This window comes from Aedes aegypti, chromosome 1 (genome assembly GCF_002204515.2).
Source record: "Aedes aegypti strain LVP_AGWG chromosome 1, AaegL5.0 Primary Assembly, whole genome shotgun sequence".
Classification (NCBI taxonomy): domain Eukaryota; kingdom Metazoa; phylum Arthropoda; class Insecta; order Diptera; family Culicidae; genus Aedes; species Aedes aegypti.
Window position 1 is genome coordinate 43,368,278 of NC_035107.1, and position 261,583 is coordinate 43,629,860.

At 37.9% G+C, this 261,583-nt stretch overlaps 2 protein-coding genes and 2 long non-coding RNA genes across 4 annotated transcripts; 2 read left to right on the forward strand and 2 right to left on the reverse strand.

The window, feature by feature from the left end:
* Positions 1 to 10,770: 10,770 nt before the first annotated feature.
* LOC5573038 (dihydropyrimidine dehydrogenase [NADP(+)]) lies at positions 10,771 to 34,986 on the reverse strand. The gene is made up of 6 exons (XM_021838346.1): positions 34,868 to 34,986; positions 33,516 to 33,715; positions 12,867 to 14,166; positions 11,286 to 12,808; positions 11,066 to 11,223; positions 10,771 to 10,996 (listed from the first exon to the last, which is right to left on the reverse strand). The coding sequence occupies exons 2-6, from the start codon at positions 33,561 to 33,563 to the stop codon at positions 10,912 to 10,914; spliced, it is 3,114 nt and encodes a 1,037-aa protein (XP_021694038.1). The 5' UTR covers positions 33,564 to 33,715; positions 34,868 to 34,986; the 3' UTR covers positions 10,771 to 10,911.
* An 8,959-nt stretch (positions 34,987 to 43,945) lies between these two features.
* On the forward strand, positions 43,946 to 44,412 carry LOC110674408. The gene is made up of 2 exons (XR_002498835.1): positions 43,946 to 44,134; positions 44,201 to 44,412. It is a non-coding gene; the product is annotated as an uncharacterized LOC110674408 (long non-coding RNA).
* Positions 44,413 to 54,141: 9,729 nt separating this feature from the next.
* LOC5573036 lies at positions 54,142 to 222,084 on the reverse strand. Its single transcript, XM_021838420.1, has 11 exons — positions 221,596 to 222,084; positions 167,250 to 167,936; positions 128,286 to 128,400; positions 127,567 to 128,061; positions 110,922 to 111,280; positions 95,847 to 96,281; positions 86,657 to 86,728; positions 56,590 to 56,759; positions 54,679 to 54,869; positions 54,469 to 54,585; positions 54,142 to 54,400 (listed from the first exon to the last, which is right to left on the reverse strand). Exons 2-10 carry the CDS (start codon positions 167,781 to 167,783, stop codon positions 54,551 to 54,553), a joined length of 2,406 nt encoding a protein of 801 aa, XP_021694112.1. The 5' UTR covers positions 167,784 to 167,936; positions 221,596 to 222,084; the 3' UTR covers positions 54,142 to 54,400; positions 54,469 to 54,550.
* On the forward strand, positions 77,663 to 82,849 carry LOC110674243. The gene is made up of 2 exons (XR_002498769.1): positions 77,663 to 77,713; positions 82,480 to 82,849. It is a non-coding gene; the product is annotated as an uncharacterized LOC110674243 (long non-coding RNA).
* Positions 222,085 to 261,583: the final 39,499 nt, after the last annotated feature.

The following is a 261,583-nucleotide window of genomic DNA, read 5'->3' on the forward strand; positions in this document are numbered from 1 at the left end:
CTGTCACAATGTTAAATCCCATATACAGTGACGCCTTTGTTTTGATGCGGTGAGCTCTGACAAAAACTACCTTCAATGATCCATTGCAACATAATATCGACGGCATGTATACGAATCGCAAAATGTTCCGATTTCAACAATTATTTTTAGTGAGATTTAAGAGTATAGCAACGCACACAAAAATTGCTTTTGTTATTATCACAGACAAACAGACGTAACACTTAGAACAAATCTCGATCCAAATCATAGTCACAAGGACATGTACGCCCAATGCTAAAATTAGTGTATTTGGCCGACGGGCCAACAGATGGCGGTAGTGTGTAAACGTCAAACGCGAACAAAAACGATGCGAGCGCTGCGGGTGGCGGATTGGCCACCTACCATATTTTTGAATCGACCGTTTAAAAGGTGGTCGATGGACAATGATGAGAGTGTGACGTCTGTTTGTCTGTGTTATTATGTTGTTGAATTAAATTTAATTTACCTAAATGTTGTTAAAAAACATGAGAAGCCCGGCAGATTACAGGTTTTCTACCATTTAATTAAACTACAGTAGGTACATGCAAATAAATTTACTTTTCCAGATTAATAAATCAATCAATAACCCGCATAACAATCCCGTCATCCATGGCGCACTTGCGTCTTGCGAGCTCGCATGAAGATGGTTGAAGTGAATATTTCCTGCTCTTCGCGAAGAGCATGCAGCGTGGATCGTACCGCTCACATTACCAAGCGATGGAAAATCACCCGATGATAGCGTCGAGAGAAACAGCGATCCGAAAATTAAACGCGAATGAATGAAGCACCCGATCGGTTGTTCGGGTTCATTCGCAGATTCTGTTTTGATGGCTATAGGAAAATTCATTGTGCTTGGGTTTATTCACAAATTCCATAACGCCAAAAATGGCCATTTTTGATACCCACCCACCCCCTCGTAACGCATTTTGTATGAACATTTTCCAAATTTTGTATGAGCTGTAACATCTTCAAGACACCAACCCACCCCCTTCAGCGTTATGACATTTGTGAATGGGCCCCTTCGTGTTTCCAATCGCTGTTCAGCAACATTGCTACCATGAACTAATTTAAGATTCATAATGCCGATAATGGCCATTTTTGACACCCAACTGTATGAATTTTCTACAAATTTTGTATTATCCGTAACATCACAAGGACACCTACCCACCTGTTTCAGCGTAATGCAATTTGTCGATGAGCCCTAACACTGCAACTATCCATCGCAAGACATTCACCCTGGCGCGCAACACTGGTTGACAGACACAGAAAAGGGGTCAAAAAGTTGAAATTTAGCGTGACATAATTTGTGTACCGTCCCTAAGTGAGAAACTAATGTATTTTGTTTCTGGGAACTGGGTCGGAGATCAACACATAAAAAACAAACAACAATCAAGTTATAGTTCGGTCGAACCTGAATCGAATTGGGGTCATGCACAAATTACGTCACGCTCCGAGGGGGGGAGGGGGTCAAGCCAAGCGTGACAAGTCTTACAAAAATTTCGGAGGACTCATACAAAAAACGTGACAAACGGGGGGGGGGGGGTCAAAAAAGTTGAAATTTAGCGTGACATAATTTGTGTACCATCCCATTGAGTTTGAAACTTTCATTCAAAACGGTTGTCGCCAGTTCAAACCTCCCGGTCAACCAGTCAGTGATTTTTGTTGGCGATCGTCATCGCTGGACAAAGATCTATAACGAAATTGTAACACTGGTTGATCGGGCTAGGTTCAAATTTAGACATAAAAATATATATATATCTAAATATTATATGTCTCTGCCACGGAAGAGTCGATTATATAGAATGAAAAGAAGTCACATTTGGGTGGATTTGTGGCGCCGTGTAGGGAAGTAACTCACACACTGTAAACTCGGCATTACCCTTTAAAGAGCAAAAATCATCCATTTTTTTCTGATATATGTAACTGTCAAAATGATGGGTACTTTATTTTTTTCCAAACAGGGTACTTTTTGCTCTTTTTGACGTTCCAGTCATTTACCCATTAAAGGGTGAAAAACGTCCGGAGTTTTCGTTGAATCGAGTTCAAGAGATCGTGATCGGTAGTGCGCTGGATTTGCTCCGTAAACATAAAAATATTAAAAAGTTAAAAAAAAAAGTATGGAGGCGTTGAAAAGCAAGTTAGACAACGACAGCTATCAAAAACTCAATGGTAAGTGAAAACATTATATTTCATTATATTTTTTAAATATTAAAAAAATCAAGTATATATATTTTTGCAGAACACTGAGGCATCATTACAGCAGCAATTGATGAAGTATGTAGCTACCAATGTTCATACAGACAAAGAGGTAGCACCTCATTTGATTTTCAACGGTAATATGTACCAGATCCAAGTCATCATCTGCGGCACAGATTCCATCAACGCTCTGGACACTTTGTTTAAGTCTTATACGGTCTTCAGACAGCCGCCACCTGCTACGCTGCATTCATTATTGATTTCATTGAAATTATAATAATTGTTCCATACCACGGTCGCGGTATAAGCTCAAAGTTATGTAAAGCGTGTGTATGAAAAAATGATTAAGGTTATGTAAAACTTATGTATGAGAAATTATATCAAATAAAACCATTATTAAAATAAGCTGTTATCTGATTAATTATTTATTACAAATATTTATAGAAAATTATAACTAAATTCATTTTCATTCTCGCCAGAAAAGAGCACAAAAAGGGTATTTTTCACCCATTTGACAAAATTATGCAATCTGGAAAAAGAGTAAAATATACCCGTTGATTTGACGTACAAGCCGTTTACTCTTTAAAGAGTAAAGGCCCTTTACTCTTTAAAGAGTAAAGGCCCTTTACTCTTTTTATGAGTTAAACTAGTTTCTCTCAAAGAGGGTACTTTTTTACCCTTTAAAGGGTACTTTGGTCTTACAGTGCACACTGGACGTGAGTTACCTTTTTAGTACGTTTAGTACAATCCTCTATCCAGTGTGCCCAGTTTAAATGACAGGACCAGAGTGGATTTAAATAAGGAAACACTGAAATGAATTTTATTGTAGAAACTACTGAATCCATGGTAAAATTAAGAACTGCACCAACAATTTTCAACCGACTACATTAATCTGTTAACTCTACCAAACCATAGTCAACATCACTACACAAGAAAATTTCTTCTGTTGATCTAACCAGAGTTGTAGTATTTTTGACTAGAAACATTCTTGATTTGAGAAGTTTAGCATCATACTTTTGACCACACTGTGTTGTATAGTGGATGTCACGGGTTGAAACACAATGCTTTGTAGTGGATGCTACTATGGACATAGTCATATTTACTGCACTGTTCAGTGATTTTCACCAGATTATAGTAAACTTAACAGATTTTTGTAGTCGGTTGAAAATCGTTGGTGCAGTTCTTTTTTTTTTTTTTTTAAATTCTTTATTAGTATCATTCCAAACATTACATTCATTTCTTATATCTAGGTGTTCTGTGTTATTTGACAACACTATCATCCTAATTTGGTAAAACAAATCAAAGATTTAATTAACATTTTGTTAACAACATATTACATTTCATTTGCCGTAGCAGTTCAGTTTTTTTACAGGTGAGTTGATTTCACCTGCTTATAAGAGAAAAAAAAAAACGTTTTTAATGTACTTAACCTAACTTAACCTAAACATATAACGCATTAATCGTGGCAATAGAAGATTGTAACGATTTTTGCCTGAAATTATTAATGATTGTATTTGACATTTGTTCCAATGTTTCAACATTGGATATTCTATGTAACTCATTGGTACTATACCAGGGAGGAAGCCTCAGAATCATTTTCAAAATTTTATTTTGAATTCTCTGCAGAGCTTTCTTCCTGGTATTACAACAGCTAGTCCATATTGGTACAGCATACAACATGGCTGGCCTGAAAATTTGTTTGAATATCAACAGCTTGTTCTTAAGACAAAGTTTTGATTTTCTATTAATAAGGGGATAGAGACATTTTACATATTTATTACATTTGGCTTGAATGCCCTCAATGTGATTTTTGAAAGTTAAATTCTTATCTAGCATGAGCCCTAGATACTTAACTTCATCTGACCAATTTATTGGAACCCCTCTCATCGTGACAACATGTCTACTTGAAGGTTTCAAATAAAGAGCTTTTGGTTTATGTGGGAATATTATTAGTTGAGTTTTGGAAGCATTAGGAGAAATCTTCCATTTTTGCAAGTATGAAGAAAAAATATCCAAACTTTTTTGCAATCGACTACAGATAACACGCAGGCTTCGTCCTTTGGCGGAGAGGCCTGTGTCATCCGCAAACAAAGATTTTTGACATCCCTGAGGTAGCTCAGGTAAGTCAGATGTGAAAATATTGTATAATATTGGTCCCAAAATGCTGCCTTGAGGAACACCAGCTCTTACAGGAAGTCTTTCAGATCTGGAGTTCTGATAATTTACCTGAAGTGTACGATTTGACAGATAACTTTGAATTATTCTAACAATTTATGTTGGAAAATTAAAGTTTTTTAATTTTACAATCAAACCTTCATGCCAAACACTGTCGAATGATTTTTCTATGTCTAGAAGAGCAAGACCAGTAGAATAGCCTTCAGATTTGTTGGAACGGATCAAATTTGTTACACGTAAAAGTTGATGAGTGGTCGAATGTCCATGGCGGAATCCGAACTGTTCATTGGCAAAAATTGAATTTTCGTTGATGTGGGCCATCATTCTGTTCAAAATAACCTTTTCAAAAAGTTTACTGATGGAGGAAAGCAAACTGATTGGACGATAGCTAGAAGCTTCTGCAGGATTTTTGTCTGGTTTTAAAATTGGAACAACCTTAGCATTTTTCCATTTGTCAGGAAAATATGCTAATTGAAAACATTTGTTAAATATATCAACTAAAAATGATAAGCTACTTTCTGGAAGTTTCTTGATGAGGATGTAGAAAATTCCATCATCGCCAGGAGCTTTCATGTTTTTGGATTTTTTAATAATAGTTCTCACTTCTTCCAAATCAGTCTCCCAAGCATTTTCGAAAACGTTCTCTTGATTGAGAATATTTTCGAACTCCTGAGTAACTTCATTTTCAATTGGACTAGTAAGTCCTAAATTAAAATTGTGCGCACTTTCAAACTGCATAGCAAGTTTTTGAGCTTTTTCACAATTAGTTAGTAATAATTTGTTTTCCTCTTTCAATGCCGGTATTGGCTTCTGAGGTTTTTTCAAGATTTTCGATAATTTCCAAAAGGGCTTAGAGCCAGGGTCCAATTCAGAAATTTTATTTTCAAAATTTTTGTTTCTTAATTGAGCAAAACGCTTTTTGATTTCTTTCTGCAAATCCTGCCATATAATTTTCATAACAGGATCGCGAGTGCGTTGAAATTGCCTTCTCCTCACGTTTTTAAGACGGATCAAGAGTTTAAGATCATCGTCTATAATCACGGATTCAAATTTTACTTCACATTTTGGAATTGCAATGCTCCGGGCTTCAACAATGGAATTTGTTAAAGTTTCAAGAGCATTGTCAATATCAAGTTTAGTTTCTAAAGAAATGTTAACATCAAGATTGGAGTCAACATACGTTTTATATATATTCCAGTCGGCTCGTAAATAATTGAAAGTGGAGCTGATAGGATTGAGAATCGCTTCTTGGGATATTTGAAATGTAACAGGGACATGATCAGAATCAAAATCAGCATGAGTAATCATTTGGCTACAAAGATGACTAGAGTCGGTTAATACCAAATCAATCGTAGATGGATTTCTAGAAGAGGAAAAACATGTGGGGCTATCAGGGTATTGAATTGAGAAAAATCCTGAAGAGCACTCATCAAATAAAATTCTGCCGTTGGAATTACTTTGAGAATTATTCCATGACCGATGTTTGGCATTAAAGTCACCAATGACAAAAATTTTTGACTTATTGCGAGTCAATTTACGCAAGTCAGTTTGGAGCAAATTAACTTGCTGCCCAGAGCATTGAAAAGGCAAATAGGCAGCTATGAAAGTATATTTACCAAACTGTGTTTCAACAGAAACACCTAAAGTTTCAAAAACTTTAGTTTCAAATGATGAAAACAGTTGATGTTTTATACGCCTATGAATGATGATTGCAACTCCCCCACATGCCCCATCAAGTCGATCATTACGATAAACAAAAAAGTTAGGATCTCTTTTGAGTTTAGATCCAGGTTTTAAATACGTTTCGGTAATAACTGCTATATGCACGTTATTAACCGTAAGAAAATTAAACAGCTCGTCCTCTTTACCATTCAGAGAACGAGCATTCCAATTTAAAATATTTAAATTATTATTTGGATCCATTAGAAAAACGTAATCCAATAACAATTTGATTTGTAAATTTTACATCTACTTGGACTGCTTCAGTCATAGTGGTGGCTTTGAACATTGCATCAATCATTAGATTCAATTGTTCAGTTAGAAAATTAAAATCAGAGGCAGACATGTCATGTGATTTCCCATTGGAATTTCCGGTAGACGAAGGAGCGGAGTTACCTGTGGCGGTAGGGTTTTTTCCATTTGATTTGAAACAAGTAGAATGGGTACCCATGGATCGAACAGGGGAGGAATTCGAATTTCCTGCTACGATATCGGCAAAGGATTTACCGTGGGTAGATACATTCGAAATAGAAAGATTCGAACGGCTACCCGACGGATTAAAATTAGTTTGTGAATGAGCATGATTATGATCTTCCTGATGGGTATGATTCATGATCAAGCGATCGTTAACTGAAAAATGAGCATTGTTCGATACTCTACCAGGCAAATTCCGGAAACGACCGTTATCGTAACGGATATTATCTTTCATCTGCCTGGCACGAGCCTCAATGACCTTTTTGCGTGAAGGACAATTCCAAAAATTGGACTTATGGTTAGCCCCGCAATTACAACATATGAATTTGGTGGTATCTTCCTTCACTGGACAGACGTCTTTGGCGTGAGAAGAACCTCCGCAAATCATGCATTTAGCATCCATGCGACAATTTTTTGTACCATGACCCCACTTTTGGCACCGACGGCACTGAGTGGGGTTCTGGTAATTTCCTCCAGGTTTCTGGAAATGTTCCCATGTCACACGGACATCAAACAAAAGTTTTGCTTTTTCTAAAGCTTCAATATTATTTAGTTCTTTTTTGTTAAAGTGAACTAAATAAAATTCTTGAGAAAGCCCTTTCCGAACAATTCCAGATTGGGTTCTCTTTTTCATAATGATTACTTGGACTGGGGAAAATCCAAGTATATCATTTATTCCATTTTTGATCTCTTCAGGTGATTTATAGTCACTTGAGAGACCTTTCAAGACAACTTTGAACAAACGTTCAGTTTTGTCGTCATAAGTAAAAAATTTGTGCTTCTTCTCTTCAAGATGTTTGAGAAGAAGCTCACGATCTTTAAGAGTTTCCGGCAAAACGCGACAGTCTCCTTTCTTTGCGATTTGGAAGGAAACCTTGATTCCCCTAATGGAGTTCAAGATCTCCTGCCTAAATCCCCCAAATTCGGAACAACTGACCACGATAGGCGGCACTCTTTGCTTCCTTACTTGAATCAAAGAGCCTGGGCTAGAGGCTGCTTCGATTTGGTGTTCGGAAAATTTGTCTAGAGCATCGAACTGATTGCTCATTTCGATACAATTATTCATTTCACCCTTGGAAGAAACTTCGCATTCCGGGGAAGCGTCCTTTCTTCCATTCTTGCCACGTGTAGTGACAGTTTTAAAACCCACTTTTTTGGAAGGAAGTAGTGAATTCAGAGATTCACCCTTCCTTTTGTTAGTTGTTGATACCATGTTTAGTTAATAAACGAGAAAGACGTGACCTTCGAGAGGTTTTTTCCCTAGACGGTGTCCAAGAAGGATTACCACCGCTAGCTTTCGCCAACGGGTCCAACGAAAAATAGAAGGCACGGGTCCAAACAAGGATCGTAAAGGGATCAATAGTAGAAAAAATAGTACTGAAAAGTACTGTTTTAGTAGCACTGAAAAGTACCGTTTTTAATTTTAGCACTGAAAAGTACTGTTTTTGTAGCACTGAAAAGTACTGTTTTATTGCTTTAGGTAGTTTTTAAGAAAACTTCCAAGAGCAGAGAGAATTCGTGTACGCACAGCACGAAGGTACGATGCGCACTGTTGGTGCAGTTCTTAATTCTACCATGGATCCGGTAGATTATACAACAAAATTTGTTTGCGTGAAGAATCAAAAATGACCAGCGTAGTTTTTCGTAATGGATCATTAACCTTCCAGTCGTCGCGTGGTTGGCCGCCGTCAGAACCACCATGCTGCTGTTGTGAACGAAAAGCGAGGTTTTTTTCATCAGTGCTGTACAAAATACAAAAGCGCGACGACTGAAGTGTTAAAATATGCTGCTTCTCGTCGAAAACACAAATGGGTTAACAACTACCGAAAAGCTAAACATTACATATACTTTGCAATTGGATTAAATGGACAAATTGATGTGAAGTTTTGCGCAAAAGTTACACGTCTTCTCAGTGAGAATCGAACTCGCGACTCCCTGATCTCTAGTTAGGGCGCGTTACCCCTACGCCATGAGAGGACTGTTTAGCTTTTCGGTAGTAGTATTTATCGAGCAACGGACTCATGTTCCGTAACTGGTCGTTTGAGAACGTCGCGACCCATTGGAAGCCCACACAATAGAAACCTCAGCCACACTGAGGCAAAAATACTTAGGTTTTCCATAAATCAAAACTTATGCACCAGCCAAATTATGGTTTCATTGCATGCTTAAAAATTTCGAAAATGGGATCATAAGTTTCATAAGTGAGAGCTTTGAATTCTTTAATAACAATTACTTGAAATATTTATCATAGCAATCGCTAGAAGAACTACTCCGCATTCGATGTTGGCTAAAAGATAATCGAAAACAGATCACATGTTATCAAAATATGTCAATTTTTGTGCACGCCTGAAATAAAAGGCGAACAACATTATCGATTAATAGTTCGATTTGAGTAATTATCATTGCGTTTATTACCGAATTTCATTGATTGACTTATAAAATTCATTACTGAAATTCTTCACCAAAATCATAAGTAAAACTTACAAATTTCAACAATAATCGTTGTGGCGCCAAATCATAATTATTCCTTAAGAAACTATTAAGTTTTTATGCCTCAGTGCAGCACAGTTGCTGGCTAGTGTAGTGTGCTATTTCCATACCTAAAAAAAATAATGCGCTCTCGGGCTAGGCATTGGATATCAATAGAAAGCGTTGTGTTTGGATGGGCTTCTAATTCTTCCGAAAGAGGTGCATTTTGCGAAAAAGGACCACGTGATTATTGAGCTGAAATTAAATTCAGGTTAACTTCTGCGTTCATGAGTCCTCTCATGGCGTAGGGGTAACGATGATTTTCTTACAAACTTCGTGTGTGTTACACATTCAATTCTTTAGTTTTGCGTCATGAACTGATTCACAAACTGACAAAATGAATTCCATAGTTGTCCCCATAAGTTCCTGAAGCTTTCCATTTCAAATTCGTATACGTCAACCTATGGGTGCATAGATCAGCACCCAACACGGATTCAGTGTGTTTAACTTAAGTGTCATGATCATCATGTTCAAGTTGGTCGATTTGACATCGATAAGCTTGCTGTCGATTTCCGTGTTTCAAATTTATAAATTGTTAGTGATCAGCCCATAGCGAGCTAAATTGCGGTCGGACCTCGTGTCAAACGACAGTCATCATCATGTTCCAAAGAAAAGAAGCGAATTCTGAAGCTGAAAGTGTTAGAGGAAAATTTACGGATTAGTTTTTCTTTCTATAAGTGAAGATGTCCGATTGAAGATGACGAGTTCATTCTAATTTTCTATAAATAAAATGCATTACTTCCAGCATTGGATATAATGTATGGTGTAAGAGAAAAATCGGATTCTACTAAAAGATTTTCCTAGCTTTCAGCTTCGAATAAAATGAAATATGCTAATCCCGGGCTTCCAAAGTTATGGATATGCGGCGCCACGCTATTGCTGACTCACTTGATTGAAGTAAAAAAACATTCAAGTGAGCTTGCGACAAGCAGAGGAGCATCAAATCCATATTTTGGGGAGCAAGAGTTCTTCTATCAAATTTCGTCTTTCAGTCTCATGACATTCATGTTCTATCATCATGACTATTTAAAGCCACTACATTTCGAATTCAATAAGCATATCAGTTAGTTTTCATGATTTAACACTTAGATGAATGTCTCACATGAGACAGGTTCACATGAGAACTTAATGTTGATACACATGCTATTATACCGTGAAGTCAATGACGAAATCCAAATGGCTACCACACTCAAGTCGTGTGGTTTTCCTCATTGCGCAAATCTATAAGTAAAACACATGACCTTGACGTGTAGATTTTTCTCAGTGTTAGCCTATAGAAGAGTGCATGGTGACGTCACGAAAAATTCTCCTTCTCTGTCCCTCTTTCATCACGCTCAATTGACTGTCCTGCTCTTTGACACTCACTGCTGGAATTGTTTAGATTTTTTTATATGGAGTTGACATTCACTGCTGGAATTGTTGACATTTTTTTATATGGAGTTTCGAGGTTAGGTCAAGCGTGCAACGATCTATGCATGCTATAAAACGTTCGACTTTTACTGTGCGCTCTGTTTTCAAGTTGCCCGTGAGAGAGAGAGAGAGAGAGAGAGCGAGACAGCACTAACGAACGGCGCACAGTAAAAGTTATAAGAACAAAAGAATTTATGGCACGTACAGAGGCTCATTGGTCATGTGATACACATTCAGCATATGAACTCAATCGGCATGCAATTTTTTTTTATTGGATACAAAATTCAAAAATTTGATTTTCTGGACGCTTGTGCTATGAAAAATGTTTATCTGAACAAAGTTTTCTGGAATGTTGAAACTGTTGCTGGGGAATCTCGCTACCGATGGTGATCACTGAGATGGTGACAGAGCATGTACCGATACGTTCTTAATCTGTCCTCGCTTGATCACGTGAGGGATTTTCTTCGGAACCATGCTGAAAAAAAAAACGAAATGTTGCGTCATTAGTTATTAGCATTAAATATTGTGTCTCATGATTACGAACCTGATACAATCGATGATGGGACAAACGGAGAGGCACAAGTTGCACCCGGTGCAGTCGTCTGTCACATGCGGCAGATGCGTAACCGAATCGAATTGGATTGCTTGGTAGCCGGAATCTGCGCAGGTCATGTAACACTTGCCACAGTTGATGCAGAGATCCTGCAGAGATAATAACGGATTTGTTAGAAAGCTTAACTTATTTGAACATCAAGGAAACTTACATCATCGATCAACGCAACCACTTGCTTTTTGTTGTCCAAACTCTTGTACGAGCCAATCTTCGGTAGTGCGGCTCCCAGGACATCCTTGATCTTCAGCGCAGGATTCGTCTGCTTCGAAGCGTCTCCATTCTTGACAGTTTCCATTTCTTCGGCGCAAGGATCCCACAATGCGCCCTTCTCCAGCCGCATCTGCGCCAGCTTCTCCTCACGCTTCTTCTTGTATTCGCCAAAGTGTAGCAGCGGCTTACCATCGTCGTCTTTCAAGGGAGCAACGGGTTTACCCTTTTGAAGCTTCTGCAGTGGAGGCGATTGTCCGTCCCATGGCAGGCTCTCTGGTGGGTGGTTGGCCTTCAGGTAGAGAAGAGCCTTCAGACCTAGGATGTAGTCTTCTACGACGGTGAAGTCCTGGTTTTGGATCGAGGAACAGATCTGTAGGATGGGAGCGCCGCACTGAATGAACTGAAGGGCTACGTCGGCCGAGTCAATGCCACCGATGCCGCAGATCGGGAAACCTGGCATTTTGTTGCCGATCAGGGAGATTGCCCGAAGAGCTTGTGGTCGGGTAGCGTTTCCGGAGACACCTCCATAAGTGGTTCTCTTATCAACGCCAACCGCAGGCCAGGGAGTAGTGTCGGCTTTGATGGACATCAATCCCTGTACGGTGTTGATAGCCGAAACACCATCCGCTTTGCCTCTCTGAGCAGCTTGAGCGATGGCCACGATATCCGTAATGTTAGGCGTTAGTTTGACGAAGAATGGGATTTTGACAGCCGCGCGAACCCACAGTGAGATATTGTAGACCAGTTTGGGATCTTGACCGCAGGCAAGACCCATACCGGATTCACCCATACCGTGAGGACAGGACAGATTCAACTCGAGCATATCTGCTCCGGCAGCTTCCGCACGCTTGGCCAGTTCGGTCCAGTCTTCTTCGTTGTACGTGCACATGATACTGGCGATAACCACCTTAGTCGGGAAGTCACGTTTAAGTTCGGCGATGCCCGTCAGCCAATATTCTGCACATTTTTCCGAAATCAGTTCGATGTTCAGGAAGGCACCCTGCTGCGGACCGAAGGTGTGTCCCGAGGTGACACCGCGTACAATACGTGGACTTACGTTGGTTACCATATCCTTATCCAGAGCAAATGTCTTCGTAACAGCGAAGCCCCAGCCTTGTTCAAATGCGCGGCGGATCATAGCAGTAGCAGTGGTCGGTGGAGCCGAAGCCAGACCGAACGGATTCTCGAACTTGACGCCGCATACCTCAACCGAAAGGTCGACATTGTCGATTTCAGTGTAGAACAATGGAAGCTTTGGAGTAGTATCGAAAGGGATACCCTGCAGATAGCAATGGATGTACCAGGCGGCTGTTTTACCATCGTTGACAGATTCTACGGTGGTTTCCGCAGCGCCGGCAAGATCTCCTCCGCAGAATACGGCGGGGACTAGAGTTTGCTGGGTTTTGGAGTCCACCTCAGGCAGGTTCCAGCGGTTCAGGGGAACTGGGTTCAAAGCCTCGATCGCTGAAATTAGGAAAGAAGGTAATGCAATTTGACATAGAAAAGATAAGAATCGACTCACTTTCTTTATCACTCAATCCGGATCCGAAAGCCGAGATGACGAAGTTGGCCTTCAAACGTGTAATCTGATCCGGATCCTGAATCCAGTTGCCTTGATCGTCCTGCTCGGTCCGGAAGAATTCCAGGGCAGCAATCTTTCCATCCTTCATGATCACCTCCTTCGGGGCCATGAACGGGATGAACTCGCAGCGTTCTTCGCGGGCCAATTCAACCTCTTCCGGTACAGCGCGGATGTTGTTGTTACCTCTGCGGAAACAGACGAACACTCGGCGGGCACCACAGCGTAGTGCTGAAGTTGCGCAATCGAATGCGGTATCGCCCGCACCCAAAACGATCACGTTTCCGGAAAGGGCCGGTAGGCTTTGGGCAGCTGTTGCTTTGCATGGGCAGAGGCCTGGTTTGCTTCCGTCGGACACCTGCGGCAGGAAGTTTTTGGACGTATAGAAGCCTTGTTCGGTAGTGAGCCCTTCGAATATCTTGTCGATCTTGGGTTGCGGAAGTCCGATTCCGAGGAAAACGGCATCGTTTCCGGAGTCAAGCAGACCTTGCACAGTCAGGTCTTTGGTGGACAGGGAGCGCCCGGTCTCGATCCTGACACCCAAGTCTTTCACGAGTTGGATCTCAAAGTCGACAACGTCGATTGGAAGACGGTATTGAGGGATTTCGGCAGAGCTGAGGCCTCCGAGGTAGCTGCGACGCTCGTAGATGGTGATGTCCTTGTATCCGAGACGACCCAGAAAAGTGGCGCAGGATAGCGATGCAGGTCCACCTCCAAGGAGCGCTACCTTCTTATTCGGGAACTTGAGCGGAGCCACGTTCGGTGGCACGATCTGGTGCAGTCCCATCCGCTTGAACACTTCGGTGGCGAACTGCTGCAGACCTCCGATATTGATGGCACCTTCTTCGGCCGCTTGCAGGTTGCAACCACCGACGCAGAGGTCCGAGGTAGGGCACACCATGCCGCAGGTCAACCCCAGCGGGTTGTCCGAGAAGATGGCCTTCGCCGCACCGTAGTAGTTCTTGTTGGCAATGCTGGTGATGAAGCTCTTGATGTCCAGCTGAGTCGGGCAGGATTTTTGGCAGGGAGCGTCGGCACACTTGAGGCACCGGGCCGCTTCCCGTAGAGCAGCCCGCTCCGACAGGGTCGTATGCTTGATGTCCGAGAAATCATTAGTCAGCGGAGTGCAGCTCGTACATGATCGGTCGGTGTTGCGTTTCCAATGCTTCTTGTTGACCTTGGTCACGGTGGTCGGGACCAGCGAGCCGTGGGACTTGACGCGCGGGTTGAGGGCCAGCAGGCTCTGAAGGGTTTGGGGTTGGAGGAGAATGTTATATATTTGGAGGTATTTTTTTCAAATAGTGAGATACTAATGAGTTTAATGAGAATGGTTTCAAGAAATTGCTCTATACAATCACTGGAATTCATCCCCTGCATTTGCTGGGTTTTATTCAAAATTTCCTTGGAAAGATACAAATCATCGTTTTCGGAGATTCTAATCTTCCTCTTGGAAGATTCCAATCTTTCTTTTGGAAGATTCCAATCTTTCGGTTGGAAGATTCTAATCTATCGTTTGGAAGATTCCAATCTTTCTTTTGGAAGATTCAAATTTTCATTTTGGAAAATTTCGGTCTTTCTTTTGGAAAATTCCAATCTTCCTTCCGGATACCCTTTGGAAGATTCCAATCTTCCTGTTGGAAGATTCCAATCTTCCTGTTGGAAGATTCCAATTTTACATTTGAAAGTTTGCAATCTTCCAATTGAAAATTCCAAGCTTCCTGTTGGAAGATTCTAATCTTCCTGTTGGAAGATTCCAATCTTCCTGTTGGAAGATACCAATCTTCCTGTTGGAAGATTCCAATCTTCCTGTTGGAAGATTCCAATCTTCCTGTTGGAAGATTCCAATCTTCCTGTTGGAAGATTCCATTCTTCCTTTTGGAAGATTCCATTCTTCCTTTTGGAAGATTTCAATTTTACATTTGAAAGTTTGCAATCTTCCAATTGAAAATTCCAAGCTTGGTCCATCTGTTGGAAGATTCCAATCTTCCTGTTGGAAGATTCCAATCTTCCTGTTGGAAGATTCCAATCTTCCTGTTGGAAGATTCCAATCTTCCTGTTGGAAGATTCCAATCTTCCTGTTGGAAGATTCCAATCTTCCTGTTGGAAGATTCCAATCTTCCTGTTGGAAGATTCCAATCTTCCTGTTGGAAGATTCCAATCTTCCTGTTGGAAGATTCCAATCTTCCTGTTGGAAGATTCCAATCTTCCTGTTGGAGATTCAATCTTCCTGTTGGAAGATTCCAATCTTCCTGTTGGAAGATTCCAATCTTCCTGTTGGAAGATTCCAATTTTCCTGTTGGAAGATTCCAATCTTCCTGTTGGAAGATTCCAATCTTCCTGTTGGAAGATTCCAATCTTCCTGTTGGAAGATTCCAATCTTCCTGTTGGAAGATTCCAATCTTCCTGTTGGAAGATTCCAATCTTCCTGTTGGAAGATTCCAATCATCCTATTGGAAGAGATCAATCTTCCTGTTGGAAGATTCCAATCTTCTTGTTGGAAGATTCCAATCATCCTATTGGAAGAGATCAATCTTCCTGTTGGAAGATTCCAATCTTCCTGTTGGAAGATTCCAATCTTCCTGTTGGAAGATTCCAATCTTCCTGTTGGAAGATTCCAATCTTCCTGTTGGAAGATTCCAATCTTCCTGTTGGAAGATTCCAATCTTCCTGTTGGAAGATTCCAATCTTCCTGTTGGAAGATTCCAATCTTCCTGTTGGAAGATTCCAATCTTCCTGTTGGAAGATTCCAATCTTCCTGTTGGAAGATTCCAATCTTCTTGTTGGGAGATTTCAATCTTCCTGTTGGAAGATTCCAATCTTCCTGTTGGAAGATTCCAATCTTCCTGTTGGAAGATTCCAATCTTCCTGTTGGAAGATTCCAATCTTCCTGTTGGAAGATTCCAATCTTCCTGTTGGAAGATTCCAATCTTCCTGTTGGAAGATTCCAATCTTCCTGTTGGAAGATTCCAATCTTCCTGTTGGAAGATTCCAATCTTCCTGTTGGAAGATTCCAATCTTCCTGTTGGAAGATTCCAATCTTCCTGTTGGAAGATTCCAATCTTCCTGTTGGAAGATTCCAATCTTCCTGTTGGAAGATTCCAATCTTCCTGTTGGAAGATTCCAATCTTCCTGTTGGAAGATTCCAATCTTCCTGTTGGAAGATTCCAATCTTCCTGTTGGAAGATTCCAATCTTCCTGGAATTCCAATCTTCCAATTCCAATCTTCCCATTGGAAGATTCCAATCTTCCTATTGGAAGATTCCAATCTTCCTGTTGGAAGATTCCAATCTTCCTGTTGGAAGATTCCAATCTTACTGTTGGAAGATTCCAATCTTCCTGTTGGAAGATTCCAATCTTCCTGTTGGAAGATTCCAATCATCCTATTGGAAGAGATCAATCTTCCTGTTGGAAGATTCCAATCTTCCTGTTGGAAGATTCCAATCTTCCTGTTGGAAGATTCCAATCTTCCTGTTGGAAGATTCCAATCTTTCTTCTGGAAGCTTCCGATCTTCCTGTGGGAAGGTTCCAATCTTCCTGTTGGAAGATTCCAATTCTTGGAATTCATCCTGTTGGAAGATTCCAATCTTCCTGTTGGAAGATTCCAATCTTCCTGTTGGAAGATTCCAATCTTCCTGTTGGAAGATTCCAATCTTCCTGTTGGAAGATTCCAATCTTCCTGTTGGAAGATTCCAATCTTCCTGTTGGAAGATTCCAATCTTCCTGTTGGAAGATTCCAATCTTCCTGTTGGAAGATTCCAATCTTCCTGTTGGAAGATTCCAATCTTCCTGTTGGAAGATTCCAATCTTCCTGTTGGAAGATTCCAATCTTCCTGTTGGAAGATTCCAATCTTCCTGTTGGAAGATTCCAATCTTCCTGTTGGAAGATTCCAATCTTCCTGTTGGAAGATTCCAATCTTCCTGTTGGAAGATTCCAATCTTCCTGTTGGAAGATTCCAATCTTCCTGTTGGAAGATTCCAATCTTCCTGTTGGAAGATTCCAATCTTACTGTTGGAAGATTCCAATCTTACTGTTGGAAGATTCCAATCTTCCTGTTGGAAGATTCCAATCTTCCTGTTGGAAGATTCCAATCTTCCTGTTGGAAGATTCCAATCTTCCTGTTGGAAGATTCCAATCATCCTATTGGAAGAGATCAATCTTCCTGTTGGAAGATTCCAATCTTCCTGTTGGAAGATTCCAATCTTCCTGTTGGAAGATAATCTTCCTGTTGGAAGATTCCAATCTTCCTGTTGGAAGATTCCAATCTTCCTGTTGGAAGATTCCAATCTTCCTGTTGGAAGATTCCAATCTTCCAATTCCAATCTTCCTATTGGAAGATTCCAATCTTCCAATTCCAATCTTCCCATTGGAAAATTCCAATCTTCCTGTTGGAAGATTCCAATCTTCCTGTTGGAAGATTCCAATCTTCCTGTTGGAAGATTCCAATCTTCCTGTTGGAAGATTCCAATCTTACTGTTGGAAGATTCCAATCTTACTGTTGGAAGATTCCAATCTTCCTGTTGGAAGATTCCAATCATCCTATTGGAAGAGATCAATCTTCCTGTTGGAAGATTCCAATCTTCCTGTTGGAAGATTCCAATCTTCCTGTTGGAAGATTCCGATCTTCCTGTTGGAAGATTCCAATCTTTCTTCTGGAAGCTTCTGATCTTCCTGTGGGAAGGTTCCAATCTTCCTGTTGGAAGATTCCAATCTTCCTGTTGGAAGATTCCAATCTTCCTGTTGGAAGATTCCAATCTTCCTGTTGGAAGATTCCAATCTTCCTGTTGGAAGATTCCAATCTTCCTGTTGGAAGATTCCAATCTTCCTGTTGGAAGATTCCAATCTTCCTGTTGGAAGATTCCAATCTTCCTGTTGGAAGATTCCAATCTCCCTGTTGGAAGATTCCAATCTTCCTGTTGGAAGATTCCAATCTTCCTGTTGGAAGATTCCAATCTTCCTGTTGGAAGATTCCAATCTTCCTGTTGGAAGATTCCAATCTTCCTGTTGGAAGATTCCAATTTTCCTGTTGGAAGATTCCAATCTTCCTGTTGGAAGATTCCAATCTTCCTGTTGGAAGATTCCAATCTTCCTGTTGGAAGATTCCAATCTTCCAATTCCAATCTTCCTATTGGAAGATTCCAATCTTCCAATTCCAATCTTCCCATTGGAAAATTCCAATCTTCCTGTTGGAAGATTCCAATCTTCCTGTTGGAAGATTCCAATCTTCCTGTTGGAAGATTCCAATCTTCCTGTTGGAAGATTCCAATCTTCCTGTTGGAAGATTCCAATCATCCTATTGGAAGAGATCAATCTTCCTGTTGGAAGATTCCAATCTTCCTGTTGGAAGATTCCAATCTTCCTGTTGGAAGATTCCGATCTTCCTGTTGGAAGATTCCAATCTTTCTTCTGGAAGCTTCTGATCTTCCTGTGGGAAGGTTCCAATCTTCCTGTTGGAAGATTCCAATCTTCCTGTTGGAAGATTCCAATCTTCCTGTTGGAAGATTCCAATCTTCCTGTTGGAAGATTCCAATCTTCCTGTTGGAAGATTCCAATCTTCCTGTTGGAAGATTCCAACACAGACAAACAGACGTAACACTTTGAACCAATTTCGATCAAAATCATAGTCACGAAGACATGTGCGCCCAATGCTAAAATTATTGTATTTGGCCGACGGGCCAACAGATGGCGGTAGTGTGCAAACGTCAAACGCGAACAAAAACGATGCGAGCGCTGCGGGTGGCGGATTGGCCACCAACCATATTTTTGAATCGACCGTTAAAAAGGTGGTCGATGGACAATTATGAGAGTGTGACGTCTGTTTGTCTGTGATTCCAATCTCCCTGTTGGAAGATTCCAATCTTCCTGTTGGAAGATTCCAATCTTCCTGTTGGAAGATTCCAATCTTCCTGTTGGAAGATTCCAATCTTCCTGTTGGAAGATTCCAATCTTCCTGTTGGAAGATTCCAATCTTCCTGTTGGAAGATTCCAATCTTCCTGTTGGAAGATTCCAATTTTCCTGTTGGAAGATTCCAATCTTCCTGTTGGAAGATTCCAATCTTCCTGTTGGAAGATTCCAATCTTCCTGTTGGAAGATTCCAATCATCCTATTGGAAGAGATCAATCTTCCTGTTGGAAGATTCCAATCTTCTTGTTGGAAGATTCCAATCATCCTATTGGAAGAGATCAATCTTCCTGTTGGAAGATTCCAATCTTCCTGTTGGAAGATTCCAATCTTCCTGTTGGAAGATTCCAATCTTCCTGTTGGAAGATTCCAATCTTCCTGTTGGAAGATTCCAATCTTCCTGTTGGAAGATTCCAATCTTCCTGTTGGAAGATTCCAATCTTCCTGTTGGAAGATTCCAATCTTCCTGTTGGAAGATTCCAATCTTCCTGTTGGAAGATTCCAATCTTCCTGTTGGAAGATTCCAATCTTCTTGTTGGGAGATTTCAATCTTCCTGTTGGAAGATTCCAATCTTCCTGTTGGAAGATTCCAATCTTCCTGTTGGAAGATTCCAATCTTCCTGTTGGAAGATTCCAATCTTCCTGTTGGAAGATTCCAATCTTCCTGTTGGAAGATTCCAATCTTCCTGTTGGAAGATTCCAATCTTCGTGTTGGAAGATTCCAATCTTCCTGTTGGAAGATTCCAATCTTCCTGTTGGAAGATTCCAATCTTCCTGTTGGAAGATTCCAATCTTCCTGTTGGAAGATTCCAATCTTCCTGTTGGAAGATTCCAATCTTCCTGTTGGAAGATTCCAATCTTCCTGTTGGAAGATTCCAATCTTCCTGTTGGAAGATTCCAATCTTCCTGTTGGAAGATTCCAATCTTCCTGTTGGAAGATTCCAATCTTCCTGTTGGAAGATTCCAATCTTCCAATTCCAATCTTCCAATTCCAATCTTCCCATTGGAAGATTCCAATCTTCCTATTGGAAGATTCCAATCTTCCTGTTGGAAGATTCCAATCTTCCTGTTGGAAGATTCCAATCTTACTGTTGGAAGATTCCAATCTTCCTGTTGGAAGATTCCAATCTTCCTGTTGGAAGATTCCAATCATCCTATTGGAAGAGATCAATCTTCCTGTTGGAAGATTCCAATCTTCCTGTTGGAAGATTCCAATCTTCCTGTTGGAAGATTCCAATCTTCCTGTTGGAAGATTCCAATCTTTCTTCTGGAAGCTTCCGATCTTCCTGTGGGAAGGTTCCAATCTTCCTGTTGGAAGATTCCAATCTTCCTGTTGGAAGATTCCAATCTTCCTGTTGGAAGATTCCAATCTTCCTGTTGGAAGATTCCAATCTTCCTGTTGGAAGATTCCAATCTTCCTGTTGGAAGATTCCAATCTTCCTGTTGGAAGATTCCAATCTTCCTGTTGGAAGATTCCAATCTTCCTGTTGGAAGATTCCAATCTTCCTGTTGGAAGATTCCAATCTTCCTGTTGGAAGATTCCAATCTTCCTGTTGGAAGATTCCAATCTTCCTGTTGGAAGATTCCAATCTTCCTGTTGGAAGATTCCAATCTTCCTGTTGGAAGATTCCAATCTTCCTGTTGGAAGATTCCAATCTTCCTGTTGGAGGATTCCAATCTTCCTGTTGGAAGATTCCAATCTTCCTGTTGGAAGATTCCAATCTTCCTGTTGGAAGATTCCAATCTTCCTGTTGGAAGATTCCAATCTTACTGTTGGAAGATTCCAATCTTCCTGTTGGAAGATTCCAATCTTACTGTTGGAAGATTCCAATCTTCCTGTTGGAAGATTCCAATCTTCCTGTTGGAAGATTCCAATCTTCCTGTTGGAAGATTCCAATCTTCCTGTTGGAAGATTCCAATCTTCCTGTTGGAAGATTCCAATCATCCTATTGGAAGAGATCAATCTTCCTGTTGGAAGATTCCAATCTTCCTGTTGGAAGATTCCAATCTTCCTGTTGGAAGATAATCTTCCTGTTGGAAGATTCCAATCTTCCTGTTGGAAGATTCCAATCTTCCTGTTGGAAGATTCCAATCTTCCTGTTGGAAGATTCCAATCTTCCTGTTGGAAGATTCCAATCTTCCTGTTGGAAGATTCCAATCTTCCTGTTGGAAGATTCCAATCTTCCAATTCCAATCTTCCTATTGGAAGATTCCAATCTTCCAATTCCAATCTTCCCATTGGAAAATTCCAATCTTCCTGTTGGAAGATTCCAATCTTCCTGTTGGAAGATTCCAATCTTCCTGTTGGAAGATTCCAATCTTCCTGTTGGAAGATTCCAATCTTACTGTTGGAAGATTCCAATCTTACTGTTGGAAGATTCCAATCTTCCTGTTGGAAGATTCCAATCATCCTATTGGAAGAGATCAATCTTCCTGTTGGAAGATTCCAATCTTCCTGTTGGAAGATTCCAATCTTCCTGTTGGAAGATTCCGATCTTCCTGTTGGAAGATTCCAATCTTTCTTCTGGAAGCTTCTGATCTTCCTGTGGGAAGGTTCCAATCTTCCTGTTGGAAGATTCCAATCTTCCTGTTGGAAGATTCCAATCTTCCTGTTGGAAGATTCCAATCTCCCTGTTGGAAGATTCCAATCTTCCTGTTGGAAGATTCCAATCTTCCTGTTGGAAGATTCCAATCTTCCTGTTGGAAGATTCCAATCTTCCTGTTGGAAGATTCCAATCTTCCTGTTGGAAGATTCCAATTTTCCTGTTGGAAGATTCCAATCTTCCTGTTGGAAGATTCCAATCTTCCTGTTGGAAGATTCCAATCTTCCTGTTGGAAGATTCCAATCTTCCTGTTGGAAGATTCCAATCTTCCAATTCCAATCTTCCTATTGGAAGATTCCAATCTTCCAATTCCAATCTTCCCATTGGAAAATTCCAATCTTCCTGTTGGAAGATTCCAATCTTCCTGTTGGAAGATTCCAATCTTCCTGTTGGAAGATTCCAATCTTACTGTTGGAAGATTCCAATCTTACTGTTGGAAGATTCCAATCTTCCTGTTGGAAGATTCCAATCATCCTATTGGAAGAGATCAATCTTCCTGTTGGAAGATTCCAATCTTCCTGTTGGAAGATTCCAATCTTCCTGTTGGAAGATTCCGATCTTCCTGTTGGAAGATTCCAATCTTTCTTCTGGAAGCTTCTGATCTTCCTGTGGGAAGGTTCCAATCTTCCTGTTGGAAGATTCCAATCTTCCTGTTGGAAGATTCCAATCTTCCTGTTGGAAGATTCCAATCTTCCTGTTGGAAGATTCCAATCTCCCTGTTGGAAGATTCCAATCTTCCTGTTGGAAGATTCCAATCTTCCTGTTGGAAGATTCCAATCTTCCTGTTGGAAGATTCCAATCTTCCTGTTGGAAGATTCCAATCTTCCTGTTGGAAGATTCCAATTTTCCTGTTGGAAGATTCCAATCTTCCTGTTGGAAGATTCCAATCTTCCTGTTGGAAGATTCCAATCTTCCTGTTGGAAGATTCCAATCTTCCTGTTGGAAGATTCCAATCTTCCTGTTGGAAGATTCCAATCTTCCTGTTGGAAGATTCCAATCTTCCTGTTGGAAGATTGCAATCTTCCTGTTTGAAGATTGCAATCTTCCTGTTGGAAGATTCCAATCTTCCTGCTGGAAGATTCCAATCTTCCTGCTGGAAGATTCCAATCTTCCTTTTTGGAAGATTCCAATCCATCTTATGGAAGATTCCAATCCATCTTTTGGAGGATTCCAATCTTCCTCTTGCAAGATTCCGAATTCTAACGGATTCTGGAAAGAGAGTTTTCCTAAACTAATCCAAATTGTCGGAAAGAGTGTTATCTGAGCAATGCTAAATGTTGATTATGGAGAGAGAGTTCTCCAAGGCCGGAAAGAGAGTTTTCTGAGCCGGATTATGGAAAGAGAGTTTTCCTAAATTCATCCAAATTGCCGGAAAGAGAGTTTTCCAAGCAATGTAAAAATGGATTACGGAGAGAGAGTTCTCCAAGGCCGGAAAGAGAGCTTTCCGAGCCGGATTCTGGAAAGATAGTTTTTCTAAATGAATCCGAATTGCCGGAGAGTTTTCCAAGCAATGTGAAAAATGGATTATGGAGAGAGAGTTCTCCAGGATTGGGAAACAAGTTTTCCAAGCCGGATTCTGGAAAGAGAGTTTTTCTAAATGAATCCAAATTGCCGGAGAGTTTTCCGAGCAATGTGAAAAATGGATTACGGAGAGAGAGTTCTCCAGGACCGGAAAGAGAGTTTTCCGGGCCGGATTATGGAAAGAGAGTTTTCCTAAATTCATCCAAAGTGCCGGAAAGAGACTTTTCCGAGCAATGTAAAAATGGATTACGGAAAGAGAGTTCTCCAAGGCCGGAAAGAGAGTTTTCCATGCTTGATTTTGGAAAGACAGTTTTTCTAAATGAATGCTGCTAGTGCGGATCCAGTGCGAAACTAGGTTCACCCCAGCAATAAAATAACCAAAACGGCCGATATGAAAAGCATAGATAGTGCCACCGTAGTCATGTGTATTTGACAGAACAGCGAAGTTGACGTTGTTAAATCCTACATACGGTGGCGTCGCTGTTTTGATGCGATGAGTGCCGAAAAAGGGGATATTCAGTGATCCGTTGCAATGCATAAGTGACATTTGACTGCTTTGACAGTGTATTGACATATAATAATTATTACCTTTTAAGGCCTTTTGGTGCGTCATCACAAAATGGCTTCTTCAAAAATCATTATCATATTGTTATGATAGTATTGGTATTTGCAACATCGATGAAATATAACTGCTTATCGCCTGATTTAATGGATAATTTATGCGAAGAAAAATACTTCAGGTGGTATTTCAATATTTAATCAACACTTTCAGATACAACATTATCAATTTAGCGATAATATACATGAGATTTATATTCTCAAAAAAAAAATCTCCGTTTTTATGCCGCATTTCATTGCCTCACACAACTACACTTGTAAATAGAAGGTGCTTACCTTTTCCATTGTAATTCTGCAGCAAACATTTGTGTTTCGCATTCCATATTGCGTTCACTATACTTCCACTAAACAAATCTTTCATTCACTTTCCTTAGAAGAACACATTTCAAACGGGAATCAAATATTTATAAAGTTTTATCAACCGCAACACTCAAAACTATTATGGCGGTGGTTTTCACTTGCTGTGAATCGACGCCGCCACCGCACACTGAGGCATGCCTGTTTTTATAGTCTAAAATATCCAACTTTTTTCTGTTGTATTAATTTTCACTGCGGAAAGGTTGGGCAAAGCATAGAAAATTGAAACTCGTACGTTGTTTGTTTTTCGATTCACTCAAATTACAAAAACCATCTCTACGAAGCATAAAATCATACCAAGAGTTTATCAATTTGGACCACCCAAAATAATTGAAAAGCTCCACAGTGCGATGCGTCGGGATGCGTCGGGACGCGTCTATCGTGTGTGCACAATCATCGCGATCGTTGAGCGCAGTGATGTCAAAGATGCTATCTGTAAAATCATTGCATTTAATGTGAATTGATCACAAAAATCATTAAAATTTTATTAAATCAGTGATCTTGTGATGGAAAACTATTTGCAAAATGATATGTTATTATTATGTGCAGCAAATGTTCCGAAAACAAGCATATAACAATTGCTCGAAAAATCTGTCACCAATCACCTGGCAACACCGTCATCCCTTGCAAACATAAACCGTACCGATGCATAACAAAAATATGCGATAAATCCAATGAAAAACAAAGAAATTCCGTTGCCCTTCATTAAATTGCAATGTTTTCTTTTGATATGTACGATTGAAGAGTTGATTTTGATTTCCAATACTCGTCAATCAACTAAATTTCCCATGTGTTTACATAAAATTATGCTTAACACAAATGTTATATTTTTGTTTTGAAAATATACATGGAAAGGCGACACTACTACTATTACATCAATGATGATTCTAATGATTCTTTGAGTTACACGCCGCTTCACCTTAATTGCAAAATGTTCCAATCGAAGGACGCGATTTTCAATGAATTGTGATTGTTTTTTTTGTCTTCGAAAATAGCCTCTATCTGTTTTGCTGATCTGCTCGATTAGTAGACGGTTTGACAGTATGATAGGTAGATTTTGTTTTACTCTTCGCGCAACTCTTCATTTATAGAATCTGAATTCTTTATGCCAAAATTCCAGTGGCAATAAAGCTATCCATGAGGACGTTTTGCGATATGGACGGTACGCTGATGATAAGTACTGTGCAAAAGGATAGGACAAGAAACGGTCAAGGAATGATTGCGCTACCGAAATTACTTGAGCTGTTACCCTACGCTGCTGAGAAGTAGAGCTGATTCCATAACGTCGGTAACGCCTGCCGTACAAATCAAATGGAGCTGTCACTTTTCCGTACGGAAAAATGTGTCGCTCAATAATTCCGCAAGTAAAAGTGACACTTCGCTCTTACTGGATCGGCTGTCAAAATTACTTTGGTAAAAAAGAGAAATTTTACTTGAGCGCTTTACGTTTCAGGTGCAGACTACGCATAAGACAAGAAACGGTCAAGGAATGATTTCGCTACCGAAATTACTTGAGCTGTACGCTGCTGAGAAGTAGAGCTGATTTCATAACGTCGGTAACGCCTGCCGTACAAATCAAATGGAGCTGTCACTTTTCCGTACGGAAAAATGTGTCGCTCAATTATTCCGCAAGTAAAAATGACACTTCGCTTATACTGGATCGGCTGTCAAAATTACTTTGGTAAAAAGGATAAATTTTACTTGAGCGCTTTACGATTCAGGTGCATACTATGCAATAGGACTGACGGCTAAAAGTGTGCATGCAAGCCAAACAGAAGGGTAAACAAAACATGCGAGTGATACTTAACACTTTCCTTTGTAATCGATCGGTCACTCCGATCGCGAAACTTCAAAGCTCGTGTTCAATAAAAAAAAAACAGTCGACCGCAGCTGTCTCATGCATTGCCTTTGCTCAATACTATGATCAATAATTGCTCACTATGAAAAATTGTTGGCGCTTGCTAGACAGAATGTCAGTACAGTCGACATTCGATAAGTGTAACATGTTTACATTAGCGTCAAATGTACGGAAAACGCTTCAATGTGCTTAAAGTGCACTGAAACTCAAATGTCATTCTTTTTGTCACAAATTTGACAAATAGCGATGCAATAACCGTAAAGTTGCTTCAATTATCTGATTTCTATTGTCAAAATATGTCAAAAAAGCGGCCATATTTGTAATATTTTGTGGTTATTCGTTTATAATTGTTTAGAGGAGGAGGACTGTTTTGCAATAATCAGTAGACAGTGCAAATCTTATTTATGATCCTGTACTAACCTTGACTGCATCGCAAAAAATCGGAGGCCTTACGCCAGGTTAAAAATTCAAACTGCACCCCATGACATAATTTTTGCAACCCGGCTTATCTAAATTACAGCATTGGACCGAGGTTATCTCTGTCAAAAGTTGTTGTCAAAAGCAAGTAGGTACTATTTACTAATGTCTATTCTGTCCAACAATGAGAGGCATTATAAAAACAGCCGATAAGAAAGCCGACCGATAAGCCCATCGCAGCAATTTCACTATCAGCAGGGCTAGTATTGGGCGGTCGTTATCGCTCGTGCCTCAAAAATGGGTTCATCAATTGGCAAACTAGTTGGTCATCTGACGTCGGTTGATTGCGGCTATCAGCGCCCCTAATGGCGAATTACACAGCTGGGCCGCTATCAATCGCGCGTCAAATCATAACAAGGTCAGTGCGGAGCATAAATTGATTGTGTTCGCGCGTTGACATCTCAGACTAACACACATAACACTCTATTCTTATATTTGGTAGCGTACCAAATGCTCGCTCGTGGCGCTCGTATCGCTTACGATCGAGTTTGACGTTTGCGCACTGTCGTCATCGAGCAGGGCCGTACATTTTCATTTCATTGAAAGCATTTTCAGTCCCCAACTGACTGACTCAAGCTTGCCTTTCAGTTGAAACTCTACTGTTTCGTTTCAATCCGACGAACCTTTCCTTTCATCGCAGCAAGCGTAGTCTCTCATCTCTTTCGTGCTGCTTATGCGTCGCGCGTCATAAATCGGAGCCTCACCGCAGCGAGCTGGTCTTTCAATCGGTAGTCTCTAACTTAAGGAGCTGATTAATTCAAATGAACGACGTGGTGGCCCGTATAGTATCTCTATCTTAATTAATTGATCAACAAGTTACATAATTACACTGCAAAAAATAGGTAAAATGCAATTTGAAGCATTTTGATAGATTTCAATGAAATTAAATGAAACGAAATTCTTACTCTTTCATTTCACCTTTCTTGTTCGTTGCTTTCAATTCGGATAACGAAACGAATGAGTGTGGAACGAAAAACGAAGCGACGCAGTTGTTCGTCACCATCGAGACGACACAACCAAGCCTTCGTGTTTCACAAAATGCTTTCGAAAATGCACAGCCCTGTCATCGAGTTTCCGTAAGGCGAAAATCAGTATTTCTAGCATTGGGCGTTAAATTTCGCGGTACTATCTTTCAAATTGATAATTGTTCTAACTGTTATGTCTGTTTGTCTGTGCTTGTAGTGACACTTAAAAGGAATATGGGTTAAAGCGGCATACCATATTTATTTCGGGACCTTTGCACACGATGTGCTAATTCAAATTTAGGAGTTTAGTTTAGGAGAGACGAAAGGGTTCATCACAGACAAACAGACATCACACTCTCATCATTGTCCATCGACCACCTTTTTAACGGTCGATTCAAAAATATGGTAGATGGCCAATCCGCCACCCGCAGCGCTCGCATCATTTTTGTTCGCGTTTGACTTTTACATACTACCGCCATCTGTTGGCCCGTCGGCCAAACACACTAATTTTAGCATTGGGCGTACATATCCTCGTGACTATGATTTTGATCGAGATTTGTTCTATGTGTTACGTCTGTTTATCTGTGGGTTCATTAACACATCGAGATATTTTTAACAAATTTACATTGACTCGCACCATTTTTCCCTAAATCGACGATTTACCAGCCTACTTTTGCGCATCGAGAGCCCTTGCGTTTGGCAGGGGCGTTACCCTTGTTCAATCAATATTTACTGTGCGCGCCTACTGTGCACAGTAGGCGGTGTTGTTTTTAACGCTTCAAAATTTGTCAAAACAACTTGTTTATATGTTTACTATTTGATTAGAACTTTGTGATTGTACACTTTGCAATGAAAAATGATATGATAATAATGCAAAAAGTGCGTGCTATTGCAGAGGATCATTTAAAATAACCGAAACGGCCGCTATGAAAAGCATAGATTGCACCACCGTAGTCTTGTGCATTTGACAGAACAGCAATGCTGTCACAATGTTAAAACCCATATACGACGACGCCGCTGTTTTGATACTGTGAATCCCAAAAAAGTTACCTCCAATGATCTATTACCTCGATATCCAGCAGATTGTCAGTGCTAATTTAAATCAAACAAGATTTGAAGTTGTGAAAAACATTCGCACAGATGTTTGGGGTCATTAACATACCGAGATATTTTTAACAAATTTAGATTGATATGTTAACACATGCTTCATTAACACGTTGGGCGCCATTTCCTCCTATATCGACAGTTTAACAGCCGCCTACTTTTGCGTATCGAGGGCCAGCAGGGATGTTAACCCTTGTTCAATCAACACTATGCGCGCCTAGTGTGGTGTTGTTTTTAAACACTAGAAATATTAGTAGTAGAACGCTAATGGCGCTGTTAGCACCAAACTGATTTTAATTATTATTACCTTAAATTATGGTTCATCATTGTTGGTTCAATTCCAATTGTCGTTGTTTTGTTTTTTATAATTAATTTGACACTTTGATGCCCGGTACTCAGGTATCAGAAGGCCGGCTCCAAAGGCACGTTCCCCACCAGTTGGGAGATTTGTGCCATCGCCATATTTGAGCCTATTTCATCATCTACCCGATGGGAGAGGAAAGGGAAGGGAAAGATGGGAGGAAATAGGAGTGGGGTCCCTTGAAGAGGGAAGATCGCATAAGCGAAATGAGAGCATGTAGCTCCATACCACAATGGGTTCGAACAGCGCCCTAAAAAGGGCACTGCAAAACGCATGAGCGTAAAGAGAGCCTATAGCTCATTACCACAGCGGGTTAAGAATAACAGGATGTCCTGAAGATTCAGGCTTCTGTATTCAGTTTCACTTAATAAGTGTTTACCAAGTAATTGGAATCGCATTTGCGCAAAAACTGGACAGTTACATATCAGGTGATACGAAGTTCCATAATCGGAGTCACAACTATCACACACAAATGAGTCAGCACGCTGAATATTTGCCATGTGATAGTTGAGTCGGCAGTGGCCTGTCAACGCTCTGACCAAGAGACTGCAATTCTGCTTTGACAGATTTGTTAAATACTTCGCCACCTTTGGAGATGGCTCAGTAATATACAATTTTGTTTGACGACACGACTCCAAACTATTCCAATATTGCTTGTGCTGAGTTGCCGCCCAAGAGTTTATCTGAAGCTTCACCCAGCACTTCGAAATTGGAATAGCCGGCTCAGGGCCAATGAAGTCATGCGATGCTCCATCGCGAGCTAGCTCATCAGCCAATTCATTTCCAGCGATGGAAGAATGGCCAGGTACCCATACAAGGTTTACAGAGTTGACTGAATTCAGTTCCTCAATTTGAGTTCGACATGCGATAACAAGCTTCGACCTTGAGTAGGCCGAAGCGAGAGCTTTTATAGCAGCCTGACTATCTGAACAGAAGTATATGACTTTACCCATTACGCGCTGTTGAAGTGCTGATTGCACTCCACACATAAGAGCAAATATTTCCGCCTGAAAAACGGTGCAGTTTCTACCAAGTGAGTAAAACTGATTCAGCCTTAGCTCACGAGAATATACTCCTGCACCAGCTCTACCTTCAAGAAGGGAGCCATCAGTGTAACATACTATATTGTTTGATATACTTCTTTCCAAATAGCCAGACGTCCACTCTTCCCGTGAAGGGAATTGTGTGGTAAATGTCCTGTAAGGAAAGTTACAAGCAATTGTGAGATCACTTGGAGCAAGGCCTTTTTTGTCCCAATTCACCAAAAGTGGAAACAACGAAGTGTGTGTAGATCTACGATTCACTGGATTTTTCTCCAGTAGATCCAGTACCCATAAACGGTAAGAGCAAGAAAGTGCTTCTTGTTTAAGATATATGTGTAGTGGCGCAACGTCGAAAAGGGCCTCGAGCGCTGCTGTGGGAGTTGTAGAGAACGCACCAGACATCGCCATCAAGCACATCCTTTGGAGATGGCCCTATTTTGATTGGATTGTTCTCACTTCGCCCTTTTGCCACCACACAAGACATCCATATGCCAATATTGGTCGAACAACTGTTGTGTAAATCCATTTGATATATTTGGGTTTGAGGCCCCAAGTTTTACCAAAGGTTCGCCGGCATTGACCGAAGGCCATACAAGCTTTTTTGACTCTGAAATCAATGTGAGCTGTCCATAAAAGTTTGGAATCTAGAATGACTCCGACATACTTTACTTGATCAGTCACATTAATCTCAGTGCCAAAAAGACGTAAAGGTCGAATTCCATCGCGGTTTCGTCTTTCCGTAAAAAGAACAATAGATGTTTTATTCGGGTTAACCGAAAGGCCATATTGGCGACACCAACTCTCGACTACCTGAAGAGCACTTTGCATCAGGTCGAATAGCGTGCTTATGCACATACTAACTATCAGAGCTAGATAGTCGTCGGCAAATCCATAAGTTGGAAAACCGCAATTATTGAGTTGCCTCAATAGCGTATCTGCTACGAGATTCCACAAAAGTGGTGACAAGACTCCCCCTGGGGGGCATCCGCAAACACTCAATTTTCGAATCGCTGCTTGACGCAATGTCGAGAAGAGATGTCGGTTTTTGAGCATTTGATGAATCCAATTGGTAATCATTGTAGGTAGCCCATGGTTTCGTGCGGCTTTCAATATGGCATCGAAAGACACGTTATCAAAGGCACCCTCAATATCCAAGAAAACACCCAAGCACGATTGCTTCTGAGCGAATGCTTTCTCGATATCGTATACAACTTTGTGTAAAAGAGTCACAGTGGACTTTCCAGATTGGTAAGCATGTTGATTCACATGAAGAGGCATGTTTGCCAAATAAACATCACGGATGTGATGATCGATAATCCGTTCCAGACATTTCAGAAGAAAAGAGGTCAGACTGATTGGTCTAAAACTCTTCGCTTCCTCATACGACGCACGTCCTCCTTTTGGGATAAACTTTACAGTAATATCACGCCAGGATTTGGGAATGTACCCGGTAGCAAAACTGCTTACAAGTAGCTTTTTCAAAACATGTTTGATAGACTCAAATCCCTTTTGCAGCAGAACAGGATAAATCCCATCCGCTCCTGGAGATTTGAAAGGAGCAAAACTATTAAGTGCCCATTGAATCGATTCAGTAGTTACGATACTGCGAGCCGAGGCCAGAGACTCGTAACTACATGAAAAGACATTTGGTTCATCCGTAGATGCTATGTCCACACATCCGGGGAAGTGTGTATTGAATAAACATTCTAAAACTTCTTCATCGGAAGAAGTAAAGTCACCATTAGGTAAGCGAATTTCGTTCACTTGGAAATCCTTAGATTTTGCAAGAATTTTGTTCAACCGACTGACTTCACTCAAACTGGAAACATTTGTACAAAGGTTTTTCCAGCCGGATCGTTCAGCAGAACGAAGAGCCTTCTTGTAAGCCTTGCGAGCTGACTTGAACGACTCTGATCCAGCTGAACGACGTCTGTTCCAACTCCTTCTACATTGTTTCCTGAGTCTAGTCAGATCGGAATTCCACCATGGGGTCCCTCTTGTAGTCTTTACAGACCGCAGAGGACATGCTTCTTCAAAAGCTTCCATAATGTAGGATGTTGTAGTATCAACGGCATCATCCAGATCACTTGGATTTTCAATGGACGGAGAATATCCATGAAATTTGGTCGCAACCAATTCAATGTAGAGTTCCCAGTTTGTTGACCGGGGATTCCTAAAACGCAAAGTCTGCGCAGTTACATTTGAATGTTCAAAGAAGATGAAGCGATGATCAGATAATGATTCTTCATCTGATACATGCCAATTCGTCAACTCGTGACTGATTCTATTCGAGCAGAGCGTTATGTCTAACACTTCTTCTCTATTAGAAACCATGAAGGTTGGGCGATTGCCTATGTTAAGTAATCCAAGGTCTGTACTACTTAAGTACTCCATCAGACTGGAGCCTCTCAAATTGATATCCGAGCTGCCCCAGATGATGTGATGAGCATTGGCATCACTGCCCACAATCAGCGGAAGGCCTTTTGTTACGCAGTGTACGACAACTCGTTTGAAGTCATCCGTTGGGGATGGTTCATCATGTGGTAAATATACCGAACAATAGACGTATTTCCTGTTGAGGTCACCAACAGAAACATCGATTGTGACAGCACATACATCTCTGGTAGTTAACTCAGAAATGAGTGTAGCAACGATTGCTTTATTAACGAGCACGCATGCGCGGGGCATGGAGCGCGAGTTTGCCATTTCAAGCTTGCTAAAAGTAGCAAAAACTGGGTCCACAAGGTTACCTAGATAGAAGTTCCCTCTACGAAAGTAGGGTTCTTGAACTAGCGCCACTTGGGCTGCACCATTTTGCATGAGTCTGCAAAGATTGATCGTTGCTGTTCTTTTATGCTGAAGATTGATCTGAGCTAACCTAACCGTAGCCACTACCCAAACTAGGCAGGATTAAGCTTTTTGCAATCTCAGCACGAAAAAGACCAGCAACGAAAAAACCAGATCGGTATCTATTTAAAGTCGCCAAAGGCGAAAGTGCACAGAATACACTGTGTAAAACGCATAATGCGAATCCATATAGGTGATAATTTAAATTAAATGTCAACATATTCATAATCCCACCCTTATTAAGCCTCAAGATAGAGACTGAAGAAGGGCAGCCGATTATCTCGGAGAAACACAAGGTCACCTGCACCATTGCTCCGGGTAGCACAGGAAGGACTCAATACTGTGGAGGGCGCCCTGGTACCCCACAGGCTCCGTTTGCGGTTAGGTTTTATTTAGACCCCCCTAACCATTCATTCTTAGGCACGGTACGCATCACACCATAAATTAGGGGTCACCTGTGAGGTGGACTTTTACCACCGGAACAGGCAGTCCGTAGTGTTAATTCTTAGCCAGTTGAAACAACCGCTACCGACACTACGCGGCTATCTAGGCTGCTCGGGAAAAGGAGGTTAATATTGATGATTAACTCCTGACGTGCCCAAGCAGCCAAATAAATCATCACTATTAGCACCAAACTGATTTTAATTATTATTACCTTAAATTATGGTTCATCATTGTTGGTTCAATTCCAATTGTCGTTGTTTTGTTTTTTATAATTAATTTGACACTTTGATGCCCGGTACTCACGCTGTTAGTTCGTGGCAAACTAGATGTTGGTAACACGAGCAGCAATGACATTAGCATTCTTAGGTTTAATGCTTCTACTTTTTAAACACTTCAACTTGTTAATTTGTTTGCTGTTTAATTAGAACTCTCTGAAATGCTTTGATGATGATGATAATGATGATAATGCAAAAAGTGTGTGCCATTGCAATTACCTCGATGTCCGGCAGATCCTTGCTGGTCAAAACACTAGCACAACTCATGCTGAGATGTTTTCTTCGGTCTTCTGGTGGTTGATAAGCAAATGCGAAAGTCAGTTGACTGATCCCGTACCGCGGACAGCACACCCTCTTAATCGAGTGTGCCTAGATATTGAAGTTCGACGAAACAATCACTTCAGAGTGAGTTTATTTACCTACAGAAATAGAAATCAAAGTCAATGAACGATGATCGAAGGAGACACCTGTGCGCTGATGATGTTGCCGTGGCAACTAAACATCGATGATAAGCGAGCGCACCACGTAGGACATTTATCAATCCATTTTTTTCTGCTTCCAAACTCAGCAAAGCTGTCTGTTATTCGAGCAACGCTTAAAAGATAAAAAAAATCAGCATACTCGTCGGGCGTGTCGTCAAAAAAGTTCTTCTGTGCTCGCGGTCGAAGTCGTGGGTGACAACAAGCGAGAAATAATAACACGCTGTGCCATTTGTATCGTGCGGCCGTGAGCGCGGAAACCTGTTCGCGATTTTTTCGCCTATGTTCTAACCAAACACAAAACAAAGACATAGTAGTCGGGTTCAGAATGGGTACCACTTCTGGTACTAAACTCGATAACGAATTTTGACAGATCGCAGTTCACTATTTTTAGCATTTTAAGTTTTGATCTACTACCTCACGCGTCATAAAATTGTGGGCAACTTGAACGTCTTTATTTTGTCTTTGATCCAACTTCTAACAGGGACTCACTCCAACGCTTATGTCGTGTCTGTTCGCTTTTTTATTCTAGCGCGTATGGATCAAAGTAGACGTCACACGTCGCAATAACCGTGACGAAGCTTGCTGCGTTCGGATAATAATTCAATATCGCCGCGAAATTACATCTTGCGAAACCACGTGACAAGAATGTACACATTTATCTCACGCCTAATTCTAATTGGACTAAAACGCCCTCTATGATCGAATTCCGCACGTTCTTGCGACACTGTCCCCGAAGCTGTCATAAATTAATCAAACGTAATTTATTGGCTTTCTTCGTACTTGCTCGTCGCTCACCGTACCCATCGCATTTCGCCATCGACCGACCGAAGTAATCTACTATCATCGCGGACGCCCTACATCTTCATTAGAATCAATTATTCATTTGCGCGTCTTCCTGATTACTATAATTTCCCTGATTCCAATCCTATAAAAGCTTCTTGATGTGTGACGAACGAATTCCAATTTCACAGATTGACTCGTCCGGTCACCGAACCAGTCTAAATTCTTCAGGACGTGGACGGGGAACAATCTTTCACTTTGTTCTTCAAGTCTTCAAACTGTTACCATTCGGGGAACCTCAATACTAACCTTCCAAACGGTTCGACGGTCACGATTAGACTGATGGTTCTACTAGCGGCAGTTATCGACCATTGGTCGCTTAGTCGTTTGCGCAGCATGCCATGCCTATCTACAAATAGGTAAGGAACTGGAATAAGCTATTTTACGAAGCCTGGTCAAATGACAGGAGACCTGGGATTTTTCAATCATCGTCGTCAGTTTTCGCGATGATGATGGTTGATGACTGTGCGCATTTCTAGCGTAGCTTTTCATCCAGGCGAAAACTTAAATGGAGAAAAATTATTAAAATATTTCTGATCACAAAAGTGCTTTTTTATGTGCAATATGGGTAACAAAGAGGTAGCTGATACAATAACTAGGTGTAATGTTGCAGTAACGAACATTTTTGGATCTCATTTTTGTCATTTTCTCCATGTCCTCGTTTGGTAAGTTGAGGCGTTGTTGAAAATCACGCTGGATTCATTCCCAGGTCTCCTGTCAATTGACGCCGTTGCGACGATCAGCTGTTCCGAAACGCCTCGTAAAATGGCTCATTGAGCTAGGCTGTTGTATTAGATGTGCGATGTAATAGTAGGCCATTATCAGTGCGCAGATTTGTAGCTCGGTGTGCGCAATCTTCCGCGAGATATGCTCCACGGGAGAGGAGAGTGTGCTGCTTGAGAGAAAGAGACACGCTGACGAGAAAATCATTAACGGCATTTCGCTCTGTGCCTGTCCATTCTAAATAGACACGTTTGCTATGGTGCCAGGGATGACGGATGATTGGCACTTTGATGGACTCCGTTCTCGTTTGATTAGCTCCTATGTGTTGTCCTAGGTAGATGGTGAAGATGTGAAGGGGGTACTGATGGATTAGAGCAAAGAAAATGGCATAATTATTACCAATGCTTTGGTCATACTATCAGTAGGTACGACACTACCAGCACAGGCAAACAGACGTAACACTTAGAACAAATGGCGATCAAAATCATAGCCGCGATATCATGTACGCCTAATGCTAAAACCACTGTGTTTGGCCGATGGGCCAATAGGTTGCGGTCTGGGAGGGAGGCACAGATACTACACACGAAATACAGAACCATGTTTGTTTGAACTGTAAGATAACTTCCACGGTGAACAACGAAAATACTAGTTAGTGTACGATATATTATTTTCTCAAAATAATATTCTTTTAATCTTTGAGAAGCTTATTATTTTATACCTTGTCATGCTTATCCGTGATTTATTTTTTGTCGTGCTTATGTAGTGAAACATGCTACCCTTGGGACTTTTCAAAATTTAATTTCATTTTGTTCGGTTCGGAATCAGAATCGCATCGTGTTCCTAAGTATATCCTCGAAAAATACGAGTTCAAGCAGTTTATTTTACATTCGAGTGTTCAAAGCATTCTATGTCGCAAGTGAAGCCCATTAAGAAAAACCAGAATGTGGAGAAAATAAATGCTCGCAGCGGATCAGCACTCAGCTCTTATCAAAGACGCCATCCCCAAAGAACATTTGTCTCACCAAATTTGCCGCATGAAGAGATTTCAAGCTCATAATGGGGTGAAATATGGAATTACGATCCATACCTTCAGTTCATTTATTAGAATCATATCGATGTTTCGTCATCATCCAAACTTTTGCAGATTATTTTGTAAAAGAGCTCCATTCTGGTCGCCGTAATCAAGTCGGAAACAACTGCGATTTGGATCGAAGCGGAACAGGTTGGAAGAAGCATTAACCATGAGTTGCAGAGACACATTCACCAAGATATAATTAATATGGAAATAAATAAGTTGCATGCGAAAATCGTTTTTCTTACATTTTCAATGCTATTGTTTACTGAACTTAAAGAAAAATGGCATTTTAATTCATTGTGCATGATTTTAGAACTTTAAGCATTAAATGCATAATTCTCGAAAAATCATTTACGAATATAAAAACCGTTTATACTAAGCAATGCTTAATACATTAAAGTGCATGTGAATGAGTGAATAGACCAAATATGGGTTTAGAATGGTATTTAAGCTATCTAGTATCTATTTTTTTAAGCGTGTCAGCTTGCCAACAACAATCAAGGCAGGCTTGGGGGAAATCGCTTGTTTTCTTTTGTTGTGTACTTTCGATCTTTTCTGACAAACATGGGAAAAGGGCCACAGTTTTCTATGCACTAAATATTCATTTTCATTGGAAAAAGTAAAACGATGCGTTTTTCAATGCTTTATATTCAATCAGATTGAAAGGTTCTCACGTGACATTACTTGCATTATGTGCATGAATTGATTTTTATTCGATTTTTGTCACTTTTTATGAAATGTGAAAATGTGTTTTAATAAGTTAGGCGCTTTTTCCATGTTAGTCAAATGTTTGAGATCTGGGCTCACAGTGACAGTTCGTGACAGCAGAATTCCAGCTCACTATGACGTACAGAAATTTTGTATTGGTTCCTCCCTCCCAGGTTGCGGTAGTGTATAAACGTCAAACACGAACAGAAACGACGCGAGCGCTGCGGGTGGTGGATTGACCACCTACGATATATTTTGACCGTTGAAAAGTTGGTCGATGGACATCGATGAGTGTGTGACGTCTGTTCGTCTGTGCTACCAGCATCGGTTGGATAGAAATTATGTTTTGCTTTCTTTGTTGGTCAGTTCTATTTGATGTAGCGGAGTGATGAACGTGACATTCCGTACATATATCGTGCAAACTGGCAAGTTTAATGATAGCACAGACAAACAGACGCAACACTCTAATTATTTTCATCGTACAGCAGAATAGCGCCCAATTCTAATATTTGGTAGTTGGCCGACGGGCCACTTGTGGCGCTCGCTTCACTTTTATTCAAGTTTGACGTTTGCTCACCTAGTTCACGGTTGACCAAATGAAGTATTTTTAGCATTGGGCGTAAATGTTCACGTGACTATGTTTTGAATTGATAATTGTTCTAGCTGTTACGTCTGTTATGATAGTTTACTAGCAAACATATTTTGAAATATTCAAATAATATAAATAAATAATATTATCAAATATTAATATTAATAAATTAATTATTAATCGAATAATATATTACAAAATATTCAAATAACATATATTTGGAGTATATATTTGGAATATGTTGCGGAATATGACGGCACCGTTTTGTTAGCTTCTGTTCGACAGCTTCAAAGTTTTTAAGTATCCACTATTATAGGTTATCAGGCATTGCAGAATACCCTCTCATTTGATTTTCGATCGAAGTTAGCGAAGAAAAACATCCCATCTGTTGTGGTCCACGATCGGCAATGTATCGCAAGTTATAACAAGTCTGATAAATTTATATATTTATAAAAGCAGCGAACAAGAGCCCCAAAGAGAGAGAGCTATAATAAAATCCATTTTTCTCGTTTGTTTACCGTTGGGGGTAGGAATTTTACTTTACAGACACAGTAAAAAAACCCGAACTTCCGATAGCAATAGTGTTACCCAGGTTTAGAGCTTGTTTAGAGGGGTTTTACCATGAACTGCTATCCAACCAATCTGATCAAAGTTGTAGCAGTATACGATAAACAGTCTATCATAATGTGCTGCATATTATGATAGTTACTGAGAGCGATACGTGAGAGATTCTCTAAATTTTCTCAATCCCTGGCGGTTATAAAATTCTTGGTGTTTTCTGACACCGATCGCAATTTAGCTACTATGAACATAGGAATAATTATAAAAAATAAACTCTATAAACTCAATTCACCATTGAGGTAGCCATGAAAACCAACTTTTACTATGGCTCTCCAACTCGATATCGAGATACCGAATATCGAGTAAGAGAGAGTTAACTGTATTTTGTTCTACGCGTCAGCATGGGCAAGCAGTGTTGCTCAGACTCATTTCCCCGAAAATAACATTTTCCGAACTACGAAGCCACAAACTACTACAACCATGCTCTATCCTCCTAAGATAGAAAAGCAGATGGTTAAGCTTGAGTACTGCACACAAAATCGATCAATTTTGATCCCAGAGAGCCACAATTCAAGTTTCGGTGAAATGAAATGAGTGAGTGAGTGAGTGAGTGCGAATCATTTCACCGAAACTTGAATTGCGGCCCACCGAGATCGAAACTGTCGGATCCCATGTGCAACACTCAAGCCCAACCACCTCCCCCTCCATCTCAGGAATACAACGCACAGTTATAACAGTTCATGGCTTCACAATTCGAATTTCGGGGAAATGAGTCTGGTCAACACTGTGGGCAAGTATTCTAAAACCCATCTGCGCAAGAAGCCGTTGATCATGTCTTGCACAATGGCCCAGTTATGACGAAGACAGACCATCTCGTGCATCTATGGATGCACCTGCTGGATTCTTAATCCCACTTGACCCATAGAGCTGGAAATGATTCGGGGTTAATGATTCTTGATTGATCCCTTCCACTGCAGTGAATTGGTACGTAAGTGAGTGGTCGGGAAATCACCACGCTTTCAGCTTTCAACACTACGGTTTCTTAGACCTTATTGTTTGTGTACCTTGGATATTCGGAGATCGCATTCATCGCTGTCTTTACCGCGCGGAACATGCGTTCCCAGGGTCCCCCCATGAGGAGGGCAGCTGGGACATTGTAGAGTGGTCGTTGGTGAATGTCGTTGTGTACAGTTCACTTAGTTTTTGTAGCATCTTCTGCTCTTCACGTAGTCGTAGACCAGCTTCATGGAAATTTGTACCGTTGTCTATAAACACTTCTTTGATAGCACCTCGTTTTGCCAGGAATCGCCGAATGGCCATGATACAAGATTGTGTAGACAGACAGGTTAGCTCGAGATGTACAGCTCTGACGGTGAGACATGTAAAGAGTGCCACATAACTTTTGGCCACACATCCTCTTCCTACCTTCATTTGTAGTGGTCAAAAGTAGTCCACGCCTGCATATCAAATGGTCCGAAGAAATGGAGTTAGACGTATTTTAGGCAACGGCGCCATGATCGATGGCTTAGGAACGGACTTGTTGACTTTACAAGCCTGACAGTTTCTGGAAACTGACTTCATTAGCCTGCGCAACTTCGGGATATAGTATCGTTGTCTGATCTCATTGCAGACGGTCTGGTTGTTAGCGTGTAAAAACGTTGATGATAATGTAACTGTCGCTAGCTCAGAGAGGAGCCTTTCTGAGACTCCCTGAAACATAACCTCCAGGGTTGCTTATTCATTACAGTCTTCCGCAAGGCAGGCAATGATCGCATTGTCATACAGAAAAATTCAAGTCAAACTTGTTTCGACACAAACTACATTTTTCCGGACTTTTCCGACCTTTGTTTCCATAGTTTTCCTGCTTTCTAATCTCTAACCTGTCTTTTCTTCGCGCATCGGGGCCCTCTTCTTCCACCTCTAGCCACCACCATCCGTTGCGTCGACTATGCTGATCATTAGCTCTTCTCCTACTCGTATGGCTTTTGGGATGGCGATGAGGACGTAATGCCAAGAAGAAGAAGAAGATATTACAATATTCACCTTCTCTTGTCAGTTTCAAAAATTCGTTCGGGAATGCTTGCGCTTGAGCTTCGGGGCTGTCCATTAATTATGTAAGGGTTTATGGGGGGAGGGGGGGGTTTCAGATTTCTTACGCGCCATACAATTTATTTTTAATTTTCATACAAAAAATCTTACCATGGGGGGAGGGGGGGTTGAAAAACCCAGAAAAATTGTCTTACGTAATTAATGGATCGCCCCTTCTATCCAGAGTGTTTGCTCGGCATTCAATATTTCGTCACTTTGTAAACCTACATGTAGGGAGGCTTACGGCTTCGGCACCATGCGACTATTATCGGCAACCAAATTTCAAACGCCATAAACACAGTATTTTGCTACCAAAACACACCAATGAAAACATTCAGATGATTGTTTGTTCTGTCAACTTCCCGCTGACGAGATTTCCGAGACAGAACAAACAATTTCGCCAGAGATGTCATCAATTCAAATAAACACGACTCAAAATGCGGCCGATATGGAGCTGCCGAACAGATTCGCCTGCAGCTGTTAAGGCGGTTAAGGCTCCCCCAGATCTAAGCGACTTTTTACGGTGACAGCGACAAAAAATCGTCGCGATTTCGCTGATGTTTCGCTGCATGCAGTGGTGGAAAGAATCATGTCGTTTACGCAAAATGAACCAATATTAAGCTACACTGAGATTAAATCTCCATTATATTTTATGTGCGAAGATCAGATAGAACGTCTTCTAGGGTCTCTAACTTTGATCTATGTGCAACATTTAAATACTATTAGCTTCCAATAAAATGTACTGCCTCTTCATATATTATCCACATGCTCTGCAGTGTAATACCATTGTCACACATTTAAGATTTGAATGCGTACAATTATATTTCTACACGTGGGACGAACGTGGATCAACGCGTTCCAACTAACAGAAAAAAAACTGTTTGGAAATCCACTGATCGGTTTTCAGTTTCCAACCGTCTTGTACTTAAAATGTTATTTGATGAACTTTGATCAGCTTCTAAATAGAAAGTGGATGCAGCACATCGTTTAAAATGGCAACGATTGTAGACGCATGGGTATATAAAGCTGTAAGTTCCAGTTATCATGATTGAAAACAAAACTCTAAAAAAATCTTTCTTCTGGTTAGCGGCCAGCGGGAGGTTTCGGAAAACGAACACTAGATCCACGCTCACGAACCAACAGCGACCGATTTGGTCACAGATTTTTGCATCGGAGAACCAGAACAAAACAAATGTAAAAAGAGCGTGGTTGCTGGGTGAGCAGAGTCTGCTCACAGCCGTTCTTTTTTCCGTTCATAGCTATTTTTGTGGATAATTGGATGAATTATGATTATAATAGATAGATTACAAACTAATGTACGACAGTATTGAGAAAATTGACCGATATGTGGTGTTAGTGAAGAAATATCACAGGGAATCGGACGCGTGATTCAGTGTTGCCACATTTTTTCCAATTCCCATCTGTGGTTTTGGCTGAAAAAATCTTTTTTATCTTAAGTCAAGCTCCAAAAATCTTGGTAAATATCTGTGGTGCAAAAAAAATCAAATTTTTAATGTTTTTTGATCAAAAAGAACCTTCGCAAACGTATTTCGGCTGTTTTTGGCATGTCAACAATTTTTAATTTGAACTTATTCTTCTAGATGTGAAATTGAGATGCATAACTGTTTCTAAAAATTAAAATACTTAAGTTTTTAGGAAAACTAATAGCATTTCTGATTTAAATCTTCCAAAACTGTGTCCTTAACTCGTGAAATATGTTAAAATCTTAAAAATCTTTTTCATCTAAAAAATCTGTGATCTGTGATCACAGATATCTGTAGGCAAGAACAGGAAAAAATCTGTGTAATTACAGATAAATCTGTGTATGTGGCATCACTGGCGTGATTGCATGTCAAAATAAAATGATGCGATGCCCTTTACAGTATGAACCCATGCACGAGTTCACTATTTTGACGTTTAGGCGGTGCCCAATTCACTCGTTGCCATGGTCACGTAAATAACACGGCACCGCTCAAACGTCAGATAGTGAACTCGTGCATCGGTCCATATTGTGTTCGGGCGATCGTGAGCAAAGAAAGCAAGAACGCAATCTCACAAAATGAACCACCGATGCGGTAGCATTTTTCTGGTGTGCATGAACAGACTGTTCACCGTTTTACAGCACTGGCTGCATGCACTGTTTGATAAGCGCATCTAAGCCACAGCGACGCGATTTCGCAGCGATTCGCGTCATGTTAGTCAAGATGGTTTCATAGAAGAGTGCTTGCAGCGACACAACAACGAAATCGCGACAATTTTTTCGCTGTCGCCGTTAAAAGTCGCGTAGATTTGGGGGAGCCTTTATGGGAATGTTGCCGAAAAGAATGAAGCTGCCGACAATGGACCGATGCACGAGTTCATTATTTGACGTTTTAGCGGCGCCGTGTTATTTATGTCACCATGGAAACTAGTGAATAGACCATTTCCGTCAGATCTAACCCCCAGTTTTTGTATTCTTCTTCGAAAGACAATCATTTTTAATGAATATTAACGCTTTCAGATTTTGTTTATATGCACTCCTGATTTTCTTACAAATTTTTGAAATTTTTTGGATACTCACCACATTTTGAAAAATAATTCGAGATGCGGCACAGTTTGTTCAACCCTATGGGTATCAGCGTGGTGATTTTGCAACAGTTTTTCGATTCCACCCCTGCATTGGGTGCTTGTTTACATTTGGAAACGTCAAATCAGGTGCGCGCTCAAACTGACCGTGATCCCGGTCAGGGCGCCCCAAACAGGAGTGCCAACGAAACTAAACTAAAATTACTCAAGCAAACGTTTTTGAACCAGGTTGGAACTTGCGCAAGCCGTTCTGAATTACAGTTTCAACCCCAACCCGATTCAGGTCTTCCTTTAGGAAAATGTATTTTCCTCCACATATTCAAAATTCAAAACCACCCGCCAACAACAAATCTCTCATACACCCAAAACTTACGGGACCGGTAGTTCTATTAGAGGCTATATTTTATCATTCATGCCGACAAATGCCTAAATCTATCTGTTGGCTGTTGATCCGGAAGATTTCCGTCTTGAGGCAGCAACAGCCGCGCAATGAAATTTTCCTGCCTCTAGCGGGAATCTTCCGGCTTATTCAATCCTCGTCGGCACAAAACACAGAGATCAGGCATCTATCGACTACAATCCTTGCGTTTCAGAACCGTGTAGTGTTCGCCCGGTGCGGTCATAGCCGGCCGAAGCGGTGAAGGTGGTTTCCGCAGTGATTACGGAGACTTCAGGAACCGTGAAGGAAGGAGGGAGCGAAACCAGCGGAGCCCATTATAATGAATGAAAACATAAACAAAAATCATCTGGTCATGCCAGCTGATCTTAAATTCACCACAACGTGGTGGCAAAACCATAGGGGAAAAAGGGGTCTGCATTTTTTCGAGGTGAAACAAATTGTAGGGGACCGAGGGGTGAACTAACGTGCCGCAAGTTTTTCATCGTTTTCTAATAGTTAAAAGCTCCAAAACATATCGGTTCTTTAGGAAAGTTTGTTCAGTAAATTGACAGAAAGCATACACTGTAAACTCGCCATTACCCTTTAAAGAGTAAAAAATGCCCATTTTTTTCTGATATATGTAGCTGTCAAAATAATGGGTAATTCAAAATTTTCAATAAAGGGTAATATGTGCCCATTTACAAGTATGCTGAGGTTACCCTTTAATGGGTGAAAATTGTCTTTCGCATGATTATTGATAAAACCGGCATCTGTGTGACCTGAAGCAGTCTGTTTATATGAAGAGATGGTGCGAAACATTAAAAACGAGTAAGTACTATAAATTTATCTTCTCAATGAGTTATAAACAAGCTTAATTTTGTGGTGTGTTTGTAGGCTGCGTATAATCAGCTTAAAATAACGTCCGGACGCCTGATTCCCGAACAACTCGAGTGAAGGACGAAACTACTGTGCCATGATGTTCCAGGGAGAAAAGTTGTTCATTAGGATCCAGCCAATGTCATTAATCTTCGCCCGCCCTGAGATGATGTGTTTGTTTCGAGTATTATTATTTTCATTGGTGAATAAAGTTAAATTACGTGTCAATCGATCGATCTTTTATTCCGTTACCATATCTTGAATATTATTTTGAAATTTAATTCAGAAATTGCATAAAAAATAGAGTAAATTTTACCCACTTTTCAAAATGATGTATTTCAGAAAGTGGGTAAAATTTACTCGTTGGTTTGACGTACAAGCCGTTTACTCTTTAATGAGTACGGGCCCTTTACTCTTTTTATGAGTTAAACTAGTTTCTCTCAAAGAGGGTACTTTTTTACCCTTTAAAGGGTACTTTGACCTTACAGTGTATAAGCCAATAAAAAAAAATCACGGAAATGGTCTATTCGGCACCGCTCAAACGTCAAATAAGTGAACTCGTGCATCGGTCCATAGTCACACTGACAAGAGATGTTCGCAGCGTTGTTAAAACGTTTCCAAAAATATTTTTGCATATCTGTCGGTGTGAATCGATAGAGGATTGATCAGCGCATAAATGTAAACAGACAAACACGTAATTTGTCTGCTGATGTCCGAGAAAATTACAAAAGAAGCGCGACATTGGCTTAGGCTGTCGAGAATATGTAAGTTCCCCTAATTGTTTTTGGCAGTGATACATTTGAAACTTAACGCGAGCCAAAATTGAACTGAACGGGTTCAAATTTTGCACGTGAACGCAGTAAACATTGAACTCTTGTCAAAGATGGTTAAAAGCTGGAAGGGAGAAACCAATACAAAATTTATGTACGTCATAGTGAGCCGAGATTCTGCTGTCACGGACTGTCACTGTGAGCCCAGATCTTGAAGAATGGACAAACTTGATAAAAGCGCGTAATTGATCAAAACAAATTTTTGCATTCCAACAAAGTTGACAACAGTCGGTTGAAAATCAATTCCTGCAACACCCAAAAGCAATGCCACGATAGTACCTTTAATTTGATCGAATATAAAGTTCATTACACACGCATCTTTATACTGTTTTCCGATCATCGTTAAAATTGAATGCACATAAAACTATGGCCATTTTTCCAAGTTTGTCCAGAAAGATCGAAGGTACACAATAAAAGAAAACTAGCGATTTTTCTCAAGCCTGCCTTGATTGTCGTTGGTGAGCGGGAGTTATCTTGCAATAGGGTCCTAAAGCCCTGTCCCAATTTTAGTGCCAAACGCTTAAGTTTAGGCCAAAAACACATGTTTATTCAATTTTCTAATGTTTTCCGTTGGTTTAAGCTCAAAAAACATTTTTTTAGATTTTGTCACATCCTTTGGCTTAAACTCAAATATTGGGTGTATTTTGTTTTCCGTGTTCCTTACAAAATGTCAGATAGGAACAACCCCAGTGGTCGAACTAAAACCCCTGTGGTGTTTTTGTCGACTAAGCGAACGTCAAACATGATCAAAAGTGTCAAGGTTCATTAATGGACCAAATTTTTAAATTAAAGTTTAAACATGATATAGCCATTATTTGAGCTGGAAAAATTGCTAAAGTAGTTACATTTACATGCTCTTTCGTGTTATTGAATAAAAACAAGATTTTATTAAAAATTTTAGGACCCAATTTGGAAAAGTGTTCTGTCATATTTCGTGTGTAGTATCGGTGCCTCCCTCCCAGGTTGAAAGGAACCTTCTAACCATCTTTGCTCTTATGCAAGATTCTGACGCTGCTTGGCCCGTTCACTTCAAAATGCACAGTGAAACGCAAAACTTAAAAATACTTCTTCAAACTACATTGAATTTATATCCCGCACAATGTATGGAACCATAAATGTTCCTTGAAAACTTTTGTAAATCTCTCGGCCTTGAAATGTGTTTAAAATCTGACATGGAAACACTTTTCCTTTAGGCTGTGAACCGTTTGACCAGTTCGTTTAACTTTTAGTTAAAATAGACCATTTCCGTCAGATCTAACCCCCAGTTTTTGTATTTTTCTTCGAAAGGCAATCATTTTTAATGAATGTTAACGCTTTCAGATTTTGTTTATATGCACTTCTGATTTTCTTACAAATACAACATTTTGAAAAATAATTCAAGATGCGGCACAGTTTGTTCAACCCTATGGGAATCAGCGTGGTGATTTTGCAACAGTTTTTCGATTCCACCCCTGCATTGGGATGCTTGTTTACATTTGGAAACGTCAAATCAGGTGCGCGCTCAAACTGACCGTGATCCCGGTCAGGGCGCCCCAAACAGGAGCGCCAACGAAACTAACTTGAAAGTACTCAAACAAACGTTTTTAAACCAGGTTGGAACTGGCGCAATCCGTTCTGAATCACAGTTTCAACTCCAACCCGATTCAGGTTTAGGAAAATATGTTTTCCTCCACATATTCAATATTCAAAACCTGGGAGGGAGGCACCGATACTACACACGAAATATAGAGCAACGTTTGTTTGAACTGCAAGATAAATCCAGCTTGCCAACAACAATCAAGGCAGGCTTGGGGAAAACCGCTAGTTTTCTTTTGTTGTGTACTTTCGATCTTTCCTGACAAACATGGAAAAAGGGCCACAGTTTTCTATGCAATAAATAATAATTTTCATTGGAAAAAGTAAAACGATGCGTTTTTCAATGCTTTATATTCAATCAGTTGGAAGGTGCTCACGTGACATAACTTACACTTTGTGTATGAATTGATTTTCATTCAATTTTTGTCACTTTTGATGTAATGCGAAAATGTGTTTTAATCAGTTACGCGCTTTTTCCATGTTAGTCCAATGTTTGAAATCTGGGCTCACAGTGACAGTTCGTGACAGCGGAATCTCGGCTCACTGTGACGTACAGAAATTTTGTATTGGTTTCTCCCTCCCAGTTCAAAACCACCCCATAACAACAAATCTCTCATCCACCCAACAGTTACGGTACCGCTAGTTCTGTAGAAGGCTATTTTTACTATTCATGATGGCAAATGCCTAAATCTATCTGTTGGATGTTGATCCGGGAGATTCCCGCCTAGAGGCAGCAACAGCCGCTCAAAATTTCCTTGCGCGGCTGTTGCTGCCTCTAGGCGGGAATCTTCCGGCTTATTCAATCCTCGTCGGCAGAAAACAGAGAGATCAGGCATCTGTCGACTACAATCCTTGCGTTACAGAACCGTGTAGTGTCCGCCGGGTGCGGTCATATTCGGCCGAAGCGGTGAAGGTGGTTTCCGCGGTGATTCAGGAACCGTGAAGGAAGGGGGAAGCGAAACCAGCGGAGCCCATTATGATGAATGAAAACATAAACAAAAATCATCTGGTCATGCCAGCTGATCTTAAATTCACCACAACGTGGTGGCAATACCATAGGGGAAAAAGGGGTCTGCATTTTTTCGAGGTGAAACAAATTGCAGGGGACCGAGGGGTGAACTAACGTGCCGCAAGTTTTTCATCGTTTTCTAATAGTTATGGTAAAAGGCTCCAAAACATATCGGTTCCTTAGGCAAGTTTGTTCAGTAAATTTTCAGAAATCATATAAACCAATATTTTTTTTTTACGGAAATGGTCTATTTGACAGCTCGATAGTTATTTCCCCTCCGGTTAGAAATAACCCTGCTCTGGAGCATGGTTAAACCAGGTCCGTCCCACTCGGGCTCAAATTGGGTACCACTTCTAGTACTGCATTTGGTCCCTCGGTAGTGCAAAAGGTACCCAAGTTTGACAGATCGCAGTACACTTTGAACGGCATTCTAGATTACCTTATGAGCCATAAAATTTTGGGCAACTGCAAGGGACATGGAGGTGTTTAATGTGTCTTTGGTTAAACTTGACAGTTCGAAAGTTATTTTTTGCTCCCGTGAATTGGAGAATAACTAACCATCAGTCAACTTTGTTCTGAAATAACTACACTGAGCCGAATTGGCCTGTTGAATATATGTGCAAGGCACATATATTTTTGCAATCAAGCTTCGCATTTACAATTCATCTATCTTGCACATAAAAAGAACAGTTCTGTGACTCTTATTTTTTAAATGCAGCATCCTCATAAAATAAATTCAGGTGTAATTAATTTCGATAAATCGCGCTTATGTATTTTAAAAGTGGTGATCTGCAGTAAATAAATGCGATTTCTGATCTCCAATATAGCAAATAATTAAAAAAAAAAACAAACAAACGTACATATTGCATTGAACATTTATTTATTTATTTATTTATTTGATTTCGTCTTCGATTAGATCGTACAGACTACTTTTAATTAACCTAAATTAACACAAATAATATTCATTCAACGAGCAATGATACAGAGTTTTAAATAAAACAAAAATATGAAAAGAACGTGACCCACAAAAACTTAATGATCAATAGATTCATCAAAAGCAATTCTAACAGTCGGAATATTCATACATTTAGATTTGAAAACAACGAGAATTATTTACATCTATTGTTGAGCAGTTGAAGGTCTCCAAGCTCTTCGAGTATAGTTTTTTATTGAATTAAATCGCAAATTAGTATATATTTGAATGATGAATTGGTGGACTCCGTTCTACAGCAAGGTCGTGGTCGTATGAGCAGCTGCAGAGACGGTTGGTCTGGTCTGTGGTAGTGCCACTGAACAACATAGCAATGCAGCTTTCTACCATCACCACCGAACACTCCACTAGAGTTGCGCCGATCAAAAGATTGCAGGACGTCGGTTCCACTGAAGTTCATGTTAATCACCTCCGCAAAGTTTTATTACGATTGTAGTTTTGAAAACACCTGGAATTTGATAAAAATGGCTTATTCACCTAAGTTTGATTTCGAACATTCTTGAATACTTACAGCTTATCGCTTGTCCTTATTGTCAAAATAGAATTTACAGACTTATACAGATATGCTCGTGATTTTTAGAAATCAAAAAAGGTAGCGGCTTTCACTGTGGAAAAATTATACCTCGCTCGCAAAGATGGCGATACATCTTTTCTGACCGTTGCCTTACAAGTTTGGGCTCTTCAATCATATTTACTGCTTTAATAGATTGTACTAATGTAACCTTTATCATGCATTACGATGCTAGTGGTATATAAATGCATCGACATTTAATTTTATTGTTCTCAAATAAAATTTAATTGCGGCACATACACTAAAGTTAGAGGCTGAAAAATGCGTCTATATGGTTTCCACACATAGAATTTATTGGAGTTTTGATTTCAGTGTACTCGACTGTCAAAGCTCAAATGGGTCGACTGTGATGTTCAATTTAACCATTTGAGGGGAAAATAACTATTGAAATGTCAAATTTTAACTAATAGTTAAATGAACTGGTGAAACGGTTCACAGCCTGAGTAAAAAATTTTTGAACCGATCAATGTTCATGCCTACTTGATCCCTCGTTCAAAAGTTTGAACTGGAACGCAAACTGAACGCGTTCAAATGCAAAACTGATTATGCGTATGCTTAGATGATATTCTGATTGCAACCAAGTCTATTGAAGAACATTTTGAAGTATTACAACAGGTTTTTGAAATTTTAAGTCAAAATTTATTAGAACTTAATTTAGAGAAGTGTAAATTTTTATTCAATGAAATAGATTATCTTGGTTATACAATCAATAATAAAGGCAGGAAACCCAATAACTCACACATAGAAACAGTCAAAAAATTTCCAATCCCTCAAAATAGTAAACAAGTTCATAGGTTTCTTGGTTTAATGAGTTATTTCAGAAAGTTTATCCAAAATTTTGCTCTAATTGCCAGACCATTATATAGTTTACTTCAAAATACTCAGTATTCCATTTTGAAGAAGAACAAATTGCTGCATTCAATCTTTTGAAAGAGAAATTGGTTTCAGCTCCAATTCTGGCTATTTTTGATCCTCATGCTGATACTTAGCTTCACTGTGACGCTAGTTCATTTGGGTTTAGTGCCATTTTACTACAAAAGCATTCAGATAGTAAATTTCATCCGGTTAGTTTCTTTAGCAAGACAACAGATGAGTATAAGTTAAAACTTCATAGTTTCGAATTAGAAACCTTAGCTGTGATTCATGCTACCATGTCCACTAGAGTGGTTCAAAAAATCGTTTTTGCTCCACACCGCTCATTCGATTCTAGATCAAATTCTGAGTGTCCTCCCAAAATTTGAGCTCATTTGGATGAAAACTGAGACTGCACAAGCCCTTTAAAGTTTATATGGGAATTACTATGAGAAAAGCAACCAATTCATTCAATCGGTCATAGTATTTGCCCATGTGCTCTTGGAGATTAGAACTACGTTGATACTGTGAGATACACTCATCAGCTACAACTTTGCCGAAGACCGTTTTCAAATCGGTCGCCTCAGTAATTGGTTATTGATTTATATCCAGTCGCAAATTCTTCAGCAGTGCTCATTTAACTTCTGAACAGGCAACATTGCTGCACCTGGCGCGAAAGATAGCACGCACAAATCATGGCTACTATGTTTTACTGCATATATCCAGTGATGCCTGCAGAACAGCCCAATAATTATAGCCTAAGTTTTACAACTCATTCAAAAATCAATAACTAATTACTGGGGCGTCCGATGTAAAAACGGTCTTCGGCAAAGTTGTAGTTGATTATTGTATCTCACAGTATCAACGTAGTTCTAATCTCCAAGAGCACATGGGCAAATACTATGACCGATTGAATGAATTGGTTGCTTTTCCCATAGTAATTCCCATATAAACTTTGAAGGACTAGTGCAGTCTCAGTTTTCATCCAAATGAGCTCAAATTTTGGGAGGACACTCAGAATTTGATCTAGAATCGAATGAGCGGTGTGGAGCAAAAACGATTTTTTGAACCACTCTAATGTCCACACTGTTACGGATCACCCACAGTGACGGATCACTTTGGCGTTCAACATCGGATAACTCGCTCAAAACATAAACGTTGACGTAAAACATATTATTAAAAGATTCCATGTGTATTTAGCTGGAAAGAGCTTCAAAATTTTCACTGACTGTAATGCATTGGTTCAAACTTTAAAGAAAAAAGAAATGAGTCCTAAAATAAATAAATGGGCCTTATTTTTAGAAAACTGTGATTTTGATAATAAATCTTCGAGCTGTTTAGTAGAATACCCATAAGTAGATGAAAAAACCGAATTTAGTACTATACCATTTAGTTCCACTAGAGTTTGTATCCTTTGACAGATACGCGTATTTCGACCTCAACTGTAAGGCCGTGTCGCGTATTTCGACCTTAACTGTGTTGTGTACTAGACTCGTCTTGTGCAACAAATGGGGTGTGCACTAGATAATGATGAACATTACTCATGATTAACTATAAAGCCAACATTTGTATCTTATGGACATCGTTATAGCAAAATAATAACTAATCAATAATTAATAACGTGGTTTATCCTTCGCCGGCACACACCGTTCTCCTGCACACCGTCAAAGATCGTCCTAAGCACACGACGTTTGAAGACTCCAAGTGCTTGTAGTTCGTCCTCGAGCATCGTCCACCTTTCATGCCCGTAGAGGACTACCGGCCATATAAGCGTTTTGTAATGGTACATTTGGTGCGAGTTTGAATCTTCTTTGACCGCAGCTTCTTGTGGAGGCCATAGTAGGCCCGACTCCCACTGACGATGCGCCTCCGTATTTCACGGCTACCGTTATTGTCAGCCGTCAGCAAGGATCCAAGGTAGACGACCCCGTCTATCGTAACACTGCCCTGTCACACTCGTGTCCGGCGGGTAAAGTTCTATCACCTTTTCGAATGTTCGGCCGACAATGTCCATATCATCCGCGAAGCACTGGATCTCGTAAAAATCGTCGTCCGCATAACACCTTCTAACGCAATATCGAACAACAGGCACGAAAGTCCATCACCTAGTCGTAGTCCCCGGCGGGATCCAAACGAACTGAAATGTTCGCCTGTAACCTTCATACAATTTTGCATACTTCCAATCGTTGCTCTCACGGCATAAAAATTAACAAGGCAGGCTCTTTACTGATGTAAATTTGTTCGAGGTGGATGGGAATGACGTCGTCAAGTAGCTGTCAGTATTTGGAATATTCGGAATATATCACCTTCTTAATATAGTACACCGTGGTTGCTCTTACCAGTCTCGTGATCTTCCCGGAAAAGCTGTTCTCGTCTATGATTTTTCATAGCTCTACGCGGTCGATACTATCGTATGCCGCCTTGAAATCGATGAAAAGGTGATGCTTTGGCACCTGGTATTCACGACATTTTTGGAGGATTTGCCGTACAGTAAAGATCAGGTCCGTTGTCGATCGGCCGTCAACGAGGTATAGAGTTATAGAACACAAAACCAGTGCATCCGCGATCCTAGAGACCATCGGCGTAGCCATGAAAACCAACTTTTACTATTGAGCTCTCGCCGAGCGATGTCACGAACACATGCGCAAATTTGCTGGTGGAAATACTGCCATTTGATTCGGATACCAAGAAAAAAAATTAGTTTGTACTCCATACGACCTTCTAGAATAATCTAGAATCATGACATTTTGTATTTCAACATTTAAATATCACATTAGTTTTTATTCATTATTTCTCATTGCATTATGTTTTCCAAATCTGAAAGTACATCACAATACATAGGAAATTGCGAAATACCTACGGTACACCATTTTTGCAACATTTGCCCTAGAATACGAAGAAGAAAACATTGTACACGGTGTCAAATACTTTCTGTAAAACGTCCAATTCAGTTAACAACGATCGATTTACAAAGGGAGGTGGGGGTAAGACAGCAAACACGAAAGGGTTAACAGGGGGGTGAAATGAGCCAATAATTTGCTACCCAACATTGATTAAACATGGCGTCCAGTGTCTTTGTGTTGATTCTTTTGGGACTGACAAAACATATGATTTTTTGGATAGGAGACATCAATGATACCTCACCAATGCGTAAAACATTCAACAAAATGTTCAAAAGAGGAAAAGCGCCATCAAACACGAAGATTCAACGCAATATATTTAATTGACAGAAACTAGCACTAGCAGCACAAGAGCCGTATACTCGAAAATCAGGGGCAAGTTAGGGCAAACCGACCAGAAAGTGGGTACCAAAACGCAAAGTACCAAAAACGATGTGAGCAAGAACCGAAATGTATGCAGGATGACATCCGTGCCAGTCCTCTGTTAACCCGTATAGGCCTGAGTGAAAGCAAAAATACTAAAACGCTTACCACTCAGCAAATACTTAACGGATTCAAATCATTTTTTGTCAGGGCCCACATATCTAGTTTCTAGAAGTGGTAGGAGGAACTCGAGAATACTCATGTAGCCGGAGTTATTGCGGTGGGTCACTGGGTCAAGTCGGGTAGAAAAAGGCGTTTTTTTGGAACATGCCAAGTTATCTTAATTTATTTCTAATGGCAATAATTTAAATTTGCATAAATCATTAAGATCTTATATTCAACGTTATAAATAAAGAGTATTGAACCATTTAGAATGTTCTGGATGTGACCACTTGGACTTAATGCCCTGAAGAACCGGCTCTAGATTTGTTATGTACTAAATTGTTTCAAATCTCTAAAAGTATAGATCGAACATAATAGTTCACTTAAATGCGTTCCCATAAGCTTGTCACAGATGCTGAGATACAAATTGTGCATTTTATCCTAAATTTGAGGCATCCCGGGCACCCGGAAATGGTCATTTGTAGGATCAATCAAGTGAAGTTGACCTAATTATTCAATTTAATCGATTGACTTGAATTGACTTGACTTGATTGACGAGTGACTTGAAATTTGACTACCTCCAGGGGCACAGAAGCACAGAACCCTTGTCACCCGACCTGACCCAGTGGTCCACTGCAATAACTCCGGCCACACGAACATTCCCGAGATCCTATGACCACTTTTAGAAACTGGATATGTGTACAAGTATACTGACAAAAAATAATTGAAATCCGTTAAGTATTCGCTGAGCGGTGAGAGTTTTAGTAATTTTTCATCCACTCAGGCCTATACGGGTTAAACACACACTTTCGACGAGGCGTGCGATTGCCAGGTCCCGTTCTCTCTTACGAGTACCGCTCGTTATCACAACCGTTGACAGTCTTGGGCTGGCTAGTTGAGGAAGATGACTTTGACCACGTGATCCGGAAACGGAAAGTTGCATCCTCGGGGTCGGTTTCGATGATCTGGATCGGGAAGAGGGGAAGACAAATTTCAAACTTATGAAATAGTTAATTATGAAAGTGAAACCAACCTGCGTAACTTGATGTGCGATTCGATTCGAGCTGATCGAGTTGACGATCGAAACAGAACTTGTCACGTGGTCGGAGCCGTTGCTAAACCCGTTCCTCCGATTCTAGAACCATGATCTCTGAAAATAAAAGTCAATTTCGAAGTACCCGCTTTTAGTAACCTTGATCCATTATGACAGTCACGGTTCAGCAAAAGAAGGTGGGAAACTCACCGGAGCGCTGGACGATGCTCCGACCGGCGTAGGCCAGCGAATCGTTTACGGATATGTCGGAATTGTTGGCGCCGGTTCCGGGTCCACCGGTGTTGCTCGGGTTCGCTCTGGAACCGGCTGACTTGGTTTCCCCATCCAGCTGGGAATCGTCCTCTCCGCAACGGAAGCAACAGCACAGGCAGAGAAATATGCTGAAATACGGTGCCATGGTTAGCAATGATGGTTTAACGATGAAATTTTAATTATTTCGTGGAAACTTCGATCGTGAGCAGCAACTTTGATTTGGCCAGAAAAGTTAATCAAAGCACTTAATAACATGGTCTGGGCGGCAATGAACGCAATTTTCCCGAATAATCCCCAATGAAATATGTAAGAGCTCACTCCGGATGGCGCCCAACGGTTCCGTGCCAATCAAGTTCAATGTTGTGTTCAATTTTCTCGGTAGGCTCGCAGGTAAAATCAGGGTGGGTGTACGGCTGTCAACTACAAACAAAGCTCGCCTAACAATCATCTCTCGGGCGGGCCGACCCAAACAGCACAGGTCGAAACGCGGGCCATGCCAGGCAGCAAATGCTGATGCATTTCAACACTCAAACAGCGGGATGCCTAGCAGCGTTGTGAGCCAAACGAATACACACACAAAACATGAACGGTAGGCGCACCTCGTTGGGTATACCCCCCCTGGGTAAAATCCTCTTATGTGAATGCTCCCCGAAACATAAAGTTCATCATCCTGATTCCGGTCCCGCATGGTTGGCAATATTTTATGGTTCGCACGCTCATAAGTGCCAAAGCTTGCCACTTTGCTGTCGCGTTTTCATACCCTGTCGACTCACACTCTATTTTCGTTCACCTAGTCACGGGACGTGCCACCTTATTTGTGAAGCGGCAAGTCTATCAAAGCACATAAAAAGATTTAATGCCATTTAGGTAAATATAAGCTGAAGACTGCTTCAAAGTTGTCCACTTGTTTTGTTCGATTTATTTGCTGGAGGAAGCGAACAATCTCTGTCGTTAGACTGAGCTCCCATGGCGACTTGAAATAATGTTTCAAACGAACTGGCAGCTGCATTTTGGTGTTCAAATTATGAACATCAATTGCATTTCCATTAACTGACACTTAGAATTGACGGTGACAGACGCTTGAAAGTCAATATCAGGGGATTGAATAAAATGTTAGGGGCAACTTAAAATTGTTCTTTTTAGCAAAATTCCATGAAAAACTGAATTTTATGAACACAGCAAACATAGAAGAAAATTGTTCTGTAATGAAGAAGCGCAAAGAGTCATAACGCAACTGAAAGCAGTTGCGTAATGGCTCTTACGACACTGCATAATTTTGTGCTGGAAAGTAGGTAATTTCATGACAAATTAACGTAAAGAAAAATAGCCTATTACGATGAGAAATCGCTAAAAGGACTAATAGGGTCCTAAAGCCCTGTCCCAATTTTAGTGCCAAACGCTTAAGTTTAGGCCAAAAACACATGTTTACTCAATTTTTTATTGTTTTCCGTTGGTTGAAGCCCAAAAAACATTTTTTTAGATTTTGTCACATCCTTTGGCTTAAACTCAAATTTTGGGTGTATTTTGTTTTCCGTGTCCCTTACGAAATGTCAGATAGGAACAACCCCAGTGGTCGATCTAAAATCCCTGTTGTGTTTTTGTCGACTAAGCGAACGTCAAACATGATCAAAAGTGTCAAGGTTCATTTATGGACCAAAAGTTTTAAATAAAAGTTTAAACATGATATAGCCATTATTTGAGCGGGAAAAATTGCTAAAGTAGTTACAGTAACATGCTTTTTCGTGTTATTAAATAAAAACAAGATTTCATTAAACATTTTAGGACCCAATTACCCAACGCATTTTCATTACGCAACTATTGCGTAATCTACTTTTGGAGTAGACTTACCGATGCCGATAGCAACCGAAGATGTTGAGGAACGCCTGCCGGAAGCGTCGGTTCATGAAGCAATAGGTGATCGGATTGCAGCAGGAGCTGATGTATGCCATCAGCTGTACTAGTGCTATCCCGTTGCTGCTGACGTACTGGTACACGAATGCCGGCGAGTAGAGATAGACCTGGAATGGAACGAAGAGCATTTGAATTAATTGAGTACTTCAGCTGGACGTTGAGCTGAGGATGTCACAGAGCAATGGAATAATAAGCTCAATAGTTTATTGGCTCTAAGCCCTTTTGGAAATTATCTGAAATTTTGAAAAAACCTCAGAAGCCAATACCGGCATTGAAAGAGGAAAACAAATTATTACTAACTAATTGCGAAAAAGCTCAAAAACTTGCTATGCAGTTTGAAAGTGCGCACACTTTTAATTTAGGACTTACTAGTCCAATTGAAAATCAAGTTACTCAGGAGTTCGAAAATATTCTCAATCAAGAGAACGTTTTCGAAAATGCCTGGGAGACTGATTTGGAAGAAGTGAGAACTATTATTAAAAAATTCAAAAATATGAAAGCTCCTGGCGAAGATGGAATTTTCTACATCCTCATCAAGAAACTTCCAGAAAGTAGCTTATCATTTTTAGTTGATATATTTAACAAATGTTTTCAATTAGCATATTTTCCTGACAAATGGAAAAATGCTAAGGTTGTTCCAATTTTAAAACCAGACAAAAATCCTGCAGAAGCTTCTAGCTATCGTCCAATCAGTTTGCTTTCTTCCATCAGTAAACTTTTTGAAAAGGTTATTTTAAACAGAATGATGGTCCACATCAACGAAAATTCAATTTTTGTCAATAAACAGTTCGGATTCCGCCATGGACATTCGAACACTCATCAACTTTTACGTGTAACAAATTTGATCCGTTCCAACAAATCTGAAGGCTATTCTACTGGTCTTGCTTTTCTAGACATAGAAAAAGCTTTCGACAGTGTTTGGCATGAAGGTTTAATTGTAAAATTAAAAAACTTTAATTTTCCAACATACATTGTTAGAATAATTCAAAGTTATCTGTCAAATCGCACACTTCAGGTTAATTATCAGAACTTCAGATCTGAAAGACTTCCTGTAAGAGCTGGTGTTCCCCAAGGCAGCATCTTGGGACCAATATTATACAATATTTTCACATCTGACTTACCTGAGTTACCTCAGGGATGTCAAAAATCTTTGTTTGTGGATGACACAGGCTTCTCCGCCAAAGGACGAAGCCTGCGTGTCATCTGTAGTCGATTGCAAAAAAGTTTGGATATTTTTTCTTCATACTTGCAAAAATGGAAGATTTCTCCTAATGCTTCCAAAACTCAATTAATAATATTCCCATATAAACCAAAAGCTCTTTATTTGAAACCTTCAAGTAGACATGTTGTCACGATGAGAGGGGTTCCAATAAATTGGTCAGATGAAGTTAAGTATCTAGGGCTCATGCTAGATAAGAATTTAACTTTCAAAAATCACATTGAGGGCATTCAAGCCAAATGTAACAAATATGTAAAATGTCTCTATCCCCTTATTAATAGAAAATCAAAACTTTGTCTTAAGAACAAGCTTTTGATATTCAAACAAATTTTCAGGCCAGCCATGTTGTATGCTGTACCAATATGGACTAGCTGTTGTAATACCAGGAAGAAAGCTCTGCAAAGAATTCAAAATAAAATTTTGAAAATGATTCTGAGGCTTCCTCCCTGGTATAGTACCAATGAGTTACATAGAATATCCAATGTTGAAACATTGGAACAAATGTCAAATAAAATAATAAATAATTTCAGGCAAAAATCGTTACAATCTTCTATTGCCACGATTAATAGGTTATATGTTTAAGTATATTAAAAACTTTTTTTTCTCTTATAAGCAGGTGACCAACTCACCTGTAAAAAACTGAACTGCTACGGCAAATGAAATGTAATATGTTGTTAACAAAATGTTAATAAAATCTTAGATTTGTTTTACCAAATTAGGATGATAGTGTTGTCTAATAACATAGAACACCTAGATATAAGGAATAATGAATGTAATGTTTGGAATGATACTAACAAAGAAATAAAAACAATAAAAAAATAAAATAGGGTAAATGATGGCTTCGGCACCCTGAGGGTATTTTCGGCAGCAATAACTTATCGTCCTTGTTTGAATTTATCTACGGAGGAAGAGTTAACTTCAATGTACTCAACATATTCCTTGAACTATAATCTTCCATGTAAAACACATCTTTCACAAAAATATTATATAACATGGGTTTTATCATTAAATGAAATAAATGCTTACGAAATTATCGTCATTCGTGAGCTGCCGAATAAAACAACACAAGAGCAGCTTACAAAAACTCATTACTTTAAAAGGTCCAATTCTCCGCTCCAATGACAATTTTTTCACAAAAGCTACACACTGATCACTTAATGCACTATTGTACTTTTGATTTGTATATAACGCACTCGAAAATACTTAATTTTTATGCTTTAAATCACAAATTAAAATTAATGCACTTTGATTTCCTCGGCAATCACTTCTTATTACGGAACCAGGTTGCCAGAAAACCATATTCAATTGGGTTGTTTAGTGAAAAAAAATTCACAGTTTGTTGCAGCTTGATCGAAAGAGCACATCATTCTAAGTATAACACGATTTTATTGCACTCCAATATCTCAATGTTGATATTATGAATGATTAACAAAAATTTCAATCCGTTGACTCAATGACGTTTCAATTTACACAATGACAGTTCGTCCCGAAGTTAAATTTGCCGAGGGGTGATTCAAAAGTGATTTCCATACTAATTTCAAACGTGTTTTAAAAATAGTTCCAGGTAACGGAAAATTGTGAAACTTTGGATTCTAGTTCAATTTTTAGCATAGATTCGGAATATGTAAGAAAATTGATACCCCTAAACAAGCCAATTGCGGTGTTTTTATTATTCACGATTTAAATTGACAGAAAAAAACCAACATGACTAATTAATTTATTGCAATTAGGCAACAAAGCATGCATTGGTAACAATTGAGCCTTTTAATACTTTCTTATTTGAAGCTTGTAGTGCATAATCTTCAATATACTGAGAAACATATAAAATATACGTCTTTCAATAGGTTAACTATTTTGGCAACACTCCTGTTATTCTACAGGCAATCAGAGGATGATGTTTTTGGGTCAAGTCATAAGTGCATTGATTTGCAAAGGGCCTATTCTGATTTTCTCATACACTGAGAATAATATGAACGTAAAAAAAAAAATGTAAAAATAGCCTGTAGAATTTTCAATTTCACGTTAACTTCTAGCGATTTTTTGCGCAAAGACACTAAGGTGCAGCTTATTTTCCAAAAGTTCTCATAACCAAAAATTCGTGTGCTCTTATGAATTCAAATCATCTCATAATCCTCAAAGTTTGAGCCAAAAATGTTTAGATTTATTTATTTATTTATCCACCGTCTTTGACTACAGGTCGCACATACTAAAATCTTAATTATATGTACTTTACTTAAATTCTATCTCTTATCCTTTTAACAATTTAGGGGTGGCGCATGCGTCTTGACGGTGAATTTTCAAGTTATAAAAAATGGCCTTCAGTGAAGTCACCATAACTTCGGTTATTTCTTACCAATTTTAAAACTTTTAGCATCATTATTTTCAAAACTAAATTTATGAAAACTTTGTAGATCATAAAATTTGTCTTAAATCGAAATAAGTCTTTGTTGAAAGTAGTTTTCTCGAAATGTTTCTTCATTTTACTGGAAAATTCATATTTGTTTGACCATAACTTCATAAATACTCAACCTATTTCAAATATTTGTACAGTCAAAGCTTGTTATAACGAAATGGCAAGGGACCGTCGTAATAGTGAAATGTCGTTATAGAGAATAGTGATAAAATTAAAATCTTTTCCAAGGGACCGAAAAATGTTGCTATAGAGAGCTTTTGTCGCTATAAAAGTGGTCGTTATAACGAGCTTCGACTGTACATATTTTTGAAGCAAAAAAAGTTGTTACCATCCTGTTCATACGACACATTTTTCTATAAAATGATTTTGGCTTAGTTTTGTAACAAAAACTACCGAAAAACATATTTTTTTGAAAAAAAAAATCGAATTTCTTTGGGTTATTTATGTTTTTCGCCAAAAATTACATTTTTCCTCAAAAACTTGTGCTTATAAAGCATTTTGTTTTAATTACGAGTTGAATAGTGAATATATTTTTTAACATGAGCAAAAAAATTTATTGTTCCAAAATTGTTGACAAGTCCTTTTCAAAGGTTTAACAAATGAGGAAAACTAATTTCAGCTTTAAAAATATTGTTTAACTGACAAAAACTGAATGAAAAAACTGGCGTTTTTCGTTAAAAAATCGTGGTTTTGTGCAGTTTTTGTTGAATAACTTGGTCAAATATTTTTTTAGTGAAATGTGGTGTATGAAAAGTATGAAAACAATTAACTAAGCTTCTAAACCATGCAAAAAAAAAATTGTAATCGGTTGAGTATTCATGACGTTATTGTCAAACAAAGATATTATTTTAGTAAAATGAAGAAAAAATTTGAGTTAACTACTTTTTATTGAAACAAGTTTTGATTTTACACAAATTTGATATACTAAAAAGTTCTCATAAATTTAGTTTTTAAGACAATGGTGCTGAAAGTTTCAAAATTGGTTCGAAATAAAGGAAGTTATGGGGATTTCACTGAAGGTCATATTTTATAACTTGAAAATTTACCTTCAAGACGCTTGCCCCTTCTAAATCTTAATATTTTTGGCTCATACTTTGAGGTTTCTCTTCTAATATGATTCGAATTCATAAGAGTACAATAATTTTGGATTTTGAGAGCTTTTGAAAAATAAGCCGCACCCTAATAAACAGTAGTGTGAGTAGCGAATAGGGGCATGCATGTAACCCATTCAAACGCAACTCTGAAATTCAAGTAATCCGATAATCGTGTTCCGTGGATTTTTCTTGCAGAGCACAATATTATGAATCGATTAACTATGACGTCACGCTGTAACTTCTAGGCTGGATTCGCACTTGCTGCAAGACCATAACATGGCAATTTTTACAGCCGAATGCTGCTATAGTGAGATTGATTTAAAAAAATATTCGATAAAATAAATGAAAACGAAAATAGGCAGCGTCCATTTATGACATAACGTTAAAATGTACAATTTTTGACCATTCCCCCCTCCGCAACGGTCTTTGCAAGAAAAAAATAAATTTTGTGCAACGTTTGAGCCTACTCCCCCACTCCCTAGAGCGTTAGGGTAAGTGTTCCCTTAGTTGTGGGTGTTCCTATAGTTGCGGTAGTGCCGTTTTCACTGATTTTATTACATTAGCCACAGAACCAACACTGCCAATCGACGTATAGTGATTATCACGCCCAATGGTATGGATGCCCTTGTGTAGATGTAGTTGTGAACCTTAGAGGAAAATATGCACTCTGTCTCGAAAAACACCCAGAATCCGGGTGTATTTTTTTTCAAATTGGGTAATATTTCCATATGCATTTTGATGAGTCTGGAAAGCGTGTGCAAGTTTCTTTGAGGAAAACAAAAACAAACTGTGTATGACGAGCGTATGCTAGTCTACGTGTGTTCAAGTGTCACTAAGCTCTATTGGCTTGCTGATACACGGAATAAAAAAAACTGATGAAATATCACGAAAATTGCTACTGTTCTTGCTGTTGTACCAACAGTTGCGCTAAAGTGTTCCTAAAGTGGAGGATCCCATAAGAAAACTACGGATACCACAACTATTGGAACACAAATTAAAATTATACCGCAACTAAAGGAACAGTGTACCAATAGTGGAGGTATTAATTTTCTCTGACATGCCGTGGATTACTGCGATGAAATATTTTTTCTCATGGTCGTTACTTCCCGTTACAACATTAACATATACATTGATTGCGCTTTTTGAATTTAGGCGGTTAAATGAAGTTCAATAGTGCTTAGTACCTCCACTATTGGTACATCTACCCTACGCAATTTGTGGACGGTGTCTTAGTCTGCATAAGTTTAGTGGCGTTGTGTATTCAATTTGACTCTCTGCTATTCTATTTATAACTGCAATTCTGTTCTCAGTGTAGTCTGTATTTTTCTGCATTGGCCCTTTCAACGAGTGGAACATAATGTGTGACGTTTAATTTCAGGATTTGTCAACAAATACGAAATTTTACCAACACATAAACTAATTTTAGCGCGGTTTTGGATTGCCGAAGTGAACATTTTAGTTGCCGACAATAGTAATTGCATTGCCGATAAAAGAACAAGTGCCTCGTGACTTTGGTGAGGAAAAATAGAAGATTAAGAGAATAAAATAGTGTTTTGTGTATAATAATTAACAAATGAAGAGTGCTCAAGTGTAGTTAAGATGTCTGCTGCTAATTGTTGTGCTCTATTGTTGTGTGAAATTGCCCTCTTAAAATTTCAGCTGCTTAGACTGCCGACAATACGTAAGTTCCCCTATTTTTTATTTCAAAAACAAAATTTTAAAATCGATTTTCTCCAGAAACGCAGTTTAGTTTTTTTAAAATTTTTGGATATGTTTTAGGGGACAACTTATGTGATTTATTGCACAATGTTTCAAAATGGAAGAATTATGGACAAAAAAGTTATGATTTTTTAAAAATATTACAGATTTTGAAAACAAATCGAAACAATAATTTTTTATGTGACTATTTGAAAGTACAGAAAAATTGCAATCGAAAAGTACTTAAGTAAATTTTTTCTAGGTTGCATCAATTTCGAGATATACTCATATTTATAAAAAAAATCAAATAAACAAAGAAAAATAGGCGCTTTTCAAGCATGTTTCGTGTTCCATTCCAGAAAAAAAATATTTTGATTGAGCGAATCGTAGCTAAATCGTTTATTGTTTGGTCAAAACATTTATGCTTAAGTATTGAAAAAAGAGTGCACGGTAAAAAATATAAACGATATTTTCAAATGAAAATTTGAAGCTAATAATTCTTAAAAACCGCAACATTGATGTTTTTAAATTTTGGATATATTTTGCGGTTGTTGTAGGTATTGTTTAGGACTATTTGGAAAAAAATATGCACGGTGAAAAATAATGACAGATTTTTTAATAAAAATAATTAAAATCGATTTTCTATGAAAATGCATCTGTGATTTTTATATATTTTGTATAATTTACTGCATGATTAAATTTTTTTTACTGATTGTTTATTATGTGAAACAAAAACAGTGGATTGCACCTTACGTTGTTGTGAATAATGTTCAGATTCTACTACCTTTGAACGAAGCTTGTTATCAGAAATCGAAGGGAATGGCATTGACGAATTACAATTTGAACAGTGGGTCACAACCGATAAGTGTGATATTGAAACTTTTTTAAAGCAGCCTGATGAATTTGTATCATATTTTACTCGTAAATTGGAGAAACTAATACCTCATGATTTCATCAAAAAAATGCGGTTTTTAAGAACAATGAACTTCAAATTTTCATTTGAAAATTTCGTTTATATTTTTTTACCGTGCATACTTTTTTAAATACTTTAGTATATAGGTTTTGATCAAACAATAAACAATTCAGCTACGATTCACTCAATCAAAATAAAATATTTCTGGAATGGAGAAACACGAAATATGTTTGAAAAGGGCCTATTTTACTTTTTTTATTTGAAAATTTTATATAAATATGAGTATATCTCGAAATTGATGCAACCTAGAATTTTTTTTTTTAAATCATAACTTTTTTGTCCATAATTCTTCCATTTTGAAACATTGTGCAATAAATCACATAAGTTGTTCCTTAAAACATATCCAAAAATAAAAAAAAAAATCAAAACTGCGTTTCTGGAAAAAATCGATTTTAAAATTTTGTTTTTGAAATCAAAAATAATTTGTAACATTATTTTACCGTGCATATTTTTCTCCATATAGTCCTAAGCAATACCTACAACTTTGTAGAAGATCTAAAATCGATCGGACAAACCGTTTTCGAGTTACAGTTTTTTTAAGCTTTGCCATGCATTTTTCGATACGCCCTTCTCAAAAATAAGGCGAGGTTCAAAATGGCGGTCTGAAGGTGCAAAATGGCATTTTTGGTCATAAAGAATATGTATGCAAATTTTCAGGCGATTCAAAAAATACAAAAATTAAATTAAAAAAAAAATCGTCATGTTCGGTGGAATTGCTAACATAACCCGGATAAAAAATACAATACAAAAACAATATAACGTATTGAAACAGTACCATTCAATATATTGGAAATACGATACAGTATATTTTCAAATGACAATACAATTACAGTACAATATATTGTTTTGAACAGTTCACTGTATGGTATATGAGATTTTTGCAATATAATGTATGGGTGGTTAAGTATCGTAACAATACAAATATAGATATTTTCTCATACAAACATTTTGAAAATACAATACGATATATTGTTCATGTATTGTCTTGATAAGCAATTCGTGTATTGTTGTACAATACAAAAACAATTCAACAAACTGTATCATGGTTGCATTCGTCGTTACAGCTAATGTCAAGTGACTTCTAAAAAACTACTTATTTTTACTTTTTGAATATTTTCCACCCAACATTTCTTGCTTTTTGAACTTGTTTTGTTTATTTCTTTCAGCAAAGCTACATAGAAAAAAGCAACAGTTGTTTTACGCGAAAATAGGAATTTGACTAAAATTGTAAGGTATAAAACCAATTAAAAACAATACAATGTTTCGTTACAATATATTATATTGTTTTTGAATTGTATATCCAAACATGAATAATATTGCTTCGACATTCAATTACAATACGCTGTATTGTATCCAATACGTTATATTGTACATTAATGGTTTATTCCATTCACTGAATGATACGTTTTTATCCGGGAATACATTTTATTTGCCACAGTATTTAAAAAAATCACAGAAATAGATTTTCTTCTTTATCTTCTCAAAAGATTAAAACACGGTTTCAAGTAAACTTCATCTAAACATAAAAAACTTTGAGAATTATTCCACGAGAAAAGTTTTGCATTCAAGTCTACAATGACATCAAATGAAAAGATAGTTTTAATGTGAGTCAATTTCCGCAACTCAGTTTGCAGCAGATGAACTTGTCTTTCCAGTGCTTTGAAAGGGCGAATAGGCAGCTATAAAAGTACTAAGCTTTGTTTCAACAGAAATACTCAAAGTTTCAAAAATTTGGGTTTTGGTTGACGAAAAGTTGATGTTTTAACGCCTATGAATGATGATAGCAACTCCACCACATGCTCCATACATGAGCATAGATAACCGTACAATTCGTAGTTGCTACTCCGTGATTGACCAGAACAATCGAAGTTGCACAGAGATTTAATGAATGGGGCTTGGGATTAGCTTACCATTCTTCAATGTGCACAAATCGAGAGCTCAATTTTTAAGTCAATAACGGCGCCGGCCACGTCCTTACGGTCATCGGGGAAGGGAAGAAATGTTAGTGTGACTACCGTTGCATCAAGGTCGAAGGATCCAACACTACTCCAACTCCACCACATGCTCCATACAGGTGATTATTCCAATGAACAAAAAAGTTCGGGTTTTTTTTTGAGATTGCATACAGGTTTCAAGTAAGTTTCAATAATAACTGATTATATTTTAGAAAATTAAACAGCTCTTTCTCTGCACCTTCTAAAAAATGAGCATTCTAGTTAAAAAAATAATTAAAACTTTAGTTGTATCTGTAAGCGAAAAGTAACCCAATTAAAATTGTACTGGTGGATTTCACGCCAACTGGGACTGCTTCAACCATTATCATTCAAAACTTAAAAATCGAAATCTCATTAAGACCTAATAATCCATCAAAACCAGTGTTTTCGTTCGAATTTAAATAAATCCTCATGAAAATCTATCATTACTAAGTATTACAGATAACAATTGTATGTATGTTTATGGTCATTGCTTCGATTTTGGGCAATGAGTTTGAAAACTTGTAAATCGATTTTGGACATTTTCTTCCCTAAAGTGATTGAATTTCACATCCCATCAAATAGGCATGTGATTATACACTGCTGAAAAGCTAGTGATGTAGCCCATTATGGCACGATGTTTCATCTGTCCGACATTTTTTTCTGCAAGGCGTTTTTGATAACAGCAATTAGGTTACCAAATTATTAAATTAAGAAAATGGAGCAGTTTAAACACAACATTAATAATACTTTGAGCAGTTATTCCAACCAACAGTTGGCAGTTTGCATTCCGCTCTTGTTATATAATTCGAAAAATGTTTCCTTTCGCTGCAGCTTCCAGTTGCATACCATTAACCTGGCACTAGGTGGGAGTACATCTATCCATTAGGATGTGTGGTGAATAGTTATGATGCACTACGTGTTATGCAAATTCTATCGTTAATTAACTGAAATAGCAATCATGCAAAATCATAATCCCTAAATTGATTGAATTTCACATCCCATCAAATAGGCTTGTGATTATACACTGCTGCACTTGATAATAGGTATTTACTGGTGAGTGAACAAATACCACCTGTAAAATGCTGTAGGGTAGATAGCCAATTCAAGCGTGTGCTAGAATAAGGGCGTAAGTCGCATGATCGAATTCTCTTCATCGATCCTCTCTTTTGTTAATAAAGGTGACAAGATGCGGGTTTGTTAGTCTTTTTCCACTTTAGGACGCTAGGTAGCGATGCAATCTTGCGTCCTGAAGTGAAAAAATGCTGACAAATTTGCGCCTTGTCACCTTTATTAACGGAAGAGAGGATCGACGAAGAGAAATCGATCATGCGACTTACGCCCTTATTCTAGCACACGCTTGAATTGTTAAATAATAAAAAATCTCTCCCATGGTGTGTGATTTTTCACCACAGAGCGATAACCGAACCACCCTTCCCCTGGTCCTACTCAGTCCGAGTTTCCAAGTAAATGTTTCGTTACTATTATTTTGCGGTCTGAGGCGCCATTTTCCCGGCAATCATTTTTGCACTGACAACAGACATCCCCTTTATATGCCGTCAATGCACAATGGTTAAACGGGAATTCAATAGGATTAATTTCAACATATGTGTTTTCAGGGCATTGAACATATGACGCTCAGATTATTTTTAGTTTCGTTAATTAAGCCTGATTCGCTGCTGACAAGTAATTTCTTGGCCTATCTCGATGCATGGGAAATTCCTGGAAGGAATCGATCAAGAAAGCGCTTTTTTCTGATCGCAGTACGCAGTTAAAAAGAAACGTCAGTTCAAACGGGAGCCGCTGTAGAAAAAAAATTTCTGCAAGGAATCTGCGAGAAATTTCTTTTGCGATTCCTTCTCAGCGGCAAATCAGGCTTTAAGGCCGGTTTGCTACTGACAAGAAAAGGAATCGCCTATCTCGATGCGTGGAAAATTTCTCCCAAGAAATGGTCAAGAAAATCACTTTTTTCTGATCGCAGTACGCAGTTGAGAAGAAATGTCACTTCAAAGGGGGCTCTCTGTAGGAAATTTCTTGACCCTTTCAGTCAAGGAATTTTTTTACTTTTCTTGAGCGAAACAGCATACTTAGCTTTAGGCGTTGATAATTATTCCCGCACTGCATACTTCAGTGCAGGAAAGTAGGCCGTTTCATGACAGATTGGCGTGATGAAAAACAGCCTATTACGGTGAGAAATTGCAAAACAGTTGTTTATGCAACAAGTTGCAAAATGATGATTTTTTCAGCACGAGTTGTACATTTATCCAACGAGGCTCGCCAACACTATTTTCATATCCCATTTCTTATCAAAAAGATGACATAATTAAAAAATTTCAATGGCAATTTAAGTCCAATCGACAATATTTAAATAACACTGTTCGACAAAAAAGTCGATCTGAATGCACAGAGACCGGACACCCCGGGCTTGAAAGTATAAAAATAAACAAAAATAATTTCGTTTTCAGAATGTTCGTGTCTGCCCCAGGTCATTTTTAAAATATACTTGAACTTTTTGCATTTTTTATTTAAAAATCTAATCTAATCAATAAGTGTTTTATATTCAGGACAGCGGAATTCATGTGCCATATAATGTTTTCAACTTTAAATACCGTAAAATGGGGTGTTAAGGGATGAAAAAAAAATCTACTCGAGCAACTTCTAGTATGTCAATAATTGAACAAAATACAGTCCTACCATTCTCCCGGCGTGTATATCAAAAGCTAATTACAATGAAGATGGTCCTATGGCAGATTTCTGAGATATTCATAAAAATGTTTGATTTTTGACGAAAATGCAAAATGGGGTGTTAAGGAATTTGAGCTTTGTAAATAAAACTATATTTTGCCAACAGCAAAAAAATATATTATTTTGGTCAATATCGATGATGTGTTCAATCTAAAGATGATATTACTTCAATATAATTCAAGTTGGAACTCCTGCAAACGTTAACCGTGTTATTTTACCTGCCAAACTGCCCATAACTGCAAGACAATTGTGCGATGCTTGGTTGAAAAAAGAATCAATATGTATGGGAGACATTTTGACAAATTGGAGTTAATACCATGGAGAGTCATCAAATGACAAATAATTTCGATCAACTTAATCATCAATCAATCAATCAGTAAGTTGGTCGAAAGTATTTGTCATTTGATGACTCTCCATGGTATTAACTCCAATTTGTCAAAAATGTCGAATGTGACTGTTTTGCAGTTATCGGCAGTAAATCTCTCATACATATTGATTCTTTTTTCAACCAAGCATCGCACAATTGTCTTGAAAGGATTTGTATACTTATATCCAGTATTCGTATCCTAGAATAGTGCAGAGCAACCTTGTCATAACTTGTCAGAAGAAGGATAATTTCAACAAGCTTTCAGTTTGAAGAGAGTAAGTGTCCAATTTGCCTTTTAAATAAAGCACCACACCAAATAACGGATTTGCATGTAACACTCAATGGCATAATCGGAACAAAAAATCCTAACGAAAAGTTTCCAATATAAAGCGGAAATCGCACACACTATACTACAATGTACTCAATGCTCGACTACACTTAACACATGACCATGAAGCCTTAAAAGTTTTCCAAAAAGAGATCGGAAATAACCTTATATTATTATTGTTTATCTAGGACGTAGGTAGTGCTTAAAAGAATCAATAGCTCCAAAACCATCTCATATAAGATAACCATTCCTATTTCCAAACTTTTCACCAATGCGATGGAATAGCTTTTGAAAATACTATCATGAAAATCCCATATTCACATTAATCAGTTTTTATATTTAAGGTTATGGCCTTCAGCAAAGATGGTTAGAAGGAAAAAGATAACCGAATCCCGTCTTTTCTAGGCGACATGAATAGCGCCGCTCTGGTGAGTCAAAAGCCAACTAATATGCAACGTTCTCCTAGTGGCTACCAGATGTTGAGGTGTTCGTTTATGACTTTCAGGCTTGAAACAAAGTACGCAGCTCAAACGGGGATGTTCGATTTTGCCAATCATCTCTAAATGGCATAAAATTTGAGAAAAAGAAGGAGGGTACCTGCATGTTAGAAGAAGACACGAAACAAAAAAAAAAAAACAAAACAGAGTAGAGCGAGTGGGCTACTACTCCATGTGCAGGACGAGTGGGTACCTGCATGTGAAAGAATGAAGAGAAAATGAAATTAATTTGAGAGTAGAGCGAGTGGGCTACTATTCCACGATCAAAACAGGACGAGTGGGTACCTGTATTCAAATGAAGAGTAGAGCGGGTGGGCTACTACTCTATGCTATATATAGGACGAGTGGGATCCTATGATAGTAGAAAGAAAAATGATAATATGAAAAAAAAAAAATGATAGCGTGTGGGCTACTAGTTACAGCTTTGGCATGGGATTAAAAGAAAATTAAATAAAACATAAGTTGAAGTGTGAGACAAGATAAGCATGGAGAATAATTGAAAACGAATTAATTTTTAAAAGAAACAATCAAGAAAACAATTACAGGTACAGTAAGGTATAGTCGATTGCAACCAATGTTTAAGAGTTGATTGAAGATTTAATATATCTTTAATTGAAATGTTGCAGTGGTCTATTTAGTGTTAATGGTTGATTGTTTGAATAATAACTTATTCATAAACCTAGCCGATTGAATAGAACTTTGACTAACATTTATAGTTTTTAGTTAGGTTTCATATAATTTAGTTACAGATATATTGCAAAATGATTGATGTTGATTGTGATTTGTTGAGAAAAACACATGAACTGGCCAGAAGAACCAAAATGTAGACACATTTGTTATGCTATTACGATAGAACATTTTTTTTTGCATAACGGATCGTTTTAACGTGTGACAAGCTCCATCCATGAACTTAATTGAAAACAGTGATTATTTTGAACTGGGAAAATGACAGTTGATTATTTTTTTTGAACAGTCTATTTTCTGCAGGGAAGTGATTAAAATAATTATTGTTGATCGCGGAAGGAAGAACATTAAAAAGTTTGGTTATATTGGAGCTGAGTTGTTTTTCTTGATTGGTCAGTCGTCATAATATGTTATCGGTTTGTTTGGAGTCTGACAAACTCCAACCATAAGATGCAATAAAAATCAGCGTTTGTTAGAAGCAAAACATACACTTTTTTCAAGTAGGACATCGATAAACAATTTTCTGATTTTGTTACTAAACTCAATATTTTTGGAGCTTGATGAACTCCGTGTATAAGAAACAATAAAAATTAAAGAATTTTATGAAACGCTGAAAATTTGAGAAATGATCAAAATCTGTGGATGTTTACAATGCAAGAACAGGACAATTTCGTTAGCTTAGGAAGTTATCTGAAATTTCCAGGTGGATCTTTTGAAGCCTGATAAGCTTGATATATGAGAAATAATTGAGATCAGTGAACATTGTGAGAGGAAGAACAAAATAAGTCAAGAATTGAGGTCAATTCCATTAATTTGCGAAGCCTATTGAATTCTTCTGATTTACTCGAAGGGTCTTTTTTTGACGCCTGGGAAGCTGAAGATTGATTAATCTAACGATAGTTTGAAGTTGCGAAACAAACCAATTTATTTCAAGTTGGTATTCAATATCAATCCACATGAAGTGATCAAGATTGGATAATGAGAAATGATCAATATCGACGAATGTTTATAGTCATTTTGTTTCTGGTTTGCGTATTCGACGGATCTTTTATATCTGAATCAAGTTCAATTTATGAAAAGTGATCAAACCAACAATTGGGTTTTCGTAAGGACGAACATTTTAATGAAAATCAGCGATAGTTTAGACGAAAAACATACAAATTTCTTTTGTTTAGGAAGTTGATTGAAAATTTTCTGGTTTGTTACTTGATGGACCTTTTGTATCCTGGAAAGCTTCATCATTAAAAAAGTGACAATAATCAGCATATTTTATGAGAAGAATTAATTTGAGAGATAATCAAAATCAGTTCATGTTTTCAGTGCAGAAACCCGACAAAAATCCATTTTACGAGATGTTCAAGAAAAACTCACATTTTATGAATGGAGTTTTGACTGGAGGCGGTGTCGTAACGCGTGGAAATAACAGCAAAATCAACACGGTTATTGTTTCGTAAAATGGATTAGGTATTTCGTTAGGAGCTAAATTGGAATTTTCTGGATCGTCATCCGACGGATATTTTCAAGCCTGATAAGCTTCACCCATGTAAAGTGACGAAACAACGAATGTTATGAGAAAAAGAACATGTAAATTTGAAAAGTGATCAATATCAGTGAGTGTTTGCAAGGAAGAACAGGTAAATTACGTGGGTTTGGGAAGGATACTGTTTTTTTTTTGGTTCTGTTGCTCGATGGACCTCTTAAAGCCTGGCAAGTTATCAAACCAGCGATTGTTAAGGATGATGAACTTACAAATTTTAAATTTGCTCACAGTCAGCAATAGTATATGAAAAAAAATATGTAAATGTCTTTGTTAAGGAAGATGATTGTAAATTGATTGGGGCGTTGTTACCTTACGGATCTTTTGAAGCCTGATAAGCTACATCCAAGCATGAGTGAATAAATCAGCGATTGTTTTGAGATTAGGATCTTACAATGATCAGAACAAACAATAGATTTAAAATAAGGAATCGCAAAAAAATCTCTTAAGGATGATAAAAGTTAGTGAATGTTTTGAATGAAAAAACAGGACAATTTGATTAGTGTACACACTAAATTTATTTCGCCGAGGCCGGCAAAAATAATCGCCGAGAACTCAACAGCTGAGATCTCGGCAAAAATTTCGGTAAAAGTTCAAAGTACCGATTGAACTGCAAAATGTTAAATCAACCCAGCTGTCAAAATTTGACGAAAATATCGGCAATCATTTACTGAAAATCTCGGCACACAACTACCGAAATTCGGTAAATGGTCATTTTTTTTCGATTGGAAGAAGAATAAGAAGAAGAAAAAACCGCACATAAACTTCAATGATCATAACAAATTTATTAAAATTATATACCTATATAATTGTGTTATAAAATACCACCTCAGAAAACATCTAAATTTTCACAAAATTGATGAAATTTAGTGTTTTTCTATTTGAAGCAATTGATAGCAGCACAACCACTTTCGCTGCACTTCCATTGTTCCAAGTAGTTCCCGGGGAATATTCCTAAAAGTGTAAAAAAATAGCATTAATTGAGCTGACTCGTCTGAATGAATCATTTATAGGCACAAATGTACGCTATAATACAATAAGTTATGTGAATACTTACATATAGGCACTCTCCCTTTTTCCACGATCGTTCCAAAACATTTCGAGCACATGTCGGTTTCTGCCTGATTTTTCGGTGTTGACAGATGCACTTTGCCGAAATTCAGTAAAAATATTTGTTTGCTGATTGTTTTGGTAAAATAGATTACCGAGTCTCAGTTTTTTATGAAAACTACCGATTTTCGTCAATTTGCATCTGTCAATATCGCTCATCTGTCAAAATTGAACGAGATTTCGGTAAAAATATGTTTTACCGGCTGAATTCGGCATTTAAGTTTACCGAAATGAAATTCTACGATTAAGTGTGTAGGAAATTCTCTGAAGTTTTATGTTTATTTTTACTCGATGAATCATTTAGAGCCTGGTAAGCTCCATCGATGAGATGTGACAAAATAAATTAAAGAATATTATGTAAGGAAGAACAAAACCAGTCAATATTATGTGAAGAAAAACATGTAAATTTGAAAAGTGATCATTACACTGCGGAACACGATTTTGTCTCAAGCACCAAAACACCGCTATTTACTTAATTAAGGGTTGCTGAATCCATTGTCATTTGCAGAAATGTCTTAGCACGTCTAGTTTTTGAGATATTGGGTGTCGAAAATGCTAAATTTGGCTATTTCAATCAACTTGCATGCAAGTTTTCCAGCTTGTATAGCAATTTATTTGCTTAATTTGCCTCAGAACTCAAACTTCATGTGTACAACAATACTTATCAACAAAGTTTAAAATAATTCCGATGCTCAAAAGTTATTTTTTGTTGGTTTAGAAAAGTATTGTATTTTGCCATATAAGAGAAACGACGAATTTTGTATGGAGACTACAAGCTTGTTGAAAAAATCGATTATACCTAAATTTAATTGTGCAATTTCAATCAAACTACATCTGAAATGAAAGTTTAAGTTCTGTTTTGCATGCTTGGTAGATTAGATCATAATATTTTTTGATAAATCATTGTTTAAATTTTATGTAAACATCAATGAAACTAGTATTTTATACAACTTTGGCGACCTGTAGCTAAAAATTGTGACGTGCTGGAACATTTCTAAAACCGGCATCAGATTCAGCAACCCCAAATCTACTAGAGACACATAATTTGATTCTTGAGACACGCAAAAATGTCATTTTTGTTACGCTGTGTTATGGAAAAGAAATACGTGAAACGTCATTTTGTTTCGGAAGTTTTTTGGTTTTGCTACTTGATGGATCTGTTTGATGCCTTGCAAGCTCAATCCATAAGAAGTGATCAAAAACAATAAAGGCAGGTTCGTGATTTCCGTTGAATTTCTGTAGCATAAATGTAGCATTGTAGCATTGTAATTGTAGCATAATTGAAGCACTCAATTGCAGTACTAGAACAGGTGGGATCGGTGCGAATCTATAGATAACATTTGAGAACTAATTGAAAACAAGCTGTGATTGTTTTTAGGGTAGACAATATGTTAATATGGGAAGTGATCCAAATCAGCGAATGTTTTGAGTGATAGAACAAGACAACTTCTTTGATTTGATAATTTTACTGTTTCATTTGATTTTGTTACTCGACCAATCTTTTGGATTCCAAATCAGCTATTAGTTTTCGGAAGAAAGAACATAAATATTGTAAGTTTATAGACTAAAAATAAACAAATGAAATGTGCAATAGATTTTTCTTGAGAAGGATCGATTTAAGTAAAATGATTAGTAAGATTCATTTACATATGCAAAAAAATCCATAATTGTTGGTTAGTTATGTATAAATTCGTAATTTCATGAAATTATATCAGCTCTATGAGCTCAGTGAAAACTGTGTAAGGGAGAACAAAATAAATAAACATTATGTAAAGAAGAAAATGTAAATTTTAGTATTGGAAGGAGGTTCGTGCAAACTTCGTTTGTTTCGAAGGTTTTGTTACTTGGTGAATTTTCGGAGCTCCAACCATAAGAAGCAATCAAAACCAGTGATTGTTTTGAGATAAATAACATGTAAATTTGAGGAATGATCGAAATTACCAAATGTGTTGTGTGTTAGAACATGATAATTTTTCAATTTGTTTTAAGATGACAAGTTGTTATTCAAATCAATTATTGTTATCCGGAAGAAAAAAACATATGTTTTGCAAGTTCAAAAACAAGATTAAAAGAAAAGTTCCTTATTTTTTGTATATTGAAGCATTCTGGAGACTGCTTATCTAGATTTAAGGGAAATATGGTCCTAAAACCCTGTCTCAATTTTAATACCAAACGCTTAAGGCAAATAACACATATTTACAGAATTTTTTAATGTTTTCGTTTGTTTAAGTCCAAAAAACATTTTTTTAAGTTTTTTTTTTCAGATTTTGTCACATTCCTTGGCTTAAACTCAAAATTTGGGTTATTTTGTTTTCCGTGTCTCTTCCGATATATCAAATAGGAACAACCCCAGTGTTAAAACTAAAACCCATGTGGCATTTTTGTCGACAAAGTGACCGTCAAACATGATCAAAAGTGTGAAGGTTCATATTTGACACTATTTTTAAAATTAAAGTTTAAATATGTTATAGTCGTTCTTTGAACTGAAAAAAAAACTTAAGTAGTTGAAAGAACATGCTCTTTCGTATTATTAAATAAAAACAAGAATTCATTAAAAATTTTTAGACCCAATTATCAGCAAGGTCTTTAAAATATCCAAGAATCGGTATTGTTCATTAATGAATGTTTGCCCTTTACTGGCATAAACCAGATTTGCTGGTATGTCTGAAACATAGTCTTTGGAAACTTGCAATCAGAAGACACAGTGTGTTTGTTTGACAAATTGAGACATGAATTTGCGAAAAAAAATATTTTGCGATAATTGTTGTTTATCTCTTTCGGGACAGACGATTTTTCACCTATATGATCTTTTTTTTTTCTTGCAAGGAGGTAATGCTACAAAATGAATTGTACTTTTTATGTTCATCTGAAACAGAGCCAGAACGAGCCATTTCAAAAAAGTATGTCCAGCACAACTGTGCTGCATCGTCCCGAAAGGGACTGACTTGGTTCGTAAATTAGTTTGTAGTTGGTAAATTCGTCATTCAATGAGTTCGTGGGATATTTTCAGGTTTTGCTGCTCAATATTTGCGTATTGCTCAACTTTTAGTATGGAACAAAAATAACAAACTTCTCAGAATATACTAACTTTGTTGAGAAGGAAGTTAGTTGATAAACTCACGAATGTTTTTTGCTTGTTTTTTTGCGTTTTGTTGAACTTTAGAAAAGAAATTTAAGACGGTCATCAACATTTTACTGTTTGTTCTGATTTGTTGATACAATTTGAAACACTCTAAAATTAAATATTTATTTATACATCAATGGACGCCAAACATTTGTTCACGCATAGCTTTAGAGCGGTTTATCAGATTTGTACTGGATCTATTTCGTATAGTTTGATTTCACGTAAAGAAGGTTAATGAGATTAAAACATGATACATTTTAGGGAAGTTTGGTTTCCACCGTCATGATAACATCATGGCCGAAGTTTGCCTTGTGACAGCAAGTATGTTATAAATAGTTAAAATAGATTTTGTAACAAACTGTTAGGCACAAAACAAATTTTGCAGCCAAAATTAAATTATGTATATGATTGAAAATTATCTTCGCTAAAATATATTTGATGGAGTTATGAGAGTTACCTAGTATTAAAGAGAATTGGGTTAAAAAAATAAGTAATTTTTAAGTTCAACTTCAAAGAAGATAACATGTTTATATAATAATTAAGGCTGGCTCAAATGATTAAATAACTCATATTAAACCTCTCTGTTTGTTGATGTCCAAATAACTTACGACGCTATTTGCACCGATATGAAGTCCACTTTTTATACGTTTTTAACATAATTTCTTTTAGTGTAGGAAAAGCACAGTAATCATAGATGTATAGAGTGGTCAAGTTAGGAATGATATTATGATTCCGGTAGAAATCATGACAAAACATTTTTTAAATCACTTGTTTTTCGGTCCACGAATCATAAAAATGAAGCGCCATGCTAAAATCCGGTTTCAAAATACGGCGAGATGAATAACGTCACGAGTGAGTTGTGCGCTGTTCGATTTGGTGGCGATGCGATAATACAAAAGAGAGCACTTATATATTGTGTGCAGGACTCCAAGGAGATTTATTCATTCAGAAGTTAAACATAAAATTCAAGTGGGGCTTGTAAAGTTCGATGTTAATTAAGAATAGGTAGTAAACATAGTATAAGAAGTTTGTTGTAGGAGAACAGAGTGGAAAATTTAATAAACAAATAACTGTGGTCTTTCAATATGTTTTCAAACCATGCATGTTTGCATAACAGTATACATTTTATTAATAAATAATTTTGGGTTTCATGAGTAGAGGAGAAGGCGAATGTAGTATAATGGACGAAGTATATCAGATGAGTTGAATAAAATTTAATATAACAACAAAATTATTTAGCTATTTTTTCAGTGTGTTCTATCCTCGCACAGATTTATCGAGAGCCGATCGTGATCCCAGGTTGTGGAAACGCCAGTGCGCATCGTACCTTCGTGCTGTGCGTACACGAATTCTCTCTGCTCTTGGAAGTTTTCTTAAAAACTACCTAAAGCAATAAAACAGTACTTTTCAGTGCTACACAAACAGTACTTTTCAGTGCTAAAATTAAAAACGGTACTTTTCAGTGCTACTTAAACAGTACTTTTCAGTACTATTTTTTCTACTATTGATCCCTTTACGATCCTTGTTTGGACCCGTGCCTTCGATTTTTCGTTGGACCCGTTGGCGAAAGCTAGCGGTGGTAATCCTTCTTGGACACCGTCTTGGGAAAAAACCTTTCGAAGGTCGCGTCTTCTTTCGTTTATTAATTAAACATGGTATCAACAACTAACAAAAGGAAGGGTGAATCTCTGAATTCACTACTTCCTTCCAAAAAAGTGGGTTTTAAAACTGTCACTACACGTGGCAAGAATGGAAGAAAGGACGCTTCCCCGGAATGCGAAGTTTCTTCCAAGGGTGAAATGAATAATTGTATCGAAATGAGCAATCAGTTCGATGCTCTAGACAAATTTTCCGAACACCAAATCGAAGCAGCCTCTAGCCCAGGCTCTTTGATTCAAGTGAGGAAGCAAAGAGTGCCGCCTATCGTGGTCAGTTGTTCCGAATTTGGGGGATTTAGGCAGGAGATCTTGAACTCCATTAGGGGAATCAAGGTTTCCTTCCAAATCGCAAAGAAAGGAGACTGTCGCGTTTTGCCGGAAACTCTTAAAGATCGCGAACTTCTTCTCAGATATCTTGAAGAGAAGAAGCACAAATTTTTTACTTATGACGACAAAACTGAACGTTTGTTCAAAGTCGTTTTGAAAGGTCTCTCAAGTGACTATAAGTCACCTGAAGAGATCAAAAATGGAATAAATGATTTACTTGGATTTTCACCAGTCCAAGTAATCATTATGAAAAAGAGAACCCAATCTGGCATTGTTCGGAAAGGGCTTTCTCAAGAATATTATTTAGTTCACTTTAACAAAAAAGAATTAAATAATATTAAAGCTTTAGAAAAAGCTAAACTTATGTTCGATGTCCGTGTGACGTGGGAACATTTCCAGAAACCTGGAGGAAATTACCAGAACCCCACTCAGTGCCGTCGGTGCCAAAAGTGGGGTCATGGTACAAAAAATTGTCGCATGGATGCTAAATGCATGATTTGCGGAGGTTCTTCTCACGCTAAGGACGACTGTCCTGTGAAAGAAGATACCAGAAAATTTCAATGCGCCGATTGCAAGGGCCCTCACAAAGCTAACTTTTGGGAATGCATTTCACGCAAAAGAGTCGTTGAGGCTCGTGCCAAGCAGATGAAGGATAATATCCGTTACGATAACGGTCGTTTCCGGAATTTGCCTGGTAGAGTATCGAACAATGCTCATTTTTCAGTTAACGATCGCTTGATTAGGAATCATACCCACCAGGAAGATCATAATCATGCTCATTCACAAACAAATTTTAATCCGTCGGGTAGCCGTTCGAATCTTTCAATTTCGAATGTATCTACCCACGGTAAATCCTTTGCCGATATCGTAGCAGGTAATTTGAACTCTTCCCCTGTTCGTTCCATGAGTACCCATTCTACTTGTTTCAAATCAAATGGAAAAAAACCCTACCGCCACAGGTAACTCCTACCCCGCTTCTTCGTCTACCGAAAATTCCAATGGGAAATCATCAGATGATATGTCTGCCTCTGATTTTAATTTTCTAACTGAACAATTGAATCTAATGATTGATGCAATGTTCAAAGCCACCACTATGACTGAAGCAGTCCAAGTAGGTGTAAAATTTACAAATAAAATTGTTATTGGATTACGTTTTTCTAATGGATCCAAATAATAATTTAAATATTTTAAATTGGAATGCTCGTTCTCTGAATGGTAAAGAGGACGAGCTGTTTAATTTTCTTACAGCTAATAAAGTGCATATAGCAGTTATTACCGAAACTCATTTAAAACCTGGATCCAAATTTAAAAAAGATCCTAACTTTTTTGTTTATCGTAATGATCGACTTGATGGGGCATGTGGGGGAGTTGCAATCATCATTCATAGGCGTATAAAACATCAACTGTTTTCGTCATTTGAAACTAAAGTTTTTGAAACTTTAGGTGTTTCTGTTGAAACACAGTTTGGTAAATATACTTTCATAGCTGCCTATTTGCCTTTTCAATGCTCTGGACAGCAAGTTAATTGGCTTCAAACTGACTTGCGAAAATTGACTCGCAATAAGTCAAAATTTTTTGTCATTGGTGACTTTAATGCCAAACATCGGTCATGGAATAATTCTCAAAGTAATTCCAACGGCAGAATTTTATTTGATGAGTGCTCTTCAGGATATTTCTCAATTCAATACCCTGATAGCCCTACATGTTTTTCCTCTTCTAGAAATCCATCTACGATTGACTTGGTCTTAACCGACTCTAGTCATCTTTGTAGCCAATTAGTTACTCATGCTGATTTTGATTCTGATCATGTCCCTGTTACATTTCAAATATCGCATGAAGCGATTCTCAATCCTATCAGCTCCACTTTCAATTATTTACGAGCCGACTGGAATATATATGAAACGTATGTTGACTCTAATCTTGATGTTAACATTTCTTTAGAAACTAAAATTGATATTGACAATGCTCTTGAAACTTTAACAAATTCCATTGTTGAAGCCAGGAACATTGCAATTCCAAAATGTGAAGTAAAATTTGAATCCGTGATTATAGACGATGATCTTAAACTCTTGATCCGTCTTAAAAACGTGAGGAGAAGGCAATTTCAACGCACTCGTGATCCTGCTATGAAAATTATATGGCAGGATTTGCAGAAAGAAATCAAGAAACGTTTTGCAGATTTAAGAAACAAAAATTTTGAAAATAAAATTTCTCAATTGGACCCCGGCTCTAAGCCCTTTTGGAAATTATCTAAAATCTTGAAAAAACCTCAGAAGCCTATACCGGCATTGAAAGAGGAAAACAAATTATTACTAACTAATTGCGAAAAAGCTCAAAAACTTGCTATGCAGTTTGAAAGTGCTCACAATTTTAATTTAGGACTTACTAGTCCAATTGAAAATGAAGTTACTCAGGAGTTCGAAAATATTCTCAATCAAGAGAACGTTTTCGAAAATGCCTGGGAGACTGATTTGGAAGAAGTGAGAACTATTATTAAAAAATTCAAAAATATGAAAGCTCCTGGCGATGATGGAATTTTCTACATCCTCATCAAGAAACTTCCAGAAAGTAGCTTATCATTTTTAGTTGATATATTTAACAAATGTTTTCAATTAGCATATTTTCCTGACAAATGGAAAAATGCTAAGGTTGTTCCAATTTTAAAACCAGACAAAAATCCTGCAGAAGCTTCTAGCTATCGTCCAATCAGTTTGCTTTCCTCCATCAGTAAACTTTTTGAAAAGGTTATTTTGAACAGAATGATGGCCCACATCAACGAAAATTCAATTTTTGCCAATGAACAGTTCGGATTCCGCCATGGACATTCGACCACTCATCAACTTTTACGTGTAACAAATTTGATCCGTTCCAACAAATCTGAAGGCTACTCTACTGGTCTTGCTCTTCTAGACATAGAAAAAGCATTCGACAGTGTTTGGCATGAAGGTTTGATTGTAAAATTAAAAAAATTTAATTTTCCAACATACATTGTTAGAATAATTCAAAGTTATCTGTCAAATCGTACACTTCAGGTTAATTATCAGAACTCCAGATCTGAAAGACTTCCTGTAAGAGCTGGTGTTCCCCAAGGCAGCATCTTGGGACCAATATTATACAATATTTTCACATCTGACTTACCTGAGTTACCTCAGGGATGTCAAAAATCTTTGTTTGCGGATGACACAGGCCTCTCCGCCAAAGGACGAAGCCTGCGTGTCATCTGTAGTCGATTGCAAAAAAGTTTGGATATTTTTTCTTCATACTTGCAAAAATGGAAGATTTCTCCTAATGCTTCCAAAACTCAACTAATAATATTCCCACATAAACCAAAAGCTCTTTTTTTGAAACCTTCAAGTAGACATGTTGTCACGATGAGAGGGGTTCCAATAAATTGGTCAGATGAAGTTAAGTATCTAGGACTCATGCTAGATAAGAATTTAACTTTCAAAAATCACATTGAGGGCATTCAAGCCAAATGTAACAAATATGTAAAATGTCTCTATCCCCTTATTAATAGAAAATCAAAACTTTGTCTTAAGAACAAGCTTTTGATATTCAAACAAATTTTCAGGCCAGCCATGTTGTATGCTGTACCAATATGGACTAGCTGTTGTAATACCAGGAAGAAAGCTCTGCAGAGAATTCAAAATAAAATTTTGAAAATGATTCTGAGGCTTCCTCCCTGGTATAGTACCAATGAGTTACATAGGATATCCAATGTTGAAACATTGGAACAAATGTCAAATAAAATAATCAATAATTTCAGGCAAAAATCGTTACAATCTTCTATTGCCACGATTAATGCGTTATATGATTAGGTTAAGTTAGGTAAAGTATATTAAAAACTTTTTTTTTCTCTTATAAGCAGGTGAAATCAACTCACCTGTAAAAAATCTGAACTGCTACGGCAAATGAAATGTAATTTGTTGTCAACAAAATGTTAATAAAATCTTAGATTTGTTATACCAAATAAGGATGATAGTGTTGTCTAAAAACACAGAACACCTTAAGAAATAATGAATGTAATGTTTGGAATGATACTAATAAAGAAATTAAAAAAAAAAAAAAAAAAAAAAAAAGGTTGTGGAAACGGGCGAGACACGAAGATGTTCGTCTCCTTTCGGGAAGCGGGCTCGCGCTGAGCCGGGATGATGGAATCGATGGAATGATGGCTACGAATAGGAGAGAGAGAGAGAGAGATGAAGCATGAAGATGAAAAAGAGATGGGAAGCGGTTTTTCAGACGGGATGGACTTGGGGAGTTCGACGAAGAGAACTGCGTTGAAGCGGATCAGTTTATTGGCGATTTTCTGCGCGAATTGTTGTGCGTACTTTGCGGTGTGATTTAAAAAAAACGTAACGCGATTTGTTGTGCAACTAAATTAATACTTATAATAAATGTCTGTGTGTTTAAAACAGTGATTAAAATAAGAATTTTATTAATTTTGTGATTTCGAACGGTTTGTTTGTGCAATGGAATAAAAGAAAATATAATACTCAGTGATTTTATCTCGACAATGTTGTGCTCCCTTGTGAATACGACATAGGGTATTTTATGATAAGCTAGGGAGAAAACAATATTGCGCGACATATTTTGAGTGAATAAATTATTTGATCCCAATTCGGATCCACTACCGGCACCGATTCCAGGGAAATGGCCATATCTTGGTTGTTTCTGGACCGATCCTAATACTTGGCGCACCAATCGCTTCAGAATTTGATCTTTTGTCTTCATGTGTAGTAAAATTTTGATTTTTTAGCCGAGACCTTTGCTAAAAACACGACATAATTTTACTGTATAAGACATGCTTCCGGAAATCCGGATTATCACCGGTATCCGGTGGTCATAGTTCATCTCCGTGGATGCACCTCAAAACTAGATCAGTTGACCCGTCCATTACTTCTTAAAGAATTGAAATCGGTCATTTTTTGTCAAAGTTACAGCATTCCAAAGTTGGCCCAATTTTTGCCTGTCCCAGTTATTTTGACAACCCCAAATATTCAAATATTCCATCATTTGCAATACTTTAAAAATGGGGAGGGTACAAAAAAAGGTGGGAGGGCTCCCTGCAAATCTTATTACAACTCTTCATATTGTATTTAAAGTTAAAAACATTATATGGCACATGAATTCCGCTGTCCTGAATATAAAACACTTATTGATTAGATTAGATTTTTAAATAAAAAATGCAAAACGTTCAAGTATATTTTAAAAATGACCTGGGGCAGACACGAACATTCTGAAAACGCCATAATTTTTGTTTATTTTTATACTTTCAAGCCCGGGGTGTCCGGTCTCCGTGCATTCGGATCTTTTTTTTTGTCGAACAGTGTAATCAACGATTTCATATGTGAGAGCACAGGAAAACAACCTGAATTTTCAATCGCATCCAGTGTTAGTTTGGCCAAATTTTGACTTTTTTTCACGCTCTGCCCTTCGAATGTGCGGTTTTCGAGTGACAGTTGTTGATGACAGGTTCCCTTGACTTTTGGAAGCTCGCAATCTAAGCTAGCCGTTATGTCGATCAACTTCTCAATGAAAAGTTGATTGATTTGCAACGGAATTGCAAAAACTCATTTTTTGCTATTTCTCATCGTAATAGGTTGTTTTCCATCACGCCAATCTGTCATGAAACGGCCTACTTTCCTGCACTGAAGTATGCAGAGCGGGAATTGTCATTACGCAAACGAAACCAGTGCTGTAATGATTCATTACGCAACGCTTTCCCACTACGCTACTGTTTTAAGTTGCGTAATGAATCATTACACAACAATTTTTCAGAAATTGTAAAATTATGGTGAATGCATTCCGATATAATTTCTGATACTCTCAAGTGGTCTACGAAATTGTAAAATAGTAGTTTACGGAACAAGTTGCAGAATTATGATTTTTACAGCACGAGTCGTAAATTAGGGTAATTACGACGAGTGCTGTAAAAATCGAGTTCTGCAACAAGTTACGTACAACTTTTTTTGCAATTTCGTAGAAGACCACCTGAGGGTATCAGAAGTTATATCGGAATGCATTCACCATTATTTTACAGTTTCTGAAAAATTGTTGTGTAATGATTCATTACGCAACTTAAAACAGTTGCGTAATGAAAAAGCGTTGCGTAATGAATCATTACAGCACTGGTTTCAGTTGCGTAATGACAATTCCCGCACTGCATACTTCAGTGCAGGAAAGTAGACCATTTCATGACCGATTGACGTGATGAAATCAGCCTATTACGATGAGAAATTGCAAAAAATGTTGTACGGATCTCGTTGCAGAACTCAATTTTTACAGCACTTGTCGTAATTATCCTACTCGGCAAGCCTCGTAGGATAAATTTACGATTCGTAAACTACTATTTCAAACCTTCATGAATGTTACTGAACAAATGAACCTCTTCTGAGCTAATTTTGATTGGGAGTTGTGTAGATGTTTGCAGGGCTTTTATCCCATATGAAGCAAAATGATAGGACGCAAACTCATGAATATCTTTTCGCCTTCTTCTTCTTCTTTCTGGCGTTACGTCTCTATTGGGTCAGAGCCTGCTTCTCAGCTTAGTGTTCTTATGAGCATGCGTATATCGTGTGGCAGGTACGAAGATACTCTATGCCCTGGGAAGTCGAGAAAATTTCCAACCCGAAAAGATCCGAACCCATGACCCTCTTAGCCTATCCGTCGGATCAAATTGCTCTCTCCAGAAAATTTCTTTATCATTATTTGAAGAATGAGTTTGTACTTATGTTACAGTATTGACGTGTTTGGGACATTTTTTTAAATTTCTTCATGGTAATTTCCATAGAAACCTACATTGTTGTGGATTTCGTTTCTTCTAACAAGTAATAACATTCATATCACAGTTGTTATTGAAACCTATTTGAAACATGAATCCAAACTCAATACAGATTTATACTTTTACGACCATCGTAATGATTATGCTTAGATGAAGCATGTGGTGGAGTTGCTATCATTATTCATAGGTGTAAAAAGCGTCAACTTTTTTCGTCATTTGTAACCAAAGTTTTTGAAACTTTGTGTATTTCTGCTACAACAGGAGGGTTTCGTTCTACTTCGTCGTAAGCGCTATTATTCGTCGTATCAAACTTTAAATGTTGCACTACGGCGGATATTCAAACTTTCCTGCAACATAGATTCATTATCCAAGTGTAATTTTGTGAAAGCTGTTATGGTTCGTACAATTGTACACCAAAAATGCAATACAACTACTGTATTTCGGTAAATAACTTCAGTTCAATTATCCATTTTGCACTTTTTCACCGAAATCGCATGGATGAACACGATTTGAGAGAAATGCTTAGCAATCGACTGAGCCACATCACTTTCCAACACAAGTTTATTCCCGCCCCCGTGGGTGACTTACTTTGCCGGGCACTTATTTTCACTATGGAAAATCTTCGTACTTCTTCACTGAAAGATTTCATTCCAATCTTACGCCGTAAAACTTCAACAAACCACCAAATTTTACGAAATTTCCTCAACCACCGCGTATAATTGAGAATGTAAACAAAGTTCAATCCGTCCTACTGACCAAACAAAGTTCAATCGTACCTACTGAGAAAAAAAGCTTGTGCGCATCAATGTGTGCGCGACGCTCGACGTAAAAATACGGTTTCTTTGATTGTGTTGTTTTCGCTGTACTGTGAGCAAATGCCATAATTGTACGGTCAAAAGGAATTGTGTTCATATGTTTGGGCTGAACTTTGATGACGAACAATTAATTTTAAAGGAAATTAGTATATTCCATCATGCTGAAGGAATGGAGGGAGATGCCCGTAGATCTATATATTGTAGTAAAACATTTTATTATAGCGTTAATATATTGTGTTTTAACCACTCAATACATCACAGTGAGCCGTAAGTTGTGAGACGAATCTGGAAACTGATTGCGACGGAGTTGAAAACGATACGACGGATTGAGAATACGGTAATGCATTCTCTTTGCATTATTTCCAAAAAGAGATCAAGATTTATCAAAATGTTATTGTACAATGCTAAATCCGTTTTGAAAAAGAATTGTTTGTCATCGGTTTGTATTAGCATCATTCACTGCAATACTGGGAAAATTGAAGTTCTCACTGATCAATGCTTAATACGTTGGATATTAGCACATCACCCTACTTTTCATTTAATATTTCAGCGATAAGACTATTGAATTGGAAGGCTATATTAATGGGTTAACAATTTGCTAATCCGCATTGAGAGGATATCAAGTATCGTTTTACCTCGGAAACAGTCTCGCACTTACCGTGTTCAGTATATGCAACGGTGCCCAGCACACGAAGAACTCGACGATGATGACGAACAGCATCCGGATGACCTGCGCGCAAAGAAAGGGAAGGAAGTGACCTTAGAGAGTGGGGGAAGTAGGGGAAATCAGGGTAAAACCGACAGTGCGCATCGTACCTTCGTGTATGCGTACACTAATTCTCTTTGCTCTTGGAAGTTTTTTTTGAACCACCTAAAGCAATACACCAGTACTTTTCAGTGTTAAAATAAAAAAGTACTATTCAGTGCTAGTAAAACGGCACTTTTCAGCACTATTTTTTCTACTATTGATCCCTTTACTACCCTTGTTTGGACACGTGCCTTAAATTTTACGTTGGGTCCGTTAGCGGTGGTAATCCTTCTTGAACACCGTCTTGGAGAAAAACTCTTAGAAGGTCTCGTGTTCTTTCGTTCATGGTTGCAACTACAAACAAAAGGAAGGGTGAATCTCTGAATTCACAACTTTCTTCCAAAAAAATTGGGGTGGGTAATGTCTGTTACATTACCGCGGGGTTCACGTAGAACTACTATGGACTCTCTTTTGTTCATGTCAAATAGTGTCTGAAAACCCTCCCCCTGTTGATTATCGACAATAAACTATTGAAAATATGCGTCAATCGAACGTCAAAACGGACGGAACGTTCAGACAGCGACAAAACACGCAATCGAAAATAGCGCGAAAGCATTAACCAATCGCGTGCGAGTATCATACGGAGCGACGAGGCAACAAAGCGAGAACCCCACCACTCGCCAGCGGTGAATGAAACTGGAGCAAATAAAACCAGTGGTTGTTCTGCTCCCAGCTCATTCACAAAACGAACGGCGTCACGGACAGATCATCTGGAGCAGCAAGGAAGGGCGCGTGAAAGCCACAGCAGTGTGCGAGTAGCGAACGGAGCGACAAAGCAACAAGGCGAGAACCCCACCACTCGCCATCGGTGAACGAAACTGGAGCAAACAAAACCAGTGGTTGTTCTGCTCCCAGCTCATTCATAAATCGAACGGCGTAACGAACGGATCTAGCAGCGGAGCAGCAAGGAAGAGCGCGTGAAAGCCACAGCAGTGTGCGAGTAGCGAACAAAGCAAAGAGTTGTTAAGAATGATTTCACTTAACAAAGAGTTGTTGATAAATATTCCTTTTAATAAGAGTTGTTTTGAAAAAGTTCACTTTTAGCAGAATTTTCTTCGGAAAATTACTGCTTTACCAAAGAGTTGTTAATGAAATTCCTGCAGCAAAGGGTCGAGTTTCTCCCCACGAATATTTCCGGCCAGGACCAGTCATGGAGGACAATCCATCCCGAGCACTACGGCTCCCGCGGCCACTACCGGCGACAATCGGACATTTCGACATAATCTGCAGAGTACTTGTTCAGATATACACTTTCGTTGGTGATTCTCCGTATCATGGGAACCAACTGATAACATCCCGTAGTGCTATTCATCTGTAACAGCATCCAAGCTCAATCGGCCCTTTTCAGCGCCAACATACGTTCATAAAAGAGTTTATTGAATAATATTTCCTGATTTATCTATAATGATCTAAATCTCCCGGTATAATACCAAACCTGAATTGGTTCACATAATTTACCCCACATAATCACATGAATTTGAGAATTTACCCGTGTACGCTGCTACAGCGCCTTCAGACCGTAATAACATAGTGCTTAGCATTGTATTTTATTTCCAATATCGTCGTTGATTTATCATAATGGAGGAACACTTCCTAAATTCTCAAGTACGGAAATTGAAAAATGTATTAAAATTGCGGCAGATTTTAAATACTGTTCAATAAACTGTTTCTTGACCAATTGTAATGAGCAACTATTGATCTGAATTGATTTTTCTACATGTTGTCTATTGCATTGATCTGGAAAATAGGCTATATGAAATTGATGTCTTGGCAAGGGATGTACAAGATGAGCATTATGCTGTTAGTGCATCCCGACGGCACTGCAGCAGCGTTCTCGGAACATCCTCAAATTGTCGTATTGTAGATTATTCGTGATCAGATATTGTATGACGCTACGATATGAATTAAGAGATATTAGCAAGTATGTGGTAAGCACATTAGGAAATATTACTAACTATACTGTGTTTATCACAAGAAGTTCTTACTAGCTCGAAAGTGTAAATGAAATGAACCGAACCCTGTTGTTGTTACGGAGGGATTTTAACCCGAAGGTCATTCGTCACTTAAATGAACCGAATCTGTTGAAGATAGTATGTTTTACATAATTTGAATTGCAGACGATGCTCCTCCCTTTCGTATTTTTAGCCTTCTTCTGATTGACCAATCTAGGATAAGGTACATGAAGTTGATGTCTTGGTTAGGGATTTACATATCTTGGAAAATTCACATGCACGTTCGTATGGACAGTAAACATATTAACATTATTTAATAGCTTACAATAAATTAAAATCACGCATGTTTTGTTTTCGTGCAAATTTTAAATATTTCTGATCAATGTTCAATGTGCTCTGATTTATATACTATGACATTTGCAATAGACTAACATGTAGAAAAATTTCAGATCAATAGTTGCTCATTACAATTGGTCAAGAAACAGTTTATTGAACAGTATTTAAAATCTGTCACAATTTTAATACATTTTCCAATTCCCGTACTCGAGAATTTAGGAAGTGTTCCTCCATTATGATAAATCAACGACGCTGTTAAAAAACCATACAATGCTAAGCACTATGATGTTATTACGGTCTGACGGCGCTGCAGCGGTAAATTCTCAAATTCATGTAATTATGTGGGGTAAATTATGTGAACCAAATCAAGTTTTGTAGAATACCGGGATATTTAGATCATTATAGATAAATCAGTGAATATCATCCAATAAACCCTTTTATGAACGTATGTTGGCGCTGAAAAGGGCAGATTGAGCTTGGATGCTGTCACAGATGAATAGCACTACGGGATGTTATCAGTTGGTTGCCATGATAAAACGGAGAATCACAAACGAAAGAGTATATCTGAACAAGTACTCTGCTTATACGACAAATATATTTCATGGGTGCACAACAGCAACAGGGTAGCGGATCACAGGGATTTGGTTGAAATCTGGAAACGTAGCTCAATCTTGAAATCTTGAGCGATTTCATAAGCCAGACGCTCGATAAGCAGCTCCTCGGATCAGCCACTCAGGGGGCTCTGGTATTGGTGCATAGCGGGCTTGTTTCTTGACTGCACTACCGATGCGGAGTTTACCGCGAGTCGAAATCTAGAAGCGCGGATCGGTCAACCTAGAAATCTTGAGCGATTTCTCAAACCAGATGCTGGATTGGCAGCTTGAAGATTAACAGCTCAGCAGGTTTCTAGCAGTGAAAAACTTCTCGCTAAGCAAGTTCGGAGGAGCTCTTACCAGCTCGAAAGCGGAATTGGAATGAAACTGAATCCAACGAAGGCAGCATGTTTTATAACCTTGGAATAGCAGATGATGCTCCTCCCTTTTGTGCTGTTCGTTTTCTGACCGACCAATATGGGAAATGGGTATGTGCCAATAATGTGTTGGGCTTAGAATTACTTGAAAATTGCGGAGAATGCTAATGCGTGAGAAATTGGTCGAACACGAATTGCTGGAAGGGTAGACATTAACTAAATATTCAATACGAGCTATTGATAACCAATAGTTTTCTTTATTATGAAGGTAAATTTCTGATCCATGGGTGCCAAAATTATTACAATTGTTCAATGAGAATGTCTTTTCAAAGGCATTCTTAATATGTCGCAATTTTATTAGGGAGACTTACGGCTTCGGCACCATTCGACTATTATCGGCAACCAAATTTCAAACGCCGAATACACAGTATTTTTCTATCAAAACACATCAGTGGAAACATTCAGTCTGCCCGCTTCCCGCTGGCGAGATTTCCGAGACTAAACAAACGATATCGCCGGAGATGTCAAAAATTCAAATGAGCACGCCTCAAAATGCGACTGATTTGGAGCTGCCGAATAGATTCACCAGCAGTTGTTATGGGAAAGTTGCCGAAGAGAGTGGGGCTGCCGACAATAGTCACACCGATAAGGTATGTTCGCAGACTTGTAAAAACGTTTCCAAAAGCATTTTGACAAGTCTGTCGGTGTGAATCGATAGAGGATTGAGCAACGCATAAATGTAAATAGACAAACACGGAATTTGTCTGCTGATGTCCGAGAAAATTCCAAAAGAAGCACGGCATCTGCTTAAGTTGCCGAGAATACGTAAGTTCCCCTACATGTGATAATTTTGCTAATCAAAGTGTTCCCATAAAATATGGAACATCAAAGACGCTGTTGGAAATGCCACTATATTTTACAATCGTTGTGAAATGTTGAGCACTCACCCCGACGGCACCGCAGCAGCGCCCGCAATTACAGTCTAAAATTGTTGAATCATAAATTATTCATGACAAAGTGAAGCTGTGAAATTGATTTAGGAATATAAGAAGTCATAAATAAAGTCGGAAATGTTTCTCTTTCAACTCTTTTGCACTAGTTTGATGGCCCTGAAAAGGGCCGATGGCTTTGTTAGCTTTGATGCTTTTACAGATAAATAACACTGCGGGATGTTATCAGTTGATTGCCATGGTCAAACGGGGAATCCTCAACTCAAATGTATAAATTTGAGCAAGTTATTTGCTTATACGACGAACCGAAAGTTTCGTGGGCTGGTTGGCGCACAACAGTAACACCGGGCTTAAGTCGAAATCTGAAGATGGCGGCGGTGATGATGGCTGGGTGAACGCAAACAAGCGGTGAAGCACAAAGCGAGAATGATTCGCCCGACCGTGTTCACAGTTCGACCGCAAATTCTCCTGTGGACTGCTTCCTCTTCTTCTTCTTCTTCTTGGCGGCGGCAGCGGTGATGAATTTGGCTTTGGACGGCATCTTCTCTCGCTCGCTCGACAGTTTGATTTGAGCGAAGCAAGACAAACGGGGAGGTCCTTCGCTATCGATGTCTGTGCCTGAGAAGCACGCCCGGTCAAAGCAAGCCGACCTGCTGCCTACTGAGATGCGATCCAAGCGAAGAGTGAAAAGCATCTTTTCTCTAGCACCCCATATTTATAGATTTGGTTGAAATCAACGTTCTCTTTTAAAACAGTTATTAAACTATTTGAACATGTATGTGGGATTCAGTACGTAAACGAAATGAACCTTTGATGTTTTGTCTTTCGATTGAGGTGCTAATTAAGGTATTTCGTTGATCCAGCAAAAAGTTATAAACGTTCAAAATACTTCATGCCAACGTAACGCTCTTGGTTTTTTTTTTCATGCAAACTGACTAACTTTGATAAATTATATCTCAGTTATTTATGGACCGATTTGAATGAAGTTATCACAGAATATCAAACATAACTTTAATTTTAACATATATTTTTGAGTGATTTTTCCAATCACACGTTGAAAAGCAGTAACGGTTTGACTAAAATGAATTTTTTGACGATTTTTTTTATAATTGACATAACTAAACATATTGAAGGAATAGCTTCATGGTATCTTCAGCAAAGTTGTAGATTTTGACGAGATGAATAAGTTTGCTGAAGACAGTTTTTGTGTAGGGCTATCAGATTTTGAGATAAAAAGTTTTGAATTTTTCGTCGAAAATTACACTTTAGTCAAACCGTTATTACTTATAAACTCGTGATTGGAAAAATTATTCAAAAATATATGTTAAAATTCAAGATATATCTGATGCTCTGTGAAAGTTTCATTCGAATCGGTCCATAAATAACTGAGATCTAACTTACCAATGTTGGTCATTTTGTATGGAAAATCGAAAAAGTTGCAAATGCATGTGAATAAGTTGGGGCCTTCCTTAGCCGAATGGTTAGAGTCCGCGGCTACAAAGCAAAGCCATGCTGAAGGTGTCTGGGTTTGATTCCCGGTCGGTCCAGGATCTTTTCGTAATGGAAATTTTCTTGACTTCCCTGGGCATAGAGTATAATCGTACTTGCCATACGATATACGAATGCAAAAATGGAAACTTTGGCAAAGAAAGCTCTCAGTTAATAACTGTGGAAGTGTCATAAGAACACTAAGCTGAGAAGCAGGCTCTGTCCCAGCGAGCACGTTAATGCCAAGAAGAAGAAGAAGAAGATGTGAATAAGTTCTCTGTTTATTCGACAAACCAGATGAATATTTCATGGGTGCACAACAGCAACAGGGTAGCGGATCACAGGGATTTAGTTGAAATCTGGAAACGTAGCCCAATCTTGAAATCTTAAGCGATTTCATAAACCAGATTCTGGATAACAGCTCAGCAGGATTCTAGAAGCGAGGTACTTCTCGCTAAGCAAGTTCGGAGGAGCTCTTACCAGCTCGAAAGCGGAAATGGAATGAAACTGAATTCGACGAAGGCAGCATGTTTTATAACCTTAGAATAGCAGATGATGCTCCTCCCTTTTGTGCTCTTCGCTTTCTGACCGACCAATCTGGGAAATGGGTATGTGCCAATAATGTGTTGGGCTTGGAATTACTTAAAAATTGCGGAGAATGCTAATACGTGAGAATTTGGTCGAACATGAATTGTTGGAATGATTGACATTCCCTAAATATTCAATACGAGCTATTGATAACCAATAGTTTTCTTTATTATGAAGGTAAATTTCTGATCCATGGGTGCCAAAATTATTACAATTGTTCAATGAGAATGTCTTTTCAAAAGCATTCTAAATATGTCGCAATTTTGTTACATGTGATAATTTTCCTAATCAAAGTGTTCCCATAAAATATGGAACATTAAAGGCGCTGTTGGAAATGCCACTCTATTTTACAATCGTTGTGAAATGTTGAGCACTCACCCCGACGGCACTGCAGCAGCGTCTGCGAGTACAATCTCAAATTGTTGAGTCATAAATTATTCATGACAAATGAAATTTTGTATGTAGCTGTGAAATTTATTTAGGAATATAAGAAGTCGTAAATATTTTTCTTTTAACTCTTTTCCACAAATTTGATGGCCCTGAAAAGGGCCGATGGCTTTGTTAGCTAAATTTGAGCAAGTAATTTGCTTATACGACGAACCAGCTGAATGTTTCGTTGCTGGAAACGTTGCTCACTCTTGAAATCTAGAGCGATCACATTAGTCCGACGCTCGATTAGCAGCTCCTCGGACCAGCAACTCAGGGGGCTTCTGGTATTTGTTCCTAACGGGATTGCTTCTTGACCACCAATGCTGATTTTATCACGAGTCGAAATCTTGAAGCGCGGGTCAACAGCTCCTTGGCCGATGAAATTTGCGGCGGCGATGACGATGGCTGGGTGAACGCAAACAAGCGGTGAACCACAAAGCGAGAATGGCTCGCCCGACCGTGTTCACAGTTCGACCGCAAATTCTCCTGCGGACTGCTTCCTCTTCTTCTTCTTGGCGGTGGCAGCGGTGATGGCTTTAGCTTCGGACGGCATCTTCTCTCGCTCGCTCAACAGTTTGATTTGAGCGAAGCAAGACAAACGGGGGCGTCCTTCGCTATCGATGTCTGTGCCTGAGAAGCACGCCCGGTCAGCCGATCTGTCGCTTGCTGAGATGCGAGCCAATCGGAGAGTGAAAAGCAAATGACGTCAAATTTTTTCTAGCCACCCCTATTTATAGATTTGCTTGAAATCAATGTTCTCTTTTAAAACAGTTATTAAACTATTTGAACAGGTATTTGGGATTCAGTAAGTAAACGACATGAAGCTTTGATGTCTTGTCTTTCGATTGAGGTGCTAATCAAGAAATTTCGTTAAGCCAGCGAAAAGTTATAAACGTTTAAAATATTTCATGCCAACGTAACGCTCTTGGTTTTGAAATTCCAATTTCACTCCTGTATAGAGAAGAAAGACGTAGTTCTACGTCAAAAGTGGAGTTTAGAACTATCTCTAAACGTAGCAAGAATGGAAGAGCCCTGGAAAGCACACTTTCTCACTTTCCAAGGGTGTAATGGATAATGTTGATAATTGCATCGAAAAGAGCAATCAACACCAAATCGAAGCAGCCTCTAGCCTAGGCCTTTTGATTCAAGTGAAGAAGCAAAGAGTGCCGCCTAGAGTTACATACATCTCAGGAGTACATAAATGTACTGATGAGCCTCCTATCAAACCGTCTCTCAGCTCATCGGAATCCTAGTGTGCTGCGCTAGCCGGAGGCTCACGAAAATTCTTAAAGCGCGCGCTAGGTGATGTGCTCTCGGGGAGACTCGTCTCATGCGCTGCTCGGCGCTACGGCTCGCCATCGGTATCCAAGTTGTGAAACAACTGCTTAGTAACGAAGAGCCTCTACCTGTATCTTCGCCTCATTATGCAGGCGTCTAGATGGCCTACATGATATGGTCGAAGACTCGCGATCCAAGAGCTACAATTTCGATCCTCGTCGAAAACTTTTGTAATCACTTCAATTATTGCGCTGAATTTTAAACAGCAGATGAGACGGAGCGCATGAGGCGGCAGTGAGACACGTCTCAATAAAAATGAGGCGCACCAAAAAAGGTCTCACAATGTACAGCGCGCTTATCGTGGCCAGTTGTTCCGGATTTGGAGGATTTAGGCAGGAGATCTTGAACTACATTAGGGGAATCACGGTTTCCTTCCAATGAGAATATATACTAAGGTGTGGAAGAAGAAGCAAAGGGTATGTATTAGTAAAGAGAAAAAAACGTAAACAAAAATAACTACGTCACTAATTTACATGGCTTCTTATGGGAGCTCGCTCGCTTGTAGTAGTGAAACATTTTGCACCGTACACGGATGTCATGCACACTAAATGTCTTCTTCCTCACCTCGGTATATCTCGCGTAACATTACTAAAGGACCTATCTAACATTGAGAGGCTCTCTTTGTTTACTTTCTCTTTCATTAATAACTGAGTCACATTGATCTCTTCTGTTGCTTTTTTTGTATGAAACGCTAATCAAGGAAATTGACTTTCGATCTATAATGAAAAACTTCCCAAAATCTTTAGTATTCCACTGTTATAATCAAAAGAGAACGAGAGAGGAGAGAATCTCTCATTTGTACATAGGTCCTTTAGTAATGTTACGCGAGATATATTCTCATTGGTTTCCTTCCAAATCGCAAACACATGTAACCAAGATATAAGAAATGAATGTAATGCTTGAAATGATACTGAAAAATGGGAGTCGGTTCTACCCAGATTACCCCTAGGTAGATCTTTTGTCGAAATGCAATATTTAAAGAAACGGACCTTCTTCTTGGCTTCGATGCTTTTGTCCATGTAATTTGAGCGAATGGCGTGACGGGAGAAGGAAGGTGCCGCTGGAAGGACCGCCGGTGCGGAACAGGCGAGAGGTGGCAGCACCATTCCCGTGCTCGATAGAGTCCCACTGTTATCACTTATCCTGCTGCTGTTGAGGCCCTTGGGTGGCTGTCCATTGCCGGTGTTTGCGAAGGATGGTGCCGTAATCGTCGATGGTGCTGTTCTGTCGTGGAAAGCTGTTTCCGATGTGGGCCTTAGGACCGGAGTTGTGGGCGGGGAGGGTGGAATACAACTGTAGAGCTTGTTGCTGGCATTGCCGGGACCGTTGATGGATGATCCGGTTCCGGAAGCTGGTGTTGGGGCGATGAGTGTGGTGGACTTAAGCGCGATTACCGGATTGGGGCCGCGCTTCGAACGGTGACTCTGTGAATGAAAAGCAAGATAAAACTTTGAAATAGAAAAAATGTTGGTTAATCAATACCTCCATGTGATATGTGCCGTTTTGTCTCAAATTCCCCCAAATGTCCTTTGATTAATTTGTGTTACCGCATTTGGAGGACGTTTACTCAACATTAGCATCTCATATGCAAACAAAAATATTTGTGTTAAACTCCGGGCTGTCATTGGGCCATTAGGGTGACTTGCAGCCACTATTTTTACAGCAAATTTATGCCAGAATAGATAAAACAATGTGACAAGCTCCGCAAACACTTGATACACAGCCAAAAGATCGTCGAGGACAGGGCTGCCAGATGTTTTTATAAAAAATCTGTATCTGCCCGAAAAAAAATCTGTGTAAAGTCTGTGTTGGAATAAAAATAGGAATTTTGAATATTATGTACTTTTATATGGTTTTTAAACGGATATCAATTATATAAACAACAAACATTATATAAATTTCATTCAAAATTTTGAATATTGATTGCAGCATTTAAATTAAAACATAGGTAGTAGGTAGTAACGCTTGAAGCATGAAATTTCAGTTCCTGTAAATATCAAAATAAATTTAATGAAATATTTACGAGAATTTTTCTAACGTACCTTTTTCTGCTTTATTTCTCGTTCATTTTGTACATATCCTTTGAGAATCGTTTTTTAGCCTCGGCTGTGACCTCTACGACTCCCGTGGAGGTCTTGTGAGTTTTCACATATTACTTAGCAGCTAGAATTCCGTTCATCGTTGTTGTGTTAAGGCTATTCCTGACCTTCTTTTTGTTGAGGTTGTACGTTGAAAATGCTTTCAACTACTGCTGACGAATGCGGCAATGACAATAAAATCGGAATTATACATTGGAGCAACGGAAACGCTAATTCACCACTCATGCAACGAGTCGACAAAACTTCGCTCCAAAATTCCGGTCCATCCATTAATTCGACTGCTTTTTTTGAATCATGTTGTATGCTCTGGATTTCCCTGAACTCGTCATCGATCGTCTGGATGTTTTCGACATCATACAGTTCGGGGAAATGTTTCAGAAGTGGTTAAATAGATGGATGAGCCTTCTTCACTACGTTTTTTGGGTCGATTATTGCCAAGTTTATCAATGCATCGTTAGTAAAATCGAAACGTTTAGTCATTTGATTGACTATGGTTATGAAAAAATTTCTTGCATTTAGCCGGATTTTGTACAAATCGACCTCAACCAGCTTCTTTTCGACCTCAGCCAGTCCTTTTCGAATTTTTCTACAATCAAATTGTAGATTGTTAGGGCATCTGCCTCTACGAGTTCAAAAACATGATAAAATGTGTCACGAATCGCAAATTTATCATCTTCCCATTTTTGAATCCTGACCACCAAAACTAATGCTTTCTTTCCCGATATGTCGGTAGATTGATCTATAAGAAGACTGAAGTGATATTTTCGCATGCTCGCTCTCAATTCTACTTCATGTGTCTCGCCAAGAACTTGTTTGGTAATAGCAGAAGCTTTGGTTCGCCCAAGAGACATTTCGTTGGCAATTTTGCTATCGCTGAATACTATCTTCGCTAGTTTTACAAATTCTTCAACATCTGTAGCAGATTTGTTGCGCTCAGCTGCCCAAGCACAAATCCGGATTTCCGCATCTTTGGTGTTACTGACATTGGCTGTCTCTACAAACTCTTCCAGGTCGTGGGTGTCCACTATCTGATTTTTTGCTTTAATGTGTGCATCTGTTTCTCCGTGACGTACAAGATCCCTTAGTCCTCCAGTACATTTAATATCTGTATCGCAAATCTTGCAGTACCCAAAAGTTGAACCCTTCGAACTGGAAGAAAGCCACTTTAATTTCGTTGTCCATGAAACACAATATTTTTGTGTCGCCCTGATCCTTGTTGTTTTCAAGCGTTTTGAAGGACCTAGGATAAATACGTTTTGATATATTTAGTGTTGTAATTCATGCATAATTTTCTCAATATTTTTATTAATAAATCCTATTCTATATGAAAAATAAAAAAAAAATTAAATATCATCATTTACATCAGGCTTGCCCAACGTACGAGCTTCATTTCGCGTCGCCCTTTTGATGCTCTACCAACTTGATGTTTTAACATTCCTTGGTCTATTATTACAATTTTAAGATTTTTCAATTCTAAGCTAATGTGATCTTGTTGCACATTTATGATAAATATTGTTATATATGTAACAGGCACAAATAAACTGGAAAATATAAATACGATTTTTTTTTCATTTGAATTTTGATGATGTATTTTAGTACCAAACTGACACAATCTGGAAGTGGCTCGATTTCTGTAAATTCATATATCATCGAATGTTTTCACTTCAGAAATAGCATTTAATAGTCAATTCAATGCATTTGCAACTTTCATATGAGTACTTTGAGCTCTACTTAGCCTGCAAGACGTCCATCCAAAACCTCGTCAGATATTAGGAAAAAACACCCTTTACTATTTTGTTCTTAATATTAATTCTTGTTATCAGATACGAATGCCATGATAAAATGGTAAAGTGTCTTAAATAAAACATAATAACAATAATAATTCTTCTTATCCAACCACGGGCCGAAAATCTCCCTAATAAAGCTAATAATAATAATTCTTCTTATTTTTATTTCCTGTTTAATACCATGCTCGATAAAATCCATGAAAAATGGATGTATATTGAGATACTATTGCAAAAATTACATAGATCCCAAGTAACCATAAGTACTAATAATAAGCCCTTAATCAGCATCATAGATGCGTACATGCATTATAATAGCACCACAAATGCTTACACACCTTATAACAGCACTTCCGCTGCATAGAAACCCTATTACAGCACCATTAATGCTTCTAAGCCTGATGCATACAGGCATTAAATAAGCACTATATTGGCTTTATATTCGAATACAGGGCATGTTTAAATGCCATCCAGTGTTTTGACAGATATACCACGTGCTTTGTGTTTGCATATAGTGGTAAGAGGGAGTCAAACATAAATCTTCTCACTACTACAATTTCAGGTTTTATGACGGGGAAAAGTGATGGTTTAAATTGGTCACTTTTTTTTCCAATACTATTCATCTTATGTGGCCGTAGGAGCAAAGGAGCAGGACAACAACTCATTAATACGGGTGTCGCAGGTTCGAGACGCAAAATGAGGAATTTCATCATCATAACGAGGATCAAAATGTGGCAATTGCAAGTCCTCAAAAGGATGAAAACTACCAAAACGAATATGTCTGATACGTAGAATTACTATCTGTATCATTTTATTACATTTTTTGCACACTATTAGCGGTTTCCGTTTTCATTCATTCATTTATTTACCTCGTGTACCAGTTGTTTGGCCGCATACGCGAAAGCTCTCTGGCTGCGTACGCAAAAGCACAAAATATTCGCCCTAAAAACCTGGCGAAAACAACTGACGTTTCTCACGTGGTCTTATATCAGCATTAGTGGTGCAGAGAAGCACGGTTATATCTTGGCACTATAATAGCACGCTATTTCGCCTTTTCTGGCATTATAATAGCATTATATACGTATATGAAACTGACATGCATCAAATGATTATCCTACGGAACTGGGGGCAATAGATGCAAACCCAAAATTTGAGTTTGTTCACATTTTGTTTAAATATGAGCTGATTACATGTGATCATGTCTGCGTAATCGAAATATTATTTTTATTCATTTTCGAAAATAATATTGAAAATAGTTGTTGATTAAGTTGAAATATAAGGTGATACGTCATTATTATCGATTTTCAAACATTTGTTCTTTTTCGAAATGGCGTGCAAACTGCAAGAATGTAAGCAATCTTTGTCCTATATAATAGCTTTCTTTTCTTCTAATACAAAATCTTGATATGAATATTACTTCTCTATTTTTCGACGTTGTCCGGTATTGGGTGCTGTCCGGCACTGGGAGATTCTCCCCCTCTTTTTTAAATTTTCAGAAGAAATTTTCACAAAAAATTAAGATTTCTGCATTTAAAAAGTCTGGTACACCACAGAGTGTTGTTTTTGAAATTTGGCCCGCGATCCAAAAAGGTTGGGCAGGCCTGATTTACATACTAACAAGGCTAACAGAAATTATCTAAGATCATTATTGTTTTTTAAGGAAACTTTAATTTACATTAAAATTCAGAAATTACGATTGATATATCCAACCTGTGGTATCATCATTCGAAATATAAATAAAAACTGTCAACTTACCTGGCTCACACGGATCGTCATAATCAGAGTAACTTGTTACCTCAGACGAGGATTTTTCAGTTGCATCTATATCAAGGCACGTTTCTGAAAAACCAAAAAGAGAATAAAAAGACATTAGGCGGCATCCACAAATTACGTAACGCTCAAGGGGGAGGGGGGAGTAGGCTCAAGCGTTACGGCTCATACGAAAATTTTAAAATTTTCATACAAAAAGCGTTACGTTACGTAATAAATGGACGCCGCCTTACATCTGATTTGATCAAGCAAAATAATGACAAACATATTTGATTTAAATTGGAAGGAATAGAGGAAAATATGCAACTAACCTTGCTCACAAATCACAGTTTTGGTTGTGATCAGATCATGACACGTCGGATCATTCGTTTCAAATTGCTTATTGCCGGTTTCGTCAAGAGTTCGATTTTGTTGATCAACAGAATCGCAAATTGCTGGTACTGGAAGATTTTCGCGGATTACTGAAAGGATTGAATTGTAATATTAATTTTAGGTTACCTAATAATTATTATGAAAACAACCTTCTTCTGGTGGCGCCGACTTCCGTATGAAAAAAGATCAAATCGACTTCGATCTGGCTGCTGCGGCTGCGTTTGGCATTTTTACTTTGGGCATTTTGAAATGTTCCAATCCAAAGAACAATTTCAATTAACTTTCGAAAAAAACACAAAGAGGTTGAGGAAAATCTGTTTAAGCGTGAAGCTAGTTTAAATTCAAACGACACCGAACGCTCGGAACAGAACAAAAAACGGCGTGAAAATGGATTGACGTTATCATACAATCTGTGTTGGCTGCCCTGATGTCGACGAACATCGAATCCCACTGAAAAAAATATGGTTAACGTTACACAGATCACCATCGTAACGCTCCGTACTACACTGAAAAAATATCAGAAATAAAACCAAAAACAGTCCATTTATTCTTAGTTTTTGCATATGTAATATCTGTGTAAATCTGTGTTATGGTTAAAAAATCTGTGTCAAACCTGTAACCTGTGTCAAATCTGTATTCACGTTTAAAAATCTGTGTAATACAGATAAATATGCGTAAATGGCAGCCCTGGTCGAGGATTTGTTTTTTGGCTAGACTACTACACGCAAACAAATTTTGTTGCATAATCTACCGAATCCATGGTAGAATTAAGAACTGAACCAACGATTTTCAACCGACTACAAAAATCTGTTAAGTTTACTATAATCTGGTGAAAATCACTGAGCAGTGTAATAAATTTGACTATGGCCATAGTAGCTTCCACTACAAAGCATTGTATTTCAGTCCGTGACACCCACCGTACAACACAGTGTTGTCAAAAGTATGATGCTTAACTTCTCAAATCTATATGTTGACTATATTTTGGTAGAGTTAAAAGATTAATGTAGTCGGTTGAAAATCGTTGGTGCAGTTCTTAATTTTACCATGGATTCAGTAGTTTCTACAATAAAATTCATTTCAGTGTAGTCATGAAATGCATCGAAAAGGGCGGTCAATGTCACGCCCAAGGTATCTTGGAGGGAGGTAGTCCAATGTGTCAGATTTTCCATTCCGCCATTTTGAAATGCCAAGTGACAGCTGGCGAGTTTGTTTTGGTTGTTTGGATATCAGATGCGTGGCGTGACAAAGTAGGTATATAATGTTTCTTTTACACCCACATCTGTTTGGTATACGCGGCAAAGTATCTGAATTTTCTTCACTGTGTAATGCATTGATAGTAGGATGACTTAACTTACGAGATAAAGTTACAAGAATACAACCGTCATCGTCAGACCGCGACACCATGGCGCATCCTCTCTTTCATCGGTAGACCATCGGTGGTGGGTGGGTTTCACCCGCTGCACTTTTCGAAATCTCCACATTTACATGCATTACATGCAATTGTAATCCAATGTTTCAAGTAATCTGATTTTCTTCGACACAAAACACCGGAACACTACATTAAAGACGAAAATTTGACTCGCGACGAAATGCTGGAGAAAATTTTCACTTCACTGTGTTTATGATTGTTGGAGTAAACATTCCCTAACAACCCCATAGAAACAATTTTCTAAATTGTTTGGGTTGATCACAACCCAAAGCGAACTAAATTCATCATCATGCTCGAAAGATAAGAAGCAAATTCTGAAGCTGAAAGTGTTAGAGGAAAATTTGCGGATTCGTTTTTCTCTCTATCAGTGAAGATGTCCGAGTGAAGATGAGGAGTTCATTCTAATTTTCTATAAATAAAAGTCATTACTTCCAGCATTGAATATAACGTATGGTGTGAAAAAAATTGGATTCCACTAACAGATTTTCTTAGCTTTCAGCTTCGAATAAAATGAAATATTCTAATCCTGGGCTTCCCAAATTATGGATTTGCGGCGCCCCGCTTGTTGCTGACTCACTTGTTTGAAAAAAAAAAAAACATTCAAGTGAGCTTGCGACGAGCAGAGGAGCTTCGAATGCATATTTTGGGGAGCAAGAGTTCTCTATCAATTTTTTTTCAGTCTCATGATATTCATGTTATATCACACATGACTATCTAAAGCTACTACATTTCGAATTCAACAAGCAAATCAGTTGGTTTTCATGATTTAATATTTGGAAATTTATGTTTGTTTCACATGACAACCTAATGTTGATACACATGTTATTATATCGTGAAGTCAGTGACGAAATCCATATGGCTACAACACTCAAATCATGTGATTTTCCTAATTGCGCAAATCAATAAGTAAAACACACGACCTTGACGTGTAGATTTTCCTCAGTGTATGCATTGTTCGAGTTTGGGTTTTTGCGGCATTGTGGCACCTTCACGTCATTTAATCTCAAGGTTGCCAAAATCGTTTTCGATTTTTTATATTTTTTGATGAAAAACTTGGGAAATGTTTTTCTATTAGAGGTGTTCAAATTGATGGAGATATCATATAAAATGGTTGAATTTAACTTTAAAACGTTTTACGTTGGAGATATTGCTGTGACGCGTTTTACCCCGACGGCGCATTTTACACCTAGTTCCTTTATCGAAGTGTACAGCGTTACTGTCGTATCCTAGCTGAATAAAAAAGCTTGCCTTCTGAACGTGATGAGAAAAGCTTGTTATATTTTTTCCGTTTTTTTTAGCTTCAAATGTTTTTCTTTCAAAAACACACCAATACTTGTGGTAGACCACTTCACGCATTGATATTCAGTACCAGAGCTGCAGTGATCAGACTTAGAAAGGGAAAGAGACGAAGATTTCGTCCTGTTTAAGCAATGATGTGATATATGGCAAGTCATGCAACTTTTATTTTGCATTTCCGTTGCATATCAGCCTACTTTGGCCTACTTTTTCATAAAATTAACAACAGAAGTGCAAAAGGTACCCAAGTTTGACACATCGCAGTACACTTTTCACGGCATTCTAGATTACCTTATGAGCCATAAAATTTTGGGCATTTGCAAGGGACATGAAGGTCTTTAATTTGTCTTTGGTAGTACTGTTCATGTTTGTTCTGGAATTTTTGAAATTAATATCATAGTTCCTCAATTGAATTGATCTGGATTCTACGTGATAATGTTGAGGATAGAAGTCCTGTTTTCAGCACTATTTTATAAATACGCGCAGCTTGACCGGGAGTACGACAGCTGTCAAAGTCACGACGACAATCTCTTCACAGGAGATTGCAACGCTCAGGTTGACCAGGTGGAAAAGTTCAGAACGATCATTGGAAAGTACAGAGCCCACTGCACTGGCTGACGGATGAGAACGGCCTACGACTGACCGAAACGTACGTCTGAGTCTTCCGTATCTATACCCCCGAAGATTACCACAGCAGACAGCATCACAAATCGAGATTCTAGCTTTCAGGGCGCTAATGGGTAGACTGCGCCCAAAACTATCCGTCATAAACAACAACAGATCCGCTTCTTTAGGGAGAAAAACGCGCCATCTAGACGAAGCGAAATGCAAGGAGATGGAGCAGCTGGGCCACGCTCAAGCTACGCGGAAGTTCCATCAAAAGCTCAGGGCTTCTTGCAAAGGCTACGTTTCGCGAGCAGAGATCTGCAAGGATATGGATGGGAACATCTTGACGGACGAACGCGAGGTAATCGAAAGGTGGAAGTAGCACTTCGTTGAACATCTCAACGATGTTGACAGCGCAGACATTGAGTGCCATTCATCAGCTCAAGCAAAATAAAGCTGCTGGTAAGGATCGTATCGAAGCTGAAGAGCCGGTCATCCGTTTGCACCAGCCGATGCCCATTTACAACTTCCCCCTTAGTTGAAGAATGAGAACTTCAAAGCGAATTACCGTCAGACGGGGCAACTTTTGATTCTGGGGGCTACTTTGGACACTCACCTTTTGTATTTATTTGCAGCGTTAATATTCATGTGAGCAATTTTCTGTCTTCAGCACTTTTATTAATCAATATATGCTCTACCACTAGTCATGAAAAGTTTTTGGAACAACATCAACAATAAAAGGATAAACAAGAAAATATTTCAAAGAAGTCCGAATATATATTCACAAGGTATAAAACATTGCCTATGCAAACATTGTTTGAATTTTTCCCATGTCGTGGAAAGTTATTGGGACCATCACAAAACTATCGAATCGTCATGTTTCATAAAAAAAAGAACAAAACAACTTAAAATTGTTGTTTTATTAAAATAAATGATCAAAGGTTTTATTTTTACGACTTTTATTTTATTATAATGTTTTGGTTTGTGTATTTTACATCATAACAAAAATAAAATATATGTTTGGAAAAGTGAATAGACATAAACACACATATTTAAATACGTACCAATGACAAGTTCACAACATAATCGCTAAAAAAATATTTTTCGTCATATTTTACATGAATTTGCAGTACAAAACAATTGCATCCTTCAATTGCCAAAACAAACTACTCTTGAGCCAGCTCTAAACTGCTAAGAAGCTAAAACAATTACAAAAGCAAACTTTTACTTCTTTACGATCTTGCAAAACTTTACTTTATAGATTGCGATTTAATGAAAATTTCTTTTTAGTTATAGGTATTAATATGATCCTTCTACTTATCGTTCATATAACAGTAAGAACAGAAGAGACAGTTTTTGTACATAACTTTTTAATCATTTCAGTACCTAGTTGATACATCGTTCGTTTATGTTATCTTTAAAATCAAGCATTCTTAACTGATAGTTCCGTTTAAGAGGAAATTAAAAGTTTAGGATTCATACTGCAAACTGAAAATAGTGAATAGCATGTTTCGCATGTTTGTTATATATGTGTTATTGTTTCGAGCTTTGCAATGTTCTAAATTATATTCATCAATGAATAAGCGTTCAATAACATCACAATGGATGATAATCTATAGAATCGTATTTGTAAAATTGTAAAAATGTCCAAAGTAGCCCCTTTTTTGAGTTAAAGGACACACTTTTTTTCGCTATTCAAGCATTTTTGTTATTTCTTTATGGATTTGCCTCATATTTTGTACATTTGTTACGTACATATACAACTTAAGTTTATGCAAGAATTATCCATATCTATCCATAATTCTAAGAGTTACAAATCCTGAAAGTTGAAGAATGTGGAAATAATGTCAAAAGAAGCCTCGTTTGACGGTATACTAAGTGCGATCTGTCTAGTGGCTAAAGTCTTAATTAGTCAGTGACTCACTATTGAGCGGTTCTACGCGAAATCGTCCATAAAATGCTGAAATCTGACATGTACCATTCCGATTTGGATGAAACTGCGCAGATGTATTAAGTATATGAGACGAAAATTATCTCATATAATTGGGGATCGTTTAGAATCGAGAGTAACTTCTGATAAGGGCGTATGTATTTTTGGGGGTGCACGACGTTAGGCATAAGTACGATAGGTATAAATACGATAGGCATAATGGACGTTTGGCATAATGGATGTTTGGCATAATGGACATTAGGCATAATGGACGATAGACATAATTCTCAAAATAAAAAAATCAGTTTATTTGTGTGAAAAGTGAGCTGACTTTTTTGGTAACTGAGGAGGGCTTCAAAGATCAAAATTGTGTTCTTTGAAATACGATTGCCTTGCAGTCGTCCCATAGTTATGAATCCTTTGAGGTCAATTTCTAGGACAAAAGTTGATAAAATGATTAGCATGGAAATGCTGTTGATTGCTTTCATTAGCTTTGTAGTAACTTCTGTGACCATAGAGTAAAGCCATGCTGGAGGTATTTTAGTTCGGTTTCAAGTCAATTCAGGATCCTTTGCCATGAAGTGCAAACGTGTTCATGTGTCGTGCACAAATAAGAATGCAAAATGGCAACCTTGGCAAAGCAAACATTTGGTTAATAACTGTGGAAGTGCTCCTAGAACACTAAGCTAAGAACTTGGGTTGGGGAGTAATGCCAAGAATATGAATGATGCTGTAACTGCTGCTCATCTTTTGAGTTGAGGTCGTACACATTTTATTGACAATTTTTTCATCAGAGATTATCCCTTCTTTAAATTGGAGGCTGTTCTTTATAGTTAAACTGTCGACAAAATTATTGGAGTTAGTGCTGCTAATGTTCAAATCAGAATTTTTTTCTTCTTTTATAATTAAACTGTTCTTTCGAGACGTACTTATTCAAAAATAATATCACTATTGCTCTTAATACTTCCATCATACATTTTCCCTTCTTTGGATCATAGGCTGTTCTTTATACTTATACGGTCAATTTAATGACTGTAAGAAAGGGACCTTTTTCCAACAATATGCTGTTTTGTGGGTTCTTGCTGTTCTAATAGTTATTGGAATTGTTGCTGTAAATATTCCCATTAAAACATGCACGCCATGCTTAATGCTGAATGCTATGTTATGTTGAATTTGAGATTGACTGTTAAATTGACTTGAAATCAAATTTTACTTTTCAAACGCGACGAATTTCAAATATTTTCAAGGTGCTTTTGGCGTGCTTTTGGCAATACCTTCAAATGTGGGTGATCAAAATTGTTTGTAAACCATCGAAAATTGTTGGCAGAAGAGGCAAAAGAACTGTTTTCACCACATTTAATTGACGAGCAGACTCGGAGTGGGAATGTTATGCTCTTATTGGCGTCACACTACTAGAATATTATTGTTGAAGATTATATCGCCTATCGTAACGTGAATTTTTTACTTGACTCTAGATTGCTGTCTACAAGTTAATTATTTGCATTATAAGTACTAAAAATTATATGGAAGATTTCCCTTCTTTAGAATTAACGCAATTATGTAAGAGAAATGTAAGAAATGGCATAAGCTCACCAAACTAAACATCTCTAGAAATAAATAACACTTGAACATTGCAAATAAAAATGGATACTTACAAAAATGGATTGAACTGGACTTTAGAATGATAACAATGATCATGATAATAATCTTCTTCCATAACCATTGTCAAATTTCATAACACCGGAAATTGCAATTTATAATTAACCAATTAACCCATACCCTCGTAACGCTTTTTGTGTGAATTTTCCACACTTTTTAAGAGCTGTTACATCTTAAAAACACCCACCCACTCCCATCAACGTAATGGCATTTTTAAATGGACCCGAATAATTTTCGATATGAGAAGAGTTTTTGAATTACATACACGCAAGTTATTTTATGCCAAACGTCCATTATGCCTAACGTATTTTATGCCTAACGTCCATTATGCCTAATGTCTTTATGCCTAACGTCCATTATGCCTAACATACTTATGCCTCACGTCCTTATGCCTAACGTCTTTATGCCTAATGGGGTATACTCGTATTTTTGGCACCACCATTTAAAAAAAATTGTACCTCGGAAACCGTTTGTTATAGAGAAATAGTGTCTGAGGAGGGATGGCAGACAATCAAATAGGCTTTGTAAAAAAAATATATACTGAAAAAAAACTACTTTTATTTTCATGAACAAATCGAAATTAAACCTTAAAACACAAATTGCAAAAAATAGGTATCTTCGATTTTTTTTCAAATTTTTTCTGTAAAATTTCAATGTAAAACCAGATGTTTTAAGCACAGTTTCAACATGGTGCAATCTAAAATAAAAAAGTTTTTCTAAGAGCAACTTTTGGTGCATTTCTGAAAATTCAATTTCTGATTATAGAAAAGGCGTTTCGATGCTGCAGTATGATTTTTTATCCAAAAACAATTCAAAATGCTAATATCAATGATCTTCCTATAAGTTACCGCTTCAAGATATTTGGGATTGAATTATATTAATATCATAAAACTTAAGAAAATACGCCCGTTTCTTGTATTATTCCAGATGCTCCATCAACAATGTTACGTTAATCTCTTTCCACATTAATATCCCATCTACTTTTTCTTTGACATTTAGACGGTTGGATGAACTGTTCGAAAGATACAGGATGATTGTTGGAATATTGTTGAGAATTAATATAAGTATTACCACAGACAAACAGACGTAACACTGGATAAATTTCCATCGCCCACGAATTTAACGATCAGTTTAAAATACAACAGTTGTCAAGTTCACAGCCAGAGGCGCGCGCGTCGCTTTCCTTCGTGTTTGACATTTCACACTACCGCCACCTGTTGGACATGTGGCACAAAAAGTTATTTCGTTCAATAAGCTCACTAGATGGTGGTAGCATTTGTGGTCGAGAGAATTTTGTGAAAAATGTTCTAGGTGTTACTTCTGTTTGTCTGTGGTATTACGATGGAAGATGATAATATGAATGATGTTAAGGAGGGGAAGAAGGAAAAACGCCTTTAAACTTCTTAACCTTATTTATTTATTCTCACGATTATTGTACATAATTTTAATATTTTTATTTGTTTTAATATATGTTGGTATAGAACAGATTTTAAATGTCAACTTAATTGATTATGTTTTTACTTTTCTATAAACATTATAATAGCTTACTGCCTCATTACTTGAATACAGTTTTGCTGCGATTTTGTTTTCGGAAATGGGTACAATTTTAATGTTAATATAATTCAATCCCAAATATCTTGAAGCGGTAACTTATAGGAAGATCATTGATATTAGAATTTTGAATTGTTTTTGGATAAAGAATCATATTGCAGCATCAAAACGCCTTTTCTATAACCAGAAATTGAATTTTCAGAAATACATCCCAAGTTGCCCTTAGAAAAACTTTTTTATTTTAAATTGCACCATGTTAAAACTGCCCTTAAAACATGGGATATTAATGTGGAAAGAGATAAACGTAACATAGTTGGTGGAGCATCTGGAATAATGCAAGAAACGGGCGTATTTTCTTAAGTTTTATGATATTAATATAATTCAATCCTAAATATCTTGAAGCGGTAACTTATAGGAAGATCATTGATATTAGCATTTTGAATTGTTTTTGGTTGAAGAATCATATTACAGCATCAAAACGTCTTTTCTACGGCCAGAAATTGAATTTTCAGAAATGCACCAAAAGTTGCTCTTAGAAAAACTTTTTTATTTTAGATTGCACCATGTTGAAACTGTGCTTAAAACATCTGGTTTTACATTGCAATTCTACAGAAAAAATTTGAAAAAAAAAATCGAAGATACCTATTTTTTGCAATTTGTGTTTTAAGGTTTAATTTCGATTTTTTCATGAAAATAAAAGTTTATTTTTTTCAGTGTATATTTTTTTACAAAGCCTATTTGATTGTCTACCATCCCTCCTCAGACACTTTTTCTCTATAACAAACGGTTTCCGAGGTACATTTTTTTTAAATGGTGATGCTTAAAATACTTACGCCCTTATCAGAAGTTACTCTTGATTTTAAATGGTCTCTCCACCAGTGAAAAAAACTTATTCTATTATATCGAAACTATGTGCAAAATTCCTTTTGAATCCAAGGTAGTCGAGTTTCATCGTTTACCGATTTGGCGTGGAACCGCTCTATTCTAAATTTTGATTGGATTTGTTCGGGTTTGCAACTATTTGCAACTATTAAGGACAATCCATGAACAGTGTACCACGAACGTCCAAAGGATAAAAACTAAACTGCCAACAACGGTGATCCACCTAGAAACTACCACCGTAAGTGATTGGATTTCTTTCCGCCTTCTTGGCCCGTCTGTCAATACTTTTGTGAGAGTTGAAATCCCTGTTCTTGTTTTCTTCGGTTCGCAGTCTGCACGTGTTCGGCTACGGATGCGGATGGAAGTGGTCTGATACGATTCAGAATCAATATGTTTTAAAAATGTTAAAACGCAACAGTTTGTAATTTCAGTGCACCAACAGGTAAACATGATCTGGAGCATTTCGGCAATACCGCATATTTCCGACCGAAATTTCATCTGTCTATTGATTGCCAAATATTTGGCATTCTGTAGCCCAATAGTGCACTATTGGCTTAATTTTACCGGCTAGCTCTCGTCGGCAGAAGAGTTTTTCGTGAATCGTGACTGGTCTCAGTGGAACGTGATACGCCACATCTCTGATTAAGGTAATTTGTTCTTCCATGCAACCTACTGAACGAACATACCTCCATGAAGTCCTTCAACATTGCAAATCGGGTCCGGGAACGATTTCCAGTGGACGAGCTGCCGCCGGTACTGTCCAGTGGGCCACCGAGCAACGCCTTGTAATGCAGCCCATTAGGGCCGAAACTCGAGCAGCAGTAGTTATTATTGTTGTTGATGTTGCTACGATTCAGTGGCTGGCCGCCGGTGTTACCCGACGTGGAATTGATATGGGCGCCGGTTGGTTGGGTTGGTAGTCCCGTAGTCAGCAGATAGCAGCTGGTTTCCTGCTGTACACGAGCGGATGGGAGAACTTTTGTTTTCAAACTTGTCTCCAGCGAGGATGAGCCCATGGTGATGGCCGTCGCGTTGGTGATTTGCACTGAAATGGGGGAAGCAAAGTTCGGGAATAAATTATGTGACAGAGTATGTCTATGATGCAAGAAATCTAGGTGAGATGAAGGGTAAACCCGTTATTTGAAAAAAAAAAAGTAAGAGGTTGTTTCCGAGATACGACCGCCAAGTTGACGTTGGATAACGTTAGCTTCTTCTATTTCCTGATTTGGGACCGTCACGAACTTATGAAGTCCGCTAACTCTGTGCTCTCCTCTTTGCTCAAATTGATGTTGAAATTACCTGTCACGATGATTGGCATAGTCTCCTTTTGATACTTGAAGAAGTTCCGCGCCATTAAGAACTTCTTCTGCTTCATTGTGGTATCCGGAGAAATGGAGTAGTGTTTGATCCTTTGCTCGCGTCACTTGTTCCTGCGGGTGCGGGTGATGTGAGCAGGATCAATCGTGTCGCGCGTCGCTCGCGTGGCATGATAAAATAGTGTCGCGGATCGCGAAGCAGGTTAGTAGTGTTTGATCCTTTGCTCGCGTCACTTGTTCCTGCGGGGGCGGGTGATGTGAGCAGGATCAATCGTGTCGCGCGTCGCTCGCGTGGCATGATTTATTAGTGGCGCGGATCGCGAAGCAGGTTAGTAGTGTTTAATCCTTAGCTCGCGTCAAATAATTTATCATGGTCTAATCGCTTATCAAAGTGAATCCTGTGACCCAACGATCCTCCCCATTAACAAACATCCCTCCCAGTAACCTTTGTGGAGATGCAGAGGTAAACACGGTCTCCATATAGCAAAGGTTACACACTAACATTCCTTCCTCCAATCCCACCTGACTGCAAGGACGTGGCCGGCGCCGTTATTGACCCTGTATAAATAGAGGCACTGAATTATGCACACTGAAGAAGATTATGGCCAATCCCAGCCGAACTTCTAGTTGATTCTTTGTGCATTTTCACTGACTTCGGTCAATCACGGAATAGCAACCATTGATATCCCGACTAAGGGTGCATAATAAAATTTTATCAGCATATGTTATTATGTTATAAGTTTTTTCGAACATAGGTTGGTACAAACTTGATGCAGGATGTTGTTAAAATAACTAAAATTATAACAAAAAGTGTATGAATAGTAACATAAATATAACAAAATGTGTTTTAATTCTATCAAAAACATATCAAACCAAGTTATAATGATTGATACAAGGTATCAAAATTATAATACTGTTCGATATACGATAATATTGTATATTATTGAAATGCATAACTATCCATTTATTTTGTTATAAAGTTGTTAAAAATGAACAAAAATATATCATAAAGGGAAATAAAACACATTATTTTATATTTCTGTTCTATTATGTTCTATGGATAACGGAGCCTAAGAAAATTATATCATAATATGATATGCATATCATATTCTGATAAAATTTTATTATATTTTTGTTACAAGCCTCTAGTCGGGCCTGACAAAGGGTACATCACAAAATTATATCAGCATATGTTATTATGTTATAAGTTTTTTTCGAACATAGGTTGTTACAAACTTGATGCAGGATGTTGTTAAAATAACTAAAATTATAACAAAAAGTGTATGAATAGTAACATAAACATAACAAAATCTGTTTTAATTCTATCAAAAACATATCAAACCAAGTTATAATGTTTGATACAAAGTATCAAAATTATAATACTGTTCGATATACGATAATATTGTATATTATTCAAATGCATATTTATCTATTTATTTTGTTATAAACTTGTTAAAAATTAACAAAAAAACATCTTCAAGGGAAATAAAACACATTATGTTATATTTCTGTTTTATTATGTTCTGTGGATAACGGAGCCTAACAAAATTATATCATAATATGATATGCATATCATATTCTGATAAAATTTTATTATATTTTTGTTACAAGCCTCTAGTCTGGTATCCAAGTGTAACTTTGTGAAAGCTGTTATGGTTCGTACAATTGTACACCAAAAATGCAATACAACTACTGTATTTCGGTAAATAACTTCATTTTGCACTTTTTCACCGAAATCGCATGGATGAACACGATTTGAGAGAAATGCTTAGCAATCGACTGAGCCACACCACTTTCCAACACAAGTTTCTTCCCGCCCCCGTGGGTGACTTACTTCGCCGGGCACTTATTTTCACTATGGGAAACCTTCGTACTTGTTCACTGAAGGATTTCATTTCAATCACACGCCGTAAAACTTCAATATATCACCACATTTCACGAAATTTCCTCAACCGCCGCGTATAATTGAGAATGTAAACAAAGTTCAATCCGTCATCCTGAGAAAAAAAGCTTGTGCGCATCAATGTGTGCGCGACACTCGACGTAAAAATACGGTTCCTTTGATTGTGTTGTTTTCGCTGTACTGTGAGCAAATGCCATAATTGTATGGTCAAAAGGAATGGACTAATGCACGAGTTCACTATTTGACGCTTTAGCGGTGCCGTGTTATTCATGTGACCATGGAAACCAGTGAATTCGGCACCGCTCAAACGTCAAATTAGTGAACTCGTGCATCGGTCCATTGTGTTCATATGTTTGGGCTGAATTTTGATAACAAACAATAAATTTTAAAGGAAATTAATATATCCCATCATGCTGAAGGAATGGAGGGAGATGCCCGTAGATCTATATGTTCTTGTAAAACATTTTATTATAGCGTTGATATATTGTGTTTTAACCACTCAATACATCACAGTGAGCCGTAAGTTGTTAGACGACTCTGGAAACTGATTGCGACGAAGTTGAAAACGATACGACGGATTGAGAATATGGTAAGATGCATTTTCTTTGCATTATTTCCAAAAAGAGATCAAGATTTATCAAAATGTTATTGTACAATGCTAAAGCCGTTTTCATAAAGAATTGTTTGGCATCGGTTTGTATCAGCATCATTCACTGCAATACTGGGAAAATTGCAGTTCTCACTAATCAATGCTTAATACGATGGATACTAGCACAGCACCCTACCTGCCACACGATATACGAATGCGAAAATGGCAACTTGGCAAAGAAAGCTCTCAGTGGATAACTGTGGAAGTGCTCATAGAACGCTATGCTGAGAAGCAGGCTCTGTCCCAGTGAGGACGTAAATACCAAGAAGAAGGAGAAGAAGAAGAAGAAGAAGAAGAAGAAGGAGAAGAAGAAGAAGAAGAAGGAGAAGAAGAAGAAGAAGGGTTTAAAAGATCAACAGGATGAATATAATCGCGTTTATGAGATAAAATGGGCTGTTCTTTAAAATATCCATCGTACTCTGGTGTTGTGCGTATACAAAACAGTACTTTTCAATACTAATTTTATAGCTATTAACCCGTATAGGCTCAGGTCTATATGAAAAAAAAAAAACAAAACTAAAACTTTCCCCGCTCAGCGAATATTAAACTGATTTTAATTAATTTTAGTCAGTATACGCTTACACATATCTGGTTTCTAAAAGTGTCTCAGGAATATTTCTGTGACCGGAGTTATTCTGATGGATCATTGGGTCAGGTCGGGTGAAAACGGTGCTGTGCTTTTGCGGCCTTGAAGATAGGCAAATTTCAAGTCACATATAGATTCCGGAATCGATTATAATATGGCCACTATATCAAAGAATTGTAGGAAAACTGCGTCAGTGTGAACATTTTGAGAAACGATTGAATAGGATATTCATATTTCGTGAATATGATAGATCTTACAAATGACCATTTTCGGGTCCCCGGGATGCCGCAAATTCATTATAAAGTGGACAATTTGTCTCTACACATCTGTGACAAGCTAATTGAAATGCTTTTTTTGTGAACTATTTTGTTTGATCTCTATTTGTCGAGAATTTAAACGGTTTAGTATCCAACAAATCTCTAGCTGGTTCTTCAGGGCATTTAGCCCGAGTGGCCACATCCGGTGCATTCTAAACGGTCAAAATCTCTTCATTTATAATGTTGAATATAAGATTTTAATGATTTTTGAAAATTAAAATGATTGTCGTTGCAAATTAAGTAAGATTACTTGGCATATCTCAAAAATAGACCTTGTTTACGCGACCTGATCCATAGTGACCCACCGGAATAGCTCCGACCAGAGGAATACTCCCGAGTTTCTCTGGTCACTCATAGAAACTAGATATGTGTACCAGTATACTGACAAAACATATTTGAATTCGTTAAGGCGAAGTAGGCCGTCCTTTGATCCTTGAGACACGCAAAAATGTATTTTTTGTTACGCTGTATTCTTAACACTTCAGTCGTCGCGCTGTTGTATTTTGTACAACACTGCTGAAAAAACCTCGCTTTTCGTTCACAACAGCAGCGCGGTGGTTCTGACGGTGGCAAACCGCGCGACGACTGGAAGGTTAATTGGAACCGTTGGATTATTGTATGCGGACGTCTCACAATGCGGCCTTCAATCATCATGATCCTCAATTAAACAAGTTTTCTTGCGGGCATCTCACCAAAGCAGATAAAGAATCATTACCGCTTGTCGCATCAACTCACTGTATTCGACAGTGCTACCACGCGTTGATCGTCCACGTCAACCACCACGTCAACAATGTAATGAGTCTTCTTGCGGGCGTCCCACAGTGGCGCATGGCCGGACAAAACCTCAAAAAATCATGTTCTCAAAATCGCTTGTTAACATTTTCTATAGACTTATATACCATTTAGTGACGATTTCTCTAAATTTGAGATTGATATGTTTTGTTTTCGATTTTTGGCAGCATCGTAAGTGCGGGAAAGTCGGACTGCTTAAAATTCATCAAATATGGTTCACCTAGCAAACTTCAAACAGCTGTATCTCAACGAAATCAACACCGATTTAAGCTCATCAGCCTTTATTTGAAGGCGCCGTTTTAAACCCGTAGACTTGCCCATAATACCATACATTTTAACACATTAAGTTGTTATTTGTAGCAAAACATGTTTTATGCAATCTTTCTTCAAAATTTTGATAAATTTTCAAAATTTTGTCCGTTTTGTGTGAAGTGCTTCGAGAAAATGAGTCACTCACTATGAAATAGCAAATCATCCATACTTTCTAACGTGCAATATGTTTTCTTGCTCCTCTTTGCCCCTGACGGATTCCATGTCAAATCGGTCAGACTCAGAAGTCGACCAGCTTCGATTTGTATTAAATTTTGCACATGTTTTTGGTATGGTAGAATAAGTGTTTTCCATAGAAAAATTGATCATTTTGACTCAAGTGTAACTTTTGAAAATGGCCTATAATTTTTTGCATGCAACTTATTTGAAAAAATCTAACTCCGAAACTGTTGATTTTAGAGAAAAATGTTCTATGAAGAAGTTGTAGCGAACCGTTTGGACTATAAGAAAAAAATATACACTAAAAAAAATTTTTATTAATTTTCATAGAAAAAAAAAACAAATATTTTTGAATTTAAAATTACACAAAAAGACCATTTTTAATATTTTTTAAATTTTCACCATAGAATTTTGATAGTAAAAAGATGTTTGGGACAAAGTGTCATGATGGAGAAATTTTTAATAAAAAAGTTTTTCTAAGAACAACTTTTTGTCGATTTTCAAAATTTTGTTTTTTTGTCAAAACAAATACGTTCTGATGATGCAGTAAGCATCTTGAAATGATTTTAAGCCATAATGATTATATGAATAATTTCTCTAGAAGTAGCCATTTGCGAATTATATAAATTTTTAAGCCATTCTCAAAAGTTACACTTGAGTCAAAATGATCAATTTTTCTATGGAAAACACATATTCTATCATACATGTGCAAAATTTAATCCTAATTGAAGACCATCGAGCACGATTTTTATTATTTTCGACTCATTCTGGATGGAATTCGTCCCCTACAGGTAAAAATTTATTTTCATTTATTACGACAAATTATCTATTTTATCATTCAAATCTGTATAATGTATAACTCGTTCAAAACATTATTGAAATTACTACAAGGAACTTAAATATGTATCTCTAGCTTAGGTTTATACACAAGTTTCTGCATAATTGCAAAGTTTTTGTAATATATCCATTTTATTCGATTGGATGATAGATCTTAAATATGACAAATTTCACTGGAAAATCGAATTTTTAATTTTACAGTTATTTCAACTGGGATGATATCAGGTAGCCAAGATACTTAATAGATTACCATTAGGTATCAAGCGATTTGGGACGAATTTAAGGTTTTGTCCGACCTTTGTATAAAAGGCCGCCACTGTGCGTCCTACCAACGCAATCTTGAGCGCTTCTCTCATCAACTCACGATATGTGGGCGTGTCACCACGTAGTCTCTGATCAACAACGTACCAAATCTTCTTGCGGAAGTCTCATCAATACAGAAGAAGAATCTTTAAAGCCTGCCCCATTAACTCATTCTATGCGGGTAGTCCAGCAGGCAGTCTCTGATCATCAACGCAACAAGTCTTCTTCCGGGCGCCGCATCAACGCGGAGTAAGAATTTTTAGCGTGTAAATCATCAACTCATCAAGAATATTTGACACGTGACCCATCACGCAGAACTCGTTGTATGTGGGCGTTCCACTACGTAGCCTCTGGTCAGTAACGTGACAAACCTTTTTGTGAGCGTCTTACTAACGCCGATAAATAGTATTGGACGCTTGTCTCTTTAAACGTATTGTATGTGGACGCTCCACGGTGCAGTTTCTGATCCACATTACAACAAGTCATCTTCTTTCGGGCGTCTCACTAACGCAGGGAAAGATTTTTTGGTACCGTAATTCGGGGTAGTTGATCAGTGGGGAGAAGTTGATCATTTCCGTACCCGCATGTATAAACCTTCAAGAGAACTATGATCCGATTTCAACTATCACAATTTACCTGATAGCTGTGCTTGATGTTCCTAAATTCGGTTTGACATTCAGGTTAATTGTACCATGGAAAAACAGTTTTTTTTAGGAAATGTTTGACGAACTGTTGAAGGGTTCTTCTTCAAACAATCGATTATTGCCAGGGCTGTATGAAGATTACATTTGAATAAACTGTTTCATATATTCCAGATACGTTCTGTGAACCCAATTTTTAATAAGCATTGACTATAAAAATTCGTTTTCAGAAAAAACATGTTCTTTTAGTGAGCGAGTTACTAATTTCAGAGAAAATTGCATACCTTTAGGCATTTAATGTGGTGAGTTCAATGGTTAACAAGATTTAATTATAAATTTGACCGATCAATATCAAAAAGTTGTAAGATTTTTGAGACCTAATGCATATTTAGTGACCCCAAATTTAGTGAATAGCATATCTCTTTATTTTATAAAGCCTATCGCAATAATTGATCAACTTCACCCGGAATCAAAAACTCCATTTTTTGAATTCTAAAAAATGTTTTTGTTATTATCAAAGATGGTTAGAAGGAAAAAGATTACCGACACTCGTCTTTTTAAGGCGAAATTGAAAGCGCCGCTCTGGTGAGTCAAAAGCAAACTAATACGTAGCGTTCTCCTAGTGTCCACCAGATGACTAAGTGTTCGTTTATGACATTCACGCTCAAAAAAAAGTTACACAGCTAACACGGGGTTGTTCGATATTGTCAATCAGCTCTGAATGCCATAAAATGTAAGAAAAAGAAGAATAAATCAGCACAGGAGCATTTTTTTAGCTTGTATAAACATAACACAAATGTTGTGTTGATTCTCAAGAGCCTGATTTTGTGTAAGTCGATCTCAATTCTGTGTGACTTTTTATAAGCGTGTTTGTTTTGATTTCTTCCTTTTTTATCGTCGTTGTTTAACCCGTATTGGCCTGAGTGAAAGCAAAAATACTAAAACCCTCACCGTTCAGCGAATTCTTAACGGATTCAAACAAATTTTTTGTCAGTATACTGGCCCACATATCTAGTTCCTTAAAGTGTACACGGTGTCTCGGGAATGTTCCTGTGGTCGGAGATATTCTTTTGGGTCACTGGGTCAGGTCGGGTAAAAAAGTGCTGTTTTTTGGGACATGCTAAGTTGTCTTTATTTATTTGCTATGGCAATCATTTTAATTTGCATAAATCATTAAGAAATGATATTCAATATCATACATGAAGAGGTAAGCACCGTTTAGAATGTACTGGATGTGGCCACTTGGGCTTAATGCCCTAAAGAACCGGCTATAGATTTGTTGGATGCTAAACCGTTTCAATTCTCTAACAGTAGATATCAAACATAATAACTTACTATAATACGTTCCCATGGGCTTGACACATATGTTTAGATACAAATTAGCCACTTTGTTGTAAAATTAAGGCATCCTGGGGACCTAAAATGGTTATTTCAAGGGTCAAACAAATGCAGGACACAATGTTATCCAATTCAATCGTTTCTCGAAAGATTTACGCTGATGCGTTTTTCCTAAAATTTCTTGATGTAGTGGCCATATTATAGCCGATTAAGGAAATTATCAGTTGCTTGACATTTGCCTACTTACAGGGGCATAGAAGATCAGCACCCTTTTCAGCCGACCTGACCCAGTAATCCACCTGAATAACTTCGGACACATGAACATTCCCGAAATCCTTTGGCCACTTTTAGAAACTAGATATGTGTGCCAGTATACTGACAAAAAATAATTTAAATCTGTTATGTACTCGCTGAGCGTTGAGAGTTTTAGTAATTTTTCTTTCACTCAGGCCTATACGGGTTAATTGCACGATGATATGAATGTAGCCGATAATAGTGTTTACGCGCTTTTCACTCAACAGATGGCAGTAGTGTTACTTGAATAGCGTGTCACCAGTAAAATATATGGCAAAATAAAGAGTCGTTCATCTTTTTCGTTTTAACCATCTTTGTTATAATAATAACATTTTGTCAAAATTCCGTTTGTATAATTCGATACACATCCAAACCGGTTAAGGTTTAAAAAATATTTGGAAGGATAAATGCATCCTACTTGGAGTTATAGAACAGAATCTCTCAAAAGTGATCAACTTCACCCCGTTTTACGGTACTTGTTTCATCAACTTACATTGCATGCGGGCGTCCCACAACACAGTAACGCGAAAAATATTTTTGAAGGCAAACAAACACTGATGAATATTTTTTAGCGCTTGTCTCATTATACCCATTGCCATCGCGCAGTTCCTAACCCACAATGCTACAAAATTTGTTTAATTAAGATTTAATCTTCTTGCGGGTGTTCAACTAATACATAAGATAAGTTTCCAGTACTTGCCTCGTCTCAATTTATCGTGGCCTGGTGTCCCACCATAGTGGTTTTCACGCTCAATGGTATGGGTGCCCTAGTGTAGATGTATTTGTGAACCTTAGAGGAAAACAATATGCACTCTGTCTCGAAAAACACCCAGAACCCGGGTATATTTTTTGCAAATTGGGTAATATTCCCATATGCATTTTGATGAGTCTGGAAAGCGTGTGCAAGTTTCTTTGAGGAAAACAAAAACAAACTGTGTATGACGAGCGTATGCTAGTCTACGTGTGTTCAAATGTCACTAAGCTCTATACAATGGATCATAGGCCTTTTCATGTGACAGATCCGTCTATGCATTTGTTTACATCGGTGGAGGACCGGTGCTAACACGGGCCTGTCATTTTCATAGAAGAAATGTCAAAGTGCTTCCCGATCAGCTGATTTGAGACGTCATATGAATAGGCCTATTGAAGGTAGTTTTTGTCAGTGCTCAGTGCATCAAAACAAAGGAGCTACTGTATATGGGTTTTAACATTGTGACAGCAGTGCTGTTCTGTCAAACATACAAGGCTACGGTGGCGCTATCTATGCTTTCCATAGCGCCCGTTTTAGTTATTTTAATGATCCATTTATGATCAACATTGCACCAAAAGTTCTTGCGGGCGTCTCACCAATGCAGAAGAAGAAAATTTGGTGCTTGTTTCATCAACTCATTGTATGCCGGCGTTCCACAACGTAGTCTACACGGGAAAAAAACTGTGGTAAAAATTACGATTTTAGCTGACTACGCCCATTCATGAAACTACCATGGAATTTCAGACCAAATTACTATGTTTACGGTACATCCCACCACATTACTGGTGCATTTGACAGAAATAATTTACAACAATCTGATTTCGACTACGGACATGGTAAAATCAAGCGCATTTCTGGTCTGCTGAAAATTGCCGGTGCGAGCGCTTAAGTTAACCCCCTAAAATGGTAGTTTTTACCGCACATTTTTTTGCGTGTAGGATCATTTTTATGCACGCTAAGATCAGATTACCCATAAATAGGTAGTTTATTTACCCATTTATAGGTTTTAGAAACAAAACGTATAATATGGGTAAAATATACCAATAAAAATTGGTGAATTTCACCCATATTCTTGGTTTAGTGGATTTACCCAAATATGGGTAATTGTGATTACCCATATTTGGATGAAAAAATAGAATTGTTGATAATTGTAGTGCGACGATCAAAACAGAATTCCTTTTTTCAGCAGTATTGAATAATTGTTAGTAGATCATGGAGACAAATGATGATTTCTATCGGAGGTGAGTAGGTTTAATCATATATTTATTTTTTTAACGCAGTTTTAATCAGAAACTTGACAAAAACCAAAATTGTAATAAGGTGTTATATATTTACAGTTCCCTCATCGATGTTCAGTTGCTGCCCAATGTTTTTCCTCACAACGCCAAAACAACTGAAAATTGCTAATCAACAACTGCAACACTGAATCGTTTAAAAGCTGGGAGACAGAAGATCCACAGAAGAATGACATTTTGCCTGTTGATGGCAGGTTTAGTTTATTTGTCACCATCAACTTTCCTTTAAACTAACAGTGATATTACTTTATTTTATTATATATTCTTGATTTTCAATAAAGTGTGGATATGTATTTATGATAATGACAAAATTCAATGTTTTACGTATAATTATGAAAATCAATAAAAAGCGAGTGAAAAAGCTCATTAAATTACTCATTTTTGCGTATTTATCGAATATTTGCTTCCGTGCTTGAATACTCAAATATGGGTATTGTTAGTTTACCTATTTATGGGTAAACCCACTTTACCCATAAAATGAGTGTGTGCACTTTTTAGCGATTATGGGTAAACTTTACCCATATTTGGGTAGACTGATCTTAGCGTGTGGACAATGCTAGCGTAACTTTTCAAAAGAACCTATGAAACAATGGGAGATTCTCTCCTTTTTCGCTCTTTTTCGATTATAACAGTGCAATACTAAAGCTTTTGGGAAATTTTCCAGATCGTGTTTAATGTGCTTGATACAAAAAAAAAAGCAACAAAAGAGGTTTATGTAGGGAGCCGGATCCTACTCCTGGCACTTTTGATTTATTTCTGTAGTGGGGTTTTTTGAAAGCTACAGGGCTCATATTTGACCATAATATGCGTCGTTTTGATGCGCTTATTATTGCAAAGGTTCAGACAATTCGATCGAGAAAACCCTTCCATGTCAAAGTGAATCATGGAAGTGGCCAAACAGTTCTGCACCCTATCAGGCGTAAGAAAAGGCAATAATAACTATAATGATGGAAGAATGGAACCGTAGGGAATACGTTTTTTTGTCCGTCTCTGGTTCTAGCAAATGCTACGAATGAATACTCGCGCAACTTTTCAAAAGGACCCATCTAACATTGAGAGGCTCTCTTTGTTTACTTCTCTTTAATCAATAACTGAGTCATATTAACCTCTTCTGTTGCGTTTTTTTTTTAATGAAACGCTAGTCAAGGAAATTGCCTTTCGATCAAATTTCTTCTTAAAAAAATGTTATAGAGCTCTGTATTAATTTTTAATTGAACATTAACAAAAAAATTAGGGCATATCAAACCCATAAGACGCAAATGCTCCCAAAACTATGACCTTGGTAATTTTTTTTATTGTGACCATGACAAACACGTTCTCTAAGAACTCCTTAATCTTCTGATACCAAACAAACTAATATTTTCAACAATAAAGTGTGATTTTCGAAGGTGGAAAGTTTATCACCAGACTATACGACAATCAAATGCTGTTTCTAACTTTGAGCGGACAAAACATTTACACTTCTTTGCTTTATTACATTATTTAGGACAGTTAGAAAATATGTCAAAAAATGTCCTAGCAAGCGAAGTTATGTCAGAATATACTACAGTAACCAGAAATAACATTCATTCACAAAAACAACGAAAGTAACGCTTGTGGATGCTAAATTCACATTCAAACAATTTTCGCATTTTTTTATGGGCCATACCGTACATAACATGCACATGATGCCCAATCTATAAAATGAAAAATCATATATTCCAGAGTATCTGAAATTAAGGGAGACCAACGATTTGTGTTTATGTCATGATAATTGAATTAACGTAAAACAGCGTTATAAAACGATTGTACCCCGTTTGGCATAAAGTCGTTTGGCATAAGGTCGTTTGGCATAAAGGCATTTGGCATAATGGTCATTTGGCATAATGATTGACGTTTGGAATAATGATTGACTTAAAATAAATATCGGATTTTTTTAAGCTTTTACCGAGATCAACACTACTGAGCCCATAGCAAAAAGTTTTGTTAGGTTCTAGAATGGATTTTTTTTTTGCAAAACATTAAAATCTAAACTCGGGCTTGAGCTGCAAATCTCGTTAATAAAGATAATAATACTGATAATAATAATAGCCTATTTTCAGAAGAAGGCAAAATTTACAATTGGGTCCTAAAATTTTTAATAAAATCTTGGTTTTATTTAACAATTTCGTGTTAGCATGATACTTCAAGTACTTTAGCATTTTTTCCCGCTCAAACAACGGCTATATCATGTTTAAACTTTAAATTTAAAATTGGGTCCATAAATGAACCTTGACACTTGAAATCATGTTTGACGTTCGCTTAGTCGACAAAAACACCACAGGGGTTTTAGTTTTAACACTGGGATTGTTCCTATCTGACATTTCGGAAGGGACACGGAAAACAAAATACACCCAAAATTTGAGTTTAAGCCAAGGGGTATGACAAAATCTAAAAATAACATACAAAAATGTTTTTGGACTTAAACCAACGGAAAACATTAGAAAATTGAGTAAACATGTATTTTTGGCCTAAACTTAAGCGTTTGGCACTAAAATCGGGACAGGGCTTTAGGTCCCTATTAAACCAATAGAAGAATAGACGCCAAAAATTATTGCGGCAATGACTGGTTCCCCCGAAAAGTGGTGACGAGAAAGAACGATAAACAGTCAAAAGAAGGACATGCTCGGCTATACACATAATGGCAAATATGCTAAGCACGGTGAAACTCGAAAGAACCGCCAATTGAATAAAGAAGGGTACATATTAGATGGTCAGTTCGTTCACCACCCTGAAATGTATAAAGTTACGACAATTATGAGTGCTAAAAGCTTTTCAGGGAAGTGAGCTAGTTGGGGAAACGGGATATTCGGGGAACGGGCGTTCGGGGAAACGACATTTGGGGAACCGACATTCGGAGAAAAGTAACACAACCCATCGAAGTAACTGCAGTAATCGATTTCTCTTTTCGCTGATAATTTGAGCAGATCAATGTTATCAATTGTCGCCATTTTGTCAGTTGGAAACAAAAAAATAAACACTTTAAAAATATAGCTCCAAAGAACAGCCTTTGCATAAAAGTAGGAGAAATTAATTGACATTTTAAATCAACAGTTTTCATACCTTTAATTATAGTCACATCATAATTATAGAAAAAAATAGAACAATTTAAAGAAGGGTAAATTTGTGCTAAATATATAAAAATCTTCAGTGCAAAAATTAGTTCCAATAGCGAAACTCAAAAGAAGAGTTAATATTTGAAAGAAGGGTAATTTCTGGATAAATAATAAAATGCTATTGGCAATAACTTTTCTTATATGCTTAAATTTATTCAAGAGCGAATGATTGTTGAATAAAGTGACATTTTGTATCAATTGACTCCAAAACACTAGGCTTGTGCATCAGAAAGATTCAATAGAAACGTAAAAACGAAAAATTGAGAAAATCCTGGTTTCATTGTACCCCGTTTGGCATAAAGCCGTTTGGCATAAGGTCGTTTGGCATAATGGCCGTTTGGCATAATGATTGACTTAAAAGAAATATAGGCATTTTTAAAGCTTTTACTGAGATCAACACCACCGAGCCCATAGCAAAAAAAAAAATTGATAGGTTCTAAACAAGTGTGGTGTTCGTTCAGAGATTTTCCAAGCTAAGAATTTCAAAAATTGTTGTGACATTAGAGAGCATTACTAAATCAAACTCGTGTTGGGTCTCTACATCTCAGAACATTGAGTATCTTTGAGCTTGTTGCGACATATTTGAAAACAGTAAATTGGCAAAGAAAGTTCGCAGTTATTCATCAAGGGAACGTCCATAGAATATTTTGCTGCAGATCAAGCTCTGTCCCAGTTTGGACGTAACACTCGATGAAAATTTCTTGAGAATGGAATTTTTTTTTTTGCAAAATATCAAAAGCTCTAATACAAAGATCTAGCAATGCGACTTATTGCAAAAATAGCCTATATACGAGAGCGGATTATTTTTCGTTTAAAATGTTTAAGACTCTTACGCAAAAAAAAACTTTTCACAGCGTAGCTCAAATGAACAACACATCTTTAAAAGAAAATATTTCTGGCAAAACTTTTCAACGGTTTAATATAAATTCTAATTTATAACACCGTCTATTATCGAGAGAAGGGAAAATTTGTGATTGAAATAATATTTTTTTCCAGTATATCTCGAAAGGAGATATGTTTGCTCCAAAAAAGTATATGTTGAATATTGGTAGATTCTAAAGTAATTATCATTTTAACAACACATCTGGCATTGATAAAACAGCAAAATATAAAAATGATTAACATTTAGCTTTACTAATTAAAAAAAATGTTATCAGTATACATATTAAGAACAGCCTATTTTTAAAAAAAAGGCGAAATTTATAATTAAACCAATAGAAGAATGGACGCCAAAAAACTATTGCGGCATAATAAAACAAAAAGCCATTAAAAATGCGTTCAGAATCATCGAAGTGAATGTGTTACTTTTCCCCGAATGCCATTTCTCCGAATGACTGGTTTCCCCGAAAAGTGGTGACGAGAAAGAACGATAAACAGTCAAAAGAAGGAAGTATTCTGTCATTCTCGGCTATACACATGTTGGCAAAAATGCTGAGGACGGTAAAACTCGGAAGAACCGCCAATTAAATAAAGAAGGGTGCATATCAGATTGTCAGTTCGTTCACCACCCTGAAATGTATAAAGTTACGACAATTGTGAGTGCTGAACACTTTTCGGGGAAGTTGGATTGTCGGGGAAACGGGATATTCGGGGAACTGGCGTTCGAGGAAACGACATTCGAGGAAAAGTAGCACAACCCATCGAAGTAACAGCAGTAATCGATTTCTCTTCTCGCTGATAATTTGAGCAGATCAATGTTATCGAGTGCCGCCCTTTTGTCAGTCGGAAACAAAAAAAATACTTAAAAAATATAGCTCAAAAGAACAGTTTATGCATAAAAGAAGGAGAAATTTATTGAAATTTAAATCAACAGTTTTCATACCTTTAATTATGGTAACATCATATTTAGAAAAAAACAGAACAATTTAAGTAAGGGTAAATTTGTGCTAAATATATAAAAATCTTCAGTGCAAAAAATTGTTCCAATAGCGAAACTCAAAAGAAGAATTCATACTTGAAAGAAGGGTAATTTGTGGAATAATAAAATACTATTGTCAATAACTTTCCTAATATGCACAGCTAAAAATATGTAGTAAATTTCAATTTATTTTCATGCACATATTAGGAGCATCAAAATAAACTGAAATGCCAGCGACAAATCGTTTTTTTTCCAATCGGATGCACTTTAGATTTACACGATCATGTAACATTCAAGCACTTAAGTTGAAAATAAAACGTGATGCTGTAATTAAATTTATTCAAGAGCGAATGATTGTTGAATAGAATGTCATTTTGTATCAATTGACTCCAAAACAAGCCTGATGTCATCAGAAAGATTCAATAGAAACGTAAAACGAAAAATTGAGAAATTCTTGGTTTATTATGCCAAACGACTATTATGCCAAACGACCTTTATGCCAAACGACCATTATGCCAAACGACCATTATGCCAAACGACCATTATGCCAAACGACTTTATGCCAAACAACTTTATACCAGCTTATAAAACGAGGTTTCAGTGCATTTGAAATATGGTTCAAGAGTCAAATTTTATAGATCGTTGCACGCTTGACCTAACCTCGAAACTCCATATAAAAAAAATGTCAACAATTCCAGCAGTGAGTGTCAAAGAGCAGGACAGTCAATTGAGCGTGATGAAAGAGGGACAGAGAAGGAGAATTTTTCGTGACGTCACCATGCACTCTTCTATGTCAACCGATGTTGATGTCATTAGTTATTTACTTACGCTGATGCTTCTGGTGGGTGGAGTGTCGAATTTCGCGCCGCAGTCCCCGCCACAGCTTCGAAACGATCATCGAATAGGCAAATCCCATGGTAATTAGCGGAAAGCACAGCAGCCCGGCATCCAGGAACAGCACGTAGGCCCTCTCGTACGATTTGTCCGGCCACATTTCGCGACACTTCATCGGTTGGTGACTGCTGCTGCTGATGCTGCCGGTCGCAATGGCAATCACGTTGTTCAAACTGTTGGCCACCGTTGTAGACATTGTCGTCGTAGTTGTAGTCGCTGCTGTAGAACGCAATCGATGAACCGGCTGAAGCCGTTGGATGTAGCAGAGGGGAGAGTTGACCAGAAAGCTGAGCAGCCACACCAAAGCGATCATTTTGTAAGCGTGAAATTGGGTTTGCCAGCGGCGGGATGAAAGTGGCCGACAGATGGCGAAGTAGCGCTCCAACGAAATGGCCACCAGAGTCCAAACGGCCACCGAAACGGACACGGCTGCAGAAATAGACAGATAGACAGACAGGCAGTGAATGAAAGATGCAATTGTTTTGAATTCAAAACTTTGTTGCAATACCACATCGTTTTTAATTGCCAGCCATGTTCCCCAGTAGCCACAGCAACTATGGATATGGATTGGGGAACACACGTGGCATGATGAGGTATATTCTATCGCTGGAACTGTGGGGGGGGGGGGGGTGTGGGTGAGTAAAAAGTTTTACCTTGAAAGTACGGTATCAGCTTGCACATTATGCTTCCGAATATGAACTTTCGCAGCACCTGGCCGACCAGAGTGAACGGCATGCAAAAAACGCCCAGCAGCAGATCCGAGATGGCCTGTGGATTGGAACAAAACGGGCGGTGATGAATATGGAATGGTTGGTAGTAGTATTAACCTATGCGTACCCAACGTCTGTTTTTTTTTTCAACAGATTTTCATGAAACTAATGGCATGCGATCCAGATTTGTCTAAATTTGCAAGGGCCGCAAAACGGAACCGGTTCACCTAATGGTTCCGGAGTTACTCCGGATTTCGTTGGGGTCAGAACCTGTCGAAATACGAATTTTCAAACAATTTAACTTCTTTACTCGTGCTATTCGATATGTTTATACATAAAACACTATCAATATATATAATCATATACAAATAAGTGTTAATGACCTCTTTGGACACGACAATCCGTTTACTTGTGCCAGATATGTTCCGGAAGTCCTGGGGGAGGTGGTCATTCCCACAATGTTATCAGAACCATTCGTGCGACACCTCAATCTTCATGATTTGTCATATAATGAGTGGAAATGGTTATAAGAAAGCTCAACGACCATTCGAGATTGACCTGGTCACACCGGACATGTTCCGAACACCCTGGCGGAAGTGGTCAATTCCACAATGCTGTATAAGCCGTTCGTGCGACATATCAAACTTCATGATTTGTGGAAACAATAACGAAAATAAATGTTCTGGACATCCATGACCATTCTGGACCGGGGTACACCGGACATATTCCGGATACCTTGAGGGAAATGTAAATTTTCTAAGTTTTTCCGGAACAATTCGCACAACAACTGAAAACCCACGATTCGTCAAATAATGAGTGGAAATGGCCAAAAGAAATTTTCAGAAATTAGTGTGGACAAAATTGTAAAATGAGAGATAAAAATAGAGTACACTTCGCACAGGTTGAACCGTTTCAAAATAACAACACAATCTGAAGTCATTACTGTCTGGCTCGGATGATGCTGAAACTGAAGCTAACTGTGCTGCCATCAATGTGGACGAAATTGTAAAAAAAGAAAGAAAGAAGTAGAGCACACAAGGAGCAGGTGCGACCAGATTATTAGAGTTTCCAAATTTCCCGGGATTGGATTTCCCGGGATTGGATTTCCCGGGAAACGGGAAATACAATTACAATTTCCCGGGAAATACAAAGATCCCGGGAAATTCTGAAAAACGTGAAAATAAAGCAAATTTGATGGAATTTTTTTTTCAAATTATTCGTATTTCGTGTAGGGTGTTCCCTTAGTAGACAGTCCCCTATAGTCACACTAGTGGCTTTTTATGGCCGTTTTGCTATAAATCGTTGCAAAATATTATTTGACATGAGGCTCAGGAACTATTTATTTAGGTACCATTGATATTTTGTTAAAAATTCGATTTTGTTAAAAAAATGATCCAAGTATAGTTTAGTTTATAATTTAAGCTCCCTTGCATCTATGGCAAATCTTTTATTCCTATAGTAGCAATAGTAAGAGAAACCTTTTTCAAAAAAATAAATAAAAAAAAAATATGATATAAGAACTTTTTTATATCAATCGTAAGCTTTTAATCCATACTTTGAAGGAAAAATATAGAAGTTTTGTAAAAATACGGTTTTGATTTGTTTTTTGCTTTGTATCAAAGGCACATGTATACCTGTAGTGACACAAGCGATAATAAATACAAAAAAATGAGATTTCGTATTTTTTATGTTTTTTTCACAAAACCGAGGTAAAAAGCTTTCAAATGACGTAAAAATAATGACACTGGCTTTATTTTTCGATTTTAAACGAATATTTGTTCTTAGTTATGCGGCTTCAAAATTCAACATGTATTTGGTACATCGACTCTATATGTATGTATTTGATACCAGTAAATCCATGAAACTTTTATAAGCCTACTCAGTTCAGTTGGAGCCTTCCTTAGCCGAGTGGTTAGAGTCCGCGGCTACCAAGCAAAGCCATGCTGAAGGTGTCTGGGTTCGATTCCCGGACGGTCCAGGATCTTTTCGTAATGGAAATTTCCTTGACTTCCCTGGGCATAAAGTATAATCGTACCTGCCGCACGAGATACGAATGCGAAAATGGCAAGTTTGGTAAAGAAATCTCTCAGTTAATAACTGTGGAAGTGCTCATAAGAACACTAAGCTGAGAAGCAGGCTCTGTCCCAGTGAGGACGTAATGCTAAGTAGAAGAAATTCATAGCAAAGATCAATCGAAAGTTCCTTTATTTTATATAGCAAATATTCTTTCGCCAAAAACGATATTCATTTTATGAACAACTATTTCATTACGAAAAATAAAACAAAAATAAGCATCGAAATATAACTATTGATGTAGTGAGTCCATTTGTTAGAATTATATGAAAAGTAAATTGTGCGATGGTTTTTGTTTGAAAATAGATCATAAATTTTTATTTTTTATAGAAATATGAGAAACATGAAAATCCCGGGAAATACGGGAGTCCTGGGAAACAGAAAGTCATTTCCCGGGAAATCTCAATTCCCGGGAAATGGTCCTGGGAATGTAAACTCTAAAGATTACAATAATTCTTGACAACACTCCTTCTCCAACCAATCAGGAGTCAATCTCTAAATTACCTATCTAAGATGTTTGTAAACAAAACGGCAAGCCCTTCCTCACCTACCCTGTCTGGTTTTCTCCACAAAGTGTGCATAATGAGTCACCTTAGTAAAGTGAACCCGTCTTGCTGAAAACAACGGTGCCAGCACCATTGTTTTCAAGTTTTATTGAAGAGCGAAGGAGAGAGAATTTCACCGTGAAATGCCTAATTGCACGGTGATGTCACCAGAAAATCGCTCTCTTTCTCTCCTTTGAGAAATCAATTTTGACAGGTTCTGGCACCGTTGTTATCAAGTTTTGTTAAAGAGCAAAAGAGAGAGAATTTCGCCGTGAAATGAGCTATTGCCCACTGCACGGTGACGTCATCAAAAAATGTTTCTTTTTCTCTCCTATGGGAAATTTGAAAACAACGGTACCAATACCTGTAAAAATTGACTGGTACTGGCACCGTTGTTTTCAGGTTTTGACAGGTACTGGCACCATTGTTTTTAAGTTTGGTTGAAGAGCGAAAGAGAGAGAATTTCGCCGTGAAATGCCTAATAGGTCACTTCACAGCGATATTCTTTCTCTTTCGTTCTTCTAGAAGATTCATTCGATAGGAGCTGTTTCTTGTTTTTTAGTTTCCCATAGAAAGAGAACAAAGTTTGACTATTACAAGCGAACATTTTATCCATGATTCAAGGAAACATTGTGCGCTACTCGGGATATCCAGATTTTGTTCGGTATGGTCACAAACCATCTGAAATGTTTCCAATTTCATCTAAACGAAATAAGGTACACACGAATGGTTTTGGAAAAACTCAGCTTATAACCACTTCTCTTGAAGCAATCAGATTATATACAAAGGAACCCGTCCTGATTGGTCCTGAAACCGGTGTAAAATGCCGCAAAAATTAAATTTGATATGTCGCATGAACAGTATTGTGGAATTGGCCTTTTCCGCCAGACCGTACGGAACATATCTGGTGTGGCCAGGTCAATCCTGAATGGTCGTTGAACTATCAAAGGACCATTTCCACTCATTATTTGACAAATCTGGAAGTTTGACGTGTTGCACGAATTGTTTTGGAAAACTTAGAAAACGGCCATTTCCCTCGAGGTATCCGGAATATTTCCGGTGTAACCCGGTCCAGAATGGTCATGGATGTCCAGAACATTTATTTTCGTTATTGTTTCCACAAATCATGAAGTTTCATATGTCGTACGAACGGCTTATACAGCATTGTGGAATTGACCACTTCCGCCAGGGTGTTCGGAACATGTCCGGTGTGACCAGGTCAATCCCGAATGGTCGTTGAACTTTCTTATAACCATTTCCACTCATTATATGACAAATCATGAAGATTGAGGTGTCACACGAATGGTTCTGATAACATTGTGGGAATGACCACCTCCCCCAGAACTTCCGGAACATATCTGGCACAAGTAAACGGGTTGTCGTGTCCAAAGAGGTCATTAACACTTATTTGTATATGATTATATATATTGATAGTGTTTTATGTATAAACATATCGAATAGCACGAGTAAAGAAGTTAAATTGTTTGAAAATTCGTATTTCGACAGGTTCTGACCCCAACGGAATCCGGAATAACTCCGGAACCATTAGGTGAACCGGTTCCGTTTTGCGGCCCTTGCAAATTTAGACAAATCTGGATGGCATGCCATTGGTTTCAAGAAAATCGGTTGAAAAATGACTTTTTAACAGCTGATTGAAGATTTGAAAATCCTCAAAAACAGACGTTGGGTACGCATAGGTTGATTACATTTCATTCTCTACATTTTTATATTGAAGAGACTTTTGGTATAGGGAGAATTCGAAATAAAAAAAAACATTGTTTTATGAATACTAAACTGAAATTTAAACAATGTATATTGAACAAGAAATGCCATATTGTACGTTTTATTTTAGTAGATCGTGAAATTTATTTAAACTTTAGACCAAACAAACCCATATTTTCAGCGATTTGATGCGATTTTTGTGTGGAAAATCCACCATCAGAGTATACACTGTTTTTTTTTTTACTTTTAGAGGGTCAAACCTTAGACCATTATTGCTTTAGTACATTAACTAGGAAAACAAAACAATTGATGAAAAAAAGGTTGATGAAATTTTCGCATTTTTATAAGCCATGCTCCGTTCTTGAGTTATGATTTTTCAAAGTAAGTAGTGTCAGAGGAAAACAATAAAATTCTAACTGAGTTTTCCGGGAAAATAAGCGACCCTCAATTTTTCTTATTCATATATTGAAGAGCCCTGCCTCTGGAAAAAGTTTCATGAAAATTTGAAACCTTTCGGCCCACTTTGTACGGAAATAAAAAAAATCCCCAATACACATTTTTTTGCCCACTCAACAAAGTACCAACTGCACTATTTTCTGTTATTTTCGGCATAATGGCTCATTCGGGGTAGTGGCTTTCGAGATAATAATCAATCCAGGGTAGCGGTTTCGGGGTTGTGTGGTCCATTCGGGAGGCTTTAGGACTTTTCGTCGGATGACATTTGGTCAAATTGCTGTTGAACATTTATTTTGGTCGAATGACGTATAGTTGAAATTTGGTTGAAAGCTTATTCTTAAATGATTTCTTGAAAGATCTTTTGTCAAAATTTATTATTGTTTTCAAAGTTTTGCAAAGTTGGCAAGATTACGTATTCTTTTGCATAACCTGGATCATTAACTGTTGTTGAATGAAAAACGGGACATGTAGTCTTATTTTTAAACTCCATACATCTTATTATTTGTCATTAGATGTTGTCATAACAATCAAGGATTTCGATGATTATTCAGTTGAATTTTTAGAAGTTGTTTTTTTGTATATTAGCTGAAATATTTAACTCTAGTGAATTTATTATTATTTGATAATATCATCATTCTTTGAAAAACTGCTCAACAAGTTATTTTATTGCTCAATAATGTAACAATGTGAAAATAATGTTGTAATTATTTATTATTCTTTTGAAATGTCATCGTTCTTCGTAATGAACTGCCGATCCTCATCTGATCAAAGCATTCGAAGAGAGTACTCAGGATCTTTCTTTGAATTCCGGGTCTTGCAGCTTACGGACGTGGGTAAGATTCTAAATGCAGAAATCAGAAATAAAACGGCAGGAAAAATTTGCTTTGAGAAAAACCTTTATATCGAAGTGAATTTTAGGTGTCGATAACTCTACTTATGGTCAATTGACTTATTGTGACTTCCAGCTTAATAACATTCCTCACGTAAATATATGGCTTTGCTGACAGTGTTGACGACCTTGGGTGAAAAACAGAGTTGCCAGTAAAAGTTTTAAATTATTAAAAAAATAAATTTATGCTAATTCTATGTACAGGGAATGGGAAGACGAGTTGACTACTAGGTGACAAAAGTTGGCTTGCTTCCATTTAAGATCAGCTTATCTCGAATCACAGAACATGCCTGGATGAAAAAGCTGCATGAAATGTCAAAAAAAAAAAAAAAAAACGAAAGAGTTTGATCAATATGTTTGGAGAGCTCCATTAAATTGAATAACAAAATTTTGCTTATCGCGTATACATTGTTGGTAAAATGACTGATACTTTTTCAATTATTCAATCACTATTGTATTAGCGACAAAATGCTACTCTCGACGATCGTCAGACTAAACGTAAACCTTTGTTTTCGTACTATTTAGATTCGACCACTATCCTTTCCACAAAATGTCGGTTCGACCAAATATCATACATATGTATACTGTTGCAACTAAACCTTATCGACCAAATGTCCATTCGACGAAATGTCCGTTCGACCAAATGTGCTTTCGACCAAACATCATTCGACTTAATGTCATTCGACCAAATGTCATAGGTTCTTTCGGGATGATTGGATGGAGCCATCTTCGATATCTTGCTGACGTTACATCCTTACTGTAACAAAAACTGCTTCCCAGTCTTGTATTCGCAATTCAACTGCTATTAATTGAGAGCGAGCTATGTCAATTGATCATTTATGCATAAGTATAGGATTCACGAAGGCATAGAATTCACTTATGCCTTGGAAAATCAAGAATTTCATTCTCAATTTAATATTTTTTATCTAATTGTTTAAAATCCCACACCACAATTATAAATCTAAAACAAAATAATGCTTTCGGAGTAATGACCCATTAGGCTAATATTTTTAAAGCTGAACGATCACTTCGACATCTGGTGGCTAGTAGGAGAACCGTCATAAAAGAGGTTGGGTTGAGAACGCACCGTGTGCAGCATAGGAAAGAGCACATATATTACACTTTTTCTCGGAATAGTTATGTTGTAGACGATCAGAGAGCATTGAAAAACATGATAAACTTTTTTTCCTTCGAAAATGTACAGATCCGGTCAGTGCTCATGTACGATCAGTGGGATAAAATTGGAAAATTGGTGTTTGGCTACATAGGTTATAAACTTCCGGATTCTTTGTTTGTGGTCAAATTTGTTATGAAATCACGCGTATCGCAAGAATAAAGGGTCGAAATGATTATGCCAATGGAAAATAGTTTAATAATTAACTGATTATGAGCTAGTTTTTGGATCGAAAAATTGAATTTTGGGCGTAAACAGACATTTTCAATGACATTTCTCTCCTTCTTCCCTAGCGACCTCTATGATGGTGGCGCATTAAATTTGCCTTAATGGCATTCGGAGTAGTGGCGTTCGAGGTAGTGTCATAGAGTTAACGGAGTAATGTCATTAAAGCTATTTCTCGATTACTTTTTCAAATCGACGTAAGTAACTTTCATACGGTTTTAAGAAAACTAATTGAGAAGAATCACAACCTGTCTTCTAAAACTGTTTTAAAATGAATGACCTTTTTAACATTTTTTCGCCGTGTACATCGCTCAAATTTTGCATACAATCAGATCGTGTTCAAAAACTAGGTAGTTTCTATTAATTTCAACAAAAATAATTATAACAAAATGATAAGCCGTTTCATACAGTTACCTTCGACGTTTTTCTACCAGTGTAAAATCGGCTCAAGTAGTGTTTTGTTTTGATTCGTGGTTAAGTCACTTTGTCTCTTTATACAGCGGGGCGGCAAAAGTAGTGGTTAGGTTGCGAAAGTTGAAAATCTCACTTTCGTCGTTTTGTAAATCCGGAAATTAAACGTTCTAAAAGTGAAAAATCTAGTTGGGTAGGAGCGGAATATGTGGAATTTCGTCTGCGAAACACGTAGGATTAATAAAGTAAGTTTATTCCCTTTTTTGACTTGAGATTATTTGAATAAGTTTTCGAGATTTGAAGATTATAGGTAAAAGCATACTGTAGTAGTGACAAACGCTTAAGAACTCGCTCAGAGAAAACAAGAGATAGCATGAAGAGAGAAAAGGGAATTTAGAGAAAGTTCAGCTATGTAAGGAATAGGTGAAATATAAATGAAGAGAAGTTTTGTGACTACCATCGAAATAAGACGTATTTTACTACAATCGAATATAGAACAGAAATCTTTAAACCTCTCACTTTACAAGTCATTACAGTGACGTACGAGGATAGATTTTTTTTAAGTGGTAGTTTTTCATAATTTAATTTTTTTTTGCGTGTGAATTTTGTGAAAATTTCTGGTGGCTCGAGGCAATTTCCACAAGTTCTATCCAAGGAGCTCGGCGTAAGGAAATTTTTCCTCCGTGTGAAAAGAATTTTTTTCCGCCAAATTTTTATGCTTGGTTGGCTATTGTTCTGTGTTTTATTGAAATAAATCTTTTGTGCCAGAACAATAACCTCGCTTTGTTCTATTGTTGGTGATGAAAAGCTGAAAAGTGACAATTTTCTAAAATTGTATTTGGTGTAGACAAAAGCCATTATAAAAACGCCATTTTGTCAAAACGAGGTAAAATTTTGTCGACGATAAATTTTTCTACACACACTTTTTCGCATTACATATTAACAGCATAATTTTTACGAGGATCACAAATACCAGCAAAAATTTTCTCAGTGTGCGAACCAGCGTACCAGAATATCCCAGTGACTGGGAACGCAAAAGGGAAAATCGACGAAATTTTTGACAGTTCCGAAGAAGTAGTGTGCGTGAGTTGAGCAGTTTGCGAAGGACCGGATTCACCACTATCGACAACTCGAGCGACGGAGTTTGGTTTACGTCTGAAGTGGAAAGTCAACAGAGAAAAGTGCATCCAAAGTGCATCGGAGGTCAACGAACTAGTGGTCTGCTGTGAAAACCCGCTAGCCGGTGAAGAGTTGGTTGTTTTTTGAGGACTGCCGTTTGGAAAGTGCGTTGATCTTCTGCAGTGGAAGCCATTCATCTGGTTGGATTTGCCATCAAGGACATAGTGTACGTGCTGCTGGGATTCGCCATCGTTGTTTTGCTGCTGCTGTTGCTGTTGTGGACTGTGGATGCAGAAGTGCATCTGAAGGATCGTTCGTTTGGTGCTGCCGTGGATTTTTGCATGCAGAAGTACATCTAAAGGAGTTTTTTTTGGTGCGGATTTGGTTGCTGCTATAGTTTTTGTGTGGATTTTGCTTGCGGAACGCAACGTTTCACCGAGAGTGCTTTTTGTCATCATAAATCAGGTACGTGGTTGTTTTTTGTTTACTTTTTTGATATTTTTTGATTGAGTCCGATTTTAATTTGTTTTTTTTTTTGTGTAAAATTCTTGTGCATTTCTTTGGAAAGGATGACCTTGCCATCAATTGCGGATCCTTACGTGCCGTATTCAATGCCATTCAACCAATATCAAGAGCAGCTGGAATGGATTTTTAAATACAATGAATTGCCAGAGGATCGTTACAAAACGTCTTTGCTTGCCATTTGTGGAAAAAAAGTTTTCAAAGAACTAAAAAGGCTTTTTCCTGGAAGAGATTTCAATGAACTAACTTCATGGTTGTTTTACGCTGCAACAATGATTTTATCCCGCTGGTTGGCCACTCATGGTTGGATAAATTTTATACCGGATGGAGAAACACTTTTACGAATCCTATGTTGACTGTTGGAAACATTGACGTAGCAGACGAGCAGAAAGTTGTTGAAGAAGTAAAAAGTAAGTTTTCGTCAATTTTTACCAAAGATTTTTCTAGTCCAATAGTTGGTTATAAGGGAGATTTAATCTTGAAGGGAGACATACCCATTTTTAAGAAGGCCTACGAAGTTCCATTACGTTTGAGACAGCAAGTTGTTGATTATTTGGCAGATTTAGAACAGCAAGGAGTAATAACACCAGTTGAAACCAGCGAATGGGCTTCGCCGATAATTGCTATTGTGAAGAAGGATCAAAGTATTCGGTTGGTGATAGACTGTAAAGTCTCCATCAATAAAGTTTTGCTTCCAAATACGTATCCTTTGCCTGTAGCGCAAGATCTGTTTGCTACACTTTCGGGTTCAACATTTTTTTGTTCTTTGGACCTAGAGGGTGCTTATACTCAGCTGCTTTTAACGGATCGTTCGAAGAGGTTTATGGTTATAAACACCATAAAGGGTCTCTACACCTACAATAGACTCCCTCAAGGAGCCTCATCAAGTGCAGCTATATTTCAAAAGCTCATGGACCAAGTCCTTTGTGGTTTGGAGAGTGTTTCAGTTTATTTGGACGATGTACTGATTGCGGGTAAGGATTTCAGCGATTGCAAGAAGAAACTTTTGTTGGTTTTGGAGAGACTTGCCGAGGCCAATACAAAAGTAAATTGGAAAAAATGCAAATTTTTTGTTTCGCAGTTGCCTTACTTGGGACATGTTTTAACAGACAAGGGTTTACTTCCCTGTCCCGATAAAGTGAAAACTATCCGTGAAGCGAAAGCTCCACGAAATGTTTCAGAATTGAAGGCATTTTTGGGACTTTCTAAGTTCATTCCTAATTTGTCCACTCGCATCAGTTGCCTTTACAATCTTTTAAGGAAAAACGTGACATTTTGTTGGACAGACAAATGCGAAAAAGCATTCAACGATTGTAAAGGATTTCTTTTAAACTCCAACCATTTAGAGTATTTTGACCCGTATATGCCCATTGTCGTAGTAACAGATGCTTGCAGCTATGGTTTAGGAGGTATAATCGCTCATGTGATTGAAGACGAAGAAAAGCCAATATGTTTCACCTCATTTTCTTTGAACAGTGCACAGAAAAACTACCCCATTTTGCATCTTGAGGCTTTAGCAGTTGTAAAGAAGTAAAGTAAAGAAATTTCATAAATTTCTTTACGGGATGCATTTTACCATTTACACCGATCACAAGCCTTCAATCGATATTTTTGGCAAGGAGGGTAAGTATTCCATTTCAGTGACGCGTTTACAGAGATACGTTATGGAGCTTTCTATTTACGATTTTGATATTGTGTATCGACCTTCTTCAAGGATGGGTAATGCCGATTTTTGTAGTCGTTTTCCTTTATCCGACGAAGTTCCGAAAGAGTTAGCAAGGGAGTACATCAAAAACCTTAACTTTTCCGACGAATTTCCAATAAAATATTAAGAAGTTGCCAGAGAAACCTTGAACGACGAATTTTCACAGTCAATTTTGAAATACCTGAAGCAAGGTTGGCCTCAGAGATTGGAAAGACGTTTCGTGGATGTGTACTCTCATTACCAGGAGCTTGAGGAAGTTGAAGGATGCGTTTTGTTCCAGGATCGCGTGGTTATTCCTGATAGTATGCAGAACAAAATTTTTAAAATGCTTCATATGAACCACTCAGGTATTAGCAAAATAAAGCAACTAGCACGGAGAACAGTCTACTGGTTCGGACTGAATGAGGACGTGGAGGACTACGTAAAGACCTGCGTGATATGCCATCAAATGACAGCGATCAACAAAAAAGCTCCGTATTCCCAGTGGATCCCAACGACAAAACCCTTCAGCAGAATCCATGCGGATTTTTTCTACTTTGATAGGAAAGTTTTCCTTGTTGTCGTGGACATTTTTACAAAGTGGATCGAGCTACAGTACATGCGATATGGAACGGATTGCAGCAAGGTTTTAAAGGTTCTTTTGAGAATTTTCGCCAGGTATGGTTTGCCGGACGTTGTGGTTACAGATGGAGGACCACCTTTCAACTCCGACAAATTTGTAAAGTTTTTGGAAAATCAGGGGATTTTGGTGATGAAAAGTCCACCGTATCACCCGGAGAGTAATGGACAAGCAGAAAGAACTGTTAGGCTGATCAAGGACGTCTTGAAAAAGTTTTTCCTTGATCCAGATATGAGAAGATTGGATATTGATGAACAAATAGCATATTTTTGTCTAACTATCTTAACATTTGTTTAGACAAAGGCCAGTTTCCTTCTGAAAGATTATTCTCTTATAAACCACACCACTTGACTAACTCGCATGATGATCCTGATTTTGTCGATGAAAAAGGTGATAAGAAACCTGATGCATTTACTTAACTCAAGAATGGAGATCTGATTTTTTATAAAAATTTTAACACTACAGACATCAGAAGATGGTTGCCAGCCACTTTTTTATGACAAATTTCTGATGCTACTTTCCAGATTTCTCTTGGGGGAAGGATAGTGTTGGCGCATAAGCGTCAGCTTAAGCTATCGTCGGACACTCAGCGCAAGGGAACTTTAGTTTTCCCATTTGAGAGTGTGAATACCCCATTAGAAGATACAGCACTCCTTTTACCGCCAAATCCGGAAGCAGCACCAGTTTCGTCATCTCTAACCAATCAAGAAGCACCAATTTTGTCATCGGTACCATTATCAGAATCTCTTTTGTCATCGTCTCCGGTAAGGAACAGTAACAATTTTCGTACTACTGGTAAGAGAAGAAGATAAGATGAAGAACAAGATTCCGAAGATAGTTCTAGTCCAGAATTCGAATTTTATGGCTACACGGCCGATTCATTCATTTTTGCAAACGATGAGCCTGATTTTGAAAATCAGGAGTCAGATCCACTTTCAGTGGTTTCGAATCGGAGATCAAAACGAAGAAGAAATAAGAAGCGTAGAAAAAGCGATTTTATCTACTATTAATAGAATCGAATAAGCAAGAAATCTATAAAGAAATTGTAAATATAGTTTAGTGTATACATTTAAGCATAATGTGCGTTCGAAAGTTTTAAAATTGAAATAGTTGGATTTTAAATAAGTTTAGGATAAATTAATTATTCTCGAACTAAAGGATGGAGGAGTTGTAGTAGTGACAAACGCTTAAGAACTCGCTCAGAGAGAACAAGAGATAGCATGAAGTGAGAAAAGGGAATTTAGAGGACGTTCAGCTATGTAAGGAATAGGTGAAATATAAATGAAGAGAAGTTTTGTGATTACCATCGAAACAAGACGTGTTTTACTACAATCGAATATAGAACAGAAATCTTTAAACCTCTCACTTTACAAGTCATTACACATACGAGGTTATAGAATTAGGGGTGATGATACAATCGAGGTAATGGGATAGATCCTACTATAATTCCTCCAGCGACTACTCTGGGAAAGCTATATAGATTCATCTAGAGATTTTTTTCAGGAATTCTCACAGGAAGTTCTGCAGAAATTCCTCCGGAGATTCCTTAAAAGATTTCTCAAGGGATACTTACACATAACTTTCCGGAATTTCCCCAGAAGTTTGTCAAGGAATTCCTCCTGAGAGTATTCCGTGAATTCCTACAATCATTCCATCAGAAATGACCCCAAGGATTCCTCCAAGAGTTCTTCCAAAAATTCCTCCAAAAGTTTTTTCAGGAATTCCTTTTCGAATGAAATTTCTATATGGGTACGTAGAGAAATTTCTGGATGATTCCTTGGAGCACTGCCTGGATGAATCTTTGGTAGAATCCCTATTGGTGAACTTTTGAGAGGGATCCCTGGCGTAATCGTTTAGGGAACAAGGATTGAATCCTGCGGTATTTAAAGAATATCGAGTGAAACTGTATTAGTTTCCCATAAATCGCAAACAAAAGTGCTCTATCACGCTTCCAGAAAACCGCATCACTTTCCCTGATCCACCGAAAAACCAAGCGACAGTGCCATTACTTGAGAGTTAACGAACCACGATTCAGATACCAAGATATGCAAATCCAATCCTGTTTTGTTTCAACATCCCCACTGTGGTCGCACTCTAAAAACTTCCGGCAAGAAGGACTCAAACCAATCATCATTAATTAAAGCCGTTTCAATGATCCACTATAACAAATCATTTCCCCATGGGGATTCATCCATCAGCTCAGAATCAGGCAGAATCCTCAACGGAAGGAACAAGCAGAGCAGGATTTTTTTTGTCCGCGTCCAAACTGATTAGCATCCAAACAGGGTTATTGACTGAGCTGTCCCATCATTTATTCGAAGAAAAGATCGAATCCGATTGAGTCGCATTACTCTTCGATGTTCGGTCAGAAAATGATGTGGACATTTGACCACTAGACAGGTTCGTTGATTTCAGTGAATGATAACGAATTACTTGCATGTTTTGTGAATTATTTGTGCATTTTTTGTGAAGGCATTTATAAAAATCCATTAGTGATATGCATTGTGAAGCAATTGAAGCACACGTCAAATCCAAGTGATATTGAGTTGGTCTTGAATAAAAAACCAATATCACTGATGTAGGGGTTCGCCTTACGCTTTTCCATCCACCCGCTTGGCACTGCCCATTCTACGTTCCTTCTCTTCTATGGGAAATGATTTTCCTGGATTATGTGGCTCTCTCTCTTTTTTGAAGTGGTTCTTATGAAAGTATACGACAGACCCTTTACCAGAAAAGGTTAGAAGGACTGTTTCGTCGAAGATGACTTCGGTGCTTCGATCCCAATCCGATTACCTCTCGGAAAAGTAGACGGTTTAATGAATGTGAAAAAATCTGGCCATTTGAGTTCTAGGGCAAAGTTATATTGTATTAAATGTGTAGTAATTGAGATCCATTATTAAATGATTCTGAAACCGATAGTCGTCATGCTCTGGTAAAACTAGTTGTTCGTCTTTCAAGAATATAGTGTGAAATCGAATCGAAATCGAATCGAAATCGAATCGAAATTGAATCGAAATCGAATCGAAATCGAATCGAAATCGAATCGAAATCGAATCGAAATCGAATCGAAATCGAATCGAAATCGAATCGAAATCGAATCGAAATCGAATCGAAATCGAATCGAAATCGAATCGAAATCGAATCGAAATCGAATCGAAATCGAAATCGAATCGAAATCGAATCGAAATCGAATCAAAATCGAATCGAAATCGAATCAAAAAACGAATCGAAATCGAATCGAAATCGAATCGAAATCAAATCGAAATCGAATCGAAATCGAATCGAAATCGAATCGAAATTGAATCGAAATTGAATCGAAATCGAATCGAAATCGAATCGAAATCGAATCGAAATCGAATCGAAATCGAATCGAAATCGAATCGAAATCGAATCGAAATCGAATCGAAATCGAATCGAAATCGAATCGAAATCGAAATCGAAATCGAATCGAAATCGAATCGAAATCGAATCGAAATCGAATCGAAATCGAATCGAAATCGAATCGAAATCGAATCGAAATCGAAATCGAATCGAAATCGAATCGAAATCGAATCGAAATCGAATCGAAATCGAATCGAAATCGAATCGAAATCGAATCGAAATCGAATCGAAATCGAATCGAAATCGAATCGAAATCGAATCGAAATCGAATCGAAATCGAATCGAAATCGAATCGAAATCGAATCGAAATCGAATCGAAATCGAATCGAAATCGAATCGAAATCGAATCGAAATCGAATCGAAATCGAATCGAAATCGAATCGAAATCGAATCGAAATCGAATCGAAATCGAATCGAAATCGAATCGAAATCGAAAATCGAATCGAAATCGAATCGAATCGAATCGAAATCGAATCGAAATCGAATCGAAATCGAATCGAAATCGAATCGAAATCGAATCGAAATCGAATCGAAATCGAATCGAAATCGAATCGAAATCGAATCGAAATCGAATCGAAATCGAATCGAAATCGAATCGAAATCGAATCGAAATCGAATCGAAATCGAATCGAAATCGAATCGAAATCGAATCGAAATCGAATCGAAATCGAATCGAAATCGAATCGAAATCGAATCGAAATCGAATCGAAATCGAATCGAAATCGAATCGAAATCGAATCGAAATCGAATCGAAATCGAATCGAAATCGAATCGAAATCGAATCGAAATCGAATCGAATCGAATCGAACGAATCGAATCGAAATCGAATCGAAATCGAATCGAAATCGAATCGAAATCGAATCGAAATCGAATCGAAATCGAATCGAAATCGAATCGAAATCGAAATCGAATCGAAATCGAATCGAAATCGAATCGAAATCGAATCGAAATCGAATCGAAATCGAATCGAAATCGAATCGAAATCGAATCGAAATCGAATCGAAATCGAATCGAAATCGAATCGAAATCGAATCGAAATCGAATCGAAATCGAATCGAAATCGAATCGAAATCGAATCGAAATCGAATCGAAATCGAATCGAAATCGAATCGAAATCGAATCGAAATCGAATCGAAATCGAATCGAAATCGAATCGAAATCGAATCGAAATCGAATCGAAATCGAATCGAAATCGAATCGAAATCGAATCGAAATCGAATCGAAATCGAATCGAAATCGAATCGAAATCGAATCGAAATCGAATCGAAATCGAATCGAAATCGAATCGAAATCGAATCGAAATCGAATCGAAATCGAATCGAAATCGATCGAAATCGAATCGAAATCGAATCGAAATCGAATCGAAATCGAATCGAAATCGAATCGAAATCGAATCGAAATCGAATCGAAATCGAATCGAAATCGAATCGAAAATCGAATCGAAATCGAATCCCCAATCGAAATCGAATCGAATCGAAATCGAATCGAAATCGAATCGAAATCGAATCGAAATCGAATCGAAATCGAATCGAAATCGAATCGAAATCGAATCGAAATCGAAATCGAAATCGAATCGAAATCGAAATCGAATCGAAATCGAATCGAAATCGAATCGAATCGAATCGAAATCGAATCGAAATCGAATCGAAATCGAATCGAAATCGAATCGAAATCGAATCGAAAATCGAATCGAATCGAATCGAAAAATCGAATCGAATCGAATCGAAATCGAATCGAAATCGAATCGAAATCGAATCGAAATCGAATCGAAATCGAATCGAAATCGAATCGAAATCGAATCGAAATCGAATCGAATCGAATCGAAAATCGAATCGAAATCGAATCGAAATCGAATCGAAATCGAATCGAAATCGAATCGAATCGAAATCGAATCGAAATCGAATCGAAATCGAATCGAAATCGAATCGAAATCGAATCGAAATCGAATCGAAATCGAATCGAAATCGAATCGAAATCGAATCGAAATCGAATCGAAATCGAATCGAAATCGAATCGAATCGAATCGAAATCGAATCGAAAATCGAAATCGAATCGAAATCGAATCGAAATCGAATCGAAATCGAATCGAAATCGAATCGAAATCGAATCGAAATCGAATCGAAATCGAATCGAAATCGAATCGAAATCGAATCGAAATCGAATCGAAATCGAATCGAAATCGAATCGAAATCGAATCGAAATCGAATCGAATCGAATCGAAATCGAATCGAAATCGAATCGAAATCGAATCGAAATCGAATCGAAATCGAATCGAATCGAAATCGAAATCGAATCGAATCGAATCGAAATCGAATCGAAATCGAATCGAATCGAATCGAAATCGAATCGAAATCGAATCGAAATCGAATCGAATCGAATCGAAATCGAATCGAAATCGAATCGAAATCGAATCGAAATCGAATCGAATCGAATCGAAATCGAATCGAAATCGAATCGAAATCGAATCGAAATCGAATCGAAATCGAATCGAAATCGAATCGAAATCGAATCGAATCGAATCGAAATCGAATCGAAATCGAATCGAAATCGAATCGGAAATCGAATCGAAATCGAATCGAAATCGAATCGAAATCGAATCGAAATCGAATCGAAATCGAATCGAAATCGAATCGAAATCGAATCGAAATCGAATCGAAATCGAATCGAAATCGAATCGAAATCGAATCGAAATCGAATCGAAATCGAATCGAAATCGAATCGAAATCGAATCGAATCGAATCGAAATCGAATCGAAATCGAATCGAAATCGAATCGAAATCGAATCGAAATCGAATCGAAATCGAATCGAATCGAATCGAAATCGAATCGAAATCGAATCGAAATCGAAATCGAAACGATCGAAATCGAATCGAAATCGAATCGAAATCGAATCGAAATCGAATCGAAATCGAATCGAAATCGAATCGAAATCGAATCGAAATCGAATCGAAATCGAATCGAAATCGAATCGAAATCGAATCGAATCGAATCGAATCGAAATCGAATCGAAATCGAATCGAAATCGAATCGAAATCGAATCGAAATCGAATCGAAATCGAATCGAAATCGAATCGAAATCGAATCGAAATCGAATCGAAATCGAATCGAAATCGAATCGAAATCGAATCGAAATCGAATCGAAATCGAATCGAAATCGAATCGAAATCGAATCGAAATCGAATCGAAATCGAATCGAAATCGAATCGAAATCGAATCGAAATCGAATCGAAATCGAATCGAAATCGAATCGAAATCGAATCGAAATCGAATCGAAATCGAATCGAAATCGAATCGAAATCGAATCGAAATCGAATCGAAATCGAATCGAAATCGAATCGAAATCGAATCGAATCGAAATCGAATCGAAATCGAATCGAAATCGAATCGAAATCGAATCGAAATCGAATCGAAATCGAATCGAAATCGAATCGAAATCGAATCGAAATCGAATCGAAATCGAATCGAAATCGAATCGAAATCGAATCGAAATCGAATCGAAATCGAATCGAATCGAATCGAAATCGAATCGAAATCGAATCGAAATCGAATCGAAATCGAATCGAAATCGAATCGAAATCGAATCGAAATCGAATCGAAATCGAATCGAAATCGAATCGAAATCGAATCGAAATCGAATCGAAATCGAATCGAAATCGAATCGAAATCGAATCGAAATCGAAATCGAAATCGAATCGAAATCGAATCGAAATCGAATCGAAATCGAATCGAAATCGAATCGAAATCGAATCGAAATCGAATCGAAATCGAATCGAAATCGAATCGAATCGAAATCGAATCGAAATCGAATCGAAATCGAATCGAAATCGAATCGAAATCGAATCGAAATCGAATCGAAATCGAATCGAAATCGAATCGAAATCGAATCGAAATCGAATCGAAATCGAATCGAAATCGAATCGAAATCGAATCGAAATCGAATCGAAATCGAATCGAAATCGAATCGAAATCGAATCGAAATCGAATCGAAATCGAATCGAAATCGAATCGAATCGAATCGAAATCGAATCGAAATCGAATCGAAATCGAATCGAAATCGAATCGAAATCGAATCGAACGAATCGAAATCGAAATCGAATCGAAATCGATCGAAATCGAATCGAAATCGAATCGAAATCGAATCGAAATCGAATCGAAATCGAAATCGAATCGATCGAAATCGAATTCGAAATCGAATCGAAATCGAATCGAAATCGAATCGAAATCGAAATCGAAATTCGAATCGAAATCGAATCGAAATCGAATCGAAATCGAATCGAAATCGAATCGAAATCGAATCGAAATCGAATCGAAATCGAATCGAAATCGAATCGAAATCGAATCGAATCGAATCGAAAATCGAATCGAAATCGAATCGAAATCGAATCGAAATCGAATCGAAATCGAATCGAAATCGAATCGAATCGAATCGAAATCGAATCGAAATCGAATCGAAATCGAATCGAAATCGAATCGAAATCGAATCGAAATCGAATCGGAAATCGAATCGGAAAATCGAATCGGAAATCGAATCGAAATCGAATCGAAATCGAATCGAAATCGAATCGAAATCGAATCGAAATCGAATCGAAATCGAATCGAAATCGAATCGAAATCGAATCGAAATCGAATCGAAATCGAATCGAAATCGAATCGAAATCGAATCGAAATCGAATCGAAATCGAATCGAAATCGAATCGAAATCGAATCGAAATCGAATCGAAATCGAATCGAAATCGAATCGAAATCGAATCGAAATCGAATCGAAATCGAATCGAAATCGAATCGAAATCGAATCGAAATCGAACGAAATCGAATCGAAATCGAATCGAAATCGAATCGAAATCGAATCGAAATCGAATCGAAAATCGAATCGGAAATCGAATCGAAATCGAATCGAAATCGAATCGAATCGAATCGAAATCGAATCCGAAATCGAATCGAAATCGAATCGAAATCGAATCGAAATCGAATCGAAATCGAATCGAAATCGAATCGAAATCGAATCGAACTCGATGCGAAATCGAATCGCAATCGAATCGAAATCGAATCGAAATCGAATCGAAATCGAATCAATCGGAAATCGAATCGAAATCGAATTCGAAATCGAATTCGGAAATCGATCGAAATCGAATTCGAATCGAATCGAAATCGAATCGAAATCGGAATCGAAATCGGAATCGAAAATCGAATCGAAATCGAATCGAAATCGAATCGAAATCGAATCGAAATCGAATCGAAATGATCGAAAAGAATCAGTTTGAATCAAAATAGAATCAGAATTCGAATCGTTATGCTGGAGTGAAACTACGAATGAAAATATTTTCGACAGCAACAGCAAAGTCACTCTTTAACTCTAAAGAGAACGCACATGCATTTGTAAGCAGTTGGTTCCTGGCAAGAAGTTTTCCACCATACCAGGATTTTAAACACCCCAGGGATTGGTAATTATCTCAGAAAACCGATGAGAGAAAGCGAAAAGTACGACTAGAATTTCGTAAACAGTATAAACAGTGTCTGAATCATAGCAAGCGAGGGGAAAAGTTAGCTTACTCGGATGCTTCATCCTACTGTCGGGAGTAATTGCAGAAAATTACAATGATGGACATAAAACATATGGGTTGAGATTGGGCAATAGTCAGGTCAACAATGAGTTCGGGATAGGTTCCACTGCCTTCATAGTAGAAAGTACTGAATAAATTGAGTTTGAACTGAAAAGCTTTGATACTCAAAACTTCATCTCTTGCTTTATTTGGACCTTGATTCGGACAGCTACATCCACTGTGCCTGCAAGCATGTTCTGGGAACTTTTCACTCAAATTGTTCCATAACGGATATTTACTGACAGATAAAATCAAACTTGCATAGTTACATACTTACCCGCTTCCTCGAAAATTTGAGAGAAAAAATTACAACAATGCGTCGTTGTTTTACTGCACTGTTAGGAAAATCCTGTGGAACGGACAGTTTGTTTCGTTCCAACTCAACACTCAGTTGATTATCCAGAATTAATTATTGTAATACATTTTATGAAATATGCTTTCACAGAATAGAAACAAAACGAGAATTAGGGAGCTACTGTACACTGTCAGAGCTTAACATAACTGGGTTTCTTATTCCAGGAAAAGAAAAACGTATTTTGAGCGAAAATATAAGCAGCTTAACTGAACAGGTTGTTAATTATTGAGTTTTATACGTTTGGAAGAATTATAATAAACGAGTTCTCTGATGATTTTGTTTACCTATCGCTTCGAAAAACAATATGTATCCTATTTCACACTAGTTTTATTAATTACTTAGTGATTTCGATTCCATTTCTATTCGATTTCGGTTCGATCTCGATTCGATTTGGATTCGATTTCTATTCGAATTCTATTCGATTTCGATTCGATTTCGATTTGGAAACAATTTGATTTCCAACTAACATATTACAGATTATTTATTAGATTATTATTACAGATATTAAGGTGAAGATGAATCGGAGCCAAACCTCAAATTTTCAAGAGCACAAATCTGGAGAACCAAACAACCATTTGAGCTGGAAACTTAATCGATAGGTCACTGGCTGGTGGTGACCAATCGATTAAGTTTTCAGATCAAACGGGTGTTTGGTTCTCCAGATTTGTGCGCTTGAAAATTTGAGGTTTGGCTTCGACTCATCTTCACCTTAATGTATCGTGTCATAGGCAAAACCAGGATGCGTGACCTTTCAGTCCACAAATAAGCCATAGAATTAAACTATCATATCAACCATAGTACCAAGCTGATTCTTTTCGAATTCGATAGAAGCTAGCTACCGATATTAATTAAAGCCAAATATAGAAAATTGGTACCTCATGTTTTCATGCCAACGTTGATAAACAGGCTCTAGGTTTCCTGCACCCAACTCGTAATAGTGGTGAAAATAGTTCACAACAGCTTGCCCTTTTCCAAATTTTCTGACATATTTTCCAACTCAGCGCATTGAAGCTCAAAATTGATCAAACGACACGAGATGTTGTAAAGTACACTAAAACCTCAGTTCACGAAATCTTCCTTCATAAAATTCTTTCTTCGTAAATTATATTTATGTAATTTTTCTTACGAGGTGCGTAAATTGAGTATTTGCAATTTCTCATCGTAAATCCTATATAAATTTTAAAGGGCTTGTCCAGTCTCAGTTTTCATCCAAATAAGCTCAAATGTTGGGAGTCCACTCAGAATTTGATGTAGAATCGAATGAGCGGTGTGGAGCAAAAACGATTTTTCGAACCACTGTAATATACATACATACATCCAAGAACTTTATTTTAAGAGCTTGGGATTCTTGCTTTTTCCAGGTGAAACTCATCCATACAGCCGTATGGAATACCACCTTTGGCACTTCCTCCGGGAGGTGGCCGAGCTTCTGGTCCATTTGGTCTACCTAGGATGTAGCGGGGGTTCATCAGTGGATTCTGTTGAATCTCTACAAAAAAAAACACATACCTGCAAGGATTAAGCTACTTTTCCCCGAACGCCAGTTCCACGAATGACTCGTTTCCCCGAACGCCATTTCTCCGAATGACCCGTTTCTCGAAAAATGGAGCAGTTCAAATAGGCGAAAAACTAGTTTTACGTGGCAGGATGGTTAATAGAAAGAACAATAAGCAATCAAAAGAAGGAGGTACTTGGCTATACACATGTTGCCAAAAATGCTGAGGACGGTAAAACTCGTAAGAACCACCAATCAAATAAAAAGGGTTCATATCAGATGACCAGAATGTTCACCATCCTGAAATGTATAAATATATGACAATTATGAGTTCCAAAATCTTTTCGGGGAAGTGGGTTTTTGGGGGAAACGGGATATTCGGGAAACTGGAATTCGGGGAACTAGCGTTCGGGAACCGACATTCGGGGAAAAGTAGCACAACGATCTGCAAGTAGCTCTGAAAAAGCGACCTGGTACCGCTTTCAAAGTGCCTTAGCCAACCGGCACATCAGGATGGAACTGGCTGCAACCAAAAATGGGTCCGATAACGGAATACGGATAAACACATATGATGCAACTGACAGCCGTGATATTCTACTTCTCTAGTAAGGATGGGTGAAACCTCCCCGAAGCGGCGAGTGGGTTGATAGTGCTGTTGCTCCCGTCCCGTTAAATCTTTGGTAAGCCTCCAAGTGGGTTCCAAATCCGCCATCTTAGCTGGCGGAAGTAGGCACAGTTGAAAGATTCCTGTCTTGCGCCGATATTGCTCTGAACACGGTACCCCATGAAGGACCCTGTCAAACCAAGCATGGCTCTCACTGCTTACAAATATCACCATGGGATTACGTAGGCAACTACTTGCGACGGAGGAATATAGCGGCTTAGAGGGGGGACTCAACAAATGGAGACGATCGCAGACAATACCGTAATGGAGGTTGAAGCGGCAGAAGGTGAGAACGCAAATGCGTTCGCGAGAAGCGGAAAGCTACAGCGTTCGCCAGTAGCACAGCAGGAAACACCGACAAGAAGCAGCAGGGCGTAACAAGAGGAGAATTCTAGACTCCAAGGTGGACTAGGGTTTCAAAGCCCATCGTTCACATCGAAATCGAGCAGCCGCATTTGCCAGGAAGGTTTAACGGGGAATTCGGATTTGAAGGACAGGACTACAGGTGCCTCACAAGATTAGAAATCTAGTAACGAGCATAAAATCCGCCATAAACGCAGCCGAAAACGAACAGAAAGCGCTAAAAATGAGAGCCGAGGCTGCCGAAAAGGCATTACACTATGGGCACTATGGGCCTCATGGTCGTGCGGTTAGTGTCGTCAGGCATTTAAGCGCCTCGTGACATGGGGTGTGGGTTCGATTCCGGCTTCAGCCGTTGACACTTTTCGTCAGGAATGTTTCTCGGATGTGCCACTGGAGCATGCTTGTCCGTTGTCTAGTGTTAAGTTACAGTCTGTGCAGCTGAATCGCTAAAGACGGTGTCCGAGTCTTTTTAAATGCTAAAGAATAAACAGTTTCTGACGCGCCTAAAGCCCCTAAGGCACGTGTTAACAAGCCGTCGAAGAAGCGTGAAAGAGATTCGCCAAGAGAAGAAGCGGGCTCGAAAAAAACAGAGAAACGAGCAGGGTAACTATCTGTTGAACAGAGCAGGAAACGATGAAGAATGGTAAACCGTTTGGAGTCAGAAGAACAGGAGGGAGAAACGCGGCAAAGGAAGTGAAAAAAATGAGAGTACGAAGAAAGTAAATAGCCGCTAGCAGCGTGAATGGTCGAAGGGGGACGCGTATTTGTTAAGGCAAACAATCGAACCATGTACGCAGCGATTCTTGATCCGGAGCTGAAAGACATGGGAGAGAAAGTGGTCAGAACGGTGAAATGCTCTTCCAGCTGAAGAACGATCCGGTGATCAAGAGTTCGGCCTACCAGGAGTTGATTGCTGGGTCGTGGGCAAACGAGACTAGCGTAAAAGCTTTAACTTACCAGGCAGCGGTTGAGTGCAGATATCTCGACGAGATCACATCCAGTGAAGATCTGCAACAGGAGTTGCGATCACAGTGCGATAGTGGAGATGTAGACATAACAATTAGACTTTAAAAGTCGTACAATGGCACACAGTTACCAACGATTCGACTACCAGTGGCCGCAGCCAACAAACTGGTGGAAAAGGAAAAGTTGAAAATTGGATGGTCGGTTTGCCCACTGAGAGTCGTCTCCCGAGCCGAGGCCATCGATGAGGTACATGGACTTCGGATATCAGGCGGCAATCTGTAACGGTCCCGACCAATCCGAGTTGTACAGGAAATACGGGGAGAAAGGGCACTTCTGGAAAGATTGCACGAAGGCACCAAAGTGTTTACTCTGTAAACCGGAGGAAGGAAACGCCCATGTGACGGTCGGCTTTGAGTTTGCTGCGTATAAAAAGGCGATCGCATCACGACAGTAGAGGAGGTAACGCAGATCAACTTGAATCATTGCGACACAGCACAGCAACTGTTGTGGCAGTCACCATCGGAAGCAAAGTGCGACGTTGCGGTTATAGCTGAGCAGCACAGGAATAGCGGCGATACAGGTGATGGGTAGATTGCCGATCTAAGAAGTGGTTCCTAGCACCAAAGAAGGATTCGTGATCGCGAAAGCCAATTGTGTCTACGTGGGTAGCTGCTACGCTCCTCCGAGGTGGACGATCGACGAATTCAGGCGGATGTTAGAGGAATTGACTGATGAGCTTGTCGGTCGGAAGCTACTACTAATTGGAAGATGCATGGACCGTGGAGTGGGGTAGAAGTGTAACAAATGTCGGAGGTTACCGCCTGCCCTGACAAAGCTAGATGTCCAACTGTGCAGTGAAGGTACCGTCAACACATTTAGGAAAACTGGACGAGAATCGTTCTACGATCTAACATGGTGTAGCCCATCGCTGACGGGGAACATGAACTGGAGGGTAAGTGAGGAGTATACCCATAGCAATCACCAGGCAATGGCGAGCAGGAGCATTAAGAACGACGAGTGGTGTTCACCACTGCCAAAGTCGCGCTGAAGTCCGAGATAAGGGCAAGCAAAAAGGCCTGCTTTGAGGGACTGTGTCAGAGTGCTAACGCGAATCCGTGGGGTGATGCCTACAGGATCGTTATGGCGAAGAGAAGAGGTGCAATGGATCCTACAGAGCAATCTCCAGAGATGCTGGAGGAGATCATCGAGGGGCTCTTTCCGCGCCACAACCCTAGCCCATGGTCTCCTTTCGTAGGACAGCCGGGGATTGGTGCTGGCGATGAGGATAGGGTAACCGATGAGGAACTTGTAGGGATTGCAAAATGGGGCAAGGCACCAGGTCCGGACGGAGTTCCAAACCTGGCCCTCAAAGTCGCAATCTTGGAGGCTCCCGGTATGTTCAGATCTGCTATGCAGATATGCCTGGACGAGGGAGTATTTCCAGATGTGTGGAAGAGGCAGAGCCTGGTACTATTGCCAAAGGCGGGGAGAACACCCGGTGACCCGTCGGCGTATAGACCAATATACTTTATTGACACGGTGGGGAAGGTGCTCGAGAAGATCATCCTCAACAGACTGTTGAGGTACACTGAGGGTGTAAATGGTCTCTCAAGCAACCAGTTCGGCTTCCGGAAAGGGAGGTCCACCGTAGACGCTATTCTGACGGTTAAGAAAGCCGCTGAGATAGCACTCCAGCCTAAGAGGAGGGGTATTCGCTACTGTGAATTAGTGACTCTGGATGTAAGGAACGTATTTAATAGTGCCAGTTGGGCGGCTATTGCTGATGCGCTCCTGCGTCTGGGGATACCCGATTACCTGTACAAGATTCTCGGAAGTTACTTCCAGAATCGGGTATTAGTCTATGACACAGAGGTGGGTCGGAAGTGCTTTCACATAACCTCAGGAGTCCCGCAAGGTTCCATCCTGGGTCCGGTGTTATGGAATGTCATGTACGACGAGGTGCTGAGATTAAAATCCCCGGCGGGTGTGATCATCGTTGGCTTTGCCGACGATATTACGCTGGAGGTCTACGGTGAATCGATCGAAGAAGTGGAATTGACTGCAGCCCACTCGATCGCAATTGTGGAGGAGTGGATGAGCTCCAGGAAACTGGAATTGGCTCACCACAAAACTGAGGCTGTTGTTGTCAACAACCGAAAGTCGGTGCAGCAAGCGGTGATCAGTGTAGGCGACTGCACGATCACTTCGAAGCGCTCTGTCAAACACTTGGGGGTGATGATCGACGATAAGCTTACCTTCGGTAGCCACGTCGATTATGCCTGCAAGAGAGCCTCCACAGCTATTGTGGCACTGTCCCGGATGATGTCCAATAGCTCTGCGGTGTACGCCAGCAAGCGAAAGCTTCTGGCCAGTGTCGCCTCGTCCATACTGAGGTATGGTGGCCCGGCTTGGGGCACGGCGATAAGTACCAAGAGCTACCGTAGCAAGCTAGAGCTAATGTGCCTGAGGGTTGCGAGCGCGTACCGTACCGTGTCACACGATGCACTCTGCGTCATCACCGGCATGGTGCCTATTGGTATCCTTATCATGGAAGACATAGAGTGCTTCGAAAGGCGCGGCACAAGAGGCATACGCAGGACTGCCAGACTGGCCTCCATGGTCAAATGGCAGCGTGCGTGGGACAGTTCCATCAAGGGAGTGTGGACTCACAGGTTGATTCCGAGGTTAGATATCTGGGTCAATAGGCGCCATTGGGAACTAACATTCCACCTGACACAGGTCCTTTCGGGTCATGGATGCTTTAGACAATATCTACACCGTTTCGGTCATGCGGGTTCTCCCGAATGTCCAGTTTATGCAGGTTAAGAGGAAACGGCGGAACACGTTTTGTTCGTGTGCCCGCGTTTCCGCACAATGCGTGACCGCATGTTTGCCACATGCGGTCGGGACACGACTCCGGACAATTTGGTCCAGAGGAAGACGAGTTTGGCTGGAATGCCGTTTCATCGGCTATCACCCACATCGTCTCGGAACTACAAAGGAGGTGGCGAGTGGACTCGAGGAGTGATTAGTGCAGACGCTAAACAACAGGTGGTCCAAGGGTTCGCAGTCGGCTACGTAGGTCATACCGGTGCCCTACGGTCGGAATCGACCCTTACAGTGATTAAGTGGCCGCGGGGAGAACATCCTGGTAGCGCTGCTGTCGTGGCGTCGGGGCTACTGGGTTTGATACGAGCCTCTGGTTGTTCGGAGCAGGTGGAGGCCCCTTCGTCAGCAATCCCAGTTGGTGTTAGCTAATAGGGGCTTCGGCAGTTCTTGATACCTGCGGTGCAGCTAGGCGCGGGCGTAGTGGTCCACCCTGCCCGTCTTCAGCAGACAATGGGACGTGAGGACCTACCTACGGAAGACAGTGATATCACGGATCGCGATGTGATGGAGCTGCCAAGGACGATGGTCAGGGCATGTGACATAACAATGCCAAGAAAACGGAAGCCAGATATCTGGATCTGGAGATATTCTTTACCCGAGTAGGAAAGCTTCACCGTTGGGAAATACGCCGAGTAGTATCGATCACGACGAATCGCCGGCTTTGGCTAGTCCGGAAGTCACTCCTCAACTGGAATCGCAAGACCGACCTCAGCATTAAACCGTTCCGCCCGTAGAACATGACGAGCAGAGTAATGGAGTCAAGCTCACCAACAAACACAGTAGTTCTATCGAAAAAAAGTCTCACATGGCTGTGAAACTCTAAAATACAGCTAGCAATCACCCAACATGCAACGTCTGTGGCGGACAGGGTTTCATCGCCGAACACCTACTGCTGACTGACCGAGGCATGTCAGCGTATTGATGATGTGCGTTAACACGGCCAGCCATATAGATTAGGCTGGCTCATGTTACAGACTGGCACACACCACACATTCTCCCTCTTCTCTAAAAAAAAAGCTTCGTAGGTATTCCTTTGAAAGGTTTTAATTTATGGATTGGTCAACCAGGAATTGCAACAACTAATCTTATCCTTTTTTTATTCTCTTAAATATAAGCGCAGCGGTCACTGACAACAACAGAATCTTCAACTGTTCAACTGTATAGCTACATAGATACAGAGGATGATCGTTTTAAACAACAAGCTGTTCTTATTCACGCGCGGTCGATACGATTTGTCCTTTTTTTTGACTACATTGACCCAACCATGGTTTGCGTCATCATCACGGTTCTGCGCGTTCTTAACACAAAATCCTCTAAAAGTAAGGTTGTCTCAAAAACCATACTATTAATATTTTCGCATGGTCGTCCCGATCAACACGACTTCGTTTATTTTTTTGATTTGATAACAACCATTCAAAGCAAGGTCGTCTCGAACAATATACCATTCCTACTTAACGTGGTCATCTCGATTAACACGTTTTTTATGTTTTCCTTACACAGCTTTCTTTCAATGCATGGTCGTCCCGAACAACATGCCTTATTTTGCGTGGTCATCCCGATCAACGCGTTTTTTTGTGTTTTTTTTTTACACAGCTTTCTTTCAATGCATGGTCCTCCCGAACAACATGCCTTATTTTGGGTGGTCATCCCGATCCATACGCTTTTAGTGTTTTCCTTACACAACTTCCTTTCAATGCATGGTCAATTCTGGTACATACAGAGGCTCATAGCAAAATATCACCCATCCATTCACCAAAATATCAGAATTCACACAGATTCACAACGTAACGCATTCAAAAGCAAGTCGCTCAAGGAATCTGGCCACTCAGGCCTGCATATACAGTACATCAGCAAAACATATTCACAAAACTACTGATCTATGTATCAGTATTTGTGAAATTACCAAGCTATTTGAACCCACGAGCACTCGCATCCGCTCGTCATACACAGTTTATTTCTGTTTCCCTCTAAGAAACTTGCACACGCTTTCCCGAATCATCAAAATGTTGGTGTTTCCAAGACAGAGTACATATTATTCTTCTCCTAGCTTCACAACTATTTCTACACTAGGGCACCCATACTATTTAGCGTGATAACCACTGTTCGTTAATCTGATCAGTTTGTCAATTTAATTGAAAAACAAATGCAGCCCGTTTGCAGAAACCTGGCACCAACCTCCGACAATAACAGAAATCACATTCGAAACAAAAACAAGGCGAAAAGGATCAGCCGTCAATGTTCAGCGGTATTAAAAAATAAAACAGCTTACCTCAAAAGCATCATCAAACCGCTCAACACACCAGGCGGCAACCATCCATCATTCCGATTCCACACAATGATCCGATCATTGAGACAAACAAAAAAAAAACACTAACACACGTACACTTGTTCTAACGGTTCTAACCTGGGAGTTCTAACATTCGGATCCGTTTTGTTCTTCACTTCTCAATCGCACCTAACAAGATGTTTCACAACTCACAAAAAAAAAACTTCAATTCGTTTACATGCTGGGTGATTTGTCAATTTTATTCAACTAAACCTGGCAGGTTCGCCAATGTGAAACTCTAAAATACAGCTAGCAATCACCCAACATGCAACGTCTGTGGCGGACAGGGTTTCATCGCCGAACACCTACTGCTGACTGACCGAGGCATGTCAGCGTATTGAGGATGTGCGTTAACACGGCCAGCCATATAGATTAGGCTGGCTCATTAGAGTGGTTCAAAAAATCGTTTTTGCTCCACACCGCTCATTCGATTTTAGATCAAATTCTGAGTGTCCTCCCAAAATTTGAGCTCATTTGGATGAAAACTGTGACTGCACAAGCCCTTTAAAGTTTATATGGGAATTACTATGGGAAAAGCAACCAATTCATTCAATCGGTCATAGTATTTGTCCAAGTGCTTTTGGAGATTACAGCTACGTTGATACTGTGAGATACATTCATCAGCTACAACTTTGCCGAAGACCGTTTTCAAATCGGAAGCCTCAGTAATTAGTTATTGATTTATATCCAGTCACAAATTCTTCAGCAGTGCTCATTTAACTTCTGAGCAGGCAACATTGCTGCACATGGCGCGAAAGATAGCACGCAAAAATCATGGCTACTATGTTTCATTGCATATATGCAGTGATGCCTGCAGAGCAGCCCAATAATTATAGCTAAAGTTTTACAACTCATTCAAAAATCAATAACTAATTACTGTGGCGTCCGATGTAAAAACGGTCTTCGGCAAAGTTGTAGCTGATTATTGTATCTCATAGTATAAACGTAGTTCTAATCTCCAAAAGCACATGGGCAAACACTATGACTGATTGAATGAATTGGTTGCTTTTCCCATAGTAATTCCCATATAAACTTTAAAGGGCTTGTGCAGTCTCAGTTTTCATCCAAATGAGCTCAAATTTTGGGAGGACACTCAGAATTTGATCTAAAATCGAATGAGCGGTGTGGAGCAAAAACGATTTTTTGAACCACTCTACTGGCTCATGTTACAGACTGGCACACACCACACAATGGCCAGTCGTATGGCCAGTAGTGTGGGACAAAATTTAGATTCTCGCTCCAGTCCACTTTTTGGATTGCATTTAGGTCCCATAACAACTGTGCAAAAGTTCAGCTCGATCGGAGAATCTATATTTTAGCGCCAGCCGTTCAAAATTCGTATGGGATTTACTATGGGAAAACTTAATTTTGCAAAGAAAAATCGCCAGAGGTCGCCCATTGACCTCTATAAAAATTCTAAACACAGATCTCGATAGGTATTCCTACGATAACCAACATTGCAGAAGACCGCAAAGCAATCCGATGCTTATGAAAAAAGTTTTTAAGCATAGGCTATTCGGAAATTTTGCCCGATTTTGTTATTATTGTTATTCCTTTACGTGTTAATCAACGTCGCCTTGCTAATAGGTTTTCACTGAATAACTTTTTTCACAAGTGTCGGATTGTTTCGCGGCCTTCGGCAATATTCTTCATCGTTAAATTACCTATCGAGGTCTGCGTTCAGAATTTTTATAGAGGTCAATGGGCGACCTCTGGCGATTTTTCTTTGCAAAATTAAGTTTTCCCATAGTAAATCCCATACGAATTTTGAACAGCTGGCGCTAAAATATAGTTTCTCCGATCGAGCTGAACTTTTGCACAGTTGTTATGGGACCTAAATGCAATCCAAAAAGTGGACTGGAGCGAGAATCTAAATTTTGTCCCACACTAATGGCCAGCCCCACGTGAGTGACGTTGAAGAGACAAATTGCAGCCAGAGCGAATAGAGGCGTATGTATAGAGGCATCAACAAGTCCTCAGCCCTCTTAAGTAATACCATAAGGTAGTTCCAGGGGACATTGGACTTGAAACCCAAGCCGAATAAAGGTGGCATGGTACAGAGTTGTTTTCTCCTTTTTTCTCTGAGACGTGCATTGGCAGTAGACCGTTGAGAGACTGTAATAGATCGTTGAATGAGAACTACAGTGCCTAAGCCCCATGAGCTCCCTAGATAGCCAGGTGTGGATTCCCTAGGAAGAAATTGCGTAGAAATCTTTGGAAGATCTCCTTTTGTAACAACTGGATGATTGGAGTTTTTATGGATTTGCCGGAACAAATTTTGGAGAAATTCCTCTAAGCATCCTTTGAAAAATAACTGGAAGTATTTCTGGGAGAATTGGTGCAGAGATATCTCTAGAAAAATATCTGAAAAGGTTCCTGTAGATAATATCACTATGAAAATTCTTGAAGCTTTCCCTTTGGAAATCTGAGCCGAAGTACGCTTGTTCTGATTTCCTCATCTATTTTTTGATAACAAATGGATGAATTCTGTTAATTTGTGTTTTCTCGTTTCGAAACAAAATCTTTTAGAAAATCTTTATAATCTGCTCTAAATATTTTTATGAGTAATGTCACAAAATAACAATGGAAATATGATCCAATAATTTTTCAAGAATCAATCAAGAACTACTTCCAGAAATGTCTACGGCAATACTGAATCAGCCAAGAACTTCTTGACAAAAGAGTTATGAAATCGCTAGCAGCATCACACTCGTACTGTGTATAAAACGATGCAATTGGTGTCTTAGTTTAATCCATTACTTCTTCCAAATGTTCGTCAAGAATCTTCTGACAATTCTCTATTAATGTTTCAGAATTTTCTAAAGAACTACTTCCTGGAATGCTTACGGCAATTAGTCCTAGAACATATTGTGAAACGTTATGACGTAAACATTGTTCGCATCTAGCTTTTTCGCTTGGAGCAATAATTTATTTTATACATGTTAAATTTACCTGTTTCCGCTGTGTTATATATCGCGGTTTAGTGTTTCGTACAGTGCATCTCCTAGTAGTGAATGATTTACGTAACCACAGAAAACGATTGAGAATTTTTAGTTTTGATTTTCTACAATCCCGCGGTGCAATACAATTTGCTTTGTTTTTGTTTGTGTTCTCATTGCACTTCGTCAAGGCAACCGTACTTCGTGACCGTAGCGTACACTGCTAAAAAGACTCGCGGAGTGGCATAGTTTTTCGATGCGTGGTGGTCTTGACCAAACAATTTCAAGCGTAACAGTTGAAAAGTGCTTCGCAAGCAATATGTCACTTGTTTGCTGTTCCTGCGCCGGTGATATCGGAGAAATTCAAGTCGAGTGCCAAGGCTTTTGCAAAGCGATTTTTCATCCTCGATGCTGTGGAGTGGCTGCCGAAGTTTTCGAACAGGTTATGAGAAATAATCAATTGTTTTGGTTCTGCCCGTCGTGTACAGCACTTATGAAAGATATGCGCCTCCGTAACACTGCACGTGCCGCTTATGAGGTGGGCCAAGGACATGCGCTCAACTCCCATAGCGACATTATGGCGAACCTAAAAACCGAAATTATGGATGAATTGAAGGCCGAAATTCGAAATAATTTTGCTAAGCTGGTTAACTCGAATTCGTTTACCCCAAAGTCCTCCAGACGTGTTGGCATTGACCCAAGGTTCACCAGGAGCAGGAGGCTGTTTAGCACGGCCGCCAATCCAATCCCGAATAACCAGCCGCCTCTATTACTTGGAACTGGCAGCACACCCTCTCCGTCAATTGAAATTGCTACCGTTCCGCCGCCTCAACCGAAATTCTGGTTATATCTATCTCGGATCGGTTGACCAAATACGTGCTTTAGCAAAAAAACGCCTCGGTTCTGATGACGTGCAAGTTGTTCGGCTTGTGGCTAGAGGAAGGAACATAGATACAATGTCCTTTATCTCGTTCAAAATTGGCGTGAACTTGGATTTGAAACCTAAGGCTTTGTCCACTTCAACGTGGCCAAAAGGAATTGTCTACAGGGAATTCACCGACAACAACAAAAACGAAAATTTTTGGCGTCCGGAACCTGTGGCTGCAACCGACGATCCACTGAGCTTCGCATCAGAAGAAGAAGTGGTTTTAATGGAGTAAAAGATAACGAGTATAATTCCTGTTTCATCCCGGGACGCACACTTGCCCCCAGCCTTGAGGAAGCTCCTATTCCTTTCACCGCAGTCGAGCCCCTCCTGCCAGCGACCAGCAGTCGTCCCGGTCCTGCGAGTGAACTGGAAGATGGGGTCTTCCGAAATCCACCCTCAGGCAAGTATCTTTACCTTTTGAGAACTTCGCCCGCTGTACCATTCGTCGCTTTCAGCCCATCTTCATCAAGCCAAATGTCATCATTCCATCAACCAACGTCTCATAACCGGACACCGGGACGCAGATTTGCCGCAAGCCTTAAGGAAGCCTCTATTCCACTCACCGCAGTCGAGCCTCTCCCGCCAGCGACCAGCAGCCGTCCCGGTCCTGCGTGTGAACTGGAAGATGAGGTCTTCCGAAACCCAATCTCAGGCAAGTACGCTGATATTTTGAGCACTTCTCCCGCTGTACCATACGTCGCTTCCAGTACTACGTCACCAATACGAGTTTATTCGACATCTTCATTTTGGAACCCGGGACGCATTCTTGCCGCCAGTCTTAAGGAAGCCTCTAATCCTCTCACCGCAGTCGAGCCCCTCCCGCCAGCGACCAGCAGTCGTCCCGGCCCTGCGTGTGAACAGGGAAACGAGGTCTTCCGAAATCTGTCTACAGGCAAGTACGATCTTATCCCTAGAACTTCCCCCGCCGTATCGCTCGTTGTTTCCAGAAGCCGCATTCCGAAGGATGCACTCACTAACTCGCGCCTGTATGATCAATGGAGGATATCAGAAGGCGATTCTCAGTTAGCGCAAGCAGGCCCCTCACGGAATGCTACGTGGCTCTCGATTCCGATGCCGATACCGGAACGCACCGACACCAGCTCAATGGAAGCCTCTTATCCTACCACCGTCGAGAAAACTGGGTCATCGATCTGCAGACGTCCTAGTCTTGGGTGCGGAGTCGAAGACGGGGTCTTCCAAGCCACCACAATCGGGAATGCCTCATCTAACGCGCGTGACCGAATCGCTTATTTCAACACCTCATCATTGCCTGACAGTCGGTCCCTCTGCGCTTACTACCAAAACGTCAGAGGTCTACGTACTAAGAAACACGATTTAAAATTGCGGTTGTCAAGTTGTGACTACGACATTGTTGTTCTCACAGAAACGTGGCTTCGGCCTGATATAAGTAACTCGGAACTGTCATCTGATTACACAATCTTTCGTTGTGACCGCAATAAGACTACAAGCAATTTATCAAGAGGTGGTGGGGTGCTTGTCGCAGTCAAAGGCGATTTGCAGTGTACAGAAGTGTCATTGTCCGATTGTGCTGACCTTGAGCAAGTGGCAGTATGTGTGAAGCTTCCTAACCAAACGTTGAATATCTTCGGAATTTACCTCCGTCCAAATTCCGAACCAAGTTTGTATTCTACTCATTCTGCTGCCGTTCAGCGCGTATCCGACTCAACGTCAAACAACGATGTGATCTTGGTGTTTGGTGACTACAATCTTCCTCATCTACAGTGGAGCTTTGATGAAGATGTAAATGGTTACCTGCCTACAAATGCGTCCAGCGAACAAGAAGTTTCTTTGACAGAATCAATCATGGCCTGTGGGCTGGTGCAGATTAACTCCTTCACAAACCGGAGTCATCGAATTCTTGATTTAGTTTTTACAAACTTCTCGGACATATCCGAATTATCGCAGCCAGTTTTACCGCTGCTGCCAATTGATGACCATCATCCGCCGCTTGTTTTACAAATTGATGTTTGTTTTCCGCACCCAGTCAGCTTGACCCAGACCCGAATATCTTGGGCCTCGATTTCCGACGATGTAACTTTTCCTCGCTCAATAACTTACTGGATTCGGTTGATTGGGATAATCAACTACTTGGACACTCCGTTGATGAAAGTGTCGGCTTGTTTTACGACAAAATGTACGAAATACTCCGCTCAGTCATCCCTCGTCGCCGATGCGTTAATCTTGGTGTTGATAGAAAACCGTGGTGGAATCCAGAATTGAGAAACATGCGCAACAGACTGAGAAAAGTTCGTAAACGATATTTTGCTAGCAAAACGGTTGAAAACAGGAATCTGCTTTGCCTAGTGGAATCCTCTTATAATGAGCTTATCGATATGAGCTATCGCAGGTATCTTGAGAATTTGCAGCTTACCGCCAAAAACAACCCCTCGAAGTTCTGGAAGCATATGAAGGCACAAAAAGCAAGCCATGGTATCCCGAACAACGTTACTTACGGGGACATTAATGCCACCACACATGTTGAAGCCGCTGAACTATTTGCGAAATTTTTCCAAAGCGTGTACAGTGCCACATCGCCTCGTGTCTACCCGGGATGCTTCCAAAACGTACGAACTCACAACATTCAAATCCCGCCTTTCCAGTTTTCTCATCAAGAAGTATTGAATGCCCTACTTAGCTTAGATACAACAAAAGGTGCTGGGGTAGATGGCTTGACTCCCCATCTGTTGAAAAGCTGTGCTTCGTCTTTGGTTGCACCGTTGACCTTACTTTTCAATCGATCACTCAATGAGAACACGTTTCCTCAATTATGGAAAATTGCTACAATGGTTCCGGTTTACAAATCTGGCAGCATTCGTCTTGTGGAAAACTACCGAGGAATCTCAATTCTCTGCTGCCTCGGAAAAATGCTGGAATCTATGGTACATAAAGTTGTAATGTCTGCATCAATATCGATTATTTCTCAGTACCAACATGGATTCATTCCTCACGGCTCGACAACTTCCAACCTCTTATGTTACACTAATGTACTGTTTCGTGAGATCGAACGGCGGAAGCAAGTAGACTCAATATACGTGGACTTCTCCAAGGCGTTTGACACTGTTCCGCATTTGTACGCTGTTGAAAAGCTGAGACATATGGGTTTTCCCGATTGGATATCTGACTGGATTTTGTCCTACCTCACTGATAGAAAAGCTTTCGTTAAAGTAAACTCTTCGCGATCCAGTACCTTCAGCATTCCTTCCGGTGTGCCACAAGGCAGTGTATTGGGACCACTGATTTTTGTACTCTACATTAACGACCAGTGTCATCGATTTTCATCTGGGAGACTATGCTTTGCTGACGACCTCAAAATTTTCCGAGTGATCAACTCTACTCTCGACTGCGTTGCTTTACAAGACGACATTGACTCGCTTCTTCAATGGTGTATCGAAAACGGAATGACGCTCAATATTGGAAAGTGTAAAGTCATAACATTTTGCCGCAGCTTGTCTTCGATCAACTACACATACGCTATAAATGGAACAACTCTGGAGCGTGTTGGGTCAATTCGCGATCTAGGAGTGGTAATAGACTCAAAATTGCGCTTTAACGAACATATTACAGTTATCACCGCCAAAGCCTTTTCAGTCCTTGGGTTTATCCGAAGAAATGCATCGCAGTTCACCGATGTGTACGCTTTAAAAGCTTTGTTCTGTGCCCTTGTGCGCAGTGTTTTAGAGTATGCTGCTCCTGTATGGGCTCCATACCACACATCCCTAATGATTCGGATAGAACGAGTACAAAAATCATTTATCCGTTTTGCTCTTCGCCGCCTACCTTGGAACGATCCAATCAACCTACCGGACTATCCCGCACGTTGTCAGCTAGTGGATCTGGAGCTACTTTCAAACAGAAGGCTAAAGCTTCAAAGACTACTTGTACACGATATCCTGATGAATAACATCGACTGCCCTGATCTTCTTTCCGAAGTGCAACTAAGCGTTCCCAATCGTAGACTGCGGCATACAACCCTCATCGCCATCCCTTTACATAGAACGAGTTACGGATATCATGACCCTTTTACCACTTGTTTGAGGAATTTTAACTCTGTTTGTGAAATGTTTGATTTTAATGTGTCAAAAGATTGTTTTAGAGCTAGGATTAAGAATATAGTTTAATTAATTAGTCTGTACGGCAGTATTACCGAAGACGTTTACACAATAATAAACATATTTTTTAAGAACCCATTGATTCAGGAATGCCATAGAATGTTGCTCCATTTGTTTTTCTAACGGTTGAACAAGTTAGTTACCCAAGGTTTTAACTACAGATATTCTCAAACGTTCTTCACACGAACCAGAACTTTTTGAGGGTCCTACACAAACCATGTCACGCTTCACTGAGCATAAGAAAACCATTTAAAATTATGTCATGTCTTCCATTCTTTATATATTGAATATATTGAACAGATGGTAAAGCTCTATGCTGAACTTTTTTTTTTGTTGGATCGTGGCTAGGACAATGTTTTGACTGTCCTACCCATGTGTTTTTGTGCGTAGTACATGTCCTACCTGTCCTACCCACTTCCCGCGCCACTGATGATATTTACATCAGTAAGAAGAGACATATTGACAGATATCCTTTGTTCAATGGAGTTATTGAAGTATCATTATCATCGGTATAAATAAGCACAATATTCTGTTTACTTCTATAAATAGTTGGGGGCACAAATAAAATTATATGGGAGTGGGACATTTCGCATGACGACGTTTGACATAATGAACATATGGCATAATTAGAATGATATGCCTTCTTTACAATGCTTATTGATTGCCTTATGCAAAACGTCTTTATGAGAAATGGGTCACCCCCAAAATTTGATCTCGAGGCCTGTACTCTACGGAGGGATTGTAAGATGAAGAACATCGGTATGAATCAAAACCACTGGTTACGCTCATAAATCCCCCTATATTCCATGGAGTCCTTGGAGAACCACGAACATCGGTAGTTATCCATACAATGCCCTGTTAACTTATATGAATGGTTAGCGGTTTGTGCCATAAAAAAATGCTCATCACACCAGTAAACTGAAGGTTTTAATTCCAGGAAGTTTTTGGATGAACTAGAATACCTTTTGTACTCACTTAGTTACCAAAACAGGGATTACGAACGGTTCTTCAAATTATAACAAATCTTCTAGGGTCTTGTGTTCTGAGATGTTCTTTTAATTGGAATTGATAAATTGGTCTCCGTTTACTCATGCTAAAATAATGCATAAACTACAAGAAGTTGTTGGAAGACCTTAACTTGCACACATTTTAATCTAGTTAATAATCAAAATAATAAATTATATGCTTATAATACTGAAAAGCATAATTTTTCGTAAAAATGAAAATTAATTCCTTACATGTTGACTCCAAAAGGCTAAATTTCGTTTGACGAACTAAGCTCGCTCGTTTTACGAACTGATTCAATTTACGAATAATTCAACTAACGAACCCCCGATTTAGTTCCTAAATTGAGGTTACAGTGTATGTATACCCAGTAGTGCGTGTAAACTAAGCCCCAATTAGCACTCACCAAATTCAGCAGATACACATTGGTAACCGTCCGCATCCGCTTGTTCTGGGCCAGCGTCAGAATCACGAGCAGATTTCCGACCACCGACAGCAGAAAGATAACCGCATACAGCGGAATGATGAGATTGTTCTGAAACGTTGAATCCCCTCCTCCTCGGGTGGCTGCCGACGTGGCACTGGGACTGCTGGCCCCGGTGGGAGTTGAGTTGCCACCACTAGTGGCCACCGTAACTGCACTGGATCCCCCTCGCAGCGACAACTCGGTCACTATGTTGCGTATTTGGCCCAGCGAGGTCGTCAGATTGACGGCAGTGGTCGAGGACGTGAAGACCTCATCGCTGGCCAAGAGGGACGAAAGCTGGTCGGCCATATTGGAGGGCAGTTGGGTGGCGCTGTAATGGCCGTGGCCCAGCAGCAGGTGCTCGGTCATAGATTTCATCTTGAGAAAACGGTCGTATTGCGTCAGTTGACTGGAGGCCGTCGTCGGTGGAGGGGATCTCAACTCCACGCCGTACACGAAGGGGGTCTCTGTCATTGTTCGGGAAGACGGACTTGCTTTTAGGCTCGGAACGCTCCGTTCTGCCTCATCAATTATGCTTGTCGACTGGAATCTTGGTCCGATGGGAGTTGGCTACCAGCTTCTTCGGTGTTGATTTTGGGTCTGATTATGATGGGGCCGGACGCAAACCTGTTAATGAAATTGAATCATAATTTATTCAGGCGATGTGATTACAGGCATTTAGAATATGGTGTGGGGGTTTATTTGCGAAAGGAAGCTTAGCTCAAGAAGCGTAAGGATTTGAGATTGTGATGAGATATTTTTAGTAAGATCCGAAGCAATTTGGTTTGGGCGGAAGTAATGAGCATCGCTATGGAATTATGTTAATGACACCATTTGTAAGCAAATATCAATTAGTTTCAATCTAATTAAACTCCTATTAATTGAGTCATGAATAAAGCAGAAATGAGTTGACATTCCAATTAACTCAAAAGCGATGGAGTCCTCGGTCATTGACAGGACCACCGCGTTTGTGCTATTATAGTTTAGTTGGGACAATGGAAATTCGAAATTTCGCCGATATCGCGAAATCTGTTCAATTTAGGAAATTCCGCGAAATGCCACGAAATTAGTTAAATGCTATCAAAGTTCAAATATCACCGAACGTATTATGAAATGTAATCACCGTCCCAGTTGGTCATTTTACAAATCGCTTTGTCAACCATGAAATAGTAGTTTACGGAACAAGTCGCAGAATCATGATTTTCACAGCAAGAGTCGTAAATTTATCCCACGAGGCTTGCTGAGTAGGATAATTACGAAGAGTGCTGTAAAAATCCAGTGTTGCAACGAGTTACGTACATCATTTTTTGTAATTTCGTAGAAGACCCCTTGAGGGTATCAGAAATTATATCGGAATGTATTCACCATTATTTTACAATTTCTGAAAAATTGTTGTGTAACTGTTTTGAGTTGCGTAATGCATCATATTACGCAACTTAAAACAGTTGAGTAATAAGAAAGCGTTGCGTAATGAATAATTACAGCATCGGTTTCAGTTGCGTAATGACTATTCTTGCACTGCATACTTCAGTGCAGGAAAGTAGGCCGTTTCATGACAGATTGGCGTGATGAAAAACAACCTATTACGATGAGAAATTGCAAAATAGCAGTTTACGGAACAAGTTGCAGAATGGTGATTTTTACAGCACGAGTCGTAAATTTATGCTGCGAGGCTTGCCGAGTAGGATAATTACGATGAGTGCGGGTTTTGCAACGAGTTACGTACAACATTTTTTGCAATTTCGTAGAAGACCACTTGAGGGTATCAGAAATTATATCGGAATGCATTCATCATCATTTTACAATTTCTGAAAAAAATGTTGTGTAATGATTCATTACGCAACTCAAAACAGTTGCGTAATGAGAAAGCGTTGCGTAATGAATCATTACAGCACTGGTTTCAGTTGAGTTAAGACTATTCCCGCATTGCATACTTCAGTGCAGGAAAGTAGGCCATTTCATGACAGATTGGCGTGATGAAGAACAGCCATTATGATGAGAAATTGCAAAAAGAACTTATACGTACTAAATCAGTGTTTCCCATACTATTTAACTTTCGCTTCCTTGAGGCCAATATTTTTTTGGAATCGAAATGCTTATAATGAACGTTTTTCTCTTCTGAAATTTTGACCAATATATTATCATGAATGTACCGAAGACTCCGTAAAGACTCATGCGATAACACAGACAAACAGACGTTACATTGACGAGTTTTCATCGACTACACAATTAACGATCAATTCAACAATAGGTGAGGATTTTACTCGTTCAACAACAGGCGAATTAGCCTTTTTTTAATATTATTTACCTCTATTTAATTCTTTTTCATCTTGGCATTACGTCCTCACTGGGACAGAGCCTGCTCCTCAGCTTAGTGTTCTTATGAGCACTTCAACAGTTATTAAACGAGAGCCTTCTTTGCCAAAGTTGCCATTTTTGCATTCGTATATCGCGTTGCAGGTACGATGATACTCTATGCCCAGGGAAGTCAAGGAAATTTCCATTACGAAAAGATCCTGGACCGACCGGGAATCGAACCCAGACACCTTCAGCACGGCTTTGCTTTGTAGCCGCGGACTCAAAACACTCGGCTAAGGAAGGCCCCTAATTGAGTGTCTCCTTCAAATGTTATGCATCGTTTTTTTTTCTCCATTTCTCCCACTTTCATCCCCCAAATTCAGTTTAAAAGTTTTCTGGTAGGGATTTGCAAGGAGCGGGTAGAGCCACCGTAGTCTTGAGAGTTTGACAGAATAGCATTGCTGTCATAATGTTGAATCCCATATACGGTAGCATTACTTTTTTTCTGATGTGGCGCGCAGAGAAGATAACCGCAATACAAACGCAATGTCAAAAATCAAGACGGCTTGAATTTTTATTTACGTAACTTTGATAGTGAGGGACCAACCACAAACTAAACGAAATAATATAATATCTTTTTTGCAGCTAAGCAAAACGAATGCATAAGTAGAGAATATTAGTATATATTAGTATGTCAAAAATATTTTCGTTTGAATCGAGAACATTCGAGACTTAATACCGTGATGCATCAATACCCGGACATTTAGGCAAGGCCAAATGATCAAACGCTATTTTATAAGGTTTCCTTCAGATTTAGTTGATCTTGGGAGTAATGATGGATTTCATGTGAAAAACTACTTTAATTCAATGAAATTCGTTTAAACAATGTTGTATGTCTTGTCCATAAATTCGGAGATCTGAAGCAAGCTTTGGTTTTAAATCCAGACACAACTGTTTCAAAATCCGGACAGTAGCATTTTACCACTTAAAACTCGTGAATAAATTCGTAAAACATGTTTGAATTTATTTGAATATAACTACCATGTGAGTTTCAACCATGCATGGTCTCTAGAATATATTATAGAGCAGTAAGTTCTTTCGGCAAAAAAAAAAAAAAAAAATAGCAAATGCGAACGATTGCATATCATGATAACCCAACCAGTGGATAACAGAGTTGTTACAGATTATGTTACTCAGTTAGCGCGTTTTTTTTTCTAACAAAATATGTTATAATTTTGCCTGGCTAGTAGTTGAAATAACAAAATATATAAAACAATTCCCTCTACACTAAACAGAACAAAATATGTTATAATTTAAACAAAAATGTATCTCATTAAGTTTGGAATCAAACAAAAATATAACTCATTTCGCTATTTTCCATAACTGAGTTATAACTAAATTTGTTATAAACAGTTGTTCTCAAAAATTTTACAACAAATTGTGTTATAATTATGTTTTGAATAAAAAAAAAACAGCCTCTGTTACCATAACTAATTTTATTTTAATTATGTTAATTACCTCCGTCAACTAAAAGTGCTTCTAACAAAAATGAAACAAAATTTTTTATTCGTAGCTTATCTTAATATAATTGTGCTATAATTTTGTTGTAATACACTGATCGGGAACTGCGGCACAACGCATGTGTCGCTATTTGCAATGCACTGTTACAAATGGTCTTTTCACACGGACACCAGAATAAACTCTGTCCAACAGCCTTTTTTAAACGATGGCAGTGCCCAGCAGTTTGCAATCTTTTTTGCTCGTTCTGCCTTTGCAGCATTTTTGTGCGAGTTGTAGAATCCCTTTCAGCAATGTATGCGGATTTGCTACTGTATTTATATCTAAAAACGTGAATGTTCTCAACAACATAACATCATAAAAATATGAAAACTTTAGAATTGGAACCAACCGGTTACAACTAATTCCTTTCAAAATCCAGTTATGAGTCTCTCATAGCGCTAAACGAACCGCACAGCTCTAGTGGACATCGCAACCAATCCACATACAAGCGGTCCTCAAATCACGCACCCACACTGCTTTCCAGTGGGCCACGTTTGCACAGGGACAGAGCCGGCTTCTCAGCTTAGTGTTCAATTAGCAGTTCCACAGTTATTAGCTGAGAGCTTTCTTTGCCAAAGTTACCATTTTCGCATTCATATATCGTGTGGCAAGTAGAGTGACGTCATACACACCACGCTAAAAACACTCAAATATGGGTAAAATTAACACGGAAAATAAAATGGGTGTAAAATACGCTCCACATAAAAACTACACGAAATGACATAATTGTAACCACATGACCACCATTGCATAAGACACGCACTTACCCTTTTTTTTTATCTTAGCAGTTCTCTCAGCTCAGCTTTAATTTTACTCAAGCGGTTCTCTCCACTCATATTACAATATACGCGAAAGGTGGCTGTCCTCAAAACATGCTACTTCTTCTTCTTGGCATTATGAATGCACAGGGCCAGAGCCGGCTTCTCAGCTAACTGTTCACTGAGCAGTTCCACAGTTACTAGCTGAGAGCTTCCTTTGCCAAAGCTACCATTTTCGCATTCATATATCGTGTGGCAAGTACGATGATACTCTATGCCCAGGAGAGTCATGGAAATTTGCTTTACGAAAAGATCCTGGACCGACCAGGCATCGAACCCAGACTCCTTCAGCATGGCTTCGCTTTGTAGCTGCGGACTCTAACCATTCGGCTAAGGAAGGCCCCTAAAAATATGCACTGAACCTATTTCCTGGTCTCAGCAGTCCTCTCAACTCGCTATCAATCAGTCAAGCGACAAGCGGTCCTCCCAACTCACTATTTTACATTATTCGTCAAAGGTGGTGGTCCTCAAAACGCACTCCAAAGGCTTATTCGTTTGGTATCCATGTTGACAATTCAGCTTGCAATTTCAAAGCAGAGCTGCTCGTTGTCACTATCAACGCCTAAAATTTGCTGATTTGTACAGGCCGACTGCGACGGAAGAACAATGGACCGCCATCAAGAATGCCTTCATCGCTACCGGCGAGAATAATTTGGGCGAACTGCGCATCCAGAGAAAGCAGTGGATTACGGATAAAACCTGGAGGAAGATAGAGGAGCGGCGAAATGCTAAGGCCGCGATAGAGCGAGCGAAACCCCGTGGAGCCAAAGCTTTAGCCCGTCAGTATTCTCTAGAAAAAGAAGTGAAACGCTCATGCACACGGGACAAGCTAGCGTGGGCAGATTCTCTATCCAAAGGAGGCGAGAAAGCCGCAGCAACCGGTGACATTCGCCTTCTCTACTATATTTCACATCGCCTTAGTGGGGTAAGGATGAACGCGTCGTTGCCCGTACAAGATACGTATGGACAGCTTCTTACCGACCCGGCTGAAACGCTGGTTCGAGCATTTCGAAAATATTTTAGTAGTGTCAACTACGCCACCAACTTCTCTTGTCAAAGCTTGAGACAGAAACGGCCATCCGAAGCATGAAGTCAAATAGAGCTCCAGGGTTCGATCGCATATCAGCGGAGATGCTCAAGGCTGACCAGTTCTCAAAGTTGTCTTGAACCGGATACAGGAGAAGATTAACGCGACTCTCCGGCGGCTGCAGGCAGGATTTGGTGCCGAACGATCTTGTGTAGACCATATTGTCACTCTCCATATCATCCTGGAGCAGGTCAACGAATTCCAAGAGTCCCTTCGCTTGGTGTTCATTGACTACAACAAACATTTTGACCGGATCAACCACGAAAATATGTGTGGGGTGACCTGAGGCGCAAAGGTGCCCCTGAGAAAATCATCGGAATCATTGAAGCACATTACAAGGTGTTCACGTATAGAGTTTTGAACAACAACGTCTTGTCCGACCTTATCCGAGTCGTAGCTGGAGTGAGGCAAGGATGTATACTATTGCCACCACGGTTTCTCATCGTAATTGATGAGATCTTGGATGGAGCTATTGATCGTGATCCAAGCCGAGGGTCGTTGTGGTAATTCATTACCATAGAGCATCTAAATGACTTCGAATTGGCTGATGATGTTGCTCTATTGGCACAACGGCGCTCGGACATGCAGAGTAAACTGGATGATCTTGCCGTACGCTCTTCAGTGGCAGGTCTAAAAATTAATGTCATCAAGACCAAATCTTTGGATGTGAACTCATCTAGTGCTTGCAATTTTAAACAGTGGAGAATGTCGAAAGTTTCCAATATCTTGGTAGTCAGATGGCGTCAGACGGCGGCACCAAGTTCAACATAGATGCACGGATCAAGATGGCTAGGGGTGCTATTGCGAGTTTTAGAAATATCTGGAAAAACAGTCAAATTATTTAACGCATGAAGATCCGACTATTCAACTCCAAATTGAAATCTGTATTGCTATACGCCAGTGAGACGTTGTGTGTATCAGTGGGCAACAATCAACGGCTGCAGATGTTTTTTCGCACTTAGTCGCCTCACAACTGGACCTCCAATGTTAAGCTTCATTGGCGATGGCACCAGAAGCCGGTAACTACAGTAATTCGGAAACGGAAGTGGAGGTGGATCGATAATTGTGTGGCTTGTTTATGTATGAGCACGACTTGGTAAATGCGTTTTACTTAAGCGTTTTTTATCAGTTTTAGATTGATTTTAAATTGTTTTTTTGTTGATCGGTCAATTGTTTCGTGAGTTTTCTTTGACGATTTATTGGAGTTCATAGTGATAATAGTGTGTTTGCTGCTTGAAAGTAGTTTTTAAATAATTTATTGTGGTGTCAACAAAGTCAACTAGTATTGACTGCATCGGTGTTGCTTTATTACAACGACTCGTATGCAACATTTCATCGATCCATCCCGTGCTTAAAAGCTTCGATTGTGCCTGAGTTCAACTTGCTGCATATCCAAAGGCGTTTTCATTTTTCCATCGTACAGTGAAGATCCTTTGAACATTTCTGTTGCCGTAATAGTCACTACGTTGGTTCGGAATATGGCCTGCAACATTTGCCAAAAGTCATTTCAGATGATGACGGAGTTACCTGCCTATTCTGGTTTTGCGACGGATGTGCCGATACGTTGTTTAATGACGGCATTCAAAAATTTGCTCATCACTGTAATCACGATATTGCGCATGACAACGTTACTCTTCAATCACTTAAGGATGATATTTGTGGACTGAAAGAAGTCGTTAATGCACTTACGACCACATTTGAATCCAAATCGCTCACTCCGTCCTTGCGTGCACCTCGGCGATGGATTGCTGACACATTACCAATTCCGAATACGCCAAAACGAATACACGACGATGGACCAATGAATCAGCCTAATGCAAAGCCATGTAATATCCGTGGAACTAAAACTGCATCCGAACTTGTTAAGACGGTTGCACCCCCCGAGGATCTGCTGTGGATTTATCTTTCGGCCTTCCATCCGAGCACTTCCGAAAATGACATCGTCAACCTCGTGAGAGAATGTATGGATATGGGCACTGACGCACAGCCTTGTTCCGAAAGACAAGGATCCAGCAACATTATCTTATGTTACCTTCAAAGTGGGTGTGAGCAAGGCGCTTAAGGAAATTGCTTTATCTATGGACACGTGGCCTGACAACATCTTCTTCCGGGAATTCGACAATTCTTTAAACAGCAATCGCCGTGTGTTACGAATTACTGCGAGCAACAGCCAATCTGGCGGGGGAGGTCGATAATGTCATCCCTAGATCCACATGTACCTGCTTCCGTTTTCAACCCAGAACGCACTGCCTGTAGCATCATGGAAGCCCCTAGTCCTCCCGACCCAGTCGCGCTGCCAGATTGTTCCCGCCATCGTAGTCGTTCTGGCCCTGTGGTTGAGGAAGGTGTCGGGGTCTTCCAACCGTTTATCACAGGCAAGTATTCTATTTGCAATGAATTTCCACCGCGTGATAGCCTTTCGACTTCTAGTACACCGTTGGCCCAAGATGCAATCGCAATCTCTGATCCGGTCTTACAAGCGTTACTACAGCATTTGAAATCACCAAACCATTCAACATCACCTTCATCTACTGCTGTCATCCCAGAACGCACTGCCTGTAGCATCATGGAAGCCCCTAGTCCTCCCGACACAGTCGCGCTTCCTGTTAGTTCCAGCCATCGTAGTCGTTCTGGCCCTGTGGTCGAGGATGGTGTCGGGGTCTTCCAACCGTTAATCACAGGCAAGTACACATTTCATACGGAACGTCCACTGCTTGAAAGCCTTCCGAATTCCAGCCCATCAATGGTACAAGATCCTAATGCTAGTCCGAACCGAATCGTCTATGCATCTACGCATCGCTCCTCAACAACCCTAGGCCATTTTCCGCGCTCCTCATCTACTGCAATCATTCCGGAATGCACTGCCCAGAATACAGAAACCTGCACTCATTCTGTTTCGACGTCGGGATCAGCAAATATTTCTTCGAGCCGTCGAACGATAATGCGAAATTAACCGTGTACTACCAGAACGTACGAGGCTTGCGCACGAAAATCGACGATGTATTTGTAGCCATCTCCGCAACAAATTACGATGTAATCGTTTTAACTGAAACGTGGCTTTTCGACCCGATTCTTTCGACGCAGATCTTCGGGGATGCATATACTGTATTTCGAAACGATCGTAATGCACGAAACAGTCGTAAATCTCGTGGTGGAGGAGTTTTAATTGCTGTTGCACGTCACATTAATAGTGCTGCTGACTCAACGCCAATTGTTGATTCTCTCGAGCAACTTTGGGTCAAGCTAAAATTAACGAATTTTTCAATGAGTGTGGGGGTTATATACTTGCCACCAGATCGCAAATCAGACTTGGACAGTGTTGACAATCATGTTGAATCTATTGGAGCCGTTCTGTCTGATTGTCAAACCAACGATCACGCTATTCTGCTCGGTGACTATAATCAATCGGGCCTTGTTTGGGATTTACACACCGACGATCCTCCTAAAGTTGACGTATTGCGGTCGCACATTTCTCCAGCATGCGCTTCGCTTCTTGATGGCTCCAATCTCCACGGGTTGACACAAATCAACACAATATTTAATAGGAACAACCGCCTTTTGGATCTTGCCCTAGTGAATGAGACATCACTAGGAAATTGCACCTTATCCGAAATCGCCGATCCTCTTTCCACGTTTGATGCAGATCACTCTCCGTTTGTAATAGAACTAGGTCTAACGAAACCTGAATTTGACGATTCGCTGGACCCTCCTAGCTTGGACTTTCTCAGAGCAAACTATTCAGGTTTAGCTGAAGCACTAGCGTCAATTAATTGGGCGGCCGTTGACTTTGATACAGAAGTCGACGAAGCGGTCCAGATTTTTTCCCGCGAATTACGCAGCGCCATGGCTGAACACATTCCTTTACGTAGACCATCCTCAAAACCTCCATGGGGGAATTCTCACTTGCGACGATTGAACCAGGTTAGATCAAAATAACAACGCAAGTACCGTAGGAATCAGTGCCCCGTTAGTAAACAGTTGTTCAACCGAGCTAGCTATCAGTATCGAATTTACAGTCGGTTCCGCTACAAGCGGTATACTCAACAAACACAACAAAATCTGCGAAGAAATCCTAAGCAATTTTGGAATTTTGTCAACTCAAAACGCAAAGAAAAAGGCCTACCCGTTGAGATGCATTTGAAAACCGAAGTAGGCCCAAGTAACCATAAGCACTAATAATAAGCCCTTAATCAGCATCATAAATGCGTACATGCATTATAATAGCACCACAAATGCTTACACACCCTATAAAAGCACTTCCGCTGCATAGAAACCCTATTACAGCATCATTAATGCTTCTAAGCCTGATGCATACGGGCATTAAATAAGCACTATATTGGCTCTATATTCGCATACAGGGCCTGTATCCGTGCTCTTGAAAATTTGAACTTTGGCTTCGATTCATCTTCACCTTAAATGCCATCCAGTGTTTTGACAGATATACCACGTGCTTTGTGTTTACATATAGTGGTGAGAGGGAGTCAAACATAAGTCTTCTCACTACTACAATTGCAGCTTTTATGACGGGGAAAAGTGGTGGTTTAAATTGGTCACTTTTCTTTCCAATACTATTCATCTTATGTGGGCGAAGGAGCAAAGGAGCAGAACTTCAACAACTCAACAATACAGGTGTCGCAGGTTCGAGACGCAAAATGAGGAATTTCATCATCATAAAACAAGGATCAATATGTGGCAATTTCAAGTCCTCAAAAGGATTAAAACCACCAAAATGAATAAGTCTGATACGGAGAAGTACTATCTCAATCATTTTATTACATTTTGCATACTATTCGAGGTTTCCATTTTCATTCATTTATTTATTTACCTCGTGTACCAGCTGCTTGGCCGCATACGCGAAAGCTCTCTGGCTGCGTACGCGAAAGCACAAAATATTCGCCCGAAAAACCTGGCGAAAACAACTGACGTTTCTCACGTGGTCTCATATCAGCACTAGTTATGCCGAGAAGCACGGTTATATCTTCGCATTATAATGGCACGCTATTTCGCCTTTTCTGGCATTATAATAGCATTATATGCGTATATAAAACTGACAAGCATCAAATGATTACCCTATATGCGCATATAATGCTGTTACCGTGCCGCATTATCGTGCTTACTGGTTACTTGGGGGAAGCTCTGCAAGGGAAAAATGTAACCTGTTTGCGTCCCATTTCAAAAGTGCGTTCAACAATTTCGTATCTTCCGCCTCACAGATTGAAATGGCATGCAGAGATACACCGGAAAATGCTTTTCAAATGGAACGGTTCCAAATAACGACCGAACATGTGCAGACTGCAATCTTGAACTTAAGCTCTCTTACGTCAGCCCAGACGGAATTCCGTCGTGCATTTTCAAGAAGTGCAGCGATGCCTTGATCCAACCGTTGACATCGATATTCAATGCCTCATTGCTGCAGGGCAAATTTCCTACCAGTTGGAAGTCGTCTGAAATGTTTCCAGTGCACAAAAAGGATGACATGCGCAATGTTGAAAATTCCCGCGGTATAACATCACTGTGTGCCTGATCCAAGATTTTCGAGATTATCATGAATGACATGTTGTTTGCTTCTTGCAAAAACTACATCACCCCAGATCAACATGGGTTTTTTCCTAAAAGATCAACTGCCACAAACTGGACAAGATCAGTTTGTTTCATTCTGCTTATGTAACTTGGACTCTGGGTCGCAAATAGATGCAGTATATACGGACTTGAAATCCGCCTTCGATCGTGTGGACCATGGGATACTACTCGCTCGACTTGAGAAACTTGGCGTCTCACGTGATCTCGTTCACTGGTTCAAATCATACCTCACGGATCGTCAACTCACAGTTAAAATTGGATTAGACTCATCCGAACTGTTTTCCAATTTGTCCGGAGTGCCACAAGGGAGCAACTTGGGTCCTCTGCTGTTCTCCATATTCATCAACGAGCTTTCTAGTGTGCTACCACCCGGATGCCGTTTGTTCTATGCAGATGATGTGAAGTTATACATGATTATCAACTGTCTCGAAGACTGTCTTCATCTTCAACAGTCCATTAATCACTTCGTCGACTGGTGCAACAGTAGCTTGTTAACAGTGAGTCTACAAAAATGTCATGTTATATCGTTCCATCGTAAGCGAACGCCCATCACTTTTGAATATTCCATCGCTGATCAACCTCTAACACGAGTAACCGAGGTTCGTGACTTAGGCGTAACATTAGATACTGCCTTAACCTTTCGGGTGCATTATAACGATATGATCTCCAGAGCTAATCGGCAGCTCGGGTTTATGTTTAAAATAGCAGACGAGTTTCACGACCCTCTGTGTTTACGATCTCTGTATTGTGCACTTGTTCGGTCTATTCTGGAATCGAATGTTATTGTATGGTGCCCGTATCAATCAACATGGATCTCTAGGATCGAAGCTGTTCAACGAAAGTTTGTGAGATACGCCCTACGTAGCCTTCCATGGCATGATCCTACGAATCTGCCAAGGTACGAAGACCGCTGCAGATTGCTAGGTATCGAGACGCTTGAGCAAAGAAGGAATAATTCACAGGCTGTATTCATTGCAAAAATCTTGTTAGGAGAGTTGGACTCTCTTGAAATACTGAACCGCATCAATATATATGCTCCAACGCGGGTGCTACGACAACGTGGTTTCCTAATGTTGGAATCCAGAAACACAGGCTATGGCTCACATGATCCTATAAGATTTATGGCAGCAACGTTTAACGGAGTGTACGAGTTGTTCGACTTCAACGCTTCTGCTGAACGTTTCAAACGAAGGCTTCGGGAAATGAACCGTTAACGAAACACCGAAAAATTCATCAAATTACAATGTTTTTATTCTTTTTATAGCACAAAACTGATTATTGTTAGAATTTAAGAACTATTTGTTTGTTGTACTGTAAGTTATTTGTTCTTAGTTTTATGTTGTATTTTTTCTCTTTAAAAGATGTGGGGTTTTTATGCCTATTTGAGCAAGTCAAACGATGTGGCCAGCTCAAATAGGCTTTTCCCTACCAGGCTTCATAAGGACTGAACGTCCGATGAAGGTTAGAAACAAATAAATAAATAAATAAATAACACTCTACGAAGGGGCGGAAACGAAATCTGCAAGCAGGCGTTAGACTGAACACCAGCAGGACATTAATCTTTCACGTTGGCCCTATGCACCATCAGGGGTGCCCAGGAATGAAAGTAAGTAGTACGGAATACGGTACAAATTGATCACTATTTCACAACCTTTTGTCATGTTGTCCTTTGGAATTTAAATATTGTTAAATTTATTTCGGTATAATCAGCACTTCATTGATCTTTATTAGTTTATGTAATCGATTTTATTGCTGTTTGCATTCGGGATGCAAATCTAGACTAAACGTCCTCCAAATGCGGTAACACAAAACAATCAAAGGACACCTAGCAACGATTAAATAAATCACCGCCGCCCTAGCAAGAAAAATCTATCTTTGACATCGCATTTCTTGTGAAAAATCTTGCCGCGTTTGGTGTTCCCGCATTAGATATTTGCATTTCAAACGCACACAGCAATATATGGAACTAGTCGTCCCGTCAAACTTCGTTTTGCCATCAAGTAGGCTGTTGTAAAACGTCATGTAAGCCCTAGAGATGGGCAAAACAGTTCTTTTCAATGAACAGTTCCCATTCGTTCCGTTCTCGAAAGAGAACTAGTTCTTTTGAACCGTTCCTCGTTCTTAAAAAAAATCTTTTTTTTTCGCTTTTGAAATAATGTATTACGACTCATGAAAGATTTTTTTTAGTCAGCGCTGGAATTTTCTGCTAAATTATGATTAATTATCTATAAATATATGTTTACAATTAGAAAACTTTGACAAGAGAAAATTGAACAGAATGCATTTATTTCGAAACTGGAATAAAAGATTTATTGTCAAATAAATTATAAAATGAAAATAGTTAAGCTCATTCCTTGCGCTTTTCTTTGCGCGCCAAGCCTTGTCAGTCCGTATTTAGCCAAACAAATATTGAATGATTGAAATGATTAAAGCGAAGCGACGAGGACTCTTCATTCACACAAACACATTTCATTCGTTGCTCATTCGTCGCACATAATCATAACCAGCGTCCTGTGGACGTAGAAAGGACAGGGCATGCCAAAAGCGAAGTGTAGCGTTCTTCATTTGCTTCGTTTCGTTTCGTTCGTTCGGTGAGAACGATGGAAGAATGCATGCCGAATAGTTCTCTCCTCCAGTTCGTTGCGTTCGTTCATTCGCAGTTCGAGTTCAGTAAACCGTTCTTGCTGAACTACCGTTCTCAAAAAAAGAACTACGACTCATTCGTTCACCGCAAAGAACTAGTTCTTTTGAACCGTTCACGAACGGTTCGCCCATCTCTACTAAGCCCCCATACAGAATGACACATGAGTCTTCTCCCGTTTTCCCGATGATTCCGGAGACTTTCTCAAACTTTTTCCTAGCACGAACACGTCGCATCTCTGATCTAGTGCAACAGTGGAAAACTTACGTCATTCCGTTGATCTGTTCTCAAGTTATTTCGTGACATATAAACACCACTCCATTTTTATTTATATAGATAGATAAAATTTAACATATCAAAATTCGAAAATGACACATTGGGGCAAAATTGATCACTATATAATAAAGCATACTTTAAAATATAAGTTTCCCTATCTACTAAATTTGGGTCTCTTGAATCTGAAAATGATGTCGAAATTCTTACAACTCGTGTATACCATCATTTTATTGCAAAATCACACTTTGTAAATCTGCATAATGCGCCAGCGGATTGTTTACCAGCATTTCAAATAGTATTTCTTACACCTTCAAAAACTGTGAATAATTCTATGCAAAACTGACCTTAATAAAAATAAAATAGTTGGAATGTTTGTGATGCCAACGAAGTATTAAGCATCCTTGAAAAGAAATGCTATTTGGTACCGACCTTATCAAATTCACCCCATTGATCAATTTGCCTCCGGATTATGGTAAGTATAGTAATTTTCATTTGAACTTCAAATGGCGTGTGGTCAGCCAAATCATTTCAAAATTGGGTAGAATGTCTAATAAACATTGTTTAAGAATAGGGAAGTCAAATTTGCAAGTCTAATAACCATATTACTGAACTTGTGATTGTACGATACTGAAAGTAGGTGTGCATGCGATAAATTTGAATAAGTGTAGATTTGTACATCGAAGTAGACATGGAATAAAAGGTCTCTTGTTTTGGTTGTGAATCTTATGAACAGACGTCTTTTCTTTACGTGCATCCGAAACTACATTTTGACGACGAGGTTCAAATTCGGAAGTTATAGTATAGTTCAATTACGAAAGAGATAGTGAACTTGTGCGACAGTTTTATAATTTTATTGTGGTGTTATTGGTAGTGAAAGGTTTATGAGTGTAGTTTGCGTATGGTGGTAGTGATTTAGATCAATTGCAAGGAGCATGAATCAATGACAAACGACGCATGGAAGAAGGTAGGTGCTATTATAGATGAGAGAACCGACCCGATACTATAACCAACTATAACGTAGTGGTAGGTGGCCGTAATAGTATAGAATGTTTGATAGAATTTTGTGGATGCTGACCTATAATAGGTTGGGAACAGGCTTTGGCAAATTCATTTTCTTTCTATGATTGCATTGTTTTGGATAAAGTTGAGTAGCAGCGGATGAAAACGTCAAGGAAGCGTGACATATTTTCAAACAAACAAAGGTTGCTTTGATATTCGGTGCAATTTGGTACTTTGTGTTGCGTGGGGTGTGATGAATAGTTTTGAGTGATTTTGGAAAGAATATGCACGATGTAAAAGCAAACAAAATATAAAACGCAAAATTTGCTTACAATTTTAGAGTACCACCTTTGTTATTTATTTGATTTAGATTTGAGTTCGAAAGTGATTGGGATATGGGATGTTTTCAAAAAGCTTTTCCCCATGATGAGAACTTTGGTCAACGATAACTTGTAGTGTAGTTCTATATTGAACCATGACATAGAAAGCAACTAAACATTTGTAGAAATGGAACAAATATATGATGTTGCCTAATGTGTGTTTCGAAACATGTGAACAAGGAGGGAGAGAAGTATATGTTGTTCTTTTTGTATTGCTGGTATTACCTCTGCTATTATTATTTGATCAATTTCGTAGATGTGTTTATTTCTTAACCTGTGCATGGTTTGGAATATTAATGAAAGAAATAAAGTAAAATACAGCCAAGGGGTATATAGAGATGCGGAGTTTATCAGTGATGGTTTTGAAGGACATATACTTCAAATATAGTAGTCACTAGTGTTATTTGATTAATTCAATACAATGTGTCTAATAAACAAATCAAGTCAATTTTATGTGTAATACTGGATTACTGATATGGTGTTATATGTTAAAAGTTGTTTCTGCAGTAAGAATGCAATGTTATATAAGTTTCTGCAATAAGAATAGAAAGTTTCTGCAATAAGTAAAACAAAGTTGAGCAATTGAATATTACTAAAATGATAAGGTAATTGATCAGTTTTGCTTCTCTACCATGAAGAGCTAAAACAAATGATAAAGGCTGTATAAACTTGGCATCTATGTTAAAGTTGTTGAAACTTGGCATCTATGTGCCTGCCAGAATAACTTGATGGTATTATTTATGAATTATGGAGAAAAAATTCAATCGATCAATCAGCGATTGGGGATATTACGATATATATTTATGCGCAATTAAGTGAGCAATTGTTTTACTATATTTGATCGATAACTATATATTATGGAGAACAACTGTATGCTGATTTTGATCGGTAGTTGTAGACGATGAAGAGCATCTGTATGTTATTTTCGATATGTATTTGAAATCTATCAAGAGCAACTACGTGTTTATTACTTTGTGATAACTATATGTCAATAAGAGCAAACGTGGAAAGCATCTGTGTGCTATATGTTGATAAGCAATTGTATGCCATTGAAGTGCCATGGAGAGCAGCCGTATGCTATTTTTGATCTACAATTCTGGAATGTGGAGGGCAACTGTGTGCTATTTACTAAACGGCAACTGTGTGTCATGGAGAGCAACTGTGTGCTATTTTAGATTGGCAATATTAGAAGGTGGAGAGGTGTTTTGATCGGCAAGTGTGGGCCATGGAGAGCAACTGTGAGCTATTTACTAAGCGGCAACTGCATGTCATGGAGAGCAACTGTGTGCTATTTTGGACTGGCGGTTCTAGAACATGGAGAGCAACTGTGTGCTATATGTTGATAGGCAACTGTGTGCCATGGAGAGCAACAGTGTGCTATTTTTGATTGGAAATGTTAGAGCGTGGAGAGCAACTGTGTGCTATATGTTGATAGGCAACTGTGTGCCATAGAGAGCAACTGTGTGCTATTTTTGATTGGCAATGTTAGAGCGTGGAGAGCAACTGTGTGCTATATATTGTTAGGCAACTGTGTGCCATGGAGAGCAACGATGTGCTATTTGATAGCTAATTCAAGAATGCAGAGAGCAATGTGTGCTATATGTTTTGATCGGCAACTGTGTGTCAAGGAGAGAAATTGTGTGCTACTTTTCGTCATAATTGTAAACTATAACGAAAAAATGTGCTATTTACTGAGCGGCAACTGTGTGGCAGTAAGAGCAACTGTGTGTCATTTTCGATCGGTAAATATGTAATGTGTAAAGCAACTGTGCATTGGTTGGCAATTATTTATTGGGCATTAACTGTGTACCATTGAGTGTACTGTGTGCTACTCGTGATTAGTCATTCCAAACCACCAAATCTCATAGAAACTGTGTACTTCAAGGTGGTTGGCATATGTTGTGCCATCGAGAGAAAACTGTAAATTATTCACTGAGCGGAAAAATATGTACTATTAACATTTACAGAAACTGTGTGTCATATTATTATCAACAACTGCATGCCGTTGAAAATAATCGTATATTGTACTGTGATCATGATTCTCATGGTTATCAAAACCGTGATGAATTGTCACAGTATATCAAGATGAACAATTGAATGATGAATAAAGAACTGTGTTGTGATTACGTTACGAAATTTGTCATCCTATTTGCTAAGACCAACCATGTATGACAATTTCGTGCCATGGACGTAATGAGGTCAGAATGATCATGAATAACATATTTTTACTAGCATTATCAAAATACTATCTCTGAGATTAAAAATATGAATTTTGATTAACACAGCATGAACAAATATTTCAATTATGTGTAATACCAAGCAAAATTATTTGAATATAAAAATAAATAAGTTTCAATCCATACAAAGAACAAGTTGAAGATAAAATTATGTTTTACATTCGTATTTGTATATTTGAGTTCAATGTGTGTGTAAAAAAAGCAAGTAGAAATGTATATTTCAAAACATATAAAAAAAATCATTATCATCATCATTATATATGAAAAAAAAAGCGTTTAAAAGGGAACTGCACAACAGTTTTGAATATATTATGGCAACTTGTTTCGGCAAACCTAGTCATTATTAATGTTTATAAGGAATCAAATGTTTATTTACGCTTGAGGATGACAAAACTTATTGAGTTAAGGTGATGTCGGTTATCTATTGGAAGAACGAATAAACATGATTGAAGACTATAGTGTGCTCATTTAAAGAAATATATAAATTTGTTTATATAACAATGCAATCATTTTGAAATAATAATCAATTCTATTTTAACGCTATCTAGATTTAAGTTTCTAAATAAATAAATGTTAAACAGATTACTCAAATGTTGGAATAGCAGTTTCTCGGCTGTATATGTTATAAACTTGAATATGAATATTCTTAATGAATGGTTTAGTAAATAAAATTTAGATTATCCAAAATACGATGGGCATGAGAGTGAATAAATCACGCTAAACGTCTCTCCGGAATGTATAAAATGGTACATTAAAACAAGGTACCTAAGCCTTAGCAAAAGTAGAATAGTTACTGTACCATTATCAAAAATCTTTCAAAGAATGCTAGTTCAGTTTGTACGGTTCTGTTGTGGGTTTCATTGAATTCAAATTAGTGAATAATTGTGTTTCAAGATAACAATTCAATGACACATTCAATTGCATCAAAATTATCTTTATTAGAAATAGTTCAGTACTTCAAATGATATTTTGGCAAGAGTCCTAGGCGGTCTATATTACTGGATAGAATGCATATTAGTATTAAAAATGCTATAAGTTAGGAAATGGTGAAATCAACAGGAATACAATTTAACAGGGAAAAGAACAAGAATCAGTAGGATCTTTAAGAAAGAAGAGGTAGGGAAATAGAAAAGAAAACATATAAAAGAGTTCAAAGTAGATTTTATTGATAGATAAGAAAAGTAAACTTAACACATTGGAAAAATGTTAAAACATCATATTGAAAACAAGAACAGTTTTCAACAAGTCAGTCAATTAGAAGAACGGAAATGTTCTCAACGACAACTTCCGTCACAATCAAGATTTAAAAATAAAAAGGAAGAAGTTCGATAAATGTGAAAAGTTGAACATTGGAAACAATAAGCTAAGTATCTTAATGCTAGAAAAACGATAAATATTTCTTTTCTTGCAGGTAATTGAAACACAAAGATAGCATCATATAATATCTGAGACTATTAGGTCTACGACTATGGAAACCATATTCTCACCAATTGAATTCGACAGTGTTCCATATTAATCCAGGATCTCTGTTGAAAAATCGTTTGAACACCTAATTTCTACGTGTTGACGGATATGGCGCTGGAATGGAAAACATGGCGGCAACACATAATGCTAATTAACTTAAAATAGTTCTGTACGTCAAAAAAATAGTAATCGTAATAGTAAGCAAACAAGAAAATTGTAATACTAAAACTAATTTAAAGAAAAGGAGGAGTTGTACGATACTGAAAGTAGGTGTGCATGAGATAAATTTGAATAAGTGTAGATTTGTACATCGAAGCAGTGTTGTGAAAAACTCAATTTCTCACAACTCACGCTTGAGATTTTTCATGTGTGAGTTGTCAATCATGCAACTCAGCAGTCAAAAAATCATGGATGAGTTGGCTCACCTTTTCAACTCATTGTCTCGTATTCCCACAGTTTACTCACACACGGCAATAATTTCTTGTTAGTCTGGTAAAATTATGTTAATCCTTTCTAACGTAAACAACAACATTCGGGTTTCACGAATTTTTGCCGGGTTTTGCGACTGAATCATTTGTTACGGTTTGAGTTGATTGAGTTGATTTTGCATCAAAATCTCAAGCGTGAGATTTGCGAAGCAGATCTCTAATGAGTTTGCTCTCACGGGAGAGCGTATTGATTGAGATTTTGAGTGTGAGTCTATCAACACTGCATCGAAGTAGACATGGAATAAAAGGTCTCTTGTTTTGGTTGTGAATCTTATGAACAGACGTCTTTTCTTTACGTGCATCCGACACTACAGTGATTACATCAAGGAAATACCTCATAATTCTCACGGAAGATGATTTTATAACGCATGCAAAATGAAAATGTTGTTACTTTTAAATTCACGGAGAAGATGGTAGGATACCACATTCTTCCAATGGTGGATAGATACAGATTTGTTGCTCTTTTGTTATCTTTGATAGGGGTTTAAGGTACACTGTGCGTCTAAAACTCTTATTTGCCGCTGGACAAAACCAGATTCGTGTTTAGTTAGTATTGAACAAGCGACAAAATACAAATACAGGTTACAATTTTAAAAACGCGTATTGATTTCATCATTATGTTTCATATAACCATAGGACTAACAATTTCTTTTCATTGGCGACCGCCAAGTAAGACTTTTTGCTGGATCAAGAAGTAACTGCTATCAACAATGCTTATCGACAAGAAGAAGAATATCTGCTATTTTGCCCACTTCTGTCAATCGACTGCTCAATTATTTTCCGAAAATCGACAGCTCCAGGCATGAATCACCCTGTGGTGTCTGTGGTATGTCCAATCAATTGCAATCATCCTCTATCAACCTCCTCCCTAAAGCAAGCCACGTGTTAAAGAGGATTGTACTTCTTGGAGCCCTTGTGTCGAGAATGACGAAAGAAGAACGATGTTTGCTCTAGTGGGTAGAGATCTGACTGGAATGGAGCATATCGACAATATATGGAAAGGACTTAACTAAACAATAAAATTAAAAACCAGTTTTTATTTCAAATTCTTAACAAATCCTAATACTTGTTTAGAATATCTGAACCAATATGACCTCATGTACTATTCGTAACATTTTCCCAATGTGGGAAGAAAACTCAGAGAGAATCATCCGATCCTTTGACCCTTTAACAGAAATTCATTGTCTGTTTGCTGCTATGGTTTCGTTAGCTAATGGCCTCAGTTCAAGGCCAATCAACACTTCAGACGAAACAGCCACCAGGCAGAAAAAGCCTTTGTGGAGAAGCTGCCACGCCTCCAAGGCAGTAATTTGTGCTGAAGACCAAAGGATTAATCCTTATCCTTGTTTCCGTTCGAGAGTAGGGCTAAGTGGGGTGAGATGCATCGATCTCATAATACCTGATTTTACTTTGAGCACTGATATCATACATTTTATGAAGCATTTTTCTATGGTCCAGGAAACGGAAAGAGCTCCAGAAAACTAAATAAAACTAAAACCTTCTACTTAGACGTTTATATTTGTTAGGCTGTCTGTTTCGATTTAAAAATCTTGTTTGTAGCTATTGGCCTTGTTTGTAGCTTGTTTGTAGCTATTGGCCAGCTATTAGAGCTTAGGGTGGTCCATAGAAAAATCAATAAGTTCTATAAATCGTTCAATTTTGTTTTAAAAGTTGGCGATATTGCCCCACTTTTCCTTACTTCCGAACGAAGCCAGAACTGCATCCTCTCAAACACCAACAAAGCCAAGTGGCCATGAAATCAAACGAACTGGGATACATTTCAAGATTGCACTCATCATGATGAGGGTAAACCCGGAAACTCTCATATTATCTTTCTATTAGATAAGAATTGGTTCCGGAGGATGTTCACCTGAAGCCGGTATTCCGGCAGGTTTGTAATGCAAATATTAAGCTTGTCGTAATCACCGTTCCTTTGATGTCATTTAAGCCGCATTGTAATTAAGGTTGCAGTTGGCTCGGGATATTTCAACAGCGAGCTTCAGTCTAAATGATAATAAATCACAGTTGCTTATTGACTGTTAATTTTGTAAAAAATAAACGGTTTCTTGGCAAGGTTTTTTTTCTGAAAAAACAAATGGATTTCTTTCGGCTTATTATTGTATTTATTCTAATTTTGCTGCCCATCATCGTGCACAGAAAGTGTCATTTTCAATAAGGTCGTATAGGCACAGATAAGAAGATATTGCACTGAAGGTATTTCCGCTAACAATAATCATTTCAAATTCTCAAAGTTTCAAACCTCACAACCTGAGGCGCATCGTTTTAAGGTATTTGACATTTCACTCAAAATACTGAAAAAATCTCATTTGTTACCTACACTAATTTACGAAACTAAAGGTCGAATTAAAAAAAAATGATCATTTGTCATTTAAATTAAATTTTGTGTCAAGATTAGCACTTTTAAGGAAAAATAAAGTTTTTCTAGCAAAACATTTTTCTTGACCCAGATAATAGTTCTTAGCGTGTCATTTTCAAACAAAAACAAACAAGAGAAAGCCGCAATAATTTCAGAATTCAATGAGGCTCAATAACGAGTGAGTTTGGTTAATCAGTTTACCTTAATTTATCGAGAATTACTTATAAAAATTGTGTCATTTGTGAGCAACACTGAAAAAAAAAAAGATTTTCAAAACTTAAAGTCGATTTAACAAAAATGTCCATATTTTATTTTAATGAAATTTCATCTCAAGAAAGGATATTATGCTTACTTCCAATTCCAATCACTGTCCCAATTTTAGAACCAAACGCTTAAGTTTAGACCAGAAATGCATGTTTACTCAATTTTTAAATGGTTTTCGTTGGTTTAAGTCCAAAAAACATTTTAACGGTCTTTTACGATTTCGTCACACCCCTTGGCTTAAACTCAAATTTGTGGGTATATTTTGTTTTCCGTGTCCCTTCCGAAATGTCAGATAGGAACGACCCCAGTGTCAACACTAAAAGTCCTGTGGCATTTTTGTCGACAAAGTGAACGACAAACACGATCCAAAGTGTGAAGGTTCATATTTGGAACCATTTTTAACCCTCCAGCGCCCAAAAGTGAACTGTTATAGATAAAAATTTAATTCCAACGGGAGGTGAAACGTTACGCTTAATCTTGTTTTTTGATGAACCAATTCAATTTACTGGTTCACTTCCGAACCGGTAAAATCTATTTTTTTTTATTTCAGAAGATAACCGTTGAAGTTTGGTGCTATAATTTGGTAGCAGTTTAATCGTAATCTCAAATGTGTAACTTTTTGAACCGTTTCATTCTACCGATACACTTTTGAACCGGTTGAAAAATTTATTTTTATTTCAGAAAACATTCCGTGAAGTTAACTGTTAACATTTGATAGAAGATTAATCCTACAAATGTAATGTGTAACTTATTGCACCGGTTCATTTTACCGATTCATTTTTGAACCGATAAAATATTTTATACAAGATAATTAGAAAAAATGCTGTTTTATTTTGATAGAAGAAAAGCCGTTCAACTGAAATGTGTCATATTTTGAACCGGTTCATTTTACCGTTTCACTTTTGAGTCAGCATATAAGGAAACTTATGCAGTTAACGATTCTTCTTCGTATTGGACGTATTTTTAAAATAATGAGAATCAACGTGTAATGTTATATTTTGTTGTTTGATGAGCCAGTTCATTATACGTATTGATTTAATGAAAATCTAACTTCGATGTTTTGTAAAATAATAAATCTTGTTTTTTTATTAACCGTTCGGTTTACCGGTTCACTTTCGAACCGGTAAAATCAATAATTGTTATTACAGAAACCTGCTATTATTACCGCTAAAGTTTGCTGCTATAATTTGTAACTTTTTAAACCGATTTATTTCACAGGTGCACTTGTGAACCGGTACAGGGTGATTACTAATTCCTGTCAGTAAAGTAAATGTTCGTAGATAAAAGATGTATGTGTGAATTTTAATTTCCGGTGTATATCCTGTTTTGCACACATATAAAGTTTGTTTTAACAAAGTAAAGATTAAACCTTTTTTCATTTACCTTAGTTTTTAGTCGTATGTGTTGTTTTAAAGGCATTGCGCCTGGCACGCACGTTTTCCACAAATATGTATTTTTGACTAAACTTCGCTGAAAAAATTGCCTGATTGAAACAACATGTTACCACAATCTTTTAGACTTACTAAGGAATAGAATGAGACTGATTTTGGAAAATTTTAGCGAAAAAAATATGTATTTTTTGGTTAAAATATATGCTTTTGAATAACATGCGTGTTAACTGTAATGCTTCTGAAACAATGCTTGTGGCTGGAAATTGAGGTAAAAAAATTAATTTGTTATCTATGTATAGCAAAGACAAATGTTATAGATGTCCTAAACTGGATATGCACGGTTAATTAAAATTCATTTAGCCATTTTTTTTCTATGATTACTTATTTTACTGACAGGATATAGTAATCACCCTGTAAAATCATTTATTTTCATTTCAGAAAATAACTCGTGAAGTTTACTGTTATCAATTGATAGTAGATTATTGAAACAACTGAAATGTGTTGTTTTTAAACCGGTTTATTGCACCGATTCACTTTTAAGCTATCATATAAGAAAACTTGTGCAATTTGTAATTCTTTAGACTGACGATAATGATGAAATATGTTTATAATAATGAAAATCGAAGTATAATGTGAAATCTTGTTATTAGATGAACCGTTTCAGGAGGTGAAATGTTGAGAATAATCTTTCTTTTTGAATCGGTTTACTTTTAAAGCTCATCCATGATGTTTACGGTGAAACCATTCATTCCTTATTTCAGAAGATTTCTTTCAGAATATAAGCGGTATAGTTTACTGGCATTATTTGATGGACAACTGAAACGTGCTACCTTTTTGATCGGTTCATTTTACCGATTTCCTTTAGATCCAGTTAAATCATTTATATTTCAGAAGACGACAGCTAAAGTTTACAGTTATAATTTGAAAGCAGTTTAGTGGTACAACTGAAATGTGTAACTTTTTGAACCGGTTCATTTTACCAATTCATTTTTGAACCAGTAAAATAACAATATCGGCATTTAAGGGAAGTTGTGCAGTTTGTGATTCTATTTCGGTTGAACGTATTTTTATAATAGTTAACATCGTAGTGTAGTAACATCTTGTTATTTGATGAACTGGTTTATTAGTCATGCCAATTTACTCTTGAATTGGTATTTTTTTTCTGTTTGCTGAAATTTGATTGTACGGCTGGAATGCGTACTGAAATGCGTTACTGATTTGTTTATGAAACGGTTTGAACAAATATGCCATCATAAAATCAAACATATCATGTTTATGATTCTACAGTCAACTTACAATATTGAATTGACCATCGAGCTAGGGAGATATAGTTATAGTTCAGAGCAGCGACCAGCGAGGTAGCCATGTAAACTTACCACTACTTTTGTTCTTTAGTTCGATATCAAACTACGGAACATAGAGTTAGGGAAAGTTGATTGTATGTTGATTGGAGGTATAATCATAAAATTCAAAAGATTTTATTGAGTAGAAGCGTAACGTTGGTATTGTTACATATTTGTTGAACAGATTGATGGGCCTAAATAGTACACTTTTGAACCTTCAAACAATATTGAACCATAACGAAAACATTCATAATTTACTAATGTAAATAATGTATGTAAATTATTGAACCGGTCATTTCATCGCTTTCAAAAGCGTTATATATGAAATATATGCCCCTATATATGGCATATACGCCATGTAATAAAAAAAAAAAGATTGTATTATTAACTTTTTGCTTTTTTTTTGTATATTGATAATAATAATAAGAATTTAATAACATACAGTGAAACCTCCATGAGTCGATGTTCCATGACACGATATCGACTCATGGACCATGCTTAAAACAAAATTTCATGGTTACTATGATGGACCCCTCAAACGGCTTTCCAAAGAATTCGTTTCCACGACTCGATATTTCCATGAGTCGATGGTCCCTTCAGATATCGACTCATGGAGGTTTGACTGTACATTGTTCTATGAAGAAGTTGTAGTGAACTGTTTGGCCTACAAAAAAATGCACACAGTAAAAAAAAATTATTTCATGAAAAATTCATTTTGGCCAATTTTCAAAATGTTGTGTTTTTGTCAAAATAAATACGTTCTGATGGTACAATAAGAATCTTGAAATGATTCTAAACCATAATAATTATAACGATAATTTCTCTAGAAGTAGAAATTTTCCAATTATATCAAGTTTAATGCAAAAAATAATTATTAAAATATTTAAATAGGTAATTTTCATTAGTTGTTCGCGATTCTCCATCGTTAATAATACGTTTTCAAGAGTAAAAACCATACATCTTTCCAATTATTTATTTTCCTTGATCGAGAATTACGAACAACTAATGAAACAGGCCTATTTTAATATTTAAACCATATATTTTTGCATTAAACTCGAGATAATTCGAAAATCGTTACTTCTAGAGAAATTATTCATATAATCATTATGGTTCAGAATAATTTCAAGGTCGTCAGAACGTCAAAAAATCAAAATTTAAAAATCGATCTAAAGTTGTTCTTAGACAAACATTTTAATCAAACTTTGTCCCAAACATCTGTTTATTATCAAGATTCTATGGAGAAAATTTAAAAATATTAAAAATGGAGTTTTGTGTAATTTAAAATTTAAGTTTAATTTTTGATTTTTTAATGTAAATTTTTTTTTTCTCTAATATCAACAGTTTCGGAGTAAGAATTTTTCAAACAATTTGCTTGCAAAAAATTATAGGCCATTTTCAAAAGTTATTCTTGAGTCAAAATGATCAATTTTTATATGGAAAACACTTATTCTACAATTTCAAAAACATGTGCAAAATCTAATCCAAATCGAAGGCTATCGAGTACGATTTTTATATTTTTTCGGCTCATTCTGGATGGAAGTCGTCTTTTGGGACTCTGGGATGCTTCCCAAAACAGGTTCTGGGTACCATAATAAAGACCGCGGTGGGCATTTCAGATATTTCTCGATATCTTACGACTATTATTCATTGCTTCTTACAGTTACTTTCTGAATATTATTGCAATCCATTGCCATGTTAAATGCATAGACAAACATTTGTCAGAGATGAAAAAATCGGAATAAAAAGAACATACTGTGTCCAAAAATATAAAACCTCAAATATATTTGAAGCACAGTTGAAAACAACGCAAACCACGTTTGTTCTGAAATAAAATGTCTTTTTGATTTCTTGTTGTAATAGAAAACAGAAAATGGACTTTTTCTGCTTAAAGTCGATTCCCGGTGGCCACTCCGGATCGATGTGGACCACTTTAAGCAAAAATCAAACTAGATAAGTATAGCTTTCATTTACAACTAATTTCACGGAAATTAAAGAAGAATTACATTTTTGACAAGCAAAACAAAACAGGTGTCACCTAGAGGTGACACTGGGCGTTGGGGGGTTAAAATCAAAGTTTAAATATGTTATAGCCGTTATTTGAGCTGGGAAACTTGCTAAAGTAATTGCAAGAACGTGCTCTTTCGTACTATAAAATAAAAACAAGAGAGCGGTTCCACAGAAAATGACGACTTTTTTTTCCCAAATTTCATATTATATATTTTGATTTGGATGAAATTTTGCACATGCTTTCTTTATGCCCAAAAATGCCTTTTTGCATCATCGTCTCGCCATTTTGACTCTATCCTTAGTTTTGAGAAGTGTCTAAGGAAAAAATCCTTAATAATTTTCAAAAAATTATAACTTAGAAACGGTTTGTCCGATCAGTTTGGTGTCTGCCGCAAAGTTTTAGGTTATTGTTGGGAATATCTGGAAAAAAATATTCACTGTAAAAAAATATGTTGTTATTTTTTATATTCCGAAAAAAAAAGCTTAAATACAGGTCGGACTCGATTATCCGGAGTATCGATTTTTTTTCACTCCGGATAATCAAATCGTCCGGATAATCGAATCACTAAGAAAAAATTGTTATCTTTGATAAAAGAACTTTAATATAATCTCTTTTTGTTATTTTATTTATATGATGCGGTGGCGTAGCCAGAAATTTTTTCTAGGAACAGTAATGGTCTCCACAAGAAAAACAAAAATTTTGAGTAGCATACACACAAAACCACTTTTTCAAACCCCCCTTTTCTTAAATACTTTCTAAACTGCAAAACCATTCATATTGAATATTGCAATACCAAATTATCTCAGATTTATGCATAAAAATTGAAAAACAAGAACATCAAAAAACAAATTCCGGATAATCGAGTCTAAAATTCCGGATAATCGAATCCCGGATAATCGAGTCCCCGGATAATCGAGTCTCCGGATAATCGAGTCCGACCTGTATCAATTTTCTCAAAAATCGTATTTATGTTTTTTTTTTTATTTTTTTTTATATATTGAAGTAGACAAAAAATGAAGTCTTTTGCACAGTGGGTCAAGATGGAGAAATCATGGACAAAAAAAGTTATGAGATTTTAAAAAATGGTGAATTTTTGAAAATGGTCATAATAAATTATTTAAATGTTTTTCAACTCGATTTTATGGAAGTACGCAAAATTTACCACAAAAAAGGTTTTTTGGGAAAATCAGGCTAACTTCAACCGTTTTAAAGATACAGCGATTTTAATACAAAATTGTGATATAATTTTCAATTTTCGGTCATTTTCGAATGTTTTTCGAGGCTCATATTTGAAAATCTATTACATTACAGATAAAAAGTACAATACAATAATAGATTATCTTGAATATTGCTTCATTTCTGAGCAAAAAAAACTGGTTTTGAAAATTTGTAAAACAATAATGGTTATTTTCCTCTTAATTTTTCCAAGATGATATATCTTGAAGTATCTTTTTCTCAGGGTTTCAACTTATATTACAGTTGAATAGAACCTTCGGGTTTTTTTTTGTAACTATACAATGATTTTTTTATTTTCAAGTTGATGTTGAGGTCCATGGCATAGAAAACGGATGCTCTGTAGTTTTCTCTTAAATTTTGTACTGCTGATTTTTATGGCGTTAATAGCCTTTCATTTAACACACTATACTGAATTTAAAATGGTAGCAACACTCCTACCATTTTACTGTAAGACTTAAAATGATTTGATCAAACTGCCTTATGCATTCATTTCCAGTTGCATAGATAAATTCCCAATCTTTTTTAAATTGGTCTTTCACCTTTTGCGACACAGTCCAGTCGAAAAATTGTTTGGCGTTATTAATTTCTGCTGACTTTCTTATACTAGCATCTCTAGCCATTCGCTTAATGTCAAATTTCAAAAATGTATGCAACCATGAAAATGATTTTAAAATTAAAGCAGAATGGCACTTTTTCCCAACCTCACATGGGAAAGGTCCTTGTGATGGTATCGGTGACAACATTAATCGAATGGCTAGAGATGCTAGTATTAGAAAGGCAGCAGAAAATAATAACGCCAAACAATTTTTCGACTGGGTTGTGTCGCAAAAGGTGATAGACCAATGTAAAAAAGATTGGGAATTCATCTATGCAACTGAAAATGACTATTCAGAGGCTGAAAAATTTCATCAGGGAAGATTTTCTAACCATGTTCCAGTTCCTGGAACAAAGAAATATCATTCATTTATACCAAAAGACGAACGAAGCATTTTTGCTAGTGAATTCTCAGATGCACATGAAAACCAAGAAAATACAGCATGCTTTGTTCTTAATAATACAAAGAAACGAAAATCTTCTGGTGTTAGCAACCAAAGACAATCTTCCCGGTTAAAAAAATAGATAGTATTAAGATGAAAATGTAAGTTATATACTGAATAATTGAATAAATAAAATTAAAAAATAATAATAATAATAATAAACTTTTTTGTTCCATGGAAAAGAAAAAATCCCTTCTCAGTGTAATGAAAAATTGAGCAGAAATAGTTATTTTTCAGTTTTTCTTAGCGGTGTAATTTTTCATGAAAAATATCATCCATTCCGACTTATACTTCATTAAAACCAATCCCATATCTTTTTTTTTCAGATGTTTTAGAAAATTTGCAATTGCTTTGATAAAAAATCTTTGTTTTTCCGATGCTTCAATTGAAATATGCGTTTTCAAAGAAAAGGCTTATATGGTCATTTTCCACAAAATTGGCCATAACTCAAAAACGAAAAATAAAGTACATTTCAAAAATTTCAGTGACTAAAGCTTATGAAATTACCTTCTCAAAAATATATTTTTGAAAGTTTTCCACTAACTGGAACATAGTTTTTCCGGCTTTTCTTTACGGTGGAAAATTTTGTGGAAAACTGTTTCCAGTTAATATTTTTTTTATTCCTGAGAAAATTTGCTTTCATTTTCATTAAAAAAAACTTTGTTTCTACGATGCTTCTTTCTTGAGTTATGATTTTTCAAAGAAAAGGCTCAAAATAGCACATTTGCACATTTTTTACAAAATTGGCCATAACTCAAAAACAAAAAAAAGTACATTTCAAAAATTTCAGCGGTTAAAGCTTATAAAATTATCTTCTCAAAAATATTTTTTTGAAAATTTTCCACGAGTTGGAGCATAGTTTTTCCGGCTTTTCTTTGCGAATTTTCTCAACGGTGAAAAATTTTGTGGAAAACTTTTTCCAGTTAATATTTTTTCTATTCCTGAGAAAATTTGCTTTCATTTTCATAAAAAAAACTTTGTTTCTATGATGCTTCGTTCTTGAGTTATGATTTTTCAAAGTAAGTAGTGTCAGGGGAAAACAAAAAAATTTCAACTGAGTTTTCCGGCAAAATAGGCGACCCTGATTTTTTCTCAATTTTTTTCATTCATATATTGATGAGCCCTGCCTGTGGAAAAAGTTTCATGAAAATCTGAGACCTTTCGGCCCAAACCCGTACGGAAATAAAAAAATCCCCCCCTGAAAGGGTAAGTCAATTCCCCTAAGATAGAAAATCGATTCCCCAGATACGGTAAATACATTACCCCGAGAGGGTAAATCAATTCCCCCGAGAGGGTAAATTTAATGAAGAATGAGGTATGAGGAATGAGGAATAAAGAATAAGGAATGATAATGAGGAATAAGGAATGACGAATGAGGAATGATGAATGAATGATGATGCAATGATGGTAAATCAATTTTTCAGAGAGGGGAATGGGGATGGGGAATAAGGAAAGAGGAATGAGAAATGGGGAATGAGGAATGATCAATTAGAATGAGGAATGAGGAATTAAGAATGAGGAATGAGGAGAGGGGAATGAGGAATAAGGAAAGAGGAATGAGAAATTAAGAATGAGGAGTGAGCAATGAGGAATGAGGAATGAGGAATAAGGAAAGAAGAAGGAATGAGGAATAAGGAAAGAGGAATAAGAAGAAGAAAAAAAAGGAGGAGAAGAAGAAGAAGAAGAAGAAGAAGAAGAAGAAGAAGAATAATGATGATGATGATGATGATGATGATGATGATGATGATGATGATGATGATGATGATGACACCCGGGGCAATAGTGCCACCTCTAATTTTACGTAGTTCAAATCAATTTATTGATGTTAAACTCAGGATAAGAATTAATTGAGTACTTATTGAGGGTTGTGTAAATATAACAGTTAAAAATGTTTTGTACAAAAAAATAGAAAAATGTCTTTAACTCACCAACGCGAAAAATGCGAAATATTATACGAATGTAAGACTGGAAAATAAGGTTTGACTCCCAATAAATACAAAACATATTGATTTTTCTGCACAGTATTGATGATTTTTAATTGTTTAATATAGCTGTGAGGAATTTTTTTCGAAAAAGTCTTTTTGACATTAAGTTTTACATGTATAAACACAGTATGTCTTATGGGGCAAGAGGGACACCGCAATTTTCTCATATACAATCAAATGAACTTTTATTTTTCTTGTTCAATATTGCATTAAATCAATGTTTCCTACTAAATAAAATCAAAATAAACCATTTTGGACATTCAAAATGGTATCTGAAAATTTTTACTATTATTGTTACAGTCAAATAAGATGAGAACTAAACAAATTTCGTAAAATTTCTATTTAACTATAAGTCAACTTTTATCCCTCAGTTTTTATCTTTACTTACTCTAGAATTTATCGTTTATTCGGGGAAATAATAATAAACAAAATTTGTGGTATTTTGCTCTGGTGGTCTTCTTGCCCCATACGAGTGGCACTCTTGCCCCGTGCCTCGTTTAAAAACCTCATAAGAAGGGACATTTTCAAAAATCTCAAATCATCATTTGTTTCTTATATTTGTGAAATCTATCGATAACATCATTTAGAATAAGAGGTAAGCTTGCCCCTTCACTGGAATAATCTTCAAAAATTGTGCTAATCAACCATGATTTGAACCTATATATCTTAAGGTGTCCTTCTTGCCCCCAGCCCCCCTATATGCAAAAATGTCAACTTTGGCAAAGAAGGCTCCCAATTAATAACTGTGGAAGTGCTCATTGAACACTAAGCTGAGCAGCAGGCTCTGTCCAAGTGAAGACGTAATGCCAAGAAGAAAAAGAACAATTTTTTTTTCTGTGCTAAAACCTTCTGTAGCTTTTGTCGTACAAAACAGTTGAGAAAATTTAGCAATAGGTTCAAAAGAAAATTGTACGAGGAGTGACGTATGTTTGTCTGTGACGCAAGTGTATTGCTCATTGTCTTCAACATAAATCGGAATGTACTCCCAAGGCAAATCCTCGACAAACCGTCGAAGAAAACATTTATTCCCAGCACACCCAGCACCGTAGTGGAAAATTCCGCTACGGGCTAATTACATAATTATCATTGTTCTCTGCATCCTGTTACTACTTCAACCCAACGAGAGGAGATCATAAACCCATTGCATTAGGTAATTCCATTCAACGGCGAAGATTAAGCTTTGGAGCTGCAGGATGCTGCAATTCCGCGAACTGAGAGAAACCAAAGATGGAGTTTATTATTATTATTATGATTTGCTTTTGTTGTAGTGGATTTACGCCCTTGGCGAATTCACCACTAGATGGAGTTCATAATTTACTTGATGGTTTCGATCACCTTCTGAGAAACTACTCCCCAACCGAGCGGGGATACGAAACCGTTTTCTCAAGCCTGCAAAAAATTCAATTCCGGTTGAATCGGACAAACAACACTTCTCGGTATCAATTAGATAGAACTAGATATCTGTCATCGTTGCCAGTCATTCCATCAGGGATGCTGTCTTTTGATACGACAAGTGCACTGCAACAGGTGCTACACCAGCAACGTCAGCTGGAAATTATTGGAATTGATTCGTTTGCAATCGATTGCGAAAAGAATTAGAGATGGTTCCGAAAATTGTTTGTATGCATAAATTGGTCCTAATCTCTTCTGGAATTTAAGATCGGATTCTGAGTGTTCTTAGAAATTGCGTATTATTCAGGGTAAATTATTCAGGGTGAATAAGCTTTCCTGTAAGCAAACGAGAAGAAACTTTAGTTTTGGGTTAATGCTTTTCGATATAATTATGGTGGTTTAAAACGCTCTGCTTCGTGGAAAGCTATCACAACTTTGAAAACATCTTTGATCAAATGATCAAAAAGTTTTTGAAATTGATTTCAATTACATGTTTCAGTCACGGTGAGATAACATTGAAGCACACATTCCGTAATCCAAACTAATGTTTCGGCACCGATATCCTGTTGATACCCTTGTCAATCAGAGTGTAGTGCGTCCATCCCGAATCAGAAGACATCGATCCGCAAAAGTTTTCCTCCGTGCGAAAAGTTTCCTCTCGGTTTCGGACCATAAATGCTGCCCGCATCACTTCAACAACTTTTACGAATCTGTTCATCTTTTGATGGTTGCCCTCTCCTAGCTCTGCTATCAACACTGCTGTGGTGAAGTTGGCATCGAGCGCAATCGACCATCAGTAAGGATATCTACAGAACATCACTAGACCACGACAAACTATCGATTCGCCTCGTTTCGCTTCCAAATTTCGACCTTTATTGGACATTTTGAAGCGTTTTATAGTGCATGCACTTGTGGCTTTCGCTGAAATCGGTTCACCACTGAGAGTGGAATACCAATGCGAATGGTTACCATTGCAAATTCCGTAATTGAAAATGAGTACCGTAAAATGGGGTAGCTTTGATAGTTTTTTTTTGGAAAAATATCTTATTGTCTCTGCATTCTGTTTAAAAGATGTTATTGTTAAATTATTAAAACATTGTTTACTTTCTAGTTATTAAATACAGATGAAAGATTGCATTACGATTTATTTTGATGCATCTACAATTTTTCATATCATTCTTTGTAAGTGGCTAGGATCCTAAGTTAACCGCAAAACAAAAGTTTCATGCTCACTAGCGCCGCCTGGTGGCAAAATTTTGAATCTTATGGCTTTTATAATGATAGTCCTTGAGCTACTGAACAACTTTGCCGAAGACGCCATCCTTCTAAGTGGTCAGGAACCTGATATATACGCAAAACAATAGTTACATGCACACTTGTACTGCCTGGTGGCGCAATTTCACTTAAGCAGTATTGCCAGCTACGAAAAAAAAATTTGAACCCTTCATGAAAAACTGGACTACAGTTGAAGAGTATTGCTGTGTTGATAAGCATTATATTTTTCTGTTCCGCTCAAGTTTGATGGTTTTGATCTTTACTTTATTCTTCACAAACAGTGTTGCCAGCCACATGAACATTTGTGATTCGGCCGACTGTATAACACGCAACACTTCCTTCAACTTTGGTGAATATTCGGTATCGTTACTTTAATTTTTTTTTTGGTATTTACGTATCACACCCCCATAACATTGGCTCTTTTGATAACAATCGAGCAGTGTTGCCATCTATTACCAAAATATGAAAACTTGAACGGCCATTTTGTAAAGTTCTCATCCCAATGCTTCAACTTTGCCGAATATGTCGAATCAGTATTTCTGCATCTAGACGTTGCATTTTTCAAAAACATAATTATAACCCTGTTTTTTTTACGACCCCCCGATAACGGTCGTAAAAAGAGGTTGGGGTGTAGGCACCTCGTTGTTGCTTCGCGTTTTGGAGCATTCTTCATTTCTTCCAATATTCACTTGCTATGCTTCGCTAGATATATTTTGCGTAGCTCAACGCACATGTCGATTTCGTCTGAGCGGCTCTGTCATAAGATCAATGCAGGATGGAAACACAGAAAAGCTTCTTCCTGCTTGGAACAAAACCTACACAGAAATCCCTTCACGACGATAACTCAACTATAACGAGCATCCCAATTAATGAGCATCCCACGTTGGAATGGCCCCCCCTAATGAGTTGGGAACAGCCGAATACAAGCGAACGAGTGAGACAGGGATCAGAACGGTAAACAACATTAAGATTGACACTAAGTTTGATGCGAGATTTATGCTGGGAAGAAATGAATGAGCTTCCCATTTTTTCTTCACCAACATGTGTGATAGGGTAAATGATGGCTTCGGCACCCTGAGGGTATTTTCGGCAACACTAACTTACCGTCCTTGTTAGAATTTATCTAGGGAACAAGGGTTACCATCAATGTACTCAACATGTTCCTTGAACTATAATCTTCCATATAAATCACATTCTTGACGAAAACATTATATAACATGGGTTTTATTATTAAATGAAATAAATGCTTACGAAATCATCGTCATTCGTGAGCTGCCGAACAGAACAACACAAGAACAGCTTAGGAAAAACTCACAACTTCGATAGGTCCAATTCTCCGCTCCAATGCCAATTTTTTCACAAAATCTACGCACCGATCCCATATGCACAGTTAAACTTCAGATTGGTCTATAAAGCACTCAAAAATACTTAATTTTTATGCTTCAAATCACAAGTAAAAACTAATGAACTTTGTTTTCCTCGGCAATCACTTTTTATTACTGCACCAGGTTGCCAGAAAACCAAATTCAATTGCGGTGTAATTATTATTCACGATTTAAATTCACAGAAAAGATCGAACACAACTAATTAATTTATTGGAATTATGCAACAAAGCATGCATGGGTAATAATTGAGTCTTTCAATGCCTTCCTTATTTGAAGATTGTAGCGCATAAACTTCAAAATACTGAGAAACATATAAAATATACGTCTTTTAATAGGTTAACTATTTTGGCAACACTCCTGTTGTTCTACAGGCAATCAGTGGATGATGTGATTGTGTCAAATCAAAAGTGAGTGGATTTGAAAAGGGTCTATTCTGATTCTCTCATACACTGAGAAGAATATGAACTTTAAAAATTACTGGCAAGGTTTGGATTTTGATCCGAATCAGCTGATCGAACCATATTCGGAAAGTGATATTCAAAAACAAAAAAAAAAACCTGGGGCATCGCAATCGGATTTTTTTTAATACACCCCAACCTCTTTTTACGACCGTTATCGGGGGGTCGTAAAAAATATCTGGGTAATAATTATGTTTTTGAAAAATGCAACGTCTATTTGCGGAAATACTGATTCGGGATATTCGGCAAAGTTTGAAGCATGGGTTGAGAACTTTCCAAAATGGCCGTTCAAGTTTTCATATTTTGGTAATAGATGGCAACACTGCTCGATTGTTATCAAAAGAGCCAATTTTATGGGGGTGTGATATGCAAATACCAAAAAATTTCAAAGATGACGGTACCGAATGTTGACCAAAGTTGAAGGAAGTGTTGCGTGCTATACAGTCGGCCGAATCACAAATGTTCATGTGGCTGGCAGCACTGTTCAAGAAGAATAAAGAAAAGATCAAAACCATAAAACTTGAGCGGAACAGAAAAATAGAATGCTTAGAAACATAGCGAAACTCTTCAACTGTAATACAGTTTTTCATGAAGGGTTCAAAATTTTGTCGTAGCTGGCAACACTGCTTAAGTGAAATTGCGTCACCGGCAGTACAAGTGTGCATGCAACTTTTGTTTTGCTGATATCTCAGGATCCTGACCACTTAGAAAGATGGCGTCTTCGGCAAAGTTGTTTAGTAGCTCAAGGACTATCATTATTCTGGCCAAGAGATTCGATATTTGGCCACCAGGCGGCGCTAGTGAGCGTAGAATTTTTGTTTTGCGGATATCTCAGGATCCTGACCACTTAGAAAAATAACGCCTTCGGCAAAGTTGTTCATTAGCTCAAGCCACGGTGCCCCGACAGACCGTTATTATGCAAAAAAAATGTCCAACAATTCTGAGCACAGGGCTCGATTTCTGAGGTTATTTTGCACCTCTGGACCAATTTTTAAAAAAATCCCTAGGAGGAATCTCGAGAAATCTTGATTTGAAGTTTTAGACTAAACATTTCAATATAATCCTCATTAAAATTTTGCAATAGCACTGAAAAAACCTACAAAAACGCTCAAAAAGTTGGCAAAATTGTTCTCAGCTAATTTAAAATTGTTACCGTTGTTATAATTAGACATTTACAACTAACTAAACTTACCAGAGTGGCTTAAGATTTTTTTTTTCATAGATTTCTATAGTTTTTATACGTTTGTATAGTCGATTTAGAGCTAGTATCAATCATTTGTTTCAAATCTGGAATGATTTGGTAGCTCTGGTACGCTCACGTCAATATCAGAATGAATATACACGAATGTCTTCCACGGGGCCGCTGGCCTCCACCTGAATTATGGTTATATTTTTCTTCCGACATTCTCACTAAATGACCAGCTCACTGAAGTTTGCCGATTTTATTCACACAATAGTTTTCGCTCCTGTTCTCAAATAAATGTGCTTATAGAGCCAATAATAAGCGTTTTACACAGGGCAAATTGACAATGGTGATTCATTTAGGCATGCTTGCATTCATCGTTGTTCTGTTTGCATTTTTATTGAAAACTGATTTAGTTTCTGTGTTCTGCGATAATGGGTCGCGAGGTTTTTTGCCGAAGTTTTTAACGAAATAATTGATCTATGAAATTAGATAAGCCTTTATCAAGCAACAGTGTAGAAATGTTATTTCCCCTTGCAAGTTGGTCCCTAAGCTGGTTACATAATCCATAAAAGGAGATATTCACAGCTAGTACACGTATGTTATCATTATTATCATACGTCATAAGTGTGTTCATAATAATAGTAGTGATAGCCGATTTTCATACAAAATACTCAACTTTGGCATACTGTTACTTTGTTTCCCTATGAGCAATCGGCTTTAAATTTAGAAAAATTCAAAAACTCAAAATACAGCAGATATATAAATAATGAAAACTACTATTATTTTGAACAATTTCGCCTGGTGCTTAACTTTTTAACCGGTAGTGTGAAAATTAACAAATTATGTGACAATGATATTGACTATATTTGTAGTTTACTGCCGAAATTTCATGCCGATTGCTCCTATGGAAAGAAAGTACCAACTGTACATCTCCATCAAGCACTGCTTCAGCACCAACAAATCTGAACTTCCTTCTTTGTCTACATGCAACCATATACGTTTGAGTAGAGTACATGATATGACAAGCTTATCTTAGTTGTCCACCTTTAAAATAGTGAAACTTTGCTTTACTGCACTGCGGATGATTTCAATAAAGTCATCGTCTGCAAAATCAAGGAGTATATGCGACAAAACGCAATATTGAACAGTAAATTCTGAAACTCATCTCCTTCCATTCCATGTAATTTTCAAAAAAAAAAAATAGGCTTCTCGTCTACAATTCTTACACTTCATTGTATTTGCCAGCCTATCAGCTTTATGTTTTATTTTTAAGCCTTTGATAATACCTGCAGCAGCTAGAATTTCGTTACTGAGTCGATCGTGATCTAGAAATCAATATACAGATTGACGATGAATTCCGAAAAAAGAGTGGAATTCCTGGTGATGTTGATCTAAAGTAGTAAATACTTATTGAGGATTTGTTTCAAGTTGTTAAAGACTTTGTTAATTTTCGAACACTTGGACATATGACAATCATGTTTCCCGTGTAGTTATAATACTGTTGTGGCTGGAGTATTGAAAAGGATATTTTTACACAGAATGGTGAGGGCAGAACTCGGCGGAAAACTAGACGTAAACATCAAGAGTAGTAAGTAGTAAGTAGTAGAAACATTTTTTTTAAGCAAAATAAATACGGCAGGCTTTGGTGGGCTGGTCACTTAATGTGAAAGTCGAAAAATAAGCTGTAAATTACTTATATTCAGCATTGAATGTTTCACGTTTATCGAAAGTAATATCAATTGTATTTAAGAATTGATTGCTTAGATTTCATTCTATTGAACTAAGCTAACTGGATTAAGCCATGTAAAACATACTTAAGCCACTCTGGTATGTTAAGTCAGTTTTAAATATTTCTAATTATAACAATGCTTACAGTTATATGCTAGTTGAGAACAGTTTGGCCAACTTTTTGAGCGTTTTTGTAGATTTTTTCAGTGCTAAAGCAAACTTTTATTAAGGATTATATTGAATTTTTAAGTCAAAAACTTCAAATCAAGATTTCTCGAGATTCCTCCTAGGGATTTTTTTAAAAATTGGTCCAGAGGTGCAGAATGACCTCAGAAATCGAGCCCTGTGCTCAGATTTGATGGACATTTTTTTTTGCATAATAACGGTCTATCGGGGCACCGTGCAAGCGCTATCATTATTAAAGCTATGAGATTCAAAATTTTGCCACTAGGCGGCGCTAGTGAGCGTGTAATTTTTGTTTTGCGGATGTCTCAGGATCCTGACCACTTATAAAGATGGCGTCTTCGGCAAAGTTATTCAGTAGCTCAAGAACTATCATTATTCTGGCCAAGAGGTTCGAGATTTGGCCACCAGGCGGCGCTAGTGAGCGTAGAATTTTTGTTTTGTGGATATCTCAGGATCCTGACCACTTAGAAAAATAACGCCTTCGGCGAAGTTGTTCAGAAGCTCAAGCGCTATCATTATAAAACCTATGCGATTCAAAATTTTGCCAAGGGCTATCATTATTTTTGTCAAAAGATATAAGGCTTTTCCCACCAGGCAGCGCTAGTAAGCACGATATTTTTTGTTTTGCGGATGTCTCAGGATCCTGGCCACTTAGAAAGATGACGCCTTCGGCAAAGTTATTCAGAAGCTCAAGGACTATCATTATTCTGGCCAAGAGGTTCGAGATTTGGCCACCAGGCGGCGCTAATGAGCGTAGAATTTTTGTTTTGCGGATATCTCAGGATCCTGGCCACTTAGAAAGATGACGCCTTCGGCAAAGTTATTCAGAAGCTCAAGCGCTATCATTATAAAAGCTATGCGATTCAAAATTTTGCCTCCTGGCGGCGCTAGTGAGTATGAAACTTTTGTTTTGCGGGATCCTGACTACATAAACATGGCGTCTTGGGCAAAGTTGAGCTTCTCAGCAAGTTTATCGAAGACGCCATCTTTCTAGGTAGTCAGGATCCTGATATATCCGCAAAACAAAAGTTTCATGCTCACGTGTGCCGCCTGGTGGCAAAATTTTGAATCTCATAGCTTTTATAATGATAGTCCTTGAGCTACTGAACAACTTTGCAGAAGGCGCCATATTTCTAAGTGGCCAGGATCCTAAGATAACCGCAAAACAAAAGTTTCATGCTCACTAGCATTACCTAGTGGTAGAATTCCGCAATTCAGTGATGGTGGTGCTAGCCCTTGAACTACTGAACAATTTTGCTGAACACCATGATCCTCTATTTTGAATACTTTGTAAGATATTGGTCATCTATAAAAACGGTCGTTAATCTGAATTTCGGTCGTTAAAAAGTGGTCGTAAAACGAACCGTCGGTAAAAAAACGGTCGTAAAAAGAGGTTGGACTGTAATACCATTCATTCTCTCGGTAATAACTTGGTGATAGAGCGTTCAAGAGCAGCAACCTTTACAGACCAAAACCATATCGAGCCATTCAGCTTGTCAGTGAATAGTTCAATTCACGGTGAAATTCTTGACATTAAAAAAAATGAAAACAACTATGCAAGTACCATCGTTGGGGGTGAGATTTGCGTAAGTTCTCATTTATTTTTAAATAACTTTCACAATTTGACTTGATATGTTCGGTTAAATATGAGAATACGTTGCAAATGCTGAACAAATAATTGAAATCTGATTATTTTCCTTTAAATAGGAATCATTTGAAAATTGGCCCAAACTCACCCCTTCGAGAAGGTGACATTGGGCCAAACAAACTACACTCAGGAAAACGAACTATCGATAAACATAGGAACCCCATATGAAAATTCGCCACTAGAAATTGGATTGAAATTCATAAATTTACGTCATGGAACCGAAATTTGAAAACAAAAATAGTTTTCGCGGCAACCTGGAATCAAACCAAGGGCCTTGCTTAGTTTTGTAACAAAAACTACCCAAAAACATGATTTTTTAAAGAAAAAATCGAATTTCTTTGGATTATTTAAGTTTGTTTTGCCGAATATTACATGTTTCATATTAAACTTATGTTTCTAAAGCATTTTGTTTGAATTACAAGTTGAATAGTGTATTTTTTTAACATGTGCAAATATATCATTGTTTCAAAATTATTTAAAAAATGTTGCCAAGTCCTTTTCAAAGGTTTAACAAATAAGGAAAACCAGTTTCAGCTTTAAGAATATTGTTTAACTGATAAAAATTAAAACGTTGAATAACTTGGTCAAAACAGTAAAATGCGGTGTATGCAAAGTTTGAACACAATTAAATAAGCTTCAAACCATGCAAAAAGATTTGGAATCGGTTGAGTATTCATGAAATTATGGTCAAACAAAGATATTTTTTCAGTTAAATAAAAAAAAATTGGAGTTAACTACTTTTTATTGTAACTAGTTTTGATTTTACACAAATTTGATGTTCTACAAAGTTTTCAAAAAAAATAATTTTTAAGGTAATGGTGCTGAAATTACCGAAGTTATGGTGACTTCACTGAAGGCCATTTTTTATAACTTGAAAATTCACCTCCAAGACGCTTGCACCTCTAAATTTAAATATTTTTGGCTCAAACTTCGAGGTTTCTCTACTAATATGATTCGAATTCAGAAGAGTACACGAATTTTTGGTTGTGAGAACTTTTGAAAAATAAGCCGCACCCTTAATAGACTGTAGCGCATGTGCGAGTAGCAAATAGGAGCATGCATGTAACTCATTCAAACGCAACTCTGAAATTCAAGTAATCCGATAATCGCGTTCCGTGGATTTTTCTTGCAGAGCACAATATTATGAATCAATTAACCATGACGTCACGCTGCAACTTCTAGGTTGGAAATTTATTACCATGACATGGCAATTTTCAAAGCTAAAATGCTGTCATAGTGAGATTGAATACAAAATTTATTCGATAAAATAAATGAAAATGAAATTAGGCAGTGTCCATTTATGACATAACGTTAAAATGTACAATTTTCGACCATTCCCCCTCCGCAACGGTCTTTGCATGAAAAAAAAAAAATGTGTTTGAGCCGCAACGTTTGAGCCTACTCCCCCTCCCCCTAGAGCGTTACGTAATATGTGGACAGCGCCTTAGTCTGCATAAATTTAGTGGCGTTTTGTATTCAATTTGAATCTCCGCTATTTTATTTCTAACTGCAATTATTTTCTCAGTGTAGTCTGTATTTTTCTGCATTGGCCCTTTCAACGAGTAGAACATAATGAGTGACGTTTAATTTCAGGAATTGTCAACAAATACGAAATGTTACCAATACATAAACTAGTTTTTGCGCAGTTTTGGATTGCCGAAGTGAACATTTTTGTTGCCGACAATAGTAATTGCATTGCCGATAAAAGAACAAGTGCCTCGTGACTTTGGTGAGGGAAAATAGAAGATTAAGAGAACAAAATAGTGTTTTAAGTATAACAATCAATAAACGAAGAGTGCTCAAGTGTAGTTCAGGTGTCTCCTACTAATTGTTGTGCTCCATTGTTGCGTAAAATTGCCTTCTAAAAAGTTCAGCTGCTTAGGCTGCCGACAATACGTAAGTTCCCCTATATGTCATGGGATGCCATTTAGCAAATTCAATCGAATTACGTTGATGACATGGTGGAAACACTGAGTTACTGTTCTTCTAATTGACATTGCAACTCCAGTGAGGCAGAGCATGTTTCTCAGCTTACTATTCTATAAATGCTTTCACAGTTTTAAATTGAGAGCTTTTTTTTAGCAAATTTGTTATATTTGTATTTGTCCAATGAAATCAATGCCTGTGTTGAATATTTGTTAATATACATATATTGATCAGTTTGATATTGCTCTCACGTAAATTCCATTTACGTAATTCGATTCAAGTAATATTACGTGCATGGAATCAAAGATGGTTAGAAGGAACCTTTTAATCATCTTTGATGGAATTCAAATGCATTTGAGGCTACGTAGCGTTCGTTATGAACTTACTTATGAATGCTTGGAAAACTCTGAACATTGATGATTCTGAGATATGTTTTCTAGAACTCATAAGCATCTAGGATTCAAATTTGTGAAGGAAACCAGTCCCCATACGATGAATAACGATGAAAATTAATCGACTCCTAAATGCATATCTACTTGATTTACAACTCTTTTTTCCAGTCACTGAGTGAGTGACCATCCCACGTAAGTCTGGCGGTCGCTGAAATTAGTACAACTTGTCTGCACAATATAAAGGTAAAATTGGGGTCTAACAAAAGATAGAACCGGATTGAGAAGTTAACAGAAAGGATCTAAAAATTTGACCTTAATTACACTCAGGGCCGCATTCATGTGGGGCCGAGGGGGGCATGACACCCGGGCCCCACATTTTAGAGGCCCCCATAAATACTACTTCACCATCAAAAATAAGAGTGATAAAACTTTTGAAAGATAACTTCAAACCAATGACACGATACCAGCTCTCTGAATCAAATCAAAAGATGTGTAGAATTCCAAACGAGTTCATAAATTCATGGAATTCTTTCTTACTTTTTCAACTTTTCTTGCAGACTAATAATAACTAGAGGTTTCATATATTTATATATGGTACAAACGTATATCTTTTATATCTTAAACATCAATGAAATACTAGCGAAGTACAAGAATTTCTTTAATCAAAATTGCAGTACAAGTTCATTGTATTGCCTTTGTTATCCAAAAGACACCTATACGTTAATATTTCCAGGGGACGATTTTGCCCTTTGAAGGAAGCATCACACTAGACAACGGACTAGCATGCAACGGCACAGTCGAAATACCTTCCTGACCAAGAATTGTCTGGACTGCAGTTCGATTCCCAACCCATGCTCCTTGGATCAATGCGGCTCATGCTTAGTAACACTAGCCGCACGGCCACGAAGCTCACAGTATGAATGCAGTAAACTATTTTTTATAAATATACCTTTAAATGGAGGAAACGTGGATGAATTCTTGAAGGAATCCACATTAACAGACAGAGGAATTCTTGTAGAGTTGCTAGAAAGTAAACTTGAACTATTTTTTTTTCAAACACTCTGGAATAAACCTGTGTGGATTTCATCAGAAGAAATTCTGAATAAATCTTTATAAGATCTCCTAGAGTAATAGCTGGGGAATTTGATTGAAGGATCAGTTGAAAAAAATACAGTATTGGACAAAACATTTGCAACTTTTTCGATTTTCCATACAAAATGACCAACTTTGGTAAGCTAGATCTCAGTTATGCATGGACCGATTCGAATGAAACTTTCACAGAACATCAGATATAACTTGAATTTTCACATACATTTTTGAATAATTTTTCCAATCATGAGTTTATAAGTAATAACGGTTTGACTAAAGTGTAATTTTCGACGAAAAATATAAAACTTTTTATCTCAAAATCTGATAGCCCTACACAAAAACTGTCTTCAGCAAACTTATTCATCTCGTCAAAATCTACAACTTTGCTGAAGATACCATGAAGCTATTCCTTCAATATGTTTAGTTATGTCAATTATAAAAAATCGCCAAAAAATTCACTTTAGTCAAACCGTTACTGCTTTTTAACTTGTGATTGGAAAAATCACTCAAAAATATATGTTAAAATTCAAGTTATGTCTGATATTCTGTGAAAATTTCATTCAAATCGGTCCATAAATAACTGAGATATAGTTCATCAAAGTTGTTCGTTTTGTATGGAAAATCGAAAAAGTTGCAAATGTTTTGTCCAATACTGTATGTTTCCCCATCTATTTATCGATAACAAATGGATGACCCGCAAAATTTCTGTGAATTTGTGTAGATTCTTTTTTGCTTCAAAGTGACCTGGCTAATCACAAAAAGTTTGTGGAGGAACTAAGGATGCTTCAAGAAAATGTTTCATAACGCAGAAACTCCATCAAATATCTCGTTGAAATTTCGTCAACAATTCAGCAAAATAAAAAACGTCATGATCTGCTCTAAATATGTTTATGAATGATGTTACAAAATATCAGTAGGAATTCGATCGAATCATTTTCCAGTAATTAATCAACAGTTGACAACCGCTCTCCGTGCGCGACAGACGTATTTCTCTTAGCAGATCTTTCTCGTTCAGTTTTTTCTATTGCGAATCCTGTACCGACAATTTTGCATTTGTTGTAAAATGTCTGTGTACAGAAAGAACACCCTGGTCGTGGACTTTAGTGTACTGCCAAAGCGACCACCTTTGGACCAGGTAGAAGAGTTCCTGAAAAAGTTCATGAAGCTCGACATGGCCGACGTGAAGAGCATTCAATTACACAATCTAAATAAGTGCGTGTATATTGAAATGATCGACGCCAGCGTAGCTCCCTGGCTGCACAAGCAACACCATTTGCAGTACTGCTTTGTGCATGAGGGAGTAACATACTACATTCCCGTCTACGTAGATGGCCCAACGACAACGGTGAGGATCCTCGATCTTCCACCGCATATGTCGAACGATGTCATTACTAAACACTTGCAGCAGTACGGAAAAGTGATTTCAATGCAGAACGAAGTCTGGAAGCACTTTTTTCCGGGCGTGCCAAATGGTGTCCGTATAGTGAGAATGCGAATAGAAAAAAAAATGCCGACTTGTATTGTGATCGAAAATCACAGCACCGTCATCAACTTCCCAAACAATCAGTCGGCTCGTGTCGACCCAAAGCCGCAAGCACAAAAACCTTCAAGCGATGCCAATGAGCAAACAAAAAACAACCAACAGCACATTCGCCGCGATGCCACTGTTCCATCAACGACCGATACTGACGGGTCAAACACAAGCGAAGCAGAATCAGATGACGAACACGAGAAGACTGGAAAGAAACAAAATGATGATCAACACGGAAGCGAAACAACGGAGCTCGAATCTGGGAAGCGGCGGTTGTCAACTGAAGCGATTGAAAGAGTTGAAAATGAATCGAAGCGTACCTGCAACCAGAGTGAACCCGGTACAGAGTGGAGAGTTCACAACACAAGGTCGAGAAAAAACAAAAAGTGCGATGTAAATCTGTAATGTTGGTTGAATAAAAAATAATTTTTGAATGACATGAATGCACCACAGCGGTGTAAAGTGTCACTAATTAAAAAAAAAAAAAAAAAGTAATTAATCAAGAACTACCTCCAGAAATATCAACGCCAATTCTGCTTCAGCCAAAAACTTCAAGAAAGTATGTAATACGTATAACACAGCGTAACAAAAAATGTCATTTTTGCGTGTCTGAAGCATCAAATTATGTGCGTGTCTGAAGCATCAAATTATGTGGGGTTGCTGAATCTGATGCCATTTTCAGAAATGTTCCAGCACATCGCAATTTTTAGCTACAGGTCGCCAAAGTTGTGTAAAACACTGGTTTTATTGTTGTTAACTAAAATTTGAAGTATAATTTATCAAACTTTTTTTGATCTAATCCACCAAGAATAGCATTTAAACTTTCATTTTAGATAACATTTGGTTGAAATTGCACGATTCAGCTGGCAAACTTGCATGCAAGTTGGCTGATATTGTCAAATTTTGCCTTTTCAACAGCGAATATCTCAAAAACTAGGCGTGCTATGATATTTTTGAAAACGTATGTATTGTATGTATATTATTGTATATGTATATGTATATGTATTATTATTATTATTTTTTATTTCATCCTGTCTCTACACCTCATTCGACTCGTCTCGCCTCACATGCCGCGCAGAATAAGCATAATTGCATCTGATTCTAGATCCGTTGTGCGATCTGATTCCGACAGGGACTGTCCATTAAGCACGTGATCAGTTTTTTGGGATTCCAGGCCACCCCCCTCCCCCCTCGCGGTCATTTGTCCATACACAAATTTATAAAATTCGTATGGATCGCGATCATTGGCCAGACCCTCCCTCTCCCCATGAATGACCATGTGATTTATGGGCGACCCCACACAGGCTGGCGATTCTGATTTGGAATCGAATAGTCCAACATTTGTGCTGTGCTGTCTTACCTGATATCGATGGAAGCGTGAAAACTTGTGGCATTCCTGGGTAGGTATACTGCTTCGCGACTAAAAATGGGTGAACCAACGTGCGAAGTTCGATTTTTGACCAACTTCGCAGCGTCGCGAGTCACTTCGCTATAGTGCGCATCTATGCCCTCCGCCGTGTGCATTATGCGCACTATTTAAAAGTGACTCGCGACGCGGCGAAGTTGGTCAAAAATCGAACTTCGCACGTTGGTTCACCCATTTTTAGTCGCGAAGCAGTATACTACTGTATCACAGCCTAGGTGATTGAAAAATACTGAATTGATACAACGCATGGATGTGTGCCCATGTGGGTTCTCTTGAAATGTTTGTTTGTGCTTTTAGAGTTCATCCAGCTCAAATAGCATTTTTCGAAATAGCAAAAAATGTTGTAGGCAACTCGTTGCAAAACTCGATTTTTTCAACACTTGTTGTATTTATAAATGTACAACTCGTGCTGAAAAAAATATCATTTTGCAACTTGTTGCCTAAATAACGTTATTATAGTTCATGTAATTTCACAAATGAAGTTTAACCCTCGTGTGCAATCTTTACACTTGATTGTATATAGCAGCTTAATCAGCTTTCCTAGTTAAAGTTAAAATATTTCCCGCCACAGATAGATTTTTGTCACTGAGTTGAACGCAACCTTGAAATCAATAAACAGATGACAATGAATCTTTTAAAAACAGTAAGTACATGGTAACATGGGAGTCCAGGTGATGTTCAAACGTTGGTAGTACTTATTGGGGATTTTTTTTGAAGTTGTTGAAGACTATGTTAATCTTGGAACACTTTTGACATGTGGCAATGATGCTCTACGTGTAGTCAAGACCCTTTTGTGGCTGAGACTACAGAATACGTTAATTTAAACGTTTAGTGCTGAGGACAACACTCGGTGGAAAACTAGACGTATACACGTGCTAATATTATTGAGAAAAACAAATACGGCAGACTTCAATGGGCCGGTCACTTAGTGTGAAAGTCGAAAAATAAGCACATAATATACATTATATTGAAATCTTTTTTTAGATTTCATTGCATTGAACTAAGCTTACTGATTTAAGCCATATAAAAGCATACTCTAACCACTCTGGTAAGTTAAGTCAGTTGCAAATATTTAAAATTATAACAACTATTACAATTATACACTAATTAAGAACAGTTAAGCCATCTTTTAAAGTGATTTTTTTTGTGATTTTGTTTAAATTTTATATAAATTATATTGAAATTTTAAGTTAAAAATTTTAAACCAAGATTTCTAGAGATTCCGCCTAGGGATTTTATTTAAAAATTGTCCTGGAGGTGTAGAATGACTTCAGGAATCGAGCCCTGTACCAATATGAGTGGACTTTTTTTTCACATAATAACGGTCTGTCGGGGCACCATGGATAAGCGATCAAAAGATGGCGATATTTGGTCATTCTTGACTAAACACGTATTATCAAAGACGCTGAGGACGGTGAAACTCGAAACAACTGGCAATCAAACTAAAATACATAAAATGGGCTATTTGGGGAACTGGCGTAGTTAGACAACCAGTGTTACTTAAGACCGAAGAATCTTCAGCATCTTCACAGCTGTCATGGAAAGGATATTGGGCTTGTTGGATAAGGCTCTGAGAATCACCTATGGTTGGTAATGCGATCCATGATATATTCACGCCTAACAAAATCCATGGTATAAATCGATAACAACATTGTACGACAAACCACTGTATGTTTCTTTAGATATGTGCTCTTGATATTTTAAGGTATGCCTTCGATTCATTTTCACTCTAAACGAGGAATAATGTATGCATCCATAATTTTATATAAAAAATCAAGCTAGATTTATTCACGCCTCCCCCCTCTTATAGCGCAACAAAATTTACGCGGTTCCCAATTAAAAAGTGCATTTTTTCGGATTGTTTAATATTGGTCACTTCTTATTACAAGTATCGGATGCAAAACACCGTAAGGCATTAACTTAATCTTTACAACACTGGGACCGACATCAAAGATTCAAAATTCTATAGTTTAAGTTAATTTTAGGAAAAATCACAATTCATAATCAAAAGTTCATGCATTTATTATTTTGAATTTAATGGTGATTCCGGATTTAGATCAAAATTTGTTGGGGTATCTAGAGTATATAGAAATGGAAAAGCACAACAGTACTTTTTGCGAGAAATCAAAAAATAAGGCTAACATAATATTTCGCTCATTGAAAGACGGATTCTAGTTTTTTTTTACTGAGCTGAACGCAACCTAGAAATCAATAAACAGATTGACGATGAATCCCGAAAAACATAAAACGAAGTAAATGGTTGCAGTTATATAGAGTGAAAGTCCTAGTGAAGTTGATACTTAAGTAGTATTTAATGGGGGTTTGTTTGAAGTTGTTAATGACTTTGTTCATCTTCGAACACTTGTGACATATGACAATCATGTTTCCCGTGTAGTTATAATCCTGTAGAGGCCTAGAATGTTGAACAGGATATTGTTTAGGTAAAGTGTAATACTCGGTGGAAAACTAGACGTAAACATCAAGAGTAGTACCAGATGAACAAAGAACAAAATTTTATTAAGCAAAATAAATACGGCAGACTTTGGTGGGCTGGTCACTTAGTGTGAAAGTCGGAAAATAAGCTGTTAGTTAATAATATTCACCATAGAATGTTTATGTTTATCGAGGTGGTAGGTCATTTGGCATAAGATGACACTTTGTTCAACAATCATATGCTCTTGAATAAACTGAAGCATATTAGGAAAAATATAATTAATATATTAATTATTTATCCAGAAATTACCCTTCTATCAAATATTAATTCTTCTCTTGAGTTTTGCTATTAGATTTTGATATATTTAGCACAAATTTACCCTTCTTTCAAACGTTTTATGTTTTTTTTTTCTAAATATAATGTAACCATAATTATAGGTATAAAAAACTGTTGATTTAATATTTAAATACATTTCGCCTTCTTTTTTACAAAGGCCGTTCTATGAAGCTATATTTTTTAAATATTTTATTTACAAAAGGGCGGCATTCGATAACATTGATCTGTTTAAGTTAACAGCACAAGGAGACTTCGATTACTGCAGTTACTTCGATGGGTTGTGCTACTTTTCCCTGAATGTCGGTTCTCCGAATGTCGTTTTCCCGAACGCCAGTTCCTCGAGAGCCAGTTTCTCGAATATCTTGTTTCCCCGATTAGCCCATTTCCCGAAAAGTTTTTAGCACTCATACCTGTCGTAACTTTATACATTTCGGGGTGGTGAACGAACTGGCCATCTAATATGCACCCTTCTTCATTTAATCGGCGGTTCTTTTAAGTTTTACCGTCCTCAGCATTTTTGCCAATATGTGTATAGCCGAGAATGATGGAATAACTCCTTCTTTCGATTGCTTATCGTTCTTTCTCGTTCACTATCCAGCCACTGAAGACTATTATAGCACCTATTTAAACTGCACCACTTTTCGAGGAAACTGGCAGGTTATTCGAGGAACTGGCATTCGGAGAACCGACATTCGAAGAAACGACATTCGGGGAAATGTAGCACAATCACTTCGATGATTCTGAACGCAATTGTTGATGTCTTTTCGTTTTATTATGCCGCAATATTTTTTTGCGTCCAATCTTCTTCTTCTTCTTTCTTCTTTCTGGCGTTACGTCCCCACTGGGACAGGGCCTGTTTCTCAGCTTAGTGTTCTTATGAGCACTTCCACAGTTATTAACTGAGAGCTTACTATGCCAATGACCATTTTTGCATGTGTGTATCCGTGTGGCAGGTACGAAGATACTCTATGTCCTGGGAAGTCGAGAAAATTTCCTTTACGAAAAGATCCTCGACCGGTGGGATTCGAACCTACGACCCTCAGCTTGGTCTTGCTGAATAGCTGCGCGTTTACCGCTACGGCTATCTGGGCCTCAATCTTCTATTGGTTTAATAATAAATTTTGCCTTCTTTTATAAATAGGCTGTTCTTCATATTTATACTGTTTTAAATTTTATTACTTAGTAAATCTAAATATTAACCATTTTAATATATTGCTGTTTTATCAATTCTTGCAAGACGTGCTGTTATTTGTTTTTTTATGTACACTTTCAAAATGAAATTTAATATTGAATTGTTGAAAAGTTTTGCCACAGATAATTTCTTTTAAAAATGTGCTGTTTATTTGAGTTATACCGTGAGAAGATTTTTTTTGTGTAAGAGCCTTAAACATTTTAAACAAAAAATAATATGCTCTCGTACATAAGCTATTTTTGCATTATGCTGCAGTAATAGATCTTTGGATAAGACCTTTTACTATTTAGCGAATAAATTTTCCCTTCCTTTAGCAAATAATTTTTATCAAGTGTTACGTCCGAACTGAGACAAAGCTTGATTTGCAGCGAAATGTTCTATGAGCGTTCCCTTTGCGAGTTTTCTTTGCTAATTTACTATTTTCAAATATGTTTATCGCAACAAGCATTAAAAATGCCGATTCTAAGTCAATCATTATGCCAAACGACCTTATGCCAAACGACTTTATGCCAAACGGGGTACAATCGTTTATCGAACGTAACATCAATAGTATATTAATATTTATTTCTTTGATTTCATTCTATATAACGAAGCTTACTGGTTTACGCCATGTAAAAACATACTTATGCCACTCTGGTAAGTTAAGTCAGTAGTAAATATTTCTAATTATAACATCTGTAACAATGTTATACTAGTTGAGAACAATTTGGCCAACTTTTTGAGCGTTTTTGTAGATTTTTTCAGTGCTTTTGCAAAATTTTAATATGGATAATATTGAAATTTTCAGTCAAAAACTTCAAAACGTGAATTCTCGAAATTCCTCCTAGGGATTTTTTTTTTAAATTGGTCCAGAGGTGCTGAATGACCCCAGGAATCGAGCCCTGTGCTCAGATTTGATGGACAATTTTTTTTGCATAATAACGGTCTGTCGGGGCACCGTGGGATTGTTTGAACGAACATGGATAAACTGTTCACTCTAATTTGCAGTTCCTCAATGCTATGTTGTCCAGGTTCAGGACTTTTTCATAATTTTCAAATAATTTTTAAAATACTTTTGAGGTTTAAGTTTTATTGATAATTTGATTCTGAAGCCAGATTTAAACCAAGCATCTTAAATTACATAATCTCAAAACTTATCAAAAATCCAATTCTTAAGAAATGGTCCAGAAATTGCTTCACAGATTTTTGAAAACGCTCATTTATCCAGTATTTGCTCAAGTGAATTACCGGAAATACCCCTAGTTACTTCCACATGGGTTACTTTTAAAAAAATCTTCCCTCGGTATTTTTCCATTCATTTTCCCAGTCATTTATAGAGTGATTCATCCAAGAATTAATCCACAATTTCTCCAGGATTTGTTTTAGGAACGCACTGTTAAACTCGACTAGGGAATCCTTGTTAAGTTCCTCCAGCAATATCTCTTAGAATTTATTACTCTTGCAGTTCTTCCAGATTTATCTCGATTGATTTATCAAGTATAGTTCATGTATTCCTTAAATTTTAATTTAATTTTATACTTCAGCAAATACATTCCGAAAGAGGTGCGCTTTGCGAAAGAGGACCACGTGATTATTGAGCTGAAATCGAATTCAGGTTAACTTATGCGTCCATGAGTCCTCTCAAGGTGTAGGGGTAACGCGCCCTATTTCAGGAACAGGGAGTCGTGAGTTCGATTCTCACCAAAAAGACGTGTAACTTCGCAAATTTCACATCCATTTGTGTTTGGCTGAAGCAGTAAAAATAATATTTTCTCCTTTCAGTATTTTTCATAGTATTATGAAGTTAAAATAGAATTAAAAACAGTCGAAATTTTTACAATATTTTACAAAAGTTGCTGAAGATTACGCCCGAGTGTCGCAACGCACCATACGTTGTACACGGCAATTGAGAGAAAAGCGGGAAGTTTATTGCAGGTATGGGGAACCTGATTATTTTTGGCAGTTTCGTTCTCTTCGTCATGGCACATCCCGAGTAACACACATGTTATAATACAGGCATATCAACAGATATATGACTAGATCTTGTCATATAATAGTTATTTTGCTTCTAATATAACATGTGTGCTACTTGGGATATTTGTCACCCAAATCGACTGCAGTTTAGTAGTAAGATGCACGTAGTATAATTAAAATTATGTAAAGCCCGATGGGTTATGAAAAGACCCTTCTTTCCTGTTAACGCTACGTGTTGGATTACCAAAATTATCACTAAACAAAAAAAAATCGCGGAATATTCAGAAAAAATTCGTTTCGTTTCCAAATATTTCGTGAGGATTTGAATTTTGTATCGGTTTTTACGGAATATTTCAACCGTCGTTTCGTTTCGCTATGAACAGTTTTGGAAATTCCGCATATCGTTTCCTTTTGTATCGAAATTGAAAATACTCATACCGCATACCCCTACATTTAATCATAAAAAATGGGTTTCAATTTTGGCGACCGAAAACGGAATTCCTCTAGTTAGGAGCAGGGCTACTTGGGCACATCTATGATTCACTTTGGCATGGAACTTTGCAATCAGAAGCACTGCAATACGATTAAATAAAAACTAAGTAGCTTTCGGAAAACCCTACTACCGAAGGGAATCAAAACTGCCAATAGGATTCGGCTTCTTATGCATTGGAAATTGTGTGGCATACCTCATACCAAAGTTTGCCTGTGGCGGTCTATCAAAGTTCGAAGATGAACTATCTGACAGAACTTCAGACAACTAGGGAACTGGTTGTGCAAAACCTCACGTTTTGATAAGTTCATGTCGAAGAAGCTCGCTCTTTAAATTCATTTCAGCGAAACGGTAGCTGATAAGATTATCCCAACTTTCCAAAGCAAACTCCTCACTTTGTTTTAGTTTTCAGCTAAATTATCTAATATGTATTTGAAACTGGTGAAGACCAGAATTAAGATAAAAACGGGTGTGCCTCGCTTTTACAGCAGAGCTTTTCAATGCTCATCAATCAGTAATCAGCGAGTTTTTATTTGTGTTTTATTCAGTTCTAGTCGGATGAAGTTCTGCAATTCCATTAGTTTATAGTTTATCTTTGATACGATATGTTTCATTAGATAGGGTTTTGTCAAACTGTATCATATAAATTTTGTGGAATGATGAATCATTCGATTCCATTGATGTTTCAAACCACAATCAAAAGCTTAAGATCTTGCATTCGAATGTCAACATTTTAATAATTTGTGAGCACAAAATCAGTAGAAGGAATTCAAAATCGAAAATAGCTCACCTAGTTCTTCGATCTCTTATTGCGGTATTCCAAAAATGCTCTGTACTCACTGCAGAAAAAACTCACTTTCAAATTCAGTTCACTGGAAATTGTTTCGCTATTGTGTTTCTTCAGCAAGACACATTCCAAACGTTGCACTCCGTCTTCACAGCAAGATAATAATGTAAAAATGATTTTATCCTCTCAACGGTCTGATTGAATTCGAGAGGGTTCACTTCCTTGTATTTCCCTCGTACAAAAGCCACTCAACACGTTTTCATCGAATGATGTATCACTTTTCAATGGAAACGCACGCGCTTCTACTTATTACACTTATCTTGTCAAGACGAAACTCCAACGAGGGAAGCTTGCACCAACATCCAACAGAGATGATCCCTGTAATAATCCTTGTGGGAGTTGTAATCCTGTAGCCTCCTTCTGACACTGACTGTACCGTTCCACTACTACTGGTCCAGAGCACTGGAAAATTTCCACGACCGAACGCACCGACGGCTGAACGCAAACTGATGATAACAGTCACCGCATCCTGCGATGGATGCTGGCCCTGCCATATCGAGATAAGATTCAACAGATGCTCCATCCGCCATCAACACAGCATTCGCTCAGCAGCCGTCTCGTTGCACTTCCGAGCCGTTGCTCCGTTCCCGGTCTCTGGTGACCGAACGCAAACCACGTGCAGAAAGCCGAACTCAGCCGAACGGCGCCGGCGCCTGCAAGGTCAAAGAAAGTGAAATGCAAACGCTCTCACTTTCGGCCGACTCGGGTTGACACAGGAGAAAGTGACGGAACTGGTACGAGAAGGTGTGGTGGAAATTGGTGAGGAAAATTATGACCGTTTGAATGGGACCCCCTCCTTAGCATCCTTCCATACCTATAGAGAGCTGCTATATTGGAAGCTAATGGGAAGAACTGATTGCTCGCTTTCGGCCACGGATGGATGGCGGCTCTGTAGGATTTCCGAAGCCGATGGTGGTCAAGTGGATAAGCATGTGTGAGGATCAAGGGTTACAATCATTGTAATGAAAGCAGTATTAACCGGCGATATTGTTGTCAATAAAAAGGTGGATTTTATCGATTTCGGGTAAGAAAGGTGGAGTTAATGTTCTTTTATGTATTGTAATTAATCATTAGAGTTCTTCTGACAAATTGAGAAAATAATTGTGGGAGTTAGTGAGACTTGGACCTCTCCTTCTGGAAACAGGTTTCTGGCCACCAGTCAACCTAAGTGGAATCTACTATGGAGACGTGGCGAGGATTTTACGTTGGGCTCTTATGAATCTCTTAAAACAACCACAGGTCTAAAACCAGCTTTGTACAAGCGACTCGTGCCGCTTTCAAAGCACTAGCCCATCATCAGGAGTGCCATCCGGCACATTAAGACCAATGCCAGTGAGGTCTTAATTATGGTATACCAGATGCATACGTACCCGGACTGATTTTTTTAAATTTATAGTAGGGTACAAAAAAGCTTCAAAAGCCTGGTCTGTTGTGTATTGGCACGGTGTGGGACTAGGGTTACCATATTTGCTCTCACTGAAAAGAGTACATTTTTTCAACTCTGTAAAAGAGTACTTAAGAGTACACTTAGCCTACCTTGAAAAATTTTAAATGCACTACTAATTAATAATTTCGACATTTTCTTGCAAAAAAAAAAGTTTGATTCTTAAGGCCCAAACGCAATGATAGCGGAACAGAAACGGAAAGCGGAACCGGTTCGCCAGCATGAAACACACCGTCTTGACTGAGCTGTCAACGAACGGAAGTGAACCAAGTCTGAGTCGACAAACATGCTATAGTTCATGCTGACGAACCGGTTCCGCTTTCCGTTGCCGTTCCACTATCATTGCGTTTGGGCCTTAATCACAGCCACTTTTCATACATTTCAATTAAAATTAAGTTTTTCAGGGAGACACTATTCTCAACTTTTCATCAAATATTTTACGAAATTTAACTCTTATTTTTCTCATGCTATACTTTCTTACTTAATATAATATTGACTCTAGGTGAAGAGTTCTGTTTGATCTTTCGACCTTGACACTTGCTTTTCCCGGGGCAAGCGACGAGAGCAGAATCAAACATGTCGCGCGTCGGTCTCGTAAGTGAAAAAGTAGCGTGATCGGTGAGTTCGGTTGAAGAAAGTGAAAAAGTGCCGCGATCGGTTAGTTCTGTTTGATCTTTCGACCTTGACACTTGCTTTTGCCGGGGCGAGCGACGAGGGCAGGATCAAACATGTCGCGCGTCGGTCTCGTAAGTGAAAAAGTGGCGTGATCGGTGAGTTCGGTTGAAGAAAGTGAAAAAGTGCCGCGATCGGTTAGTTCTGTTTGATCTTTCGACCTTGACACTTGCATTTGCCGGGGCGAGCGACGAGGGCAGGATCAAACATGTCGCGCGTTGGTCTAGTAAGTGAAAAAGTGGCGTGATCGGTGAGTTCGGTTGGAGTAACTGAAAAAGTGCCGCGATCGGTTAGTTCTGTTTGATCCTTCGACCTTGACGCATGCTCCTGGGCAGTGCGTCAAGAAAGCCCGAACAGTTTTTTTTTATTCTTTTTGGGTCGCGCGCTTATTTTTTTTTTTTCCTGAGTGCTTTTTTATAGCCGAGCAAACGAGTGAAGCCGAAAGTGGATTGTGGCTGCTCAGTCAAGGATAACGGATCAATTGGTGAGCTCGTTTCATGCTACTATTTCTAATCTATAAAATATGTATGACTGCACATTCAATCGTTACAATGGTGGGATGTAAATATGATTTTTCAACAAACTATGGATGGTTCGTCACTGTGAGTGTCGACACAAACTCTGATTCATGATTTATTTATGTTTAACTTTTTTTTTCAGAACACCTCTTATAAACCTTTATTTTTGTAATTAAAAAAACTTTGAATGGTTCGACACTACAAGTGTAGAATTGCGAAAGGTTCACTTTATTCAACAAACTTTGGATGGTTCGCCACTGTAAGTGTCGGCATAAGAATAAGAGTGTTCTATGATGTCCCAACCAATCGAGTTTTTTGTTTCTTTTCAAATGAGTAAAATGTAATAACACATGCTTTCGTCCTGACAGCTGTAGGAATGTTACATTTAGGTATTTGTTCAACAAACTTTGAATGGTTCGTCACCTCAAGTGTCGGCATAATTTTCCTCTACATAGAAATTGTTCATATCAAATGAAAATATTATATTTACGTATAAGCATGTATATATCTCACAAATCATTGTTTATCATGGTCTAATCGCTTATCAAAGTGAATTCTATGACCCAACGATCCTCCCCATTAACAAACATCCCTCCCAGTAACCTTTGTGGAGATGCAGAGGCAAACACGGTCTCCAAAAAGCAAAGGTTACACACTAACATTCCTTCCCCCAATCCCACCTGACTGCAAGGACGTGGCCGGCGCCGTTATTGACCCTGTATAAATAGAGGCACTGAATTATGCACACTGAAGAAGATTATGGCCAATCCCAGCCGAACTTCTAGTTGATTCTTTGTGCATTTTCACTGACTTCGGTCAATCACGGAATAGCAACCATTGATATGTGTAGTCAGTCTAAGCTAAGCTAAACTTAGCTAAGCTAATATAATATTGACTCTAGGTGAATCAATTTTATCATTATTTTTTTTTTAATTACCGTTAAGTCACCAGTCACCGTGCGGCCTCCATTCACCGTGCACATATACAAATTCATAGAGAATATTCATACAATTTTCACAAACTATTTTTTTGTCAGCAAAATAAGATAAAACTGATGAAATGAAGTAGTTTTTGTCACAAAGCATTTTGAAAAACCTAGTTTATGTAGTAAAAATCATGTGAATTCTGTTTGATAATAAGATTTTTCATTACCATTTTAGAAACACCAAAATTCACATTTTTCATTTTAACGATAGAGTATGATGTTTTTCAAAATTTCAACAAGTTTTCATTGTGGATACTATTAGTAAGATGTATTTCATCGTATGAGCAATGAGATTTTATGCAAATTAGAATTTTATATTGTGCTTCAGTCGAAACCCGAATGCACGGTGAATGGATCCTTCTCAGTATGTATGGTTCCTATTGCCGTCCATTAGTGTAAAAAGCATGAAATTATTCGGTAATATTAGATTTATTATTATATCGTCATTAAACTACTTAATATATAGTTTTTGAGTGAATATGGAATGGTTTGGACAATACAGTCAAACCTCCTATAACGATTTTAAATAATTATTTTGCCAATTTTTTAACTTTTTATGGATGTTAATGTAAATATAGATTTGATCAGTCTTAAAAATGAGTGCGCACACTATCAGCAACATAGTAGCTTCATCAACAACATTTTTTCAAGAAACAAAATTAAATCATGGCGAAATCTGTACGCACGGTGAATGGTGCACTAGTGTGCACGGTAAATGGTGACATAGAACGGTACGAGGCGACCTTAACATGAGATTTTCAAACATAATTTTTGAGTAATTTTTAGTTATGCATCACTAGTTTTAGATTTTTCCCTGAATTATGGTATAATCGCAGACAGACGTTTAAGCAGGAACAAATTTATTCAAAATTCCTGTGTAAATTCTACCGTGGTGTCACCTAGGGAGCAAATTGCTGCAGTACAGTGACAGTTCGTAAAAGCACGTGGCTTCATCTTCTCACTTACCACCCAGTCCACCACCCACTGAACAAAAATATCAAAACAATCACTTTAAAATTGATTCACACAATTGTGATATTTTCACGCCAATTTATTTTACATGAGTTACGATCATTCAAGGGTGTTATACTAGCATGAATCTGTGAGTAAATTAAATGCCAACTTGTGGTAAAAATTACAATGGATTTAATTAACTTTTACATGAGAAATTAGAACCAAAAGGGAACATCACCCACCCAGCGCGAAAAAAAGGTGCATAGTTTTTAGCGTTGAGCACGTGGACTGTGGGAGCGGTTGTGTGTCATGCTGTCAACGAAATGTGATCAGGATGGTGGCGGGACGCATACGCCACTAACGCCATCTGTTAGCTTATTGCCACTTGGCGATTTGTGGCGGCCATGTTTTTACACAAGTGGCTGAGTCTAACTTGAACGTCTGTCTGCGGTATAATTGTACGCTATGTAGTGGTATTCTAATACGCTTCAAATTATTTGGAAAAGTTATAATTTTTTTTTTAAATGCACGGTGAATGGTAGCTTGACGGTATATTTACGATACCAAAAGTCGTTCGATTTTTTAAAATAATATTGTCTTTCAAATGAGGTTTGTTGTAAAAATTCTTAAGAAAATGTAGAACAATTTGAGTTTGTGAAGGAACCAAAAGAACTGAGAAGAGTGAAACGTGGATTTATAAAGAACCTCGAGCATTGTCTTCGATTTAAGTTTTATTAAGGACTTTTTGAAACATTATGAAGCTTAGAAACTTGATTGATTTAGTAGTTTACTCTTTATGATTCTCATACTACACTTTGAACTGGAACCTTTTCATTCTTTGTTCATAAAAAATTGCATCGTTAAAACGACGTTTCTATAAAAAAAAGTTTGATAAAAAAAGTTGCTTCAATAAGATTAAATTGATCGAAACAAAGTGATTTTGAATGTTGGCTGATTTTTTTAAATTGAAAATAATTAGTAGGTTGATTGTGTGCCAGTTTTTGTCGAAAATCGGTGAATTATCTGTATTATCATGGAAAAAGGTTCCTTCAACAAGTTATTCGATTTGACGATTATCGTCAGTACTAACTGAAAAAGAGTACACTTGAGCCCGTTTAGCAAAAAAGAATAGTACACAATTTTTTTAGGCAAAAAAGAGTACTTGTACTCTAAAAAGAGTATGTCTGGTAACCCTATGTGGGACTCATGTTAGGCGTTAATCACAAAAAAACCTTCCCTACTGCTCCTGTGCCTCGATCCCCCCCGGATCTACAAAACTGTTTTGTGACGATCGATGCTACTCGGAATATTCCACGACGATGAAGCTAGCCTACTCCGGCTACGCGCTTCTTCATGCTTCGATACTGGCCGGTGGAGTGTCGAAGTCGGTCCAGCGATTCCGGTTGGAGGATGGCTTCCGTTTCACTGGCGCTCCGACGACTCAAGCCGGTGATACGCTACGTACTACTCAGAGTGTGGATCTATCCTACTCCGACGTAGATTTCCCCGGCGGTGGAAGACCCGACGACCATTTGCCGGTGCTATTTCGCGAATTACTCAGCTAGACCTCGGCGGTGGACTCAGCCTACTCCGACTCGATGTTGGTCGGCCAAGTGCCAGGGTCGATTCTGCAATTCCGGTTGGAGGATGGCTTCCGGATTGCAGGCGCCCCGACTAAATTTAACCGATACTACGCTACGCCCGCTCTACTCGGTCTAGTCCCCAACGGAGGATCTAGCCTACTCCGGTCGCGACCCGGAGCTCTCTGGTTTTAACGCCATTTCCTTTGCAGCAACGACATAACACCTTTTTCTTCCCAAAATACATCAACAAACTGATCTCTATTTATACTTTCGTCAAGCTGTGCCTACTACGATCTCGATTGATTTCATTTTGAGTACTAGCTAAACAGTTTTTTGGCTCACGGGCATAGGGGAACTTACGTATTGTCGGCAGCCTAAGCAGCTGAACTTTTAAGAGGGCAATTTTACGCAATAATAGAGCACAACACTAAGCAGGAGACACCTTAAAGTGTAGCACTCTTCATTTATAAATTATTATACACAAAACACTATTTTATTCTCTTAATCTTCTATTTTACCTCATGAAAGTCACGAGGCACTTGTTCTTTTATCGGCAATGCAATTACTATTGTCGGCAATAAAAATGTTCACTTCGGCAATCCAAAACTGCGCAAAAACTAGTTTATGTATTGGTAACCTTCCGTATTTGTTGACAAATCCTGAAATTAAACGTCACTCATTATGTTCTACTCGTTGAAAGGCCAATGCAGAAAAATACAAACTACACTGAGAACAGAATTGCATTTATAAATAGAATAGCAGAAAGTCAAATAGGGTCCTAAAGCCCTGTCCCAATTGTAGTGCCAAACGCTTAAGTTTAGGCCAAAAACACATGTTTACTCAATTTTATAATGTTTTCCGTTGATTTAAGCCTGAAAAATATTTTTTTAGATTTTGTCACATCTTTTGGCTTAAACACAAATTTTGGGTGTATTTTGTTTTCCGTGTCCCTTTCGAAATGTCAGATAGGAACAACCCCAGTGTTAAAACTAAAACCCCTGTGATGTTTTTGTCGACTAAGCGAACGTCAAACATAATCAAAAGTGTCAAGGTTCATTTACGGACCCAATTTTTAAATTAAAGTTTAAACATGATATAACCGTTATTTCAGCGGGTTAAATTACTAAAGTAGTTGCAGTAACACGATCTTTCGTGTTGTTAAATAAAAACAAGACATCATTAAAAATTTTAGGACCCAATTGAAAACACACCCGACCAACCAGTCTTCATAATTATTTATAGATCTTTGACCAACGATGGCGATCGCTAACGGTTCAAAACGAATCTATATCGATCGCTATCGAAAATCACTGACTGGTTGACCGGACAACGCCACTAAATTTATGCAGACTAAGGCGCCGTCCATAAATTACGTAACGCTCTAGAGGGAGGGAGAGTAGGCTCAAAAGTCGAAAATTGTACATTTTAACGTTGTGTCATAAATGGACGCTGCCTAATTTCTTTTTATTTATTTTAACGAATATTTTTTGTATTCAATCTCACTATGGCAGCATTTCGGCTGTAAAAATTGCCATGTCATGGTTATAAATTTGAAGCAAGTGCGAATCCAGTTTAGAAGTTTAGAAACGCGAATACCTAATGAAAATGGCCTATTTTAATATTAAAACAATATTTTTTGCATTAAATGGCTACTTCTAGAGAAATTATTCATACAACCATTATGGCTTAGAATCATTTTAAGATGCTTACTGTACCATCAAAACGTATTTATTTTGACAAAAAATCAAAATTTTGAAATTCGACCATCTTAGAAAACATTGTTTATCAAAAATTTCTTCATCATGAAACTTTGTCCCAAACATCTGTTTACTATCAAGATTCTATGATGAAAATTTAAAAATATTAAAATTGAGGTTTTGTGTAATTTGAAATTTAAGTTTTATTTTTGATTTTATTATGAAAATAAATAAAATATTTTTTCTTATAGTCCAAACGGTTCACTACAACTTCTTCATAGAACATTTTTCTCTGAAATCAACAGTTTCGGAGTTAGAATTTTTCAAATAAGTTGCAAACAAAAATTTATAGCATAGCATAGCATAGACTGACTGTACATGTCAATGGTTGCTACTCCGTGATTGATCGGAACTGGTAATAATTGCACTGCGATCCAACTGAATAAAGGATGGGAGTTTCCGCTTTCTCTCGGAGTGCAATTTTAGCAGATCTAATATTATTAATCAATAACGGTGCCGGCCAAGTCCTTACAGTCAGTTGGGATGGGGAAGGAATGTTAGGGTGTAATGATTGTTGCTTCTAGAGACCGAGAATACCTCTGCATCTCCACAATCACCACGGGAAGGGTGTTTATTAGTGGAGTAGGAAAAGATCTGGGAGTCACCTCTGGCCGGTGATGCGATCCATGGATAAAGAGGAAAAATACGGTTTATACTTAAAGCTAGTTTTTAGTTTTGCCTCAAAAAGTTTTTGGTAGGAGATTTGAAATAAACGTCAACATCTGTAATGTCGAACCATTCAAAAGAAGTTTTTATTAATGGCGAAAAGAGGAATAATGCCGACACTTGTAGTGAAGAACCATACATAGTTTGTTTGAAAATTACATAAAAGTATTACTGAACATTTATGCCTCAAGAAGAAAAGTCTTTGGTAGAAGTTTCAAAATAAACGTCGACATTCATAATGTCGAACAATTCAAAAAATATTTTAGGTAATGTCAAAAAGTTTCAATGTTTATTAGAATTGTATAATACAGGCATAATGCCGACACTTGTAGTGACGAACCATACAAAGTTTGATTGAATATTCCAAAAAAGTAACGTTTACATGAAAAAATGTGTTATCATAAGCATGAAACGAGTTCACCAGTTGGTAATCCATCCTCGACTAAACACGAATATCTTTTCGCACTCACACAGCGCGAACAGCAAAACTTCTCGGCGCCTCGAAAACGAACCGTCTTGCTTGGGCTTTCCAAAACACTGCCCAGCAAAACCCACGAACCGAAAACCGAACTCCCGGCGTCCCGAAAACGAAGCGTCTCGCTTGGGCTTTCCAAAACACTGCCCAGCAAAACCCGCGAACCGAAAACCGAACTCCCGGCGTCCCGAAAAAGAAGCGTCTTGTTTGGGCTTTACAAAACACTGCCCAGCCTCAAATAAGTTGCAAGCAAAAATTTATAGGCCATTTTCAAAAGTTACACTTGAGTCAAAATGATCAATTTTTCTATGGAAAACACTTATTCTACCATATCAAAAACATGTGCAAAATTTAATCCAAATCGAAGATGGTCAAGTTCTGTGACTGACCGATTTGACATGGAATTCGTCTCATGTTAAAAACTATACGCACTATTCAACTCGTAATTAAAATAAGCCAATACCATTTTTTTTAGGAAAATGTGTTGTATGAACAGTATGGAAACAACTATTTTTTGCTTCAAAAACATGTACGTACAAATATTTGAAATAGGTTGAGTATTTATGAAGTTATGGTCAAACAAATATGAATTTTTCAGTAAAATGAAAAAAAAATTCGAGAAAACTACTTTTATCTACTTGTTTAGATTTAAGACAAATTTGATGTTCTACAAAGTTTTCATAAATTAAATTTTGAAATTATGGAGCTAAAAATTTCAAAATTTGTTAGAAATAACCGAAGTTATGGTGTCTTCACTGAAGACCATTTTTATAACTTGAAAATTCACCTTCAAGACCCCTAATATTTTTGGCTCAAACTTTGAGGTTTCTTTTCTTATAATTCATAAGAGTACAAGAATTTTTGGTTTTGAGAGCTTAAATCTTAATATTTTTGGCTTAAACTTTGAGGTTTCTCTCCTAGTATAATTTGAATTCATAAGAGCACACGAATTTTTGGTTTTGAGAACTTTTTGAAAATAAGCCGCACCCTAGTGTCTATGCGCAAAAAATCGCTAAAAGGTAACGCGAAATTGAAAATTCTACAGGCCATTTTTACATTTTTTACGTTCATATTATTCTCAGTGTATGAGAAAATCAGAATAGGCCCTTTGCAAATCAATGTACTTATGACTTGACACAAAAACATCAACCTCTGATTGCCTGTAGAACAACAGGAGTGTTGCCAAAATAGTTAAGCTATTGAAAGACGTATATTTTATATGTTTCTCAGTATATTGAAGTTAATGCGCTACAATCTTCAGATAAGGAAAGTATTGAAAGGCTCAATTATTACCAATGCATGCTTTGTTGCCTAATTCCAATGAATAAGTTAGTTGTGTTCGATTTTTTCAATGAATATAAATTGTGAATAAAAAATACACCGCAATTGAATTGGTTTTCTGGCAACCTATTCCCGTAATAAAAAGTGATTGCCGAGGAAAGCAAAATGCATTAATTTTAAATTGAGATGTGAAGCATAAAAAATCAGTATTTTCGAGTGTTTTATAGACAAATCAAAAGTTTAATAGTGCATGCGTGATCGGTACATAGCTTTTGTGACCAATTGGTATTGGAGCGGAGAATTGGACGTTTCAAAGTGGTGAGTTTTTCTTAAGCTGTTCTTGTGTTGTTTAATTCGGCAGTAATTATATTTAAAATTCTTTTCAAATTGTTGCTAAAAACTTGAAAATGGATTAAAAAATGAAGAAAACAATTTCAGCTTAAGTATTAACATTTAACTGACAAAATTTACCATATATTAGTATTTTCCGTGAAAAAATCATGGTTTTGGGCAGTTTTTGTTGAGCAATTTGTAGTAACCGAAACCTAACTAATCGGCCAAACTTGAGCCGAACCAACAAATAAACATACTATAGTAAGCACCGTCCGTTCGCTACAAAAGTTGTCACCAAACTGGATCGAGTTGTTTTCAAAACTGGCTTCTTTCCCGCACGGTTCTCGTTTCGCCCGTTTCGCCTAATCTGCTTTTCGTTCGTTGTTTGACATCTCTTGTACACGCTTAGCATAATACAACTAGAATCGAAAACAATTTACTTTATTTTTTTTTATATTTCAATCTATAACAACTCTGTTCGCCACACTCACGAATGACGATAATTTCGTAAGCATTTATTTCATTCAATGATAAATCCCATGTTATATAATATTTTTGTGAAAGATGAGGTTTACATGGAAGATTATAGTTCAAGGAATATATTGAGTACATTGAAGGTAACTCTTGTTCCGTTGATAAATTTTTACAAGGACGATAAGTTAGTGCTGCCGAAAATACTCTCAGGGTGCCGAAGCCATCATTTACCCTATCTTGTTTTTACTATACTCTATTTCCAGCATCTCATAATCCCTACACAACCTAATGATATTCCTCACATTCATAGTGTCCCTTTGCTGGTAGCATGCGATGTCCTCAGCCAGAGTGATGCAGATGGGGATCATTCCGGCGATAACGCACACTGCCTCCGATGATATAGTGCGGTAGGCACTCGCCACCCGTATAGCCAGCTTATCTCGGATACGTTTGGTTCCCAACGCTGCAGCCCAGGCCGGGAATCCGTACCTCAGTGTAGACGAAGATACGGTCGCCAGAAGACGCCTCGTGCTGCATCTTGGTCCTCCAATGTTGGGCATGATCCTAGCTACGGTTTTAGCTGCTTTCGCTGCCTTTTCGCAGTCATAGTCTACGTGGCTGTTGAAGTTTAGCCTGTCATCGACCATTACTCCAAAGTGCTTTAGAGAGCGTTTCGATGGGATTGCGTGTCCTCCGACGTTGATCTCCAACTGTGGGCTTCGTGGCCGTGCGGTTAGTGTCACCAGGCAGCTGCATCGTGCTAATAAGTGTGGGTTCGATTCCCGCTTCAGACCGGAAAACTTTTCGTTAGGAATGTTTTCCGACTGTGCCACTGGGTGTTGCATGTTAATCCGTTGTCTTGTGTGGTGCTTCCTTCAAAGGACATAATCGTTCACTGGAAGCCTTAACGTGTCGGTGTCTTTTAACTGCTGAACCGCCTTGCAGTTGCTGACCAGCACCACCTCTGTTTTATGATGAGCCAACTGCAGCTTGACTCCAGTCATCTACGATTCAATGGTGTCTAGCGATTCCGCCTTCAGCATCTCCACGTCCTCCGCAGTCTCGCCAGTTATCGCAAGAACGACATCATCTGCGAATCCGACGATCTCGACTCCATTCGGCAGTGATAAGGTTAGCACTCCATCGTACATCATGTTGGACCAATTATGGATCCCTGTGGATCTCCCGCTGTGACTTCACTTGACATCCGTCCCTGGTTTGAGTCGTAGACCAGTACCCGATTCTGAAAGTAACCCGGACTGATTCACGGAATACGTTATATAATATCTTAGCGCAATAGAGCTGACAGCCGCGTTATTTCACTACCCTAATTAGAATGGATGACACCGCTCCGAAAAGGCGAGTGGGGTAATGGTACGGTTAGCAAATACCTGACTAGTGCCGGTGATACCCCATAAGGGACCCTGCGAATCCTAGCATGGCCTCACTGCTTGCTTAGACAACCATGGCATCACGAGGGCGACTACCTATCACGAGTAAGGATAGCGGTTTGAAGGGGGACCATGCTGCATGACAAGAGATAACAACAACAACGCAGTGTATGTGGCGAATCCGTTCGTTAGAAGTGGTTTACTGAAGTCAACACCAACGATGACAGCAGTAGAAGAACCAGTCGCAATAGTTGCAACAGTAGCAACAGGAGTATGAACAGTAACAGCTGTAGCAGAAACAACAGAAGATGAAGTACCACAGAATCCAGGGTGCAATGGGCTGTACGTAGTTCCACAAAAACCGAAGGTAGTAGTCGCGAAGTGCCTTTCGGAGGAACTCCACAATTACGTGGATAAAACGAACAACGTCCACAAAGCGATGGAAGTCCATCATCGTAAGGATCCGTAAGGCCCTCACATCGACGGTGAAGGAGTACGATATGGCAGAGACGAAACTGCGGAGTATGCATTGGGGACGGCTGAAACTGTTCACGCTCTTACATCGAATAACCGGACGAAAAAGAGATCAGTGGGGGTGGAAAACACATCAGTTTCCATGAAACCAAAGAGAGCCAGAACCTCGTCGGGAGATGGGCGACCAGGTGGATGCCTAAGATAAAGATAGGACAACTGGGAATAAAATTGAATCCAGTTTGTGATCCAGTCGCTGATTGGTTGAATTTGATGTCTGCGAGTGTGTAGCTGCGTGTGGAAAGTTACCATCGGATGCGTTTGTTTTGGTTTTGCCCGTGTTGCCGGATTACTATATTGGGTCGTTATTTTTTTGCGGTTATGCATACAAGTTCGTAGCCGACTGATGTAAACCTAACAAAAAAGTGAAACGAAATCAGATCGGAATGAATAAAAAATTTGAAACTGTATGTTGCAAAACTACAAGTAATAATAACATTTCCAGGAGAAGACGGCACAAGGCGAAGTGACAGAACTCTTGCCTTTGAAAGATATGCCGTTTTCTTCTTCTTTTTGGCATTACGTCCTCACTAGGACAGAGCCTACTTCTCAGTTTAGTGTTCACTGAACACTTCCACAGTTATTAATTATGAGCTTTCTATGCCAAAGTTGCCATTTTCGCATTCATTAAGATGATACTCTATGCTCAGGGAAGTCAAGAAAATTTCGATTACGAAAAGATCCTGGACCGACTGCGAATCGAACCCAGAACCCTTCAGCATGGCTTTATTTTGTAGCCGTGGACTCTAACCACCTGGCTAAGGAAGGCCGTAATATGTCTAAAGTAAATATATGACAAATTGAATCGATTGAAATTATTCTAATTGAATAACAAATTGAAAAAAACAAATTTAAGTGTCCGCGGCTACACAGCAAAGCCATGTTGAAGGTGTCTGGGTTCGATTCCCGGTCGATCCAGGATCTTTGAGCAATGGAAACTTCCTTTCCCTGGGCATAAAGTATTATCGCACCTGCCACACGATGTACGTATGCGAAAATGGCCATTTTGGCAATAAAAGCTCTCAGTTGATAACTGTGGAAGTGCTCATTGAACACAGCTGAGAAGCAGGCTCTGTCCCAGTGGTGACGTAATGCCAAGAAGAAGAATACACTATAATTTACCTAATCAATACAATTGAAAAATAAATAATAATTAGGAATATATTTTGTGAAATAGTGTACCGTCTTCCATACAAATGGGAGCACTGTTTTTACGTATCACGCAAGGGTGGAAAATTCACAACTGGGCTCATGGATGAAAAGAAGAACAAATAAAAGAAGCCAGGTGTCCGATCTTATCTTAGGTGGATGCATGGAGCAGACGCAACAGATGTCACCGTTCCTAGAGAGATGCGAGACACTGGAAGTATGTACGCCACTCCGCGAGAGAATGAGTGGGGAAAGTCGTTGGCAGAAGGGAGAAAAAAAAACAGCAGAAGCGGACGGAGGTACAAACAATGGAGCACAAGAAGAAAAAAAAAACCTCCTCCTCGGTAGATGCCACCGAAGAGGGATGCCGTACTCGTCAATGCAAATAATGTTCGAATGCAATAAGACTCGATGCTAACGTGCGGAAACGTGGTCAGAGCCAGACGTAGCCAAAAAGGTGAGTTGCTCTTGGAATTGAAGGAGAATCCTACAATTGACAGTTTGGCTATTCAGGACCGCATAGCTCAATCGCTGGGTGAAAAGGCAAAAGTGAAGGCTTTGTGCCCGGAGCTTGTGGGCTTCATGGCCCTACGATTGGTGTAACCAAGCATTCAGCTATATCAGCTATATAAACTTTTCGTCAGGAACATATTTCGACTGTGCTACTGGGCGTTGAATGCTAGTCCGTTGTCTAGTGTGGTGCGTCTTTCAAAGGATATAATTGTCCACTGGAAGCATTAACATGTCGGTTGTACTTGTTTACAGGGATCTGGACGAAATTACATCGGAAGAAAAGCTGAGTGGTGTACTTAAGTCACAGAACGGTGCAATGAAGGCTCCGTTAGCACATTTCGGAGAAACGCAAGGGAATCCATCATCGACGTTGCTTATTGCAGAGTTTTTGAGGGGTACACCCATAGCGTCCATCTAGTGATTCGCTACCACGGAATCCTGCGGCAACAATGGGAAGAATATGTATCAGAAGTGGAAGACGAAAGCCTTCAACAAGGAGATATTCGTTGAGGTACTTTGTCAAGACAGCGATAACAAGGATATCGATGCCACCAAGCTAACACATAGGATGGCATCGGGGAATGACACGCTTCGCACTGCCTGTTTCAGGGCCAGAAGGCGGGCTCAGAGAGCAGGGAAACGGGAGATCAAGATTAGTAAATTGCTACAAGGAATTCCGCTGAGATACGGACACCAATATGTTGGGTAATGTGATCAAGGGCTCTTTGACGCCAGCTGCGATGTGCCCAGACAAGGCATCTGGCGGCGTCGCATGAATCATTAGTTGTACCAAGTATACAAAGAAATGGATATTATCAAGCTCATAAAACACGGCAGGCTGCGTTGGGCTGGTCACGTGGCACGAATGCCGGAAGAACTACAAGCAAAAATAATATTCAGTAGAGAACCCGGACGAGGCCGTCGGCTTCGTGGTAGGCCGCGCACACGTTGGCTTTTTGCAGTTGAAGAGGACATAAGGGCACTTAACGTTCAGGGCGACTGGAAGCTATTGGCTCAGGACCGAGCCCAGTGGAGAAGAATTATCCATTCGGCTTAGATTCAACGTAACGGATTGTAGCCCATCAAGTATCAAGTAAGTAAGGTGGTGAATGAGCTGGAAGCGTGTGCGACGGCTTTGACCGAGCTATCGGGGAATCTGTGAAAAAGGCAGGCACGATGATGTCCAATGTAGGATCGTAGTGCGTCGGCAGCAAATCAGACTGGAGTATCTCTTTGAAACTCTTGGGCGATTTCTGGCACTCGCTGATCCAAATGAATTTGGGATCTATCTTAAGTAGCGCGTTGAGTGGCCGTCTCAGTTTATGCATCTCCTGGACAAACTTCGCATAGTAATTTACCGCACCATGAAATGAACGTAGAGTTGTGACCTCCGACTGCAGAATATTGCACTTTTCTTCCCTCAATACAAATCCGTATGCTTGAAGGCTGCTCCAATTCGGTTTTGCTGTAAACGAAGATGTCGTCCAGCAGCATGTCCACTAGAGTGATTCAAAAAATCGTTTTTGCTCCTTACCGCTCATTCGATTCTGAATCAAATTGTCCTCAGAAAATTTGAGCGTATTCGGATGAAAACTGAGACTGCCCAAGCCCTTTAAAGTTTGTATGGGAATTACTATGGGGAAATCAAGCAATTCACTCAACCGGTCATAGTATTTGACCATTTGCTTTTGAGGATTAGAGCTACGTTGATAATGTAAGATACATTCATCCGCTACAACTTTGCCGAAGAGCGTTTTCAAATCAGACGTCTTAGTAATTGATTAAGATCCAGTCACAAATTCTTCAACAGTGCTCATTTCACTTCTAAACAGGCAACATTGCTGAATCTGGCGCAAAAAGCACGCACAAATCATGGCTACTATGTTTTACTGCATATATCCAGTGATTCCTGCAGAACAGCCCAATCATTATAGCCAACATTTTACAACTCATACAAAAATCAATAACTAATTACTGAGTCGTCGGATTTAAAAACAGTCTTCGGCAAAGTTGTAGCTGATTATTGTACCTCACAGAATCAACATAGCTCTAATTTCCAAGAGCACATGGGCAAATACTATGACCGATTGAATGAAATGCTTGCTTTTCTCATAGTAATTCCCATACAAACTTTAAAGGGCTTGTGCAGTCTCAGTTTTCATCCGAATGAGCTCAAACTTTTGGAGGACACTCAGCATTTGATTCAGAATAGAATGAGCAGTGTGGAGCAAAAACGATTTTTTGAATCACTCTAGTGGACACGCTTCACTCTAGTGTCCACTCTTTCCAGATCGGCAACCATACTGTTCATCAACTGCTGGAAAGTCCCAAGCAACGTGATACAACTGTATCACGAAACTCGTTCACTCTGGATTTATTGTTTGAAAGCTGATATTATGGTATAACTTATTCTTATTATTACCAAATTTCTCTTTATTCTTTTTGCCAGCATCTTACAGCTCCGGAAGTTCCTCTAGGAAGTTTTTTTTTTCTAAAATCCTCTACCTCCAGATGTTTATCGGAACAGTTCGTACTGGTAGCTCCATCAGGAAGTTCCTCTGGCAGTTCCTTCTGGTAGTGAATCCATGTGATTATTCCGATAGTCGATAGAGGAAATTTCTCCAGGTAGTTGCTTCAGGAAGTTCATTCGAGAAGTTTTTTTCGATATGGACATGCCTTTGGAGTTTTTTTTAGGATTTTCATTTAAATTTTCCTTCGATGGAAATCGTAATTTCGTTTGGATTTTTTTTAATCCGGAATTTCTTTTGTCATTAACATTTTCTTCGGATTTCCCTTTAAGATTTCTTCCGGAATTTTCGTCGGAATTTGGATTTTTTTTGTTAATTTTTTTTTAAGAATTTCCTTTGAAATTTCTTCTGGGATTTCCTTCGGCAAGTCCATCGTTATTTCCTTTGGAATTTCCTTCTGAATTTCATTCGGATTTTCCTTAGGAATTTCATTTGCCTTTGATTTTCTTCGTATTTTCATTTGGCATTTCCTTCGGACTATACTTTGAAATTTCTTTCGGAATTGTCTTTGATAAATTCGGAATTTCCTTTGGACATGCCTATGGAATCTCCTTTGGGATTACCTTCGAAATTTCCTTTGGATTTCTCTTCGGCATTTCCATGGAATTTCCTTCAGAAATTCCTTCGGTATTCCCTTCTTACTTTATATCGAAAGTTCCTTCTGAATTTCCTTTTGGATTTCATTTAGAATTTCTTTTGAAATTCCCATCGGAATTTCCTTTGAAGGTTTCTTTGGAGTTTCCTCTGGAATTTCCTTTGAAATTTCTTTGGAATTTTAATCGGAATTTCCCTTGAAATTTCCTTCGGAATTTATTTTGCATTAAGAATTTCCTGCGGAACTTGCTTCTGAATTTCCTTTGGGATTTCTTCAGAATTTTCTTTGAAATTTCCTTTGGAATGTCCATCGAAATTTCCTTTGGATTTTCCTTTGGAGATTTCTTTGGAATTTGCTTTCAAATTTCTTTGGAATTTTTTTTCTGAATTTCTTGAGGAATTTCATTCAGATTTTCCTTTGGGACTTCCTTCGGACTTTTATGTTTTTTTTTTGAATTCCGGAATTTCCTTTACACATGCTTTTGGAATTCCTTTTGGGATTTCCTTAGATTGTCCTTCGGCGGTTCCATCGGAAATCCCTTCGACATTTTCATAGAATTTTCATTGCATACGGAATATTCTTAATAACCTATCTGCGCAACCAACCAACCTGCGTTACTTGCGCAACTTCCTTTCGAATTCCTTTTGCCTTGAGGAATTCCTTTCTAAATTTCTTTCGGAATTTTCTTTAGAATTTCTATTGCCTTTAGACTTTCCTTCTGAATTTGCTTTGGGATCTCCTCCAGAATTTCCTTCGAAATTTCTTTGGATTTTCCTCCAAAATTTCATTGTAATTTCTTTCTGAATTTCTTTTGCCTTTAGTTTTTTTTTTCGAAACTTCCTTCTGAATTTCTTTCGAAATTTCCTTTGGGATTTCCTTTTGAATTTTCTTTGAAATTTCCTTTAACATATTTCCTTTTGAGTTGACTCTGGAATTTCCTTCAATTTTGTTTTCGAAATTTCGTTGGAATTTCCTTTGCTAATTCTTTGGAATTTCCTCCGAAATATCTTTTGCCATTAGAATATTCTTCTGAATTTCCTTTTGAATTTTCTTCGGATTTTTTTAAAACTTTTTCCGGAATTTCCTCTGGATTCTCCTTTTGGCATTTCCATCTAAATTTATTATTGAATTTTATTGGAAACTTCTATCTGAATTTCCTTCAGATTTTTTTTTGCAATTCCCTTCGTTATTTGGAACTTCCATGATTTCTTTCGGAATTCAAAACTTTCTGTGGAATTTCCTTTGAAATTTCCATTTGAATTTTCCTCGACATTACTTTTCAATTCCCTGTGGATTATTTTCCGGAATATTTTTTGGGCATACCTTTGAAATTTCCTTTGGGATTTACTTCGGAATTTCCTTCGGCATTTCCATCGTAATAACCTTTGGAATTTTGTTCGGATTTTCGTTTGGAATTTCCTTCGGAATTTCTTTTGCCTTGGAATTTTCCTTTGGATTTTTCTTGAAATTCCCTTAATTTCCCTTACAACTTTCTCTGAAATATTTTTTGGAATGAGTAAATGAAACGCCGAATTTAGTACTATACCATTTAATTCCACTAGTTAGGCCGTCTTTTAAGGAAATCCTTATGTTAATTTCAAAGGAAATTTCTGATGACATTCTGAAGGAAATTCCAGAAGGCAACTCCCAGGAAAATTCAAAAGAGAATTTCAAAGGAAATACCTGAAAAAAAAAATTGAAGGTAGTTCCGAAATAAATTTCTAGAGAAATTTTAATTAAATTAGCAAAGGAAATTTCTATGGATATTCTTAAGGAAATTACGATGTGAATACCAAAGCATATTTCGAAGGAAATTTCAAAATAAATTTGGAAGGAAGTCCAAAACGGATGGAAATTCCGAAGTTCCGGGGCAATTGCAAAGGAAATTTAGAAGGAATTTTTGAAGGTAATATCAAAGCAAATTAACATAAATGTTCTAGAGGAATCCATGAAATAATCAGTAGAAAAACCATAGAATTTGCTGGAAAAAATCCCCGAATAATTCCAGGAGCAAATTCTTGACGATTTTCTGCACGATTTTGCCGAGGAAATTTCCCGGCTGATTTCCAGAGGAATCTTTTTTGGAAATCTAGGAGTAATTTTAGGCTAATGCCCTAAATAAATTGCTGGAAGAATTTACTGAGTAATTACACAGCGTAACAAAAGTGACATTTTTGCGTGTCTCAAGGATCAAATTATGTGTCTCTAGTAGATTTGGGGCTACTGAATCTTATGCCGTTCTCAGAAATATTCCAGCACGTCACAATTTTTAGCTACAGTTCGCCAAAGTTACAGAAAACACTAGTTTCATTGATGTTTACATAAAATTTGAACAATGATTTATTAAAAATGTTTGTGATCTGATATGCCCAGTAGAGTGATGCAAATTTTGAAATTTCAGCTCCCCTATGCTTAAACGATTTTAATTATGGTAAATAGCATTTTCCCAAAGTTTGAAGTGATTCGGAAGAAATTTGGTTGTGCACACGCCATTTGAAGTTTGTATGGAGATTACTATGGAAAACGCCAATCTTTTGTGTTCAGCACTCTATCTCTTCGTCATAATATTTTATGAAAAAGTGAACACACTCATCTCATGTGAAAACTTCCCAGCTACAAATTTGCCGAAGACCACTTTTTGATTGGACGTCCGGATAAATTGTTATTCATCATCATAAAGTTGGTTTGCATGTAGCATGCTTCACCAACTGCTCGGCAGGCAACAATGGTGCTACTGGCGGGAAGAATAGATCAAAGTAATCCAGGCTACTATGTTCTACAGCAAAAAAGCAGTGTTGCTCTGAAAGTAATTGAATGATCATCTCAGCTTGGTTTGGACTTTGTTATCAATAATACCAAATTATCCTTACGTCCCATCAAAATGTGGTCTTTGGCAAAGTTGCAGCTGGGAGAATTTCACATGAGATGAGTGTGTTCACTTTGCCATATATTATTATGACGAGCAGTTAGAGGACTGAACACAAAAGGTTTGCCTTTTCTATAGTAATTTCCATATAAACTTCAAATAGCGTGTGCACAACCAAATTTCTTCCGAATCACTTCAAATTTTGGGAGGATCATTTTCATCATAATTGACATCGTTTAAGCATAGGGGAGCAAAAACTTCAAAATTTGCATCAGTCTAATGCCCAGCATGCAAAATAGGATTTCAACTTTCATTTCAGATATAATTTGGTTGCAATTGCACGGTTAAATTTAGATTCAATCGATTTTTCAAACATGATTGCAGTCTCTATACAAAATTCTTCGTTTCTCTTATAATGAAGAATACAATACTTTTCTAAACCAACAAAAAATAACTTTTGAGCATCGAAAGTATTATGAACTTTGTTGATAAGTATTGTTATACATATGAAGTTTGATTTCTGAGGCAAATTAAGCAAATAAATTGCCATACAAGCTGGCAAACTTGCATGCAAGTTAGCTGAAATGGCCAAATTTAGCATTTTTAACAGACAATATCTCAAAAACTAGACGTGCTATGATATTTCTGGAAATGACAATGGATTCGGCAACCCTCAATTAAGGTAATAGCAGTATTTTGGTACTTGAGACAAAATCGTGTTCCGCAGAGTTATCGGAAGATTTCTTGAAGGAATTTGCTGAATTGTACCCTGTAGGATCCTCCAAAATAATTCCAGTACAGATTTATTTTTGTAGAATAGAAATAGGATAATTTTTGTAGAATCTTTATAAAATCTCGGTAGGGTGCTGAGTAGGGCGGTTCATAATTTAAAAAAAGTTTGAATATAAAATTTCTTATATCTTTCTTACCATGAAAATAGTGTTCTGTAAAATTTCCAGCTTTTTCGGTGGTGATATAAAAATGGCCCAATGACGATGTAGGAATATATGGAAATTCCCGACTAGAGGTAAATAATAAAAATATTATAAAATTTTATCAGAATATGATATGCATATATTATTATGATATATTTTAGTTAGACACTGTTTTCCACAAAAAATATTGAAACAAAAATATATCAAATAGTCTAATATTTATTTTGAATGTGTTTCTTATTGTTAATTTTTTAAAATTTCATAATAAAATAAAATACACATCTGTGCATTTTAATCAACTTGAGTTTTTGAATCAAGTGAAGTATATATTTTTTATTTGGAAAGAATGAAAGAAAAATCTCTTGGGTTTGTAAATCCAGCCAAGCGGTAACGAAATGTTATGATCTTTTTTTTAATTATTGACTAATTGCAAGTGATTAAAAAGTGACTTGGTGCAACTTTAAATTGCTTGTTTTATATCAAATCATACATTTCTCTGTCTATTGTACCGAATATGAAGTTTTATTAGAATTTTGATATATGTAATTGATAAAAAAACTGGTTATAACCATATATGTTTCTGTCTATTGCACGGCATTTCATGTTTTGTTATAATTTTCATATAAATGATCGAAAAGCTCGTAACTTAATGAGTTACCCTGTATATTATACAGTATTATAATGTTGATACTTTGCATCAAAAATTATAACTGGACTTGATATGTTTTTGACAGATTAAAAACACATTTTGTTATATTTGTGTTACAATTCATAGAACTTTTTGTTATAAATTTAGTTATTTTAACAATACCCTGCATCAAAATTGTAACAACGTATGTTCGATAAAATTTTCATATTATAATAACATAAGCTGATATTATTTTGTTATGTACCCATAGTCGGGTTAACATGGAGAAATTTGAAAAATGTTTCAAACAAACAAACTTATCATCCCATTGTGAAAACTCATGCTTCATACCATAATAAAGAAATTTGGTGTAGAGAGCAATTTAATCCGATAGATAGGAGAAGATATATTCATGAGTTTGTTTGCTATTATTTGCCAGCTCCATCAAAACTTCTAGCAATCGTATTTTCAGTTTTCCCGTCTAGTTCCGGAATGCTAACAAACATTCAGAATAACATTTCTGTCAAAAACCCGCAGGGTTGCAGCAAAATTTGCAGTCGAGCAGCTTGTATCATTATATTTGAAATAGGGGGAGATCCTCCAGTACCGGACAGCACCCAATACCGGACAAAGTCCAAAAATTGAATAATTGTCCGATCAAGATGATGTATTAGAAGAAAAGATAGCTACTATGAAGAGTAATGAGTAGAAATCCTTGAAATATGCATGCCTTTTTAAATGAGTAGAGATGTGAAGGAATCGTTAAAAATTTTTTGTAGCGCCTTAAATTTGAGCCTAATTAGTAATTGATGGAATTTGGAAAAATAGCTTGGATCACGCAAGCATGATCGAATATAATCATAAATTGAAAGTATGAATGTATTTTGTACCATATTTCAACTAAATGTGGACCAAATACAATTTTGGTGGAGCACCTTTAGTCCCCCAGTTTCGGACAGCTTGATTTGATATATAATGTCTTTGTAATTTTTTGCGCAAGTGTCGCAAAATACATTCATTTTTCATGGATTCCGTCTATTATTGTATCAAACATGCAATAAAAATAAAAAGAATTAACATTCAGAACAACATCATGAAATATGTTATTGTTCATCATAAATAGAAGAGGTTTTTGATTACAATTTTGCAAAATAAGTAAAACGCGAATTCTTCTTGCAAATGTTGAAAATACATTAAATTGGCTATTAAATACTATTCGTGGAGTAATTCATTTGATGATATACAAATTTATAGAAACCGAGCCATTTACAGACTGTGTCCGGTATTGGGAGCCACCTTTTATGATTGGCCATTTTTGTACTAGAATACATCATCAGAATGTAATGTGAAAATTCTTATTTATATCTCAATTTTTTTTTTGTGCGGTACAAAAATGATAATATTTATTATAAATGAGTAACAAGGTCACATTAAACCAATATTTTTTACATATGAATTTAGTGACTTAAGCGTCCGATACTGAGAGATCTCCACCTATCACCTTCCAAAGGTGATATTGGAACTGTCAAAACGTATAGAATTAGATATCACTAGGGTCACGGCTGGTGGTAGCCATCGACTGCTTTGTTTTTTTTTTAATTTCTTTATTAGTGTCATTCCAAACATTACATTCATTTCTTATATCTAGGTGTTCTGTGTTATTAGACAACACTATCATCCTAATTTGGTAAAACAAATTTAATCGACTGCTTTGTTAATGGTTAACAATATTCTTTGACAGATACGCATATTTAGACCTTAACTGTATGGCCATCTTCAGTGTCGTGTACTAACTAAAGACTCGAGTCTAGTACACGACACAGAAGAAGGCCTTACAGTTGAGGTCGAAATACGCGTGTCCGTCAAACGAACTATAGTGGAATTATATGGTAAAACACAATACATACGACGTTTTTGTAACAGTGTATGTTCCACGCAAGCAGTGGTTTCTTTTGATTCGTGCTAACGTTACTTTGTCTTTCCAGATAACAAGAAGTTATGAGTATTGGTTGGGCTTCGAACGTTGAAAATCTCACTTAAGTCGTTTCGTAAATCTGAGTGGAATGTATTTAATTTTGTCTGCGGATTAAAATAAATCAATAATCTAAGTTTGTTAACTTTTCAGAGAAAAGTCCGTTCAAATACTTGTTTTAGAATTGGATTCAATGTCCTTTATAATATTAACCTTAAATACTGATTATCCCCACCATGTGACCCGATGATGAAATCAACCGCGGTTTGAAAGTATTTGAACACCATTTCGCTTCACTCGAACGTTGATATATTTACATATTTATAACACCACTTTTCATACTGCTAAGTGGAAACGAGATTTCCCACAATCCCAAACTGCTAAAACTGTTTGCCAAAGGTATGCTCAGCTAAATCAGCACGCCGACATAATTTTCCCAGAAACTTTGCAAGTGCTTCATTAGCATGCCGCCATCGACTGCTGCCATATGGGGCACCACTTCGGCTTGGCGCAAGCAGGAGCAAGGCGACAAAATTGCGGCACAATTCACCGAATCAATTTTGTCGGGGACGATACTCATTACGGGAGGCAAAAGTACCCATTCATCTACTGGCTGGCACGTGTTGGGTCCTCAGCTTCAATTCAAATCATGACGCTCGTCGAAGTGGAGATCCGATAGAGCGACACTTGTGGCAGCTGGATTCCGGAAACTGAATGCCTACTTGTAAGAGTTGCATATATAACTTTTCTCAAGGAGTACTTTGATGTCGATCTGGGTAATTCGAGACGCATCGTAGCAGTCGCAGTATAATGCAGGCTCACTTGAAAGTTTACAAAGGGGATTTGATGCTTGAAATAATAATAGTTTACGCAACAAATAGCAAACAAATGGATATTTATCGAACGAGACTAGCCAAGATTTATGAGTATGTGTTGAGCTTTAATGAGATAGTTTCAAAAACCCTCCAAAAGATCTGGAGTTGGTCGCTGTGGCCACCGGGAACCTTCTCTATCTGAAAAAAGTCCCGTAAAGATCCTACTTTGACGTCCTGTAGTTTCAAATCATGTCCGTTTCATTGTTTCCATTGATATTTCTATCATTTTTTGAGAAGTTCTCGTGATATCACGTCAAGAGTTTCTGATCGTATGATTGTATGTATTTTTCAAGATTTTATCCAAGAATTTCATTAGAGACAAATTCAGTTATTTTCTGCAAATTCTTTGCGATATTACTCCGAACTTCAGGAGTTCATGTAGTGATTTTTTTACAGGCTTTCTCCGAGATATCTACAAAAATCAATCTTGATTTTTCCCAACATTACATAATTCAAAATTTACTATTAGAATTTTCTTCGGAATTACCTTCGAAAATTCCTTCGGAATTTCTTACGGACTTTACTTTTGAGTTCCCTGCAGAATTCTTTTATGGATTTCTACGGAATTCCCTTTAGAAATTTCCTTAAAAATTTTCTTTGAAATTCCCTTTGATTTTTCATTTGGAATTTCCTTTGGAAATTCTTTAGGAATTTCTTTTGAAATTTCTTTCCGAATTTCCTTTGGAATATCCTTCGGAATTTCCTTTGAAAATAACGCAGGAATTTCCATTGCAATGCTCTTCAGAATTTTTTTCAGAATTCCATTTGGAAATTCCTCGGAATTTGCTTCAGAACATCCATTGGAATTTGAATTAAAATTTCCTTTTGAATTTTCTTCGGATTTTCCTTTTGATTTTTTTTTTGGAATTTCCTTTGAAATTTCTTTCGGATTTTCCCTTGAAATTTCCTTCGGAATTTTTTCTGGAATTTCATTAGAAATTTCCGTTGAAATTAACATAGGAATTTCGTTTGAAAATTCGTTCGGAAATTCCTTTGAAACTTCGTTTTGGAATTTCGTTAGGTATTGTCTTCAGGATTGTCTTCAATTAATTTATCGGAATTCACTTTGGGATTTCTTCAGGAATTTCTTTTGAAATTTCCTTCTGAATTTCCTTTGGAATTCCCATATAAATTGAAATTTTCAATGCTTTTTCCTTAGGAACATCCTTGAGGATTTTTCCTCAGATTTTTTTTAACAACCTGTATCAGAATTTCCTTTGGAATAATCTTCGCAATTTCCTTCGAAATTTTGTTCGAAACTTTTTTTGGAATTTCCTATGACATTCCTTCCGAATTTCCTTTGAAATTTCTTTCGAAATTTGCTTTGGTATTTATTTCGGAATTGCCTTTAGAATTTCTTTAGAAATTCCTTTTGAATTTTCTGAATGTCCTCTGGAATTTCATTCGAAATGTCCTTTGAAATTAATATAGGAATTTCGTTAGGAAATTCCTTTCAAATTTAGTTAGGAATTTTACTTGGAATTTCCTTCGGGTTTACCTTCGGAATTTCGTTTGAGGCTTTAGAAATTTCCTTCTGAATTTCTTGGAATTACCTTCAAAAATTCCTTTGGAAATTCCATAGAAATTTGCTTAGTTACTACTTTCGAAATTTTCATTGGAACTCCAATCAGTATTGCCACCGGAATTCGTTTTGTAGTTTCTACGGAATTTCATTTAGAATTTCCATTGAAATTTTCTTCGGAATTGCATCTAAATTATTTATTCTAAATTACTCGGATTTTCCTTTGAAATTTCTTTTTGAACTCTCTTTTGAATTTCCTTCTGGAGATTTGCCCCCCTTCAGAATTTCCCCTGAAATATCCTTAGGAATTCCTTTAGGAATTCGCTTTAAAATTTCCATTGAAATTTTCTTCTGGAATTTCCATTGAAATTTCCTTGGGAGTTTCCATGGAATTTACCGTGGAATTTTCTCTGGAATTTCCTGCAGAATTTCCTTCAGAATCTCTTTTTTGAATATCTTCAGAATTCTTTTTGTAATTTCTTCGGAATTCCCTTCAGAATTTACATTGAAGTTTCCTTAAAAAAATTCTCCGATATTCCCTTTATTTTTTTATTTTTTTCGGAATTTCCTTTGAAATTTCTTTTTGAATTTCCTTTGGAATTCCCTTCGGAATTTTCTTTGAAATTTTGTTTGCAAATGACATACGAATATCCATTGGAGTTCTCTTAAGAATTTTCTTCAGAATTCGTTTTTGAATTTCTTCGGAATTTACTTCAGAACTTCCAAATTTTCTATAAATTTCCATTAAGTTTCCTTTAGAATTTTTTTCGGAATTCCCTCTTGAATTGTTTTGGAATTTCCTTTGAAATTCATTTTTCAATTTCCTTTGAAATTTCCTTCGGAATTTTCTCTCCTTTGAAATTTTGTTCGGGAAATCGTTTTGGATTTTTGTTCGGAATTTCGTTTGAGGATTTCTTTTAGAATTTCCATCTGATTTTCGTGTTTTTTTTAAATCTTTTCGGAATTTCCTTTGAAAATTGCTGTGTTTTTTTCGGAATTTACTTTGGAATTCCCTTCATAATTATTTTTGTAATTTCTTCAGAATTTCCATTGAAATTTCCTCAGGAATTTTCTTCGGAATTGCCTCTAAATTGTTTTTCGGAATGGGATTTCTTCCGGAATTTTCTTTGAAATTTCCTTCTGGGTTTCCTTTAGAGTTTCCCCTAGAATTTCCTTCGGAATTTCCTGTAGAATTCCCATTGAAATTTCCGTTGGAATTTCGTCAGGAACATACACCAAGATTTTCATCAGGAATTCCTCCAGAGATTCCATAAAAAATCCTGCAATATTTCTAGAAATTCAGACAGGAATTCCACCCAGATTTTTTCCAGAAATTTAACCAGGAATTCCTTTAAGAATTCAACCAGGAGTTCCTCCTGGAATTTTACCAGGAACTCATCCAAAAATTTCAACGGGAATTACTACAAGATTTTTTCCAGCAATTCTACCAAGAATTTATTCAAAAAATTACGAAAGTTTACGCAGATATTTTCTGAGGAAGTTTTTCAATAGATTTCACCAGGAATTACTCCAGCAATTTATTCAGGGATTCCTGCAGGAAAATTTAATGAATTCACTAAACAACTTTGAGGAACTTTGTTCAGTAATTACACAAAGAAAACCTACAAGATTGTTTAATTACCTCCAGGAATCCCGCCAGGATTTGCTCTGGGAATACCACCAGAAATTCCATTATAGAGGTTCTACCACAAATTCCACCAAAAATTTCACCAGAAATTCTCTCAGGAATTCCACCAGATTTTTCAACGGGGATTCTCTCAGGAATTCCACCAGGAATACCTCCAGGAATTCCTCCAGAAATTCCATGAAAATTTTACAAATTTATACAGGAATTCCTTCAAGAATTCAACCAGGAGTTCCTCCTGGAATTCATCCAAAAATTCCTCCAGGAAGTCATCCCACCAAAAATTTCCAAGGATTTCACCAGGAAAACCTCCAGGGATTTCACCTGGAATTCCTGGACTACACTTAGCTTTTTTTCAGGGGTTTTACCAGGAATTACAAAAGTATTTCCAAGTATACAAAAATTCATCCATAGGATTTATCTGGAATAAAATAATTGCATATTCCCTATAGGGATTCAATTAAAATATCCATGGATCCCACAAGGCATTTCTTTAAGGATTTTACCACAATTTCTCATAGCAATACCACCATAAATGCCTTCAGAGACTTCACCAGAACTTTCGTCAATTATTCCAGCTTTTTTTTAATTCCACTGGTAATTCTTCTAGGGATTTTAATCAGGTGCTCTTCCAGGGATTACACAGCTTATTTTACCAGAAATTCCTCCAGAGATTTCAACAGGAGTGCCACATGGAAAACTTAAGGGGATTTAACCCTTAACATTTTTTCCAGAAATTCATCCAGTGTTATCAGGTAAATGCTCCAGGGGGGATATAGTTAGAAATTTTTCCAAAGAGTCCACTACAAATTTCGCTAGGAAAACGATCAATATTTTCGTGAGAAACCCCCAAGAATTCATCGAATAATTCTATGAGAATTTCTTTCATGCTTTACTTTAGGGATTCCATCAAAAATTCATCAAACAATTCCAAAACGCATTCCTTCAAGGATTTCGTCAGTAATTAGTCAATTAGTCAATTATGTTTCCATTATTAATTTTACGTCCTCAAATATCTCATTGGAAATAAAACTTGGAAAACTTGGAATCTTTAGCCTCAGGTGGTGTTTGATTGACTGGCACATTTACTGCAAGTGTGGTTTGTCCTTCCCATCTATTCACTCGCGTATTGCTGTGAGCATTTGAAATACAAATATCAAATGCGACAACATCAAAGGCGGATGGACTTTCCTCAGGCAATATGATGTCAAAATTAGTTTTACTTTTCCGTCATGGTGGGTGGTAATGTTGAGGAAGGTTGCCTTGGATGCCTCGTTGACAGCATTACTCGATGTCGAACGTTCGCAGCAGCATCGGGCTTTGAGGAAGATCTCTTATATATCTTGTCCACAATATTATTTTTATGGGTAAATATGTGTTGAGAGTATTAGCTTTTGCATCTGCCATTTTATTGTGGTCACATAATTAAATTGAGTTCAGGTGAACGCAGAACTGTTTCAACGCAAAGCTAGTGTACTCAATCACGGGTCAACGATTTACAATCGTTAGGTTACAACGTGGAAACAGGGGGAAAACCAACGTCCCCATATTTCTATTGGTTTGAAAAATCACGAATTTGACGGTCATCGATGCTCATAATAACCCTATTAACTATTCTATTTTAAACAGAAAAGGTTTTTCTTTTAAACAAAAATAAAATAAAAAACGGCTTAGTATCGATAGAAAGACGGCAATGATGACTAAGCACAGAATACACTGTATAAAACGTGTACTCCGAAACCACATAAGAAACAATTTAAGCAGACTTACAATACATCATTAATCAGATTGTGATAATTTTCCCTTATTGACGTTTCCCTGAATGCCAGTTCCCTGAATGACCCGTTTCCCCGAAAAGTGATATAGTTCAAAAAGGTGCAAGTATAGTTTTTAGTAGAGTTGTTTCAATAACTAACAAATTGCGCATTGACAAGTGATCAATTTCACCCCAATATGGGATCTCCCGATTTGAAATTTTAGAGATGCAACAAATCACACTAAAATCACATTTGGTAGAAAATTTCTGTACATGAGCCGATGAGGTTCACCGTCGTACTTGTTTTCCTTCATTCAGTTGTTGAATTGTTAACTTTATAGAAAACAGACAAGGAAAACCATGAAAAATGATGAATTTCACCCGAAATTACGGTACTACACATTCTCCGCTAAGCGAATTTCACCCATTTTCCTCGAAACACGATTCGTAATGGCTCATGATTGAATTTTGTCCTTTCGAACTTTGAACTTTCGAGCACAAACGTTTGTCCTTGGTGATCCGGTGGACCCCAATGACCAATCGCCCGGGTACAAATAAACCAAAATTGAAATTTAAGTGGTCCGAAATGGGGATCATTAAATCTGCCCGAAAAGCATTAAACCTGATTAAAAACTCGTTCCAGTGGGTTGGAATGAGATGACAACTCCAGCGGCGACGCCAGAGCCAGAGCTACGGATTATCCCTCCAGAGACGCCTGCCACGTTTTGCGTTGATTACTTACTGTCGACGACGTAATGAAAGCAGTGAATGGAGCGTTCTGGATCATAATGTAGTAGAAAGTAGGCTTTTCTCGCAATTGCAATCAGTTTTTCCCTGAGGATTGAGGGAAAGTTGTTTTGACGTAGGACTACGAATAAAACATTCATAGAAATCAATGTCATTACTACCTATCCTTTTTTTTTATCCTTTTTTAGTATAATTTCACACATAACTCAGGTAAGTCTGATGATTCTAGCAATGAATGTAAGAATAGTTGTTTGATTCAAACTCTGTCGAATGCTTTTTGTATGTCTAGAAGAGCAAGACCAGAAGAATAGCCTTCAGATTTGTTGGAACGGATCAAATTTGTTACACATAAAAGTTGATGAGTGGTCGACTGTCCAAGGCGGAATCCGAACTGTTCATTGACAAAAATTGAATTTTCGTTGATGTGGGCCATCATTCTGTTCAAAATGACCTTTTCAAAAAGTTTACTGATGGAGGAAAGCAAACTGATTGGACGATAGCTAGAAGCTTCTGCAGGATTTTTGTCGGGTTTTAAAATTGGAACAACCTTAGCATTTTTCCATTTGTCAGGAAAATATGCTAACTGAAAACATTTGTTGAATATATCAACTAAGAATGGTAAGTTTCTTTCTGGAAGTTTCTAGACGAGGATGTAGACAATTCCATCATCGCCAGGAGTTTTCATATTTTTGATTTTTTAAATAATGGTTCTCACTTCTTCCAAATCAGTCTCCCAGGAATTTTCTAAAACGTTCTCTTGATTGAGAATCAGAGTTGCTTAATATCAATCATATCAGCTGGTGGCTGATGTTCTAAAACCATCACTATCATTTGCGAGCCATCAATATCACTTTCATTTGACAACCAACAGCAATGATGTGACATCGCACTCTAGATCATAATCACTGCAGAATGAGTGATCACGTGGTAATTATCCATGCTATTTATGTTTTTCAGTGACCAACACTGAAACGGTGTGTCTATCTATTTACCTTCAACACTGTTCAATATACCGTACCATCGTTGGGGGTGAGAATTGGTCAAAAAAGAATAAGTACGAATTATTTTTTGAATAACTATCGCAATTTAATTCTAATAAACTTCAAATACAGTGTGTATGTACTTTGATGGTACTTTAACAACTTCCAAAAAATAAAGAAAAATATTTCTCGATTACTTTTTCAAATCGACGTAAGTAACTTCCATACAGTTTTGAGAAAATTAATTCAGAAGAATCACAACCTGTCTTCTAAAACTGTTTTAAAATGAATCACCTTTTTCACATTTTTTCGCCGTGTACATTGCTTAAATTTTGCATACAATAAGCTCGCATTCAAAAATTAGGGAGTTCCTGTTATTTCCCACAAAACAATTATTACAAAATGATAAGCCGATTTATTCAGTTACTTTCGACGTTTTTGTACCAGTGTAAAATCGGCTCAAGTAGTGTTTTGTTTTGATTCGTGGTTAAGTCACTTTGTCTCTCCATACAGCGGAGCGGCGAAAGTAGTGGTTAGGTAGCGAAAGTTGAAAATCTTACTTTCGTCGTTTTGTAATTCCGGAAAGTAAACGTTCTAAAAGTGAAAAATCGAGTTGGTTTAGAGCAAAATGTGTAGAATTTCGTCTGCGAAACACGTAGAATCGATAAAGTAAGTTTGTATACTTTTTTGACTTGAGTCTGTTTGAATAAGTTTTCGAGATTTATTCACAGCGTTACTACAAGTGAAGTAGAAATGACCCAAGCTCACCCCTTAAAGGGGGTGACATTGCGTCACTGTAATTGAAATAACTTATTATTGAGAATATGATTGCAAAACCAATCACAGCTGAAAAATATTGATGAAATATGATGCAAACAAGATGAAAAGACTACTAAGATGTTTCACAAGTATGATAAACTCATTTAAAAGAACGATAATACCAAAAAATTGAAGAGCTACGGGAAAAAAATTAAACCCTGCATTTATTGTCAAGTTCACATAAATTTTCTTCAAATTGTCTTCAATGTCTCATCTCCATTGCCATAAAGCCTATTTCGTTTCCCCAAAGGTGCACTGAAATAGTTATTATTTTAAACCTTCGCAAATAGTTATTTATCGGTGCGACATTCCAACATAAATACATTTCATACAGTTGTTGACGTCATAATCCTGGTATTTTAGCGATCCAATTCATTCGTACTTCTGTGAGATGCTTCTACAATATGAAAACATTAATAAACAATTAAATTTGAAAACAAAAAAAAACATTTGATTAAATTTTACGTTGTGGCTGCGCACGAAAAACAGTTGCTGATTTGGGATGTTGTCAAAATGCGTTGCATTGTTATTTAAAGCACGGAATTCTCAAGTAGACTTGTTTGATGTTTCAGGATGTTGTATTTTGAAAGAATAAACACATCCTAATGATGAAATAGTACACACAGCACCGTAAAACGATAAAAAAGTAGATTTGTGATTTCAGCCACAATCGTTCTTGTATGACCCAATCTCACCCCCATTTTTAATGTTGTAGACACCGTACCGAAAAAAATTAAATTTTTGTGGAAAAATCAGATAGAATCCGGAAAATACGAGTGAAGTGTATTGAAAAGACTTTCAACCTTCTACTAATATTACCATAGAGGTTAAAGTACATGCGTGATACTTTGCACAGGAGAAATTTTATGTACAAGTTTATTGATGCATTACATAAAAAACTTTTATTTCTAAAAATGTTTATTGTGAATAATTATGTGTAATAATATGTTCCCTAACATATGAATTATAAATTTTGGTAATATCAGCTTTTTTAGTTGAAATATTTCATAAACAATATTTTTCCGTTTTGATCCAATCTCACTCCCCAGACCCATCGACCCCCATCGACAGTACTGATATACTGCCATTTTATTTGTTCAATTTAAACCTAAACGTAACCAATCAGTGATATCCATAGTCTATCGCCATCAATGCACTAGTGATGGAATAGACAGCATGGTGTTGATGTGATGTAGATTGATCCGAACTGTATCGCAGTCGGCCTGTACAAATCAACAAATATTAAGCTTTGGTAGTGACATCGATCAACTCTGTTGAGAATATTTTCTAAGTCCTGAGTAACTTGATTTCCTATTGGATTGCCTTATGTTAGTGCTTGTTCAGTCTGTGCAGACTGTGACTGAAGACAATGGAAATTGTCTTTTTTTAAATATCTTAACCATAAGCAAGTTTTAAAGATTGGACTCGAAAAAAATGCGACACTTTGTTCTGGGCGTAATTTTTTATCGCGTGGGTAAACATTATTGAAGTTTTTGTTAGTACTAGTTTAGAGTGTTTATTTTATCGCGATCTGTCAAGTAGTTTGTAGATGCATTCAAAACAAGACGAGCTACGCCAGCAAATCTTGGACACGGTGATCGATAATCCTGCCAAATTGCGTGCGCGGAAGCTGTCCCGTGAGTGGCTGGTCAAGCCATACATCAAGGCGGACACCAAACAAATTCCCGGCCTAGAGTTTTTCTTTTGATGGTACGTACCGCATGAAGGTTCCGGAAGAGAATGATGGATAAATTCGCGAAGTACCTGTTGTGGTAGGCGATCAGCGAGTGTGAACGGTACAGCAAGCTGTTCGTTACAACCAGCACAATAACCGGGCAGATCTATCGATGGGAATGCTTGCAGAAACGCTTGCTGTCCCTCCTCCACTGTCACCGTGGTCCCACACTGTTCTTGTCAGATCTCGCTTCGTGCCATTACACCAAGCCTGCAATGGATTGGTACGAAGCGAAGGGCGTTAATGTGGTCCCGAAGACGGCGAGCCCGCCAAATACACCAGAACTTCGTTCGATCGAAAAGTTTTGGGCGATAATGAAGACACGGTGCTCCCCTGACCGTTATTATCAGAATAAAAATCTCCATCAAATCTGTGCTCACCAGTCGATTTCTATAGCTAAGCTGCATGCCTGGGCAAAATTTAAAAATAAATCGTAGGGCCCGTTTTCAAGTTACGCCCTTTTGAATGTGTAACTCCACTAATTCTGAGGAAATCTTAGATATTCAAACGAGTTTTCATTGGCCGTGATTATCAGAACAGATATTATATTAAAATTTGAATTAAAGTTGGTTTATATTGTTATTTGTAACTTCTGGGAGGAGTTTTAAATGAGAAGATAGACGAAATTTGGAGTTACGTCCTTTTGGAAGTGTATCCATTGAAATCACTAATTTCCAAAAGATTTATTAGGCATTCTTTTAAGCAGGCATTCCGTTAAGCATGTTCAAATGTTTTCAAAGACACTTTGCACTTATATGTCGCCAAAATATTTCACAATTGATTATTTTTTCAAAGGCTCAAGCGCTGTAAGGCATTACGGAGCAATTTTCATGTCATTATTATTATTCATAAAATATTGTTAAGGCCCAACTAGCTACCTTGGGCCTTCCTTAGCCAAGTGGTTAGAGTCCGTGGCCACAAAGCAAAGCCAGTCGCAGCCAATTCCCAGTTGGTCCGGAATATTTTCGCAATGAAAATTTCCTTTACTTCCCTGGGCATAGAGTATGTTCGTACCTGCCACACGATATACAATGCGAAAATGGCAACTTTGGCAAACAAAGCTCTCAGTTAATAATTGTGGAAGTGCTCATTGAACACTAAGCAGGCTCTGTCCCAATTGGAACGTAATGCCAATAAGAAGAAGCAGAAGCTACCGGCTATTGCGGCTAATTTTGTACTGCCTCAGAACATAAACTTCAAATGCTGAGTAATGCGCAATTGGCCAAACTATAGAACTCTAGACCACTGTCAATACTTTTGTGATCATTTGTAGCATACATTACTACATTTATATTTTTCAAAAATCTACAATTTTACTATAGGGTTTCTCGGTCTTTTAGATTACACAAACATGTTAGAGCTCTGTATAAATACAATAGTGAAAGAATTGTATAAATCAATCAATCCATTCTCATGGTAACTCGTGAAGAGGAAGCCTCAGTACTTGAAATATGCTGTTACGTTTAAGTAAGATTCGTTACTGAACGATAGTTAGACGATTATAAGCAAAATGTAAAATCGCCGAAAGAAGCAATTTTCCGCTCCGTGCAATTTCGCCCACGACGGCCTATGCGAATCACCCTTCGCACATTGCGGACATTCGATTGAATCCGACAACCGCCACAACTGTCACTCCTTGCTGGCGATCTGTTTTTCATCGGACTCACCCACACGAGCAATCGTTCGACGGGGTAGAGAAGATTCTTGCTGGAGGAAGTCAGTCGTATTCTGGCTTTTTTGGCGGATGTCCGCCATTGTGAAAAAGAACGGTGCTGGGCGCGTGGGAAACAAAAAGTGATCGGAAGGAAGAAGCTGGGACGCGTCGAACGGGGACACCGTTCCCAGCTCACCCAAGGCCCGATAGGAAGCAGCTGAAAGTGAGAAAAAGTGCAAAGAGTCGGGGCGCGTCGAAAGGGGACACCGTTCCCAATCCGAGACCTGTAGGAAGTCGCTGGTTCCTCACGCCGAACGCACACGACGAGGTGACCGTCGCCATCCGGCGGTGGGTGGAATATACCACGTTTTGAGCCATCCGGCTGCAGGACTTGCTCGGTGAGTACCACCTGACCCAGTATCTGATTTGGGGGTTCGCTTTGGTAGTTCCGCTCTACCGGCACCGGGAAAATTGCTATAATGCTTAAGAAAAGTAAGAAACATTCGTTATTATTTGGTTTCATCAAATTTAAAATCATAACACTTTCAGAGCTTTCTGTTATATGTTTGCCTTGAAAATCAAACTCTCTTGAGGAGATTTTATACCTTGATACCGAATTTCATTTACCCGAGTGTCATCACCCTGAACGCACTATTACCCTGAATGCTATTGTCCCGAATATATAATTACCTTGTATAACATTGTCCCGTGACAATGGAATTCGAAGTAAAGCCATTCTAGAAACTGGAACTTGCGGAGATGGTCTTCAGGGTAATAGAATTCAAAGTCAAGGGCTATAATTTTGAAAAGATATATGAAATATGCTTAAAACAGAGTTGTTCACGGATTTTACGTAAATTCCAGTTGTGATTACCGGAAAATCATAAATTGTACTGTGGCCCTGTTGATAAGCTGCTGGTCTACATACCAGAATATGGTTTCAATCCTACACAATCTGAAGATTTCCTTGTAAACTTTCCTTAGCACGATGCGGCTAAATGCCTGGTGACACTAACCGCACGGCTACGAAGCCCACAAAGCTTAACTCGTAAAGTATTCCTTGACGTATACTTTGCTCCGATGTATAACAGGTAACAATCAATTGCATGTAAAATAAACTGAATCGTGAGTACATGGGTTCACTAAGCTAGCCAGAATATTGTGCTACAAGAACTTATTTGTTTACATGATGAAATTAGCTCCGTAATGCCTTAAAACACTTGAGCCTATGGAAAATCAGTTGATTGTGAAATACTTTGGCGGCATATAAGTGCAATGTGCCATTGAAAACATTTGAATATGCTCAAAAGTATAAGAATGCCAAATGAATCTATTGGAAATAAGTGATTTCAATGGTTACGCTTCCAAAAGGACGTAACTCAAAATTTCGTCTATCTTCTCATTCAAAACTCTTCCCAGAAATTAAAAATAACTATATACGCAGACATTGATTCAAATTTTAATATAATATCTATCCTGATAATCACGGCCAATGAAAACTCGTTTAAATATCTCAGATTTCCTTAGAACAAGTGCACTTACACATTCAAAGGGCGTAACTTGAAAACGGGCCCTACGATTTTTTTTAAATTTTGCCCAGACATGCAGCTTAGCTATAGAAATCGACTAGTGAGCACAGATTTGATGGAGATTTTTTTCTGATAATAACGGTCAGGGGAGCACCGTGGAAGAAAAAGCTGAAGAAAAGCGGAAAAACATGCAAAACCAATGAGGCTTTGAAGAAAAACGGCTAAAATATTAACGTACCATAAAAAAATATAAAATTTCCATAAAAAATGCAAAATTTACCAGTAAAGAAACAAGGGTAAAATCAAAAGAAAAGTTAAAAATTTCCATAAAAAAATAAAGAAATGCATAGAAAAAACAAAATTTTCCATAAATAAAAAAAATTTGAGCAATAAATAGATTCAAAAGTGCAGTAGAATCGACAATAATCTCACTAAAAAATATCGAATTTTCCATTTAAAAACCTCAAAATGTCCCTATTTTCTTCACAAAAAGCAATAAATAATTATAAATTTTCCACAAAAAAAGCCAAAATTTGCAATACATAAATAATAATTCGCCCACAATAAATCAGAAAATTTCCATTCAAAAAATCAAAGATAGCAATAGCAGTAAATGCAAAGTTGCAATGAACAAACCTAACTGAGCAATTCAAAATGACAATCAATACATGAAAATGTTGTAGAAAATTCCAATATTTAAGTAAAACTTTCCATAAAAATAACGTAATTTTCCAATAATGAGTTATAATGTATGTAATGGATTTCATAAATTTTCAGTCAAACTGAAGCATTGTTTTCACAATTGGAGCTAATTAGTCGTCGTATGTAGATGTAGTAATTGCATTTTAGAGTTCGATAATTAGGGGCCCAGATAGCCGTAGCGGTAAACGCGCAGCTATTCAGCAAGACCAAGCTGAGGGTCGTGGGTTCGAATCCCACCGGTCGAGGATCTTTTCGGGTTGGAAATTTTCTCGACTTCCCAGGGCATAGAGTATATTCGTTCCTGCCACACGATATACGCATGCAAAAATGGTCATTGGCATAGTAAGCTCTCAGTTAATAACTGTGGAAGTGCTCATAAGAACACTAAGCTGAGAAGCAGGCTCTGTCCCAGTAGGGACGTAACGCCAGAAAGAAGAAGAAGAAGTTCGATAATTAATTACGTAAGAATTTAGGGGAGGGGAGAGTGGGGATGTTGGCCGGGTTTGAAAAAAAAAATTCTTGCCATATAGGAAAAATTAATGTTTCATACAAAAAATCATACATGGAGGGGAGGCGAGGTTTCGAAAAATCACAAAAAAATGTTTTTTAATACACCCCATCGTTAGGCGCTACAATTTTAATTTGGCCAATGCTTATAGATGAAATATACCTAAAAATAAGCCATTAAGTAGAACTGAATTCACTTATCAGACTGGTAAGTCGACACCTTCACTTTCGGTTTCGGCTCATCATTCACTGGATTAAAAATTGAAAAAAAATTGTATATAACCACGAAGCTATATATGAATGCTTTATGATTATTCTATAGTGTGCTATCAGATTTTGTTTTAAAGTGACATAATCTTTAAGAGCTTTGTAAAGCATAATCAAAGTGGGAAAGGGCCCCGCAACAATCAAATTAATGCAATACTTGCTAAAGCAGTTTTAATGCACAAGCCCTACTAAAGCATTTATGGTTGTATTTTTAGGGTTCATGATGTATATTAGCTTAAAATAATGTATATATAGGGCTTGCGTTAAAAGTAAACAAAACAATGAGTCTATTGGCTACCATTCAATGGGATTCTTTACCATATCAATGATTTTTTTTTTGGTTGGAATCAGGATTCGAACCCACAACTAGGATGATGGTGTGCTGGATGCCTGGCGCGTTGGTGTCCTGTATTAAAGCTGCTGATGCGATAAGGTAGGATAAAAGTTCCTTATAAACGAAAACACTGTGTCCATTCACCCAGTTATTACTAATAGAAAGAATTCTCTTCGGCGATTGAACAACAGTGATTTCCTTTCCTTTCTTCACATCAATAGAAAGAATTTGATCACCATTATATATCGAAGAGGAAATAACAGAACTTAAGCCACAAAACAATGCCCTAGCGCATTGAAAAGATTTCAGGGAAGAGAAATTGATCGACATTTCTCCTCGCTCCTTATACATAAAAAAGTCTCATAGATAAAAATACAACATAATTCTGAATGAATACAATACAATGAATCATCAAATGGGGGTTCGAGATGGAAGAAAGTCATTTCATTATAAAAATTATTCTTCTTCCATATCCCACAAAACGTAATGAGGGAGTGAGAACGTCCTACTTATTAATTGCAGATTCGAGTGCGTTTAAGGTGATTATAGAACGAAGCCACACCTCAAATTTTCAGGAGCACAAGACTTGAGAACCAAACAGCGCTTCGC

Excerpts from the sequence above, each read along its gene's own strand:
- LOC5573038 (XM_021838346.1), bottom strand. The coding sequence starts at position 33,563 with ATGAGTTGTGCTAGTGTTTTGACCAGCAAGGATCTGCCGGACATCGAG. Across the intron at positions 12,809-12,866 it reads CGGATTGAGTGATAAAGAAA|CGATCGAGGCTTTGAACCCA; the intron begins GTGAGTCGATTC and ends TCCTAATTTCAG. Across the intron at positions 10,997-11,065 it reads CCCATCATCGATTGTATCAG|CATGGTTCCGAAGAAAATCC; the intron begins GTTCGTAATCAT and ends TTTTTTTTTCAG.
- LOC5573036 (XM_021838420.1), bottom strand. The coding sequence starts at position 167,783 with ATGACAGAGACCCCCTTCGTGTACGGCGTGGAGTTGAGATCCCCTCCA. Across the intron at positions 96,282-110,921 it reads TGTTGAAGGACTTCATGGAG|AGTCACCGTTCGAAGCGCGG; the intron begins GTATGTTCGTTC and ends TTTCATTCACAG. Across the intron at positions 54,586-54,678 it reads GAGCATCGTCCAGCGCTCCG|AGATCATGGTTCTAGAATCG; the intron begins GTGAGTTTCCCA and ends TTTTATTTTCAG.